Source organism: Grampus griseus (assembly GCF_964374135.1).
Source record: "Grampus griseus genome assembly, chromosome: 18".
NCBI classification, from domain to species: Eukaryota; Metazoa; Chordata; class Mammalia; order Artiodactyla; family Delphinidae; genus Grampus; species Grampus griseus.
Genome location: NC_139012.1, coordinates 64,842,291 through 65,130,648, shown reverse-complemented (window position 1 = coordinate 65,130,648; position 288,358 = coordinate 64,842,291). Strand labels below are relative to the sequence as shown.

Sequence of the window (288,358 nt, the reverse complement as noted above, 5' to 3'; positions counted from 1 at the left end):
TTTTCCCTCTTGTTTACCAGGTTCAAATAATGAGTTGGTTCCTTGGCATCCTCCAATAATGACCACTTCATTTGCACTTTTTCAAGTAGCATTATGAACTCATGAATTTAAGCATATTTGAACTGTTTCTATCCACTGCAGTAATTGTTCTTACTGACGCCCATATTTCCCATCTTTGACCAAGGTAGCTCTTGAGTTCTAAGATGATGTTAGAAGTCTTTGCCATTTTCCTTGCTAACTGATATGACAAGACTTTCTAAATTCACGCTGTATATTATGCATGGAAGTGGCCACTTCTTTAAGGAAGCCTGGTTTCTTTTGGGGGAAAGTGATATTAGAGCCCACAGTCTAATGTTAGCAGTTCTCATTGCTACTGGGCTGTCCCCCAACTACCCCAAGATTATAAATCTTTTAGGTAGGGATTTGAACTGGGATCCAAGTAAGGTCCATACACTACTATTAGTTATATATCTTTTTTTTTTTCCCCGGACGCGCAGGCTCAGCGGCCATGGCTCACGGGCCCAGCCGCTCCGCGGCATGTGGGATCTTCCCGGACCGGGGCATGAACCTGTGTCCCCTGCATCGGCAGGCGGACTCTCAACCACTGTGCCACCAGGGAAGCCCAGTTATATATCTTAAATCTCTTTTAAATTATGGGTTCCCCCATTTATTTTTCCCATGTCTTGTTGATGTTGTTGAAGAAGAAGAAAAAGAAGAAATTAGATTATCTGTTCTTTAGAACTTCCTATATCTGAGTTTTGCTAATTGCATCCCATGATGTATCTTAACATGCTCCTGTGTCTTATTTTCCTATAAATTGGTCACTGGGTCTAGAAGCTTGATTAAGCCAAAGCTTTACTGATTATATTTTCTCTCCTAGCTTTCAATCCCTTGGAGTTTATATAACAAAGGAAACCCATTTGATTTTCTTACCCAAAAGTATCAAAAAGTTTCAGACAGAAAAGTGGCTAGAAACACCCCACCCAATATTTATCCTTATGTATTTCAGTACAAATTATTTACCTTTAATTCCTTAAAAATAAAAACAAGGAGCAGGAGATAAATAAGACTGAAAATGGCACTATTGCCTTTCAACACATCACTTTCTTTGCTTTTCTCCATATCACTGCAAGAACTGGACATCGTAGCTAAACAGAAGGCCCTGCCTGGACTTTCTCACTCCATCACCCTCAGCATCTTCTAATTTAGAGCAATGAAAACATTCATTTTAAAAGAAAGAATTTGAGCAGCCAGGTCTGTGCCTTCTATAGTTATTCTCTGCTTCAACAGAAAATAAACTTGGTTAACCAGAATTCAGCTTAAAAAAAAAAAAAAGCCTTTGCTCTTTACAAAGATACTTTGTTATCAGCCTTCTAGAAAGATGTTAGATATTAATCTGCGGCTGAAGGGTTGGGAGGGGGGAAGGGAGGGGAGTAGAAAAACTCCCAATCAATTGGTCATGAGCATGATCTGAGCTCATGAACCTGTATCAAGAGGCTTAGTGTAACTGGATTCTTGGAGAATATAACAGAAAAAAAAGCTGTTATTATCTACAAGTGACTTTGCAGACTAACTAGAACTATGAACAGGTATAAATCTGAAGGGGACCGAGGTCACGCGGCTGCCTAAACTTCACTCAGAGCTTTATCAGCCACGGAAGTCTGCCACACGAACAGCACACGTTTCAATGACGGGCTGACTCATTCCAACAGGAAAGGAGAGAACCTGGTTAAGTGGGCTCAGAGCACTTTCACGGAGCCCATCACAGTCTGGCATCATTGGCATTGCTTGCTGCACTCAATCGGCAATGCAGAGGTGAAGCAAGGAAGGTAGAAGAAGCTTCTGGAACAGGGCAATTCTGTGGGCTAAACTGTGAAACCTACATACAGTCTCTGCTGTTTGCAGCCCCTCTGACCTGAAGTCACGAGGCTTCATTTCTCCTGAGCTCTGCCATGCTTCGTACCTAACAAACCCTGATGAACTAGGGTAAGTTAACAGCCTCCAACCTCTCCCAGGTGGATCTTGGACTGGGTGAAGCAACTGGTATCTGAGGTGAGCCCTGAACACCTTGACATCCTTGGTCCCTCCATCTCTGGCTTCAGCAACACACTCCATAGAACAGGGTGTCTGCCTCAGTTTCCCTCTAGTTTCCCACTAGGTGGTGTTCCCGCTGACCTTCATGTATGTGGCTGAACCCTGACACTTTGCTGTGCATGCTGAATCTGGGCCTCCTGCATCTGCAGCCCAGGAACAGTTTTGGGGTGCTACACCATCGCAGTCTTCCCCAGTGGAGACGGCACTGGACCACAAGTCTTGAGCCCAAGCTCGAGCTTTACAAATCTCATTAGACTTAGTCATTAAACCTGTGAATTCCCATTTCTTCATCTGAAGACTAAGGACACTATTCACTACACTCCCCACCTTTGATGGTGGTTAAATAAAAGCAAGATAATGAATTAGGTTGTGCTGCCTCCCTCCTGTCCAGGGCTTGTTTCCCCACCTGCCTACTGGGCTCTTTGCATTTCTCCAGGAATAGTCTCCACCTGCAGCTGCTTCCCACGTATCCACCAAGATCCTTTTGGATACTCCAGATGGGCAGCCATGTGGTTGAGAACACCCTGGAGTAGTTTGAATGGGCACAAGCATAGCAAGAGTCTGTCTAAACCGTCAGGTAGAAGGAAATTACCACGAGTGACAGATTCTTCAAATCTCAGGTAGAACAGCTCACCCAGGAAACAATTTCACACGTGCACGGAGTGAAAAGCCTCACAGACCCAACTCTGGTCTCATTTGGTGACAGTCACCCCCATTGGAACCAGCGTCAACAGAGCTACCTTTGAAACAATAGGCAGATTTAAACATAATGAGCTATATCTACATAATGTGGCCAAACAGTAATATGACTTATTTCACAATGCGCTTGGCAAAACCAAATGGACATGGTTAAGACTCTTAGAGAAAATTGCTCTGAAAAAACAAACAAAAAAAAGTGTCCTGTTCAATAACGTACCTTAATGTCCAATATATTGAAAACAAGTCAAGAGGAATAGAGAATCCCTACAAGTAATACTTACCCTTTTCTAGGAGATGGTTTAAAACTGGAGTCGTTTGTCACAGTGAAGTTTGGTCCTAGAACAGCAGCTCTACTCTCCACAGAGGAAGGATGCTCAGCTGATGGAGAAAACAAGCAAATGCTACATGTCAGGCATTGGTTAGGGACTTAACGTTTAATTTCTCAGTTAGTTCTCACAAAATGCCATTAGGCAGATAAAGAAATCAGTTCAGAGAGAATTAGTGGCGCACCAAGGGTGCAGAGCCAGCAAGTGTGGGAGTTAAGGACCTTTCCATTTCAGCCCACTGACTCCTCCGTAAAAGGCAGATTTAAAGCAAAGCACTTCCTACTCCAGCCGGCCCAGCAAACCTCCTCACATGTGTATGGCTGTCTTTGTCGGGATTGGGAGCTGAGAGGTGGGAACTCGACAGAGAATGTCAGAACGGGCTGCACTTCTGCTTTCACTCAGGAGTCATGGTTACCATTTTGTGCTTATGAAACTACGACCAAAATGGCATTGTATGGGGTAATTTTTGCATTTTTGTAATTCAAAAATTACACCTCTACCTTGCACAGCAGATTCTAGCCCTGAGATTTCTTTTATCTAAGATTATCAAAATGCAAATCCAACCAAGATGCCAGCATGGCAGTGGTGAATGTGTAAACTGTACAGATCTTTGGGCGGAAGCTATTAAAATTTAAAATACAGAATTCTTTTGACCTAAAATTTAAAATACAGAATTCTTTCTTTCTCATCTAGAAACTTAACTATATTAAGACCATGTAGTACTCAGAGATCTGTAATCAAGGACATTCATTTCAGGATTGTTTATAAACGTGAAAAATTGAGAGCAATGCAATGGGGATTGGCTAAATAAATTATAGTACACATATAAAATGGAATATTCCGCAGCCACTAAAACATACAAATGTGCGTTGACATGAAAAATATGCCCAAGATATGTCGCCGAGAGAAAAAAAGCACACTGTAAGACAGCACGCATAAAATTATCCCATTTTTGTAAATAATAAAACATACGGTTGTATATGTGTAGGGAGAAGATCTGGAATGATATTCACCAAACTTTCACAGTGCCTTTTTCTACAGGGTGGAACTAGGAAGGGTCCTACTTTCTTTTTTTTTTTTTATTACTTCTACACTTTTAGAAATTCTTATTTATATGAATATTTTTACTATTAAAAAACATTAACAAAGATTTGTGTTCTATTTTTAGTTTGGGGCTTGGTATTTGGGATATGAGAACATAACCAATGTGTCAAGTCTGGAATCGGAAAGGAGAACAAAGGGAACTGAAAATCTCCAAAACATGATGCTCATATGAGAGACAACTATTTATTTGAGAATGGATTTGCTGGTAGCTTTCAAACACACAGCTGCAGATATACATATTGTTGATGATCCAGAACTGTCTTTGAGATTTCTGGGGGAAATGGCAGAATGAGAGTATGTTTGCATGACTCCTCTCCCTAAAATTCATCTAAGTAAACAAAAATCAGTTCTGTTTATGGCTGGGTCTATACATTTTTCAGTGCAACAATCAACCTTACTTTCAAGGAGAAGCTTCTCTAATGGGGTGTTTTGGGGCCTCCAATGTTAATGTAAAGGCTCATGAGATCATACAGACAAAGCTGACTGTTTCCCAGTCAGCTCTGTTCCTGGGAGCCTCTGAAGGGTGCAGGTCAAGAACACGCGCTGTACCAAGTACAACCCCCCAGGGCAATGCTGAGTGGTGGAGCCTGGGGAGGGTCTGAGACCTGGCTGGCTGGCTGCCCACCTGGCTGCCTAAAGACCTCACAAGGTGGCTTGCCAGCGGATTGGGTCTGATTTCCACAGACTCAACAGATGGAGTCTGATTTCCATCTCTCATGAATGAACTTACTGCCTTACGGAGGCTGATACAAACAAATAGCCTGCTAGAGAATTAACTGGCTAGAGAATGGCCTGTCGATGAAACCAGCTAGAATGTATGATAGCACATGAGGGTCTTCTCTCCTTTTGTACAAACTAATGGCAAGTTCAGTATTATCTGCAGGTTATACCACAAGCATGGCTTCACGTCAGGAGCAGGAAGTTACAGAATCTGAATGTGAAATGACATCTGGCCCAAACAACTTGGTGCGCCCATCGCCACAGTATAGTTACACCTTCCAAATGGCCAGATGCAGTTCCTCCACAAGACACCCTCTCTCAAGCACATGTCCAACTTCTGGTTCTTCATCTCCCTTTCTACACCCCCCTTCTGAAACACAGTACATCACAACAGATTAGATTTCTGCTGTTTGTTTGTATGTTTGTTTACAATCATATTCTATTTCTGCCTCCATGAGCTCATTCTCTGAATCGTCCTGAATGCGATGTCTGATGCCTTGCAAATTACAGACAGACCATTTCTGACTTTGCTTTCTCAGACGGCTAATCAAGGCCATCATATGCAGAATTTACTAGCTCTACTTTGAAAAGATACAGTAGTCAGGATAAGATAGGCTATGCTGAGGTAACAAGCAAATCAAAATCTCACTGATTTAGCACAACATTTACTTCCTATCATTGCGAGGTCTAATGTGAGATGGCAGGGCCCTTCTCCATCTGTTGAGTCTGGATCCAGGTTCCATCCACTCTGTGCTCTGCATACTAACGCATGGCTATAGGCTGACTGCAGCAGAGGGAGACAAAGATGGAGGAGAGCACGTGCTCCTAAGAGCCTCAGCCAAAGTGACCCCTGACTTCCCGTTCACACTTCACTGAGCAGAGCTAGTCACGTGGCCAATACAACTGCAAAGGAAGCTGGGAAACGTGGTGGACCACTGGATTATTTGGAGAGTGCTAGCTGCATCTGAAACAGAAAACTACCCAATTTCCAGGTTTTTACAAGTCCTTTACTATCACCCTCATGTACCATTAAGAGCTGTAATCAGAGGGCATCTGATGCTTCAGAACTGTTCTCTTAGCCCCTGTCTACCTTTACTGAATGAATATGATTCAGATCACTGACTGAGGTTCTAAACATCTAGGTTAGACTGGAATACAGAGTAAGACCCAGTTTCACCCGTGAGAAGTACATAATCTAGTAATAGAAACCTTATGTTAATAAAAGCAATATTATAGGGCTATATGACTATAACACAAAATATACAATATATACAAAAATATAAATATATATAACATACATTTAAAGATATACAACTGTAATATAGAGGAAGATTAAATGGCGACTAGACTAAATGTACAAATCAAGTTTTATTAGAGAAATAATTCCATCATGAAGAATATGGGATGTGAACTTGGAAAAGGCAGAATTTTGAATATGCTTCCAAAGACTCTTGAAAGGTTGAGGCATATGAGGAGCATAAAGTAAGGCAGTGGGTGTGATTGTGACAACATGGGCGGGGGAGCCGGGGGGCGGGGAGTTTGATGTGTCCGGAACATCGGTAAATGCAGGCAAGACAATAGCTGGAGATGGGGTGGGACGCTAGGATGAGGCCTTGAGTGCCACTGGGCTGGCCTGGGACTTGGTCTAAAGGCCAATGAGACGTACTGCTGATCTGGGGGAAGTGGAAAGTAGCCAACCCTCGTTTAGAAACACAACCCCGGAATCAGAGTCGAGACGAGCCAGGAAGCTGCTGCAGCAGCTCCAGAGAAAGTCCTTATTCCGATGGCCCATCTCCTGCCAGGAGCCTCCTGGATTTGAATCCCTCCAAGTGCCAATGCTCACAGAAGCTTCTCAGGTGTGCACATCTAGACACGCCATTACCCATCCGAACAACTCATTCCTTCTCTACCCCACACTCAACGCATCAGCAAATGCCACTGGCTCTGCTTTCAGAACAAACGGTGAACCCGACCACTCCTCCCCAGTTCCTGCCCTCCCACCTGAATCCGAGCTGCCAGTCTCCCGAGGCTGATGCTTCAAGAACCCAAGTCAGGGGACTTACCTGGTGGCGCAGTGGTTAAGAATCTGCCTGCCAGTGCAGGGAACACGGGTTCAATCCCTGGACCGGGAAGGTGCCACATGCCGCTGAGCAACTATGCCCATACGCCACAACTTCCAAGCCCGCGCTCTAGAGCCCACGAGCCGCAAGTACTGAGCATGCGCTCTGGAGCCCACGAGCCACAGCTACTGAGCATGCGTGCCACGACTACGGAAGCCCGCGCGCCTCAAGCCCGCGCTCCGCAATAAGAGAAGCCACCGCAATGAGAAGCCCGTTCACCGCAATGTAGAGCAGCGCCAGTTCACCGCAACTAGAGAAAAGCCCACGCACGGCAACGAAGACCCAACGCAGACAAAAAAAAAAAAAAAAATTTTTTTTAATTATTAAAAAAAAAACAAAAAAACCCAAGTCAGAGCTCCAGAACCCCCGGAGGCTTTCAATCACACTAAGAATTAAATCCAAAGTCCAGCCCCGGCCTTCGTGCTCGGCTCTGGTCTGCTCCAGCCACGCCGCCCTCCTCGCTGCCCCGCTTCCCTCCTCCAAGCCGGCGCCCGCCCCAGGGCTTTGGAGCCAGCGGCCCCCAGTACATCCCGAAGCTTTCTCTGGGCCTTCCTCCAGTCTCGAGAGCGCCACACCTGTCCCCCTGCCCTCTCGGCGTCCCCACTGCTCCCACCCTGAAAGTCCACGCTGCCGCGCCCCCAGCCCCAAGCCAGCGCGCGGCACGGAGCAAGCGCTCCTTAAAGACGTGCGTGTTCAGGGAACAGTTAATAAACGGCAATTTCAGAACATCAAGTGGAATAGAAATGAGGAGAATAAACTAAGAAAGGCTAATAGGTTAAGTTCCATTCCTCCCTCATAGACCTTAACAAATATCTCAGACCACATTCTCATTCCAAGCGCCTCCACTCAGGTTTAATTCAGGCTCAGCTTCAGGCCCCTGTCTCAAGGGTAGGACAGGGATGTTCATCAAGAGCGCCCAGAGGCCAAAGGAAAGGCCAAACCAGACACCTGGCGGGTGCCGCCCTGCACCCGTGTTGGAGCTACGGGTGTGTTCCCACCCAGGCCAGTGGGGAGAGAGAAAGTGGTGACGGGGGCCCTGACATACAGACCCGGACATGGGGCCTGCATCTGCTCCCGGCCTGCAAATCACTGACTCTTTCAGACCTCATAAGTGTTCCCGTAAATAAAAGAACACTACCCCCAGTGTTCTTACAATGGTAGAACTAAGAGTTACGTGAGCAAGCAACTTGTACCCTGAGTGTGGATGAAGATGTTTGACCGTGTGTCCATCCACTCGGGGAGGGGCGGGGACAGAGTCCCTCCCCGGGCCGGCTCCCCTCCCTGGGAGCACCAAGGGGGAAGAAGGAGCTGATGTTTATGGGAAGATGTGAAGGAAAGTCTCATTTTCAATCATCTTGAGAGCCAAGGAATGGTTCGCATGCTCAGAAAGCCTTGAAGGTTTACATCTGTGACGCCTCCTGTTGTTTTGACGGAGTCCTTTTTTTAAGCTTAAAAAGGGGAGCGGAAGGAAATGTGGCCATAATCCAGTAAATTAGCTTTTGGGAGACCCCGCTGTATGATAAGCCCTCGCCAGGGGTTCCCAGCACGCCACAAATCTCCTGTTTGCGTGCCCAGGGCTGGGAGGCCACAAGTCACCCGGCAGCCTCTGGTCACAACTGAGTCCTGAGTTCACCTTTGTCTGTTTCAGGCTATTTCCATCCATCTCTTAAGATTCAGGTAAGAATGATTCAACAAAGACAACAAGAAAGAGAACAGAGATGGATGAGAATAAAAGGGAGACAGAGAAAGTCTGTGGTTTTGTACTAGGAAAAAACAATCCATCTCTTTGCCCTTCAATGCCTGATCCATTTTCTCCACCTAAAAGGTGAGGTATGTCAGGAACTCCCTACCTATAAACTAAGGACATTGGAAATCGACTGAGTGGCCTGAAAGAGGTCAACAGTGGTTATCATCCCATGATGTACCATGTCATACACATGCCCTCCTGGGCTTTACCCCAGAAATTCTGATTCAGGGTATGCGTGGGTGTATACATAGATGTAAAGGCCAGGGAGCGGGTAACGTCTGTATTTTTAATGCCCCCAGGTGGTCCTGACTCAAGAGTGTAAGTTGTGAACCACTCTAATAGGGAAGAGGGTCTGGAATGATGCCAGCCACAGAAGATTCTGCCCATTGAGCAAGATTCCTTCTAGAAGAGTCACTTATCAGCCGTGCCAAGCTCCAAGGTACAGAGAGGCTCACAAGCCCCCAGAATATTGGCCTGAAGACATGAGCCATGGTCTTTATCAGTAGCAGCTGTGAATTGGAATATTGAGTTGAATTTCAATAACCCACTCTTCCCACTCTCAGCCTCTCCTGACTCCATTCATTCATCAAGGATGTACTGAGCACCTGCAACATGCCAGGCCCAATACTGCAGAGGCCCTGGGGACACAGCAGAGACATGGGGGACACAACCCTTCCCTCCCGGCAGGTGTGGCTCGCGGGGAGACGGGCAGTAAGCAGTCATTCCAGAGACAGCCATCTGAGAGCGACTGTTGACGCGAGCCAGGAAACACACAGGACTGGGTGAAGGTATGTGATGGGACTTGCTTCTGTCCTAGGGATCAGAAACGCCATCCTGGGGAAGGAGAGGATGAGCTGATGTCTGAAGGACAGTAAGAGTGAGCTAGGCAAAGATCGCACGTCACACACTTTTACCTATAAAACAGTCAGTAAGCTTTGTCCCTGAGAGGAGACGTTCCCCACTTCTCTGCTATGGTCCCTCAGAGACATGGCACTCAGGACGGCAAAGCAGAGCCAAAGAACCCATAAAAGATCCTCAAACCATCTCACATTCTCGCCACGTGGTGACCAAGGGGCTGGGTTTGCTTGGCCTAACTTTATGCATTCATTATTCACTTGACAATTTCTTGAATGACCTCTTTTTCTCAGTAACTGTGCCAAGCATGGAGGGTACAGGGTTTCATCGATCATAATGCCTAGGCTCCAGAAACTCACCACCCTTTAGGGGAGACACACTAACAGGTCATTCTAAACTAGAATGTATATGGAGAACAGTATGGAGGTTCCTTAAAAAACTACAAATAGAACTACCATATGCCCCAGCAATCCCACTCCTGGGCGGATACCCAGAGAAAACCATAGTTTGAAAAGATACATGCACCCCAATGTTCACTGCAGCACTATTTACAATAGCCAGGACGTGGAAGCTACCTAAACGTCCATCAACAGAGGAACGGATAAAGAAGATGTGGTACATACATATAATGGAATATTACTCTGCCATAAAAAAGGAAAAAATAATGTCATCTGCAGCAACATGGATGGACCTAGAGATATGTTGTGCAGAGAAAGACAAATATATGATATGAAAATATATGATATCACCTACAAATGGAATCTAAAAAAAGGGTACAGATGAACTTATTTACAAAACAGAAATAGAGTCTGTAGAAAACAAACTTACGGTTACCAGGGGATAAGGTGGGGAAGAGAGATAAATTGGGAAATTGGGATTGACATATACACACTGCTATATATATAAAATAGATAATTAATAAGGACCTACTGTATAGCACAGGGAACTCTACTCAGTACACTGTAATGGCCTATATGAGAAAAGAATCTTAAAAAGAGTGGATATGTGTACATGTATAACTGATTCACTTTGCTGTACACCTGAAACTAATACAACAGTGTAAATCAACTATACTCCAATAAAAATTTTTTTAAAATTTTGATGTAAAATGGGAATTAATGATGATATGAAACAAGATGTTGTGAGAACTGAGATAATATGCAAGCAGGCAAGATGCTTAGAAGAGAGCCCGGCACATAGTAAATACTCCATAAATATGAATCATCATCATTAGAAGACGATGGCACGTAGGGTACCACGCAGGGTAGAGCAAAGTATTATAGAAGCACCTGGCTGGGATGGCTGGGAAACAGTTCCTGAAGGAGATGACACCTGAGCTGGATTCCAAAGCCTGAAGAGGAAGAATCAGCCTCTATCATCTCAGCTGGAGGACGCTGATAAAAATAGCTAACCTGCACGGTGTGCTTACCATACCCTAGGCACTGCGCTGTCCTCATTTTACAGATGAGGCCCCAAAAGGTGAAACAGCTAAAGGTCACACGCACAGCAAGTGGAAGACCAAGACCTGAAGGTGAAAGGATCTTAATCCAGAGGCTAATTTTTTTCTAGTCGTTATATTGTTGAATTTAGAAAAAATATATAACTTCAATAAAGAACAAAGAATGTATGAATATCTCTGTACCCATAACCTGGAATTCATTTAATCATTTTCATATTTGCTTCAGTTATTTTTTATAAAGGCACCAAAACATCTACAGAAATGTCCTCTTTGGACTTCTCTCCAATTCCATTCCTTTCCTTCCCCAAAGATCACCTTTATGGTGGCTCTGCTGTGTCCCCTTTAGTCCTTCAGCTTTCATTGGGCCACATGTATAGGTATCCAGAAACAGTAAGATAGCTGCAACAGTAAGTGACAAGTCATATTGTGTGTTTTAAATAGCCAAATAAACTGTCTCATTCCCTATGTGTTGCTCTGTAACTTGCTTTTTTTCAGGCCACATTATATTTTGCATGTGATATGATGATACTTACAGATCTGATTTTTTTTTTTTTTTTTTTTTTGCGGTACGCGGGCCTCTCACTGTTGTGGCCTCTCCCATTGCGGAGCACAGGCTCCAGACACACAGGCTCAGCGGCCATGGCTCACAGGCCTAGCCGCTCCGCGGCACGTGGGATCTTCCTGGACCAGGGCACGAACCCGTGTCCCCTGCATTGGCAGGCGGACTCTCAACCACTACGCCACCAGGGAAGCCCTACAGATCTGATTTGTTTGCAGGATTCCATCTCATGCCACTGCTGATGTGTCTGAGGCCCCATTGATGGACACTAAGTTGTTTCTACCTTCCACCAGAAACACTGCTGCTCTGAACATCATTACACAAGGCGAAAATTTCTTCAGAAGCTGAAACTTTAACCTCAATATGTTATTAATTCCCTAGTGAAATATTAAGACAAAAGATGGAGATCAAGTATAACCAGCTGGTGCCCTAGAGCAAGCACTAACAAAAACCCCTCCCACCTGCAATGATTCCTTGAAAACTGAAGGAGGAATTTGCTCTATTTGATAGCCATTGGCACGAAGGAGCTACCTCCTGGTTAATCTTTTCAAAGTTTCTCCCTCAGAGCTGAAAGGGTAGTTCTCTTGGCTGTAGATGAGAATCACCTGGAATGCTTTAGCATCACCAGAGATGCATGATTTAATTGGTGCGGGGCGTGGTCTCAGTGGCACCATCGGGTCCCTCACACCTGCCTGGAAGCACTGCCCTGATAAACACGCCGCAAGTTCACACCTACCTTGGGACAGGCAAGACCACCCCTCTCCCCGCTTCTTGGAACTCTCCTCCCACCCCCATCCCCCCATACCATGTTCCACAGAAGAGCCCGCTTTGGCTGCCCCAGGCACTCTAGTCTTCCTCTGGCTGCCCTGGCAGAAATTTTGTCATGAGTCTGAAAGAACACAGCAAACTCCCTGGCTGCGTTCAGTTGCGCTACTGGAAGCTGAGAAGGGAATACTAGTCAAGGAAAAACTAGGGCAAGAGGAGAGAGATTACTTCTGTTCCACCAGCCTTTCATGCAACAACTCACTTTACCAGTATTGACACTGCTGTCCACTCGATGATCAGGGCATTTATATCATACAAAGCATACGGCACTTGTGTCTGGAAAGAACAGTAGCCAGTGTGAGACTTTACAGCTATGCTGATGGGGAACCGAGGCGTCTGTGCCCGTTTCACAATTGAACAAACGAGGTTCCAAAGACTGGGTGACTTAAATCAGGACCCCCAGCCTTTGAGATTTTACATACCAGTAAAAGAAAATATGTAATAATGAGACAGGCATATTTATCTTGTCCACTGACATTTTTAAATACCACCTCCTATCACCAGTGTCTAAAAACAAAAGAAGAATACTTTAACTACAACAGAAGGAAAAAAGACCCTTATCTTAGAAGAAAGTCCTTAAAATTGAATAAATTTAGCCTTAGAGAAAACTAAACCCATTGTTCTTACTCTCCTGCATTTTAATGCAGATGGTGAAAACTTTGTCCTAGACCAGCACGGCCCATGGACCTGCAACTGGCAACTCTTGAGTTAGAGCACACAATTTTAGAATTACAAAATATCTTTCAAACAACCGTGTTCAACCACCCCTACGATGCTTAAGTTCCCTGTGTAATATACTTGACTAGTGTGCGTACAGCTAGTTGTAAGAACAACATTTTGATGAGGCCATTTTGACATGTGGACATCTTGACATGTACAGTATAAAATTATAATTGAGGCTTTGGGGTAACAGTAGAAAAAACCCAGCTACTCTAAAATACAAATAAAGATGTGAGTCCTTTCAGTATTTTCAACCTAACCCCAACTCCACTCCACCCCAGAGACCTGTCATTGATCTTCAATGTCACCATATCCCCATCTTAAGGCAAATCAAAAGGGACAAGTGACAGGGAGTGGAGGAGGCCCACAGATGTATCAGGAATGGGGCCTGGGTCAGGGAAGAGCTGTGAGCCAGGAGGAGGCTGGGGCAGGGATGGGGGCGAGGTGGTGGAATGGGCCAAAGGCGTCTATTTCACACTCAGTTCAAAAGAGAAGAAAGTTTAATAGTAGGCATAAAGCCATTTGTTATGTTCTGCTGTTGCCAGAAAGGGTTGATTCTATCTTAAAAGGCATATCAAAATGTCCATGGCGACAATTCACCACAACACTGCATCAAAATTTCCACAGCAACCAGACAACCATGTCAAAATTGCAGGATTTGGTCTGATTATCCCCAATAACAACAATCTAAAGTACCTTTAGACATTTCCATCTATTAGAAAGATCTTCCTTATGGGAAACTAAGATGTATTTCTCCACGGCTTCTGCCAGGGTCCCAGACCTCACCAAAAAGGGCTTCATCAAAAGAATCTAATTCCTCTTCCTCGTGACAGCTCTTCAGATCATCACACCTTCCCCCAAATCACTTCTTCAGGCCAGGGGCCTCAGTCCTCCATGAGTTCCTGATGTGATGTGGTTTCGCATCCTCTCCCAGCTCCGCACACCATCCTCCGAGTGTGTTTTGCCTTGTTTCTATTGCTCCAGAAGTGCGGCATGCAGAACCCGATTCCGTTCTCCAGACATGGCCCTCCCAGCGGATCCATTGCCCGCTCCGTGCTAGATGCATCCTCTGTTCACACGCCTAAGGGCACACTAAGTTCTCTGCCAGCCGTGTCACACCACTGATGCTGCAACTATGTTGTCAGCACGTGGACCCAAGCCTGGGTCTTCCAGCGTGTAAGCTGGGGCACTTTCCCCGCACCACACAGTGCTGAGGTCCTCGTGGCCCCGTCCTAATGGGAAAGGGAGGTGTGAGCACATTGAGGCTGGTGCACAGCTCCAGAAGAAGACACAAACCCGAGTGCACTCCTTCCCTTTGCCCTAATGCTTGCTGGTTAGACACCCTCTGAGTACAAGCAGCATGGCCTCCAGCTGCTTGGACCACATCTGAGTCACTCCTGCTACCAGACATAATCCCCATGGCACAGCAACTTCTTGGAGAAATAGAAAACCAGCAATTCTCGAGAAACTGTGCAGGCCCCCTGGCTGCCCCGCTCCCATATTGCCCTTGAAGTTTGCCTGCCTCGGGACAGGTGTCTCAGCCCCTCTCAGAGTCACAAACAGCCCTGGGAACAGTAGGGGGATTTGACATAGTGACATCCAATGCTTGAATAAGCAGCAAAAATCAGAGAAACTTCCAAGGGGAATGAAATCAGTAGGAGATACATCGTCTACCACTTTTAACTGACTTTCCCTCAGCATGAAAATTTCTCTTCTGCGATGAAAGAACGTTTCCCTGACTCTGCCCCCACCTCCCTCACTGCATTTCCCTTTAAAACATTTCATATGGTGGGTGAGACCATCGTGAACACATTAAAATTATGAAATGCTTATGGAGATGCATTTAACGATGTACCATTGCAGCAGATCTTCTCGTGGTGAATAAATCCTGACTAAGCTGGCTGTTGACTCTAGATCCAAGTGTTAACCGCACACACACACACACACACACACACACACACACACACACACACACACACCAGCTGCAAAACCATCACAAGATAGAGTCTGTCACAAACTAGGGCTTCAGCTGTGAGACGTTCCCCATTAGAGTTAAAATTGCAGGGTGGCGGTGACTCACCATATACCTCATTTAGAACAAAATACCTCTCGAGGGTCCCAGAAGGATGCGGTCCATTCACTATCCCAGTGAATCCTAACTTCTCAACCATTCATCTTCCTCCCACCCTCCCCATTAATTCTGCATTCTGCCAGAAGCCAGCCTCTCTAATTCTCATTATTCCTGTTAATCTTGATAAAGATGGTGGGGCTAACGAGAAGGAACTGTGTCTCAGCACAGAGGAGACCATCTTCCACTGCAGGACAGGACGTCAGCATTCAGATTTCATGAGCATCAATGTGACTTCTGTCAGCGGAAAAGTTGCACATGGAGACAAGGCTCTGCTTAGACACATATTGTTTTCCTCTCATTATACGGGCACTTCCAAGAATATTCAAAATGCGACACAAATTAGGTGTGGCGTGAGGCTGCAGAACATACCGTTCGTGGTGGGAAATGGCAACCTGGCTGCAGATGAGGAATCTGTGGTATGGCAGGTGCCCTCCCCGCGTGGCAGGAGTTTGTGTTTAGAGGCTCCCCAGGGATTTCCGCGTGGTTACACAAGCTTGGAAAGGACCTTGCCCATAAGCCCTCAGCCTTAAGGAAACCAGGTGGCCAGAGGCCCTTTTCTGTTCTCCAGCCTGTGCAGACAGGAGAAGGAGCGAGATACGGGTCAGGACACCCATCCAGGCCCGTCTTAGAGCTGCTGCGGGCGCCAGGCTCTCTGAGCATCAGGCCAGAAACACCTGCGTAGGAAGCTCGGGCCAGGGCTCTGCAGAGCCACACAGGCACTCAGAGATGAAAGCCCGTGGTTTATTATAGAATTCTTGGGGTCCGCTGAAATGCTCCACTATTGTATGTTGCGTGCTGTCCCCAGCGAAAAAGTAGAGTCAGTCAGACCCACTCACTGCACAGGTGAGTGTGTGTGGCATCAGGCTGGGATGCTTCACTTCCTCCTTAGTGCGCTGCTGTGCTTCTCCAGGTACGTGTGCACACGTGTGTGAGACAGAGAGACAGAGATGGGGACAGAGACACAGACTTGACATCAACACAGCTAATGACGGCAAGGTTGGCTGAAGCGATCAAGCCCCAAACCACTGAACTTGGATTTGTCATTCACACCACTCCCTGAATGTCTCAGACTGGCCATCACGCTGTTACATACATGCACACGTGCACATGTGTGAATGCACATGCACTCACACAGAAACTGGGTAAGAAAAAGATTCACTGTAATTCTTCTGGTTTCTGGGAGGACAGCGAAACCTAGGATGGAAGTGAGCCGAGCGTGAGAATTCCTGGCCACCTCCATCCATTCTCTTCCATTTAAGGCTGACCTTGTACACGCTCGGCAGGCTTGCATTCCTTTATATGACGAATGACATCATTAGCGCACCATGGCAACGATGTCTACTCCTGTGGGCCTTTGGGTGTTGAAAAGGCGTCTCATTGGTCAGAAACCCCGTATCATTTACTTCTCTTAGTCCTAGATTCTTGAACTGCTAAGTCAGTTTTACCCCTACTGTCTGAGGAACCAAGAAGGCTAGAGGGAAAAAGCAGAGTTGACCACGGCCCCTTTCTTGGGTAAACAATCAATTTACATACAAAAGGAATAAGACAGACTCTTACCCAGCAGCATTCTGCCAAGCTATGCAATTTGCCATTGACCTAGATAACCTGAGTTCTTGGAAAATTCCAGATGGACTGTATCAAATAATACAAAAACACATTCACGCTACCCAAACAGATAGTTGTCTTCAAATAAGAGTGTTCTAAGTTTTCTCGAGCATCATTAAAATAAGGATTTAAATTTTCATCCTTCACTCATGGTTATAAGCTTATACAAGTAGCCTGGATGAACTATTCCAGCATCTGCTTTCACAAAGTAAAAGGCACAGGAAAACCAAAGTAAGGAGAGTTCTGATTGTGCCTGCCTGCATGGGCAAAACAATGTCAACACTGAAAATACTGTCCGAAAATCCAGTCCTGACACCGTGAAGTTAACTCCATTTCAGTCCAGCATCAGGACAGGCCCTACAAGCAGGAAATAATTTAAATATTCAAAAAGAGATACAAAGTAATTTGCAATCTGTCCATTAGTGGAGGCTTTTCAAGACATTTAGCAATTTAACCAGTCTCCAAAAGTAGATATTTCTACTCAATGTAGAGTTAAAAATTTGAAAGTGTCAGTGCGCTGAGCTGCCTGAGTTCTTCTCAACGGAAAAAGTGGACTCCCCAGCTGAGCCACTTAATTGAGCCCTCCAGATACATCACAACCCGAGTAACTCCCCAAAGGAGAAAACGCCCAAGGACTTGAAAAGAGAATGTGTTTCACACCTGCGGGCCCAGTGAGACCCACTCACCCCTGAGCGTCAGTAAAGGAAGAAGCCAAAAATGGCTCTTAATCAGGTACCCCCTAGGGAGGGAAAGGCTGTCTCTGTGGCTAGGAATTTTACTTCCTTTGGTCTAGGTCAGTAATATTCAGATCACAGCTCCCAGCTGCTAGCAAATCTGTTCACGTGCCAACTGAGGCTGGAGAAGCCCTCCTTTCTCTGCTAAAAATATATATTTCACCTCTTTTTCCAGAGCAGGACCAAGTGATGCCTTCATTCAATGGTAATTGCAAATATAATTTCTGGCAGGTTTAGCTCTGAGGAACACGGATGTGAGGCCAGATTCAGCTATTCTTGGCATCTCATAGGAATGCTTTTCACTCTCATCTTCCCTGGGCCCCTTAGCAAACTGGAACTTTTAGCTAAGTATTGAACGTCAGCCATGATGGGGCAGGGAGGGAAGAAGAAGTTTCCTAATCCTTTCCTATCTGGCCCATACCAGCTTCCCCAGATTATGAGTCCATTGAGGGGGGTATTCTCACACAAGCCTGAAATGTATACAAACCAAGGAGCTCAGGCCTTACTGCTTGACTGCACTGACACTGTCCCAGTGGAGATTCAGAAAAGTTAGGTAAACGTCAGAGGCCACGCGGCAATGAAGATCCAGGGCCACGACTCCAGCCCAGTTCTGCTGCACTCCAAAGTGCATGCACTTTCCATTGTATAGCACTGCTTGACATTTTTCTTAAGGATTCTCAGCTTTAATATTAGTTAGGGTAACATTCACTGCTATAACAAACAAGCCCAAAACTATATAATGTCTCAAACAGATTAGAAATTTCTTGCACTCACCAAGTCCCAAGTGACTATTCCTAATAGGGCATAGCTCTCCTCCAAGAAGCGATACACCTGGTGGCTCCTCCCACCTTGTGGCTCTGCCCTTGCAAGGTCCGGCTTCCACGGTGGTCATGCTCGTCTTAAGAAAGTAGAAGGGGAAGAGCATGGGGGATCATCTGTGGGGCAGGCCTGGAAGGGGCACACATCATCCCTGCCCACATCCTTTTGTCTAGAAGTCAGTCATATGGTCCCTTTTGAAAAATGTAGTCTAGCTGTCTACCCAAGAAAAAGAGGAAACTGGTTTGGTGCACACCTTTTTAAAAAGCTAAACAATTCGGTATTTCAGAAGTAAACGGCACACACCTCAACAAAAGTTTGTGGTATAAGCTATTTGTTTTTAAAAGACAGCATGTGTTCATGTGCATCAACCAAAATTAAGATTTGAATAAACTTTTAAGCCAGGCCCTCGGATCTATAAACATTTTAAGTATTCAAAGAGAGATACGATGAATTCACAATCTTCCTATTAGTAGATTTATTTCATGATATTTAGTAAATACAACAACTAAAACCTCTAAAAACAACTACTAAAGACAGAATCAATAATATGAAAGAGTCAGGCTCCCCTCAATATTACACCATCTATAAAAACTAGGCCTGGCCCTGAAAAGTACCTTCCCACTTAGATAGCCCCTGTCATTTTAGTAGAAGAGACGTGTATCCATGACCCCACAAAGCCAAGTGCTCTGTGAGGCAGGTAAACTCTGGTTCTTTAGTGATATTGGCAGCAAAGTACACAACTCTCCTAGTAAGCCCCGACCATCCTTAGAGCATAACCATCTGAGACTCCATTTACACCTGCCCACATCACTTTGGCCAGTGACGACTTCTCCCCACAGACCATTTTCAGCAGCAAGAGAAAGAAGAAGGTCTAATGAAGACAGTGACAATGACCTAAGCGCTTAGGTCCCTTAGCTGGACAGGGACCAAGGAAGATGAAACTGCATTCCCTTCAGGCCTGTTCATCGACTGTGCCGAATGTCCAGGTGCATGTGGCAGCATTTGGAAACTGAAGATCTGAGCAACGTGAACAATAAACTAAATGTCTATGTTCTCAGATAAACTTTGGGCAGATAAAAGTGAGGTGCTTGAAGCAGGAAAACATTGCCTTTATTTTTCTGGTTTGTTAGATGTGGTTCAAGTGAATGTCTCTTCTACTCTGTTAGCAGCCCTTCCTCTGTCCCCACCCCTATTTAAGCTTTCTTCTTGGGCTTCTGCAGAAAATCAGAAGGGTGGGAGCCAGAGCTTAACATAGAGTCAGGCAGATGCTAAGCGCTCATTTCAAGTCCCCAGCATGTACTAAGCACCATCATACGCAAGTCACAATACGCGGCATTAGGTTTACTATACGGCTCCACAGTAAAGGAGGACCCACTCTTTCCGAGAAAACAAAGGTGCATATTATCTTGCATTTAGTAGAAACTGAGAAACTCTTTGATGCATAACTGAATGAATGATAGACCCTGTGGTCATACTGTAGGTCAAGGAAAGGCCCCCAGCCTTTTCTAAAAATGAAGACAGTATCAATTTTGCTGGCCCCGATCCCCCCATTGGAAAGATGGCACGATTTTCACTGATAAGGGTGGATGAGAACAATATTAACAGAATTTCTCCTTAAGGAATTTGATAATACGATCTGCAAAAGCACAAAAAAACAAAAATCCCAGGATACATTATTAAATATTCTTAAATGTTTGGTGCTACTTTGTCTTTTTAAAGAATAAATACTTATACACACAATTGAGTTCTAAAGTGTACTACTTTATTTCAAGCCTATGAAAACTGTGGGCTGGTTTTTAGGTTACTATTGAGAGTCAATAAAAGTATAGTCGAGGGACTTCCCTGGTGGCGCAGTGGTTAAGAATCCGCCCGCCAATGCAGGGGACACGGGTTCGAGCCCTGGTCCGGGAAGATCCCACATGCCGCGGAGCAACTGAGCCCGTGCGCCACAACTACTGAAGCCTGCGCGCCTACAGCCCGTGCTCCGCAACAAGAGAAGCCACCGTAAGGAGAAGCCCAGGCACCGCAACGAAGAGTGGCCCCCTCTCGCCGCAAATAGAAAAAGCCTGTGCGCAGAAAAGAAGACCCAACGCAGCCAAAAATTAATTAATTAATTTAAAAATATTGTCTAGGGCATCCCTGGTGGCGCAGTGGTTGAGAGTCCACCTGCCGATGCAGGGGACACGGGTTCGTGCCCCGGTCGGGGAAGATCCCACATGCCGCGGAGCGGCTAGGCCCGTGAGCCATGGCCGCTGACCCTGCGCGTCCGGAGCCTGTGCTCCACAACGGGAGAGGCCCCAACAGTGAGAGGCCCGCGTACCGCAAATATATATATATATATATATATAGTCTAATCGAAATTCATTTCAAATTTCACCAAAGATTCCGATACCTTTTGTAATAGAGGTAAATCATCATCCAACGCATGAAATCTCTCCAAATACATTCTTCCATAAAATTAAACTAGAAAAAAAATGGGAAAATCAGACACAGAGAGCCCAGGATTTATGAAAATGGTTCAGCTCTGAACAAACACATATGGTAGCTGGGCTGGTCAGCTTGCTTAGTTTACTGATCATTTTTGACGGTCACAGGGTCTCTCTGAAGCCAAAGATATCATACCCAGTAAGTCCTCTTGATCACTAGGCCAGTCCCTCTGCAGAGCAAGAAACTGCCTTGGCCAGATGGAGATGCCCATTTTAAGTATGAAAGATTTTACCCCGTGCGGTATTTTCTTCAATATGCTTGTTGATTTATTTGGAGACTCTTCTTTAAGGGTCCTTGCCTAAATCTTCGTGTGTGTGTGTGTGTGTGTGTGTGTGTGTGTCTGCCAATGTGTATGGGTGTGTATGGGCGTGACAGCTCTTTACAATTTGGGGATACCTCCCTGATTGCACAAAATCATTCTTGAAATGACTTTGGCGACTTCATTTTCAGGCCCTGAAATGCAAGTGCACCAAGCATCCTGACTTTGATACCCTCAACCCATTTAAAACATCAGCCACCACGCCTATGTCCTCCACCCTCCAAATTTATGTGTCTTCTGTTCCTATTTCCTGTCTTTTTTTTGTTTTTAAACTATGGAGGTTTTCTGAAGGAGCATCCAACATCTCTGTTCTTTTGACGGCTTGTTATTGGCTCTTCATCCCAGCGTAATAAAGAAGAGAGGTGACACTTTCTTTTAGCCTTTCTTGCTCTTTTTCGTCTTCTATAAGTGGTGTCTCGTGAGCTGCTTTGGCTAGTGTGACCTTATTCTTCCAAGGCTGTCACCGCAGTGACGTTGCTTGAGAGTCTGACCCCGTTTCCTTTTTTTGCTGTATTCACATTTTTATTTCATCTTTTTCTTACATGAGCTTGTTTTCTTCCTCCTGTCTCAGTTTCATTGGAACCAAAAAGAGTATTTTCTTGTGTCCTTCTATTTTTTTCTCCTTAAAAATAAATCCAGTTATTCAGAACTCCTTTGCTCCTTATGCAAAGAAGCTCCATAGATTTTCTTTGACTTTATGGAAGTTTATTGAAGTCTGTTTTCTTAACATTTGTTTGCTGAAATCAACAAATTTGTGAGCACGAACATGAATTATCTTCTAAAAGAAATCCTATTTGAATTGCACTTATTTCTACGAAATGATAAGACTAAGACCTTCCTATATATTCTATTTTTGCAGGACCCACAGCTGAGCAATTTTATTAAAAATGTCTAGAGATGACTATCCTGGAATAGAGTTACCATTTTTAAAATCTGATTGCAGTTAATTCCACATTTTAATCATTCATTTGTCATTCTATTAAGCATTGAGTTGGACTAGAATTATCCATGCCCCAAAGCTCTCTTTGGTCAGTTGATGAAAACTCCCCAACTCCCACTACTAATAACTTACAGCCAACAGAAAAACCCCATATTCCTGTTCAGCACCTACTGGTCCCAAAACAGTGTACCCAATATCTTCCAAATCAGGCTTAGAAAACCACTTTCCCTGAGAAAACCAAAATTCAAAAAGAGTCATGTACCAAAATGTTCATTGCAGCTCTATTTATAATAGCCCAGAGATGGAAACAACCTAAGTGCCCATGATCAGATGAATGGATAAAGAAGATGTGGCACATATATACAATGGAATATTACTCAGCCATAAAAAGAAAGGAAATTGAGTTATTTGTAATGAGGTGGATAGACCTAGAGTCTGTCATACAGAGTAAAGTAAGTCAGAAAGAGAAAGACAAATACCGTATGCTAACACATATATACGGAATTTAAGAAAAAAAAATGTCATGAAGAACCTAGGGGTAAGACAGGAATAAAGACACAGACCTACTAGAGAATGGACTTGAGGATATGGGGAGGGGGAAGGGTGAGCTGTGACAGGGCGAGAGAGAGGCATGGACATATATACACTACAAACGTAAGGTAGATAGCTAGTGGGAAGCAGCCACATAGCACAGGGAGATCAGCTCGGTGCTTTGTGACCACCTAGAGGGGTGGGATAGGGAGGGTGGGAGGGAGGGAGACGCAAGAGGGAAGAGATATGGGAACATATGTATATGTATAACTGATTCACTTTGTTATAAAGCAGAAACTAACACACCATTGTAAAGCAATTATATCCCAATAAAGATGTTAAAAAAAAAAAGAAAAAGAAAACCACTTTCCCTTTCAGAAGAGAACCCAGACAATTATACAGCATCAAGCAGAGAGCTACACACAATTCAGTGCTTAACAGGTGCCCTTGATAAGGATTTGGAAGATTCTTGAACTGAAAGAGTGCGGCAAATGAAAGAGATTGAGAGAAGAAATGTTCCTGTGGTCAGAACAATAGAAATACACAAAGGTACAAGAATCTCAGGCCCATTCCTGTAAAAATGTTAACGGCTAACATTTATAAGAGACATACTCGGTGCCAGGCACAGTGAGAAACCATCTGGAGGGATTAGCTCCTCTCAGCGGCCCAATGAGCAAGGAAATATTATTATTATCATCGTTGTCATTACCATTACTATCCCTGCTTTACAAAGGAGGAAAACGAGACATGGGAAGTAACTAGCCTCACATTCAGCTAAAAGGCAGGTTTTAACTCAGAAGCCTTTGTGCTTGCTGGCTGCAGCTCATGAAGTGGGTAACCTGGAGCCTAGAACGCCCTCATAAGGAATCTGAATGCTTGCTTTCTCCTTCCGTGTCCTTCCTCTCCTACTGCCACTCCCCCTTGCCCACCCTGAGCTCCCTCTGCTGTGAGTTAGTGAGGAAAAAGCCACTCAGCTAGATCCAGAGCTCCTTCCAGCCCTGATGTCCTCCTTAGAAACCTAGTTCTCCCTTGCTAAGGGTCCAAGCCATCCCTAGGGCGCAGGAAATAAGGCAAGAGGCCACACACCAGCTGGCCGGTAACTGGAGGGACACAGCTACAGCAGCTCACAGGGGCTAAGTCCCTCAGACACAGCCAATTTCGCAAATTTGCCTGCACTGGGCCCCCATACATGCCACAGTAGCACAAATTTGGAACAAACGTGGTTGGCTGTTGGCTTCCAGACCCCGGAACTGACCAGATCCGTGTGTAAGCTCACTCCTGTCCCTTCATTCACCTCTAAACAACCGACCCTGCGTTTACACCCTAGAGGGTTGTGGACACTTCTAGTGCTGTGAATCATCGCCATCAAAGAGACATAGCTGAAACCCACTTACACAAGCACACACGCGCGCGCACACACACACATCTGCGTGCACTCCGCCTCTCTTATCCTCCTTCACGTTTTTCCTTTAATGTTTATTTTAACTTGGCTCCGTCTTCGTGGAAACAATACTATGATCCTGCTAACGCTGAGCGCTGATTAGCATTTCCTAGGTTTGCCCTGTGCTGAGCACAGTACTACCTGCAATCATTTCATTGAATCCTCACAGCCGCCTATGAGAGGAGAACCACCATTCACATTTTAAAGACACAACCTTAAAGCTCAGAGAGGCTCAGACACTTGCCCTGGGACACTTGGTGACGACTAACAGGTGGACATGAGATTCAGACCCAGGGCCGACTACCCTAAGGCTCAGGCTAGCAAGCTCTGCACAGATGTGTAGGGGCATCTTTCTAGCACATTCTGGAAAGCACCAATCTGCAGGGCATGGCAGGGTAACAGTAACATGGGGTGACACTTCAGATAAAAGTCACTGGCCCTCATAGTTCCTTCTTATTGGAGTCTCCAATTTTCTGTGGAGAAACGTAAAGGAGGCAGTTGACCACCACTGTTTGCTGCCATTTCCCCTCTCACATTAGCTCCTAGAATGGCCTAAAAGCCACAAAATTGTCAGACACAGATCAGACGCAAACTCCAAGGGAAGGAGAAGGCTGTAAACAGAGAAAGGGAGAGAAGAAAACGTGCTTATTTTACTGAAGTGGGGAATTGCCCAAGCTGACCTTCTGTTTCCCTGAAGGAGCGTTTTGATCATCTTGGATGGGTTGGAGCAAGACAGGTTCCATTAATAAAAACCCCAACGGCCTCCTCCTGAGGTATCTGGAAAATCACGAGCTATTTGTGAGATTCTATCTCTATCGCATTTCCCTTTGCTCAGAGGGAATGAAAGTCTAAATAGCATTCCTGTCTCTCATGTAAACATTTCCAAACCTGGATGTGACAGTCGAGAAAAATGGAATACTCTAGGGGACTTCCCTGGCCATCCAGTGGTTAAGACTCTGCGCCTCCACTGCAGGGGGCGCGGGTTCAATCCCTGGTCGGGGAACTAAGATCCTGCATGTCACATGGCGTAGCCAAAAAAAAACAAGAAAAATGGCATACTCTAAAAAAATACAACAAAGTGAATATAACAAAAAGGAAGCTGACTCACAGATAAAGAGAACAAACTAGTGATTACCGGTGGGGGTGGGAGGGGCACACAGGGGAGGGGGTGGGGGAGGTATAAGCTATTGGGTGTAAGCTAGGCTCAAGCATGTACTGCACAACACGGGGGATATAGCCAATATTTTGTAATAACTGTAAAGGCAAAGTAATCTTTAAAAATTATATAAAAATTAAAATAATTTTTTTTAAAAAGAAAAATGGAATACGTTAACATCTCACACTAGAGAACTCCATGAATGCAATCTGTCCGAGCCTGAGGAATGACAAGATCTATAAGAAAAGAGAAAAAAAATTTACTGTGCAAAACAGAGAGTTCAGAAATTAAAGAGGTCTGTGAGCCATACCTAAAAATACGAACCAATAGGTATTATAGGAAAAAGGGGTTTCTGCTAGAAAGTACCAGCAGCCAATTACAAATTCAGTGATTTGCTTGAAAGAGATTAACCTTCGGTATTGAGTTGACTGAAGTCTCAGATGGCGCTGGCCACTGGCCATTCCTGCCATCTAGTACTCAGAGGGTGCCGGCGCTCACAGGCTCCAGGGGTCAGACTGGGGCAGGACAGAGGTGGAACCCTGCCAAGGCTTACCAAAGGGTAGGCAAGCAATTCAGTGTGGGAATTGGAGCTTCCCCTTTTGAGTTTCCTGACCCCAGACCTAGATTAAGTATCCTTCACTGACAAAGAGTCCTAACCGTTAAATCCACTCCGCCATGTTCTCTCCATTGCAGCTAATGGCTTTAACCCAAACGAAATGCTTTTTCAAAATCAGCATGTTATCCTGACTTCTTTACTTACTAAGGGGTTTACACCAGGAAAAAAAAAACGGTCATCACTGCTCACATGCAGATGCCTTTTGAAACGACTGACCATTCCGTCAGTTCGATATAGGAGTTTCCAGATTCAAACTGAATAAAAGGAATAGAGGGCTTCCCTGGTGGCGCAGTGGTTGAGAGTCCACCTGCCGATGCAGGGGACACGGGTTCGTGCCCCGGTCCAGGAGGATCCCACATGCCGCGGAGCGGCTGGGCCTGTGAGCCATGGCCGCTGAGCCTGCACGTCCGGAGCCTCTGCTCCGCAATGAGAGAGGCCACAACAGTGAGAGGCCCGCGTACCACAAAACAAACAAACAAAAAAGGCAATAGAGGCTGGCTATGGAGAATCACATCAACATGATCTTTTAGACAGATGTGACCCTGCTGTGTATATGCAAACATGGGCACAGAGTCTTCTAAATCTTGCCTTTATTTGATGGCTTCCGATAAAGAAAAAAAATTATCCAACATGATTAATACTTGCTTGCAAAAAATAAACTTCCCATCACTTCTGTGAAATAGATACTAAAGCAAATTTTCAAATAAACGTATTAGCAAGACCCTAAGTTGATCTCAAAGAAGACTCTACTTAAGGACAGGTGCAGATGCATCGCAAGTACAACTGAGGGATTCCTGACTCCCCGCCATGTGTTCAGGATCTTCTGGGGGTTGATGAGATTTCTAATACACTCTCACTTCTGGCAGTAAGTCTGGAATTGACTTCAGTTGATTTAAGGAATCTGTGAACAAGAATTGTATCTGAACTGTCATCACCCTGGAGCAACTGGCCAGGCTGAAAAGGTGTCCTGAACTGGGTGGCTGGGCAAGACAGGTCACTGAGACCTGCCAGGTGCCTCATCACTCAGCACAGCCACTTCCTGAGCGTAACAGGAGCAGGCCTGGCCACTTGCTGATGGGCGGCAATGCAGGATTACGCCAACTCTGATAAGGACAGACGAGTGAAATAAGGATGTGTTACAAATGAGTTAAAGAAGGATGTGTGCCAGGTGCTGGTGCTGTCATGAACCCCAGGAGTGAGAATCTGTTGGTGTAACTCACGTCATGGTAAGAATGAAATCCTCAAACAGCAAAGCCCCCGTTGAGAGGCATTTGGTTACAAAAGGGGCAGTTTATAACTCCAGCTGCTGCAGCCAGAAGACCAGTTAACAGTGGGAAAGAGAAAAGGACCACAGAAAAGAGAGCAGGATAAAGACGAGAAGCTCACAGCAGAAAGGGTTTATGAGTAACTGTCAAACACTTGCCCGTCATCTTCAGGGCAGGGCATGGCTCTCCCCGCAGCCTGAAACAAGGAGGTCTGGAGATTCCCTCTCATTACGGCCGTCGGGGGCATCGCGCGGATACTTCAAAGAGTGCAGATACGCTAAACTGGGTCTTCTGACTTCTGGTTTAGTTTTGTACCAACTAGTGTGGTTGTAAATGGGAACAGAAATGGCTAGAGCTACAGAAAATGATGAAGGTGAGCCATCATTTGATGAAACAATGATGAAGATTCTGAATAACCCCAGGCAGAGGTGAGACGCAAGTAACACAACAGCTCTAATATACAGAGATTAACTGTAATTAGGCATAAGTGACCCTGGGTCAGTGGAGGACAGAGAGGGGTGAAGGTACCTCTGAGAAGCCAAAAGGAGGACACGTTCTCCAGCACCTCAACCAACGTGTGTGCCTGAGAGCAGTGTGTGTGTGTGTGTGTGTGTGTGTGTGTGTGTGTGTGTGTGTGTGTGTGTGTGTATACATGCTCATTTCCCATCATGTCCAAAAAAGAGTTTCAGGATCACCAGTGCCCCGGTGAGGAGTCCTGGGCTTGGCACCTGGCTTGCACTCTAGATATACCAGTATTTACTTTATGTTTTAGTTTGATGTATGCACACACATTTTGGTAAACTATTTAAAAGTCATTGCGTGGTGTATATTTATACATTCTCAACCAATTGCTTTCTTACATTTCTAGAACTCCAGGCTTTAAAATCTTAGAAGCCCTGTAGATCTTAGAGCACTCTATAGATCTTAGAATGCGCTACAGATCTTGTCATTAAGAGACACTTGAACTGGGTGGCCACTTTCCTGATTCTCAGAGGACGAACCAAGTTCACAGCACCCAGCACAGAACTAGTTCACTTGAACAAAGCCCAGTGTTGTTGCCACTTCTACCGAGAACCATGAAGTTCAATCCCAGTGAGTGCATGGTCCACAATTTAAGATCAATTTCATGAAGGAAAAAAAAAAAAACATAAGCCGAAAAGGAGACTCGCCTCTTCCTGACTGAAAGGTTAGGCAAAGCAAGGGGCCTTCCACTGTGCGTCTAGGTGAGAAGTTGGTCCTAAGATGCACCTCTGATCATCAGACACCGTAACTTCCAGTGAGCTTCCCGCAGGTGCCTGGTGAGCAAGGGGATGTTTTATGGAAGGCAGTACGGCCCTCGTTGACTAATGAAGACTTTGTAGCCCAGTGAGGTTCACACATTTCCACAGGTGTAGACAGCAATGGACCACACTTTGAGCCGTGTGAATGGCGTCATTTAGAAAGGAGGGACTTCAAACTGAGTCTCTGGTGTAGCACAGTGCTCAGGTTCTAAAATGCCTTTAGAAACTCCTGAAAGGTTTGCCTTCAGCATCCTCAAAGAGAGCACTAGAAAACAACCCCTTTTTAGTTGAGGTCTGGAACCACTGTGAGAAATGCAGATAAAAAAATCTAGTGATGAAACCTTGACACTGGCTCCAAACTTCCCAGGCCTGACTCTACATGTGTTTTATGACACTGTTTTGAGATGCGAAGGTACCATCTGAAAAAATGTCTTTTGCTTATAAACTTTAACTTGCTAGCCAGTGATAATGTTAACAATTCAAAAATCAGAGCAGTTCTCTAAAGACTGAAGCTGACAGTAAAAAGGATCTCTTTTCTCTCCTCTTTCCCCTGCCCCATAGTTTTGTGCTACATTCTCATGCTGTCCTCAACGTGAATAGCTCTTCTCGATTAGATAGGTGTCCCCAAACATCACTCTGGGAGCCTGGGGGAAAGGTCACAAGTACCCTTCATTCCTTGACACTTGTTTTTCTATTCTCTCATATTCAAGGAAAAATCCCCACGTGGGATTGCACAGCCTCCAGATAAAAAAAATGAATATTCATTACATGTTTCTAAATTTGGTTGATAATAATTGAGTAATTTTTATGTTGTTTTATTTTGAAGCTTTTTCTTGTTTGGGTCTAAATCCTAGGAGGTAGTTTGATATTCCAAAGCCCTCAATTTCTAAAATCTCTAATGTCTTATTCCAAATCAAGTGTTCAAGTTAATGATATCCCCTAGCTCCCATTAAACAGGAAAGATGCTTCAAAGAGAGCGCTATTTGTATAAAACTTCTTGGAATTGTTGCACTGAAAGTACTGTCCTGGCCCCCTGAGATGAGGCCCACGTGTTAGGAAATGCGGCTGCCCAGAGTTTATGTAATTATTCAGTAATGTGTATATCATGTTACCAAAATGGCAATATCTGTCTCAAAGGTCAACATGTGGAAGCTTGATCAGTACAGAAAATAGACTTGAAAAACACCCACATCAGTTCTGACCACGGTGAAGGGGCCTGCTGAAACTGTGGACTTTACATGAGTACTTCAACTTTATTACATCAAAATTGAAGCCTCGGACAAGGCCCCATTTCAAAAAGAAAATCCTAGATGTATTTGCTGTTCAGAGTAAGGGCAAATCTGTTCATTCAGACCAAGTAGGATTCTAAACTCAACAAAACTCAAGTGTCTCTTGCTTTTAGTCCAGCAGCATACGAAAATAAAGACTTGAAGCTGTAGAAGGTCAAGTGGCAGAGACCTTGAGAACTTGAAGTCCAGAAGCCACGTCTCAGCATATTGTCCCATCATGGTGAGCCCGGGCATGACCTTGACTCTTCTGCTTAAACCACGCCAGGGAAGATGACCAGTCTCCCCACTTGGGCCCAGCTGGGCCCAGCTCAGGTACCAACTCTGACCAGGGGGAGTCTCTATGGTGTAAACAGGGCTGAGGGCCTCATCATAGAAGGTGTGGGGAAGTTATGGAGAGCCATTGTCATAAACGAGGCAGGCACTCAAAACTGTACACACTGCATTGATAAATCAGCCCAAAAACTGGTCTGGGAGGTGCAAGATATAGGGGCTGACGTGAGCTGCTTACTAGCAGGGTAACTTTAGGGAAGTCATTTAATCTAACCCTCAATCTCCTCATCTATAAAATGGGCCTGTTGGTAATACCTGTGTTTCTTATTTCACCACGCCAGGACCAGCTACCTAATTTGGGAGGCCCAATGCAACGTTCAAAATGATTAAGAATTTCAATGCGACAACAGAGCATTAAACCAAGTGCAGGGCCCTGTCTGGGGCATTCTACTTAATACAAAGCTTTCCCTGATATTCAGCTAATATGGAGTCAGGGAAACTTGAGCCCTTAATCTGTATCCACTGAAGTGGCTCCTCAATTCTGACACAACCCAAAGCATTTCTATGTCCTCACCTGCAAGCCCCTCATCGATTCTCCTTATATTATCCCCCCACTCACAACCCCCATCCGTCCAGAATAAAACATGTGAAGATCGTGCTCAGATCGCTAGCTCAGACATTGCACAGCTGTCTCTACCCCCTTTAGCTGAATGACTTATGGGCCTGCCAGGGAGGAAGAGAGTATTGCAGGAAACTGGGAACCCAATTCCAGACCCGGCTCTGCTACGGGGTCATCATAGCCAGTTCCCACCTGGCCTCAGTCCCCCTTCCTCTGACTTCATAGGACATGGATCTTGTTCAGCTCCTGTGCCCTCACCCACTAGTTCCTGCAGGTAATGCTGTCCCCTTGCCTCAGAATCGTAGGTAACTAAGTTAGAAATAATAAGGAATGCGGAGAGGTTTGCTGGCGGGCCTGGGAAAGAAGCGTCCCCCTCTGGTGCAGCTGGTGGTCACAGGGATGCTATGAACTGCTGTAGACATGGTACCTCTGACCCCCAGGAGGGTGCCAGCCACAGACAGGGAGCAAAGCCAAGAGAATCCCAGACAAAGGGAGCAGACCTAGAGGGTTTAGTTAACCCTAAAGCCAACCTACCTTCCCAGAGCCTTGTAAGAAAACTGCTCCTGGGTAACGTGACGTACACTCCCAAGTGAGCCACATAATCGCTGGTTCAAAACCCTCTCTCAGCCATTTGAATACACTGTAGCAACTGCTCGCGTGGGGCAGTTTCTGGGCCTGCTCGGAGGAAACAAAAGTTGAGACCCTTGGGGCTTCCCTGGTGGCTCAGTGGTTGAGAGTCCGCCTGCCGATGCAGGGGACGCGGGTTCGTGCCCCGGTCCGGGAAGATCCCACATGCCGCGGAGCGGCTGGGCCCGTGAGGCATGGCCGCTGAGCCTGTGCGTCCGGAGCCTGTGCTCCGCAACGGGAGAGGCCACAACAGTGAGAGGCCTGCGTACCGCAAAAAAAAAAAAAGGTTGAGACCCTTCTTAGGACAAATCTACCTTCATCCTTCTGAGTCCCCTGCTCCCCTTCCTCAGCCTCTGTTTTCTGATGCAATGTTTTCCTTTTATCTCACTAACTTTGATGAAACACACACATCTGGAAATCGCAAAAGTAGCATCGGTAATGGTGTACAGATCCCCTTATACTCCGAGCATTACCTTCGTCTACGTTGTTGATTTGAATTCCTAACCACTGGGAGAAAGCGGGGAAACCCTGTGACTCCCCGTGCCTGGCCGACTTGCCCAGGGTCACGGAGCCACACTGAGAGTGGCCCTGGGACCTGAACGCAGGTCACCTGCACCCCGTCAGGTGTGCTTTTTACAGAGGGGACGTTATTTAGAAGACCAGCAGGCTCTTCACTGTGGCTGGTGAATCCGCCATCATTGCGTGTGCGGTTCCGCCATCATTGCGTGCGTGGTTCCATTCCGACCCAGAGGCGAGAGGCACGCTTCACGAAGCACAACGGTGAGAGCAGCCAGGGGAAAAGGCCCTGACAAATCTCGCTTCCTTTCATTAACAGTTGTCGGCCCTACATTGTTCTCTGCATTGTCTGCACTTCCCCATGAGTCAAGAGCTGGCCGGGGCCAGCTGCAGACACGCACCGCTGGCTCCCCTGTGTGCGGTCACCTCCTCCAGGGGCCCGACCGCAGGCTGCTTTCCTCCCAGGCCCGAAGGAGGCCAGGCTCGGCGGGCAACAAGCCACAGGGGACCTCCCAACCACCTGTTATTGTGACCATGTGCTGGCCTAATCCGTTTGTTTTGATCAGGGTGTCCAAAGAGGAAACGAAGCCTAGATTTATTATTAAAGAAAAAAAAAAAAAAAAGGCAAGTCCATTTGCCCAGCCGCCTCTCAAATACTTGGACTTCACTGCGTCTCTTCCTAAAACCCACTGGAAACTGGCGTGAAGAACACTTTCCCGCAGTGGAGGTGATCTCCTTAAGCACTGAGTCTGTTGTTAGCTTTCCCCAAGCTCCTCTATCAGCCGGGAGCTAACTCTATATGAGGGGCTGGAAAGATACAAAAGGAACAGTGAGTCACGTGCACCCCGTACACGGTGTGCTACGTAATCCAGGAGAGGAGAAAACCCAGACAAACTTCTGTGAGCACATACGACAGAGACATTTCATCACATTCGTGAGTTGTGATGTCATGGATTGAATTGTGTCTCCAAAAAACAGGATATGTTGGGTCCTAAGTCCCAGGAGCCCAGAACGGGCCCCTATTTAGAGACAGGATTTTGACAGAGGTGATCAAGGTAATATGCAGTCATTAGGGTGGGCCCTAATTCAATATGACTGATGTTCTTATAAAAAGGGGAAATTTGGAGACAGGCACACAGGAGGAACATCATATAAAGATGAAGGTAGAGGACTGCAAGCCAAGGAACACCAAAGACTGCCAGGAAGCACCAGAAGCTGGGAGAAAAGCCTGGAACAGGTTGTCCCTCCCAGCCCTCAGGAGGAACCAACCCTGCTGACAGCCTGATCTCAGATTTCTGGCCTCCAGAACTGAGACGATAAACTTCTGTTGTTTAAGCCCCTCGGTTTGGGGTACTTTGTTACAGCAGCCCTGGCAAATGAATATGAGTGATACCAGTACACTCAGTGCACACAGCTTCACCTCAGTGAGGGCCTTCACAGCTGAGGTTTCCCCAGATCCACGCACGGCTGGCTCCTTCTTCCCATGCAGACCTTAGCTCACACCATACCTCTTCAGATCCTTCCTGACCACTCCCGCTAAAGGACGTCATCCCCACCCCATCACTCCAGCTCAGTATCTGAGTGATTTCCTTGATAGCACTTGTCACTCGCTTTGCCAGTTTTTATTTTATAGGTTTATCCTCTTTCTCTGCACCTCCACAATGTAAGCTTGGGAAAGGAAGACTTTTGTCTGTCTTGATCACAGCCATGCATCTTAATGGGAGCTGAATATATATTTGTTGAGTAGGAGCACAAAGTGAAAAGAATTAAGAAATCAGGAAGGGAACATCTCATGTATTCATTCCTTCGTTCAGTTTCTTCCGTGAACATTTATTAAGAGTACATGAATGTCTAGAATTCTACAAGACTCTGAAGAAATTCAAGTGAACTTGAAGTCTTAGCCATTGATAAATGCAGAAAACTTCCCAAAATAGCCCCATGCGATACATGGTAACTAGGAAAGCTAGGTTACATCCCATAGCATCTGAAATCGATTTCAGCATTATCACCACTTCACTCTTACCTTCTTCCTTCCTTCACCTTTCTGTGTGCACAGCAAGAGTCCCGTGAAAGGGGACAATGGAGCCAAAAGGTGCCTAGATTCTCCCTGAAGGATAAACTCCCTAACTGCCCCTTCCTCCCCCAAACTTACAACCCTGAGCCTCTGGGAAGTCTCAGCAGCTTCAGCTCCCCATGGTCCCCACCTGTGTCTTTCTCCTCCCACGTCCCAGTGAAACATGGCTACCAGGGACAGACTGATCTGAGAGCAGAATGAACATCTGTGATGCTGCCTCATGCTGTTCCTCCACTTAAATCAGCCTCTGAAAAGTGGCTAATGTTTGATGCCCCTTGAAGTTGACAGCCTGCTAAATGGCACTGCTGCCCACACCTATCCCTCCTTCCACAGGACCTGCCCAGGCACAGGTACCCTACAGGGCTGCCTCTGGTTGGAGCTGAATGAAGAGGTGTTGCCTGTGTCTCCCCCACCCTAACCTTTGATCCCGTGCTAAGGAAATGCTTTGGCTTGTGAATCCTGACCACTGCTCATCACTCACCAGCTGTGTGAACCCACACAAGTTCTCTAAAGAGTCTGAGTCTATTTCCACATTGGGCAATGATGATCCCTACCTCACACCAATGCCATAAGGAGAAATATATGTGAAAGCGCCAGTAAAATGCCTTTTTTATAGTAAATACTTAATAAATATCAATTGAATCTGAACTTTTTCAGTTGTATGTAAGGAGTGTGCATCCTTCATAGTTATGGTCAAGAATCATCTTATATATAGCATATGTCAATGAAGAGGTTTTGCACCATTAATTTTAATGGGCCACAGATTATCTAGGAGGAAGTTGGACAGAAGATAAAAGGCAAATAACCCAGGCCTAGACGGGGAGGGGTGATGAGGAGCCCAAGAAAAGACTGAGAAACCACCCCATAAGGAAGCCTAGTTCTGGGATAACACTGGGCCACAGTCTGCAGAACAGCAGTGCAGCCCAGGGGCTTGGTGTTGTTGACAAGATAGTGTGGCCTCGATTCAACTGCTGTACCCGAAAACGAAAGGAACACTGTTCCTCAAGGACCATAAAGAGTTAGAGAGAGCTTTGATTCAACTATGGCAGAAACAAGATGAAACTATGAAGAGAAACATAATTTTTAAAGAAGCTGGCCTAGGACCCCATGAATCTAACAAGGATCCCAAGGAAACTATAGGAACCAGGAAGACAATACAAAAGGGTGAAGCAGAGGTTAGAGTAGGGATGCAGGTGTAAAGTTCTTGCACGTTACCTGCCTGCGACATTGCCTTTGAAACCCTGCCGCGTGGCCCACGGGTCACAAGAGCATGATCTCTGCCAGCACACCCCCAAATTTCCCATATATATGGAGTTTGTGAGCCCAGATTCTTCACACTGCACTACAATAGTTTCTTAGTGGAAACTATTGGCTTGTTGGGTGGGATGTTGTCGACAGTGGGAAATGGACACAGTCAAAGGAGAGAGGAGACAATCGATCTAGCCTTTTGGAGATGGTAGAAGGTTCCTATTTGGGAGCCTGGAGATTCCATCACTGATGTGGAAGAGGACCCACCAGGCTCTGACATTTCAGTTCAGTCAGCTAGATGATTATTCACCACTAAGGTATAAATTAAAAAAAATATATATATATATATACACACACACACACACACACACACACACACATATATATCCATATCCATGAAAATGAGATCATAAAGTATTTATGAGGATTTTCTTATATGAAAAAGGCATATAACCTACTTCCAAAGGATGTCACAATTGTCCTTCTGTGGTGCCGCCTTTACCTGTTGCAGTGACGAGGCGCCGTCACTGGGTGGAGAAGCACAGTTGGAAGCTGCTGGTATGAACTACACAATCCTGATTAACAAAACTGCAAGGCAGAGATTGCCTGTTCTGACATAATCATCGCCACGTCTCTGGCTCAACTTGCCCACTTGCAACTGGCACCCATGCAGATCAGGTAAGAACAATGTCACCAACCACTTTTTAGTAAGCATGTGAAGCGAATGACATATGTTTATGGGCTCCAAAATTGGAATATCCAGGAAAGATCAAGTGACTCTTCTGACTGTCTTGGTGGTCCTCGTGATCTTGCCCAGGATAACAAGTAAGTACCTGAGGCATGAGAAATCAGACCCATCTTTGGTTGGACCTTTCATTTGCTAAATGGCCATTGCCAGGTCTCTTCACACCTATATCTGTTTCTAATTTTCAAATAGGATAATGATCTCTTCCAACCTCATTCTAGAACAACTAGAGAAGGTGATAACAACATTCTAATTCTCTCCAGACTATGGAATACTACAGCACTTTGTGATTGTCACTGCCACCACACATTCATGAAATTGACAAATAAGTAACAACAGAATAATTAAATTCTTCCCAGTGTCTTTTTCTGAAAATAGTTGAAATATGGAAATAAAATTAACCTTACAGGGCTTCCCTGGTGGCACAGTGGTTGAGAATCCGCCTGCCAATGCAAGGGACACGGGTTCGAGCCCTGGTCTGGGAAGATCTCTCATGCCGTGGAGCAACTAAGCCCGTGCGCCACAACTACTGAGCCTCCGCTCTAGAGCCCGCGAGCCACAACTACTGAAGCCCGCGCGCCTAGAGCCCGTGCTCTGCAACAAGAGAAGCCACCGCAATGAGAAGCCTGCGCACCGCAACGAAGAGTAGCTCCAGCTCGCCGCAACTAGAGAAAGCACACGCGCAGCAACAAAGACCCAACGCAGCCAAAAATAAATAAATAAAATAAACAAATTTATTTAAAAAAAAATTAACCTTACAAATAAGCACCAACATTCCAAGTTGAAAGAGACTTTTATTTGGGGGTGAATTTTCTCCCTAGGTTTATACCATGTGGTTCCTCACAAGCAAGAAAATTGGGCATAAAAGCATTTTGGTACCCACACAGCTGGAATAAACTACATTATCACCACTGAAGGCAGATTACAGATAAAACTGAACAGTTGAAAACATCATCTCTATTGCCTTGGGTTTGTTTACTATTCCTTCCTGAGTCTATGACAGGAATTAAAATAATAGAAACTTAGACAATAAACCCATTAAATCAAGGATACAAGAACAATCTCTAAATAATGAAATGGAAGAAACAACAATACCAAAAAGCCTTGAACAAAGATAGTTATTTTAACGAAGTACTAGGTATAGTTCGGACTTGCTCTTTTCTTTCATAAACGTTTAAAGTCGCTGTTTCTCGGAGTGCTAAGAAAGATACTCAATTCTGAAACTGCAGCTTTAACCTGCTAAATAAAGTTGGATGTTCCAGAAAAGTAGGATATGGGTAGATGTGACCATAGATTCTGAATTTAGGGTAAACGTCTGCCTTACGTTTATCTCCCTCTATCCCCAACTAAAAAAAAAAATTTTTTTAAGAAAATGTAAAGGAGCTTATCTTACAACAATGACGGTATTGTCTCAAATGCTTGCATCTCCTTAGCCTTAAATTCTTCTACTGTGATCTTCCAGGGAAAAGACCTTGGTGGTTTGGTTGTCCTCATCTGACGCATTAGCCACAAGCCTTTCACATACAGAAAACCGGAGTCATGTATAAATAAGCGCTCATGGAATCACTTTCAAAATACCCGACACTGCATTTTCAGAAAGTAGTCTCTATCGTAGGCCCATCAATTACTGTGATCACATCTCCCACTGGCTAGACGCCAGTCAGAACATATTTTAAGAATTCAAAGGCCACTCTGTCAAAGACAAACCAGCCTGACTTTGGTTCCAGTATTCAGATGGGAAGGCGGCAGTTCCTGGTGGCCCAGGACTTCACTGAGCTGTCCCAGGGGACAGCTGCTGGGGACTGACCTCACTGCGGCTCCTCAGCCACAGGAAGAATCAGGCAACTGCCTGATTTTGCACAAATTTTCATTTCCTCCCCGTGTAGATCCTGAGGCTTGACGGCCCTGTGGTTCAGGACGCGATGTGAAGGAGGAAGGTGAGCCCTGTTCCCTGTGATATGACCCCTCCAACTGAAGAGAGGGCAGCAGAAATTCTGCCCTTGGCCTTGGGTTCCCTGATGAACCAGCTTGATCCCCAGCTTTCTCTGGCAGAGGCCGACAAGTCTTCCTGGACACAGGCTGGGGACAATGGTCTTCTCCAGTCTGGCCAGGCTTAACCCTGGCAAAGAACATGAGCTTCTATCCGTGAAGAGCCTGTATAGCTAGAGGCAAAGCCATTTCTTCCAGTCCCGTGGGAGGTGGCATGGGGAGGCAACGCAAAGAAAACGGCCACTTTGAAAGCACGTGTGTTTCTGTGATTTGGTCATTGGAGGGACAGCTCCCAGGTCCCTGTCAGGCATGCTCCACAGCCATGCTAGAGGTGGTTCAGCATTGATAGTTGATCCCTTGCATAGGTGCCTAGAGGCATGACCATGGGATCCCCCGGAAGTGCCCCAACGAAGCCCGTATTTGGAAGGCGAGACGTCCCACTAGGTCACATTAGGTCTCATTTATGACACACCTTACCTCACAGCTGAGGTACCTCCACCCGTGTACTCAGGAGAATCATTCAGGTGTGTGTTCTGTAAAGTTGATCATCCTGCTTAATCTGGACCTTCTCCATAACTGCTCCATCAGCCTATGTTATTCTGGGTTTCCTTTTCCAATCACATACTTCAGGTCAAATTTTCAAATACCTGTGAAACTGTGCTACGAAAAACCTTAGATAGTGAAGAAATTTGATAAGCATTTTCACTTAACTCACACGTTTGCAGAGGTTCTCAAAGGATGCCAGGGAGCACCCGCATCTCCTGGGAACTTGTTAGAAATACAGATCCTCAGGCCCCACCCCAGACCTACTAAATCAGAAACTCTGAGGGTGGAACTCAACAGTCTGTGTTTTCACAAGGTCTTCTTTGATTCAGAAGCAGGCTCAAGTTTGAGAACCACTGGCCTAAAAGAGAGCTTTCTCTTCATGGTGGGCAGTGAGGGCAAAGACATATACATATGAAATGTTTAGATATCATCTGAATGCAGAATTTTTCTCATTAAAGTAGGAGGAGAGGCATGGGGTAGAATTTCACTTCATGGATCATCTTCAAATTTGTTTCTCTTGGAGCGGAGTTCTTAACCGGGCATATAAAACAGAGCGGAGAACGTCCTGGAAGATGTTTTAAACACCCAATTATTCTGGCAAAGGATGACATATTCTTTACCCCTCTGTCACCCCCTCACAACAGTGTGTAACATGTCAGAGAACTCACTCAACCAGACTGATGTAGAAAGTGAACCTGTGTGTGGTTTAACTCTTCCAATGCCAGTCTCAGCAATACCATTTTCAAGATCCAGAGAGAAAGTTGTGAAAACTGACAACTACCTAATCTTTGTCACAAAGATAGAAATAACGCTCAGTTTTCTCTGGTCACTTTTCACAGAAAACAGGGATCTAGATACACAGTTTTTCCTTGATGACATTATAGAATACCATGCCTGGCATCTCCCCCTGAGAAAAATGGTAGGTGAAATAGAGAATTAACATTTCTAATATTTGATTTTCTTCTTTTTCTCATAAAAGAAGCAAACTGAAGATCAGGAATTCCCTTAGAAATTTGCCAGCGGTTCTATGGTTTTCATTAAGTAACCAATGCCTTGGTTGAAAGCTTAGCAACTTGAGAGGGTTTAACTCTCTCAAAGGATATAATGTAAAGACCCATTTTATCAGAAACCCCAGACTTGTTCAACAAGCATGTTCAGTTTTAAAAGATATGAATAACACTTGAGTCCTGCTCTCATGTCTGATTTCTTCATCATTCAAATTAGTTACCATTTACGTATCCTAAAACTAATCAATGAGAGGAAAAGGAGAAAGTCTTGCCTTGCTAAGTGTCTCCCACCATCATTTAAATATTTTTCAAAAATTGTTTTCCAGTGAAGTTCAAAAACTTGGGGTAAGTTGCCAATTCTCATTTTTATAGAAAAATCCATTTTTCTGTGGAATAACGTGAATGCAAAAATGGAACAAATTTAGCAAACTGAGGCAAGCTACCTTCCTGTTCTGAAGCAAAGATTAGATATGACTATCGAAAACCTGGTCTGGAGACAAAGTTCAAGCCTAAAGATGGAGTGAAGGATACAGGGGAAGAACCAAGGTCAGATTCCAGACTTAAGGAGACTTGAAAAGTGTTAGAGTGAGGAGTGAAGAAAGGGGAAGTAAAAGACACACCACCTACGTGAACTCAACTACCCTGTTCAGCCTAAAACCCGTATCAGTGTCCACTACTTTGTACTTTACCTGGATGTGCACTCTCTTCTCACTATTCCTTCTATAGCTCTACCTGCTGCTGATAACTCCTACTGCCTCGCCAAGGAGAACTATTTATGTTCTCCTTATTCCGATTCTAACTACTGACTGAAAATTGCCTCCTGCTAGAGAAATTGATATGAATTAATTGACATTAAGTTCCAGGGGCAATTAATTGATATTAATTCAATTCCACAAGTTTTGTCATAGGGCAATGTAACTAACGTGTCATATACATAGTAAAATTTTAAAAACCGGCCACATGGTATCTAAAACAATAAAGTGCATAGATTTCTCAGAAGTCTAACTGAAAACAAAAAGTTAGTACAAATATGCAAAATTAGGAATGGCTGGCAAGAGAGCTTTGAAGAAGTTATTTTATTACATGAAAACTATGGTAACTCTGCTAATAACTCTGAAATGGATGGTTTACTGAGATGATACATTGAATTAAGAAGTGGGACATTTTAAGAGACAGATAAGCATGAAAGAAATGGACACTGTCATCAGAGAACTGCCTTCCCCAAAAGCTGTGATTGATCAGTTAGTTTTACAGGCAAATTATATACTTTTTTTTTCAAATAAATACTACTTGTGCTATATTCAGTCCCACAGAAAATTCTGATAAACTTCTCCATTCATTTTATGACTCTATCATAACCCAGATTCTATAGCCTAACAAAGAGAACACAAAATAGAAATCTGCAGATCAAACCCACTTATAATATGGATATAAAAAATCTAAACAAAATAATAAATCTAGTGCAGCTACACAGCAACCACAGCAAAATGACCCAATATGGCTTATTTGTGCATGTGCAGGTGGTTAAATATTCGTAAATCAATTTATATAACACATCACTTCAAGGACATGGGAGACAAATAAGATAATTTTTTCAATAGATACCAAACATTTAAGAACCATTCCTGAAAAAGAAGTACTTAGCAAACTAAGAATAAGATACTACCTTAAGTGGAGAAAAAGGAACCCTCTTGCACTGTTGGTGGGAATGTAAATTGATACAGCCACTATGGAGAACAGTATGGAGGTTCCTTAAAAAACTAAAAATAGAACTACCATACGACCCAGCAATCCCACTATTGGGCATATACCCTGAGAAAACCATAATTCAAAAAGCGTCATGTACCACAAAGTTCATTGCAGCTCTATATACAAGAGCCAGGACATGGAAGCAACCTAAGTGTCCATCAACAGATGAATGGATAAAGAAGATGTGGCACATGTATACAATGCAATATTAGCCATAAAAAGAAACAAGATTGAGTTATTTGTAGTGAGGTGGATGGACCTAGAGTCTGTCATACAGAGTGAAGTAAGTCAGAAGGAGAAAAACAAATACCATATGCTAACACATATATATGGAATCTAAAAAAAAAAATGGTTCTGAAGAACCTAGGGGCAGGACAGGAATAAAGATACAGACGTAGAGAATGGACTTGAGGAGACAGGGAGGGGGAAGGGTAAGCTGGGACGAAGTGAGAGAGTGGCATGGACTTATAAATACTACCAAATGTAAAATAGATAGCTAGTGGGAAGCAGCCGCATAGCACAGGGAGATCAGCTCGGTGCTTTGTGCCCACCTAGAGGGGTGGGATAGGGAGGGCGGGAGGGAGACACAAGAGGAAGGAGATATGGGGATATATGTATATGTATAGCTGACTCACTTTGTTATAAAGCAGAAACTAACACACCATTGTAAAGCAATTATACCCCAATAAAGACGTTTAAAAAAAAAAAAAAGATACTACCTTAACATTCCAAATAATAAAATTTCTTAGATCAATAGTGAATATTTTAACTAAAAATGAAATGCTATGGGCACTCTTATAAAAATCAACAGACAAATAAATAACGGATACACAAAGACAATTCTTTTCTCCACAGTTAAAATCCATATATGTGTGTGTATACATGTATGTGCGTGTATATATTTACATTTTCTAGCCAGTACTAGAAGACGTGAGACAAAGCAGATGCATAGTTAAGTAGAAAGAAATAAAATTTCTTTCCAATGTACAACTATCTATATAAAAATAAAACAAAGCGCACATGCACATACACACGAACAAAAACAGAAAAGCAAAATAAAAGTTCAACAGCTTTTATGTTTTTTATATATTATCATAAATAGATATATATACATACAAACAGAATTGGAAAACGTAATGAAAAAATTATCTAATTCACAATAACAGCAATGCACAAAATATGTAAGTATAGCCCTATAAAAAATAGAATGATTTATAGAAGGACATAAAGAGAAAACAAATAACCACATAAATGTTGTAAGGATGTCAGTTCTTCCCAAAGAGATCCACAGGTTCAAAGCATTTCCAACAAAAATTCTAGCATCCAGTAAGTAATTTTACATTCTCAGATAAGCTGCTTTGGATAATTTAAGATACCAAGGAAGGTAATCCACTGTGAACGAGTCAGGCAAGTGCCCCGAAGAACTTCAGTCTCATCAGGCAACATCTACTGAGCTCCTAACTTTGGACAAATAGCAATTACCGACACTGGCAATGAGAACAGTGTGCAGAGGCTCCTGGAGCACCTGGCTGGGACCCGGAGGTGTGGGCAGGTGGTCAGGGGTGCCACCAGTAATGAGAAGAGCTGATGTCAGTGGGGAACAATTGTGGGGAGCGGTGGCTGCTCTGAGCAAGTTGTCCTCCGCTGGTCCTCAACGTCACAGCCCAGCCAGAACCGTCCCCACTGGAGAGCAAACTGCGATCCAAAGAGCCACAGCCTGAGGCTCCTGGGGGAGGTGCCCCCTGCGGACACGAGCAGTGGTGGGGAGAAGAGAGCCCTGAGCTGGAGGAGGATGCTGACAAAAGTCTAAGAGGGAGAAGCTGCGATGCAAAATGCAAAGTGTGGCACAGGATAGGGAGAACGGGAGTCCAGCCTTGCTTCTCCAATTTGACTAAGTGGGGCTTCCCTGGGGGCGCAGTGGTTGAGAGTCCGCCTGCTGATGCAGGGGACACAGGATCGTGCCCTGGTCTGGGAAGATCCCACATGCCGCGGAGCGGCTGGGCCCGTGAGCCATGGCCGCTGAGCCTGCGCGTCCAGAGCCTGTGCTCCGCAGCGGGAGAGGCCACAACAGTGAGAGGCCCGCGTACCGCAAAAAAAAAAAAAAAATTTGACTAAGTGGCCACCATGATGGTGAGCTTCCGTGCCTTCAGAGAAGGAAGAGGGATGGAGGGAATGACTCTCCACGTGTTCCCAGCCCTGACGTGACATAACACAACAGCCATGGGCTGACGAGTCCCAGGAGAGAATACCGAGCCACGGGGCCCCCGGATCTGCCGATCTACCGTCACCCACAAGGCCAACACAAGTGCCAAGGCGCGGAGGAGAGCAGAGCGTGGCTGAGTCGTCACTGGGGCAGGATGGGGGCCGGCCGCACAGGAGACCGTGGCTGGGCTGCAGCCCTCCTTGCGGTGTTCAGGCACCTCTGACACATCAGCAAAGACCACACTCTCCCCCCGACCCCGGCCATAGAAGGGTATCCAAAAATGGAGGGGGGTGTATGGGATCTCTGGCTCATTGCTTGAATCCTAGTATTCCTGGGACCTCCGGGGTCAATTCTGGCTATAAAACCATCCCTCTTTGCCTTCTTCTCTACAAATTCTACATGCCTCAAGGTCAGCTCAAATGCCTGCTTCTTTTCTGCGAAGTGTTCCCCAACTCCATCCCGACCCCACAAAGGCGACTCTATCAGAACCTATCACTCTGAACCCCGCATTCCCTGGCACTTTGCTTACACCTCCCACGGAGCATTTGTTTCACGTTGCCTTTGATTCCAGTAAGTTGCATTCACATCTGTAGACTGTAGACTGTATGAAGGAGGTGGGACCATCTCCTGAAATGCCTAGAACAATAGTTTGTCCAACATCTATTATGGGGACGCTCGATAAATAGTTTTGAAATGAACTTAATTCCTACTCTGCCCGTGATTGAGTCGTGGAGGGGAAGGAAATTCCAGTTCTTCTTTTGGCAGCTCCTCGGGACCCTTGGGACACAAAGCAGTCAAGTTTCTGGGCATTAATTAACTGAAGAACCCAGCCCTCAGCTTTCCTGGTTCTCGCCCGATTGCACTCTGTCTGCCTTCTTGCAGAAATGTCAGAGCAGTCTCCATCAGCTTGCTCCGATTCTGTGTTCCTTCCCAACACTTGCCAGAGACCAGCTTAATTTAATTTTGCTCTGACAATATGATGTTCACACAAGAGTTCTTGAATGTTTCACACTTGCCAATGTTTGAACATGGATTTCTTTCACACTCTCTGTTATATTTTCCTCCGGAGGCTTAGTTAGGCAAATTCTGCCGTCTCCTTTAGGAGAAGTGCTATCTTTGCCAATAAAAAAGTGTTTTCAAGCCAAGATTCCTTCCTTCCATACACACATACATATATAGTGTACATGCCTCAAGCATAACCCAGCACAGGGTCTCTCTGCCCCCATGCGGGGTACGGAGGGAGAAGAATATTCATGGACCTCCCTCTTCACTGGGACTTCAGCCTAGAGGACACAGGACACACACAGCCAGTCCCCTTGTGCCTACCAACGTCTACCAGCCCAGGCAGGTCAAGGATGGGGGTAACCACTGTGGAGCTGTGCAGCCTTTGACTTTGGGGATCTTGTCAATCCACTTCTCACTTTTAGCTTTCCAGCCTAAACACACACACACACACACACACACACACACACACACTACTCTTCCGTGTGCCCAGTAGAGAGCAAGAAAGCTATTCCCAACTGCAGGGCAGCCGAGAGCAGAGTTACAGCTGCAGCCAGGATGGTCCTGAGGAGAGGCAGCTGAAAGCACCTCTTCCCTCAACCAGGAAAGGCATGTCCTTCCCACCCTGCCCTGCCTCAAAGGGGGTGAATGGGTGAAGGGGGTCAAAAGGTATGAAATTCCAGTTATAAAATAAAGTTACTGTATAGGCAGCGGCAGGCAGAGAAGTCTCTGAGGTCCAGGCTGACAGCAGCCCTCACTAGAGAAAGACAGCTCCTCCCTGTCAGCACAGCAGAGGACCCCAGGCTCTCCACCACACCCTCAGCTCCTAACACCCTCCCCGTGGATGTGCCTGTGAGATAATCACAAGGTTTGGAGACCGAGGTGCTGAGTCCCTGTTCTTGTCTTCCTAATTACACAATCAGGAGCAATTTCTTTAACCCCTTTGAATCCAGTGTCATGTAGGGAAACAGGGAGTAAGGCTGGAAAAGTCAATTGGAGCAAATATGCATGGACCAGTTTGCCAGGCACAGAACACACTGGCTGCCCTTCTCTGATTATTATCCCTCGCTTTACCTTGATTCACCAGCATAAAAATACAGCAGGCGCTCTGCAGAGCACGCCCCCAGCTGTGCCCCTCTGGGGTGTCCTGGTGACGCCAACTAAGCCAGGCTTGAACAGTCATTTGCCAGAAGCGGAAGCACGTTTCCCTGGAGGAGCCCTGACCTTCGGGACCAATCCTTGCTCAGCTCAGCAATGACTATAGGAGGAGAGCAAAGAGCCCTGGCAAGCTGATGGAACGCAGAAGACTATTGTGGGGGTTTTTTTAATCAAAGTCATTTATTAGGCTTAGTTTTGGCTTTGTTTTTTTAACAGCTTTATTGATATATAATTGATATACAATAAACTGCACATATTAAAGTGTACAACTGAAAGTTTGGACAAATGTATATGTGAATCATGCCCATATCCTAATCCCCAGAACCTGTGAACATGTTACCCGGCACGGTAGAAGGGAGTTTGCAGGTGCAGTTAACTTAAGGATCTTGGGATGGAGAGAGAATCCTGGATTATCCACATGGGACCAATGTAGTCACAAGGGCCTCCACACGAGGAAGGCAGGAAGACCTAAATTAGGAGAAGATGAGGTGATGCAGCCACAAGCCAAGGAGTGAGGGCAGCCTCCAGATGCTGGAGGAGGTTCTCTTTTAGAGCCTCCACAAGAAACGGTCCCGCCAACACCTTAATTTTAGTCCCATAAGGCTCATGTCACACTCCTGACCTCCACAACTATAAGAGAATACACTTAAGCCACTAGGTTTGTGGTAATTTGTTACAGCAGCAATAGGAAACTCATACGGTATATATCCAGGAAACCATTGATGCTGTCCCCAGGCAACCATTTATCTGCTCCCAGTCACTACAGATTAGTTTACATTCTGTAGAATTTCATTTACATGGAATCATATCGTATGTCCTCTTTTTTGATTGACCTCATTTCATTCAGTACAATTTTGTTAATATTCGTCCGTGTTTTTGCCTGTATTAATAGCTTACTCCTTTTCTTGCCGAGTTGCAGTCTAATGTATAAATACACCACCACTTGTTTATCCATTAACCTAATTTAATCCATCAAATTGGTGGCCATTTGCATTATTTCCATTTTCGACTATTATAAATAAAATTGCTACTAATAGTTTTGTTCAAATCTTTGGATGGTGTGATGGGTTGAATCATGTGCCCCAATAAAGGATATGCTGAAATCTTAACCCCCAGAACTTCAGAATGACCTTATTTAGAAGGGTCATTGCAGATGTAATTAAAGATGAGGTCTATGTATAAAATAGATAACTAATGAGAACCTACTGTATAGCACAGGGAACTCTACTCAATGATCTGTGGTGACCTAAATGGGAAGGAAATCTAAAAAAGAGTGGATATATGTATACGTATCACTGATTCACTTTGCTGTACAGCAGAAACTAACACAACATCGTAAAGCGACTATACTCCAATTAAATAAATAAATAAAGATGAGGTCACCCGGGAGTAGGCGGGTCCCTAATCCAATGTGACTGGTGCCCTTACATGAAGATGGCCATGAGAAGACAGAGACACGGGGAGGACACCATGTGACAACGAAAGCAGAGACTGGTGTTAGGCAGCTGCAATCCTAGGAATGCCTGAGTCCCAGAAAATCACTGGAAGCTAAGAAGAGGCAAGGAAGGCTTCCCCTCCAGCTTTCAGAGGGAGGCTGGCCCTTCCAACACCTTGATCTCAGATTCTAGCCTCCAGAAATACACGATAATATGTTTCTGATGTTTTTAAGCCACCCAGTTTGTAGTTCTTTGTCATGGCCGCCCTAGGAAACTAATACAGATGGACACATGCTTTCATTTCTCTTGAGTAAATTCCCAGGAGTGGAAAAGCTGGATCAGATGGTAAATGTCTCCTTAACTGTTTAAGAAACTGACAAACTGTTTTCCCAAGTGGTTGCATCTTTCTGCATTCCCACCAGCAGGGCAGGAGAGTTCCACTGTGTCCACATCTTTGTCAGCCCTTGGAATGAACAGTCACTATAACTGTAGCCCCTCTAACAGGAGTAGAGTCGTACCCCGGTGTGGTTTTATTTGCATTGCCCGCATGACTAATGATGGTGAGCGACCTCTTTAGTGAAGTGTCTGTTAAAATTGTTTGCCCATTTTTTAATGGGGTTGTTCATTTTTTAAATGTTGGGTTTGAGAGTTCTTTATATATTCTAGATACAAGTCCTTTATTAAATATATGCTTTACAAATACTCTCTCCCACTCTGCGGCCTGGCTTTTCCTTCTCTCAACAGTCTTTCAAAGAGGAAAAGCTATTAATTTTGGTGAAGTCCAAGGCAAGACCTTCCCAAGTACTCTCCCCAGTGCTCCAAGTATCATGAGACTTTCCAGTCTGTCTGGTGGGAGCAGGCATCACCACCTGCCCTGTGTGGGTGTCGGCACTGTTCGCTCCAGTCCTCTCAGGAGACTCCTGCCTTGGCCTTGTGTAGATCCCTACTCTGCTAAGTACACGCAGGCAGCCTCTGCAGGTCCCTAAAGTGCTCTCTCTTTGCAGCTCTCTCCTCTCCTTCTCTGGGCTGTGACCTCCAGCCCTGCGGACTTGTGCTCCCTGGACACTCAGTTCCACGTGTTCAACTCCGGGAGTCCAGCCTGGGTGGCCCTTTCCTGCCCTGTGGCCCGGAACTCTCTCGAGACAACAAGCTGGGCAATCACAGGGCTCACCTCAATTGTTTCTCATCTCACAGGGATCGCAGGTTTTCACTGCCTGCCTGTTGTCCAGTGTCTGGTCCATATATTTTATCCAACGTCGTAGCAGCTCTAGATGAGGGAGTAAATCCAGTCTCTGTATCTCCATCTCGGCAGGAAGCAGAAACCTGTCCTGGTGTGTTCTGATGTGGTGCTACCCATGCCAAGCCATGCTTCTAGGAGAAACCTGCAGAGGCGGACCCTGCTTTGTGGCCTGGATGGGAAGGCCAGTGAGCACACACTAGCCTCCAAAACATTCCCAAGGAATTTCCATCACCAGGATCCAGAAATGGTGGCAGTGACACAGCGATCTAGCTTGCCTTTTTGTGTCCGAATTGAAAACCCAGCGAAACAAACACTTCTGTCCTCCCATAACCATGCAGGAATAAAAGCCTTCAGTGGACTCCCATATTTCACCTCAGGATAGCCAATGTCAGGGGAACAGGGGCAAGGAAGCTTAACAGTTAAACTGTTCGATCTTTGGGGCCCACGTAGGATATTCTACTGCAAGTTGAGATTATTGCCAACAGCCTTATCTCCAAGGAGAGGGACTCACCCAGGAGGGAAATTGGAGCTGGGGAGGCAGTCCTCTACCCTTTTAGTTCTTAACTGGAACCCCTGTAACAAAAGACAGATTACAAGAGAAAAGCATACAAGTGTATTCAGTACAAGTTCTATGTGACACGGGAGCTTTCATACGGAAATGAAGACCCAAGGAAATGGTTCAACCTGGGTGTTTTTGTGCCTGCTTGCTGAAGAGTGGCGAGTCCTGGAAAGATAAGAGTAAAACGGATAAACTGCGCAAGGCGGAAACCGCGCAAGACCTGTTCGTTCAAATTCCTCTGTGTCCCCGCGTGGTCTTCTTTGAAGATAAGGATGTGCCTTTCCTCCAGGTACTGGGACGGCACCTGTCACAAGAGGGTTTGACGACCTGCTTCCGGGGAAGGTCTTCGTGCACATGCCATTTCTCATGTTCCTTCAGCTGGTAGCGTTCCATGTGCCAAGGTGCCATACTCGGGGGGAGTGTGTCCTGAACCCCGTCAGAAGCAAAAGCTGAGCTGTCCAGCCAAGGTTGAAGATCCTTCTCTGAAGCGGTCCCAGGACACCCTTTCTCAGCTGGCTCCTATCAAAGTGCCGGGCACCATGCTAACTCCTGCGCGCACTTGGAGGGCAGACATCCCAGAATGCTGAGGTCGGTGTCCTTGCCAAGGGTCCATGTGCACACGGGCACAAAAGCTTTGGGAGCCCATTTCTTGGCTCTCCTGACGTGGGAAGAAAAGGACCCTGGAGCTTCATCTTGCCCCTCCAAGAAAAGACTTGATAAGCTTTCTCATTTTGCAGCCCACACCGCTTCACCTCGGCGCAGTCCTGCCCTAGGAGAGGTGTGCGTGGGAAGCGCTGACATCACTGACCAGGTAGACGCACCTTGTCCTCCATTCACACACCCTCACCGCAAACACACACAAACTCACGCACACACAGCCACTCACACCGACAGGCACGCACGTGCACACAGGCATGCATGCGCGCGCACACACACACGCACACACCCTGCGCCCAAGGTTCTCTTCCCCAGCTGCCTGTGCCTCAAGGTAAAGAAGTAAGGAGGAGGGAGGCTCCGGGGTTTCATATTTCTGATAGATGGAGCCCGATTTGGGAGTTGGAGCAAAAGCTGGAGATGTCAGTGTTCTGGCCGGCCTCCCTCTGAGAACACCCACAGCTCTGAAAGCTCAGTCAATAGCCCATTGTTTGCTGTGAAATTAAGAAGATAAGAGAGTGAAGGAACTTGCTCTAAAATGCTAAGAGGCGGGCAGCTACTATCTTGGATCTTCAGCAGACAGACTCCTGCCAAAGTGTTTGCCATTCGAAGGCAGACTGTGCCTGCAGATGGGAAATTCACGTTCCTGAGCCCCTCTCCCCGGCTCTCTCCCACCTCTACCTCCACGCCCTTCCTGCTAGCATCCCTCTCCCCTCTCTCCCTGCTCTGGTCCTCTCCCATCCTCTTTCTCCCTCTCTCCCCGGTAGTGCTTCTGGCTGCCCTGCCCTGGGGGATCCGGCCCTGCTGCAGGGCCCATGGCTCCTGGACAGGCTGGACCCTCATCCTTCTGGAGAGCTGAGTTCTAACAGTAGGTGAAGACGCTACTTGGCCGAAGCCCAAGGAAAGCAGATGACCTTGGGCAGGTCGACCCACCTCACTGGGCCTCATACCTGTAAAGCAGGAAGCCCCTTTTTTTACACACTTATAGAAGAAATTATAGGCACTAGGCTAGGTGTCATCAAGGGCCCCTTCCAGGGTTCAGGAGCTTTTCCATATCTTTCTGAAACCCAGAAAAGAGACTGTGAGAAGTCTACTCTGAGTCAGAGGCCAGCCTTGCTTTCATAATGAGGATTTTGAATCGGTTTTCCAAATGGAATTAATCAGTAGCCTGCTCACCTCGGATGGAGGGAGGGTTGATCACAAGGCCACGTGCAGCTCATAAAGACCTCCACCAGCAGGTAATCCCCAGCGCCAACAGCGCAAAGCCTAAATGCAGTTCCCTGAAGAGAACACGTACGCTTCACCAAAAACATTATACTTGGACGTCTTTGTGAGACAGACTGATTCTCCCAAGCCAATTCAGAACCAGACAAAAAATCGTGGGTCTGAAGAGGCAGATGAAATTGGGAGGGTGAAGGAGCAGATCGAATGCGTCTGAGCCTTCCCTTCGGCTTTTCTCCCGAGACCCAAGATACTGGGAGATGAGACAGGAGGCAGGGGTGGTCTGCAGCCCCCTCAAAGGGCTCGGGGTGAGCTCTGCCCAATGCTTCCATCTCTGTGCTGGAAAACCAGAAGCCGACCTGGCGGCCAGGCGCGGCAGAGAGAGGTACAGCAAGGGCAGATCTCCAGAGCCAGGGAGAGCGTGGTCCTCGAGGAGCTGAAAGACCAGAGGGGCCCGAGCACAGGGAACGGGAAGAGGACGAAAGGGGGCTCAGAGAGGGAGGCCAGCAAGGCCCAGGTCGCCGGGGCTCTGAGGCTCAGGCGAGAGGTCTGGGGCAGAGAGACAGAGAGACAGAGTGCGTGTGTGTTTTAAGTGAACAGGGCTAACATGATCTGACACATTTAAAAGCCCGTTCTTGGGACTCCCCTGGCGGTCCAGTGGTTAAGACTTCCCGCTTCCACTGCAGGGGGCGTGGGTTCCATCCCTGGTTGGGGAACTAGGATCCCACACGCCGCGCAGCACATGGCCACAGAATAAAATAAATAAAATAAAATAAAAGCTCCTTCTGGGGAACAAGAGTGACCAAGTAAGAGACCATCAAACAAACCAGGCAGGAGGTAAAGATAACTTGGGTTAGGGTAGTGTTAAGAGACAAACTGAGGCAAATTAAAAATCTTAAGAGTTGGGCTTCCCTGGTGGCGCAGTGGTTGAGAGTCCGCCTGCCGATGCAGGGGACACAGGTTCATGCCCCGGTCTGGGAAGATCCCACGTGCCGCGGAGCGGCTGGGCCCGTGAGCCATGGCCGCTGAGCCTGCGCGTCCAGAGCCTGTGCTCCGCAGCGGGAGAGGCCACAACAGTGAGAGGCCTGCGTACCGCAAAAAAAAAAAAAAAAAAAAAAAAATCTTAAGAGTTTATTTGGGCAAATCTACTTGAAGTGGGCAGGGCCAGACCGGAAGTGGTTGGGAGCTGGGGAGAGACTTTTACAGAGAAAAAGTGGACGCAAAGCAAGGGAATTATCTGATTGGCTACAGCATAAAGCCTGATTGGCTGTTTGTGATGGGCGGTCCTTAGTGTTTTGATTTTGTAACCTCGAGGCATTTACAGACTTAGACCTAGGCTGCCAGGCATCAGGGCCTCCTCAGTCTAACAGCCTCCTTGTTTGGTTAATTTAACAGTAGCTACAGTGGCAGTGGTGCCCAGGGGTCCTATCTGGGCAATATCATGCAGGTAGTTAACAACACTGTATTGTCTATTTAAAAGCTGTTAAGAGAGCAGATATTAAAAGTTCTCATCACACACACAAAAATTCTGTAACTATGTGAGGTGATGGATATTAACGAAACTTATTGCGGTGATCACTTCGCAATATACACATATGTCGAATTGTCATATGTCACCTTAAACCAAGACAAAATTATATGTCAATCATATCTCAGTAGAACTGGAAATTTTTTTAATAAAATGATAATTAAACAAAGAAAGAGCCACTAAAACTTGCTAAAGGGTTGGATACGGGGGAGAGGAAGTGAGGAACAAAGGAGACGTTTGGGACAGGGGAAGGGGGTGCTGAGCATTTGGGTGGAGGATGAACTACCAGCTGAAAAGGGGGGAGACAGGGGACGGGGTCAAGGTCAAGACTCGTGAGTTGTTTTGCACCTGTGGCGCGTGAGATGCCTGTTACCCTTCCGGGTGGAAGGGCCAGTAGACAGGTCTGGGGCTCCCGGGAGGTTGCCAGGCTGAAGCACCACCCAAAGTACTGATTGGGAGTTTGGGACTGCCATGTACACACTGCTATATTTAAAACAGATAACCAACAAGGACCAATGTATAGCACAGGGAACTCTGCTCAATATTCTGTAATAATCTAAATGGGAAAATAACTTGAAAAAGAGTAGATACTTGTATATGTATAACTGAATCACTTTGCTGTACACCTGAAACTGTCACAACATTGTTAATCAATGATACTCCAGTATAAAATAAAAATTAAAAACAAAAATACTGTATAACTGAGTGAGCAGAACTGAAGAAATGCTTCAGAATGAAGCATGGAAGACAGAAAATAGAGAGAGCTGCTATGGGACTGGAGTATAATCACAAGAGGATCTTTATGGAACTCAGTTTTAAGTCTTAGTAGGTTTGAATGGATATTTTTATTTTTTTTACTCCTTATTAAAATGGAAATGTGGGAAGGTACCTTAAATTCTTATTAACAACTCCTTAGGGACTTCCCTGGTGGCGCAGTGGTTAAGAATCCACCTGCCAATGCAGGGGACATGAGTGCTATCCCTGGTCCGGGAAGATCCCACATGCCGCAGAGCAACTAAGCCCGTGCGCCACAACTAGTGCGCCTGCGCTCTAGAGCCCACGAGCCACAACTACTGAGCTCGCGTGCCTAGAGCCCGTGCTCCGCAACAAGAGAAGCCACCGCAATGAGAAGCCTGCGCACTGCAATGAAGAGTAGCCCCGACTCACCACAACTAGAGAAAGCCCGCGCCCAGCAACGAAGACCCAACACAGCCAATAAATAAATAAATAAATGTATTTTAAAAAAAACTCCTTAGAGAAAAGTTTCTGGAAGCATGACCCTCATAGCACAGAAGGGAATCCCAGAGAACGTTTCATCAACAATGCAGATTCCTGGGCCCTGCCTGAGACCAACTGAATTAGGATCTTAGGGCTTGAGGCCCGAGAATCTGCATTTTCAACAAGCTTTCCAGGTGATTGTTTTTAATACTGAAGGAACTGTCACCGCCTTGCCACTGTCAAACCGGGGTAGGGAAGAGGAGGTGCAGGACAGGGATTGAAAATGGAAAGAGGAAATGGGTGAAGATGGAAGACCCTGCGCCCACTGCAGCACTGCTCACTGCACAAGCATTATTCCTTTTAACCCTGCATCACTTAGCACGGTAAACACTGTCATTGGTCCTGCTTCACCTTTGAAGCACGCGTCAAAAGGAATTAAGGAATTTCTCCAAGAAGATCCAGCTGGAGAGTGACGGGGGCAACATTTGAACCTAGGTCTTCCGGCTCCAGAGCACTTAGCCAACACTCCATGCTGCCAGCCCAATGACTCCACTTACTTTCCCTAAAACAGCAACGTGGATTTCTTTACGTTTCAGTGTTGGTGGACTTGAGGGTCAGCTGACTACAAGATCAGGGGCCCACTGGTGGCCAGGATGAACCTGGCTGATCTGTACCCTCCCTCAGGGGTCCGTTAGGTGGACTGGTTAGTGTTTCTGAATCACCAAACTGGGGGTGGTGGGACCCAGTGGGTTTCCATGGTCCCAAGGAGAGGGAGGGAAAGCAGTGTCTCCACCACAGGCTCCTTGGCCATCACCCTGGAGACACCCAGGCCAAGTGGCCCCCCAGCTCCTGAGACACCTGCAGGTGAAACAGTCGAACCCATCCACTGCCAAAGCCTTTCCAGGACTGAAATTCAGATTTAAAGATCGGCACTGCTCTGCAAAAAGAGAAGAGCTTGACCGACAAAGAGTCAGAAGAGGCAGAGAGGGGGCGAGAGAGAAAGAGAAAGGAGTGAGAAAGGACTGAGAAAGGATGCTCAGTCTCCCACCACAGCAACATCTCCCCTGCTACCTCCTCTCATTAGCGATCAAATTCAATGATGCCTTCAACAATAAACATGGGGCTCTGCCTTCAAAGTCTCCCAGCTAGAGTACCTAGGAGACTGACTAGACTATCTGGCAAGAGACCTCACGCTGCATAAAAATAGCAGCTAATATGTATTGAACACTTTCTGCATCAGGCACTAAGTGCTCTCTATATATTATGACAGCAACCCTGTGACGTGAGTCCTACTGCCATTCTTGTGTTTTACATGCAGAATCCGAGACACGGTTAGGGAATTCACCCAAGGCCACTCGGGCAGTGAACGGCAGAGCGGGGATAAGACACAGTTCCGTTCGCAACCACTACGCCGCACTGCATCTTGCTTGCCCCTGTGACCAGTCACTAGGGACGTCCTGAAGACCTGTGCTGGGAAGGATCTGAGGCTGTATCCTAGCTCAGGAAAGAACACTTTGATCAAACCAGAAGAAAGTCCCCAAGGGCTGGGTCCTTACTGACTGTGATGATGCCACAGCCCAACCAGGACACGGAGTGAGGGTGGGGTGGCCCACGGTGCAAGCCCAGGACAGCCCGTAAGGCCCTGCCAAATCTCAACAGTCTCCGAACCTTGCAGAAACAGACTCAGACATCGGGCAGATGTGCAAAGATGAGAAAATAACTGCAGCTTGGCTGACACATCCTCAGTGTGGACTGTAATGCCAGCAGCGGGTCTCGGGGAGCCTTTAACACAAAAACTTATCTTCAGAGACCTTCCTCCACCTTCCTGCGCTCCTCCTCCCTTCTGGGCAACTCCTCTAAGCACCCACACCCAACGCATTCCTTCTCTCCCCCTCCCTCCATCAAAGTGAGATACACCTCCCAGGCACCTTCACCCAAAGGAAGGCATCTCTAGCCACTTGGTTACAGCCACCCTTGTTGAGTACTTGCTCTGTGTGCTAGGCGCTGCACTAACATTACCTCATGTAATCCTCATGATCTTGCCAGTTCCGGGCTGCATCTCCTTTGACCACCAGCAGCCTCTGGCAAAGCTGAAGATGCCCCCTTCAAACTCTCTTCACTTGGCTTCCCAATCTCACCGATCTTGTTTGCCATCCCACCCTACCGGCTGCTCCTATGCTCGTTTCCCCTCATCCATCCGACCCCCTAAATGCCAGAGTGACCCAGGGCATAGATGTCTTCTCTGGCTACCTCACCCCATACGTGATGTCTTCTGAACCCAAGGCTTTATTTTCTAATTCTATACATCTCCTCCCCAACTACACCCCCCGAGTCCCCATCTCTTATTCCCGACTTCCAACGTAACATCTCCACTTATATATCGAGCAGGCTTTTCATATGGCTACAACAGAACTCTTGGTCCCCCATCTGCCTCTCCGCATCTCGGGATGCAGGAGCTCCATTCGTGCAGTGGCTCAGACCAAAAAAAACTGGAGTCATCCTTGACTTCCTTCTTTCACGTCCAACGCACTAGAAATCTTGCTAACTCTGCCTTTAAAACAGACCCAGAATCGTCCACTTCCTACCATCTCCACTGCTGAATTCTGCTCTAAGAATCCATCATCTCTCCTAACTCGGCTCCCTGCTGCCACTTCTGACTTCTGATGATTCAGTCTAGTCTCAACTCAGAAGCCAGACTAATCCTTTTTAAATCAATCAGATTGTATCACTCCTCTGTTCAAATCCCTGCAGAGGTTTCTGAGCAGGCTCCTGATAGATCCGCCGTCTTTCCCATAGCCTAGAATATTCCATGTGGCTCCCAGGTAGCTCTCTGTCCCCTCTGCTCTCCCTGCTCATCCCACTCCAGCCACTTTTCTACACTAGAGTCTTCACGGGTCCCCTCTGCAGGGAAGAGTCTTTCCCCAGCTCTGAGTTCCTTCAGGTGTCAAAGGCTCCTCCCCAGGCAGACTTTCCCTGACCGCAGCAGGTACACACTCATACACGCACACTCACATCCCCATCACTCTCTCTGCTCCATCACCTTAATTGCTTATTTCACCTGACATATTATGCATTTATTTGCTGACTGTTGTTATTTTCTACCCTAGTCCATTAGACTATAAGTTCCATGAAAACAGAGACTTCTGTATTCACAACAACCAGGGTAAAGACTGCCATAGAGTAGGTTTTCAACAAATAATTATTGAATGAATGAACGAATATATTGTACAGATGAGGGTCAGAAGGTCTAAGTAATTTTCCAAAGTTCCTACAGCGGGTAGGTGAAAGAGTTGATAGTCTCACTCCAGGTCTGTCTAACTCTGCTTCTCAGAAATCATGATGTGTAGGGGAGCCCTGATCTGTGAAATACAAATGCTTGGAGATATCAAATAGCTCGCTCAAAGCCCAAAATAGTTACCATAACTTCCTGAGAGACTTGACCCGAGACGCGCTACCCTACGGACTCGTGACCCCCCGCCACTTCTGTGTCCCTTCGACATCAAAAAGTGTGTCCTCTCATGGTCCTTCTCTGAAATGCCTGGAATTAAACAAAGCAGGCGCAGCCCCTGCCCTTTGGAAGCTCAGCAATCTAGAACAAACACTGATGCACACAGGGCTGGTTTCGTGAGCTGGCAACCACATGGGCTGATTTTAGAGGCTGGGAAAGCTTAGTCCAAAAATATCTACCCCTCCCAAATGCCACAGTGCCTGGAATTCCACCATTAGAGAGATATTTCTGGGAGTTTAAGCTCTATCTCTGATTCTGAGTCACTTTGTTTTAGGTACATATATATATATTTTTAAAAACAGTACATAGTTGTGTTTAGGTTTTTTTTTCTTTTTTTTTACCCATTCTGTTAGTTTATTTCTTTTAATAAATAGGTTGACCTCATTTACATTTATTATTGTAATACATTTGTTTGTCATAATACTATCATCTTGAATATCCTTTTCCCTTTTAACGCTTCATTTATATTCCTATGTTTTCTTTACTGTGTAGTCTGAATTTCAGTTCATACAGTGGTTACCTTTTCCATTTTAAATAAGATGCTTAAATTTCTATTTCTCAATTAGCTTCAGAAATCAAGTCGTATCCATTACCTCCCAACTAAGAAAGATGAGAAAATTAATGATCTTATAATTCCTCCCATTTCCTTTCCACCTACTCCTGCCCTCCCAATAAACATAAACTTTTTGTTATTATGCTGCTGGATCTTTCCTACCATGTGGCTATATTATTATCTTTATTATTTTTATTATCTTACATTTGGTAGTTGCTGATTTTTTTTTCTTTTAAATGCAAGAAATACCTGGAAGAGGCCTCAGTTATCAGACACCAGTCTCTTTGGATGAATTAAATGTTCAAATTGCTTTCATTTAGGCAGTAGGGGCTCCTAGGCTGCAGGACAGCCAGGAAGAAGTGGGCGGGGAAAACACAAAACGGGAAATTGGATGGAGGATGGGGAAATACACGAAAGGCAAATTTTACCTACTTCTCTGTTTTGCCTTTTGTCAAACATAGAAACAAAGGGAACACATAAAGTAGACTAAATAAACATTCCCAGAAAGCACCACGATGGCTGATGCTCTGCTGGTGTGAATGAGACAGACACGTAAGACACCGCTGTGCTCATCATCTAAGGTTGGCACCATGGGGGTTGGTGGGAGAGGAGGAAGAGAAAGGCTGAACTTCCCAGGGAGCAGACATCACAGGCTTCGAGAGAATTCTCTCAGCTACAAACTCCATCCCACGTCACGTCCTGTCCGCAAGCAGTCTGGCGGGGCCTGCCTCTCACCACAGAAGGCACGTGAAAACAACCGCCTCCCGCTCGTTCCAGGCTCAATTCTTTCTGAGACGGCCCTGGGTTTCTTTATCTCAACCCCTTGTGAGAACACAGGAAACCCTGCTTCCCCAATCCTGAAATATCTGCGTCAGGAAGGAAGGCATATCGTCTTTCCAGGGCCTCTGTTTTGCTTGTGAACCAGCTCGATAGTCCGCTCTGTAAATGCATGGCAAAAGCAAACCAATTCAGACCTTCCTTGGAAATGGCACGTTTGAACGATAATGTCCAAATGCATGGAAACAATGGGGGAAAAGTCAGGTCGTAAAACCGGGTCCCAACTTCGCACAAACTGGACTAACTACAGTGCTGGAGAGGTCTTCTGTTATTGTTTTATTTCGTTTGGTTTGTTGATGGGGTTTTTTTCTTTTTTGGCTTACTAAGAATTGTTCAAGAGAAAAATCATTCATTTTTTTCTTCAACATTCTTGCCATACTTAGGGTATATCTGTTAATTCACCTTTCATCAGCTCCAAATGAAATTTATTTTTTATGTTTCATAGAAAACATACAAACCTTCAGCTGGTTCAAGGATATTTTATGATCAACTTTTGTAAGTAAATAGGCTAAGTCAAGGCATCTTAAGAGGTTAATATAATTGAATTAGAGAGCCGTCGTGCTCACTATTAGAGGATTTCAATGAAAAAGGTTTGCCAGAGACAAAGGGTGGAACGGACCTCTGGGATTGCTTCACAGGCCCAGAATTCTGTGTTGCTATAAGCAGAAGTGGTATTTGTGCTTGACAACGTTTTCTGGGCCGTCACCCATGATTTCTAAGCTGGACTCTGGTATTAATCACGTTCACACGAGCCTCAGACGGCCTTTATTTCAGAACGGATGAAAAACCCACCTTTCTGTGAAAAATGGTTAGTTGAGGTCTGGAAATGAATTTTTTTCTTTTTTAAAGAAGCCAAGTCTTGAAGTCCCTAAATTCCAAGGCAACTTCTCTTTCTGTCTGTTCCTAAGGACCTACCAGCATAGACCTGAGGTGTTGTTTGTATACCAAACACTGCTGTGACACTGAAAAAAAAAAGAAAGAAAAAGCATAAATGCTCTTTGCCTCCAACCTCTTAAAGGATCTGTTAGGCCGTGTGTGTGGATTCTTAACCACTATTCCCAGGACCGGTCTCCACGCTGCCAGCTGCCTTGCATCCCGGGCCCCTCCTCCCGGCTGCCTGGCCCTGCACCCTGCTGTCCACCCCCCCCCCCAAGCGGCCCCGCCTCCAGCGTCCTCCAGCTCACATCCCTCCGAGGATGTCCCCATTGAGCAGCGTGAACACAAAGAGCCTTTTCCAGGCTCTCCCGGGCGCAGCGAGAGCGAGGCCGGCTTTGAGGAACGTGCCAAGGGGGGCGAAGGCCTCGCTTTGAAAACGCTCCTCCAGTTTGCTGACTCGTGGGACTTGGGAGGCCCGGGGAACAGTGCCCGGGGAAGAAAGCCCCTGGCCTGGCCGGGCCTCCCTGGCGGGCACCCCCTGCTCTTTTCATCGGGGCCCCATGTGACACCCGTGAGGGAGCCGGCGGCCCCGGGCCGCTGAATGAAGGCTGGTTGTCGGGGCCCCTCTCCCGCTGCAGCCCCTGCTTCGGGACACACGCCTCCCGACTGCTAAATCGCGGCTGAGAAAAGGACAGCAGTTTTGCCATCACCCAGAAAGCCCCTCTCGGCTGCTGTTCTGTCCTCCTGGGCGCCCCCCTGGGGCCCGCCTGGCACAATGGCCCGCATTTGCAGGACGGGCAGGAGTGGCCGGGCGAGGACGGGGGTCAGTAGGAGTTGTAAGTCCTAAAAGGTAGGAGGAAAAATCCACTGAGCACAGAGGCTGTTCTCCTTTGCTCTGGGTCCGCGAGAAGGCCCCGTGATTCAGCACAACAAGTACCGGCATGGCAGCCCGCGGCGTGTTTGGTTCTCGCTCAAGTGCAACTTCTTGGTTGTCACTCAAGTCTTTCCCTCCGTAAAACAGGCCTATGAGACGTGGGCCCACGGCAGTGGCTCAATAGAGCCCTATTGTTAAATCACTTGACAAACTGCAAACCCGAGTCCGAAATGCTCCATCCGCTGACCACCGCTGATGGGTGAATAATGACAGTGAGACTTCGAGGGCGGCCACCTTGCCCATCTGTTTATTTTTCCTGCCTGAGTCAAAAATGGCTTCCAGGCCCTGGACTCACAGCGGTCACGGCTCCTCCCGCCGCCAGAAATGTGCGGAGGACAGTGCTATTCAAGGTCATTGGCAGGAGGGAGGGCCTAGCTAACACAAAGGGCCCTTGTGGAAATGTGGGCACCCAGAAGCAAGGATCAGGGCAGGACTCCCATGTAGGACGCAGCCCAGGGCTCCCCTCGCTGAGAGTTTAGGAGCAAAACAAAAGTGTGGTCAGTATCAAGGCAGAAGCACAAGTCCTAGCGTTTCTGTGAAGGAGAAGAAGGCATAGCCTCCAGAGGGGGAAGATTACAAACACCCCTCTGGGCGGACAGGTGAGGAGAGGGGTGCCGCGTGGCCAAGCCAGCTGAGACCTGGCACCCCTTTCTCCCAGGCTGGGGGCTCAGGGAGAGTAGCCCTGGTCCCCTCCGCCTCTCTGGGCGCCCTTCACACCCTCCCAGCCCTGATTTTCACAGCTCTGTTGCTGGACAGGGAACTGTCAAGGTCAAACTGGAGGCTTCTCACAGGTGCAGGAAGGCGCACCAAAGCATCTTCTTAAGAAGTAAACAACGTTGCCTAATTTAGCTCTTTTTTTTTTTTTTTGAACTGCTTTGAAGTGGCAGTTTCTAGGGAAACCCCCAATGCCCTTTAAGGGGGAGATCAAGGACTCCAGCGTGTTGCAGCTAAGCTGCTCAAGCTACTTAGCTGCAAGCCTAGGTGGACGCGGCCAGGCCAATGTACAGTTAATACACAGACACGCAGGTGAGTCAGCACAGCCCCTACCCTCCGAGGGCTTGTAATCCAATGCAGTGGAGAGACCAACAGTAATACATGGCAGGGGCAACTGAAGAGGTGCAGAGAAGACGCTGGCAGGCCCCAGAGCAATTCATTCATTTTAGGAAAAAGCAAAGAAGGCTTCACAGAGGAGGTGGCTTCTGAGGCTGGGTAGGAGTTCCATGACTAAAGAAGCCAGGTTGAAGGAAAAGCATAAGCAAAAACTAGGAGTCAGGAGAGCTTGTGACGTGGCCAAAGCACAGGGTGGGGAGAAGCGAGTGAGGCTGGAAGTCAGCTGGGCCAAACCTGGAAGACCTAGAACATGGCCAATTCGGGGGCAGGGGGTGCGGGGAAGCGCAGCGTAATTCTACCTGTCTTAGGATAACTCGGACAACACTGGGAGGCCCACCTGCAGAGACGAAAGACATTACAGTCATCTAGAATGACCCAGGAAGGACGCCGAGGCATGATGGCCTGGCCCACGGGGATGGGAAGGAGGAAGCGGGGAGAAGGCAGGGAGCAGGTGACACTGAGGTCTCTGGACTGGACACGTTGGGGGTTGGGGGGAGGGTGGAAAGCCAAGTCACGTATCTGAAGTAGCACACACAGGAGTGAGAGCCGGCTTGGAAGGAAAATGTTGAATTCAGTCAAGGAGAAGCCCAGTTTGAGCTGTTAACAATTCAGGCTTGTAGAAACGTCTACCAAGTAACGAACCAATGAGCTGGCTTTAAAACTGAAATGCAAAGAGATGGCTAGTAAGCTAGGGAGTTGCATACGGGTCCCTGCCTGGCTCCTTGTGCAGGTGACTACAGTGGTGACTAGGTCAGGATAGGTGCAACAGGCCCCTGGGGAGCATGGTGACAGCCCAGATGCCTTGCACCCCACCACCCTTGACTGTTCAGTGTCACTGCCTAAGAAGGGACACCGATTCCAGTCACTTAAAAAAAAAATTGAAAGTCTAGAAGATTCCTTTAGGGCTTCCCTGGTGGCGCAGTGGTTGTGAGTACGCCTGCCGATGCAGGGGACACGGGCTCGTGCCCCGGTCCGGGAAGATCCCACATGCTGCGGAGCGGGTGGGCCCGTGAGCCATGGCCGCTGAGCCTGCGTGTCCGGAGCCTGTGCCCCGCAACAGGAGAGGCCACAGCAGTGAGAGACCCGTGTACGGCCAAAAAAAAAAAAAGGAAGATTCCTTTAAACTTTTAACCTCTTTCTCATTAATTAACTAGAATATCTTCATCTGTGTTTACGTTTTAGCTAAATAATCCCCTTAACTGATTAACTGAAGTGAATTCCCATTGGCCAGCAGAAAGGTCAGTGCAATTAGCCTCAGCAGAAACCACCTAAGATCGCAAAGGCTGCCAGAGGCCAGAGGCCAGAAGAGATGGAGAAACAAAGAGACAAAAGATGCTAGGGTGACACAGCCAAGGAGAACGGGGGTCCGAGCGCTGGGGGGAAACGGCCCGGCAGTCGTGGGTGGTCACTGGAGAATGCCTAAGGAGCCAGGGTGGAACTCGGGGAGCCCAGGATTCTGTCCTAACTCCTCAGGGGACCCTGCCAGCTCCACCAGGCCCACCCTCAGATAAGGCCCCCAGCAGGGCACGGTGTGCTCCAGTTCCAGGCTGTCTCAGGGCCACTGAAGGTTTGCTGCTGTTAACCTCTGACCTCACGACCCGCATGACCTGTCAGAATCATTGCAAAGTTGACCAAGACTTGCTAAATTATCACATGAAGAAGAGACAACAAAGGCATGACTGGAAAACATGAGAGAGCAAATGCACGGTCAACCTTGAGATCCTGTCACCAAAAAGTAATATCCCAACCCCCAGCAAGCTTGGCGTCGAGATCAGGTTCCACCGAACTTCGACACTGGCACTTAACGTGCAACGTCATTTAGAAACAGATGACAAAAGAAAAACGTCTTAAAAGCTGAGGAGGGGCTTCCCTGGTGGCGCAGTGGTTGAGAGTCCGCCTGCCGATGCGGGGGACACGGGTTCGTGCCCCGGTCTGGGAGGGTCCCACATGCCGTGGAGCGGCTGGGTCCGTGAGCCATGGCCGCTGAGCCTGCGCGTCCGGAGCCTGTGCTCTGCAACGGGAGAGGCCACGAGAGTGAGAGGCCCGCGTACCGCAAAAAAAAAAAAAAAAAAAAAAAAGTTGATGAGCTAAGGGCCAGAGGGGGCAGGGGGGAAGAGGATATATTTTCCTTTTCTCAGAAACCTAGACCAGGCCTGCACCCAACTGTCCTGGCTCCATCGTCCCAGCCTACACAGGTAGGGTGACAACCGTCCTGGGCTGCTGGATTCTCCCGGCTTGGGCAGTGACAATCCCGTGTCCTAGAAACCCCCTCAGTGGTTTGGTCACCCCGGATCCAGGTCTAGGGAGGCTCAGGGATGTACTGCCAGGCTGTTGGGACTCTGAAGATGTGGGCTGAGGAGTTAGACTCCCGGTTCTGTCCACTCCCCGACTGCCACTTCCCAGATGTGGGTCCCAGCACAGATCACGTCACTGCTCTGAGCTTCAGTTTCCCCCCTCTAAAAAGAGTGCTCAAAACGCTTACTTCATAGGATTGTTTGCAAGGATTTAAACGTAAAGGAGTAGAGAGCACACAGTCTGTGGCACCCAGGAGCTCCCGGGTGGTGTGAGATGGGAACCTGCCCTGATCGCAGCCTGCATGACCAGCAGCTCTCCCCAGAAGGGACGCCCGCTCCATGGGGGCAGCCGAGATGTGCACCTTTGCTGCTTCCCCTTGAGGACGCACAGCCCTGTCACACGTGGCCCCGGCCCAGGGCTCCACGGAGGGAGATGTCTGGGGATGCTTGAGGTTGAGCAAGAAAGCCGCATGCCTGGGGCCACCACAGCTCCTGCGTGCCAAGCACGTCACGGAGGATGCAGTGAGCTGCAAGCGTTTCTACGTGCTCGGTGAACGTGAATTACCCTCCCCCATGGAACAGCCTGCAGTACAGTTAGCGAGGGCAGAGGCACAAGTCTTGCCCATAACTGTCCTTCCGGCCCCAGCGGAGCTCAGGGCCTTCTCATTAGCGAATGAGAATGGGGGCATGGTGGTCTCGGGGAGGTGAGGTGCGTGCCTCCCCTGAGGGGCTCAAAGCAGGAAGTGCTGCCCCCGGCCCTGCCACAACTGTAAGAAATGAGACGCTTTTCTTTTCAAAGGTTTTGTGCGTGTCCTTGAACTGCTCTGTGGCTTTTCCAGCGCTGTGTGGCACTTCCAGGTGAATGGCAGAGAGGAAGGCGGCAAAGGCTCGTGAGATGCCAGGGCTTTGTTCATGGAACAAGTATTCATTGAGCTCCTACTATGTGGCAGCCGCGGGTCTACGTGGGGAGATACACAAGCCCCTGCCCTCCTGGAGGCTACTCTTCAGGGTGGGGAGCTGGACAATAAACCAGCAAACATATAAATAAAAGAGAGTATTCACTGGGGGTAAGTGTCCTCAAAGCAAAGCAAAAGCAAAAAGGGGTGATAAGTAATGGCGACAAGGAGGGTGGGGGGGAACCTCTGTAAGGAGTAAGGTCTGAGCCAAGACCAGTCCAAGTGCGAAGGAGTCAGCTGTGCAAAGAAAGAGGGAACGGCAGGTGCAAAGTCCCTGAGGTGCACACAAGCCTCGGAACAGAAGGAAGGTTGGAATGGCCCGAGGGCAGAGGGGGAGATGGTGACAGCTTGACCGAGGGAGGGAGACGTGGAGGGGTGACGTGTGGTCTGATTTGGGATATGTGAAGCCAACAGGACTTGCTTGGGGTCGGAGGGGTAGGAAACAGAAGAACCAAGAGCGACTCCTTAGATTCAGGGTAAACAGAGGTGAGAGAAAAAGGCCATGCGGAGCTTGAGATGCCTGCTGGATATTTTAGTGGGGATGTCGAGCCAGGCCATTGGACAGATGCGCTCAGTGGAGGGTCAGGGCTGGAGATATAAATAGGGGAGAGAAACGTTTAGGCTTGAGAGAGAGACGTTGATGAGCAGCGTAGCAACACTGCCTAGCTTCCAAACGCACCCAGGCAGCCGCACCCTTTGCAACCGAAGTCCCTCTGTGTTTCAAACAACCCTACAGTCTGCACACACGACTGCGTGGAGGAACCCGGCCCAGGTCCTGCCGGGCTTTCGTTTATTCGCTCAGCAAACCCGTGTCCTGCTGGGCCCAATACTTACCCTGGAGAACAGGACTCTTGCCCTGGGGGAGCCAGCTCACTTGAAAAGGAGATGGGAGAACCTACGGGTGTGGCCACAGGAAGAGGAGGGGCAGGGGCGGGGACCGGGGGGGGGGGGCGGTGAGGGGTGGCAGGCTGCCTGGGGGCTGGGCTTGCTGGGCCATTACCTGGCCGAGGACCTGGGCCAAGTCCATCTGCAGGCTTCGAGGCCTCATTTGTTGGACAAGATGATCTCCCAGACTCCCCTCCAGTCCCCAAAGGTCATAATTATCTGGAGCTGATCGCCCAAGGAGACAAATCAGATAGGCAAAAAAGAAGATGGAAAAATCCTTTTCCTTCAGTTGTGCTTTTCTTTAAACCTCCATTTTACCTACATCTTCACGCTAGTTGCCTGAAGCCTGGGCAGTCCCTCCCAGACAAAGCAGTCTTGCCCTTAAGTTCTGTGCTCTGCCCCTCACAGCAAAGATCCGCACACGGCAGTCCCACCACCTTCCCCCCAGCCCCCTCCGCTGGCTCCGCCTCGGAAGGTGCCTGCGAAAGCGCTTTGGTACTAGTACGGTTTATTATAAGGTGTGGTCCCCCAGACACTACCCTCTCTATATTTTGACAGTATGACTTCCTGTAAGATTACTGAGTATCTCCTGTCATCTCAGGAACAAGGCTGATACCTCGTTGGGGTTTTTTTTTCTTTCCTCCTCTCGACAATATACTTGACATTTAATGCATCATCAAAAAGTTTCTGAGGTTTTGGGGCTAAAACTCTGAAAGTATTACTTCCTGTCCCAGCAGCAGCTCCAGTGCCCCGAGCAGCCCGAGGCTTCTGAAGAAGGGCTGCTGCTCCGCTTTCAGCCCCACCAGACGGCCCCTTGCACCTCAGAACTGGCCAAAAGCCCTCCCTCCCCTCAGTGAACCCCCTCAAGGGCTGAGAAATGTGCTCTAGTCCAGAAAACAAGGGCCGCCAGTCCCCGTCCCAAGCTCTGTCCCTTAGTTCTAGGGTCCTTGAGCAAGTCTCTCAACCTCTCTGCTGCCAAGGGCGGTAGAATTGCAGAGGTGGGCAAAGTAATCTCCAAGCAATGTTCTAGCATCCAACTCCCGGGTGTCGGCGTACAGACTTGAACTGCCCTCAAGACCAATAGGGCGAGACCCACTGTAAAACCTGCCGTGAAACCACACATTTTTCCCAGAGCTAAGAAGGTTATTAGCTCGGTCTCCCCCAAAACCCTCCCCAATGGCCTCGCACCAGGGGAATGTACCAGACCTGCTCTGGAAAAGCTGGAATTTGCAGCCTGCAAGGTAGAAAAACATGCCTCATTTCTGCAACTCTGCATTCCTTCCGCAGGATCTGTGGTGCACGCGCTCTTGGGCAGAGCCCAGGTGAGGCCTGGGGATGCGAGACAGAAGCCAGCAAAGCCCACATCCTCTGGGGTGGGCTAGGAACCCACAACTGCCCACAGGAAATGCTGGGAAGGACCGAGGGGGGCACAGGAAGGGAGCCCTGGCTTATCCTGAGTGATCGGAGAGAGGGGCAGGGAAGGAAGGCTTCCTGGAGGCACCAGCAACTGAGCTAACTCAAGAGTTTAGTAGTGACTGGGCAGCTGAGCCTTCCAGGCAACGGCAGCAGAAGCGCCAAGGGCGCAGCCCCAAGACAGCGCCCAGTGGGTAACGCCACACTGATCCGTTAGGGCCACAGAGCCCGTGGGCAGTTCACAAATCCAGGCCGAGGCTTCAACATCTTTCTCGTGTTAGGTGTTTAATCGGGGGCGGGGGGGGGGGAGTCATGAAAGGGTTCACAGAGAGGTGACCTAGGAAATAGGTCTCAGTTAGGAGGAGAGATGGGGAGAGAACAGCACAGATAAGGAACGGAAGTGTGAAAGTTCAAGGTGTACAGAAGCAATGGGGATAACCCAGAGCCAGGGGGCCGTGGGGGAGGGGCGGGGAGGAAGGCTCCCGTGGGGCCAGACTCAGGGGCACACAGGACATGACCCCTGCCCATGCGGGGCCGGGGCTGTCATGACGAGCCAGTCGGGCCAGATCCCGCATCAGGCCCTGAAGGCCGCGCTAAGGAATGTGGAATTTAGTCAGTAGGCAACAAGGGGCCTCCTCCTTTATTAGAGGTACCTATTTCCTGTCCACAGATGCACAAACAGTTTTCAAGAAACGAGGGAGACTACAGTAAGGTCTTCCCCACTGCTCCCGCGTTCAAAGGAAATGAGCCGCATGTCTTCGTGCTCCGTTATAATCAAGGTGGGGTGTCCTCTCCCTCCTATGCACACCAGAGGTGTAAGAAGAGCCGACAGCTCTGTTCGAAGGGCTTTGACTCTCTTAACTCATCTGATCCTCCTAAATAAGGTCAATATATTCTTCTCTCATTTTACGGATGGGGAAGCAAGACCCCAAGCCATGAAGGAACTTAGCCAAGGTCACCCAACTAGCAGTGGACAAGCAGGCAGCCCAGCACAAGAGCCTGCCAGAAAAGGACTGGAGGCTCCTCTGCTAGCACAGGAGAGGGTCCCAGCACAAGAGTGGCCAGCGTGCCCCAAGGGGAAGTCAGGTTGCCACGTGAGGGCTCTTGGGACCCGATGGGTCAGAGGAAAGATGCTCCAGGTGGGCACAAAAAACATCTCACCTCCCTCCACGGAGGAAAGTCTGGCTCACGTGGGACAGAACATCACGCCTCTCCCGGGAAGAAGGCACAGCAGCCCAGAGAGGGTGACGCTGCCCAAAAGCACAGGTGCTTCTGGGGGACACACGAGCATGAAGGTGAGAGAAGACGGAGCCACCCTCAAGCACCGGGAATCACACACTGTGAGCTCCGTCAAGGGTTGATGCTGGGGGTGGGCGGGCTGAGCTGCTTCCAGAGCCGCCCCTCCCCTCCCCCATGGACCCGTGTCTTCCACCCCCACCTGCTGTCCTCAGCCTGTGATTGCTGTTCTTCAAGCTGTCAGTCCTGCCTGGACCATGCCAACCCCAAATTCTGTGTAGAAATGAAGGAGATCACTCCACTGGGATGGAGTTTCTCAAGGTTATCTGATGACCCAAGGTGATCTGATAAATTTGCAGGCAAGAAGGAGATCTGCTAAAGGAGATCTGGAGACTTTAGTTGGAAAGTGAAGGGTCTGAGGTGAGAAGACCAAATTCCAACTCAGCCTGCAAGTGGGGAATGAGAAAACGAGAATGAAACAGCGATTCAGTGACAACCGTTAACAGTCTGTGCCGGAAGCTTCAAACCCGTGAACTCGTTTATCACCTCTGTCTTACAGATGAGCCACAGCCACTAAGAGCCATTGTCCTGGTGAGAGGAATGGCCAGAAAGCATGTGAAGCAGCTGCTGTCTGGTTCCAAGGACCGTGTCTCCGCCTGCCACCCTGCCTTATCCCTTCCCAACACTTAATCGCTTTCTGCCCCAAAACGTGGAGGCGGTTGCATCAGCACCTCTGCTTCCAGATCCACACAGATGAGAAACCACCCAGAAAATGTGTGCCAGGGACAGGAGGGCTTAGAAACAGCCCCCAGCCCCACACTCTCCCTCCCTCCCCTGCTCCATCACCCTCACTGGGGATCTAACCAGCGGGGACTCTCCTCCCAAACCTCGCCTCCTGTAGAGGAGCGAAGGACCGAGACCAACAAGCTTCCTTGCCTGGTATGGATGGGAAAAGGGGCAGCGACTTCTCCTCTCTGTTTCCAGCCACCTGAGCCTCTGGCAAATCCAATTCCTTTTGACAACGGCAGACAGAAGTCATCCCTGCCTAAGACACGCCAGGGATATTAGCGTGGCAGCAGGGATGCAGATCTGCAAGACCCCCAGAGGAAGCCAGACACACCAGTTGAAAACCTCACTCTGTCTAGGAGACCAACTTCCCCCAGGTCCCCTGGGGACTCATTAAATTTCTGTGTCTTCATTTCCTCCAAGGTAAAAAAAGGGGTAATAATTCTGACCTACCTCACCACAGTGCTGTAAGTAGGAATAACTAATTAACGCTAGCGAGGCACTTTAAAAGTAAAAAGCACTTTGCAATAATTAACGTGGTTCCTGCTTTCATCTCCTGCAGCCTCACCAACAGACGCGAGGTCCCAGATAGCTACAGATGGCAGCAAGCACGCCCAGGCAGCCAGCTTTCCAAAGAGGTACGAGCGGGGCTCTGTCAAGGCCATCAAAATTGTGCCGGGGCTCCGGGCCACTGGAGACTGCTCCAAGCTGACAATTCCAAATCCATTTGCATCCACTTAGCTTTCCAGAGGCCAAGGCATTTTTCAGTTACAGCAAACAGCACATGAATGTGAAGCGCTGAGCAGGAAGCACAGGGCGAAAAAGGATTGGAAAGTCTCTGGGGCTGCTGCTGACTTGTCTTGAAAAATCAAAATGAACTTTTTTTTTCTTCAAAGACTTTGCTTTTATTCATCATCATTATAAAAACAGTCAAGTCCTGGAGGTCTGCATCTGCAGAGAATGCATACAAAATGGGCTTTCTGAGAAACACACACGCACACACGCGCGCGCGCGCGCGCGCGCACACACACACACACACACACACACAAACGCTCTACAAACTCTTCTTGTGAGCGACCGGGAACAAGGGAGTCTGGGTTTGGAGTCCAACCTTCACCTCCATTGGGCAGATTTTGCCAGATAGCATGTTTACCCCCCTCCAAAAGTGCCTCCTTTATGAGGACATTCCTATCTGGGGAGGAGCCTTACAGAACATAGAAGTGTCTTTAATTATGCAAAGTGCTGGACCCCAGAGGACTATACCCCCTCTGTCAGCTGTCACCTCCAAAACATACCTGAGATTTCACTAATGCATCACAGAGCTTGGAACAGATGCCGAGTTGTTTTTGCTAACCTGGTTTATTGGTGAGGTACTGCAGGTCCCCAGGCCAAAGGGCTCCTGGGGGCTGTGCTGAGAATCGCCGTGCACCATAGTGTTTCTTAGGAAAATCAGTTCTGATTTCCGAGGGGCTGCCTTGAGATCTGGAATGCAAGCCATTCGTAAGACGGAAACTGCCCTGAAATATTGGACACTTTTCTCCCATTATTTCAGAGGTGAGGAATGTGCTTATCTTGAATTTCCTCTGGACAGACGGTGTTCCTTTTCTCCTGCCGCCCCCCTTCTTCCTCTTTTCCTTCCTCCTCGCCAATTTATTAGCTGATAAGCCATCACTGGGTCACACGGATGTCCCAGAAGGAAGTTAGGGATAAGCTTTACCAAAAAGGGGGAGCCCTGGGGGAGGGGGCGATGGCTGAAGCCGTGGTCCTGACTGGGGCGTGGTGTGGCAACGGAGAGGCCTCGGGGCAACCTGGCATAAAGACCCCCAATCAGGGGCTCAGGAAGGAGCCGCAAGGAGAGAGAAGACCTAGAAGCAAGGAGCCACTTCTGATCAAGAAAGTGACTGGCAGTCCCCAGGGAGCCAGACTGCGCAAAGGCAGAAGGCTGAACAGGACGGTGGCTTAGCCCAGCGACGGACCAGGTGAGTGCAAAGCAAGACTGCTTGAAAGTGAGTTTGGGATTGTCTCTAGAGAGAGGACATGTAGCAGATTCTAAAAGATGGTAAAAATGAAGAGGCCCCCGTCCCTTCTATCAATACACGGGAGAATGAATTCCTTCCCTGATGGTCCCTCAGAGCCTCCCAGGTGCCGGTCCTTCACCAAGGCTCCCCAGTGGGAGTTCTGGGTGGCGGGGAGGGGGCGGGGGAGACCTCTCCGGTCTGCCTTTCCCAGCCCCACCCCTGAGCTCCCTGCAGTAGCCCCTCAGGGATCCTTCCCTCCAAGTGAGGCCAAGGCCAGAACAAAGGAGGAGGCGGGAGAAGCACCCATCTTCCTCCCTGATGGCTGCGTGCAGGGGTGAGGTTGGAAACCACAAGCTCCACCCCCATGGTTGCAAGCTACTGACCCAGGGCCAGCGAGCCCCCGGGCACATCACCTGAAGATCAGCTCTCTCAGGCAGCCTTCACAGAAGCGTCAAGCCAAGTTCTTTTAAAAGAACACGTTAAGATTAAAACAACAAAAATGCATAAATGAAAGTATATGATACCTTCTTACAAGATTTTATTTTAGGTCATTATTACAATCTTGTGCAGGATAAGCTCCCTGGGTGTGTGACGCGGGCAGCCACAAAGGACCCCACATTTGGTTTTATATTCTGCTGTCACCATCGTGATATTCTTAATCATTTTGGAACAAAGAGCTCCATATTTTCATTTTGCAATGAAAACTGCAAACTATGCATTACAGGTATTATCAACATCCCCATTTTAGAGATGAGGAGACTGAGGGTCAGGCAGCTTAAATGGCTTCTCTAAGGTCACCCTGCTGGTGAGCAGCTAACTCCCAAACCAGTATTTGCTCTGATTTATCAGCGCAACATGCACATTGTGAGGTGCCTGCCCAGTTCACGGTGACAGCTCTCCAGAGCTGCCCCATAACAGCTGATACCCGAGCTGGCCTGTCACACTGTCTCTCCCAGCGATCTGCAATTGGCACCTAAAGGGACAGCAGATGGGGGTTAAGAGGGGCAGCCAGAGTGATAGCTGGAACAGAGGAACAGCGGGTCCAGGCACAGGAATATCATAGGAAACAATCTGCATCTCCTCCCTCCCACAAGGGCTCAGGTGCTACCGCCTGGTCAGGTGATAATAATCCAGAAACCTTAGGAAAAACTGCCTTATGTGACCTCACCTGCTGGTCCTGGGAGTTACATGAGGATGGCAGGTAGTACTTGGCAACATTTCCTATTCACGCTGCTACTGTTGCTTAATATATATGGATAGGTACGGTGCTTACTATGTGCCAGGTCCTCGTCTAAGTGTTTTACACATAGCAACCCATTAAATCTTCCTAACAACCTTATGAGATAGATATTATCATCCTCGCCATTTTATCGGTGAAGAAACTGAGGCACAGAGAGGTTAGGCACCTTGCCCAAAGTCACACAGCTAATATGTGGTGGGGCCAGGATGTGAACCAGCCTGGCTGCAGAGTCTAGGTTCTTAAAGTGCCTCTCAGAAGTATTATTCTGGCCAGTCTGAAATTAGCAAGGCACCATGAAATTTCCATGTTTAAGTTTCATTTTTACCTTTTCAAAATGCAGTATCTCAGAAGTCTTTGCTACTTGGAACCAGTGAGGCCTCTGAGTAGTCAAACGGATCTTAAAACGACTGCACACAGAAGAGTGAGTACTCGGCCCCTCGGAGTCCCACTCAACACCTGTTTCCTAACACACACTCATGCACACTCACACACAGTCACACCGATAGCTTTTGCTACCCAATTTCTTAGCACATAATAAATTAGTAGGAAACAAAATTCTACTGCAAGCCTGAATGCTGACAGCATCAAGAAAATATTCCTATGAGCCTGGCAGTAAAAGAGGCAGAGAAATCCTAAAAGCAATCAGAAACCTTACAAAGCGTGGCAGCTCGGCTTTACATAAAAACAGTCAAACAGCCCTAAACTCTGACCTTCCAACCCAACTTCTTCTTACACAAACAAATGCCCTCTTCTCAGTGTTTAAGCTGTTTCCAGCGAGGTTATCTATGATTTGCAGATGACAGCATCCTGCTTCCAGGAACAACTGAGATTATTTTGCTGTATTCACTATACTATGTTTAAGAAGGCAAAGGACTATGGAATACATTTTTTAAAAGACCTACATCTAAAATGCTCACAATTTTTTAAAAAAATTTTTGAGAGCTTAAGTGGATAGACCAGGGATTAGACACTTTTATTCCTTGGTTGGAGGGTTGGTTAGTCTGGGGAAGGTGTTTGTTATTTGGGATTGCACGTATGGCAACATTTTTTTTAATTCCGTGGCCGCTGCCCGTTAAAAGGGTCAGGGGCTGTCTAGTTCACTACAGCTCCCACCCTTCCTTTTTTCATATCACTTTTTAAAAAAAATTTGTTTATTAATTTATTTATTTTTGGCTGTGTTGGGTCTTCGTTTCTGTGCAAGGGCTTTCTCCAGTTGCGGCGAGCGGGGGCTACTCTTCATCGCGGTGTGCGGGCCTCTCACTGTCGCGCGATCTCTCTTGTTGTGGAGCACAGGCTCCAGACGCGCAGGCTCAGTAGTTGTGGCTCACGGGCCTAGTTGCTCCGCGGCATGTGGGATCTTCCCAGACCGGGGCACGAACCCGTGTCCCCTGCATCGGCAGGCAGATTCTCAACCACTGCGCCACCAGGGAAGCCCCCACCCTTCCTTTGTTCAATTGAATTTTTACTTGAAGATAATTGTAGGCTCACATACGATTGTAAGAAATAATACAGAGAGATGCCACATTCCTTGTCCCCAGTCTCCCCCAATGGTAACATCTTACAAAACTCTAGCATCACATCTCAACCAGGAGACTGACACTGACAAGAGTCCAGATACCGACAGTTCAGTCACCAGGAGGATCCCTCATGAGCACCACCCGCGTTCCATCACCGACCCCATCCCTGACCCCATGGTAATCGCTGCTCCTCAGTTCTCCATTTCTATAATTTTGTCATTTCAGGAATGTGATACAAATGAAATCATACAGTGTATAGGATTGGGTTTTTTCACTCATCATAATTCCCTGGAGATTTATCCGGAGTTGTTGAGTGTATCAATACGTGGTTTCTTTTCACTGCTGAGTAGTGGTCCATAGCATGGATGAAACAGAGTCATTAAAGGACATGGCCACCACTCTTCTTTCCTATATACACAGGCCGCTTTCCTCATTTACATGACCCGCCTCATCTGCCCCTCCACCCCCATGGGCATTTGAACTTGTGACCTCTAGGGTACAGTCTTACCTGGGATCTGGAAAACTCAGATATCCAGAACGATTAACTTCCTCTCAACTCTATCTGTCCATTCTGTGGATTATACAGGTCACAATTTTAATCCCAGGGAGGAAAGGTTCCCCAGCACATAGCTGGCTCTCATCCCTTCCTACTAGCTGGCACGTGCTCAGGAAATGCAACACTGGAACCAACATAACCAGGACAGTAGACGTGAGCCAAAAGAATCAGCCCATAGAACACTCGAAGACAAATAACGGAATTCTTGAGAGCTCATCCTTGCTTTGTTTTATTGCCTTCTGATAGCTCTTTCTGTGTGCATAGATAAGAAGGGTTAGATCCATTCAGGACTCTCAAATTCCTTATCTTGTACCCTCCCACCTCTCACTGAGCCCCTTGAGACTTTAGAATGTTCCTGTATTAAGTACTCTTTCCTAATTTCCACTTCTTCATCTGCCTCACTTCTGGGGCATATCATCATTACTTTTAACTATCTCATTCTTATATGGTATAAATTCTACTAGCTCTAAGACACTCAACAACTTGAACCGTTTCATATAATATACTTCATCCAGTAAATACTTTTTGAGCACCCGTTCTGTGCTCTGACTACATTTAATGATTATATATGCTTTTTTTTTCCTCATAAAATAAATTCTTTAAGCCACTAACAGACTTGTCATTAGGGTCCTCCAGCATCTTATTCATAGCAGGTGCTTTAAAATGTTTTAAACTGGATTCACTTGCTAGGACATCGTTCGGGAATCAGATATGTGTAGTTCGGATCCGTCTACTCATCTATGGGCAGCAACAACCTCCTCTTTCCTCCATGATACACTTTCCTTTTAATCCTTTACACTTCTTTCCTTAATTTCTGAAGCCTGGATCACTGCCAGCACCGCCCCGAATGACATCTACCATCAGTGTCGCTCACTCGTTATTTCTCGACATCCACCGAAGACCCTTCCAGGCGCCAAGCACTAGGAATTGCAGTGCGAACAGCCATGTCGCTTGTCCTCACAACAAAAGCATGTAAGGTAGTGCGTGCCTGAGAGGTGAGTACGACTTCTTCTTCCACAGATGAAACCCCTGAGATGGCGTGACTTTCCCAAAATCCCAGACTTGATAAGTAACTGAGCAGGATTCAAACTCAGGTCTGTCCGATGTCAAAACCCATCCTCGGGCTTCCCTGGTGGCGCAGTGGTTGAGAGTCCGCCTGCCGATGCAGGGGACACGGGTTCGTGCCCCGGTCCGGGAAGATCCCACATGCCGCGGAGCGGCTGGGCCCGTGAGCCATGGCCGCTGAGCCTGCGCGTCCGGAGCCTGTGCTCCGCAACGGGAGAGGCCACAACAGTGAGAGGCCCGCATACCGCAAAAAAAAAAAAAAAAAAAACATTCTCAGGGCACTTGGCCAGACTACTTTCCAGACCTCAGAGTCCCAGAGAACACCTTCACCGCCTCGCTGAGAAGACAGATTCTTGACACGAATCTTCCTAGAAAAGAAGAATCCAGTTTGTCTCCATCGTCCTCTCAGAGCATCCCCTTAGCTTCCCGTCTTTGATGCTTAAGGTCCCTAAGGAGTGCTCTGTGGGTCAAGACCTGGGGCAGGGGAGCGGGGTGGGTAGAGGAAGTCGGATTGGGTAGAGAGAGACCTTGAACTTCAAGGCCGCCAGAACCTAAGCCTCAGTTTACCCATAGGGAGGAGAAGTGCCCCAAATTAAGTCAAGGGGGCTGTCCCTTTGTACCCCATGATGAGCAGTCGCTGGGTGCAGGCTGCCCCAGGAAGTGGGCATGACCTTGGCCCCGCAAATCCCAGAGAGGGACTCGTCGGAGAGCTGTCAGCTGCCACCGGTCCCCGCTGCTGGGGGAATGACTGCTATCTGAGTGGGCACCCGGCACCCATCACACTGAACTTGTCCTCTGGCCTCCTTTCCAAACCTCTCACATCTCTGAGAAGATGTCTGGATTGGGTCTGAGGAGAAAGCCATGCCAATTTTGTACATTTTTCCTATACTCTTCTTTCAAAGGTCTCAGTATTATTTTTTTAATTTATTCTTCCCTCTTTCCCAGCAAAGGTAACAAGTGTTCTCTCCACTGCCTCGGCTCACCTGAGGAGACAGTCAGGAAGTCGTCCCCCCGGTTCCTCAGCACCCCGGCCTCTGGAAGGGTGGCGGGTCCTGGGCCCCGAGTCCTGCTGCTGGAGCTCTGGGCTGAGCCTCTCCTATTTGCCTCTGAGGCCCTTGCCCTGAACCCTCTGCCTTCCCTTCCAGCCTCCCCTCCAGCCCAGCTCCTTGCCTCGCCCAGCCCTCCTCACGCCTCACCTGGACTCTGGCCTAGTCTCCTCTCCGCCCCACTCTGGCGCTCTCAGACCCGCCCTGCACACCTCCCCCGCTGCCCTAGCGAGCTTTCTAGATGCATACCTACCATGTGACTGCTTTGCCCAGCTTACAGGGTTGAATGTTAAGTTCTTTACCGTCACATTCAAGACCCACGTGGTCCGGCTCATCTTTCCTCACCCACCACTAAACACACGCATGTGCGTGCGCGCGCGCACACACACACACACACACACACACACACACACACACACAAATTCTGGTGATACTGAACTACTGTCGGTGGTTTTTCCTTCCTACCTCCAAGCCTTTTTCTACCCCTTTCCTTCTGCCTGGAACATCTTATCCTTCCTGCACCCGGTCAATTGGTGCTTCAAGAACCAATTGAGGTTCTCTTCCTTCCAGGAAACCTTCTGTGCCCACCCTCATGCTCAGCCCTAGCTCGCACAGCACTCAGATCCACCTTGACCACCGTGCCCCTTACTCAGAAGCTGTCCGCCATTGCTGGCCCATGAGACCCCACCAGCGGGACAGACGCTTTCCTTTTCTGTGTCACTCATGCCTGGAACAGAGCAGGATCTCAAGATAAGCTTATTGAACTGAACAGACTAACCCCTCTCCTCAGCGTTGATACCCGCTCATTCCGTCACCTACAATTCCCCAGCTCCTGGCCCTTCACAACACAGGCTGGACCCAAATGTATTCATTTTCTCTATTTTTACAAGATGATTATCAAGCATAGCTGGGCTTCACATTAAGCAAACTGGTGTTAGGAAAAATCTGTATTTTAAAAGAAAATCTCGGGTGATTCTCTCTCTTTATAAAAGTCTGCTAGCTTAGCTCTCTTGATCTAGGAAGCTCCAAGTATGTGGACAAATGCATGATAGAACGCTGATCTTGATCTTGAAACTATGAATGGTGATCACCTTGGGATTCTCTTACATTCTTTATATTTTTATATATTATTTGAATTTTATATAATGATCATGCTTTATTACTTAAGAATCAGAAAGAAAACATAAATCCCTGTTCATTGTAGGCACACAGGAAAAAATTATAGGCCTCCAGATGATTTTTTTTCTTCTTTAAATAGATTTTAAAAAGTAGAGTTATGAAAAAATAAGACCCCAAGTCTCTTAATCTCTGGGCTCACTAGCAAGAATGAATTACACTTTTGTAGCACTTTATGCCCAAATGCATGTTAAATCGTTCAATTTGAAAACTGTTTCTTTCTTTATAATTTCCAGGGGCCAGTGTTTTAGAAATGGCATTTGCTATCAGGTCATTATTGTGACTTGAAAAATGCAGACTGTATAGCATGGAGCAAGTTCACAGTCAAGGAGCCTCAAATATCAATCCACACAGTAAACTAACTCTTGGCAAGTCAATTGAGTTCTCTGAGCCTCCATTGCTTTAAGTGGAAAATGGGGTAATCTCTGCACCATCCACTTTTTCTAGTAAAAAGAAGAAAATGAGATAATATACGTACACTTGCATTAGAAGCTAAAAGACTGAAGATGCCATGATAATAAGTGGTAGAAGGTTATGATTAATAATAATAATCTAGCAGCAGCCACTGCCCCCATCCCTCGGAGGCCCTGCCCTGTTCCCCTTGAGTACCAGCCATCTCCATCCCTACATTACACCATTGCATCCTTTCCAGGCTGGGAGGCAAACTGTCTGATCTCCATGAGTTTTCTGCATGATAGATCATCAAGTATCTTGGATTTAACCACACAGCCTGTGAGTGAGGGTGACGGGGCCAGAACTAGGGGCTCCAAACCAGAACTGCTTGGCCCATTGCACAGTAAATGTTGCTTTCTCTTTTTTTCAGTAGGTTAAAAAAAAAAGGGGGGAAAAAAGTGTCTGATAACGACAAAGTAAACACATCTTCAGATACACCTCAGGACCTGGCAGAAATATGCCATTAAAAGAATTTAGCTTTTTTTTAAAAATCTCTGAGATACATCCTATAAAGTAACAATAACATCTTTGTCAGGGTTGGGTGGGGAGGAACCCTGGTTTATTTATAAGGATTGATATAAATTATATGGTAAGCACAGGAGCAGAAAGGAGCCAAGGTTCATTAGCATCAAGAAATCAGTAGAGGGACTTAACTGGTGGCTTAGTGGTTAAGAATCTGCCTGCCAGTGCAGGGGACACGGGTTCGATCCCTGGTCCGGGAAGATCTCACATGCTGCAGAGCAACTAAGCCCGTGCGCTACAGCTACTGAGCCCACGCACCCCAACTAATGAAGCCCGTGCACCCTAGAGCCCATGCGCCACAACTACTGAGCCTGCGTGCTGCAACTACTGAAGCCCGCGTGCCTAGAGCCCATGCTCCGCAACAAGAAAGCCACCACAATGAGAAGCCCGCGCACTGCAACGAAGAGTAGCCCCTGCTCACCACAACTAGAGAAAGCCCGTGCACAGCAATGAAGACCCAACACAGCCAAAAACTAAATAAGATTTAAAAAGAAAGAAAAGAAAGGAAGGAAGGAAGGAAGGAAGGAAGGAAGGAAGGAAGGAAGGAAGGAAGGAAGGAAGGAAGGAAGAAAGAAAGAAAGAAAGAAAGAAAGAAAAAAAGAAATCAGGAGAGTAGAGAGACCAAGAGCTTAGATTTTAGAGGCTGAAACACTTGGGAACCCTTCCCAGCATGGCTACAAATGCACCATGTGAACATAGACTAGTTACTTATCCTCTCCTTGTGTCGCTCTCCTCATTTATGAAATGGAGCTGAGGGTACCTGACTCATAGAGGGGTGATGATTTGATGAGCTAATGAATGCAGAGCACAGAATAGAGAGCCTGGTGCATACTGAACACTCAGAACATTAGCCATCTTCATCTTTATCATCATCATCAGGTATCAGCAACCCCAAACTTCCAATCACTTGTTACATTCAAAGAACTGTCCAAGGCACTGAAGGAGACACTTTGAGGCTCCCTTTAGGAAGCATGTCCGAGAAACTTAAGAGGTTATTTATCAAACTAACAATGAATTTAAACGTGTTCGAGAAACAGCTATCACTATCTCCACTTTTGTGAACTACAAAGCAGATTATATCCCATCAGCATTAGCTTTTAACCCTATAAATAATTCAAACTCCTTTGAAAAGCAGGTAATAACAAAGAAGAGCCCATTTGCCTGGATATTCGTCAGCTAGGTGCTCTAAGGCTGAAGCCGGTTATTTCTTGGGAGTTCACCCACAGTCCCATTGAATGAGAGGTTTATAACTATAGTAATCTTACTTCTGCTCCTTTAATTTCAGAGTTCATAGAGGTAATACTATAGCTAAGTGGTCCTCGTCACTATATAGTTATATAAACTATATAGTTCTATAACTATATAGTTCTATAACTATGTAACTATATAGTTAGAATGTCAACTATAAATTTTTATGAAACTTTTGTTCACTTCTCTGATCCTTTGTTTTAGGACATTCTCCCTTTTACCCCAAACGTGGAGTCACCTCAGCCAGCTCGCTGACCACCATGCAGAACAGCCCGTACCTCATAATGTAAGAATGTTCCACCCTATTGCTACAAGCCATTAAACTTTAAAGCACAGAATAGCATCCGTGTTTCCAGCTTTGGAAGAAGATAAAGCACTGACTTCATAGCCATTTGTCTCAGAATTTACTCACATTACAGCCCTGAAAACATTCCACTGTTTTGGCCTAACTGGCTTTCTTGAGGGAGGAGTATACACTCTTACAGCAGAACCACTGTGTCGGTTCGCAGGGTTAACCGAAGTACACTCTGGCTTTGGCAAAATTCCCAACAGCTGGAGCTATGGGCCCCAGATTAAGGGCCATTACTGTGTCAGCCATCCTCACCATCCAAGCAGCAATGGACCAATTTGGAAGGAGCCACTGGAGGGCTTTGTACTTAACAGATAGTTACAAGATTAGTAACAGAGAGTCATGACCTCTACTGAATGTTCAAAGTACTTCTACTCATCCAGAGACCCACGAGGCAGCCGACCTCGATGTGCTGAAAAGCAGAGTGAAGGGAAAATAGATTTGTTATGAGACAGAAGGTCTTGGAGCCCAAAATTAACTTACTCCAAACATCCATCCTTGTTCCCAGTCAGTCACACAATTCAGCCAACACCAGCTTCCAAAGAATTAACAAGGAGCTGCCAGTCCCTGTGCTTCGTCAGAACAGAACTCTCTAAGCCTCCTACGCAATTTGCAAAACCCTAAGGAGAGGGGCCCTCTCTCTTGTGTCTTTACATTCCCATTCTTAACACAAATGGCTGACCAAGCTCACCATAGATATTTGTGAAGTGAGTTGAATCAAGGTAAGCTTCACATTCCGGGGTTTGGTTTTCTGAGGAATCCCCCAAGCTATTGAAGAATGGCAGTGTGACCTCACAGCGCCAGTCACACCATGACTAGAGATGAATATTCAGCGCCACAAACAGCCCAGCCCTCACCCCCGCCAGGCCCCATTGTTTCCCTAAACCAGAAGTCAAGTACTGGGATGCAGGCTTTCTGGAACGCACCTCCCTGGAATTCCCAGCATATGTTGATTCTATGAGTAATCGTCAGACATTGGCTACCACTATCTGTCATCAGATAATATCCTTTTCCTCCCACTAGCCAACTGGATCGTGAACCTGAAATACCCTTAGAAGGATATTTTCATTTCAGTTCGAGGTCTGGCTGCAGCCTCAGCTAGGCAGGCAGGCAGGAGGCAAGGTCACCACATATCCCTCCCAACTCTGGAAGCACAGCCCTCTCACGACCAGGGCTACGCCAGCCCACATCCACCCATAGCAAAGACATTCACCTCGCTCACGGGCCAACTTCCTCTGAGCTCTATTATTTGGAGGTACTTGGCTCATTCTTGTTCCTGTGGGGTGGCCTAAGTGGGAGGCTGTCTTCCACACGTCACAAGGCTGTGTTTCATCTTCTGTTGTCTGGCATCTCTCATACACTAGCTATATGACCTGGTGTGCCGCTCTCTCTCCAGGGTTCTTTAAGAATTGCTTTCCTGCGTAGCCGCTATGGAAAATGGTACGGAGGGTCCTTAAAAAACTAAAAATAGAACTACCATATGACCCAGCAATCCTACTCCTGGGCATAATTCGAAAATCTACGTGCACCCCAACGTTCATGGCAGCACTATTCACAATAGTCAAGACATGGAAACAAACTAAATGTCCACTGACAGATGGATAAAGAAGATGTGCTACATATATACAATGGAATACTACTCAGCCATAAAAAAGAATGAAATCATGCCATTTGCAGCAACATGGATGGACCTAGAGATTATCATACTCAGTGAAGTAAGTCAGACAGAGAAAAACAAATATTATATGATATCACTTACATGTGGAATCTAAAATATGATACAAATGAACTTATTTACAAAACAGAAACAGACTCACAGACAGAGAAAGCAAACTTACGGTTACCAAAGGGGAAAGGGAGGGGAGGGATAAATTAGCGGTTTGGGATTAGCAGATACAAACTACTATATATAAAGTAGATAAACAACAAGGTCCAACTGTATAACACAGGGAACTATATTCAGTGTCTTGTAATAACCTATAATGAAAAAGAATATTATATGTATAACTGCATCACTTTGCTGTACACCAGAAACTAACACAACATTGTAAATCAACTGAACATCAATAAAAAGTAATAATAATTTTTTTTTAACACAGTCTTTCCTGAATGTGCTTTCCAAACACTGGTCTCCAGTGTGGGAGCAGCATTTAGATTTCTCATCAAAAATGTTCTGCCGGGGGCTTCCCTGGTGGCGCAGTGGTTGAGAGTCCGCCTGCCGATGCAGGGGACACGGGTTCGTGCCCCGGTCCGGGAAGATCCCACATGCCACGGAGCGGCTGGGCCCGTGAGCCATGGCCGCTGAGCATGCGCGTCCAGAGCCTGTGCTCCGCAACGGGAGAGGCCACAACAGTGAGAGGCCCGCGTACTGGGGAAAAAAAAAAAAAAATGTTCTGCCGGTTTTCACAACTGAGAGACAAGGGGCGCCTGGCTCCACATGGACTTCTCCCCTTGGAGTGGGCAAAGCGGGAGAAGAGCTAGAGCTGGGTCCTGGGAAGCAGGTGCCCACAGCAGAGAGGCCCACCCTGCTGGGGTCCAGGGGTGACAGCAGATTTGTTCTTCATTAATTAGAGTGTCAAGAATCCAAGCGTGTATCCATGACCTCTTTTGAAAGATCTTAGCTTCTTCTTCTTCTTTTTTTTAATTTATTTATTTGGCTGCACCGAGTCTTAGTTGCAGCACGCGGGATCTTTGTTGCCGAGTGAGAGATCTTTAGTTGCAGCATGTGGGATCTAGTTCCCCAACCAGGGATGGAACCCGGGCCCCCTGCACTGGGAGCTCCGAGCCTTAGCCAGTGGACCGCCAGGGAAGTCCCTGAACGATCTTATCTTCTTAACATCCTGCTGCTTTTACTGTGATCTGAAATGTTTTGTTACAATTCACTTGTTTAACATCAAAATATTTCTATGGACTTCCTATGGAAATGCATGAAAAATAATTTTTACATGGTACATTTATAACTGAGACGCTGCATTATCGAGTACATACTGGATAGGAGAGAACTCTTTTGACGAGGCATGGATAAGAACTGAATCCTCAGCTTAAACTTTCACATATCTGATAAAGGAATAATTTACTATAGAATAGCTTCCGGCTCCTTCCATTTCCAACCCCGATTATCTTCTACTACCCACATATTTCTAGTGCCAGGTGCCTCAGCACCTGTTCACATGAAATACCAGCTCAGTCATGGCACTGGTGGAGTCAGTATAATGGGCATTGGGAGTATTTCTGGAGACCACTCTTCAATAAGAGCAGCCAGAGACACTTAACTCTGCACGGAAGTGACTGGGAGTCTCATCAATATACGCTTCTAACCCAGACTGAACGTTTGCCCAACTCCACGTCCCTTAGCATGATCCAAAAAGTGCCTGTAGCCACCAATTCAAGGAGACGTGTATGCAGACGAGTCCCACAGAAGGAGGGAGTGGTCTTAACGAAGTAGAATTAATTTCTCTTAGGTGCACAAGTTTTACAAAAACACATGACCGTGGCAATGAACACATTCCTAGGGCCGTCACACAGCTGTGAAAATAAAGGGTTCTGAAGCTGAGGCCTGACTACCTTTATGCAAGTCCACTCTGGCACCAACCAATCAGAACAGATGCTGGGTGTAATCAACCCGCTCCATCATCTGGCACATACTGGCTGAATGAACATCCCTGAATGCTGACTCCTGACGTTTATAAGTATCCACAGATGATAAATGCCCATAAAGACCCAATTCTCATTCTAACTCGTTACAAGTTCTGTTCTGCCATCCTTTCTTTTGTTAAACTGTTCATTCTCGCCTCCCTTTAAACTCGTTTTCTGCATTCTTAATCTCTCATTTTTTATGATATTGCAACTTGATCTGGGTAAATTAGACATTTTAAAAGATGTGTTGTGTTCAGGGGCTTTGTAAAGGCAGCATCACAGAACAACATATCTCCAAAGGAGCTGGAAGAGTAGCTTGAATTAAAAGGCAAGGTCAGGCAAAGAAGAGTATGAAGCAGTAAATTGATGACCCAACCAACCAAGCTATGGGGAATCCTAGAAGCATCTTCCAACCCATTGCCTATCCTCAGATTGGGCCGGTCTGTTTACTGGTTTCCCCTCAGCTAGAACCTAAGTGTGTTGAGGGCAAGGATGGCATCCTTCGTCTCATGTGTCCAGCCTGGTACAAGCAAAATCAGCTTTATTGCTGGGCGAATGGCTGAATGATCAAGCACGGGAAACGGTCCTTGTTTGTTGGTGGTTAGGAGTCATTGGAAACCCTTGGCAAGTGTGATTCTGGCAAAGGTGAAGCAGAGGAAATCAGATCAGAGAAATTCCGGAAGAGTGTTGTTTATTAAGGAGACTCATTGTGCATGCATGCTTCAGGACGCAGGGAGGGAGGGGGGAGAGGAGTGCAGCTGTACACAGGGCCAAACATCTGGGTTTTATTTTACAAGAGAAGATATCCAAAAATAAGGGCTAGGACCCAAAGTACAGAAGGGAGCTAGGAGGGAAGAGGCAGGGCAGGGAGGTGTCAAGATGTGGGTGGCAAAGGGCTTTCATGAAACCAGTGACTTAATGGGTATGTTTGATATGGGGTCCTGGATCATTACACATGCCTCCTGGCCCCTTGTAGGGAAATGCTTACCTCAAGGGCCACGACACCAGCACAAGTGAATGAGCTTCCTGGTGAAAAGGAGTGTGACAACACAACCTTCTCCTAGAGGGGGAAGGTGAGGTCGTCAGGGACATGACGTGATGGGAGAGAAAGCAACACATAGCACCTACAAATGGCAACAGCGGGATTAGAACGCTTGGAAAGGTACTGATGGGAAACAAGAAGCATTCTGACTCAGCCCAATTAATTAACACAACACAGGTTTTTCTACCCTTTCCTCTCATCACAAATCATTCATTCATTTTCTTCAGTTTCTCCAGGATCGCCATCCTCCCATTTCCACTCAGGATTCCCAAACGTGACAACATTGTTGACAGGGTTAGAACCATGCTGATAAGCAGTGAGAGAACAGTACAACCTAATTTACTCCATTTTGAATTTGTATTTTTACTTGCACCTCATCTTTCCCTCCCCTTCTGCTTCAAACTTCACAATAGCCCTTCCTTTGATGGGTGCATATTTTACTAAGTAAATTACTCTGTGGTTGTAACCTTTAATTTCATCTCGATTAACTGTGTCTCCTTCCCCAATTGTCCCAATCTATGTTGAGGTTTTTTTAAAATTTTTATTGGAGTACAGTTGATTTACAAGGTTGTGTTAGTTTCTGCCGTACAGCAAAGTGAATCAGTTATACATATACATTTGGCCACTCTTTTTTAGATTCTTTTCCCTTATAGGTCATTACAGAGGACTAAGTGGAGTTTGCTATGCTATACAGTAGATCCTTATTAGTTATCTATTTTGTATAGTAGTGTGTAAATGTCAATCCCAATCCAGATCTATGTTGATTTAATGTAACTCTCGAGGGTGCCAACTTCCCCAGCCTAACACAGCGTCACACACAAACTGAATGTCTACCTATCCACTTACTCAGTCAGGTACAAGAACCAAAAAAGATGGATGCTAATTTCCTCTTAAATGAGCTTTTTCCACTTTCTTTTTCTTTATGCCTATTTGATTCTTTGACCTCAACATAAAGTGAACAGAAATCTAGAAAGAGAGAGAAAGAGAAGTCCATTCTGGAAGCAAAAGATAGAGCCTTTTCTATTTCATTGGCTGGTAACAAAGCCTGAAACTCCATCACTACGTTGCCTGGCAACCTAGAAAATATTGTTCTGATTAAACAAAAACTATCTGGAGTAAATTCACAATAAAACGGCTGAAAAGCATTGTATCACTCTGCATTCCACCATTAAGACATTCACAGCAGACACCTTGCGATAGTTCACTTTCAAGAAAACGAGAACAAATATACTGACATCAGTGAGAGGTAGCCTGGGGGTCAGGAAATGTACTGGACCGGGATCAGAAGTCCTGGGCAAGGCTCATAACCTTTGGGAGACTCGGGTTGTTTTTTTTTTCATGTGCAAAAAGAACAAGTGGAATTAATGAACTGTGACATTTCATGACTCAAAAGAAACACTAAAAATGGAGAGCACAGCACCGGACATCTTTTGGAACGGTAGCATTTACTCTACCTGTGTAGGCCAAGAACAAGGGTCCATGCCTAAAGGGTGAAACTCATCCATCTCACCTTCAATGTAATCCACAGTGGGGATTGGTTGGTTACCTATAGGCTATCAATGCCCTGTTATTACAAGAAACTCCCTTAATTTAGAAAAGCAGATGCTCAGCATTATGAAAACTGCTCATCTCATTAAGACAAAAATAGCTCCTGGAAATTTCTTCAAGACTATTCCAATGAGCAATCCCAGTGAAAAGGTGCCCTGGTGAAATTAAAGCCACTTGCTTCTGGAAATCACAAATGAATAGATCCTAAAGTTCTCCAAACAGAGAAGCTGCAGTCGAAAATTTAAAACGCCAGCAACCAAGCTTTGAGGAGTATAGGGTGGCTGTTAAAAAGCAGACTCTGGGTTCAAATCCTAACTCTACCACTTACTGGTTGAGCTGTTTTTTAACCTCTCTGCATCTCCGTTTATCCATCCTTATGTGTGTACAAAAAGAATACGCACCCCTTTTACGGTTATTGTAGAAATGAAATGAGTTAGTAATGTGTTTAGAATAGTGTTTGACATACAGTGAGCTGCTGTTGTTATGTCTGGCATGAGCCACTAATTGTCCACAGCAGTGCTGGAGTCAGATGAACCTGGATTCAAAGCCCAGCGCCACTGGTTATTAGCAATGGCCCTTTGGGCAAGCTTCCTAACCTCTCTAAGCCTGGGCTTCTTCGTGTATAAAATGAGAATAATCATAGTGTACCTCCTGGAGTTTTTGTGAGGATTAAATGAGATCATGCTTGTGACAGGCACAGCACAGTGTAGCTGCCATGAATCATTACTGTCCAGGATTCATCAAGAAACTTCTCTGCAATTTCTTTAACTTCTCATTGTTGCTTTTTCCATGCCATAAGACATAACGATGTATGCCAAGACATTTCAATGAGGAAAGAATGGTCTTTCAACAAATGATCCTGTGAAAACTGGATATCCATATGCAAAAAAATGAAGTTGCACCCCTTCCTCACATCATATACTAGAATTCCCTCAAAATAGATCAAAGACCAAAACAGAAGAGTTAAACTATTAAACTCTTAGAAAAAAACACAGGCATAAATCTTTGTGGCCTTGGATTAGGCAACGGTTTCTTAGCTACTGTACCAAAGGCACAAGCAACAAACGATAATTTAAAAATGGACAGATCGGACATCATCAAAATCAACAACTTTTGCACTTGAACTGACACCATCAAGAAAGTGAAAAAACAACCCAGAAAACAGAAGAAAATAACCGCTAATCATATATCTGATAAGGGACTTGTATCCAGAATACATAAAGAACTTTTATAATTCAATAATAAAAAGATAAATAACCCAGTTAATAGATGAGCAAAAGATCTAAATAGACATTTCCCCAAAGAAGACATACAAATGGTCAATAAGCACATGAAAAGATTCTCAAAATCACCAACCATCAGGGAAATGCAAATCAAAACCACAATGAGATATCATTTCACACCCACTAGGATGAATATGATAAAAAAGGAAGAAATAGAAAGTGCTGATGAGGATGTAGAGAAATTGAAACCCTCTGCTAGTGGGAATGTAAAATGCTGCAGCCACCTTGGAAAACAGCCTGACAGCTCCTCAAAGAATTAAACATAGAGTTAACATACAATCCAGCAATTCCACTCTTAGGTATATACCCAAGAGAAATAAAAATATGTCCACACAAAAATTTGTACACTAACACTCAAAGCAGCACTATTTACAATAGTCAAAAAGTGGAAACTGATGTCCATCGGCTGATGAATGCATAAATAAAATGCGTTATATCCATACACTTGAATAATATTTAATAATAAAAATGAATGAAGTACTAATAAATGCTGCAGCATGGAAGAAACTTGAAAACCTTGAAGGAAGACAGTCACAAAAGACTACATGTTGTATAGATAGATTACAGACATAAGAAAAATCCAGAATCTCAATCGATCCATTAGATTAGTGGTAGATGAGTGGTTCCCTGGAGGTGGCGGTGTGGAGGAAAGTGATTAGGGAGAAATGGGGAGTGAAAGCTAATGGGTATGAGACATCCTTTTTGGATCAGGAAATGTTCGAAAATGGATTGTGGTAATGGCTGCACAGCTGCGTATACTAAAGATCATTGAATGGTGCACTTTAAATGGGTGAATTGTATGGTGTGTGAATCGTATCTCAATAAAACTGTTTTTAAAGATAACAATGGAAATTTCAGAAGCCTCCTCAGCTTGGAGGACCAATTCTGTGGAACTTCAGATGGGCGCCAGACTTTTATCTTCCAGCAGAAACAGTAGGGGCTGGCAACAGAACTGCCTGGATAGATCCAGAGAGAGAGAGAGAGAGAGCTTGGAAGAGCCTCCAGAACCAGCTGCTGAATCCGTGTGAATTCCCTGTACCCCTTCCCTTTTTGGATTCACTGTCAAAAGTTCTGTGGAGATGCAGACACACAGTACCAACCCTCTTCCCCCCAATAAAACAGAACTGGGTCACAACGCAAATAAGCAGCTCATTTTCCCTGCTCAAACCCAATCACATGAATCTACCTGTAAGAACCCTCAGGAGAGGGACCACGACGAGGGAGGCTGTGTTTTGGAAGATGGCATCCCAAGAAGTTGGAACTGAGGAAACTAGAGAATATGCCCGCTTAGCAACAGTGTACAAGTTGAGAGGATTCTGGTGTGGTATTTGAAGATTTACCTCTAAAGGGAGTATTGAGGTTTTGAGCTTTTAAGATAAAAAAAGCCATCTTCACAGAGTATTATTGCAAATTCCTCCTAACCACCTGGTAGTTAAAATTTGGGGTGTGTGAGATTGTGAGGAAAGAACTCAAAAGTTATATTGGAGCAGAAAAGTAGAAACTCAGAGAAACGGAAAATTTTAAGAACTCTTCTTTCCATCCTTTTAATTTCTCCTTTATTTAGTCTTATTTCTTCGCCTTTCTTCCTTTGTCCCTCTTTCATCTTGCTCTCTCCTGTCTGGTCACCACATTTTCCAGGAAGCAGCTGACCAACAAGTCAGGGCATGCAGACCACCCTGTCTTTGTATGCCAGCACCTACCACGGCACCTCATGAGACATGGGAGCTCGAGATTAATTCTTGTTGGTTGAATTAAATGCTACTGCACAGCGATTGTTAGTTACACAAGCCCAATTTCTGTGCGTCAATGCCATTTCCTTGGTTTATGAAGCAGGAGAGATAGATATTAGACCCTGGACCTGGATGTCTAACTGGTTATTCTCCGGGCCATTATTCTTTATATGCACATTCCTATTGCTTCACAGGAGCCTCCTGTGAAAACACATCAAGGCATTTCATTCTTCTAGGTCAGAGTCTGTGGCAGACTGTATTTTCCAAAGATGACCGCATTATTATGTTCCATCCTTACAATGTGATGTCGACACTTCCCCATTAAAAGGCGGGGTCTATGTTCCATCTCCTTGAACCTGAGTGGACCTTTGTAACTCTTCTGCCAGTAGAGTACAGCTAATGGACTTCTAAGGCTAGGTTGGAAAAGGCAATGCAGCTTCCCTCTGGCTCTCCTTCTCTTGGGATGCACACGTTGGGAATCATGAGCCGCCCTATAAGAAGTTTAGCCCTCGGAAGCTGCAGAGGGACCGCACGGAGAGGGTGCTGCCCAAGGAGCCCCAGCTGTTCTAACCTTCAACTGTTTCAGTCTTTCCAGCCCAGGCACCACAGTGTGAATGAGTGAGTCTCCGGACGATTCCAGCCCCCAGGCTTCAAATCGCCCCGCTGAACACAGAGTGGGACAGAAATGAGCTATCCCTGCCCAGACTGAAGATTTGTGAGCAAAATAAATGTTGTTGTCGTTTTTAAACCAGCAAGTTCTCTTTACGGAGCTTCCTGGCACAGAATGTACTATGGTGCCTGCCCCTCAGTTACCACCAGGCAGAAGCTGCTCTGTAGGGCAGGGATAGAACAGAGAGGTTAAGCTAGCTCCTCAGAAATGCCTTCCGGGTGCGGGGGGGGGCGGTGTCCAAGGCATTAGACTTCTCCCTTCCTGGAAGTCTTCAGTCGGAAGTGCCTTCTGCGCACAATATGGAAATGTCCAAATAGCACCCATATGGGGATTGACACATATACACTACCGATACTATGTATAAAATAGAGAACTAATGAGAACATAACTGTAGAGCACAGGGACCTCTACTCCATGCTCTGTGGTGACCTGAACGGGAAGGAAGGCCAAAAGGGAGGGGATATATGTATATGTATGGCTGAATCATTTTGCTGTACAGTAGAAACTGACCCAACTTTGTAAAGCAATTCTACTCCAATAAAAAAAGTAATTTAAAAATAAAAAAAACAAATAGCATTCATCACCTTTCCCATTTCTTTTAAAGGCATAATCTATTATATAACCTATTATATATGCTATTATATGTATTATATATTATATAACCTATGATATAATCTACTATATAAAAATATAATAGAGAGAAAGAGTACATAAGTATGATACCACTTTTATAAAGCTCAAAACCAACAAAACAAAATAACATTTTAGAGATACAAACAGATAAGGTAAAATTATAAGAAAAATGCAAGAAAATGGTCAAACACAAAATTAAGGGTAGAACCAGGGATGAGATCGGCACACAGGTGTGATTGTGAGTGGTAGGTAAGTGGTAGGTTCAAGGGTACTTATTTGAATGTTACGCTTTATAACTGACATATACATTACCTATATTCCGCTCTGTATCATATACTGCATAATAAAAAAAATGATTAAAAAATGAATGTTAGGGCTTCCCCGGTGGTGCAGTGGTTGAGAATCTGCCTGCCAATGCGGGGGACACGGGTTCGAGCCCTGGTCTGGGAGGATCCCACATGCCGCGGAGCAGCTGGGCCCATGCACCACAACTACTGAGCCTGTGTGTCTAGAGCCTGTGCTCCGCAACGGGAGAGGCCACGACAGTGAGAGGCCCAAGCAAAAAAAAAAAAAGAATGTTAGGTTAATAAATGTTTCCAGCTTATAAAAGCAAAGCACAACACTTGGCATCGTGCCCAATGAGTGGCCCAGTCCTGGCCTCACTACACATTCTGTCTCATGTTCATTTACCCATGTTCTTGCCCCGTTCACATGGACTCTGTCCAGTTCCCAGCCCCGGTCCCCTCTCCGCAGGACCCTTGCTGAGTCCTCACAACTGGATCCCGGTCCACGTCTCCCTCCCTCAAACCCACTGCGGTCCAGTGAGCCTTCTTGAAGCAGAACTAAACCTGCCTTTCACAGCTCAGTAACCCTCAGTGACCCCTCGTGGCCCTGGCATTAAAATCTAGAGCCTGACTTTCTTAGCCTGCCATTCAAGGCCTCCACAATCCAGCTGCTTCATGCTCTTTAAGCTCCAGCCAAACCAGGCCATTTCCCACTCATGCCTCAGACCTCCCACCTCGGTGCCTTCGTCCTATGACTCCCCTCGCCTCTCTCCTACTTCTCCACATTTCCGTCCTTGAAATCCCACTTCAAATACCTCCACTGACATGAGGCGTTTCCCGACCCACCACCCGGGGTTAGTCACACGCACAGGTGTTCCCACCTCTCAACTCGGGTAAGACTCTCTGTTACCGAGTGGGGCTGTTACCACTTTCAGAGCCTCGCTATTGGGTAAGTCAGGTCTGTTCACCTCCCCTGTGAGACCACAGGTTCCTTTAGGGTGGAGGTCATATCTGATTCATTTTTTTGTCCTCACACTTCCTTACACATACCAACTATTCAATCTTTATAGAACGAATGTATCACACAATGAATGGATTCCACATCAAGACCTACCCTCAGCAAAACTATAAAGTGAAGAAAACTTGTCCTTGGTATCTCCAATTGCCCTTCCCCGTGAGGAGCTTAAGCCCTCCCTACCCAGCTACCCAGTACTTCAGACCTATGCCCAGACAGAACCTGCTTTGGGAAAAAGATGTGATAAATTCATTCCTACCACTGTATAAACTACTGAGAAGCCGTCTGATGGGACTGCCCTTTCCTGAGAAGTACTTATTTTGTTAGCGGAAGCCAAAGTCAAAGAATATATCTGTACTGGGTTGAATAGTATCCCCCTGAAATTCATGTCCCCCCCGCCTCACAGAACCTCAAACTGTGACCTTATTTGGAAAAAAGGTCTCTCTAGATGTAATTGTTAAATTAAGGTGAGGTAATACTGGATTGGGGGGGCCCTAAATCCAACAACCAGCGTCCTTATTAGAAGCCCATGAAAGACACAGACACAGAGGGAAGACAGTCACGTGAAGAAGCAGAAACTGGAGTGAAGCAGCTACAAGCCGAGGAATCCCAGGGATTTCCAGAAACCACCAGAAGCTAGAAAGAGGCAAGGAAGGAGTCTTCCCTAGAGCCTTCAGGGGGATCATGGTCCTGCCAACACCTTGATTTTGGAACTCTGGACTCCAGAACTGTGAGAGAACACATTTCTGCTGATTTAATTCACTGAGATTGTGTAGGTGTTTGGTTACAGCAGCCCAGAAAGCCATCTGAAATGCTGGATTACCAGGCACCAGGGAACCTGTGGGAGAGAGATATTGGGAGAAGATCCTCAGTGCCCTAGGAGAGACCTACCGCACCTGTTCTACCTGCCCCCAACCACGGGGCTTGGCAGGTGAGAGGAAAAAGTAAGACTGAGACTTGGGTGAACTCTCAGTCATCGCTACTGACACCTTGCAAAATGTCAATGGACGAACATCCACCTCTTTTTGCGGTGGGTTTGTTCAGCTGCCTGCTGGGCAGGCTGAGACCAAAGTCAGGATCAGGGCTAGGAATACACGGACTAATACAGTGGCTACTAAACGCTTGGTGTCATTAATCCCTCTGAGAACACGGTATGATCTAAGGACACTCTCCCAAGAAATACATGCACATATCCCCTCAAATTTGCATAGAGTTTCAGCAGTTTCACAGGTCCCCTGAAGCCCCTCCATGGGGTAAGAAGATTCGATTGTCTAATACAACAATGATATGGCTAAACTGAAACTTACAGAAGATGTACACTTCCTGCAATGATGAGTAGCTTTGTTTCTGTATATGAGCACTAAGTACAGGCGAGGAGGACACCAAGTCCTTGGCATTAGATAGATCTTGAGTCAAATCCCGGCACTCCTTTTCACTAATAAATTTATTTAAACTCTCTCAGCATCAGTTGTCTTGTCTGAAAAAGGAGGAATAGCAATACCTACCTCCTACAGCTATGTGAGAATAAAAGAGAAGTAAAGTCACTTACACACTCCCGACGTGCCCTGGCCTCCCCCTGCATAGGGCTTTGCTCTCTTGTAATCATTCAAATAGCAGTTGTTCAGTGGCTGTCGCCCCCAGTGGATCATAAGCTTCTGGAGAGCTTTATTCACAACTATATTCCCGGGGGCTCTATAATTGCTGACAGAATGTTTCGCTCAGCACCGTTCCTGGTGCACGGTATGGGCTTGATAAATGATAGCTCTTATTAACATTCAGCTCAAACTGATAAAAACAGGGACACATTGCTAGTCAGCCAAAGGCTATCTGCTGAGACCTTTGACCTCAGTATTGAGAAAGTAAGTGGACTCCATGAAAAAGGAACGAGTATTGTATCCTCTGTTGCCACCTCCAAGCAGAGAAGCAGGGGATTCAGAGGCGCAAAGTCTACCACCCACACAGTTCACCGGGAAATGAACTTCTGCCCCCAGTTCTGGTCCACACAGCAGCTCTTGAACCTCAGCCTGATCTGTGTGTCCAAATGAACAAGACACCTACTGATGAGTGGGAGGCTGTATCATCTACTGCAAGAGACCTAGCCCTTTCCCAACTAGGTGTTACTTTTGATTTCCTTCAAGTACGATCAAGGTGGGTGAAGTGGGGGGGGCTGCCAGAAGGCTGTGAGGTGTGGGCTGGCTGAGTCAGTACTGGTCACATTCCCCTTGGGAAATTCCCAGGGGGAGGGGAGCGGAGGGCAGTTGTCAGCTGGGAAATTAACCAGGCATGACTTCCAGAGCAATGGGTGGGTTATAATCCGGGTCTAATGAATGGATAGAATCCTGGGGTGGAAGTGAGATCTGTGTTTGGAATGAAGTCCTTCACCTTGACCCTCTCTGTCTCCAAATGATAGTCTTTCCCACCTCTCTAGTTCCCAGGAATGTCCTTAGTATAAATAAGATGGAATGATCAATACATATTTTTAAAAACGGAAAAAGTACTTATGAAGTAGACAAATGAAATATAAGAGAACTGGGTGGATTTTCACGTTGTGTTACTTTTATAAGCAAAAAGAAATTGTAAGAAAAATACTATTGAAAAATCTTTCTGCATGGTATTACAAATATTATTATACTAGCCTCCACTTTGCACCAAGGAACAGGTTCCCTCATTCTAGGGGATGGAGCCGCAGCCAAGGAATTAAGGTCCTTGGGCACTTTTTATTTGATTAGCTGCCCAAAGACGCAAAAATATACATGGCCAACCAAACAATTAAAAAAATGTGTTAGAGACATTTTAAGCTTCCTCCCATAGCCTCATGTTTTAAATAAACATGTATTTCAAATTCTTAAAGACAGACTGGTAAATAAACTTTCATAAAAGGATTACAGGGTAGAAGTTCAGGGCGCTGAGGGACTTCATGAAAGAAATCTCGTGATAAGGACCCTTTCCTCCCAAAGATAAGCTCCCAGGGAAAACTTCTCCCACAACATGGCTCTGGCTTTCTTGGGTGAGTGACTTCTGTGACACAAGACAAAGGACTATTCCCTGGGACAGGAGAACGAACAGGCTTTTCATTAATAATGATTTTCATTTTATCAGACATCAACTATGCGTTAGATACTTTCTGTGCATTACTGCCAACCCTCAACCCTCAAAACAAGCCACTTTCTGTGCATTACTGCCAACCCTCAAAACAAGTCTCAGTTTATAAATGAGGTTGAGAGGGCACAAGAGACATATGAGATCATTATATTTATGTTTATTATACTTAGGAAAGATCATTATACAAGGTGGCCCAGGTTTTGAACCCAGGCCCCTGTGCTCTGTCAGCTCAACCTTCCTTCTGCCACGCTTAAGGTCGTTCCCAGTGAAACCCACAGCGGGTGGCACTGCTCGCCTTGGAGGGTGAACATAATCACATGGGGTCCAGCTGGGCATTTCTGCGGGCTGGGCTATGCCTCTTCTCTAAACTAGGACACATACTGCCAGAAATCCAACACTGAGCTAGACAACCCCTTATTTTAGCTTCTACCCAGTAAAAAGAAAATTTAAAAACCAGACATGAAAAAAATATTTTTAACATTTTATTACAGAAAATTTCAAACACACACAAAAGTGAAGAAAGTGGTAAAAATGAACCCCCCTGTACCCTGACCCGGCTCCAACTACCATCAACAGTTTACCATTCTTATTTCATCTATTCCTCTTATTTTCTGGAATATTTTAAGCCAGTCCCAGGCCTCATATTATATTACCTGGAAATTTCAGTACTGATCATCACCCATAAAGACTTAAATTTAACATGATGACAGATCCGTTATCGCTCCCAAGCAAAGTAGTAATCATTACTTAATATTATTTCTTTTTTAAATTTTTATTGGGATATAGCTGTTTTACAATGTTGTGTTAGTTTCTACTGTACAGCGAAGTGGAGCTCCCTGTGCTATACAACAGGTTCTCATTAGTTATCTATTTTATACATATTAGTTAGTGTATATATTTCCTAATGTATTCGATTTTCCCCCAATTGTCTCCGAAATGTCTTCTTACAGTCGTGGCTTTTTTGTTTTGTTTTGTTTCCAGCCTCCCAGCGCGGCCTGCAGGATCTTAGTTCCCCGACCGGGGATTGAACTCGGGCCCTCAGCAGTGAACGCTCGGAGTCCTAACCACTGGACCACCAGGGAATTCCCTAGAGTTGGTTTATTGAATTCAGTCCACACCTTACAAAATATGGTTGTTTCGGTCCTATCCGATTTCTTTTTTTAGGGAAAAATATTTCACAAACAAGGGAATCTGACTGCTGGGTGGTCAAAGATGTTCCTTTCACAGTGAGCTCAGGAAGACAGAACCACCCAAGCAAACGACATTATCTGAGCAGTGTCCTTCCCGTTGGTTGAAATTATCTCAATGTTATGAATCGATTCCTGTCACAGCTGTGGGCACAGAGTGTATTTTTATTGTAATGAATAATGTGTGGACCAATGAAGGAAACAGAATGTGTATAGCACGGGTGAGAAGTGAACTTGGTGATCGCCTGAATAACCAATGTGGTTGTCCGGAAGTAAAAGAACTTTTTCTTCAAAATAAATAAATATATAAATGCAGCACTAACAATCATTGCAAACTATCCTTTGAAATACAGAAATACTTTTTAAAATTAAGAATAAGTTTTACACTCTCCCTCCTTTAGAAAATAAGGCCTCGCTGTTGAAGTCATGTTTGTGTTTTCTAATTCACATAAAAGAAAATGAGGAACGGATAAACGACATTAGCACTCCCTTTGGGCCTCAGCTTCTTTAGCTTCACAACGGTGGCGTCTAGGAGGGAGATGATGATCTTCAAAAGGTGCTTCCAGGGGCTTCCCTGGTGGCGCAGTGGTTGGGCATCCGCCTGCCAATGCAGGGGACACGGATTTGTGCCCCGGTCCGGGAAGATCCCACATGCCGCGGAGCGGCTGGGCCCGTGAGCCACGGCCGCTGAGCCTGCGCGTCCGGAGCCTGCGCGCCGCAATGGGAGAGGCCACAGCAGTGAGAGGCCCGCGTACCGCAGAAAAAAAAAAAAAAAAAAAAGGTGCTTCCAGTTAACCAGCTGGGGTGGAGACCGGCCCCCCCTTCAACACTGGGACACTCGATCCCCAGGTTGCCTGGCATTTTGGCGGCCGGGGGCTCACAGATAGTCCCTCCACAGAAACTATTTGTGGCCCAAGTTCACATTCCCTTTCTAGGCGCTACCCACGGCCATTGACTAGTGGATGTGGAAGGTATGAAGGCCCAGGACCAAGCATCAACTGAGAAGACTCTGAAGGGCCTTCCTCTTTTATGGAAGGCCAAGCGTTCTGTGGCAAATGCTTCACAGTCCAGCATCTCTTTCTGCCCAGTCCGGCTCCCCTACCCCTAACAGGTAATGGACTCAAGAGCACTCCCCAATAAACATTCCCCGCACCAGCCTGAGCATCAGGGTCCGTGTCCTGGGCACCGACCTACAAGAGTATCTGCGATTCCACGAGCTGCAGGTCATCAGCTGGGACCCTAGTGAGCTTCTCTGCCTCTCAAATCCCAGCATTTACGGTTCCAGTACAATGGTGTGGCAGCCAGAAAGGAGGTGGCTCCCTCTTGAATACAAGCGTCCCAAGGCCACAGGGCTGAGAAAGCCACACTCAGAGCGAGCTGGCAGCCCAAATTCCTCCAAGGTCAGCTTATTTGCACAATCACACGCAGTTACAACTGTCATCCTCAGTTGTGAACCCAGAAAGAGTTGTAAACAAAACTGCCCAGAAATGACAAAGACAACAATATTTCTAGGTAATAATTGACGCAGCAGCCAGGTTGAGCCTTTTAAAACAAAAATCAGGTCATGTCACCCCCAAGCTCAAAACCCTCCAAAGGAGAGCCATTCTTCCCATCTTACTCAGAATAGAATCCCACATTCCTAACTTGGACTCTAAGGTCTAACATGATGCAGATTGCCTCTCTGGCCTCATATCCTACCACCCTCTCCCTTATTCACTCTGCAACAATGAACACTGGCCTTCTTGCTATTTCCAGAACATTCCAAGACCACTCCTACCTCAAGGCCTTTGCCTGTGTGGTTCCTTCCGAAGAGCTCTTCCCCTGGATGGCTACATGGTTCCACCCTCACTTCCTTCAGGTCTCTTATCCAATGCCACATTATTAAGGATGCCTTCCTGCCTTTTCCATAGGAGGATCCTCAAAATAGGGTACGTGCCTCCAGATATACGAAATCTTCCCAAGGAACACCTAGGCACTCATATAGTTTTAAGGGAAATACCTTTTGGAGCCTCAAGTTCTACCTTCATTCTCTCCTAAACTGTTTGACTTGACTAGGGTCAAGTACCTTACAAGTTCCTTCTTCTTACTTCCTCTTTCAAAACAGATCCTTCTCTCACTTTACAAAAGAAATATTTACCTCTTCCTCATCCCAGATCTTATAATGATGGCTTGTCCACGTAAAACCTCCAGGTTGCCAGGCAAAGTTTTACTTGGAAGGTTGAGGTTGCATCTGAGAAAGTGTACAACACTAACGAGTAAATAAAGTATTTTCTTGCAGCTCAAGTAGTTTCTAATTCATTGTTTTTAACAAAATGGAAGACGTTCCTAATAGATTTATTCACTATATTCATCTAAAACTAATTTTTGATGCAAGATCCCCAAGTGATTTGGGTATTTAAATCAGAAGGAGTTCAGAGAATTGGGTGACACTACTCTAATAGAATCTTTCCACTCCTATCTACTTACGTATGCAGACAAGATTTCTTAGCACTTACATCTCTAAAAATGAAAAATAGTTACAGAATCGATATCAAATCTTGTATCATTCAAACAACATTATATTCAGCCAAGGATATTTGAATTAAAGTTATATTCTTTACAACTACTAATGATAACATTTAGAAGTTCATTTAAAAATGGGGAGAATCAACACTACGGATCCCATAGACATTAAAAGGAATAAAGGAATATTATATAAAATTCTATGGCCACAAGTTTGATAACTTAGATGAAAAGGACCAATTCCTTGGAACACACAAACGAACAAAATTCACACAAGGAGAAATAGATAATCTAAATAGACCTATATCTATAAGAGAAATTGAATAAGTAATTAGTAACTTTCCTAAAAAGAAAGCACCAGGCCCAAGTGGTGTCACTGATGAGCATTAACCAAACTTTTGTGGAACAAATTATACCAATTTTCCACAATCTCTTCCAGAAAATAGAAGCAGAGGGAATACTTCCTAACTCATTCTATGCAGCCAGGATTACCCTAATACCAAGACCAGATAAAGATATTACAAGAAAAGAAAACTACAGACCAATGCCTCTCATGAACATAGTCACAAAAATCCCAACAAAATATTAGCAAGTCAAATCAAACAATGTATAAAAAGAATTACCACGACCAAGTGGGATTTCTGAACTGAAAATCTATGCTCTTTTACCAGCCTCTCCCTATTTCCCCCATCCCCAGCTGCTGGCAACCACTTTTCTACTTTGTTTCTGTGATTTTGACTTTTTTCCCCCTAGACTCCACATGTACGTGACACCATTGTTTTTCTGTGTCTGGCTTATTTCACTCAGCTTGATGACCTCCAGTTTCATCCATATTGTCACAAATGGCAGAATTTCCTTCTTTTTTTATTTTTAATTTTTTGCGGTACGCGGGCCTCTCACTGTTGTGGCCTCTCCCGTTGCGGAACACAGGCTCCGGACGCACAGGCTCAGCGGCCATGGCTCACAGGGCCCAGCCGCTCCGCGGCATGTGGGATCTTCCCGGACCGGGGCACAAACCCGTGTCCCCTGCATCGGCAGGCGGACTCTCAACCACTGCGCCACCAGGGAAGCCTCCTTCTTTTTTAAGGCTGAATAACATTCCAGTGTGTGTATCTATCTATATCACTTTTCCTTGATCCATTTAGCAATTGACAGACACTTAAGTTGTTTCCATACATTGGCTAATGTGAATAGTGCTGCAATTAGTATGGGAATACAGATAGCTCTTCAAGATAATGAATTCATTGCCCTTGGATATGTACCCAGAAGAGGGATTGCTGGATCATATGGTAGGTCCATTTCTAATTTCTTGAGGAGCCTCTATAATGTTTTCCCTAGTGGCTATAATTCCAGTTTTCATTCTCACCAGCAGAACACAAGAGTTCCTTTTTCTCCACATCCTCACCAGCATTTGTTATATCTCATCTTTTTTTTTTTTTTTTTTTTGCGGTACGCAGGCCTCTCACTGTTGTGGCCTCTCCCGTTGCGGAGCACAGGCTCTGGACACAGAGGCCCAGCGGCCGTGGCTCACGGGCCTAGCCGCTCCGCGGCATGTGGGATCCTCCCGGACCAGGGCACGAACCCATGTCCCCTGCATCGGCAGGCGGACTCTCAACCACTGCGCCACCAGGGAAGCCCAATCTCATCTTTTTGATAATAGATATCCTAACAGGTATGAGGCAATATCTCATTATAATTTTTATTTGCATTTCCCTGATGATTAGCAATGTTGAGCACATTTTCATGTATGTTTTGGCCATTTGCATATCTTTTTTTTTTTTGGAAAAATGTCTATTTAGGTAGCTTGCCCATTTTTTACTTATGTTATTATTATTATGCTCTTGAGTTGTATGAATTTCTTGTATATTTTGGATATTAATCCCTAATCAGATATGTGGTTTATAAATATTTTCTCCTATTCCCTGGGTTGCCTTTTCATTTTGTTGATAGTCTCCTTTGCTGTGTAGCAGCTTTTTATTGTCATAGTCCCATTTGTTTACTTTTCCTTTTATTGCCTTTGTTTTTGATGTCAAATCTAAAAAAATCATTGCTAAGATCAATATCAAGGAGCTTACCCTTTATATTTTCTTCTAGGAGTTTTATGGTTTCAGGTCTTATGTTCAAGTTTTTAATCTATTTTGAGTCCATTTTTCTCTATGGTGTAAGGGAGTGGTACAGTTTCATTCTTTTGCATGTGGCTATCCAATTTTCCCAATACCATTTATTGAAGAAACTACCTTTTCCCCATTGTGTATTCCTGGTTCCTTTGTCATAATTAATTAACTGTATATGTATGGGTTTATTGATCTCTATTCTGTTCCATTGATCTCTGTGCCTCTTTTTATGCCAATACCGTACTGTTTTGATTACTCTAGCTTGTTAATATAGTTTGAAATCAGGAAGTGTGATGCCTCCAGCTTTGTTCTTTCTCAAGATTGTTTCAGCTATTCAGAGTCTTTTTTAGTTCCATACAAATTTTAGGACTGTTCTATTTTGTGAAAAATGCCATTGGAATTTTGACAGGGATTGCATTGAATCTGTAGATCACTTTTGGTAGTATGAGTATTTTAACAATTAATTCTTCCAACTCATGAACACAGAATATCTTTCCATTTATTTGTGTCTTCTTGACTTTCATCAACATCTTACAGTTTTCAGTGAACAGATCTTTCACCTCCTCAGTTAAAATTATTCCAAAGTATTTTATTATTTTTTTGTAATAATTGTAAATGAGCTATATTCTTCATTTCTCTTCCTTATAGTTCCTTGTTGGTGTACAGAAATGCAACTGATTTTTGTATATTGATTCTGTTTCCTACAACCTTAGTGAATTCATTGTTAGTTCTAACAGTTTTTCAGTGGAATATTTAGGGTTTTCTACATATAAAATTATGCTGTCTACAAATAAAGACAACTTTATTTCTTGCTTTCCAATTTGGATGCCTTCTATTTCTTTTTCTTGTCTAATTTTGCTCTGGCTAGGACTTCAAATACTATGCTGAATAAAAACGGTGAGAGTGGGAATCCTTGTCTTGCTTCTGATCTTAGAGGAAAAGCTTTCAGCTTTCCACCATTGAGTATGATGTTGCCTTGGGTTTGTCTCATATAGCTTTTATTCTGTTGAGGTACATTCCCTCTATACCCAGTCTGTTGAGACTCTCAATCATGAAACATGTTGAATTTTGTCAAATGCTTTTTCTGCATCTATTGAGATGATGATGATGATTTTAATCCTTCATTTTGTTAACGTGGCATATCACATTATTGATTTGTGGATGTTGAACCATCCTTGCATCCCTGAAATAAATGCCACTTGATTATGGTGTACAATCCTTTTAATGAAATGTTTAATTCAATTTGTTAATATTTTGTAGAGGAATTTGTATCTGTGTTCATCAGGGATATTGGCCTATAATTTTTTTTTCTTGTGGTGTCTTTCTCTGGCTTTGGTATCAGAGTAATGCGGGCCTCATAAAATGAGTTTGAAAATGTTCCCACCTCTCCTGTTTTTTGGAAGAATTTGAGATGCATTGGTATTAATTATTCTTTAAATGTTTGGTAGAATTCACCACTGATGCCATCTGGTCCTGGACTTTTCTTTGTTGAAAAGTTTTTGATTACTGATTCCATCCCCTTACCAGTAATTGGTCTGTTCAAGCATTCTATTTCTTCATGATTCAATCTTGGTAGGTTATATGTTTCTAGGAATTTATCCATTTCTTCTAGCTTGTCCAGTTTGTTAGTGTATAATGTTCATAGTAGTCTCTTATGATCCTTTGTATTTCTGTGGTATCAGTTGTAATGTCTCCTCTTCCACTTCTAATTATATTTATTTAAGTCTTCTCCCTTTTTTTCTTGGCAAGTCTACCTAAAGGTTTGTTTCTTTTGTTTATCTTTTCAAAAAAACAGCTCTTGGTTTCATTGATCTTTTCTATTTTCATTTTATTTTCTATTTCATTTATTTGCTCTCTGATCTTTATTTCCTTCTAACCTCGTTTAGTTTGTTGGGCTTTGTTAGGGCTTAATTTGTTCTTCTTTCTCTAGTTCCTTGAGGTGTAAAGGTGGGTTGTTTCTTTGAGATCTTTCTTTTTTCTTAATGAAAGTATTTATCACTATAAACTGCCCTCTTAGAAGTGCTTTTGCTGCATCCCATACATTTAGGCATCTTGTGTTTCCATGTTGTGTTTCCATCTTCATTTGTCTCAAGATTTCTTAAATTTCCTTTGATCTTTCATTGACCAATTGGTTGTTCAGGGGCATGTTGTTTACTTTCAACATATTTGTGAATTTTCCACATTTATCCTTGTAATTGCTTTTGAGTTTCATATCTTTGTGACCAGAAAAGATGATTGATATGATTTTAATCTTCTTCAATTTATTAAGACTAGTTTTGTGGCCCAACATATGATCTATTCCAGAGAATGTTCCATGTGCACTTGAGAAGAATGAGTATTCATCTTAGATTTAATGCAAACCCAAGCAAAAAAATCCCAGCAGATGATTTTGCAGAAAACAATGAGCTGATCCTAAAATTTATATGGAAATGTGAAATGCCTAGAGTAGCCAAAACAATATTTAAAAAGAAGAACAAAATTGAAGACTTGCATCTCCTGATCTCAATACTTACTATAAATCTATATAGCTAAGTGTGGCTCTACTGCAAACAGTGTGGTACTATTGTAAAGACAGGCATATAGATGAATCAAGGAGAATTAAGAGTCAAGGATAAATCCTTATTTTTACGGTCAATTGATTTTCAACAAAAATTCCAAGACAATTCAACTGGGAAAAGATAGTTTTTTCAACAAATGGTGCTGGGACAATTGGATACTGACAAGTAAAAAAGATTAATTTAGACCCTTACCACACACCATATACAAAAATCAACTCAAAAATGGATCTAAGGGACTTCCCTGGCAGTCCAGTGGTTAAGACTCTGCACTTCCACTGCAGAGGACAAGGGTTCGATCCCTGGTCGGGAAACTAAGATCCCGCATGCTGCGCAGTGCAGCCAAAATAAATAAATAAATATCAATCAATCAGTCAATAAATGCTTTTAAAAAATGCCTCTAAGACCTAACTATAAGTGCCAAAACTTAAAAAAAAAAAAAAAAGGAGCTAAAACTTTAAAACTTCTGGAAAAAAATATAAAAGAAAATCTACATGATCCTGGGGTGGGCAAAGACTTAAAAATCACACCAAAAGTATGGTCCATAAAATAATTATTATATTTGACTTTAAACCTTTAAAACCTTTTGTTCTTCGAAAGACACCATTAAGAAAACAAAAAGCCAAACCCCAACCTGGGAGAAAACATTTGCAAATCCTATATCTGACAGAGGATTTGCATCCAGAATATATAAAGAACTTATGCAACTCAATAATAAGACAAAAACAATTTCTAAAATTAGGCAAATGATTTAAATAGACATTTCACCAAAGAAAATATGCAAATGGCCAATAAGAACTTGAAAAGATGTTCAACATTAGAGAAATGCAAATTAAAACCAAAATGAGAAAGCACTTTACGCCCACTAAAATGGTTATAATCAGAAAGATAGGCTGGGAACAGGGCAAAGCAAGCATTGGCAAGGATGTGGAGAAACTGGAACCTGCATACATTGCTGGTGGGAGTGTGAAATGGTACAACCATTTTGGAAAACAGTTTCCACACCTAGGTATCTGCCTAAGATAAATTAAAACATATGTTTGGATGAAACTATTCATAGCAGCATTATTTATAACGGCCAAAATCTGAAAACAATCCAAATGTCTATCAGCTGGTAAATGGATACATGAACTGTGTTATATTGTACAATGAAATACTGTTCAGCAATTAAAAGGAACAAACGGCTGATAGAGAGGAGGAAGGAAATATAATTGTACAATAAATTAGGTTAAAAAACTTTATGCTCTTGAGTTTGAATTGGAAGTAACAGCATGAATTAAGATGTATTTTATCTTAAACAGTATGAATTAAGATGTATTTTACCTTAAACACTTTTTTCTAGCTTTGCCCACTAAAAACCCTAGTGAAAAATAACCTACCCAGTATTAATGAGCCTCCTAGCACCCAGACTACGGTCTCTGAATACAATTTTCCACCAAAAAGAACAAGTACTCCGTGAAGAAATGATTGACTCCAGATCTGTGGCACAAAATGTACCAGATGAGCCTGGAAATTTTTGTCATACCACCAAAAAAAAAAAAAGAAGAAGTTACCAACAACTACAAGAGTCATGTCCAAAAGAATGGAGATGCCAAGTTGATTAGATTCCAATCTTCACAAAATGGAACAACCAAGCATCAAAGAGGACAATTACCACAATAAATCGAAACACTTCCAGTAAGTCTGAATCTCTGACTTTATAATGACAGTAAAAAACAAAACAAAACTCAATGGTTGTCTTTGGACGATGCTAGGGAATCAACTCATTATTTTGAAAAATAATAAAGCAAAAGAATTAAGCATCTATCTTGCCTTTCATATTCAAATTCATCCTTAGGAGACCAAATGGTTTAAGAGGACAAGTTTATCTTACAGAAGTAATAAAGGCAGACGTAGAAAACCACCATTTTGCAATCCTAATGAAATAATAGACTTAGGCAATGATTATCGAAGGTTGCTAACATCAAGAAAAGAGATAAATCACACACCATGACACTCTGTTGGAAGCACACTACACCATTCATGATGTAATCATGCTAAAGAAAAGAACTGAACTTGAACCTGAATGAGTCTCTAAACCCAACTTACAGGAAATACAGGGGGAGAGAAACATGTTGAATAATATCTCAACGATGCAGTTGACAAAATCTAGACTTCAGGAAATTCTAAAGGCAAAGACCTATTTCTTCACTTAAAAAAAAAAAAAAAACTGTTATAGAGGGCAAACCTATACATTAAAAGAGACTTAGAAGACATCACCCAATCATAGTATAAGGGCCCTAATAAAATCATGATGTAAACAAACCATTAAAAATGTTTAAGTGTTTTAGGACTGGATTGTGGTGATGTTTACACAACTGTACAAATTTACTAAAAATCGAGTTGTACATTTACAATGGGTGAAGTTTATAGTTTGTAAATTATACCTCAATAAAACTGAAAAAAAAGTGTGTCAGACTATCAGGGAAATGTGAACACCAATGGATAATAAAGAATTATTATTAACTGTTGATTTTTTTAAGGCATGATAATCATATTGTGGTTTTAAATAAAGAGTCCTTATCTTTTAAAGATTAATGCTGAAGTATTTGCAGATACAGAGAATTTGAAGCATTTGAATTCAAAGCTCTCTGGTGTGGGGTGAATGAGGGCTAGAGGTGTCAAATCTGGATAACAATACTATTCTACATTTGTGCCTGTTAGAAGTGTTCTATAATAAAAAGAGTGAGGTATAAAAAGATGATTGAGAAACAAAAAGGAAAAAAGAAAAAGTGAGGAAGAGAAAGTCTTTTAATAAATCAGTTCTCTCTTCCTTAATTATTTAGTTCTTATCTTTCCACCTTTGATGTTAATGCAAATGCCTTGTGGGAATGAATGGCATATAAATAATAACACTGTAAACCAGATGCTGTATCTTCATAACTATACAATGCATGGAACTACTGCCTCTCACCCCAGGGATGTTGCAAGGAAACTGGAAACCAACCACGTACATGGACTTGACCCACAAATGATGGGCAATGATCAGAGTATGTTTTAGTCGTGGTTTACACACGCCCCAATGCCGCATACAGACTTCATATGATTTACTATAGTCAGGCTGATGAAGTAAGATCCCCAGATCCATTCAACAGCTTTTTATAAAGTAAAATACTTCACACTTCATGGAAGTCAGAGCTTACGTATCCATGAGTAACGTTATAGCAGGAAGATTCTGAGTAGAGGTGAGCTTTCCCCACAAAATTTGGTGAAATAGCCCTGCAGAGTACCAAGGCCTCACAATAGCTTTGCGTAATGGTTCATATTGGTTTACACAGTTTAGTTCATTCTAACTCCCCCACCTCTTTTTTTTTCTTGAATCCTAGATTATTTGTTCCAGAATCATCAGTTCCAGGAGCTGGTTTGGGGGATGTCATTCAACCCATAACAGCGTTAGTATGATAAACCATCTTTACCTCCCAGGGGCTGCTTGAAGTGTGGCCTGTGTTGGGTCACACCTGTCAGGTGTGTAATGTGGTTTTCCATATTTGAACATCACTTGCCCTGGACACTCAGCTACAGAAAACGACTGACATTTCTTCTGGATTCATCTGAGTTAGGTGGTAAAGAACACGGCCTTCGGAGTTAGACAGATGGGCTCTTTTTCAACAGGATGGAGCTAATTCTTCCATTTTCTAATCCTCACACTCTTCATCAGGGAAATGGGAATAAAAACACCTTCCTCTCAAGGTCGACGCAGGGGATAAAATGAGACAATGCAGGGAACGCTTTTAGCGCCATGCCTGACACGTAAGACATGTTAACCAAAAGCAGTTGCTGTGATGGTTCCTAACACTCATACTTGCAGAAGATGAAACTGGAGGTGGACCTTGCAGCCTGTTTCACTGGCAAAAAATAAAAATAAAAAAATAAAGCGCCTGGTCTGCTGGATGAGCTGGCAGGGCACATGTCTGATGAACAGATTTTTCCAGGCATGATTCGGTAAATGGCAAAGACGCTTGAAAGAGCTTCAAAGGTCGGCGCCGGCCTCTCGGGGCCCACACAGCCTGTTGACCTCTGGAGGGAGCCTGGTGTGACGGAAAGAGCGTGGACTGGGGCGTCTGCATCCTTGGCCAAGCTGCTTCACCTCGGCCTCCTCCCTTGAAAGTGAAGCTGGGAACATCTACCTCGTGAAGGACGTTAAAAGAAGGAAGGGTGGGAGCTCACGCTGCCCGGGACTAGACTCTGTACAGGGAGTTCACGGTCACTGTTACTTATTGAAGCCTCACAACCACCCGGAAAAGAACACATCGTTATCTCATTTTATCAGGGAGGAAAGAAAGGCCCGGCTGGGAGAAGGCACGGGCCCAAGGTTACATACCTGTGTGTGGAGGCGCCGGGACTCGACACTGAGTCTGAGAACAGATCCCAACCCTCCAACCACTCCTGCCTACCGCCTGCCACTCAGCTTCCCGCTCTGGACACAGAAAGGCCCGGGACCGCACTCGTGCCGGGACGCGGTGTTTTTAGGTCTACACGAATCCCCGTGATTTCGTGACCCCTTATCACAGTGACACGAAGGAAGAGGTGGCAGAGGCCTGCCTAATCTCCCTCCCTAGTTTTGCTACCAACTCTCCATGAAGGGGTTAGTTCTAGTGTCTACAGTGGGCCCAAGTCAAAACACTAGGTTCCCGGAAGGTAAAGGGATATGTATTTGGCATCTAGAGGTCAGCTCCTGGAAGGAGACAGATGGTAATTCATCTCTTTAGAAAAGTAATAAATGGAAGGGCTGCTGTCAACAGAGCCTCCGGAACTGAACATGCAGAGAGCGTAAGAGTTTACTCTTCTCAGTACGTGCTGTCTCGTTGCTTGAACTCTTCAAAGCTGCAGCTCTAGTCTCAAGACCCCAGGGTTAACCTAAGTCCAAAAGTCCTGCAGTACCTGATCTACCTCACAGCTGCTAAGCTTTACAGCTGTCGTCAGACCGTTCAAACACAAGCAGAGCCAAACATCCTCCCAGCCAGCACGGCCCTGCTCCAGAGAGCCATGTGTTATGGTTTCCATCACGCCCAGCCATAAAGTCCCACTTGAGCTTGTCATCCCTGGGAGCCAAGTGACTGCTGGCACCTACCTGGGTGACCCCTGCCTCTTCCCTTGAGACAGGGCTTCTCAGCAGAATGGCCACAGTCACTGGCTACGATGAGTCACAAGTTCCCCAAATCTCCTGACACCGTGGGGAGCAAAAGGAAAGGGACAGCAAACAGGCCCCGCGGGGGGCTGTCTAGCCATGACATAAGAATCCAGCACATTTCTTCAGAGGAACATTCATGCCCAAATCCACCCCCACTTTGCGGGGGAAGGTGTAGGGGGAAGCTCCAGAGACAGCGTTTCCACTGGGAGTGAGAGGAACTAGGCCAAGCCCCACACATCCCCTCCAGACATTCAGCGTACCCACAGAACCTTCCCGACACCCCTGGACCCAGTGACTCTGTCAGGCCAACGAGCTGACTCCCAGAACGTGAACGAGCCTGACAAGGAGATGATTCTCCCTCTGAGCAGGCAAGGTTCCACGTCACAGCAGCAAGCCCTGGTGCTATGAGAGAGTCACAGAGCAGACAGTAGCCAAGGACAAAGACCTGGGGCCCGACCTGCTTCCCCAGTGACCCAGCGTTCACGGAACAGACCCCCTGTGCAATGGGAATCTCACCCGCCTCTCTGCACACACTGGTCTCCTGGTCATTCCCCCACTGCGGCCTCAACCTCCACAAAGGCCTTTAAAATACACCATCTGTTCCCTCATCACACCTTTAGCTGTTCTCAGGGCAATGGGGACAGGTTCAGACTGTGTCCCTGATCCCTTCAGCGGGTGAAGTCTCCCCATGCTCGGCCCAGGAGTGTTCTCAACAGCCTCGGCCTGGCTCCTGGCCCTCCACCTACTGCCATGAGGGGCCTGGCTCCTGGCCCTCCACCTACTGCCATGAGGGGCCTGGCTCCTGGCCCTCCACCTACTGCCATGAGGGGCCTGGCTCCTGGCCCTCCACCTACTGCCATGAGGGGCCTGGCTCCTGGCCCTCCACCTACTGCCATGAGGGGCCTGGCTCCTGGCCCTCCACCTACTGCCATGAGGGGCCTGGCCTCCGCCATTCCTCTTCGAGGCTGTTGACCTCCAGCCAAAGCTACCCACTCACTCTTTTCCTGCCCTCTCCCGCCCTGTGCTTTGGCCCAGACTTTTAAAACACCATCCACCTTAGAAGCCTCACCTGCCCAGCCCAAACATGCATGTCGAAATTCTCCCAGCCTTTAAGGCCCAGCCAAACACTCCCTGCCCAGGAAGGCAGCCTGATTCCCCATCCACGTCCTCCACCCAGGTCCATACCTCCCACCTGACGGCAGGTAATTCCATCCCTCCACCCCAGAGGGGATGAACTGTTTCTCCTTAAACGTTGGCCCTCTAATTTACTATTCATCAGTGGATCTTCCTACAATAATTACTATGACAATATTCTTTTTTTTTTTTTTTTGCGGTACGCGGGCCTCTCACTGCTGTGGCCTCTCCCACTGCGGGAGCACAGGCTCCAGACGCTCAGGCTCAGCGGCCATGCCTCACGGGCCCAGCCGCTCCGCGGCATGTGGGATCTTCCCCGACCGGGGCACGAACCCGTGTCCCCTGCCTCGGCAGGCGGACTCTCAACCACTGCGCCACCAGGGAAGCCCCACTGTGATGATGTTCTATCAGTAATCTTTATTTCCCTCACTCCTTCCACATTTATTCACTAGGATTTTTCTGTAAAGAAGAGTTGTCCCTCCTCCTCACATATTTATTTATTTCAGTCACTTATATTGTACTTATCAGTATTAACTCAAGGATGCTTACTTTATATAAAATTAATATTAAATATAATTGTGCTATATATGACATTATGGAATATATAAATTATATATATTATATAATATATATAATTATAATATATATTATATATATAATATATATAATTATAAATTATAATGTATTGTCTATAAATTATATTAAATTATATTAAATATAAATACTATCGTGATTTATTTTGTTGCTCAAATTGTTCTAGCTTTGGTCAGGGCGAGCTCGTCTGGATTGCTACAATTTGCTTTACTAGATTATAAGCTTTTTGAAGATAAGAATCATGTCTTACTGGTCTTTCTGTTCCCACAGTCCCAAACACAACATCATGAATATAGTTGATTCTCAATAATAATATTTATATACATTTCAGTTTTTCAAATGTTTTCAGGTCAATTATCTTGATTCTTACATTGTTAGAAGAATGTATAAATGAATAAGGACCAGACTAATTCATGAATGATTTTTGTGTATATCCCAAAAAGTTACCTACATTGAACTCACTTAGGAGCTCAACTTTTATCTGTCTTTCCTTGTTTGAGTCTAGAGCCGCTATTAGGCAAAACACTTGATTATTTTAGCTGTGTCCAGCTGTGTCCACTTCTGACTCAGACCAACTCTGTATAGGGCTCTTATGAGTAGATCTTAGGTTGTTTTTGCTTGCGTGTTTGTGTTTCAAATCAAGCTGAATTTCCCCTGCCTCTCTGCTCATCTGGACGATGCTAATCTGCTATGGTACACAGGTAGAGAGTACTGAGATACCCGTCTGAAGTGGACAGCATCCCCAGCCATCACACCCTCTTAATATTGTTCTCGATTGTTGGGCAAAAGCTTCTGGAGTATTACATCCAGCCGTGAACATCTGGCCTCATTTTGTAAGACGGCAACTCAGATCCATGTGGACAGCCTTACGTGGAGCATGTTCGTTGCTATCTTCTTGCTAAACTGGCTTGAAATATGCTGCCTCACGGTTGACTTGAAGTGGCTTCAGATGAAAAACAAGTTTCCTAGTTATCAAAAGTAACAGGTCTAAAGAAGAATAAGGTGGCATTCTCAGTCTCATTGACCATATCAGAGGAACAGTCATGAAACACTAACGATTCTTTTATTCAGGAAGAGCCAGGAGGTCTTTTGCGCAACCTGCTGACTCTAATCTTCATTCCCCCTGGGCTCACTTCCACCACTTCACGGCTGGGCCTAAAGAAAAGTAATGGGTGACTAGTGAGTACAGGTAACGTGCCCACGTGATGTTCATCTGCACCAAGACACTTCTGAAAGGGAAAGAGGGTACTATTAATAATCACAACTGGGTGACAATCATCAGTTGAGGCTATCTTGGAGGAACTGGGGTGTATCCTCATTCTACGTAAAACAGAATCCCACCCTTAAAGCAATGGAGACTGGTAAACTTTTACTAAACATATCTGTATCTTCAGGAAAGCCAACAGCAATCCTCAGTGAAGTTTTCAGGGAGAACAGATTGTCTTATAACGGAGTTAAATGTGCAAAGGGATAGAAACTGCTGGGTATGTGGAGGATATTTTTGTGGAAGGGACTCAAAGGCAAGGAAACAGGAGGAGGCACAAGCAGCTGAACACACAAGACATAATCCTGTTCCTCAGATCAAGAAAGAGAATGCAAGCCTCTCTGCCTATGAACCAGCTGAAAGGTACATCCCAGCAGAACGGACTGCTATGCAGCATAAACTCATTAGTCTTTCAAACCTTAAACACTTTCTTCTTTCAAGTCAAACCCAATTTTAAGTATTCTGTTTAATAATTTCCTTCAAACATCTAGTCACTTAGATCATTTCCTCTTAAAAGACACGAAGCTATAAAGAAGGAAAAATGGGGGCTCTCACCAGGGAAGGTGTGTTCTCTGGAATGTTTTTCTATATTCATTTGGGAGCAGTTACAGACCTCACCACCTACCCAAGCTGTCTCCAGTTGGTCTCTAGTAGGAAACACCTCTTTGGCAGCAAGTCATGACCCAGTATTATTTTTTCCCATTCTACCAAGGAGGAAATGGAGCCTTTGTAAGGGGCAAATGATGTGTTTAAATTTCTGGCTTGAATCAGTAAGCAGCCAGATTTGGGATTACTCATGCTGTAGCCACGGCCCTTCTCTTTCAACTTTAATGGGAAAGTCAACACCCTATTATGTGACTGTTTGTCCCGAGTTCATATTTTTTCACACAGGGAAAGGCATTTAATGATATAAATCTTTTCAAACCTATAAAGTTAAAGGAGGAGGAAAGTCTTCCACATATCCATAGTGGAGACAGTGGCCTGGAAGATCAGAGATCATTAGATAAGTCTGTTATCTTATGGTAGAAGCCATGAGGATCTATGAGTAATAATTTCCAACTCAGAATATCTGATGAGTGAAATGCATTGAGTGCTTAGGTTAGAACCTGTCCCCAAGGTGCTCAGCATGTAGTGATTATTATTGCTGTTGTTGTAACTATCAATAAGCAACAACTTCAGCCTAATGCCTTGCAGAAAATTTAAATCTAGTGATACAAAGCAGATTAATAACTCCAGAAACACTGGCATTCCCAGAACTACTCAAGATAAAGTCCACAGGACATCCATATCATTACTTCAGGGAAGTCTCTTCATTGAAAGTTTCAGCTAGTGAATTTAGAAGAAATGATGGAATATCACCATTTTATGACCCTAATGAAATAATCACAATAACAACGATCGTCAATGGCTGCTAACATCATACAAAAGAGAGAGAATCAAACACCATATACTTCCAGCCCTATGTATTCACAGAATACTATGAAGTACTCTTGACAAAAATTGAGCCTAAATATGATCACGCCTTTAGATCTATTAGTTTTCAGGATACACAGGGGATGAGAAATATAATAAACGACCCCGTGAAGATGCAATCTGCAAATTCCAAGCCGTGGGACACTCTACAAGTGACCCAGTTTCTTCAACAGAGTGCAAAAAAAGTGTGTGTGGGGGGAGATATATATATAGCTTAAGAGAGATTCTTAGAAACATATAAAAATAGCAATATATAAATGTTATTTGCATTCTAATGTAAATGTCAAAAACTGTAAGGAAAAATTAGAAAATAATTGAGAAAATTTGAACATCATGCTGACTAGATACTTAATAATATTAAGAACTTTTTTATTCTTTATGTGTAATAATGGTACTGTGGTTATGTTTCTGTTATTGTTTGAGTTCTTGATCCCATGTATACAACAAAGTGATTAGAAGAAAACATAAGAGAATACAGGGGACTTCCCTGGTGGCGCAGTGGTTAAGAATCCGCCTGCTACTGCAGGGGACATGGATTCGAGCCCTGGCCTGGGAAGGTCCCACACGCCGCGGAGCAACTAAGCCCGTGCGCCACAACTACTGAGCCTGAGCTCTTGAGCCCGCGAGCCACAACTACTGAGCCCGCATGCCACAACTACGGAAGCCCGTGTGCCTAGAGCCCAAGCTCTGCAACAAGAGAAGCCACCGCAATGAGAAGCCCGTGCACCGCAATGAAGAGCAGCCCCCGCTCGCCGCAACTAGAGAGAGCTCGCACGCAGCAACGAAGACCCAACAACGAAGACCCAGTGCAGCCGTAAGTAAATAAATAAATTTATTCAAAAAAAGAAAAAAGAGAATACAGAAGTAGGTAAAGATTTCTTGGTGAACACACAGAAAGCACAAACCATAAAAGAGAAATGAATATAAACTGAACTTAAAAGTACTATTCATCAAAAGACACTATCAAAAAAATAGGTAGCAGATTGGGAGAAAATACATGCAACACGTATATCTGGATGGATAGATAGATACATAGATAGAACACCTATATCTTTTTTTTTAATAAGGTGTCTTTAAACAGTCACACACAAAACAAGGTTATGTATTGATTGGTTGAAACACCTATATCTTGTATCCACAATACATAAAGACCTCCTATAACTCAAAAATAAAAAGACAAACAACCCAATTAAAAAATGGGCAAAATACTTGAATGGACACCTCACAAAAGAAGACACACAAATGGCCAATAAGCACATGAAAAAAGTTTCACCATCACTAATCATCAGGGATAGGAAAATTAAAATCGTAATGAGATACCACTACACACACTAGCATAGCTAAAATTAACAAGATGAAAAATACTATATTTTGGAAAGGATGTGGAACAATCAGAACTCTTCATATGTTGCTGGTGAGAATGTACAATGGAGACAGTCACTCCGGAAAACCATTTGGCATTTCTTAAAAAGGAAAATAGAGAATCTGAGAGATAATACATATACACACTTTGCCACACACCTGAAACTAACACAATATTGTAAATCAACTATACTGGAATAAAAAAAGAAAAAAAAACCCAAAACAACAACAAAAAAAGGAAAATATACCTATGACCCTGCAATTCCATTTCTAGATATTTACTCAACAGAAATGAAAATATATGTCCACGAAAAAAGCCCCGTACAAGAACATTTAGAGCAGCTTTGTTCATGCTCGTCAAAAACTGGAAACAGTCCAGATGTCCATGAACAGAAGAACGGATCAACCAACTGGCGTATCTATACAATGAGACACTCCTCAAAAATAGAAGGGCTCAAGCCACTGATGCAAGCAACAACCTGCTTGAATCTCAAAGTAACACACTGAGTGCCAGAAGCCAGGAGCAGAAAAGTACAGTATATGAGCCCATTTACATGAAATTCTAGAATAGGCAAAAAATAACCAGTAGCAACAGAAATCAGATCAACGGTTGCTTCTTCATGCAGGGCACTGACTGGGAAGGGGCACGAAGGGATGGGGTGATAAAAACATGCTGCTCCTTGATCTGCAGCTGTCCAACTGACTGAGTGGTACACAAGTTCTAAGGATCTGAATGTATGTAAATTATGTGGCCAAAAAATTTTTTTAACTTAAAAGAATTCTTATCTATATAATTATATATCTATTTTTAACCAAGTGAAATTATGAGATATATGGGGTTTTCTTCAAAATAATCCAGATGCAAGGGTGAGTATACATGGAACAAGTTTGGCCAGGAGTTGATAACTACTCAACCTGGGTGATGAGTCTGTGGAGATTCCTGATACTTTTTATTCCTCCTACTTTTGTTTATGTTTGGAATTTTCCATAATAAAGAGGGAGTGAGAGAAAGAGAAGGGAAGAGGTGAGGGGATGAGGGAGAGAGATGGAGGGAGGGAACGAAGGAGGAAGGGTCCAACCATGAGATCCACCTCAAAGCACTGAGGAGGAAGCCAAGCAGGACCCTGTGGGGCTCCTGGGCATGAAGAAAGCCTTTCTGTGTCCCCCGTTTCTTGTTTGTAGGGAATAGACTCCAGCTTCCATGACCTTCCCTGAGTTCCAGAGGGCAGGTTCAAACAATTGCTAATCAGGGAAGGGAGGGGATGCAGGGACAAGGGAGGGGCAGTCAAGAAACAATAGTGCAGCCTTGGGGCAGGGTCCTGGTTCCGCCTCAAGGGATACACATAAAACGGTATCTTTGAGCTCTTCTACAGAACTGAAACCCCCAAGAAATGGAAGATGCTAGCGTTCTTCATTCCACAGAAGATCACAATTTGATAACCTTGAGAAGCTCATCAGGACACCACCTGAAGCCAGATTAAAGGACTGCAGGCCCTGCGCCCTGACCCTTATCAGCCACCCTGCCCTTGAACCATTGCTATAAAACTCCTCACCAAATCCTCCCAGGTCGGGACACACAGTTTTGAGGGGCATGGGCCCGCTGTGCCCCGCTTTGCCTGGCAAAGCAATAAAGCTATTCTTTTCTACTTCACCCAAAACTCTTTCTCCGAAATTCAATTCAGCACCGGTGCTCGGAGGCCAAGTTTCTGGCCTCGAGGACACCTCCAGACATCAACTTGGCTCAATCATAGACATGCCTGTGATGACCCTGAACTGGTCAAGCTGAATTGGATATGGTTCTTTTTGCAAGAGACACTTATGTCCTACTTTGGAGGATATTTTACAAACAAAATAGAAAAAATCCAGGCAACCACAGAGGCGGAGACTTCCAGTGATCTGGAACTGTTCCCTTGTCTGGGGCAGAGCTCAGCCTGGGGACACCACCCAAATGAAGTGTCAAGGTGCTATCATCACGGGGGCATGGACCCTGCCCCAGGGCCGTGGCTGCGATTCCTCACCAGGGTTTGGAAGAGAGGCTCTCCACCCTGGAGATCTCCACCCTGGAGATCTCCACCCTGGAGCACTCTGCCCTGGAGCTGTGCAGGCTTGGCCCAGCCTGGCTCTCCAGCTCGGTATTGTAAGCTCATCTCAGCCGGGACATCTGGGTCCAGCTTACATTCCTTCGAAAATCTTGCAAGATGAGCTATTTCTCTCCTGCAGCTATTAAAAAATAAAATTAAATTGTTTTTTAAAAAAAGCTTCATTCCCAATGGAAAACAGACCCTATACAGACTGGGTTCTTTTCCTCAGACCTGGATGCGCTTAGCGCTGCCCTCTGGTCAGTAGGGATCAAACTGGCTGTGTTTCCAGGTCTGCCTCTTGGCTGAAGCTACTTCAGTGCCACTCCACAGTGTCACTCAGGGATGGATCCTGGTGCTGGCGAGAGGCCAGACCGGGCCTGGATTTGTTAGCACCTCGAGGACAGAAGGCCAGTCTTCTCAACGAGCTTACTCAGTATGCCCCGCAGGTTAGGCAGGTAAAAGCCTTTGATGGATGTTGGAAATTTTAGAGTTTCAGAACCAGTTATCAGGCCAGTACTCTACCTGACCCCAGTAGCCTATTTTTAAAGAACACTTCATGACGTCTTTCTGGTAAACCTCACTACACATCTGAAGAGGGCAGGAAACGGAAAGCCTCATGAAGGCAGAGGGCGGGTCTGTCCTGTGCACCACACGGGGCATCCCAGCACAGAGGGCCAGGTACACAGGTTCTCAGGAGACATTTAACTGCTGAATGAATGAATGAATGAACGAACGAATAGCAGTGTCGCAGTATCTCCAGAGACTGGTGGTGGTTCTCAAATTTCAGTGTTCACAAAAGTCACCTGGAATGATTAGAATGCAGATTTCTCAGCCATCATACCCCCCCTTCCCCCCATCCCAGATTCCTGAATCCATAGGTCTGAGGAGGAGCCCAGGAATCTGCATTTTTACAAATCTTCCCAAATGATTCTGTTGACCGCAATTGGTAGTTTACACTTAGAGAAACACCGTGTCTTACTTCAGCAAGTTTCCTCGGGGTCTCTAGACATCTTCCCTAGTCTGTGATCCATACAGAGTGGGTTTCCTCTGGTCATTTTAATTCAAAGGGAGGCTGAGGAACTAACTTCAGCAGATGCTAGGTATGGCCCATGCAAAATGCTACTAAGATCACAAAACCTTTGGAAGAAACAAACCTTTCCTAATAATCCACCCACTTTCCTTAATTATAGTTTTTCTTCCATAAGTCTTAGAACTGCCCTGGAAAATAACATTGGCTCATTTCTCAGAGAAGCACTCAATTCCAACACTTTTTTTGTGCTGGTCACTGACCAGCCCTACAGCTTTCAAACACTCCGTATTTGGAACATTCCCTCTCTGGAATCTAGAAGGTGGCAGGAGGCCTTCCCCTTCCCCACGTGGGTAGGTTCTGTGCAGTGGAAGCCGGCAGCTCCCTTCCCAGGTGGGGACATTTGAGACAGAGTCAGGCTTCATCTCAAGACGATTAGGTCAAAACAGCATCTTTGGGATCCAAAGCTGATACAAACTTCTTTTTGCTGTCAAGAATATTAAGAAAGTCTAATCCCAGAGGGAGTATTATTGTCCATAATAAAGGCTGAATTTTCATTCATTCAACTGATATCAGTTTCTCTGACACTCAGATCCAGCAGGGGGGACGATGGCTGGGTTTTGAGCCAACTTTTGGAGCAAAGTAAGGTAACTCAGACTCCAAAAGTATTACACAACTGAATGCCCAAGCCTGGAAACATTCCGAAGCCTTTTTTTAGTTACCCAGAAATGACAAAGGAAATTATTTACTCCAGGAAGGTTTGCAGATTGGTGTGGCTAAGGGATCCAAGAATGCATTTTTTTTACATCTTCCTCCCTATTCCTACTCCTGCCAGTAACCAAGTGACAACAGAATTATTGCTAGCCATCTATTTTTTTAATCATGTGATTTTCTTACAAAAGACAAGGACAATTGTTGTTTCCAAAGAAAGGCACATGATAGTTACATGAGATTCCATACAGCTGTTAAATGCCTCCAGCCAGTCCAATCCAGGCTTTTGAAAATTATTCATGCTTTTAATGCAATATCAATCAAGACAAAGAAAAAAAGGAGTCAAAAGGGAACTGGAACATTAAAGATAATACTAATCTAAAATACAGCCCATAGGGCTCTAACAACTGTTGAGATCTCATAAGACACTTTCTTAAGAATAAATGAAATTTTCTATTCAGGGTGTGTTTTATCACAACTTCACACGTACTTCTAAACAGAATTGCCTGACTTCAGGAAATGTCTCCTTTTTACCAAGTCATTGTTTTGGTACATGTGGTGAATTGAGGTAGGAAAAACTGTTATCTTGTAAAGGAGAATGATTACGTTCCTTTCAGAATAACATTGTATTTCAAAAAATATTTGAATATTTCAAATTAATTTCAAAATATTATTTTATAATCAGAATGCAAAACCCACCTATTTTGTCTAATTCCTTTCTGTAGGGGAAAAGTGGAGACAATCCAATGACACAACACCAAGGCAAAAATTACAAATGACAGTGTCTTTCTCCAGCCAGGTTCTGTGAAAACAAGTCAGCAACTATCTCAGGGTGACCAGCTGTGCCTTTTTTTTTTTTTTTTTTTTTTTAAGTGGAGAGCCTAGGACTGTTCCAGGATTGATACAACCTAGCCATTTCTATAGACGTACAACCCTCCGGAGGGTAAGCAGATAAACTGGCATTTCAGTCTTGTCATTGGCAATTTTGGAGGTGGGAACTAAGCAAAGGGGACTGACCCTGGTCCCTGAGCCCGGAGAAGAGGTATACGGAAAGGGAGGATTCAGCAGCCTGTGGGGATGGCTGGCTGGAAGGAAAGCCAATGATCCCATTTCATCATTGGTCACATCCCCTCTCTTGCCTCTGAACTTTCCTTGGTTGAAGAAAGTGAATAGCAGCTCCGGACTTGTCCAAATACCTTGGGCTTCTTGGTCTGCTTTTAACTTGCTGGAATGTAGGCGGACGCAGGCTGGCTCACCCCAGAGGAATGCCTTTGGCTGTGTCCAGTGGCAAGCACTGACCAGTTGCTTCAGCCTCACTGGGAGCCTGGTGATGACCCCAGTCAGTCAGGCTGGGCTCTGAATTTCTCAGCAGGATGGCTAGAGGGCTGCCTAGGGAGGACTATTGAGGATTATGACGATGGAGCCAGAGCTCAACAAAGGCACGTGCCTGCATTTGGAAAAGGAGTCCTGAGAACCATCTAGCCCACCTATGCAAGGAACCACTCTGATATGAGGGCCTTGAAGGGTAGGAGGAGGCTTTGAGCTGCACCTTGTTGACAAGGAAAGGAGGAGAAAGGCATTCCAGACAAAATCTTCCAGCATGTGGAACAGCTGGAAGCATAAAGGGGAATGGCTGTCGGGTGTGACTGGTACATTGGGTGGAAGAGATGAGAATGCGGAAGAAGGTAGGGAAAGACCTTGCACGCCTTAGATTAACCTATGCTATTCAGACACCGGGCTAACATTCCTTTAGAAGAAAAACCCTCCAGCCAGAGACCGCTTCTTCCAAGGGGACTCTTGGTATGTCCACTGTGAAGTGAGGGTTCTAGGAAGTAATTAACTGGAAAACAAGTCATTTGCTGATGGGTCGAACATATAATTAACCACCCAAACACTTGACAAGAAGAGCTAATAATAATCGTGCTGGGCACAATTAGCCCAAGCCTGTCTTGGCCAAACCAGAATGTCTGGTCACCACTATTTTGTGAGCCCTTTCTATGTGCCAGGCACTGTGATTGGGTCTTATCTCGGGTCATTTGTTTCCCTCAGTAACTCCGGTTGAGCAGCTGTGATTATTTCCATCTGGCAAACCATCATGAGTCCCCAAAGCAGAACTGGCATCCTTTTGTATTCCTTTCCCAGCTCCAGAACCTTCCCCTTCCACCCTCCTGTTTCAAAAACTTCTGTTGGGGAATTCCCTGTCCGTCCAGTGGTTAGGACACTACCGAGGGCCTGGGTTCGATCCCTGGTCGGAAAACTAAGATCCTGAAAGCCATGCGGCATGGCAAATAACAATAATAAATAATAATAATAAATTTTAAAAATTAAAAACCTCTGTCGATGCTTAGGGCATTCAGCTACTCCCCCGTGTATCTTTCCTAGACACTGACATCTACCTGCCACTTGGTTCCTCCCCCAGATTAAAGGCTTGGGCACTTGAAGTTGAGACTTCCTCTCCACCCCAGCCCTGCAGTCTCTTTTGTTGGCTCTGAAGTCTAATTTGCACGCCCCATGCAATCTTCAGGCTTCCTCTTCCCCGACCTCTTCCACTCTAGGGCCCCATCCTCACTGCCTGTCAATCACCGACTGGCGTGACCACACCCTGGACCTTGAGACAACTTCCTGTTCTCTCCCTCTCTCACTGCCATTCCACCTGTTCTCCTGTGTCATCCAAACCGCAAGTCCTTTAATGCCTTCGTTACACCCGTCAGTGGTGCACTGGTCAATGTTTAACCTGCTCCGTGGAGGCAGCACGGAGCTGCATATATAACATATGCCTGCGCATATGTATATGTTTATTATGAATTTACTGATATAAAGAATATGCAACACACACTCTATAAATAACAAAATACACAACAGCCTTTACTGTAAACTCTATCAGGCCAATTGATTTTTGGCAAACTCTTTCATCTGTAGCCAACATATGGCAGTGAAGGCAATTCAGCCAGGATTTGACAAAGGGACTTGCATCCCAATCCACTAACTCTTTTCTTAATAAATTTGTTTTCTCAATAAATTTAACTGACATGGGGCTTCCCTGGCGGTCCAGTGGTAAGACTCCGCACTCTCACTGCCGAGGGCCCAGGTTCGATCTCTGGTCGGGGAACTAAGATCCCACGAGCTGCGCAGCACGGCCCCCCGCCAAAAAAAAAAAAAACTGATATGATTTATTGTTAAGCCGTTTCCCACCCTCGTTCAAACTATATTTATTAAACTGAAACTTTGCTCAGCTTCAGCACCAGCAGTGGCAGCATCCCCATCCTAAGACACAACCAGGGCAAATATTTACTTCCAGAGCAGACAAGAGCCACGTGTAGTTCACGAGGACATGATGAGTTCTGAGTATTTACTGCCTTTGCTTTTAAATGTAACTTGGTAAGTTTGTCTAAGTTAATTGCAAATAATGGTGCTATCTGAAATCGGCTCACAGAATTCCTGCACACTTAAGCATCAGCTCCTGTGAAATGGGCGATCGGGCCCCAGCACACCACGAGGCCCCCTCAACCTCAGCCTGGCCCTCTCCTCTCCTCATTCCCTATCTTACAGGTTAGCCTATAAGGGCACATGGAGCTGACGTCCTCCACAGCCTCTGGGTGAACACGAGTAGGGTGAGGTCGAGGTCAAACAGTCTACAAATGTCTCTCAATTTTCTTAATATAGGTCCACTCGTTCTTGGGAAATAAGTATCTCGACTAGTTTGTATTGGGCACATAATGGGTTTACAACTTACTAAGTGCTTCTAGAGTTACCAAGGAGAGGCTATGGACTCTCCTGGCCTTTGGGTCTGGTAGAATGTCTACCGACTCCCCTGTGTAAGACACGGAGGCCTGCAAATGGGGATGCGGAAAAACCACGGAAATGAGCCAAGCAGCTCTTCCACTTGCCCTGCGGGGAAATGCTGACTGTCCAGAAGCCCCACTAAGGAAACGAATCTCCAAGGCCTACCATTACCTATGCTGACACCAACTCCTCAGTGGAGGCTTTTCCCCTGACAGGGGAAGTCATCCGCAGACATTACCTCACCCTCCAATCCTCACATCAAACCGGTGAGGCACGTAGAAGGTATCCTCAACTTACCTCATCTGTGGGGAAATCACTGCCCACGCATCAGGGAAGCTCACTGCTCTGCAAACACTCCGAGTGTCCCTGCCACCAGCACAGACTAAGCAGTGGGCATCTCTGGTTTGTTCTCGAACCAGTTTGCAACCAAAGTGCAAAGCGGACCGTCCTCTACCCCAATTCACCAGAGAGAAATCTGTGTTAAAATGGCCCACTGTGAGCTCTGTTCTAAGCAGCTAAGATCACCTCCCTGGAGCAGCAATTTTAGTAACGTTACAATCCCCAGAGTGGGTTTAGAGAAACTCCAGCAAGTGGGCTACCATCTTAGGCAATTTTAAGTTTTATGGGAACTCTGAAAGTTGCTTGTCGGGGATTGGAGCTCACGGAAGGAAATGTAAAGAATGACTAACAAGCCCCCAAAAAGTTGCCCTCTTTCTCCTGGAGGATGTAAATCTCTACTTCCCACCAGTGGCTGCCAGTGCAAACAAGACTTTCACTTTTCGAAGACATGAACGTGATAAAAGTACTAATGCCAAGAACTTTCAACTTTGCCTTTGAGTTCATGGGCAGTAGGGTTGAAAACAGTATCCTGCTACCAGTCAAGCAGAGAAAAGATGGCCTAAGAAAGTTGGCCTCCATCTCCTTTTCTCCTTAACAGGTGAATGCTTCTCAAGTATGCAGCTTCTCCCTCTCACAGCCATGTTGGCGAAGCCTGGGATCCACATAGAAAGCCTCCTCTCCCAGCCACCTGCAAAACTAGAAGTTCTCTCTTGAACTTCTAGATGCCCATGCCACTCTGCAGCTTCCTCCGGTCAAAGGATCCAAAGGCCTGCCCTTCACCTGCAGCTCGTACCTCGGCTGTCTCCATCTCACATCCGGATTACCCACCACCACCCAGAACTACCTGCCTTCCTCATTTTTTTGTTTGTTTGTTTTTGCGGTACGCGGGCCTCTCACTGCTGCGGCCTCTCCCGCTGCGGAGAACAGGCTCCGGACGCGCAGGCTCAGCGGCCATGGCTCACGGGCCCACCCGCTCCGCGGCATGTGGGATCTTCCCGGACCGGCGCACGAACCCGTGTCCCCTGCATCGGCAGGCGGACTCTCAACCACTGCGCCACCAGGGAAGCCCCTTCCTCATTCTTTCATGCCAACACAGACCTCCCTTTCCATCCCACACTAACTTCACTCATTTTCCAGTTACTTAAACTGGAAAACATCCTAGAGACCATGTATCCATGTGATCACCAGGCTAATTTTCTACACGAAATAATAAATGAGAATAAGGAAACCTAACGTGAACACAGTCATTTTAGAGATCACGGCCCAGCCTGGCTGCAGGCTCATGACCCATGAGGAACACTAACAGATGATACAAGGTTCAATGTCTACATGACAGTGACTACTGCCAAGACTGCCACTTAGTGCAATACGTCTCTAGGAACAGCCTGCCACCTACCTAACCACACCAACGGGTGTAAGTTTAACCAGCACCATCACTGTTACAGTAGGTCAGCTCCAACGAGGAGAACGATAGCCAAGGCAGAGTCCTTCAGTGTGGCAGGTCCACAGGTCAAGAGACAATCCGTCCGTCTCTGGTCACAGCAGGGGCCTAGATACTGTCCGAGGAAGGAAGTTTCTCCCTCCATGTTAACCATAGAGCTCCAACCATGGGATCTGTTGCTTCCCACTGTGTTGCTTCTTCTTATCAACTGATTGGTCTTAATGAATGACATAAGGTGCGTGATTTTACGTATATGTACAGAGGGTTTTGAAAGGCGCCTGCTGGTTTGAGTTCTGGTGGTACAATCAAGGCGTTTTTCTGCATTTGGACTAGATCACTTTTCAAAGTGATCTACGCACAAGACCCAGGCCTGGGGGTAGATGCTCTTATCTGTTCCACACTCTGGACTTCTGACTATCGTGTCTTTTAAAGCAAGGGTTCCATTGCTGAAAGGAAGTAAGGAAAAAACGAAAACTCTGAAAGCTGGACTGATCTTCCAGTGTCTACACAGACAAACATTAGAATGACCTATTTCCTTTTTGCTACTCCAACTCATTTGGATGTCCCCTTGCCTAGCAAAAGAGTCAGAAGCATGGAGAGACGGGACTTAATCCTGGTTTTAATCCTGGATTTAGTAACATCATTAATCTAATCCCAGCTCATTCCTCGGGCACTTTCTGAAAAAAAAAGCAAAGAAAGAAACCTCAACCTGCAGCCACTGAGTGGAAGGCACAATGCCCCCGCCCCCTTCATGTGGCCTTGGAAAGCCACTGCTCCCACCACACCACCCATCCCTGCTCGCTGACCTCCTAGCCAGGGCCCTCCCCAGCCTGCCCTTCAGGTGTTTCTCCCTTCAGCCCCACCTATTCCAACACGAGATCTCATATGCCTGGTCATTTCTGTGCCAGATGTAGTGTCAGGCGCTCCACGGATGAAGTGCTTCAGGGAGGTTTGGTACCAGGGAGTCTACTTGCTCTTCAGTTCTTGGGGATGACAGTTTGGTCCCAGAGGGACTGTTTCCACCACCCCCCAAAGAAATACCAGATTTGAATAAACCGTGGCACCGTGGCTGACAAGGTTTGAACTCACGTGAGAGCAAAACATGAAAAAACGGAAAAACAAAAAAAACCCCATAAACCTAAGAGCTTATTCTGCACAACTAGAAAAGAATGACACCAAACCATTTAAACATAATTTATGTACATTTATGGCTTTATACAGTAACAGCAAAGATTGTTCTTGTGTCTGTAAGTACATCAGCATCATCAGGCACTTCTCAGAGAGTATGGGAACGGGAACGTGGAACCTGGTACTAAACTCGAGTAGCGAAATGTGGGCGGGAGTGACTGCGTCCCGACGGGATGGACGTGGCCGCACCTGGCCACGCTGCCAGGCTGTCAGCCCCCCGCCCCCGTCAGGGAGGAGGCCAAGAGTAATGCTAGGCTGTTCTGTTTGCATAAACCACACTGCAACTTTTACTGAATGGTTACTCCCAAACTAAAACCACAAGAGAAACTTCTTGTTTAAAAGTCAGTTATAAATTAAGAACTCTTAGGAGCTGAATGTAAGAATTTCCAGTTGGGGGTTGGGGAATGGTGGGTGGGAGGGGAGGACTGATAACATATATCCAGCAGCTGAACGGGTCCGCATTGTATATTTGGGGGTAACTGTTTCCATTTTAAGTGTCTCTTCTCCTCTTTTGGGGATGATGTTTCACTGATTTACTGCTCACTGGGGTACAACATTTGCTAATTAATTTAGACTTTGTCAGTTTGTCAAAGCAGAACTTTCCAAGTAACACATCTATGACCTAAATATATTCCATACGTCTATATTACGGAAACAATACTTTATATTTAAAATATCTGAATAGCTCTATAATACAATATGCTTTTAATAACAGTACAAACCAGAGGAAATAAATCAAACAAGGCTGCATAGGTGATATCATTTGCACATTTCACAAAGCAATCATGTACAATAACTGATATACTCATTACTCCAGAAAGTCAGTATTCTTACAGAAAAAGAATTACTAGAGGTCACATAATGTTTGTTTTCAAAATAGACAAGGTGCCTTTCACTGGACTTCACTGTACCCCGGAGAGCTACCCAGGATTCCTGTTAGAATTTCAACACAAAGAAAAATTTGAAGGAAAAAAAAAAAAGATATTTACACAGACTCAAGAGGAAGCAACATCTTTTTAAAAGTCACTCTACGAAGTAGTAAGATTTTAACAGTGATTTGTAGCTACGGTTGCCTCTTCAATGAACAAGGCGGTGGGGAGTCTCACCGTGTGATGCCTGGGAGGCGGGGAGTGGTGGCAGGTGGACCCAGAGGGGAACACGAGTACTCTGGCTCCAGCGAGCTCTAGCACATGTGCAGGAGGCACTGCTCAGAACAACTAGGGTTTCTATGACCAGACTTATTTTGGAGTGGCCAACAATGAAGATGGCTAGAGAGGCGGCTGTTTTAATGAATTTTCAGAAGCACAGAAGTCACTGTGGGAGCTTACAGTAGAGCCTGTCTCCTGGAGGAGAGCGCCATCAGAACACCTGTGTTCTTGTTAAACACGGAGGAAAAACCAAGCCAACAGAGACGCAACTCACAGGCAAGACACAGCAAGTGTGAAGTGGGCTGGGTTCACAGAAATCAGAGCCTTCTCAAGGAGGCCAGAGGAACGTTTTTGTGCACCTGTTCCTTTTACTGTGCGGATTCTCAGCGTTCCACATGACGTGAACACACCGGTGGATTAAATGGCACGCAAAGCCAATTAACTTGGTCTATCAGTACAGGTAATTGGAAAAGATCAATATTACAACATAATGATCACAATTATAATTGGCGTTGCTAAAGGCAGAAGAAACACTCCAATTCTTAACTTACGCTAAGGCTTTTTAAAATAAACTCAAATGTACCACTTACAGCTGGTTCGTTGGTTTTCAAATTCATTGCCCCGATTTTTAAGCAAGCTCTATTCCATTTGGTAGCCACCTGCACTCATGAACACAAAACATTCTAAAAATCACTTGAGTGCCACTTAAAAATTCCCCGCTTCGACTTGGCCTTCCACAGGGTGCCAAGTAGCCCAAGGACAGAGGGAAAGAGGGATGAAGCATGAGTGTGGACCTGATTCTTCAAGGCAGAGCTACAGAACCAACCTCCACCTAGACCAGGAAGAGCACAGTATTACGAGGGAAAACTTTTGCTGAAGCTCAACTCAAAACGGTTAAGTTGATCAAAACCCCCAGCTTGAGAAAGGAGCACTGTTTTAGAGGTGGATCTCCCCTTCTGATCTACAAATATTACGAGGCCCCCCGCCGGGAGTATTTGCAACAAAGAGCATACAGGCATCCGTCAGCAGAGTCAATGCTGTGTGGTATGCTTAATTCACAGGATAGTAGAAGCGGATGGAATCTTTTAAAAACGCATACATAAAAACATATCAAGTTCTCCTAAACGTGAAACACAAAATGTTCATAACTATACATCACTCTCCTGCCAAGATAGGGACAGAAATGTTGAGTGTGCAAGTACTAATTACAATGATTGAAAGATTAGTCAGAAACATCACCAAGTAGCATCCCAAAGTGTACAAACCAGTTAAGCACGTATAAAATTAGTACTAATCCAGTTAGAAATACAAAATGAAAATTACGGATGCTGCTTCAAATATCTGGGATTCCACAAATTTACAAGCAGACTATGTAACAAAGTAGACTCTAGTTTTAAGAAAACATTACAGTTCAATATCTATTCCAAAAATGATCTCAAGTCCCAACAATAACATCAAAACTCATTCATCTGGAAATTAGAACCATTTAAGTGTTTGTACAAATTTGCAAATAACAAAATAAACAAACAAAACAAACCAAAAACAATAGAAAAGACTTGTACAAGGCTGGCGTTTAACCTATTTTCTATTCTTTTTTTTTTCCAAAAGAGTTCTGATAAGTCCATTAATTCAGCAGACGGACAACAGGCTACTGGTTCTCCTGTGAGTTATGTGGCAACGTGAACAGGTCCAGAGCCGTTCCATGGAGGTGTAGAATGGAGAGCTTGGTTCTTTGTCATTCATCAGTTCAGCAGAACACAGGTCGTACAAACAAAAGTTTAACTTATCAAGGACATGAGACCATCACAGTATTACAAAAAGAGTAGAAACTTTCCTTGGACCAAATGAATATTTAAAAAAACAAAAATGCACACAAATACAATTCTGTAGCTACGGCTTATATACAAAACTTGAAAGCACACCAGGATCCAAAAGTCTTTTCTGCAATTATACGGTGTAGTGAGTTTGGCACTTCATTGTAATGAAATTTCCAATGGCACAGTCCTTATCTACAGCAGCACGTAACCTGCAAACATCGGGCAAACATCCTGTACAGGAAAAGTGTCTTCGCTGCCAAGTCTGACGAAAGGAAAAAAGAAACACTTTTTTCTTTTTTTTTTTTTAATCAAGAAAACGAAAAGGTAGGGTGAAGGACATCTTTGGACTGCTTCTCTCAGTTCCTGCTGTCAGACAATCTGAAGTACTTTTAAGTGTAGCCTAGGAAAGAAAACACATACACACACACACTCATTGAATATACAGCCAAATTAAAATCAATTCAACTCAACATATCAGGGTGACAGACATACTTGCAGGGGGGGCTGGACTTTCTCAAACAGCTCTGAAATCATTCGGTGGGAGAAAATTCCACTTTAAAAAACCCTTCAGCATTTGATTTGTATCAAATGTATTCACTTATTGAAGAGTTGCTAAAAAGATGCAGCCATCTAGTCTGTCGAAAGAAACTCTCTAAAGCAGTTAGAGGAAAAGCTTCCTTACGTTTAAGCTCCAAAGGAAAATTTATAAGCTGCAAAAGGGGTGGAGAATGAATGATAAAAGGTGCCTCTCGGCAAGGGGCGGCCAGCTGCCATCCAAAACTCCCCGACCATGGAAGATACAAGGCAAGGTACTGGGTTCCTCTCTTCTAAGTCCTGTTTTCAGAAGGTCTTTTGATATCGGGGTGCTCTTACCTGCTCACTCGCTCGCTCTCAGCCTGACACCCAGCTGTGTGTCGTCGTCTTGACACTGTGTGGGAAGCTTTGGTTGGGCAACACATTGTCAAAGTTAAAATCCAACGTATCTCCATCCATGAGGTCGTTCCGGATGATGGACTCCATGTCACAGTCCAAGCGCTCGATAAACATGCCGTCCAAGTCACTTGGGAGCTTCTCCTGGTGGAGAATGCCCATCCTGCCGTAGCCGTTGCAGCTGCTCACGGAGGAGTAGCCCCCCAGGGCATTCATCTGCATGGGGTGGGGCAGAGGCACTTGTAAAGCTGTCTTCACTGGGGCCAAGCGGCTCAGACCCGAGGTGTGGGGCATGGTGTTCACCGCGTGGGGCAAGGCACGCCCGTTAACCGCAGACGTCGACTGAGCGTGTCCAGGGTGGCTGTGGGAGCTGGGGTTCATCATCTTGTTATGAGATGCCTGGCTGCCATAGGCTGGCATGACCGAATTAGGGCCCATCAGCACATTCTGGCCAAGGACTCGGCTGCTGGGTTGAGCCACCCCAGGATCAACTGGTGTCATAATGTCATTATGGGGAGGAGAGTCGGAAGTAAGTAACTCCTTCAAGAGTCCCGGTGCACAGTTATACTGACTCATGCCTCCGTAACTCGATTTGCTGTCCTGAAGCGTTTGCATAGGCATCTGGGGCAAAGGGCTCATGCTGGACTGGCCGTACGTGTATTTTTGGTAGTTCGGGCTGGGTGAATTCAGACTGGTGTTTGGCGGCGCAAACGAGTAGCATGGTGTCTGCTGCATCATGGTGCCCGGCGAGGACTGGGTTGAAACAGTTAATGACGTTGGTGATGAGAGAAGGTTGAGATTATCCAAAAGGTTTTCCATGTTCTCAGGACTGCTTATCTCAGACAGACTGGGCAGGGTAGAAGCCATCTTTGCAGCAGACGGTGGGTACACCATGGAATGCACGTCCCCGTCTCCAAGATCATCCTGTTCAGTCATAATGGGAGAAAGCCTCCCACTAATAGTACTAGCATTCGAGCTCGTTCGAGGGCGAAATGTACTCCAGTTATCAAAGTCATCATTGCTGTGAGAGCCAGGGCTCGCAGGCCACTTAGGAAACTGAGACCCTGGGCTGTCCCCGGCACCCTCCTGGCCAGACTGGAGGGATGCTTTTTTCTTGGCAGCTCGGCCTCGGCTCTTAGCAAATTTACTGTTGTTGTCCATGGAGGCGGCTCTTCTCCTGGGGGATTTCCCACTCTTGCCTCCCTCTGGATTAAGCATCCACCAGGAACTTTTTCCAGTTCCTTCATTCTGCACTCGAATAAACTTGCTGTGTAGGGACAGATTATGACGAATTGAATTCTGTAAAGCAAAACACCACGTTAGAAATACAATACTCCTCCAATGGGAAAACCCGCTATTCGATACAGACACGTATCACATGGAAGACAAGTCAAGTTTTGAAAGGGTTTACGGTATAGATTTCAACCGGTACAGTCACTAGGTGAGAGCTCAAATCAGTAAAGGAAAAACAGTATCGTATCTTGAAAACAGTATCTGTGTCTTAATTTAACGACGGGACAAAGTTAAATGAGCATTATTATAAACACCTTCTTTTACACAGCTCTATTTTGCGGGAAATTACAGGAACTGGTTTTTAAACCACTTGGATTTGCTATGCAAATAGCACTCCACAACAAAGTGCTATCAAAACCCCTTTCCACTCCATCACGCCTAGAACTACTGCAAATTCTCTTCGGATGGCACATTTGCCACTTACACAAAGTGAGAAGTTTTATATTATGGGGCCCACGTGGTCACGGAAAGGAGAGAAAAGAAGCAGGATATATTCTTAGTCAAGAATTAAAAGCCTGAAAACTAGTAAGACATAGACTCATTTACATCCTTAAAGTCCATGGCAGATATAGGTGAATATAAGGACAACTGGGCTGTTGTTTAATTTTAGAAAGTTGAACTGCCAAAAAAAACGAGAGAGAAAGGAAGGAAGAAAAGAAAGAAAAAAAGAAAGAAAGAAAGAAAGAGAGAGAGAGAGAGGAAGAAAGAAAAGAGAAGAAAAGAAAAGAAAAAAAAGAAAGTTTAAATTCAAACGTTGTTCACAACCCTCTCCTCCCAGCAATAACCAGTAGCACGCACCACCTAGCTCAGCCTCTGACACCCGTCAGAGGTTACACTCTGGCCAAAAAGCCGGTCTGGGAGGGACAGAGTGGTGGAGAGGACAGAGAGCTGGTGGCTTTGATCCACTGAGTACGGCTCCACAACTAAATCGCATGCCCCCTAGGACAGTTAGTAAAGAAAATCAACTGTTTTGGGAGCACTTAGGTGGCTCTGCTGCTCACTGGCTACAAACCTTGGGTAACTGCTTGGTCCCCATGTACCTTATAGCCCCTTTGGGGCTGTTCTATGGATTCCACGAGATAAGGTAGGTCAAATGCTCAGTGGTGTGTGCAACATGGTAAGCGGTCACCAAGAAGAAGGTGTTAGATCCCAACTTGGTTGGGGGGTGGGGAGGCGGGGCCCAAGGCACCGCCCATTCTGAGCCCATTTCCCCCCTCCTAGTCACTGGGGTGTCGGTAGGAGCTTACGGGTATCACGAACACAAACCCACCACTCCACTCGGAACACGCTGCAACGGGTGCCAGAGACGGTCGCAAGCTCCAGCAGAAGCCGTGGAGCCAGGCGGTAAACAAGGAAGCCCAAATGCAATTCCCCTACTGGACACACGGCGAGACTGACAGCACCTGGAGAGCCTCTGGGACATGTGGACAAGGAAAGGGGGGCTTCCGAGGAGGAGGGAGCTTCTCTGATAGATTTTTTTGCCCCAGCACAAGACAGGGCACGCAGCAGACTCCGTCATCAGGGCCCTGATCCCAAGTCCAGGGGCGGGGACCTGGGGACCTGGAGCAGGGCTGTGTGTGCTGTGTGCGTGGCCCCCAGACTTCCCTGGCTTCCTCTGCCGACTGAATGCAAGGCTCAGCCGACCGAGCCCCCCGAACCGCTGCGGCCCCCCTCCCTGGCCACGGAAAGGCTCTGGCTGGATTTGTGGTCGCCCGGGATGCAGCCACGACACCCACACCCTCACGCCATCGCCGTGGGACGCAGATGCCTGAATGCCAATCACTGCGCCACAACAAAGCCTTGGCACACAGCAGGGTAGGCCGGGACTCAACACAGACTGTGAGTTCACAATTTTCCTCATTAAAAGGAGGCAGAAAACAAAGGGAAAAAATCTCACTTTCTAAAAGGAGATGCAAAAGTCAGAGTGAGGCCGGACAGTCAAGGCTGAGAAATCCACATTTCAAAACGCCCTCTGACCCTCTGTACTACATTCCACCCAAGGATTGCAACACAGCAGCTATGTGATGAGCCCTTCTGCCAGGCCCAGGCGAGTGTGGGTCAGCCCCGGCCCTGAATGGGGACTTCCAGGCTGGACGCTGGGCAGGTGTGTAAGTGGATGGCAGTGAGGGTTTTCTTCTGTTGCCAAGATTCTCCTCTTCCTTCTCACCTACAGATCTATCCCCAACTCAAGACCGGCTTTGAGGACTTTGTGGACATACAAGAACCCTCTAAAAAGAGTCCCAGCACTGCAATTCCCCAATGTCCTATTTCATCCCCATAAGATTCCCCAAACCCCATGGGAAGGTTTTACTTACGTGCGCGTGCGCGCGCACACTCACACGCACGCACATACTGTGTGCTCCCAATATTCCATCATGACTATTTTGTTCTTTGAACACAACAGAAACACAGATAAGCGACGATGAAATCTCTGGAGGAAAGGAAGCTTGACTCCTGTCCCTGTCACGTTTAGTAACTGATAAAGGGGGGAAGATCTTCCTCGACAGTGGCTTCCTGGCTCTGCACTGCCTGGGGGAGGGGTGGCACAGCTCTATGATTCACATAATTAGATCAGATCATTTGCAACTGCAATTGGGGGACTTTTTTTTTTTTTAATCTTATTTTTGCCTGAAAGCCATTCCTTTCTTTTTGTTTTTTGGGGTTTTTTTTGGCTGCGTTGGGTCTTCGTTGCTGCGCACGGGCTTTCTCTAGTTGCGGTGAGCGGGGGCTCCTCTTCGTTGCAGTGCACGGGCCTCTCAATGTGGTGGCTTCTCTTGTTGTGGAGCACGGGCTCTAGGTGCGCGGGCTTCAGTAGTTGTGGCTCGCGGGCTCTAGAGTGCAGGCTCAGTAGTTGTGGCTCATGAGCTCTAGAGCGTAGGCTCAGTAGTTGTGGGATGCAGGCTTCAGTAGTTGTGGCACATGGGCTCACGTAGTTGTGGCTCGCGGGCTCTAGAACACAGGCTCAGCAGTTGTGGCACACGGGCTTAGCTGCTCCGCGGCATGTGGGGTCTTCCCGGACCAGGGCTCGAACACGTGTCCCTGGCATTGGCAGGCGGATTCTTAACCACTGCGCCACCAGGGACGTCCCTGGGGGACATTTCTAACAAGACTGCAGAATCTGTCATGATGAAATCTTTAAAAAGTTCAGGAAGCATTCACTAGCTTGGATGGGACATACGCTAACTTACCACTTAGATTTACCAAAAAAGGGGGGGGGGCGCGGGGAGTGGACGTAGAACAATCCCTTACTTATCAAAACATTATGCTACATATTTTCCTAAGAGGACATTTCAGGTCGCTCTTTGAGCAACAGAGCTGTCTCCTAACTTTGCCAACAATTAAAAAATTTTTTTCCGAACAGGAAAAGGTTTGCTGCGCAGGGCTTGTTACATAAATTCCTGTTTTTCACACAGCCAGCAGGACATTAAAGAAGCTATGATTTCCAATGGGGAATATCGGAGTGGAGGGTGTTGAAGAGGTAAAGCTTGTAAAAATACGTGTCGCTATTAATGATGTTATGTCTGCAAATCTCTGCCGGATGCGGTGGACACAGCCGAGGCAGGGAAATTGCGGTTCCCCGTGACCTGTGCAGAGAGCCACACGCGGACAGCAGTGCTCTGAGCTGTTCAGTTCTTCGACCACGAATAAATATCACGTGAGGAGAGAGGTAGGGTGAGAGGACAGGAGACTCGTGCACTGCAAACCACATACCTAAATCCTGAGGTTCTGCATGAGACCATCAGAGAAAAAGACCACTCAACAACTTTCCCCTCCACTAGCCGTAGTCTCCGCAGTCCGGGCTTGCCGCTCACTGGTGCCCGGCTGGCTCCCCTCTGCACAAGCCCCTCGGCCGCCTGGCCCTTGACTCTCCCTCGCCTTCTGCGTGCCTGGCCACCCCGAGCAGGACAGCGAGTTCTTGGGAAGCCTGACCCAATGGAAGTCCGTGGATCGTGTTGGGGGAAGGGGCAGCCTGCACCCGGTGTGCCCTGGCTTGCTCAACCTGCTCTGCCAGCTGTTTCAAATGCTCGGGTGTTCATTTTGTGCACTCTACAGACCAGATTCCAAGCTTCTTAAAGGGCAAGGGGCTGGAGTGTGTTTTTATCTCCTAATCTCAAAGCCCCTAACAGATGCTCTACACACACGATACATTCAATGAACGTTTGTTGACTGACATCCCAAAAACATCACAGGGAAGATGTAATGCCTTCCACCACATCTTTTCTCTATCCATTCGTGCACCAATTCATGCCAAGTAACTTTTATTGGGACTGATTTATGCTGGGTGCAGTGAAGGATGTCAGAAGGAATTAGTCACAGAGTCTGCCCTCCGGGTGTTTTATGATCTACCTGGGAAAGGAACAAGTCCACCTAAATGGCCACTCAGGACAAAAAATGATGTATAAAGGACTGTCCAGGAGCCTCGACTTCTTCCTGCCAAAGGTCACCACCATCCCCAACTTCTGTCTCAGCCCAAGTGTCCTTTCCTTCCGGAAGCATTTCCTGAGAAGCCCATCCCAGCCTGCAGCTAACATAGGACCTGATTTACTCACCACAAGCATGACTCTGCTATGTCTGGCTCCCCACTACCCTATGAGCTGCATGAGCTCGGGGACCTGGGCTGTCCTCTTGTGCGCTATATCCTCACAGCTCCATCACCAAGTAGACACTCAAGTATCTGTTGAATGGATTAATAGGTCCTACATGTACGGGGTTGTCGTGAAGATTAAATGAGATAACAGATGTCCTTACCTCAATCGATAGGCCCGCTGTTATTATTAAGATAATGGCACCTATAAGATAACATGTCTGTGTTTTAGAGACTCACCCATATTACAAACATTGGTCTCGTTTCTTTGTAATTGTACCTTGTACTGTTCCCACCAAGACGAGGCTTTTACATGTTAGTTACTGGGAAAATAGACCAGTTTTGAGGTAGTAGTTAAGATATTTTCTCTCTGCACTAGACAGTGTCTGCTGTGGGCAGGTGTTAATGAAGGAATTTAGATACTACAGCTGGTCTGTAAACGCGCTTGCCGGGCGCGTTCTCAGAATCCTCAAGGTGGCTGCCGAGCCTTGCGTGCGGGCTCCGCGCTCTGAGTTCAGCTGGCGTGTGACGGGGAGGCGGTGGCAGGTGTTAGAGCAGGGCCACTCCCAAGGCCACAGGCTGGTGTGTCTCGTCGGGGGACTGTTGTGACTGAGCTCTGCGGGCCCACTGCCCTCCTGGCTGCAAGAAGCCACGCTCCAAGGCTGGGCCCCAGAGACGCTGAAGACACAGGGCAGGAACTGCCCCTTCCCTGGACACCCTTAGCCTGGATGTCTAAAGCAATAATTGGACAGCCATCGACGTGCAAGAAGAAATCTTTACACTTTTCACCTACTTTACATTTTTATCTCATTTTTAAAAAATAAGCATGGAGAAGTTGATTTGAGAACTAAGTTCCGTTTCTCCATTCTTTAGCCATTGAATAAAGATTGTCTGTTCCAGCCTCAAAAAAAAATTAAGTAAATAAAAATGAGCAAATGCATTATACAATATATACAATATGTTGGTACAGTATAAATGAATAAATGTACCATCAAAAAGGATGTGATTTTTACAAAAACGTTTAGAGAGCACTAGTCTATTACAGTAAACTTCCAGTCTACTAGAAGCCCCAACAAAGAAAACCAAGGGAGCAGACAGAACTAGACCTCCGTCAAGTCTAACGAACTCTTTGGTCCCGCAAGGCCAGGGCTGAAAAAATGGCCTGGGGTCCAGCCCTCGGTTTGCTTCCCTCCTCCCCTGCCCTCCTGAATCCCGCCTTCAGACCTGAGCTCCCACCCGGCTCCATCCAGCCCACCCACGAGTGTACGTGGAGACCACCACCTCTCAGCCACCACTCTACCCATCACTGCAGCACCCTACTTTCTGCTGGGCATTCTAAGACTACTCTGGTCTTTGTGTTTAACCAAGAATAAAACAAAACCAGCAACTTAAGCTGAATACATCCTGCTCAGGATCCCCTGGCCTTCATACTTTACACGTGGATTTACCTTACAGTTTACAAACGGCTTTCAATACATCATGTCTCGTTCCACCCTTGCAAGAGCCCTATACAAGGCAGGTATTATTGGTCCCATTTTAAAAATAGGAAAACTGAGGCTCAGAAAATGAATCTCATGCAAAATAACTCTGCATACAACACCACTGCCAGCTGGAGAAACCACTTTTTGGCTTCACCATCATGAAGAAGAATCAAAGGAACATACTTAAGACTGAGGTTACATGTATGCATCTTGAGGGAGCGGAAATAATTCTCTCCACAAACACTAGTTTAGAAAACTCGTGTTCTGCCTCAACGGGTAATAAATTTACAAAATATGGTTTGCTTTTAATTCTAATTGGTTACTCTTTGTGGAAGGAAAGCAGAGCAGCTCAAGTGTGAATTTCAAATGTGAGCACCGCCCAGGGAAAGCCTGTGCAAAGGGGCTGTGAGGACCCACGAGGGAAATGGAAAGGCCCTCAGAGGTCCCACAGCCTAGAACTGCCCGTCGCCCTGGGAGAGGGTGGGTGTGAGCTACAGTCACCAAGCCAAACAAAAAGAGCTCCAAACTAAGGCGCTGGAACACGTGACTAAATGAACTTGTTGTTCTAGAAATTCTAGAAATTCTTTCAAAACGCTAGACACACTAGGTTTTTCCAAAAGCATTTTGTCTAATTTCTGTGAACTCTGTCAACGTGCGCTATGGTTTCGTAGGCTCCCAGCATGGACTCACCCCCTCCTCCTGCTTCCTCTGTTTTACACATCCCTTCCTGCAGTTCCAAGAATGAAAACAAACTAAGGAGAAAGCAGGAATAATCTCTGTTCAACAGAGTTCCCGTTAGAGGTGCTAATAAAACAACAACTTCATAAAATAATGCATTTTGCTTGCAAACAGAAGGAAACATGTGACCTTTGCCCATGCTTCTTTTTTACAGGTGATGTCGAAAGATGTATGTTACCAACCGACAGCATAAAAATTCAACTTGAGAAAGTGCTGCAGTGGAAGATTTGCTGTGAAGAGCTTGATCTACACGCTTACACACTAGGCCCTCGCATCCAGCTCTTCTGTAAAGCTGATTTCATTTCCCCGAAACCTGTCCTTCTTGCCTGCACATCAGTGACCCCAAAGGCCACTCTCACCCCCAGTCTGTACTAGGACTCAGGCTTCCCTGGGAACCCCTGTGGACAGAGGACTCGAAGCCTCATAAAACTTGTGAGCTGGAAAACCCTGGGAAGGTCACCTGGCCTAACACCCTCATTTTATATTAGGGAAAATAGAGTTCAGAAAGATTAAAATGCAGGTGAAAGGCTTATGGGTGTTCATTTACAAAAAGCAGAATCACATGGGGCTTTAGTCCTAGAAGAACCAGTGTCAAGGACATGCAATGACTCTCCCCCGACCAGACCAGTACTCAGCTACAGACTTCTCCAGCGGCTAGACAGACACACATTTGGCTCGAAGCAGCTCTATCTCTGACTCAAATCATTCCAAAGGAAGGAAAAGATGACTACATTAAATCGGCTTCTACTAAAAAAAGCACATCGGAGACTATGCTCTCATGTAAAACAGAACCAGAAAGACACATGTAAGATCTCATGCGAACCTTCGTGTTTTCAGGAGGCAGTGGGGAGGTGGATCCCAAGGTCAGACTGTGGGACCCCTGAGTCAGCTGGTCTCCCCAGGCCCCAGTCTTGATGTCTGGGACACAATACCAACTGTTACTTGGGATCGTTAGGGGCGGGACGGCATCATCTCCATGGAAAGTGCTCAGCGCATCACCTGGCACAAAGTGAGGGAACAGAGGTTGGCTATTTTGTGATGGGAAGTAAAGAGATGTATAAACAGGAATTTTTTAGCCATCATGAGTGGTTACAACCTGATTAAAAAACCATTCATCACAAACTTCCTGTTCAACAGGCAGCCAGCCTTCCTGAGGCTGTTTCCATGTCCTCACAACTGAGCTGCAAAACCCTTCTTTGACAGAGAAATTGTTCTCGCCCTTTAAGAGGATTTCAAAGGTAAAAGTCTGGATCGTTTGACTCCCGTGTTCCGTCAGCTGTGGGGGCGACCCCTGTCATAACCTGTGTCCACGAGCTTGTTCAAGGAGCGGGACATACACCAGTCGGCCAGTGAAGAGCTGGTATCCAGGAAGGCAATTACGAGGACAACGCTCTTCCGCGTCTCTTCCCACACAGTGGCCACCCACCGCCGCCTGCTTCACAGACAGCAAACCCTGAAAGAGCCCCCGAGGGGTGGGGGGGATTTAGAGCAGACTGCAGGGCAGAGTGCTGGGTAAAGGGGTGGGTTACAAAGTGAACGGGACCGTGGTATCAGGAAACAAGGCGTGCAGACGGACGCACCCCTGGCCTAGAAGGACGGCCAAGGAGGAAACCTTGTGATAGAGAAACAGACGATGCTCCACAGCTCGCCTGGTCTTTAATAAGCTCTCCTGTTGGCCAAAAGCCTCCATATTTCAGGGTAAATTTTCAGCCAACAACCTCAGACATTTAGGACTTAAGAAAAAAATCTTCAGGGATGGAAGAGAAGCTTTACTTAATGATTTTAAAAGTATCCCAAGCTTTTGCTTCTCAGAAGGTGGTAATTAAAAAAGAAGCACCATGTTTCCCCATGCTGTGTCCCATAGGAAAACCCTGTATCAGAGAAAGCTACATTTTATGAGAGGAAGGGGTAAGTCCTTAATTTTCAGATGTGAAAACCTATACCATTTCATGCCCTGTGTTTTACACACTATCAGAAACCAGGAACTCCGAAAGACAAAACCCAGAACAACCCAGGTGAGGCTGAAACCTTAGATGCAAGCATCTTCCCTTCTGTTCCAGATCATGAGGCATCTATCTGAATCACTGTCCTTGTACAATCTCCGTGAAAGTTGCTACTGTGGAGCCCTGCTTAGTAAAGTCTGGAAAACAGAAACTACCTCCCACGGCTATACACTTGGGCCTGATGTTGCCATATACTAGCCAGAGAGCTCACTCTCAAGTGAATGTCATCAACCCTGGCTAGGAAGGTCCCCGTAATGGATATACAGAGACTAAATTTCACTTAGCTAAAATTCTTTTAAATGCCTTTTTTTTTTAAAAAAAAAAAATAAAAAGGATGTGTCGGCTACTAAGGATTTCAAAGTGGAGCTTGTTTCTCCTGGGATTTAGTTCCAGTGCGGCAAGCAGGCATCCCTGGCCACCCTTTAACCCAGTCACTCCTTCCCCAGGGAGGCACAGAGACCGGCGGGCACTGCCAAGCCCACAGCAAGGAGCCACCACTCCCCACCCTGCCCATCAGCTGACCTGAAGGAGCCTATCCTTTGCGAAACTTCTTTTTCATTAACTGCCCAGAATACAGACTCTTTTGTGCTCTTGCCTAATGACTGCCTCAGACACAGAAGGCCCCACCAGCACAGAATATTAAGAGGAAACTCATCTGTTGAAGTGGTTCTGCCATTTTCCTCATGAATCCTCGTCTATTCTGCAGGCCATACCATTTTTCCAATCGTCAGTGGCTTTAGAAACACACCGCTTTACAATGCAATTAACGACCTTATGTATTTGGCTACCGGAATGAGGCAAAACAAAATAAAAGCCAGAAACAAAGAACACATTAGCATTTACTCTCTTCTGATGAAGAACTTAAATTAGGCATAAAATGAAACATAGCATATATCAGTAGTTTGATCCATTTTAAAGTTTTCTAAAGAGAACTAAAGTGAATTTTAAAGTATTTTGTCAGAGTTAGCGATGAGCCCGTTAAACCTGTTCGTGTCAAGTAAATGTTTATTCAAGGTTTGCAACCAAACTGCTTACAAGAGCCACAAAAAGCTTTACGAATGTAAAGGCAATAAGGCTGAAACTTGGACAGATTAGAATCTCTAGGATAAGATCCCACCCATAGGACGTACTATCTATAATTGCTTTTTACCCTAAATATGTTCACTGTCTGGAAAATCTAGGGAAAGATGAATCCACTGAATGCATAAGCTATTTACCAAAAACTGCTACTCATGGTCAACAGAATTAAAAAGTACAAAGTCTCGGTTCATGTGGGGTGTTTTTTTTTTCTGTTTTGGAACCCAAATATGATAAACCCAGATTACAACAACAAACTGCAATAAAATATAACACTCTGAATTACACATTATTTGCAATGTACGGTTTTCTTGGTTATACAGAATCTTGAAACCAGCCTTCTTGCCCATCATTCTGGCTAAGGAACCTAATGCAACAATGATTTGTCAAGTACACATTGTTTTAGGGCTACCCCCCCAAAAATTCTTCAGTTTGTCCCAAGTCAAATAGTTACAAATATTCACTGACTGACCCAATATTAGCAAAACCATTTGGGCCCATTTACTTCATGATAAAGCAAAACGCCCCCCACCGTGGGAGACTGGGCCAGCCAGAGCTGTCCCCAAGGGTCCTGCAGATGTCAGGGATCCACCTCAGTGAACAGACCACAGACACAGCAGGTCTGCTGCACAACAGCCCTACTCTCCACACCTTCCTTCCAAACAACAAAGGCTCCGTCAGTACCACCGGGACCCACGCCAGTTCAGGGACTCCAAAAGAACCCCCCCAAAATGTTTCAGAAATGCAGCTTTATTAGGTTACCTAAAAGCCTACATATACATGTCTCTCAAGGCCTTTCAGAATGTGTCCACCTTAAAACCACACCTCCTCACCAGCACAGCCCCTGTCCTGCACACGAGGCCTGCACCTAACTTCTCAAGCAGTATTTGTCCACGGCGCTGTCACGACAACATGGTGCTGTGCTTGTTTGTCACCCATGCTATGAACAGCACTTCACCTCTGAAAACTGCATCAACTGAACAAGGAAGGAGCCTGAGAACGTCCCCCCACTCCTGCAGAGTCACTGACGCTCCACCAGAAGTAACACATTTACAAAGTGATGCCCACAGGACCTGCAGCCTAAATCAGGTCTCAGGTCAAGATTAAGGCCAGCTCTGGGAGAATGTGCTTCCCCACGATCACTCCAGGGCTCAGGGGATGCTGGAAGGCTCCAAACTGAGTTTGCCCTGGAACCAGATTTAGATGACCTGGGGACATCTACTATGACTCCTGTGGGTTCCATTATTTTTGAGCTTAGCCCCAGGGTTAGGCTGGTCCACATTCCAGAGCGAAGAGAGGAAGAAAGCCAAGTAGGACAAAAAGGATCCTCAAATCACCTGAGGATCCCCAACTGAGCGATCAGCAAACCTCCCCATCTGGAAAGTTTTCCTTGTATTAAACTTTTTACTCTAATGCTGCAGTTTGAACCCATAACCTCTTTAGAAATATGAACAACATTGTCAATGCACCGGCTACACACAACACACATTCATTGTTCTGGGTTGAGAAAACAATGAGAGAGTTTTGTTAAGCTCTATTTTAAATACTGGAGGGAAACTAACGAAGAAAGAATGAATAAATAACTATATGAACCATTTCTTAAGATGATTCAAACCCATGGAGAATTAGAACTTCTCACCTGAGCCCACAGTCTGTGATGGTACACGTTAAACTCCTCTTTGCAACTTCACTGCTCACTGTTTTCAGTTTTGTCACTTTGAATTTTGTCCAAAATGGAACTGTGCATAGCAACCATTGTGGCTGGAATCTTGCACATGCTACAAATGTTTTGTATCTCTTCCGAGCTACTGCATTCAAGGATACTCTGAACCACTGCTACAGCTTCCACCACAATATATTAGTATATACATTTGCGGTGCCTTTTCTCCACTTTCTTAAAATGATGCATTTGCCCAAATGGTTCAGTATTAAGGGTCTTCCCAGAAGAGTAAGGGCTTATTTAGATGACGCCCTGTGCCTCACCACCATGTAACACAAAGGAGCACGGTGAAAGCTAAGTGAGAGTGCGTTTGGAAACCACACAGCATATTAAAAATGTGAACGACAATAACAATTTCAATTTCTAGAAATCCTTGATATTCTAAAACAAAAGCAGGATTTTCTGGAAGAAGTTGCTAACCCTATTACCACGGATACTCAAACAACTATGAGCAGTGAGGTCAGTCTAATTTCAACTCCTCTCGCTTTGTTCTAAACAACAGGTAGTCTCTTCGGTATTAATTTATTTTCTTTCTTTTTTATTACTCGGAAAAGTAACTGAGACAAATTCTGACAACCTAAATAAGGTTGTAAGTAGCATTCAGAATTGTTAGTGGGTGAACAAAGTTTCAAACAATCGTTCTTCACTACAACTCTACCCCCAAAGGTAAGAAGTTTTACATTTTAACCATTTTTATAGTCCATGATACAACTCTATCAAACAACTGATGAAGACAGACACCAATATATTGTATAACTACTTTAATCCTCAAAGTAACTATAAATTAAACTGGAGTAGCATGCAATTTTAGAACAAAATATTTTCTTTTGAAGAGTCTTCAAGGCTGGGTTATTTAGTTTTTTGTTTATTTAAATTATAAAGACACCCGACTGTTCCAAAAGGACCCCAGGGTCAGTCAGGGCTGGAGTAGAACATGTCCCATCAGCACTGCCCCAGCCAGCACCAGAGCATGTTCTGTTCTTGGGGGATGGAGGGGCGTGGAGGTACCAAGGATCTCACAGAATCTTGAGTCAGTCATTTTTATTGGGAATACAAACAGAAGATAAACTTTCACCCTCATTTTTATCATGGAAAAATCCATCCAAAATTAATCAAGAAATCAAGCAAAGCTTAGTTGAAATGGGTCTAACGTAAACTATTTAAATCCAGACAATCTGAGAAATTAATTTATTTCCATTCACATTTCAATAACATAAATCAGGGTCTTTTAATGGAAAGCAATCAATGTCATTTTCATTCAGCAGGTACTTATTGGGCCCCTACTGTATATTGGTATTGTTGAAACAACTAGGTAATGTGAGGCTCTTTTCCTGCCTCCCAGGGTCATATACAGATGGCTGACAACACGAAAATGAAAGGTGGCACATGCTCAAAACAAGAAAGGAAAGACCCTAACCTAGAATTGAGGAAAGGCAAGATTCAGATCGCTGGATAAAAGGGAATTGTCGACGTGAGTGCAGAACACGAATAAAAGGTGATGGGTATACTACGTAACGTGTTCTAAAACCCGAGAGCCCTGGATTCAAACCCAAACCTGAGTAATCCTGGGCAAGTGACTTACAATCTAACAGTACTTACCTCACTGAACCACAGTACTAAGTGCTCAGTGTGTACAAAGTGACCAACAAATATTAGTATCAGTACATGCAAAAAAGTTTGTTAAAAGCACTAACAAGACGTGTCTGGAGAAGAAAGAAGGGGTAAGAGTGGCTGTATTTGAGTTCAGACGCAGAAAGAGGGGAAAATAAGGTGGGAGGGGACTTTTAAAAATGAGCTAGGAGCTTGTATTTTATCCGACACGCAACACTCAGGAGAGCGAGAAAAGATCAGAATAAAGTTACGACGTGGAACCTAGAGGAAAGGGCCAACCTGTCTTCCCACGAGACAGCAGGGGAAAATGGAGAGACTGTGTCCTGCTCGGAAAGCAGATATTTTTGATTATCCAAAAATTTAAGTATGTGCGACGTCTGTGTTTTCATGTGCATATAAATGTTTGTTGATAAGCAAAAGCACCTCGGGGAGGTGCTGTCTTCAGTATGGTTCTTCCCCACCCTGAAAGGTGCCCTTTGTTCAAATCACTCCCCCAACAGGAGGCTGCCACAGCTTGTGTGGAGAGGCGGATGACAAGGGTCACCTTGAGGATCTCGCTGAAAATGATGGGGTTTTATATTAAAGCTGCTGCCGGGCTTTTGTCTCATGATTCAAATGCTACTTGGTTGTTTTGAAACTCGTGGTATAATATCTGATTTTTTCATAGTCAGAGGAGGGCAGGAGACTGGGACCGGGACCATTTGTTTTGAAAACAAATTCTAAAATTCGTAAAGTCTGCTGTGTTTTCATACTTTTATCCATCGTTCACAACATTTGGCATACAAATCCCGTTCTTACTTTTAGAAAGGTTTATTTTTGTTTCTTGAGGTCATTGTCTAGGCTCAACCATAACATCTTTCAGGTTGTTTTGAAAGGCTAAAGGGAAATTAAAGGAAATAATGCCCTACAATGTAACCATGGACTGTTCCACATAAACAAGGATAAAGCTACAACAAATCACTCAGTTATTCAGTACCTTAGTAGATGCATATGAGATCCAGGGCCGAGACTGGCCCATGGCTGGACAGCAGTGGCATGAGGATAAACTGAGATGGCATTTTCTCCCCAGTAACCACCCACACACACAACACTCCCTCCAACCACATACACACTTCCATCATCCTGAAAGGCACCACACACGCACACACACAGGAAAGAGGTCTAAATCTTGGGAACTTAATTTTTAACGGCTGACTATCCCATCAGAATTTGATTATAAAAGCATGACTGTGGGTGTAAACCCTACCCTCAGCAGATCCCATCGACCTTTCCTCTTCCACAGCCCAGGAGCCCTGGCCTCTATCTGCTTCCTTTCCTTTCTGCCCCCAAAATAAGTTAGTGCCGTGCAATTTACAACCAGATTTAAAAGTCACAAAGTTACCAGCAAACAAACAATAGCAGGCAGTTCAAACATTTTGTAAAAGGAAGATCTCACAGTCCAATACTTGGTCTGATCACTTTCCTGGAGAAGCCCTGAGGAACACTTGCTGAGAGAAATACCACACCACAGGTTATTAACCTCCCATCTATTTCACAGCGCTTTCTCCCAACCATTGCTCCTACTAGGATCCTTCTGTTCTCCCCACCAAAGCAAACAAAACCAAACAAAAGCAGTTCCCTTAATTCAGAGTTTGTATCTTCTGGATAGAAAATACTTTATGTGAACTTTTCATGTACACTCAACTCCTGGAAAAGCTTAGCTTAGGTATGGAAGGAAGGGAGGGAGGAGAATAGAGAAGAGAAGAGAAGAGAAGAGGAGAGGAGAGGAGAGAAGAGAACATCAAGTGCAATGCCCAAGATCAGTTCTGAGAAGCTGCATTTGCTTCCTTAGTTTGAGGTTTCAATGCAAAATAATAAATCATTTCTGCCTGGCTGGAACAATTCATCTCAAAATAAAAGAGTTTTGTTAAGAGGTTCTGCTTCCCCCAAAGCAGAGGGCTGACTGATGAGAGGGATGCAGAACCTGCCCCGCTATCATAATCAAGCAATCTAATGAGAGCAACAAAAGCAGCAAAGCTGAATATTAAATATTAAACGAGAGCTGGGGGGAGGGGTGTTGACACAGACGGCCTCACTCGGGGAATGTGCCTCACTTCCAACACCTGCCAAGAGGAAGCAGTGTGCTGTTCTGGGTCCAAATTTCTTAAGTCCATCCTTGCCAAACAGTGCAGCTGTCACTCAGGCTATAGTTCATGAATCTTTACCTAACAACTCTGACAACCGTTCCTGGAATGCTGATCCTGTTGACTGAGAACCTTCCTGCGTCCCGGTTAAAATCCTACTCCACAAAGGTCCTGCTGAACTGCCGACAATGACATGATGACAGGATTCCCCATGGCCAGCCTCCCACCCCCCCCCCCGCCCCAGGGTAGTCTCTATCTCCAACCACTGCCCATGTGGATTCGTCCTCCAGGTCGCCAAAGGTTAGATTTTCCTCTAACCACTGAGGGCTCCTGGAGCACCTCCAAAGTAAATCCAGGACAAGGCGGTACACTATGGCCAAGGAGAGCATCTCCAACATGCGCTCCAAAGAATAACGGCTCCTCCTAGGGTGAAAGGAGTTCACTGAGGAAGTATGTTCGGGATATCTGGCCACACCGACTCAAACAGGACTCCCAACTGCAGGATTCTTGGAGTCTCTAATACACTAACTTCATGTTAATGTACAAAAGCAAAGCAAAGCAAAACACAACGCCCTTCACTAACTTAAGATGTTTCGTTCTGTTCTGTGGGTGTGATCCCATGCACCCACCGCGTCTCTGACACTTCCTCACAGCCCATACTGTGGAACCAACGTTTAGCAGCACACACTTTGGGAAATGCTGGTCTAATGGCAAGACAGTGGTCAAGAGACTGAAGACCTAGGTCTGGCTCTATCTTTGTATGTATGACTTTGGACAAATTTTATATCCTGTGTATCTCCGCTTTCTTGCCTATAGAGTGGAAAAAATAACACTTGTCCTAACTCCGCAAAGGAGTTGTAATGGATACAACCTCTTCAAAAAGCATAAATAGAGTACTGTGCCCTTGTGAGATTTCATGATTACGCCCAGGGTAGAAGGGCAGGCTACCTGAAAGCTGCAGAGCTATCCACACTTCCTACCAAAGAACACACCTGTCCCAGGTACCCTGGAAAGCCCAGGCGCTCTGCGAACCATGAACCATGCCCTCTCACTCTCTGAAGGACGAAGGAGACGCAGACTCTCCAAGCAGGTCAGGTTACTCAGGACGAAGCAGGTCCCGCACAGGCCTCTCGCCCGAGATCTCACAGTAAGAGCCAACATCAGTATCTTCAAAAATACACAAGGCAGAGTTACCAGGGGAGAAGAATGGGCCCACTCTAATTTCATTTCCAAATCTCTCCCACCTCCCTTAATGCTTTTGTGAGAGGAAGGAAGGCAAGCAAGGTACAGGAGGAAGAAGAAAAGGGGAGGAGAGAAGGTAGGAGAAGAGTGCGGTAGGTTGATTTGCTCAGACAGCGGAATGAAAAAAATGACTATGATTCCGGAGACAGCTCCCAGGTCAGGAAAATACTCCAGCTCTGGCCGTGACACCACACACTGTAAGAGCTGTGATGTGAGCAGGGAGACAGTTTTCTAGGGTCATGGAAACAGAGCCTGGAGGAGAGGAACCTGCACACAGGCGCTCCTCATTAGTACAACGTGTAGCAGAACTACTGTAGAACCAGATTGGGGAAAAACAGCAGCTAGGACTGGAAAGTTTACTTACAGACAACATTTGACAATGAATGTCAACTATCACATCCCCGAAACCTCTAGTGCATGCTATCTGTCACTAACATAAACGGTGACCTTTATTACCAGTTACATGGGATCTATATGGTCAATCATTTCTTTTACAAGACAACCTCAGTGAATAATAACGATGATGTCTCTCGGTGGTGAAGGTAATGGGGATTTTTAATTTCTAGTTGTACGTTGCCCTTTTTGCTGTTGTTAAAAGAAAAAGCACGTATAACTTTTAAGATCAGAATAAAGCTACTTCCTTGGCGGGGGGACCCAAAAAGGAAAAAAAAATGATGCCTGTTCCTCTTTCATGTGTTCATTCAAAAAACTGATTTCCTACCAAGTGCCAGGACCTGTATCATATAATACACACACACACACACACACACACACACACACACACACACACATTTACATAATCAAATAAGATGAAGTTCACAAACTGCATCCTGATTTTTTATTTTTTCAGGAAATAGCTCTTTCCTTAATCAGAAGTAGAAAAAACAATAGTTTTATGCTAGTTTTACACAAAACCAGTAGAATAGGGTGGCTGAGGACCAGGAGCCTGTTGTCGGACAAGCCTGGAGGCTAACCCAGTCCTAGCACTTAGTGAACGTGACCGTGGCTGAGGCACTTCAACTCCCCACGCTTCAACTGCCTCATCTGCAAAATGGGGACAACAGTTGCCACTTTAAAGAGTTTTTATAAGGATTAAAATGAGATAATCACACAAAGCACTTAGGAACACAAAATGTCAAGCAAACGTCTAGCCTCTGACTAAAGGCAAAGCAAACCTCATGTCGCCGCCCTGCACAGATTCAAAGAGAACCGAGTGCTGGTACCTTTTTTAGGCAAAACACATCCCTGGACACTGGGTCTTAATGTTTATCCAACCATTATTAGCAGTAGCAACAAAAGATGCTGCCACTTGAAGATGAAAGTCATCCAGGGCACGATCAAACAAAATAATTTCAGCCAGGAGCTCAAAGACACACCAGTTCAAGACCGCGTCCAAAGCACTTCTGAGCCCTCATCTACACACAGACGTACAAGGGTGATGCAGTTAGGGAGATACGGGCACCAACATTTTAAAACCCAGCAGGAGGGGGTGTCGGAAGAAATAAGAAAAAAATACAGAATAAAATCAAATGCTTGGGCACGTCTTTGGAGAATACAGAAGGGAATTCGGGTTTTTCCAGGGCATAAAAAGGTGTCTGGAGTGGACAGAGCACCACTGAAAATCTCAGCTGTGTTTTGTGACTCCTTCCCTCATCGTGGATAAACCCTGAAGAGAAACCGCTTAAAGGCAAAAAAGGTGAACAAAAATAGAGTGCAACAGCCTTCACACTTTGCTGAAACACATTCCTTCACCTTTGAAAGGCAATCATGAGAACTTGCGGAGGGCTGTCTTCATACAGTAGTACAAATTGTGTTTAAATTGGGAAACCAGCTGTTCCTTGATCAGTCATCCTTTTATCATCAACAGAACTTTAATTAGCCCCCATCTGCTTCCTGTTTTATGCCACAAATCTTAACTTTCACCTGTCTGGAACCAAACTGCAATAACTACACCCATAGTAAATAAAAACAATGAACTTCTCATACAACGTGCAATTAATTCTTGTTAAGTTGATACTGGGCTATTCAAAACAGTGCCTGATTCAAATTAACGATTTTCCCATAAATGACAAAGTTCTATACTAAAAATTCGACAGAAACTCTCTCCCACCCACATCTTCTTGCACTTTTTCCATTAAGAAGGTTTTCAAGCTGTCTGGCTTCAATTTCCTGACTTTACGGTTAAGTATGGGGCCACATCAGGTCATGTAATAACAATGGCTAAAACTCAAAAACACCATGCTGACTTTAAAACAGTCGCAGAATGATACCTACACTGACAACACTTATATAAATGTAAAGGGGCGGGGGGTGACTATATAGGACTTATGGACCCGCCTATATCAGCCCAGCTGGGGAGGTGGGGCAGGCTTCTCTAAGGAAAGGAGCCCCCAACAGCCCACCTCTGAATCAGTGACTGCCTCTGGGGAGACAGGAAGGCTTCAAGCAAGATGGGTGACAATTGTTAAAACCGTGTGGTAGCATGTGCGTACCAACTGTACTAGCCTCTGTGCACTTCTAGGTGTTGGGACTATTTCATAAAGCTGTAAGAGAAAGACAAGGGGGGCAGGGCAGCAGCCAAGAGGGAAGGAGAATCAGCGCCCTAGACCTTCTGACCCCCACCCAGGCGCATGCCCATCTGAGAGCTGGGGCAACACTGCACACAGCTTGGAAAAGCTCCCCCAAGTTGTCATGCCGCACCCCCAAGCTCATCCTTCGGGAAGGCTGAGTAGCAGTCCACACGCCTCGAGGGCAGGGACGCCACACTCACTCATCCCGAAACTGCCAGCGCTCACCTACCTAGTCAGGACCTGAGACATGAATATTCCTTGAGTGAGTCAATAGCTATCAGTAAAGGCTTTCTTGCACTGCTATCTCGTAGCCCGATAACCAAGCACGCCCGGTCAATTTCCCTTTCCTGAAGGAGTCTGAAGAGATGGGTGGTTACCACTCCGGACTAATGATCGGCATCTTCTAGGAAGTGTGGTGAAAACTGAAACCCTAAAGCCCTTGGCTCGGAGGCTGGGATTCACAGCACATACGGAGTGTGGCCCAGGGTTCTATATTTTAAGAAGTCATAATAATACTGAGGGTCACCAGGTTTGGGAACACCTGGACTAGCTTCACATCCAACATTCCTTTCAGTTCTAATATTCTAAGAAAATAACTCAACTGTCTTATTCCATATTGAGTCTGACTCAACAGGAGGAGAGTGAAGTCCCAGAATATTCTTAACGAGTTACCTCATCTGACAGGTAAGTTTGAGAAACACTGTTAGTGGTACTTGGATGGGTCATTAACACCAAATAATATAAGGCAACTTGTTAGTATGATGTTATTTAACAAGTAGTTAAGAAAGGCTGTTTAAAAATATAATTATAAGGTTATGGATAAAAGCCAGTTTGTTCTGAGATCAAACTTTAAACCATCATTGTTTTTCAGAAAGAAAAACAGAAGCATCGTTAGGGAATGAGGACGTGTCAGCCTCACCTTTCAATTTCCTGGAATTCTCCTCCCCCGCTTTCCTCTTTAATATATAGTATTTCCTTTGGACACACACACAGCCAACTTCACAATGAAGTCTTTACAAGATCACTGCTCCAGATACCAACAGGCCAGCCAGGGACTCAGTGGGAGGAACACTATTGCAGCTTGACTGCACGCGCTTCCACTGCTCCTGCTTTGGCCAAGAAAGGATAATCATTTCTTATCAAACATTGATATCACCTAAAATTCCTTGACTTTTCTGACAAGCCATCTGACTCCAGGGTGGAGGGAGACTTCACATCTGCTCTGGAAATTAACAGCGGAAAGTACTTTCATGGGATCAAAGGTTCTGAACACAGCTGACCATAGGTCAGGTGAGCCTGACCCAGGTTCATGCAGAAGGAAAGGAGAGTGAAACCCCATCCAGCAAAGTGGATCCAAGCAGCCGCCAGTTTTCAAGGGTCAAAAGCAGAATCTAAACGACAAAGATGTCCAGAAAAGTGAAAAATTATCCTGGCTAGTATGTCACATAAGGGCTCACGTGGCATCAGACATCTTTGAGGGTGTTTAACTTAGTACATAATTTTAACAAGATCATGTTTGAGACAAGACCAATCCAAAAAGGGGCTACTTCCTTCAGTGTGTGGCCAAGGGAAGTGTGAAGCCCCTCCTTCCATTCCATGACTGAAGGCCAGTCTTCCATACATGGAGGCATCCACTTCTCCCCTAACTCCAAGGTTACTGTGACATGAAGCTCTTTTAAAAATAAATGTGGGAAAGAACCTCATGCTAAAAACTCTGGACCACAATCCATAAAGCAGTGAAATCAATCCAGAGGGTTGAGGCCAGCATTTTTTTTAATTAATAGAAAGCTTTTCTATTTTGTAAAACTCTTGTATCACGTTTGTGCACATGTACACTGAGTCATACTGGAAAATGGATTTCTTACTATGCATCAGGCTGGGGACAAAAATGAGAAAGCCACAGAAACAGAAAGAAACGTATTACTTCCTAGAGGACACGCTTTCCCTCTCTAGGAAAGGCCTGACGACAAAGCCCAATGAAACGGAGCACAACTCCATCCCCAGGGTTTCCGGAGATACCCCAAAACCTTCAGGGAGCGCCCACTCTGTGCAGGCAACAGGGGGCCTTCTTCTCAGCGTCCTGTGAGGCAGATGTGACTCACTATCTGGGACAGGGAAGAATACAGGCTTGGAAAGGGTACTATCATGTTGGACAATTTTTTTTTTAACCAGGTAACTTCTGGCCAAGTTACTTTCTCGTCAAGAGAAGAAGCGTGGTATGCTAAACCTTCACATTTTAGAAGTGTGATTTTAAAGAACTATTACTTAAGTCTCCATCTTTCCTTTGGGTGGGTGCAGAGTCAGCACAACGAAACCATGGCTCGGGCAAGTGAGAAAAATGAATTTAGATTATGTTTACAAGCCAAGGAAAGGAGAAAAGAAGACACGTTGAACAAATCCTCTACTGGAAACATTGCTAAAGTGTTTTTAAACTGAAGATTATACCACCACTTAAGATATTTTTTCTCTACTATTTTGCCCAGCATATTACAAAACTGCATCTAGGACTGAAATAGCAGATTGCCTCAAGAGCAAATGACAATATTTGTACCAGAAATGTTGGCAACCAGCAGCACAGATGGGTTTCTGCATAGCAATCTTCAAAATGGGGCTCCAAGAATAACTCCACCTACTGCACCAATGCTAAATTGCTGAATCCAAAGTCAGAAGGGCTCATTACTGCATATTTTCCCCACCTCCTCCTTCCCAAATGCACGTGTACCTGCCTGACCTCCTCTGCCTGGGAAGCAGGGCTCAGAACAAAGAAGAAAAAGAGAGAGAGAGAGAGAGCAGACTAGAGTGAAAAGGTCCCCAGGCATCAACTGGTAGCCAATGGTCAATTATCCACAAGAGGCAGGAACACAGAAACAATGGAAAAGTCCAGATAAGCCCAACAGTTATTTACATGAGTAGTTTTCATCTTCCCCTTCAAATACAAATTTTAAAGTATTTATCCAAATTTCATCTCCTCTCCAAGGCTGGTATGTACCTTGGTCATTTTTGTTAAAAGAAAGACTCGAGAACTGAGGGGAAAAACTTGTACTAACCGTAGGAATTACTCTCCTGCACGTACAGCACAGCTCAAATCTCCTTCAAGAACTTGAAGAAAACAGCCACCTTTAAACAAAGGAGTTGGCACCTCCACGGCTGCTCTCACCACCGCCTGCCAACTACAACGTGCTGTTCTCCCTCCGTTCCTCTGCAATTTCTACCAAATGGTCTGGAAAAGCAAATTAAACAGAAGTCTTCACTTAAGGAGACATTAATTATGAAACCCATCCAATTAAAGTGCTGTCTCTGGCATTCACAGTATCCTTTCCCCGTCTTTGAAAATGGCCAGGGGGTTGGCAGTGGAAATGGGTCTTTGCCTCTGTGCTATGTAGGCTGACCTCCAAGCAAACCATAGGGTGCTCCATACAAAAGAGAACAAACATACAAACTTTTTCAGGTTAGGACAGTGCTTTTCAAATTATATAATGCAGAGTACAGAATACTGCATCGTGTTCCATGCCCCCACATGTCCTAAGGTACAGGTGGTGTAGGAGGCCTGGAATCTCACAGATTAAACTCAATTAACAAAAGGTTAGGAGTTCAGGCAAACCGAAGTCTACATTTAAATAACTGTTAATTTCATCCTAAAGAAACCAAGAGTGGAGGATTAAGGGAGTGCTACATCTCCCACCTTTCCTCCCCGAATGACTTGTGTGTTCCCAAGACAGGCTCTGGTGGTAATTCCCTGAACTGTACTTCTCAGCATGAAGGTCAGATGTATCTGGAGAAAGGACCTCTACTTTCATTATCACATCTTGATTCAGCTGAAGCTGGATAAGCCAAGTGATGCCATGAGTGAAACAAAGTTGTCTGCCTTCCTTTTCATTTTCCACTGAGTCATCTAAAATCCTAGTGAAAAAGAGGGTGTTAATCGCCGCTAGCAGGAGCAAGCAATGTTCACAGAATCCCAAAGTCCAGAAAAAAATACCTCTAAGCTTTGGTATATATCTCCATCCTTATATCTGAATGAGTGTATCAGGTTTGGAGGGGAATTTATTCCAAGCAGAAAGTCACCTAAAGAAGCCCCCCACTAAAAAGGAGTCGGGAAGCAATATGCTCGTTTCCCCGTTATCCATCGCACCTCCTTACTGGTAGAAGGCACCAGCCTCATTAGAGCAGTCCTCAACCAAACCTTCTCTAGAGAATTCAGACTAAGCAACGAAGGAGCCTTCCTTGGTACAATAAAGGGCAGGTCCTTCACAGTCAACAAGACAGGGATTTAGAAATGCCGCTGATGCCAGCAGCCCATAGGGCCGTCAGTCAGGGTAGATCATCACGAAATGACGCCAAGAGTATCCGACACTAAAAGAACCCTGAAACAGTCCCATCTATTCTCATTAATTCTAAACAAGAAGAGACTGGCATAAAATTTACATTTTCGTCCCAATCAAGACCTTCCTCACCAACAACATGGAATTTAAAAAAAAAAAAAAAAATCACATAAGCACTGTCAGTATTATTTTTAGAAACAACTTTCGTTTCCATTTCAATTTACTTAAAATTCAAAACTTGCTAATAATAGAAAGTATTTCAGTTGTCACTAAAACCGGAAGTTGCTGCAAAATAAAATATGGTATTTCAGAGTCAAACTCAAGAATCCGTGTTGTAAAATATTTGGTCTTTGTTACTCCCTCAGCATTCAATTTGTAAAAAGGAAACATGTTCTAGTCTGGTTAATTAACCAGTAACATAAGTCAAATAATGAACGCTGCTGCTTCCTAAGTAAATCAGAATAGATTAACAGAAACCTTTGAGTTTATTCCGTTTCAGAACACATTTCAAAGCCATCACGGTGACTCTGCCTGGAAGTTAAGAAGGAAGGCATGTGTTTCTGTATGCCAGCAGCAGAGGTGCTCAGGAGTGCCACCGTTCCCAGGTGCTCAGAACAGCGCGGCTGTTCGGATTTGGCAGGAAGAGCCGCCAGACTTCTGGGGCTGATCACCAGGGCATGACTGGACAAGAGCAGACGCAGCAGGTGTCTGAGGGGTGCCTGGAAACAACAAGGTGAAGACGCAGAGACCAGGAACTTGGAGAGTGACAGAGGTCTTACTCTCTGCCATAATCTGCAAGTCAAGAAGTTTTAGCAAGAGTCTGCAATCTGGTCCTGTGGCAGTCTTCCTCTCCCTACTGCTCGTGGCCCCTGCCCAACTCTTCCCAGTAACAGTGGTGTTATTTTACAAGCCTACAGCAAGTCTGAAAATGTAACAGATTCGAAAGCCATCATTTGTCCCAGAATGACTACTCCAGGACAGTGTCAGAGAAGAGGCTCTCTCGGATAAAGAGAAAACCTGTTTTCACAAAACAAGGGATTGGATTAGACTAGTAACATCTAATAACATCTAAGCCAAAGGATGCAAACAAAACACTATGAGAGGAATTTACACCAGAGCATAAATGCCACAAATGGGGAAATCTGCTCCTTGCTGAGACTCCTGGGTCCCTTCTTACATAATAACTCCTGGCTGCTACTGTTGCTAAAAGAGCTTTCTTTCCAAAATGACCATCATCCAAATACCCACCCCTTCCAGAATTAAAGTGACTCAAGTTTGAGAGAAGCATTTGTCTGTCAAGGGTGCAGAATGGAGACAGAGATTGCCTTCAGTCTACATACCTTCATTTAAAAATAATGCTGTTGGGAAAATGGTGCCAGTAGACTTGTTCAACAGAGGGTTGCCACAAACCTTCAACCGGTGAAAACATAGTATCTGTGAAGCTCAGTGTAAAACAAGGCACACCTGTATCCCAAGTAGGACCCTAACCAGAACTAAAATATAGATACTCAAAACCGGAACTAGAGAAATCTAGAGATGAACCCAAAAGAGCACAAACCCAGAAAATTCAGCAGATAAAGCTGAGTTTTCCATCTCCGCAGCGTAGGTTAATCCCAACAGTCTGAAAGTCTAGATTTGTTACGTTGGCTCAGATTTGCTGTGAATGGAATTGCAATGAGAATGAGGAGACATGCTGAAATGCCAACCCTGTTTAAATAACACACCAAGAACTATATTAATGCCTTCTATGCAGCTTTTTTTTTTTTTAAGGAAAATCAAATTACTTTTGAGGAGTGGAGTGGACTTAAATTTAACTAAACATTTTGCCTGGCACGTGGCAGTTTTTCATTTAACATTCCACTTCACAAGTTGCCCAGCAAAACGCTCTTTTACTTAATGTCCTCTCCCCTCTTCCTTTTATTCCCTTCTGGTTTTCAAGGTGGTAGGTATTGCTAAAAACACCATGTGTAGGTTCTAGAAGACCTCTGGAGGGCTGCAGCATGACTGATGGGTGCAGGATGAGCAGGGAGGCCAAGAGGACTACAGTCCCAGGCAGAGAGGATGGCCACTCAGGGAGTTCATCAGAAGTCCATCATTTCTGCTCTGCAAACCCACTGAGAATCAAAGAGGCCCTTCTGCCAACAAGTGAGGAGGACGGAGGGGGAGCAACGAGAAATCCAAGAGGGAACGCAGACTTTGGAAGAGGGCAAGTTGGCAGCTGGCTGCTGAGGGATGGCACTGATGGAGACCGTTTCCTAGGAGCTCCCACCTTCCGGACACGGAGCATTATGACTGGGTCAAGCCGTGGTCCAGCAGACAGTGGCTCATACGGAGAAGGCAAGCATCACAAAAAGAAGAAATCATCGCCAGCACTGAGCTTCGGCCAAACTGGGCAGAACTGCAAACTAGATGGAGGTAAAAGCATTTCGAGCAGCTGAGCCAGAGACAGCCAGGAAGTGGAGGGAGTGATGAAGAGGTCAGTACTGCCAGCCAAAGGCCCAGAACAGGAAGCCTCATCCTTCCCCAGCAGGCCCACCAGGTGGGGCACCCAGGATGGCTGGGTGGGACAGAGAGCAGAGTGGAGGAGGAGAGAGGGAACCCCCAAAGGGCGTATAAATGAGAAAGTGTAAAACCATTAAAGGACAGTCACTTTATCGTTTTACTACTACTGTTTCCCTGTGATAAGTGTTATATTTGATTGAAAAACTGGATGAAAAAAAAAAAAACGAAGAAAGAGTGTCTTCTCCTTCCTTAGAGGGCAGAAAGAAAGGTACTTCCATCCAACTGTCCCTCCAGTCTCAAGGCCAGTCTGAAGAGATTCACAGTACCTGAGGCCCCACATGGGAAGGGGTCTCTAAGATGTCACAGGCTCTCCTCCCCTACAGGCACCCAGCTACACTGAGCCCAGGATTCCTTACCCACAGAAACTGTGAAATCAGGGCTGTGTGTTATTTTAAACCCCTAAGTTTGGGAATACTTTGTTAATCAGCAACTGATAACAAAAACATCCTATTTCATTAAAACCTTCAATATAAAAATTGAGGCAGCTGAAACTAGCATCTCCTTAAGTACAAAGCCAATATTCAGCGACTTTTCCCACCTTTGGGTTCAAAGATTCCATTCGGGCCAGGATCATGAAAGAATGACATAGCACAGCCAAGAGTTGACACCATATATTCTTTTCCTGAGGATTTATTTCTAATATGGAAATATATGTATGTGGTACATATGTATTACGTACATACATATTTAATATACGTAATATATGTATGTGGTACCACATATATGTATGCGGTACAAAATTCAAAAGATCTGAAAGAAGACCTCACTATTTCAGGTGTCTGCATAAGTGTTACCCTAGTAAGTCTACCCTGGAACTCAGGATCTGCCCTCTTTCCTTGCTTGGCTGTTTTCCAGAGCACTTAGCCCCATGACACACTTCTTTCGCTTTACTTATCTAATTACTAGTACCAATTATTGCAGTCTCTCCTGTTGGGGCTGTAAACTCTGCATGGGCATGAATTTTGTAAGTATTGTCTACCGGTGGGTCTCCAGTCCCCAGGATGGTACCTGGCACGTATTAGATATTCAGTACACACCGACCAGGTGAATAATAAAGGGGAACAGTAAGAAAAGTCTCTGCATATCCTTGACATGGCTACTGTCATAAGAATTCATATACGAAACTGAATTTACAATACTTTTCCTCCTGGATTTGTTAACTTTTGATCTCTTCAAGATCTCCAAAAGAAACACGACTTGTACAGAAATACTGAATGCGGCCCTGCTGCATCTCAGAGTGAAAACAGCTGAAACTGAAGGCTTTTTCATTCAGTGACTTTTGTGAAATTCTATTGATAAGAGGTTTCAATGCATAATACTTCACCTTAAGTCAGAATCAACACAGATACATCAAGGTGTGACTGCATCATCTTCCCAATCACTTTATTGTTTAACCACGTCTTTTATGGAAGAGACTTTAAATTTCCAATTAACAGGAGGCTGTGCACAACGTGGTGTTGCGGGCTGCCGGCTGTTTGTTATTTCCTGGGGACAGCGCATAACTTAAAACTACAGCAAAGACCATTTGAAATTTTTGGTTGCTGTAGTTCGGTAAATAAGTTAAAACTTTGCAAGTAGATTAAATGAAATAAATCGTTAGGCTGAATTCTCACACACTGGCATCTTCACCCATCAACATTCCATAGCTACGTACGCTTCACTCTTCCCAGCTGAGTATATATCATAGTGTGCGATCCCCGTCTCATTTCATCTTCATGCTTTCATCTCCGCTTCCAACGGCTCTCAGGTTACTAAGCTACGGACAAACTAATTTAAGAACCTGTGTACCTGCCCTCCATTAAAAAAAAAAAAATTATCAAAACTCAGGACACATGGCCAGTTGCTTCCTGCCCACTGCACAATTTGTTTTGTGAACTAAGCCTACAATGCCTTCCCGGGAATTATCTTAAATTTTTAAAAGCAGCAGATCAATTTGTATTTCAAAGATCCAGAACAAAGAACATTCTGTTTTTGAATAGCAGTGAAAGCAGGGAAGAAGCAAGACTAAACCAGAAGAGTGCCCTGATTACTACATTCCTCGGGAACATTTTCTGAATAGCTCCAATTCTACAACTGGAAATGCAGCATCAGGTGACCCCTGCCTTGGATGTAAGCTCCCGAGGGACTAAAGCTCTGACTCTGTCTTTCTGCAGTGCTTAGCACAGTCAGGAAACAAGACTTCTAATAACTGAGAAGAATCCAAGTTACTCCCTCCTTCTTTCCAATTTCAATAGTCGTAATTCCTATTTTCCAATTCCTTGTATTACTTTACTGCTTAACAGGGATGGCAGGCCCCTACTGTCTTGCCATGAAATAGTAAAGAAATATACTGGGGGCATTTCTGGGTCTCACATTATTAAACACAATAAAAAGGTACATGGCTTACGATATTACCAATCTCATAAGCAATCATTTCACCACCTACATAGCAGTTATGTTTATAAAACTTAACACTGATAAAATACCAACTATGCCTCAAGAACAGAAGGAGGCATTTTGAATGAGATCATTTAACATCTAAGACTCGGAGAGGTACTGAACCTTGGATCACACACATAATACAGTCATTAGAAAACAGTTCACTTCCGGGGTCTCAAGCCCCGGTGTACAATCATTCCGAGACGTTACTGTCTTCTACCTAGGTGATATGAAAAAGCTTAGCAAGATAATTATACATGCTGCAAAGAAAGCACAGTACACTGTACAGTGTGCTTTAAAAATATTTCAAGTTCAAATTTGAACTCTGGTGATAAATAATACAAACTAAACTACTGGACATCCCAACCTATAAGCTGGTTCTAACTTACACCACAGGTAAAGAAAAGTGAAGATATAGCTTTCTGTTGTTTGCTGTTTTTCCAAACAGCAATTTATTATATAAAGAATCCTCTAGTTTCCAGTAAAATCTACCCCAATATAACAAAAATTCAGGACTTTGGATCCTTCTCTGACATCCTTCTTTGCTCCTTAATTAGATGTTTCATAGACTTTCAAGTGAAACCTAACAATTGGCTCTGAGATCATTTACATTTAGCGAGACATCGTAAGCCGCCCTGTCACCATCATAGAGCACTGCCTAATGAGGTCCTCTTAGACAAAGGCTCACTTGACAACAACTCACAATTAGTTAATACTAAAGTGATCCAAGATTTCCTAATTCCTCTGAATTTGGAAAGGATTTCGGGAACCCTCTTCCCTAAAAATGGGGGAATAAAGAGATAGTATTTCATACAGGGGTGTCTTCTGTTTGAAGGGCCCCCAAGAGAGCTGCACCATTATCAAGTGAGCAGTAATATACATTCAAATACACTCACAAGTTCACCTCCGAGTCCTTGAGCAGTTAATGGACAGCGCACAAAAAGCCCACGCGGTCACCGCTACGCTCTTCTGGAGTTTAAGGAGGCCCGTGAGGGCAGCAGGAGCCAAGCAGAAGGCAAGGCACTCAGCGGAAAGGAGGGTGTCAGCAGTGCAGGGGCAGAAGTGGCCCCGGGTCACGAAGAGCGGGCTGCAGGCAGTGGAAATGGGCTGGTGAGGATCTCTGATCTCTGGGGTGTCAGGATCTAACGCCTTCATTTCGGGGCTGAGGAAACTGAGGCTGTGCTCACAAAGCCAGGAAGCGACAGGAATCAGGCCTGGGTTGCTAGTCCCACCACTGAGAAGGCAAGATGCGTGGACAGGGGCTTCCCTGGTAGCGCAGTGGTTGGGAGTCCGCCTGCCAATGCAGGGGACACGGGTTCCAGCCCTGGTCTGGGAAGATCCCACGTGCCGCGGAGCAACTAAGCCCGTGTGCCACAACTACTAAGCCTGTGCTCTAGAGCCCGTGAGCCACAACTACTGAGCCTGCGTGCTGCAGCTGATGAGGCCCACGCGTCTAGAGCCCATGCTCCACAGGGGGAGGCCACCGCAGTGGGAAGCCTGGGCACCGCAGCGAAGAGTGGCCCCTGCTTGCTGCAACTAGAGAGGGCCCGCGCGCAGCAACGAAGACCCAACGGCAGCCAAAATAATAATTAATAAATAAATAAATAAAAATTAAAAAAAAAATTAAAAAAAAAAAAAGATGCGTGGACAATGAATGAAGAGGTTCAAACGGCTTGGTGTGGACCATCTTTCTACGTGTGCACCTCACACTCTCCCCTCCAAGGAAGAGCACAAGAAGAGGGCGGCAAGGGCTTCCCTGGTGGTGCAGTGGTTGAGAGTCTGCCTGCCGATGCAGGGGACACGGGTTCGTGCCCCGGTCCGGGAAGATCCCACATGCCGCGGAGCGGCTGGGCCCGTGAGCCATGGCCGCTGAGCCTGCGGGTCCGGAGCCTGTGCTCCAGAGAGCACACAACAGTGAGAGGCCCGCGTACCACAAAAAAAAAAAAAAAAAAAAAAAAAAAAGAAGAGGGCGACAGAAGAGGTGTGCAGCAGGGGGAGGGGCCGTCTGGACCGTACAGTTGGTTACGGGCTTCGATCTTCAGTGGTACCTACGTGAGAGATCTGTAACTGGGTTGTGGTTTTTATACGCTTAAGAAGCCAAGGTCAACTCCTCTCCCCAAATAAAGGAACACTAGCAACTCTGCATTACAAATGGAGAAAACTGAGATGGAGTGATTAAGAGGTTTAATAAATGTCAGACTTTGCTAGAAATGGCAAAATGCCCCTTTGGTGCTAAACAGCTATACTTGAGACTTCTGTTCTTTAGGGCCTGGCTCTAAAAATATAAGGTTATATTCTTGAAACAGGCTTTGTAGAAAAGGAAAAAAAACCTCTATTCAATAAGCTTAACCGTTAACTTAGGGCAGTGAGTACCATAAAATCCAGTGCTTCTGCTATTAAATTTGCACAGGAATCACCAGGCATCTTATCAAAATGCAGATTCTGATTCCAGATGCCTAGGGTCAGGCCTGAGATTCTAACAAGCTCCTGGGTGATGCTGATGCCACCAGGCCGGTTTATGGACTGTACTTCAGGCAGCAAGGCCATAAAACATGAGGTATGAAAACCACATTTCAAGTCACGTTTATCTCACAACTTGGATCGCTGGCTATAAAACAGTGACATGTGGGTCTTTTTCCTTCTGGTGAGTGACAGGCTCTGCAGAAATGTCAACATAACTTTTTTTTTCTTGGGGGGCGGGTTCCAAGTCCAACAAGTGAACATAAAAGCATTCAGTACACGGCATTGTGATTATTTAATACAACAGAAGTGGCTCCGGGTTTGGGGGGGAAAAAAATCATAGCCTGTATGTTTGTCAGACAAGAAAGGGAGAGCAAAGGCCGGAGTTAATAGAACCTGATTTAAGTCCTCTTGGGTGGCCAAATGGACCATGTGTTCTTTTGCATGAAAGCTAATCTTCCCCATTTGCACTCAGAATGGGTCCTGTGTTACTTTCCAGGAGTCCTGAGGCTTCTGTTGTGACAACCCATGGGAAAGCCTGGGCTAAGACCATGGAGCAGGGTTGCTCTAATCCAGGCATACAATCATTTCTCTAACACCTGACACCATTTCCTTCCACGGTCTCACGTGCCTCAGTGGAAATGCAAGCTTTCTGAAGACTATCTTATAGTCTTTGTGGGCTATTCCACATTTGAGGAATCAAATTTTTAAAACCAGCCTTAGGAAGCAATGTGGCTTTGGAGATCTTGGCTCAAAACCCTGACAGTCACTAGTACTTAAGCCTTCTAAGTCTTTTCCTCAACTATAAAATGAGGACAAGAGCCACCGAGTGAGGTTCCCGCGAGCTCAGGTACTCTGAGCTCCCAGCAGCTAGGCAGTCGGCCCAGTGCGGCTCAACGGCAGAAGTATCACCGGTACCATCACGGCCACCTTCTCCAGCTGAGCCGAGCAACCCCAATCCACGCTCTACTAAACATACATGTCACTGGCAGGCTCTGTTCTCGGCGAGCTTACGTTCTCAGCAAGCAACACGTATAGTCACACCGATTTTTTAAACATCACTGATAATTCCTGATCTCTATGTACTCACCTAAGCACTGTGGTACACAGAGGAGAAAGACTGTCCCCAATGCCATCTCGTCATTAAACCTCCCTGCTTCCCACATCCCCTCATCCTCATTCTGTCTGAAGACAGCACAGCACCCCAAAGAGGAGGAAGAGAGCCTGTCCCCTCACCCCATCTCCCCACTATGTGTCCTTCCTGAGCCAACAGCAACTGGTCTCCCCAACAGCATGTGAGAAAGAATAGACCGCCTTTCCCTGAGAGTTCAGCACTGATCACACAGGAAGGCTACTTACAAAAGCAAAACCCTGGAAGACCACTGTTTACAAATAAGTGCATGTGATTAATGTTTTAAAGTCCATAGTCTTTCCACATACATTATCTCAATCAATCCCAACAATAACCCTGTGAAGTATTCAGGACTGCTATTTTTATTACCATCATTACAGATAAAGGCTTACAAAGTCTGATAAACGAGACAAGTTCATGGCCACCTAGCCTTTGTACCTTCTGTCATTCTCTAAGACAGAGAGATCTCCCCAGGAAGACGGTGGTGAGGACATTCCAGAACCACCGACGTAATTCAGTTACACACATCCTTCTGACGGAGACCACTGGAGCCCATTTTATCAGCCTGAGCTGCGCCCGCTCTAAGTTATCAGGATCTGTAAACCACAGCCCACCATCTGTGGGCCCTTAATCACAGCCTAAACAAGGTCTCCTGTGTTGGAATGTAAATGGCAACGCTCAGTCAAGGTTGAAGCCGAAACCCTACATTTTCCCTCGGTGAGGGAAGGGCCCGGCCCTATGAAGAACCTTCCGTCGAGCTTGGGAAAGTCTCTTCTGCCGAATCAGAGCTGAAAGGAAACAGCCGGCCTCGGCACGTTCACAGGCATCCCGAGCACCGTCTGAGGGCCCGTTCACCAGTGTGAAAGCTGCTCTCTCCCTCCATCTGCCCACACACCCTTTCTCTGGCTGAAAGGGCCTTTTCAAAGGCATCAGAGGTGCTACAAAATCTCCGCTAAGTAATTTAATAATGAGCGTCTGGTACTTCAGTCCCAAACAGAAAGGAATGTGCCCGGGAGCCAGCAGGCAGAGCCACATTCCTCCTGTCACCCTGCTACGGCGGGCGGGCAGGCGGACAGACGGGGCTGGAGCAGCGCTGGGGACACGTATTCTGACAGCACCGCTTTCCCAACATCAAAGGGTCAGGTCGCGTCTTCAATTTGTAACTTGGATTTTTCTCCGTTTCAAATCACAGGCTGACAGAGGTTGAAGACTTGACAGGGTATAAAATCATTGTGTAGTGAGTCAAGAATATGACCAGCGAAAGGAGACAACAGGATAAAAGAGGCCCCCGTTCGGAGAAGGAGACGGAAATCTACCACACAAGTGGCAGAGCATGAAGTAGTGAAGCTGGCTCTTCAAATGGCACAGGGCACAGCGGTGGTGATCCCGCCACGTACTGTGCATGGAGCAGAGTCACAAACACGCAAGGGCTGTGGCCTGTGGTGATACTTTTCTAGTTGGTCTGGTTGTTTTTGTTTTTAAGGAAGGGCATTCACAAATGATTCCGAGGTATTTCTCAATTTCTTCCCCTAAAAATTCTGGTTGAATTCACAACCATTTCCACTGATACAACATTATTTACAAGAGGGAACAAAAACAAACTAATGAAATCAGCCAGTCTTGCCCACTAGCACGAAAAAACAAAAATCCTGTAACACCACAACTTTAAAAGAAAGAGTCAATACTTTCTTGAATGGATTCTTTCAGGAATATTTTTACACAAACGTGGCTCACGTGACCACTAACCACCCAAATTTGAGGAGTGGTTTTTATGGGCTAAGCTGTTCTTGTTTTGCCCTTAAAAATGTCACATCTCTAAACCTGAATACACCCCTGACTCTCTGCTATTCGAAGGGTGGTTTGGAGACCAGCAGCATCGTCTAGGCACTGGTTACAAATGCAGGACCTCAGGCTTCACCCCAGACCTACTGAGTCAGAACCTATGTCTGTATAAGATCCCCGGGTGTGTAAGATTCGTACACATATTGAAGTTTGCTAACCACCATCTCAGAAGATGGTTTCTTATTTAAAAATCATTTAAACCCATTTTAACAGCTCTGCTAAAAACTCTTCCTTATACTGACTTGTAATACGCCCTCCCATAAGCCCATTTACGGATGCTTCCCTGGTAACTAGAATACTCAGGGAAAGAACTCCAATCTTAAGCCTGTTGTGTGAAATACTTTCAAAATAAACTTGAAGTTCTTTTTAACTGTGTGCAATGTTTGAGGGGGAAAAAAAATCTCTAAATTCACTATAAGCTTTCCATGACACACCGTACTGTCACTATTTCTACTGATGATCAAAAATGTACACAATAAACAAAAATAAAAGCAGGTATCCACACGATATCAACAATATCAACTGAGCAATAAACATGGCAATTCAAGTGAAGAAGGTACAAAACATGTCTCCAAGACAAAATTACTTGCCAAATGAGTCTTGCTGGGGAATATTTGCTATACAATTCAGAGTGAGAATGACAACTTTCTTCTCACTGAAAGAAATGGGATTTTCCCCACATGCCAGACTCTGTCCTCAGCATTTTCAATACGGTATTGAATTTAAGCCGTACTGCAGCCTTGTAAGGTGGGTGTGTTTTAGCCTACATTTTATTGATGTTCAACTTACACGTAGCCAAACACTGAAATCTGCTGCGTACAGCTCAGTGAATTTTTACATTTGTACACCCCCGTGTAACCACCCACCACGGTGGTCATGGTCATGGCCAGCACCCCAGCAGGAGGCTCCCGTGCCCCACAAAGTCAGCAGCCCCTTCCCCACAGGTTAACCACTATTCTGACTTCTGGGAGATACACTAGTTTTGCTTGTTTACTGAAATTCATATAAATGAAACTGTGCAGAATGTAGTTCTAGAAGGATCTATCTAGTGTGGATAGGGAAAGGGAATGCCCTGCTGGGGGAACAGAATGAGGGAGGAGAATGCCCTAGAGCATGGAAGGGGGAGCTGCTAGAGGAGTTCATAGGAAAGGAAGTTGGAAAGATGGTGGGTGGCCCTGAATGCCAATAGAGAGTGTGTGAAGGTGCTTGAAGGGATGAATGATATAATTAATGATATAATTAAAGTGACGTGTCAAGGAATTTGATGTCTCAGCTCACCCAGAGGAGAGTGAAGGAGGAGGAAACTGGAAGCAACAAGCCCAGTGTAGTGATCCAGGTACGAGATAGTAAGGACCACAGGGAAGGGAAGGGAAGGGAGGAGAAACTCCAAAGGGAGCCTGCACTTGCCACCCCACTGTAGGGGCTGCAGCTGATGGGAGGAGTTTTCTCCACAGCTCCAGGACGAGACTACTGAAAGAAGAGTGGTAGGTGCTATTCTAAAAATAAATTAGCCAGGAGGGGAAACCAGTTTTAGAGAGGAAAATAAGTTAAGTTTAAGGCCATTTGGTCACCAGCTGGTTGACAAATGAGACTAAAGCTCAGCAAAAAAAGATGCGAAGATGTCGCGTGGGAGATAAAGAACAAGACAGCAAGAGCTAAACGGTGTCCGGAAACCCATGTCTTTGAACCAAGGCAGCTGAAGCCAGTGAGAAGAGAGGAGACCACCAAGAAACAGCAGGAGGTACAGGACTGTACCTTGGGGGATACTCACAGGAAAGAAGAAAAAAGAGTATGCAAAACAAGGACAGGAATAGGGCAGGAGTAGGATAAAAACCTAAAGATGGTAGAATACGTTTAGCAGCAATTCCTGCAACAGGCACTCAATTTAAAGATCTTTTTCTCAAGTATAACCACTGTGAATGCTGAAATTAGATTCTCCAAGGAAGTGCAAGGTACTTCAAAAGCTTCATTAACTCTTTCTAGCGTCTTCAAGGTATTACTTTGCAAATTACTGTCTGGGTATGCTAAACTTAGTAAATTATTGTTTGGGTGAACTAAATAGTAGCCTAGTGCTCTGAAAGAGTTAATGCGGCTTTCAAACTGTCTAATTTACTCCTAAGGTGCTCGTCATATGCGAAACTCTAACTCGATTCACGTATCACCAATGATGATTTAAAGGCAATCCACTAAACTGGGCATTCACATTTCTGTCCAAATTGAAGCTAATAGATTTTTATTTAGACTTCCTAGTCATCATGACAACCAATGTTTAGATGATTAACAACCAATCAACAGTGGTCTTTCATGAAGAAATCTACTACAAATAAAAGCTGAAAAGAGACAGAAAAACAGAAAAGCTGAAATCAATGTCTGCAGGGTAACGATGTTTGTAAGCATGAGCCTGAGGTGGGTCTAGTCGAGGTATAAAATTATCCCACAGGCATGGGCCACAGCTCAATCCCCCCATCTTCCTTCTCTGCATTCATCTTCCCCCTTCACCAGATGACAGCTGGTAAATTTGTTTGTTAAAGTCCAGTCTTCAGGAGATATTAAGAGAGAATTCCTAAGGTAAGGTATGTTTCTTTAAACGATGACAACAGATAATATGAAAGGAGGAATTTAGCTTTTGATTTAAAGCTGATTTTTAGGGGGCTTTCCTGGTGGTCCAGTGGTAAAGAATCCACCTTCCAATGCAGGGGATGCGGGTTCGATCCCTGGTGGGGGAACTAAGATCCCACATGCCGCGGGGCAACTAAGGCCGCGCGCCTCAATGAGAGCGCCCACGCACCACAACTAGAGAGAAGCCCGTGCGCCACAACAAAGATCCCGTGTGTCGCAACTAAGACCCAACAAGCAAGCAAGCGATAAATAAATAAAATACATAAAAATATTTTTTAAAAAAACAGTACTGGGAGTAAAAGATTTTTTTAAAAAAATCTGATTTTTATCTGCTCAAGTCACTTCCAGTTATGCTGCCAATGATCGTATTTTACATTATTCCCTGATTAAACTTACTTTATTAATCAAAAGCAAGTTGGCAAGTTTATACATAGCATTAAGCAGTGATTTTTAAAAGATACTGCATAGAAAAGGGGAACACTGCTAAAACATTAAGCTTTCTTTCATTAAAGAAATATGGCAAAAAAAAAAGAAAGATGGTTCTTTTCCCTATTTTTCAAGTTTTCTTTTATGATTATTTTTTAAATTATAAATACAAATTTAAAGTCAAATTACTTCTCATCAAGTCTCCTAGCACATCTGAACAAATCACTCTTCTGAACTGCCCAACACACTAAACACTGACACTTGAGTAAAATATGATTTTGAAATTCCCATTAAAATTCTCAGTGGCTGAATGGCTTTTTTGTCAGACTTCCACTTTTTGGCACACGTTTTCAAAAATGTTAAGAATAACATCTTTGCTTTGCTATATAGAGCAATACCCAGGCATATATTTGTACAAGTACAGCTTAATCATTAATATCTTCATTTGAAAAATACTTTGAAATAGAAGTATCATCAAAGATCCTCAGTTCAGACCTGTTATGTAATCTAAAATTAGTACCAGTAGAAGATCTAACTACATTTTCAAATATTAGAGATTAGAAAGTAAGGTAATTGGAACCCTACAGAGGTACATATATTATTACTAATAATGAAATTATATATATATATATATATATACACACACACATATAGCTTTCAGAGCACACAGAAAAATTCACATAGACCTTTGCAAAAAGACAGGCATTCTGGTTTTCTTTTTAGTTAATTTTTAGTTCCATCACGGCAGGAACAAATTAAATACAGTTTCTGTCAAAATTTTTTTTTAACTAAGTGCAAATTAAATAACCAACCTATGCCTAAGTGTAGGCAGGTTATGCTTCCTCTCCCTAACTCTGAAGATGAATCTGAGCAAAGGAACGGGGACATGAACAACCAAGGGACAGTGAATCTGCACCTACTCTCTGGCATTTAAATTGGTCGCGTGCAAAAACCTAAGCCTGCTGTACACAGAGAAATTTTCAAAAGGAAGAGGTATGTGAGATAAATAAAAGCTTTCAAAGGAAATTTGAAAAGCCTTCCTTCTCTTTCTCCCCAGTCTCACTTTTGAGGACAAGAAACAATTTTTAAGTTCAAAGCATAAAACTCATTAATACAGATCCCTTAGGGATTAAATGTGGAGGATGGGGGAAGGTGCATAACCAATGCACATGTTATAAATATGAGAATAAAATCCATACAAGCAATATAAAAGATTATTTCAAACACCAATGGAGAGATACTTACCTTCAATTGCTAATAGAGCTTTTTTTTTTTTTTTTTTTTTTTCCCGGTACGCGGGCCTCTCACTGTTGTGGCCTCTCCCGTTGCGGAGCACAGGCTCCGGACGCGCAGGCTCAGCGGCCATGGCTCACGGGCCCAGCCGCTCTGCGGCACGTGGGATCTTCCCAGACCAGGGCACAAACCCGTGTCCCCTGCATCGGCAGGCGGACTCTCAACCACTGCGCCACCAGGGAAGCCCTAACAGAGCTTTTTTAATGCTCATGTTTTTCTACACAAAATCGTTTGAATTGGGGGGGGAGGAACTGTTGTTTTAATTTCATCCCAACACAGAGCATTCTATCTAGCAGGCATGGTTTACATAGCCCCTAACACACCACACCTTTGGCTACTAATTGGCAATCATTTTAAGGCTTTTCCAGGATTTGTGAGTAGATTAACAATCTATCCTTTTTAGTTGACAGAAGTAAAGATGGTCCCAAATGCAAAACAAAGCCCAAAACCGCACTACCAAACTCATCTACTTCATAAGCAAAATCTTCTGCACCTCACTCACACTACCATAAAACTGATACAGAGTTCAAGGTCCCAGTGGAGAGGCAATTTTGTGCAGGATGAGTAAGGGATGAAGTGAACACCCACCCGCAAGTACACACCACACACGCTCACCCACTCACTGCCTCAGTCACTCAGCAGCTACACCACTGTTAGGGCCATTTCCCCAGTTTTACCTTAAGGCATTGGCAATAATTCTTCTAGCCTCTGAACTTCTTACTATGCCTATGCCTTTTATTTGCATTTCAGACTTTCCCAGCACGTTCTTGAGGTAATCTGTCACTCCAACACAAGGTAATGAAGAGAAACAAGACATATCCCAAACAAATGTGGCTTTTGGTGGTCGAAGTTTTTAATGCCACTGACCATTAGGTTAAAAAACATTTGTTACCCAGTACAATCCAAACCAGATCAAAACCCTAGCTGGCCAATTAATTTTAGAAAAGGGAAAGTTAAAGTACAGAATTTTTAAAAATTGATATACAGGGCTTAAACATTAAACTTAAAATAAATACATGTACATGTGCTTGAGATAAGGTAAAATCTTTCCTCTGAGACAAGGTCCAGTCTTTCTTATAAACCCACAATGCATTGTCACTGAAGATTTACAACGTTGATTTCTTTAAAGTACAGGAATCTACCCAACCACTGCACGCAGCAATCCCAACTACAGAATTCTTCATGCTTTCCCCCCAATTTTTTATGGGGTCTGACCACACCTAATTTATCAGCAATTTAAGTCTTTCCAAAGTATTCAACTTAGTTTTCCTAAAGATAATTATTTCACATTCATATTGAATGAATTCATTTAACATTTAATTAATTTTTTATTAATTGGGAAAGCACTACAACTGCACAAACATGTCTGAAGAAACACAAATGAGTTCCAAGAAAAACACAACTAAGCCTGTGTACTAGAGGGTAGCATAAGCAGCCAGGGAGGCATTGAACCAGGAAGGGTATTTCACGGAGGGAGTGGAGAGCCTGTGTTCACATGTGCTGGTGAAGCGCCGGTCAACCAGGAGAGCTGCTCCCGCGGATGCTGATGCCACCACCAAAGTGTACCCTGAACATTTATCTGCCAGATGGGGGTAAAGACAGGGAAGACTACAGGATTTTTTTTTTTTTTAACACTTGATTTCTGTTAAATGCGACTGAATTAACTTGAAATGTTTCACTTCCTTAAAAAAACAAAAAAACCTGCCACCCAAGAAGTACTAATATTAACACATTAAATGTGTTAAGAGTTGAATGTTACTTGTTCCTACAAGTCCACCTTCTGGAAAATCTGAATAACGATATTGTATATGTATGTGCGTGTACGTACATGCTAATTAACGTGCACATATGACCCGCATGTAACCCAATTATCTCATAATTAGCTGGGTGCCAGATAATTTTTTTTAACTCTCCTCGGCTTTGGAATACATGGTATGGTCTTTACGGAGTTCTCTTAGCACAGTTCTTTTCCTTTGTGCTCTCTATATTAGAACTGATTCAGAGGCCTTTAGCCCAGCGTCATACTGGTAGTAGGCAAGGACACCAAGACGCCAGTGTGGATGAAAAGGCGACAGACACACAGTCTATACTGCAGATACTGAAAGGTAACGCCACTTAATCACCACCAGCCTTTCTCTGCTGGAAACTTTCTTCTTTAGAAATGTCATAACAGGCAATGTGGCTCTAAACCAGACAGCTCTGTATTTGCTCACATACTTGCAAATATTACCGTCATCCCTAAAAACTGTCCTATATAGAACAAAAAGCCACATCCTACTAGGTTAAGATGTTATTTTTTTTGCAGACGAAACCTAAAGTGTATTTACTTAACATAATAGAGAGCAAAACAGCTATATGTTAACGCCTTCCTTCTAAAATCCAGCTGGTTCCTATTTGACACAAACTCTTTCTCCTGGTTCTTAAACTGCTTCAGGAATGCAGTTTTTGCTATGAATAATCACATTTATTAAACACCATAGAGACCTGAAGTCTTTGTTTCCAATTGTTTCCAAAATTTAAAAATTGGTATGTATTTCTTGATTTATTAAAAAACAAATAAAACTGGGTAGTAATGTTCTTTGTCATTTGCTCAAAAAACCATGATTTTTTAAAAAATGAGATTTAACATTGTTTTTAAAACTTTGAAATGTACACTCTGAGTTTGTAATAGTAAAGGAACTGGCGTCCCCAGGAAAAGTAATTACGCTCAGTTATGTCAAAGTCCTTTTAACATGCTTAGGTAGGCAAAATTGGTAACTCAAAATTTCCAACGTGATAATTAATATACATATTGCTTGATAAACTGTAATCCAGTCCTTATTTTTAGTGAGCAAAACCACATACTGTAGAAAAAAAGATACTAAAAGTCAGTCACCAGTACATGACTACAGGAGTAAATGACTAAATAGAAAAATAAAACTCTTAAAATTCACTGCGTGATCATATCATTTTATTCCCTGACCAAGGAATAAGTGGGTATTTCCAGGATAATTCCAATCTGTTCGCAGATGCTCAGTCACAAATCCAAGCAGTCCAGGTTACCGTAACTGGCAATTAAAAAATTAATTAACAGCATCATTGTTAGCAATACACATATGAAAAATTCCCTTCTCAATAGCTCCCAGCTCTCAATTACAAATGATGGGGACAAGGTCCCCACTCCAGCATTATCTCCAGGAATCCATCTCCAACTACACTACACTTCTCAATTACCTTAACATGCCGACCCTCTCCCACCAATCCCTGTGTTCAGGTTGCTTCCACCCTGAATCTCCTCCCTGACTGGCCCAAAAGTAGTGTCAGCCCGCTGAAATTCTACCCACACTTCTGCACTCATCTTAAGCGTGGGCCATGCTTCTCCTGGTGCTTCCAACCCGATGTGAACTTTCTAGTTCCTGAAACCCCAGTACTCCCTTTTACACTTCTCTCCAGTCACTTGCCCTTAATATCTGTGTACCAGCAGCTATCTAAGCCCTGACTAGTTGTTAGCCTCTTAAGGCAGAAGCTGTATCATCACCGGCTGCACAAGGCGAAGGAATAATACCACTGGTGATCAACGGAGATGCAGGCTGGCAAAAACAACCAACTAGTGTGTGGAAGGATGCCACAAATTACACCAACAGTGGCGCCAACACTAACCGCTAAGAGATGCCTCTTAATATCAGCTGACGAGTGTTTAAAGCTAGTAAGTATGAACCTAATAACCTAGAAGATGTACATGGACCGAGCAATAAAAATATCGACAAATCTGAGACCAACATAAAAGATATTCTGACACAATGACGTGGTGGAATTTACTGTAAGGCATGTTCTACCTAACCAAAATATTGTAAAAAACTTTTTTTTCCAAATGTTAGATAGCAAGATGAAGCAAATGTAAACACTGAAGATCAAAATAACAGCCGTACTTTGGTGACCAAGGTGGTTTTCAAACACCCCAAGTTGACGTTTTACCAAACTGAGGTTATATCATCCTTCAACAGAGACTACACCACACCCATCCTGTCACCTGAAGCTATCTAGTCTAAAACAGACGATTTCAAGGCCTAGCAACACTTCAGAAGCAGTACAGCAGCTTCTGTCAGCGGAGGAAAAGGTTTTAAAACGACTGCAAGGCTTCCCTGGTGGCGCAGTGGTTGAGAGTCCGCCTGCCGATGCAGGGGACACGGGTTCGTGCCCCGGTCCGGGAAGATCCCACATCCGCGGAGCGGCTGGGCCCGTGAGCCATGGCCGCTGCGCCTGCGCGTCCGGAGCCTGTGCTCCGCAACGGGGAGGCCACAACAGTGAGAGGTCCACGTACCACAAAAAAAAAAAAAAAAACTGCACATCATGCTCTCTATTTTTTGGAAGGGCGGGGAGAGAGGCAGGGTGCCAACAGGGACTGAGGAAGGCTGTGGAAGTGGAAGTCTGCCCCTGGGAGACTCTACTTGGCAGGTGTCCCCTGTTCCTCCATCATCCCCAAGCCACACTTCCACCTGAGGGTCCTGCATCCCTGACAATGCAATTTCCTCGCAGCCACTCCTATTCCCCACTTTCTAAAAAAGCACATCTGATCGCATCCCTGACCCTGCTTAAAACTGGCTTCCTCTTTCCATCAGGTAAAGATCAAGTTCATGTAACACTCTCAGATGTGACCCTGCCTGCCTTTGCAGCGTTACTCCACCCTGCCCTCTCCCTTCAAACTCCCTTTGTACTTGGGCTCCCAAAATGTGTTGTGTCATTTCACGCTTCCCAGAGGCTCTCCATAAAGCCCTCAAGTTTCTCCCAAGAGCTCCCTGTCCCTCCTGCAGGAGATGCAGTGCCTTTATTAACCTAGCAGTTAATAGTAGTTAATAAACATCTTAATAGTAGTTAATAAACATCTTAACCTAGTAGTATGTGGCTTTTTGTTCTACATAGGACTGTTTTTAGGGATGACGGTAATATCTGCAAGTATGTGAGCAAATACAGAGCTCTCTGGTTTAGAGCCACATTGCACTGCTGCCTCCTGCACATCTCCCCTGCGCCATGTCCAGGCTTCTGTTACAGAAGGAGGCACGTGGTGCTGCAACTCCAGAAAAACCGGAAGACACCGACTATGTTGTTTTGTCCTGCACCCTGAGTGCCTAGCAAAATGCCAGAGACAGAGCAAGGAGTCTGAGAGTGTATGACGTCTCAGCAGTGGTGCAATCCTCGGACTACTGTAACATTCCGAATGCCCTGAGGTGAACATCTGTCCATCCTAGTTACTACATGTGAGTGCAGAAAACCCACATTCTTCTTGGAGACACTTTTAGGCTACGCCTTCACTAATTTCCCATTTGAGGCTTCTTTACTTCATCCATTTGTTCCAAATGTGCTCTACTACATGTCAGGCACTGTACTAGGCACTACAAATGAATGAATGGATGAGAGAGAGAGAATGGGAGGGAGGGAGGGAGGAAGATAGATAAGGCATTGTCTCCACTCTCAGGGAATTGAGAGCCTACTGGGGGAGTCTACAACCGCCCAATACAGCATTCAGTAACTAGTCCACATTTTTTAGTACAATACACATAGATAATAAGTAACTACACATTCGGTGCCTTTATTCTCATCCACTATTTAACCTCCTTTGGCTACTTAAAGTCATTCTGTTGCCCTTGGGTGTTTCCCAAGTTTTATACCCTTATGACACATGGCAACATAAAGCTGCACTGGTGGTGCCAATAAACGAAACGTGCAGTGACAGACAGGGAACGAAATCTCAATTCTAGTCGTGTTAGTAACTACAGAGACAGACTAGCCCAACAACTTCACTTTACAGAACAAAGCAGCCCAAGACAAATTACATCAACTGCCTGGGGTCTTCCAACAGGTTACAGCTAAACCTGACTCAGCATCGAGATCTCCTGTCTCAGCTCCATTCTTTTCCTCTGTCTTGCCCTCACCTGACAGTAACGTGTCCCCTGTGATGTGTTAAATTCAGATCACGGTCATCTGAAAAGCTGAACTGGTGTTTCTTGCGGCACAGGAAAGAACAAAAGCCAAAGGCAACAAAGCAGCACCACATCATCTCATAACCAAATGCTTCCTCCAGCTGCCAGCATTTTTCGAATTTGTGGTAAATAGAATTGTTGGTCCCAATTGTTCCGGTGTGGTTATTTCCATGGCCCCTTGCTAAAGTGCACTTCTCTCCTCCCTGATTTCAGGCTTGCCCATATGGCTTATTTTGGCCAACAGAGGCTGGAAGTGAACTTGCGCAGTAAGGCTCCCCTTCTTGTGCATCTGACATCATCCTGAGAAGAACGTATCCCTTCCAGCCTGGGCCTCAGAGTGAGAAAGAGTGAGCTGCCCTAGGCAACTTCATACATGTGAGCAAGATGTATAAGCATACATGCTTATACGTGTATGGCACTGAGACGTCGAGGTGATTTGTTATGCAGCAAAGCTGGCTGACACAATGTCTCATCTATCCTTCAAGCCATACTTATGGTTATCTGTCAATACTGCATCTCCTCAGAGTATCTGCCTAAGTAGAAAATATTAGCATAAGTAGAAACTGACTTATTCTCTTTTACTTCCATTTTGCTAATTTCTTGAGGCCATCTCTTATTTGAATTATCTTCAGAAAAGAACCTGTCTCCAAATTAAAGTGTCATCTCCAAGTGCTTCACTGATTCTTATGGTAGATATAAGTGAGAGAAAAATGTATCCTTTCAGTATAATCTCATGAAATGCCCCCTTCTCCCTTCAAAGCAGTAAGATTTGTCACCATCACCATTAATTTAGTAAAGATAATTTTCAGCTCATGTGATAGAGCCTACAGATAGATGGGAAGGGAATACATGTATCTTTCAGGGCAGGTACTAAAAATTTTTTAAAGGCTGCTTTAAAGCCCTCAGCTGGAATAAATGTTAAAAACACTGATTTTTTTTCTTAATACTTTTAAAGGCCCTCCAAATCAGGGTAACATTAAACAATGACACTCAACGTAAACGCCCTTTAATTTAGGCACTTGCTTATTCCAGCACATACCCCGACATTGTTATTGTTTTTTTGTTTTTGTTATTTATTTGTTTGTTTGTTTTTGGCTGCATTGGGTCTTCATTGCCGTGCACAGGCTTTCTATAGTTGTGGCGAGCGGGGGCTACTCTTCGTTGCGGTGCGCGGGCTTCTCATTGCAGTGGCTTCTCTTGTTGCAGAGCACAGGTTGTAGGTGCTCAGGCCTCAGTAGTTGTGGCACGAGGGCTCAGCAGTTGTGGCTCACAGGCTCTAGAGTACAGGCTCAGCAGTTGTGGTGCACGGGCTTACTCCCATGCATGCACAGTTACTCCACGGCATGTGGGATCTTCCCAGACCAGGGATGGAACCCTTGTCCCCTGCACTGGCAGGTGGATTCTTAACCACTGTGCCACCAGGGAAGTCTCCCCGATGTTGTTAAAACTACTCCAATTTAATTAATTATCATTTGTAATTTTTAAAGCTCAGTAGACTTGAAATAAAATTATGTTTGGATGACAAAACACATCACGCAACAGAGTCATCTGGAGGGCAGAATACCAAACTGAGAATCTACTGCTTATTTTTCCTTCTGCTTGCCATGACAAGGTTAATTTGTTTCCTTTCTATGTTCTTCTTTCTGTCTTATAAAATGAAAAGGATATACTTCCTTTAGAAAGGATGTAATTTCCACTTTATAAATATATATATGTATAAAAAAAAAATCCCTCAAGGCCAAGGGTTCTTAACCTGGAGCCTATGTATAGAACTCAAGGGATTTAAGAAACTTAGACTGCCGGGGGGAGACATACATTTTGATATTTACTAACCAATCATTGAAATCTAGCATTTCTTTCAATTATGAAAATAGGCAGCGCAACACAGTATTAGCAGTACCTGTGACTTTGACACCAATGGAAATGGATCTGTCAAAATTCAAAAGATTTTTTTACTTGCGATGAGTAATTACCTCAAAATTACGGTGACGTGCCACTAAATCCTGTTATTTTAATGTATTGATAAAGAAGCACACGTCTTACCAAGTGACAATTTTGATAACTGTATTAGCTATAACTGGTTTGCTTTGCAATCCCATGCACTGCACCCACCTACCTCACTCCCCAGTCCTTGTGAACGAAGGAGCCCACGGCAGGGAGGAAGACACGCACGCTGGGGAGGGGAGAGGAGATAACAACCTATATATGTGTCTATAGCAGTGAAATTAAAAAATGGTAATTATGATGAGGCATCTGTCTATCTGGCACCATCTAAAACCAGCAAGCAGTAATTGTACAACAAGGGGGTGTTTAGTGTGTGAGGTTTAGGACACTGTACCAGAAAACCTAAAGCATCCAAGTTGTAAAGCACTGTAATAAGCAGGTAATCCTAGGCCCAGCGTCCAAGTTTCTGCCCTAACCTGTTCCTTATGATTACGATTTTTAAAACATCACAGTGTCAGCAGGTTCACTGTGAGTCAGACCTGAAATAATAAATGGCTTATTTTCCATCCTGATGGAGGAAATACATCACGGCTCATTGTGGCTCACTTAACTGAGGCTGTTTTTACAGGAAAATATAAAAAGTCATTCTGCCTGACCATTTTTATTTTAATTTTTTTTATTAACAGAGATCTTTACTACATCCACTTTAAAAAGAAAAGGCATGTTTTCAATATAAGCTATCAAAACAACGCCCCACAAACATCTAGAAAGAAAAATAACATAAATATCCAGAAAGAAAATTAAGTTTTTGACCAACAAATACCCTGGTGGGCCAAGATAACCAATTAAATGCATTCACTTCATCAAGATAAAGTGCTGCTTATTTAAACTGTCAACCATGTGGTAATGCTGTTAAATGACAGACAAAACCTTTCACCGCCATTTGCCACAGTTGCCAGGTTTCATAAAACTACATCTATTTAGACACAGATACAGACATACATTCCAGAACCCAAAGTCTTAGCTACTGCACCCGCTCAGCTAGAAGTTAAGGGAAAGGTTACATCTTCACCAAAGGTGAATGCTTCTTCAGTGACATCTGTAATGCATACAGACTGCAGAACCCATCTTGTCTGTGGATAAAATAACTACAGTGAGTGAGCGGTATATTCTAGAACAATGAGTTTGTTCTGTCCTGCCATTTCAACACATTCTACATGACCTTATGGGGTTCTAGAGGTCAATCATGCCACCACTTCAGAATGTAATCTTGCTTGTTACCCAAAATTGTGCTAGAGTAGGTTCAGTATATAAAAAAAAAAAAAATTAACAAGATGACACTGCTGCAGCCAATATTAGGTACATACAGTGTGTATTTCAGGATTTCACCAATAAATTGAGAATTACATATAAAGTACTCAGTGTATATAATACATTTGAAGACAAACGAATTCATAGCTCTGCTGACTTATGACATGAAGAGAGAGAGTTAAGCCATCACAGTTCCATTCCATCTCCTTGAAATGGTGCTGAGAGGCAGAAAAACCTGCTAGGAGTTACCATTGACTTACCTGCCCATTCCCTTGTGACCTGTGGGCCCTGAACACGGATGGGGAAATGGGGAAAGGAGACATAAAGGCAAACAGCAGAAGCTGCTTGTGTGTTCTTCTTCTCATTTTCAAATATGAATTTTAAAAGGCAGAAACTCTACATACAGTCTGTCACAAGCCCTACTGTCGCTCTCCTCCCATCACAACTGTAGTGTTATCTACAGTTTAAAAAAAAAAAAAAACCTAAGAACCAGGGGTCTACCTTTCACCCTGCATCCTGCAGGGATTACCAAGGACAGGATCCGCAGGTTGGTAGAGGGCTGGTGGAAAAAAAGCACTGCACTTGGGCATTCCAATTCTCCCTCTTCTATTTATTAGTTGCCACACCATGGAGACTGACAAAATCTGGCTTCACCACCTCTCCCGCTGGGTCCCATAAAGCTCAAATGGGATAGAGCATGGCAGGCACACAGCACATCACAGACACTCAAATATTAAGAGATCGTGCCGTTTGTGAGGGGAAAAAGTGTTACAGGGGTTCCATGAACCTGTGAAATTAAGTATCGGGATGATACCTCAGGTTTTCAACGTTAAAGAAAAAAAACAAAAAAACAAAAGGGATTCTTTTTTATTTTATTTTATTTTTTTTTGCTGCACCACACAGTTTGTGGGATCTTAGTGCCCCGAGCAGGGATCGAACCCCGGCCCACGGCAGTGAAAGCGTCCTAACCACTGGACTGCCAGGGAATCCTCCAGAAGGGATTCCTGACATATGTGTTTGCGTATGTTACTCATACATACACACACACAAATACCAGCGCACACGTATACAAGCACAAACGTACCTAACAAGATTTCTTTCAAAAAGAAAGCTGACCCTATCATTTCTGTGGCCAAGAAATCTTAAAACTCCCAGGCACAAAATTTCTTGGTTTTGTGGTTGCTGTTTTTTTTTTAAGTCAATTCCATGACTGGTATATCAATCGATCTAGAATTTTAACGGCAACTTTCTAAAGAGGAAATGACCCACAAACTCTGCTTTCCCTTTCCCCATATTTCTTTCATCAGCAACATAGAGGCAAAGAACCAAACGTTTACCAGCCACAATTTTAAGAAACCTACTAAACGATCCCAAGTATTTCAACCTTGGATCTTGGCTAAGAAGAGTACCTAGCATACATAAACTCTTATTTCCCCATCAGGATTACCACTAGGTCAATGAAACACAGCCAAGTGTAAGAGTCCTCTCCTGTGGCGGGTGGTGGGGTGGTATGTGTGTTGGGGGCAGGGTAGGGGCGGGGAACGGCTGTGAGTACAAAGAGAGAGTGAAAAGGTCAGGGGTCTGTCATCTCTCACTTCCTGAGGCATTTAAGGATGTGACACAGTGACATGTGGTTTGCAAGAAGTCTCCTTCCTTTATGATCTGCTTCTCCACCCCATCCCCAATCTAAATCAATTTTTATCTTCAGTTCGGTGTTTAAACAAAGAGAAAAAGTTACCACACACAGAGGGACTTTAAGTCTGAGACTTTAATCACATCAGAGTCTGGAACTTCAAAGTTGCAGTTCCCCCAGCAGCAGCAACTCGGCTCCCATGTGCAATGTGAGTGTTACTGTACACGCTAGTATCTCTGACTGAAGACCCTGATGTGTGTGTGGGCAGCGTGGCCAAATCACAGACACTGTGAATTTGAATCTCCTGACTCTTCCTTGGTTGAATTTAAGCGGGTGATTATGGGGTGTTAGCATCTGCATTTAAAACAGGTCCCCAAAGAGGAAGCACATTCAGGTCACTTGAACAAACATGCCACACCAGAACCATCTGACTGCCTGCTTGGCAGCCCCACCTCTTCAGCTGTACAGTCTTCCATCCGGGTCCCATGACCAGGACTGATGGGACAGCTCTCACAGGATTTAAAGTTGGACCCTCATGGCTGGTACCGTTAAATGGCTCATTTTTCTAAGAGCCCGAGAAGAGCCTTAACAGACAAAAGGGACAGTAAATCAAGCCCCTCTTTAAAAAGAAAAAATCAGACGGAATAAAAAAAAACTAGCATGTGACCCAGCATCTGAACTACTAGCAGTTACCTTTCCTCTACCAAGCAGCAGAGTGGCTTCCAAAGGTATTTTCCAGCAGTTCTAGTTCCTGATTTCAGTAGCCACTCTGTTTCAGGAATAAGAACATAATTCAGTACAGAGACGAATGTTGGAAAAGTCCCAGAGAACTGACTTGGTGCCAGTAGTTATGTGCAAGTTCACCCAGCCATGCCAGGATGCTTCCCAAAGCCTAAGTGTTTGCTATAGGCTTGATCCCCACTGTCCCCATCTCCTTCAGTGGCTGGAAATTTTGAGGCTAGATACATTTAACTCCCAGGATATGATATGAGCTAAATCTGCTTTAGGAAGGCAAGAGCACTGCCGGGAATATGACTCTGTTTCAAAGCATGATCCTGCAAAGTGATGGTACCACACTTGATTCATCTGAAAACGATACCCCAAAAGTAGCCTACATGAGTCACGGTCACTGGAATTGTAAAAGACCTGAAAATACAGTCAGTCCACCTCATTTTGCAGACAGAACACTACGGAACAGAGGGGACAAATCTTCATGTAGAGGGTTTTGTTACTGAGAATGATGCTAGAAGAATTTTGGTGTTGCACAGGCCTGGACCCTGCAGAGGAAAAAGAACAAATACAGCAATACGCCTCGTATCTGGTGGTCAGCCTTCCAAAAACCTCAACCATTCAGAAAGCATTTAGACTCTGTGAACAAACATGAACCAGAAAGTCAGGTCAGAAAGAAAATGATGAAAGCAGAGTACTAATCCACAGAGCACAGAGACCCTCTGAGACCCTCCAGCGCCTGCTGGATCTAAACTTCGTATAAAATAAGGTCAGTTACTTAACATATTATGCAGGTTGTCCTGAGATCTTCATTCCTTCCTAGCTAGAAGACCTTTTTTTTTTTTTTATTTTTGCGGTACGCGGACCTCTCACTGTTGTGGCCTCTCCCGTTGCGGAGCACAGGCTCCGGACGCGCAGGCTCAGCGGCCATGGCTCACAGGCCCAGCCGCTCCGCGGCGTGTGGGATCTTCCCGGACCGGGGCACGAACCCGTGTCCCCTGCATCGGCAGGCGGACTCTCAACCACTGCGCCACCAGGGAAGCCCTAGAAGACCATTTTTAAGTAGCTGAGAGACCAGTCAATGCACAGTCGAGAAGAGATGCTCCAATAGCCCCAGAAGACATTATGACACAGGTGGGAAGTGGGAAAGGAGATATTCCCAAGGATCACCCCAAGTCACGAAGTAAGGTAGAGAGCATACAGTGAAATCAGAGGTACAGGAAAAGTGCATTCGTGCAACAAACAGTTGCTGGGCATCTACATGTCCTGGGTTCAAAGGAAGAAACAAACAAAACACACAGAAAATGCTTGTCCAAGCGGAGGCAAAGGATGGTGCCAAGGCCCTGAGGCAGGAGGATGCTTGGCCTGCAGGGAGGTCAATGTGACCAGAGGGACATGAAGAAGGAAATGAGTTCAGGGAAATGACTGGGGGTCAGGCAGGGGGAGGAACCACTGGAAGAACCTTGGCTTTTACACTGAGGGAGCCAGGCAGCCGGGGGAAGGCTGTGAGCAGAGGATCACTCTGGGGCTGCTGGGAAAGGGCTGAAGGGAAGCAAAGGCAGAGCAGGAAACCAGTGAGGAGACCCAGCAAGCAACCAGGTGAGAAATTACACAACTTGGATCAAGGGGATAGCAGCAGAGGAGGTGAGAAGTGGAAGAAAATCTGGATATATTTTGAAAGTAGAGATGACCAAAATTGCTGCACCACACGGCTTGTGAGATCTTAGCTCCCCAACCAGGGATCGAACACCCCTGCAGTGGAAGCACAGAGCGCTAACCGCTGGACCGCCAGGGAATTCCAGGAGATGGCCAAATTTGCTGACAAATTGCATGTGGGGTGGGTTGGGATGGGAAAGGAAAAAGGTCTTCTGAATTCAAAGGTGCTTTAAAGTTACTTGAAATATTTACTTAAACGGAACACAGATATCTTCAGCAGACCACGCTGAGACAAGAAAACTGCACACGCGACATAGAATGAAGTCAGAGAGCTCTACAGGGGGCCTAATGTTTGAAGAAACGTCTGAAGGAAGGAAATGGAGGAACCAAACAGGTACTTCTAGAAAGTTCTGCAGAGGAGATGAGTCTTGAGGATGAGACAATGTAGGTTTAATGAGGCGGTTGGAAAAAAGAATTTCAAACGAAGGCTCAGCAGACGGCAAAACGCACGTGGGCAAGGACAAGAAGTCAGTCTATCAGTAAAATCACGGGTTAGAGCAGCAGAAAGGGCACTTGGTAACGGGAGTCACTGAGTGGGAATTCAGTTCCAGCCAATGGAGACACGGAGCCACAGTACACAAGCCTCGGCAGGCCGGCACCCCTGCTGTCCTAACTTATATTTGGGTGAAGGAACAAGAGAAACGCTATCAAATGAGTTGCTCGGCTGGGGGGGGAGCGGGGGGAGGGGGGCAGGGACCGTGATCTTTCAAATAGGAGAAAAAGAGTCAGGTAACAACGCTGAAGAACAACTAAGAAGAAAGCAGAAACAGAAGCAGTATTTAATTTTTACTTCAGAGTTTCCTATGCAATTAAAACATGGGTATTCTGTGCCATACATGGACACAATAAATGAGAAGCATTCCATGTGAAATTCTCTGGAGAGAATGAAAAGCTCTAGAGGGTAAGTTAAGGTTACAATGAACAAGAAATGAAGTCTAGTCCTCACACACGCTTGAGGCCACTGAACAAAAAACAACCGCTTCAGCCTCATTCTTTCATTGACAAAATAGAAACCAACAGGTGACATGTCTGTCAAAATTACATTATCTGGGGCTTCCCTGGTGCACGCGCAGTGGTTGAGAATCTGCCTGCCAACGCAGGGGACACAGGACCGATCCCTGGTCCAGGAAGATCCCACATGCCGCGAAGCAACTAAGCCCGTGCACCACAATTACTGAGCCTGTGCTCTAGAGCCAGCGAGCCACAACTACTGAGCCCACATGACACAACTACTGAAGCCCACATGCGTAGAGCCCGTGCTCTGCAACAAGAGAAGTCACCACAATGAGAAGCCCACTCACCGCAACGAAGACCCAACGCAGCCAAAAATAAATAAATAAAATAAATAAATTTATATATTAAAAAAATTACATTATCTGCATTTCTAGATATTCCTTCCAGAGTAGTTCAAGATTTAGGAACCTTCAATGTACATGTACAAATACCAATTCATAATAAGATAAACACTCTTCACACTTCCAATCTCCCAAGAGCTGTGTTCCATGTTACAGGATTAGATTTTGATGGGTGATTTTGCTAATAAACTGGTCGATGAAGCAGAGTGACTATCATTTTATTGAAGAGCTGAGTGACAAAACTGAGAAAGGGGCAGGAGTTAAAACTAAGAGCCGTGGAGACAGACAGACCTGGATTTGATTCCAGATTGTCCTTTTCATTAACTATATCACCTACCTAAAATAGCTAAGCCTCACTTTCCACTTGGAAGAAGGGGAACAGCAACATTATCTACCTTATACGGATGGAATTAAGAATTAGAATCGCGCATAAGATACGTAGTACTCAGAAAAAGGCAGCTATCTTATTAGCTTGTCTCCAACTTAAGCTTGATTTTTATTTCTACTGCCATTCCAGAAGTAGAAAGCTGTACGAAAATGGAGTTCTTCTTACTCCTTAAAATCCTGAAAAAGAGACTGGCAGGTGTCTACATATGTTTGAGCTCCTCAAAAGATATTACTCCTCAAAAGATTACTATTACTCTTCAGCATTATATAATTATTTGCATAAAGCATTATATATGATTTGTATAATTTCTCCTAATTAATGAGCTTGACATTTCTCTTATGTAATGGCCTATATTCCATTACTTATCCTTCATTTTAAAATAAAAATCTCAAACATCACAACTATGGAAAGAGCTAGACTTACAAATGGGGAGGTGTTTGTTTAAAACAAAACAAAACCTTTGACTGAACTGGCTGAGTCTCAACATGACACCCTGAGATATCACTCCTTGGGGTTCCTGGTCACCTATGGAGTTTCTTTTCTGGCAGAAGGCAAACATGCCTTTCCCAAGTCAAAGATATCTAAACAAAAAATATCCAAACCTTTTGCCAATTCCACATAATTCCACTGTTCCCTGCGCCCACTTCTTCAACTATGAAACAGGGTTACATAGCAGGTGGTTACTTCAGGACTGTTGTGATGATTAAAGAAGATAATACACGCAAAGTGTATGCCTGGCAGACAGAGTGATGGAAAACAAAAAGTTAGCTCTTTGTTGTTATTATTAATATTAATGAAAAATTCTAATCCTTTAAGAATTATTTTCCAGTTTACGCCTATTTTTGCCCATTCCCCAAGAACTCCTAGGGATAAAAGTTAGCATGGAGGAGGAAGGGTGCTACGTGTCCCGATAGGAGACTGCTCAGGGCACTATCTGCTCGGAGGGTTAGAGTCACAGATCTAAGCCTATGCCAATCATTTCTTATGGCTTCAGTATGCTGATGGCTGACACATTTATACAGTCAAATTCTCAGCGGAGAGTACCACTAAATCAAAACAAAACAACCTAATTTGCACTGATTCACCTTTCCTCTAGTCCTCCAATGGGAGAGTTAAAAAACAATGAACTACAGGTAAAGGGCAAGAGGAACACTGGAAACAGGAAACTGGCTTCTGAAAAATAGCACAACCACTATATTGAAATACATTTTTCCAACTATCAAAAATCTGACCATAAAACATTAATCCACTGGAAGGCCACTCTACAAGCACAGGCTTTTTAAAGCGGCACTGGGAATCACGTGGGACATTAGTTCTTACTGGTGCCGACTTATTAATAAAGCTCTTTTTACTCTATGCATATCTGTGTATCACATGATAACCCAGAAGGCAGACCAGCAAACGTGCCAATGACAAGCAGCAAAATGAGATAAGCAAGAAAATCAACAACAGAATTAAATTACACTGACAGGTTAGAATGCCGAGTTAAAAATCAAGATAAAATTGAGAGTTCAACAGAGATGTAAAAAAAAAGATGTGAGATATGATATCACTTATATGTGGAATCTTAAAAAAATGGTACAAATGAACTTACTTACAAAACACCAAAAAAAAATAAATTAAAATAAAAGGGAATTCCCTGGCGGTCCAGTGGTTGGGACTCCGCACTTTCACTGCCGAGGGCACAGGTTCAATTCCTGTTAGGGGAACTAAGATCCCACAAGACACGTGGCGTGGGCAAAAAAAATTTTTTTAATAAAAAAAGATTGAGTCACAGATGTAAAAAACAAACGTATGGTTACCAGGGGGGAAAGGGATAAACTGGGCGATTGGGACTGACATATACACACTACCATATACAAAACAGATAACTATTAAGGGCCTACTGCAAAGCACAGGGAACTCTACTCAATACTCTATAATGACCTATTCGGGAAAAGAATCTAAAAGAGAGTGGATATATGTATATGTATAACTGATTCACTTTGCTGTAGAGCAGAAACTTAACACAACATTGTAAATCAACTATACTCCAATAAAAATTTTTTTAAAAAGGATGTGAGAAATTGGAGGAAATGTGTTTGGAGGTAGTCAGAGATATGTTTGCTGACTGCAGGCTTCAGCCAAACTATCAGAGTGATGCGGATCCTGAATAAGCTGTTAAGATACAGGCTGCAGAACCAAAGTGTAGTTTCCAGATCACAGGAAATTAAAGTCCCATGTGCTCGGAAGAGGCCACGTAATAGCTAGAGGATAGGTGAGCTCTTTATTATCACACTTTAAGAAGCACACTGATAAATGACAGCACATCCCAAAAAGAGAATGGAAGCCAGTTCTGCAAACTTGGGTCAATCAAGTCCCTACCCCTGGAGAAAAACAGGGACTAGGCGACCCTCTGCAGGAGATGCTGAGAGGGGATGTGACCTAGTCCCGACTCTAAAATTTCAAGCACCTGGGAACTGTTGCCATATCACAGCCTGATAGCACCATCAACAAAAAAACAGATCAGTAATGTGATCAAAGCTGTCAGCAAAGAATATTGCTGCCAAAGGAGACCACTCATGAAGCTCCTAAGACCATACAGAAATAATGAACTACAGGAGCTTCCCCAAAACTTCCCAGAACCCACAGCAATGCTCTACTTCCTAACATCTAAAACTTGTACCAGCCAAATCTCAGTTAGCGGGTATCGCCCCCCCTACCCTACCACCTATAAAATTCTAGCACTGATTCATGCTGTATTATGAGGGTGGTACTCTAAAGGAGGGGGGGTGGGGAATCACAGTCCCAGCAACCGTCTCAACGTAAATTAAACGGGAGTTGGCCGGACAAATGGCAGGAGGACACTGTGTATGAGTGTAATACTTTTTAAAGCTTATCAACTCCACTCTAAATTATTTTTTGGAAAATTTTAAAGTGTATGGAATTACCCACTCTCCAAATCTTTTTGTAAACATGAAAAGGAACATATGATTAAAACTTTCAGTGAGACTGTTTCAATAATGGAAATAACTATCTCACTGAGTATGCATAATAGTTTTTCATGTATATAGCAAAGAATATTTCTGGCAATCCATTAGGTAGAAAATTTAATAATACCGGTTTCAGCAGTAAAGATTTGTGTGTATATTCTAGGGTCCTTTGCCAATCAATTATAAAACATGGTTTTAAATGCTATTGGAAAAGTAACAAAAAGTCTAGTAATAGATGAAGTTTTCATTGGAAAAATTTAAGTCAGCAGAATTCAGGAAAGCACTATTTACTGTGATAAGGTCAATTGCTAGTAAAGACAAAACTGATTAAAGCTTTAATGCAATAGAATTACCACAGTGAACTAAAAGAAACACAAAATGCAGTAAATTAATCTGGATCCAAGCAAACAAAGGTCGGGGTGGGGAGATAACAGCATTGCCGGGACTACCGTAAATGCGGCATGTTGATAAACTGCTTATTATGACCTAGAACTAATTTGACATAGCACAAACGCACTCATGATTAAGTATAAAATGTGTCACCCGAAAACTCTCACTCAAGGGGTCTCCTTCCTACTTAAACAAAATAAAATAAATATGGTGTCAGCAATTTATACTGCTTATAGTCTCCAATGCTAATGGATTACTTTTCCAACAAATCCAGCGAATTCTGACTATTACTCAATAAGTACCCACAATTTCCCACCATTAACACTTAGGGGGCTTCCGTGGTGGCACAGTGGTTAAGAATCCACCTGCCAATGCAGGGGACACGGGTTCCATCCCTGGCCTGGGAAGACCCCACATGCCGCGGAGCAACTAAGGCCGTGCAACACAACTACTGAGCCTGCGCTCTAGAGCCCACGAGCCACAACTACTGAAGCCCGCGTGCCTAGAGCCCATGCTCCGCAACAAGAGAAGCCACCGCAATGAGAAGCCCATGCACCGCAATGAAGAGTAGCCCCCGCGCAGCAACTAAGACCCAATGCAGCCAAAATTTAATTAATTAATTAATTAGAATAAGAAAACTTAGGACGGAAGAGCAGAAATCCAAATGTAGTAGCCTAATAGAAAATTCTATAAAACAGAGTTTATAATACTTAAATTTCCATTAACTCAGACTCAGTTAAAAAGTCTAATTTTCCACACAGAAGGAGAACGTAGTTATATCATCTTGTGATAATTCTACACAAGGCAACTGCCTCTTTAAAATATTTTAGGTGCAAATTAAAGGAAAATATGGCTCACGATAAGTACATTGTATGGATACCAACCTTCCCCCTACCATTTGAAGACACATCTTCGCATGCACACTGTCAAAACCAATCCAGGACGGAAGAGATTATCATCTCTATTTTAGAGATGTTGAAACTGAAACACGAGTGTTTAAATGATAAACCTGACCAGGGATCAGGGACCTGGGTGAAAAGTTTTTTCCATCTTTACTACTCTTTTAAAACCTAATCTATTTTAGAAAACACCTGGTTCTATGATATGTTCTAAGGAGACAGAATAATAGAAAACTCCCAGCCAGCAGATATTCTGATTAATAGGATGTATTTTAAACGAATCCCACCCTTAAATCATTGTAAAAACTCTGAATACAGTATTCCCAAGTCTTCCGACAAAGGAACCAAGTAAGATCACTGATTTTAGGTAGTTATGATCGTTTAACATAAGTGACAAAACATTTTACCAAATGGAAAACCTAACACTGTTTCTAAAGCTGTCCTATCAGTGAGAGGTCTCCTGCCCCACACCCGGCAATGTTCTTTGCGTCACAAGGGTTATAAAAATAATTCCTGGGCTTCCCTGGTGGAACAGTGGTTGAGAGTCCGCCTGCCGATGCAGGGGACACGGGTTCGTGGCCCGGTCTGGGAGGATCCCACATGCCACGGAGCGGCTGGGCCCATGAGCCATGGCTGCTGAGCCTGCGCTCCGCGGCAGGAGAGGCCACAACAGTGAGAGGCCCGCGTACCGCAAAAAAATAATAATAATAATTCCTTGTCAGTTAAGATTCCCAAATTTTCCTGGCTCTACTATATAGAAAGTCCAGAGGTAACTCCTTGCACTTAGTGGACTGTTATACACCCACAGAAATGGTAACTACACTACGTAGGCTACCTAACAAAATTGTAAACTCTACCCATACCTCTCCCCCTTCAAATCCTGTCCTCAAGGTGACGCTCTCCGTGTGGTCTCAGCTGGGGAAAGATGCCTAGTTTCACTTGCAGGGCCCGTGAGCTTCCCTAAAACTTGGTACACCAGACTCAGCCTAAGATGACACCAGCCTTGACTCCTTCAAGAGGACAAACTTCCCTCCATTTAAGGCTAAAGGGCTACCAGCTACCAATGTGCGCCCAAGGGTGACTTCACTGGCACGGGCCCTTCATGCAAAGAACTTCAACCTGGCCAAAGGATCCAAAACTCCTAAGATTTCACAACCTCTTTCTAAACCAGAGGTGTCACGGTGTCCAGTAAATATTCAGAAATGTATATATACAATTCAGGGACATAAAAATGCCTTCCCAATTTTTCTTTACTCCTCCTCCCTCCTCTTTCATTATTTCTTTAATTTTCCAGATCAAAAGCTTTACTAGGACCCTGCAATGAGCTCTGCTCTTGTCCAGTGCCATCTACAGCCAAGCAATTTTATCAGTACTTCCTCCACCCACCTGGCCTCTCGAAACCAAGCAACAAGGCCACTGCCCATGACGCTCTCCACCTTCCCTGTCCATCTCACACCTATCTTCCCAAAGCCCAGAGGATCATATTCACCCACCTGCTCAAAACCCTTTGACACTCTATAAAATAGCTGCATTCTTCCAAATTGTCAATTGCATGGAAGATGAAAACTGAGGAACTGTTCAAATCAAAGGAGACTACAGAAGGTAATGCTTAAATGCATGTGTGATCCTGCATTGGATCCCATACCACGAGAAAAAGAAAGCTGCTATTGATGACATTACTGGGAAGCTGACAAAACTGGAACATGGTGGGGGGGGGGCGGGAAAAGGATAAAAAAGGCTGTATTAATGGTAAATTTCCTGAATGTGATAGCTGTACGACAGATACACAAGAGGTTACACTTGTTCTTTGAAAATATACACTGAAACATTAAGGAATAAAGCAACACCACTTATATAAGCTACTCTTTTTTTTAAAATTAATTGTTTTTATTGGAGTATAGTTGATTTACAATGTTGTGTTAGTTTCTGCTGTACAGCAAAGTGAGTCAGCTATACATATACATATATCCACTCTTTATATATGCTACTCTTGAACTGGGGGGAAAATGAATGTATGTCTACACAAATTTACACACACCCATGCATATACACATAAGAATGCAAGCAAATGTGGCAGATGTTAAAAATTGGTAAATCTGGGTAAAGGGTGTGCAGAAGTTCTTTATTCTTTAAGCTTATCTTTTGAGGGGACACGAGGAAACCTCACAGTGATGGCTATGTTCATTATCTTGACTGTGGTGAAGTTCCACAAGTGCGTATGTGTGTCAAAACTCATCGAATGGCACGCTAAATACATGCAGTCAATGAATGTTGGTTATGCCTCAATAAAGCAGTTTTTTAAAAATACACATTCACAGCCCTTTGAGGGTTTCAGTCTTCGTGGGCTCTCTCACAAAAGCATCTCAACACACCCTGTGCCCATGGCCCTCTCGTCCCTTTTCTGCACTTTTCATCCTTCCTTGCCACAGTCCTGAAAAACTCACTGTGCTGTGTGAGTTTGTCTTTCTTCCTCTTTTTTGTTCTTTCTACTACGACTTCCTGGAAAAGGGACAGTGGAATTCGGACTCACAAGACCTAGCCTCAAATCTCAGCTGTATCCAGTCATGTGCTCGGTTGGCAGCCCAGCTCCTCACCTGTGAAGTGGGGATTATGACCACCTACAGTCTAGGTGCAGATGCGACCAGGCCTGGTGGCTGAGGTTCAAGTTGAGTGAGGTGGGAAGTGTGAGAGTGCTCTGTAAGCTGAAATAATACAGAACAGTGTTAAGTGTCATTACCTCCACACATCTAAAGCCTGCAGGCTCAACCTTCTTCCCCAAGTTTTCTCCCAGGCGCCTTCCCTGAAACAGACTCACCTCTCCCCTGAATTCACACAGTACTATAGAGACCACCTACGGTCCACCAGGCTCATCACAGTGTACCCTGTGAATGAGGTAAACCTATCTCAACTCCCCAAGTGTAACAGCCTCATCTTGACGTGTCCTCCTTGCACATCCTAAGAGCTCAATATCTGAATTCAATAACATACTGAACTACGATGATTAGATCCTAATCACTGAAGGGGCCCAACCAATAAATGGCGCTGAGTAGTTACAACAGTAAGCTCTGAACTGCCTACGACTTCATTCACAACCTGTAGATGTACGAAGTGGCCGGACGTGGGGCGCACCCACCCGTGGCCCTCTTTTTACATACTGAGTTGTGAGCCTTGGCTAAAACCTCAGAGGAGACCACAGATCTAGTTTCCCTACGGCCATCTGGCTCCACGTGGCCCTTCTGGGGTACTGAGTTCTGTAAGAGGAAGTTACAGATGACGGGACTCAGGATGATTAAACAAGCACTAGTGGAGTGAGTACGCTTCATTCTGAAACCAGGGGACCTAGAAGGCAGATGGGAACTGGCGGTCAGGAAGCCTCCAGAAAGAACAAGTAGCTGGGCTCAGGCCTCTCTCAAGCTCCGCACTCATGGAGCTCATCAACACATGGAGTGACAAGAACTTTTAATTAGTCACATTTAGGATTTTTAACTTACTAATGCCCACGACTTTAAAAACGTGGATAATATCATCTACTTTTCTATCTCCAAAAAATAAGGGAGGGAGGTTTAAAATGTAATTCGCTAAACCAGGAACCCCAGACCTGACAAAATGCTAGGCATTTTGTTCTAGGAATTCAAGTACTATTCATTTCAACAGCAAGAGGAACCAAAACCCCGCGAATCTGATTATATAGAAAAGCTGCATGTAGTCTATACACATGCCAGCCAGGGGAATCCTTCACAACAGCCTGGGCCAGTTTTACCTTTGTTCCTACTGAAGAACAAAAATTATTTGTCAACACTAGAAAAACCAAGAAAGGCCTGCCATTTAATGGTTGGTCTGGTAAACAAGAAAAGGGCCTAAAACAATCTATTTATCCCCTTGAAGTACTGTGAAGGCTACCCGCTTTGGCAACATCACTCAGTCGTTTTCTTTGTTTAAATCTTCTACGTTTATTAAATGGGAGGGAAGTTGCCTTGAGATATGACACCAAGATTCCCTCCTGGCACCACTCTGCTGGAACGTGGCTCAGAAGAAGAACAGAAGAACGGAAGAGGCAGTACCTCCAACACAGGTGTGACTTCCGACTCCCAAAGAGGCCTGCTCAAGTAAGGGGGAATTTTCTGCCTGACATAAATATGTCGTAGGGGTAGATAAGCGAGAAAGAATGAATCCATGATGACGAATACAGAAAAATGAAGAGGATACAAAAATAACTACTGCCTAAGTCTTTGCTCCAGAGTTCGCAATCCCGCGGGGCTGAGAGGCCGGGCTGGGGGTCTTGCTGGAGGTGGGCGTGGCAGCACTGCGGTGGAGAAGGGCTTTCACGCTCCAGCTTCGCAGCAGAACCAAAGTAAACCTAACAACTGGAGGATACGTTTAGAGCCCCCATTCCCTAAACTATGAATGTGACCTCACACTACATACCAAAATTCACTCAAAGGATCAAAGACCGGGCTTCCCTGGTGGTGCAGTGGTTGAGAGTTCGCCTGCCGATGCAGGGGACACAGGTTCGTGCCCCGGTCCGGGAAGATCCCACATGCCGCGGAGCGGGTGGGCCCGTGAGCCATGGCCGCTGAGCGTGCGCTCCGCAACGGGAGAGGCCACGACAGTGAGAGGCCCGCGTACCGCCAAAAAAAAAAAAAAGGTATCAAAGACCTAAAAGTAAGAACTAATGCTATTAAACTCTTGGAAGGCAATGTGAGCGTAAATCTTTGTGACCTTGGACTAGGTAATGGATTCTCAGACATGACAACAAAAGCACAAGCAACAAAAGAAAACCATAGATAAATTGGACTTCATCAAAATTAAAAACTTGTGTACTTCAAAGAACACTACCGCCATTTCTACAGCCATGTTCACAGCAGCATTATTCGCAATAACCAAAAACCAGAAGGAATTCAAGTGTCCACTGACGGATAAATTGTACGTATGTGGTACATACACAGAAGGGAATATGAGTCAGCCTCAAAAGGGAAGGAAATTCTGTCCTATATAACCATATCTGTTTGAAAACATTATGCTAAGTGGAAAAACGCCAGTCACAAACAGACAAATATTGTATGAGATGGATGGTGGTGATGGGCGCACAACAACATGACGGTACTTAAAGCCACTGAACTAGATACTTAAAAATGATTAGGATGGTAAATTTATGTGGATTTACCACAATTTTAAAAAGTAAAAGAAACAAAGTATCACACCACCACCAAGAAAGTGAAAAGGCAACCCACAGAATGGGATAAATTATTTGCAAATCATATATATAAGGGGTTTGTATCTAGCATATATAAAGAACTCTTAAATCTCAATTTAAAAATACATAAATAACACAATTTTTAAATGGGTGAAGAACCTAGGGAGTTCCCCGGTGGTCTAGTGATTAGGATTCGGCACTTTCGCTGTCGTGACCTGGGTTCAATCCCTGGTCGGGGACTGAGATCCCACAAGCCAGGTGGCAAGACCAAAATAAAAACAAAAACAAAAACCTTTTTTAAAAAATGATAAATAGGGCTTCCCTGGTGGCGCAGTGGTCGAGAATCTGCCTGCCAATGCAGGGGACACGGGTTCGAGCCCTGGTCTGGGAAGATCCCACATGCCGTGGAGCAAATGGGCCCGTGAGCCACAATTACTGAGCCTGCAGGTCTGGAGCCTGTGCTCCGCAACAAGAGAGGCCGCAATAGTGAGAGGCCCGCGCACCGCGATGAAGAGTGGCCCCCGCTTGCCACAACTGGAGAAAGTCCTCTCACAGAAACGAAGACCCAACACAGCCATAAATAAATATATAAAGCAAACTGTCAACAAGTAAAAATAAAAAAATAAACATTATATAAAAAAAAATAATAATAATAAATAAAATGAGTAAAGAATCTGAACAGATATTTCTCCAGAGAAGATATGCAAATGGCCATTAAGATGCTCAACGTCATTAGCCATCAGAAAAATGGAAAACAAAGCCACAATGAGGTACCACTTCATATCCACTGGGATGGTTAAAATAAAAGACAGTAACGAGCATTGCCAAGGATATGGAGAAATTAGAATCCTCATACCCTCCCAGTAGAAATGTAAAATGATGCAGCCACTTTAGAAAAGTCTGGCAGTTCTTCAAAGGCTAAACACAGAGTTACCACATGGCCCACCTATTTCACTCCTAGGTATATATCCAAGCCAAGAGAAATAAAAAGTTATGTCCACACACCAAAAAAATTATACATGAATGATCAGAGCAACATTATTCATAATAGTCAAAAGGTGGAAACAACCTAAATGTCCATCAACTGATAAAACGTAGTATATTCATACACAACGGAATACTATTTGGCAATAAAAAGGAATGAAGTACGTATGTACAACATGGACGAACCTTGAAAATGTTATGCTAAGTGAAAGCCAGTCACAAAAGATTGCATATTATATGAATCCATTTATATGAAATGCCCAGAATGGGCAAATCCATAAAGACAGAAGCAGATGAACAGTTAGGAGCCTAGGGCTGGAAGGTAGGGGGCAATGGGGAGTTACTAGCCACGGTTACCTGTTTCTTTTGGGGGTGATGAAAATGTTCCAAAATTGATTGTGGTGGTGGCTGCACAATTCTGTGGATATACTAAAAACACTGAATTATACTCTTTAAATAGGTTAAGTGTATGGTATGTAAATTATATCTCAATAAAGCTATTATGAAAAAATATCAATGTGAACGTCTATCCATTCCTTACCTAAAAGATACTGAGACACAGTAACTCTCTGAATGGCAAAGGAAAGAATTCACAGTCTCCTTATAATCAGTTATAGGAACTCAAACTACCTCAGCAGCCCCCTGGGTGACACTGGCCCGGGCACACATCATCAGTAGAAATCCCTGTTGTATGTATTAAGCCAAGCAACCAGGGTCATAAAAACAAAGTTACAAAGCACTGTACCGAGTAAAGCACTTACTATTAAGACTGGAAGCTCTTGAACATCGAAGTGTCTGCCCACGCGACAGACAGGTATGACAGGATACCAAGGTTTGATACTCCATAGCTACGTGATTTTACAGCAAAAGATAAAGAAGCCTCACTTTTCTAATAAAACTGCCCATGACAAAGTCACCTTAGAGTTTTCCCAATGACATCACAAAATCTTGCTTTGTGTTGGGGAAATCTTCAGAAGACTCAGCAATTTAACTGGTTCATGCCTACAAGAGTACATATTTAATTATCTTGCTATATAGGCAATAACAAATCTCACTTAGACATTAACAAAGAAGTCCCATGTTCAATAAACTGAATACAAACCTAAAAAGTTGTAGTAGAACACATATAATTTTTAAGTCACTCTGAGTAATAATTACTAAGAAAAGTGACTTTGGTCTTAATTTTTTTTTAAAAATGTACAATTGCAACATCATTTTAGCATCATTCACTAAAATCTAGGCGTCTAAAACCTAACTCATGACATTTACAAGTCATAACCAACCTTATGGGGCATCTGGCATTGTTCTACATGCTTGAAATGAAATATTAGACATCCGAAATGCTTATTACCAGAAGAGCCTTTCAATCAAGAAATCTTAAGGCCTATTTCCACATTAACCATCCAAAAAAAAGTTAAGAAAAATATTGCTTCCCATTCATTCTGCTTCTTCAATTCTTCCTAGGAAGAAAGAAGATAAGGAGTCTGCAGCTTTACAGAACCATTACATTACAAGCTTCTCTTAATATTAAGAAAAAATTTTAATTGTTTCTAATAAAAAGGCTTTTAACACAGAAGGGCAACTTCTCAAGACTTAACTTACAGTTTAATATTGCAACACATCGGAATGAGGAGGAGGCACTTTATACATTGCCAAGGTTGTTTAAAAAGAAAAAAAGAAATTACCATGGTCAGTTTTGTTTTTACTCAGCTTCATAATTTGCTTGTCAGAACCAGTGAAATTTTTGTTAATCAGGTTTATAATCCTTAAACAAATACCCTGCTAAGACTATAATGAAAATACTTTTACAACAATCCTGGCAGAGAATTTGTGTATAAGAAATGTAGAAGATGTCATGTCTGGGCAATTCCTTGGACTAGATTTCTCACCTCTAACCACTGCCCTCTACAACTGGGCAGGGCTGGTCCCTTCTGCAGGAAGGGCCTCTGGCGGTCAGGAACACCCTGATGAGTGTGATGGCTTCACCGAGTCCTTTGCCTTCCACTGGGGGCCCACCCTGCCCAATCTCAGGGGCTTGAGAGTGGCCCTGGCCTCTGGGATGCGCTGCAGTCTAGCTGGGGGACCCAATACATGCATTTCACAGTCCCACAGTAGCACATGTCTGTGGGAAAAGCTGTGGGGTCAGTTATACCTCTGCCACAACAAATGACACAATCTTGGGCGAGTTCTTCTAACTCTAGGGGTCTCGTGAGGATAATACTTACCTTGAAAGGTTGCTGTGAGAACCAAATAACATCTCACAACAAGCCAAGCACAGTCCCTGCCACCAGGTACAAGCTGAATAAACGACAGTGATTATAAACTGTGACATTTCTTGAACGATGACTGTGCCAGGCACTGTTCTTTAAGCACTTCACACATATTAACTCATACAGTTCTCAAAACAACCCTCAGTCATTATTACCCTGATTTACAGATGAGAAAAATGAGGCAAAGAGGTTATGAATTTCACTCACCAGTCAGGAAGTCTGGATTCAAAAATCAGACAGGAAGATTCCCAATTCGACAGCCATCAGCCCTTCTAGCAGTGGCAGTTGTATGCAACGGCTACTGATGCTAGTGTAAAAGCTTACGACAGGTCCACATGGGGATTTCACCCTTGACCCAGGTGTTCCTATCTGTCACATTTTAACCAACTCAAAAAATGTCAGTCTCATCTTTCTTGCCTTCTATATATACTCTGTTCTATGCTAAAGTAATAATAGCTGGCATTTATAAAAAAACACTTCCTACACCCCAAACACTGCCCTAGAATAGTTCATATTTTGCTGAATTCTCACAACAACTTATAAGAGAGTTACTATTTCCATTTTTCAGATGAGAAAACTAAAGCACAGTGAGGCCCAAGTGACAAAGTTGCTAAGTGCTAAGGGCAGGAGTCAATCCAGGCATGTGACTAGCAAACCCGAGTTCTCATCACTTTAGAATATGGACTTCCTCAGCAACAATTACCTTTATAACGGTCACATCTATAGTTCAGATAACCAACTACAGAATTTCAGGAAAATTGTATGTTTAATGTGTAAATTAACTACAGATGAGAATAACATGTTTGAAGCACCACACTTCAGGATCACTTCAAGTTGCAATACACATTTTTACCAACATCTATTACTTAGTTAACAGTGACATGGCTGCCCACTTTTGTGTCTATTTTTTTAATTCTTGGAATTTCTTTTTCTGCCAGCACAGTTCAGCGGCAGAGAAGACTGGAATACTGCGGAGGATTCCATTCCTTCCTAAATTTAGGAACAGCATGGACTGGTTTAGGTTAGGTTAGTACAATGACAGTGAACCAGATAATTTAAGGACCCAGTAATTTAAAAAGCTGCTCTAGAAAAACACGTCAAGCCAGATGAGAACCTCTGGCATCACCATCATCTAACTTACAGGGGAATATTAAAGTGACGCACGAAAATGTAATATGAAGGAATAAAATAAATTTTTCTGTCCTCATCAAGAACAGTGTAATAATGTATTATTTTCTAAATGTCTGTTTCATATCCATTTATGTGGGAGGAACTATACTCAGGTGTTTCCAGGGACCAGGAAAGAGAAGGGAAGAATTCTGCCCTAAAGAGCTTGCAGCCCATGGAGAGACAGAAAGCAAGAGACAAATCCATGAGAAAGCGTACCCATCATAGGAATCAAAGGAAAGAGAGAGATCCCATTCAACTGGGAGGGAATCAGGAAAAGCTTCCTAAAGGAGGTGGGCAAAAGAGGCAGCAGGGGAGGAAGGGAGCCCTGCAGAAGGAGTGGGCCACGACCAATGCCCACCCCATAAGCGTGCGAGGACCAGCCTTTGCCATCACACACCCCGGGGGACCTAAGATTTCAGAAGGCAGCAACCGTCCTAAGAAAAGAACTGAAGCAAACTTTATATTCACACCAGGCAGAGGGCAGAAGAAGTTTTGAAGTCACTTAGTAAACAATAAATAACGCAATTCTAGTGCAGGAAAAAGAATAATGGAGGGTAATTTTGCATAGAGCAAGGCTTCTCAACCTCAGCAGTACTGACATCTGAGGCCCAACCACGCTTGGTTGGAGGGCTGTGCTGGGCACTGCTGGGTGTTCAGCAGCAGTCCTGGTCTTTCCCCTCTAGGTGCTAGCAGCAACCCTACCCCCCCCATCCCCAATTCTGACAACCAAACATCTTTCCCAAATGTCCCCTGGGGGACAAAATCCCTCCCGGTTGAGAACCACTGGCCTAGTCTTTTGTAGGGAATGTAGAAATACAGGCATACCTCGGAGATGTTGCGGGTTCCACTCCAGACCACCGCGATAAAGCACATACGCGATAAAGGGAGTCGCACATATTTTTTGGTTTCCCAGTGCATATAAAAGTTATCTTTACACTGTGCTGTAGTCTATTAAGTGTGTAATCGAATTATGTCTAAAAAAGCCATACGTACCTTCATTAAAAAATGCTAACCATCATCTGAGCCCTCAGTGAGTTGTAATCTTTTTGCAATAGTAACATCAGAGACCACAGATCACCGTAACAAATGTAATAATGAAAACATTTGAAATATTGCAAGAATTACCAAAATTACAAAGAGACACAAAGGGAGCAAATGCTGTTGGAAAAATGGCATCAATAGACTTGCTCCACGCATGGTTGCCACAAACTTTCAATTTAAAAAAAAAAAAAAGCAATATCTGCAAAACACAATAAAACGAAGTGCAATAAAATGAGGTATGTCTGGAGAATTTTTTCCTTTCTCTCTTCTATCTGAAAAATCTCTCCAGATAAAATGGATCGAGGACAGAGGAGACAATCACCTTTGTCTTCTTATGTGGCAACCCCAATCTCTTAGCCCTCACAAAAATCCCAGGATGTATTATTCTCTTTTACTGATGAGGAAACCTATACTTAATGTTAACTTGTCCAAAGTTCTGCTAAGTTCAACAAGCTTGAATGGATTGGTGACAATACTCCAGGTTCTAAACACTACTTCTCCAAAAAGGAGCCCTTTTACTTAGGGAAACAGAAATTCCATTATCTAAATAAAATAAATATTAATAACCCTCTACAAAACCCCACGCTAAATAAAATGGCACAAATCCTGTCCATCTATTAGGAACTACCTATTCAGGAAAAATCTAACATGCCACCACTTCACACAAGAAACATACACAAAAGTAGTTGGAACAAATAATCACTGTAGGTTGACGTGATTTTTAAAGGCTGTATGGGAAAGGTAGGGAGGAGGAACAGTATTTGGAAGCAGGACCCAAAGCCAAGCAGTATTTATCTCTGAAGCCCGGGCTATCATTTCCTCCAAACCACAATACTCTCGCCAAGCAACTCCCAAAGCAAAACCAAAGACTTTCTCTCAACAAGGGGAATCCGGGATGATATAGACTGATGAACTATCTAGTAAGGTCCCATCCGGGCAACGGAAACACGGCCAAATGGTAAAGAAGACTGACTAGCACTTAGTAAAGTTTGGGTGACAGCTTAGCTAAGAATTTCACCTCATCGTTGTCCCTTAAATGAGGGCTTAGTAGCCTTCCTGAAGCGTAAGTTCACCCCAAACAAAGTCTTTTCTGTCCAAACGGGTCAGTATTTGTTCTTTCTATTTGTCAACCCCAGAGCATCAACAGGCCAAGTCCATCTCCCTGTGACAGGAAGTACTTTTCCTCCTCCTAAGCAGTGTGTGGACATAGTGACAGAGCTCACAGAACACTCTAGCACCCACTCGTCCATCTGGTGAGGAAAACATGGGGCAAAAACTCCTTTTTGCCACGCTGTGAGCCACGACTGGGTCACTGGGTCACTTCTCCCAACCTCTCATTAATCATCACCATAGATGCACTCCTTCCTCTCCTCAGAGGACAAGAGAATTCACTACCCCAAAGGCTCACTACACCAATGTACTTTTCCATCTTTAGGAGTCTAGTTAACTAACTGGACAGGTCAGCAAAATTTCTGTCTTCGGATTGTCGGTATGTGCATTAATCTTTTAGATTCTGTTAATTAACTGATTATCTACCCGTTAATTTTACCTTCATATTTCCAACTTTAAATTTCAGTCCTAGTTGTTCCTCCAAGATTCCAAAGAAAATCATTCTCTCTGATGTAGCAAAGTGACGTGCTTAAGAGTCTGAGATCTACAATAAAAACCCATGGCTTCTTGGTTCCATCACTTACTGTGTGACACTGGGCTGTTTAACTTTATGCCTCAGCTTCCTTGTCTAAAAAATGGGGATAGTAATGATAGCTATCTTATACGTTTATGCAATCACTTGCTTGAATCCAATATTCTCTCTCTCTCGAGGAGGAGGAGGGATGGAAAACCCCAAACTGCATTTTCATTTCAAACACTTAATACTTCTAATACAGGTGTTTGTTGCTTAAAATATAAAAAGGCCACAGGGAGATCAGCTCGGTGCTTTGTGACCACCTAGAGGGGTGGGATAAGGAGGGTGGGAGGGAGACACAAGAGGGAAGAGATATGGGAACATATGTATATGTATAACTGATTCCCTTTGTTATAAAGCAGAAACTAACACACCATTAAGCAATTCTACTCCAATAAAGATGTTTAAAAAAATGTAAAAAGGCAAAATATAAAGAAAAAATAAATTACCCATATTTATACAATCCAAATACAACCCACCAGCTCTTTTCCCGTACTATCCAAAGTTCTTCCAAAACACAAAACGAGTCTCCAGACACCCTCCTTAAACTTGCTACGGAAGTACTAGGAAAGTTTAGGAAAGAAAGACCTAGTCAGGTGGTTTAGCTTTCTTTGGTTCTATTCTGTTTTTTACCTAAACGTATTTTATATAATCAAGAAGCCCAGAAACAAAAAATGAAAGCCCCAGACTCTCAGCTACTCTGAATTTTAAGCCCAAGTATCTTGGCTAATACTAAAATGTACAACGCGGCCTAACTACATAGCTCCCTACTCTGAGCGCCCCAACCTGCTCTACAGGCACTCCCCAGTGGTATCATTAACCCCATTTTACAGATAAAGAAGCTAACACAGCGGTGATGTGACTTGTCTAAATATGAATTATCAGGTTACCAATCTAGAAACAAAATCCAGGACCTCTAATATTTACTGAAAAATCACAGATCTGGGCTAGGCTCATGAGGGCATTACAAAAAGCAAATGCTAGAGGGAATTCTTATAGCTCTGAAATGACCCCAACATCGATTCTCAAACACCCTGGTGATCTAAGGTCATCCTCCCAGGCGTGTGACAAAAGATACCTAACCATGGATCTAAGCATGTTTTGCAGACACTGGCACCGGCTAGCCAATTATTCCCAACAATCTGTGATTAAAACAGGACTAGTGTTCCTCTCCCACCTTGGCTGACCCCAGTGGAGCCAGGTAAGCAAAGTTTCCATTCGGACTGACAAGGAAGGAGTGGGAACTCTGCTGCCTTGAACAGAAAAGGAGAAGTTACTGGGAGGACCAATGAGAAGGCAGTGATAAGGGTGAGCATCAAATCCAATGGACCCAGAGAAGAACTCATGATGTAAAAAGATCTGTACGTGAGGAATGTACCAGGTCACACATACAGTAATGGCTCAGGAGCTTCCTAAGTGGTTTACAGGAACTTAGCATCCTTGGTATTGCAGGCCCCAACCCCATAAAGCCTGGTTTGACTGGGTCAAATCTCTGTAATCAATAGATAAAAGGTCTATCTATGGAATTACTCACCCAAAACGCAGGGGAGGCATTCTCTCTCCTCATTAAAGCACAAAAACCAAACAACCCTGAGATTTTAATTGCTTTTACTAATGCAGAGACTTCTCCAGCCTATGGCCTCATATTCTCTAGGCCAGAAATTAAAATTTAAAACTTCAGAATGTGAAATCAACCAACACCACCCATCTCAATATTAGTAATTTCCACATTTAACACAGATGGAGCAGGAAGGTTGCAGACTTTACTAATCCAGACTATGGCTAAAGACAAAGTTCAAGATTCACCACTGAAAAGCTCGAAGACACACTTCAGCTCAGTAAGAAGAGCTGGTGACAATACACACCTAGCGTAACACCGATATGCCTGTGATTACTCACATCTTGCACCTTGGTGTGGTTCTCTCGTCCCAAAAGTCAAATATAGGTTAACTACACATCACTGAATGGGATGGATTTGGTAGTGCAGATTCAGTAGAAATTTACATCTATACATTTGGACTATCCCACATCCAAAAAGCTGTTTCTTTCCTTTCAAAACCCTGCCTACTTACCAGTACAAACTGAAGTTTAAAAAAAAGAAAAAAACTTTCAAGACAGGCAAACACATACTAACAGATATTTAGCTTAAAAGGCTAAAATACACTGAGTTCTTCCATTCAGCTTATTCCCCTCAGTTACTCTCCTCCTCGAGGACTTTCTCTTTATGTGCCTTGCTTAATGTGGGACTTGTCGCTTGTTCACCTGAATCACAGGACCACCATCCTAACCAAACACTGACGAGAATCCACACAGGCCTCTTGGCCCTGTTCTTTTACCTCTCTTCTATGTCAAAGGGTGACACAGCATCCAAAAGCTAGCACAGGCTTTCTCAAGCCACCCTACCAGAAGCATGCCGTCCCTGGACAAGGGCACTACCAGCCCCGCCGTGTACTCCACTGGTCATTCCCCATCCACAGACAACTGGGTTTGGGGTTCTGTGTTTTGACAACGTACAGAAATCTTAAGTCCCTGGAAGGGTTTATTAAGGAGTTAGGACTGGTTAGCTGGGAAAAGAATAATTATGGGAATTGGCTTCAGGTACTTGAAGGGGAAATTAATTAAGCTAAGTCAATGTAGCTCCAAAATCCAGAAGCAAGGCGGGGGCAGGGAGGAAGGGAATTACACGTGGACACACAGGCTCGATATAGAAATAAACTTTTCAGCAGCGTGCGAGGTAGTGATTCTCAGAATCTCCAAGTGGCCAAGCGGAGGCTCCTACACCAAGCAGTTTTAAAATTTGTTCAACTAAAAACTTCATGATTCCTCATACCTTCTCTTACACACAGTTCAGTAAATTTTAAAGGCCTCGAGCCAAAACCCAAGGACTAGGAGATAAATGGGAATGCCAACAATTTAACATAACTCCTATACAGACAACTTGTCAGACAGAAATCTCCTTGTAAATACTTCTTAATGGGATCAGATCTATTAATAACTTAATGACCATTTCCAATGGCAGTCGAAAATACAATGGGGTAGCTGTAATGAAGTAAAACACACCAGTAACCAGCAACAACCTTTAAAGAAAGATCTCGCCTAATTTACATTAATAAGTTGGAGAAATGTATTCAAAACAAATAAATGAGGGGGCTGAAAATGAGAAGGAAAGCAAAGAGGAGATGAAAAAGTAGGGAGCGAGGGTAGGAGATAATCAAAAAGAAGCGCTCTTTTAATACAGGCATTTGGATGTGTGCCCTCGAAAGCTCAGAAGGCTGCACGGGGCATTCTTCACTTACTGCATAATTGAGAACAGAACAGATCGACTCCCCCTACAGTGTACACTGCTAACTAACCTACCCCGGATATTAACCTTAGATGGGAAATGAGAAAATTAACACAAAAGCAAGCCTATTAATGGGTTATTGGGAGGCAGGAGACACGGATTATGATCTTCTGTTTAAAGCACTTAAAGCAAAAGGTGACTTTTGCAACTTTTAAAAGGAAAACATTGTAAAACTCTGGCTTCAACTTTTCTCTCCACTTCATCAAATTTTAGATACTAAAATTTCATGACACTTCAAAGGGGATAATTTTTGACGGCGGTTTTGACTACATTCAGGAAACAGAATCACACATGTAAACTTTTAGTCAGTAGCAGCAAAACACTCCCCCCTCAGAGAGGGGTGCAAATATGTTCCCCCTTTGCAGTTTTCTTTGCAGTTGACTGCATACTTAGGACTGGTAAAGACATCACAAAAACGTAGTTCTTTTTACCAAGTGTACTTAAATGAAAAACAGTTCAAAGACCCTAAAATGTCAAACCAGTGATAAATTTAAATCCAGATCAGAAAAAATAAAACTAGGGATGAGTATAACATTTTCCGAGTATTCTGCATTAACTACTTTTGTAGGCTCAGACTCCTGATAAAAAGCATGCCAAGTGAACCACGCCCAGCAGAAAAAATTAATACCCTCTTTGTGCGTTCCAATTCTACTTTTTTCCTGTCTTCCTCCACTTCTGTTGAAAAAGCCAAAATGTGTATTCCCCACACTATCACAGGAAACAAAGCAAGGGAATTCCATCTACATTGAAGGATGTCAAATTCCCAAGCACAGCCAAGCAGGATGGCAAAGGTCATGCCTCAGATTTGGCCAAACAAAAATACTACTAATATAATTACAGCCAGGATGAGTAACTATAAATCCAAAAGCTATAACCTGATGAAAGACAGAAGGGACATTAAATTCAAACGTTTTTAAGCCTACAGGGGTATGCTGTCCTACTGACATTCAAGTCCATCTGCACAGTAAATGTGGTCTAACAAGTCATTATGCTCTTATTGGTGGGCCGTGAGGTGGTGATGTGCCGCTGTGCAGGTCTGCAGAAAGCCGGCTGCTACCTTGTTTCAGGCCTGAGTAACAAGACAGCAGCCCAGGGGAGCAAGGATAGCTCACCAGGAGAGGTGAGCTTTTGTGCAAAAGGCAGGTGGTGGACTTGAACGTTTGCTTAATAAAATTCAATGTCATTGTTTTAAGTGAGTCCCTGAAACAGTCTCAGCAAGCCACCCAGAAACAAGCTGAATGGGGCACGTGATTAAAGGGAGGGGGGTGTCTCCATTTCCAATCCCAGGGGTGTATTCACACAGTTAAGGATCACAAAGAATTTAGTCATGAAAGGAATCCCTCTGAAATGTTTTAAGTTTTCATGTTATCCTCTGACTTCATTAATTCTTCCTTCCAGGACTCTTTTAAGAGAGTTATTTGAAACACAAATGGAGGTGGGGAGTGTAAATGAGGCTTAATTGCAGGCCCTGAGTTGTCAATCGCAGTGGAATCGATCTCAGCTCAAGACTTCCAGGACTGAACGTGTTTTCCCTTTTCTCTTCTTGGCTTTTAAATATAAATATAGGCAGAAATTATGGTTAGTCTAAGAACATAGCCATCAACAGCTTGTCTTTGATTAAAATGTCTCCATAATTTCATCACGAAAGAAATTTAAGCAGGAATTCCTTCTAGGAATACATTCAGCATTTGATATAACCCAAGATCATTTACATTATTCAACGGGAGCACACAGCACAATAATCAGTATTTTTAATTTTTTTCTTAGAAATACAATTTATAAGACATGCAATCAAAAGGTAAATTCTGAAACTGATTAACTTCAAACATGCACCGTCCCATTGTTCGTGGAGAAAAAACACTCAGCGTAAATATGGGTTGTATCAGTATCAATATTCTCTCCATTTTATTCTCTACCCACCCTTTAGCTCAAAATAAAGCAGTCACACTAAGGAATGCAATGGCACAAACTTTAATATTCAAGCTACTCACTAAATGGCTTGTAACAACTAGGCTGAACAGATTAAGAATATTTACTTCTGAGTTAGACAGCACAGTGAGAAATTCAGGCTAAAAAGATCATGAGGAAGGGCAGTCTCTGAAAGGATCTCTGAAACGATGGTGACAGACGGTGGGGGGGGGGCACTAGTCCTCCAACTCAAGGACCCGCCTAAGCACTGAAGTGTGGGGAAAGTAATTCTTGAAGCTTTTGACAATCATTCTTACAAAATTTTAATGTGACTTCTGCTTTTTAAAAATATGTTCTCAGTATAATTACCAAAGGCGTCAAAATGGCATTTCAAGAAATATAAAGCACCTTAAGGAAGCACCTCAGAAATACTGGAATATAATAATACAGGACTACTACAAAGCCACGTGGTCACAGCTGGGGAAGTATCCACTACAGAAGCAAAAAAGAGGATGTAAATCGCATCAAAACATGCCTAATTATAGGAATTTTTAACCCTAAAAAAATTTCTTTAGCATTAATTTTTTAATTATCCCACGTATTTCAGAAGATAATAAAAACCATTATGGTGACCTCTTCTAAAATGTAAAGCCATCAAATACTGTGTTTAAAATCAGTGTTAGATCACTATCTGAAAGGCTGCACGTTAATGCAAATGTATACAGTAAATATAAATCCAGGCCCTACATAAGTCATTCTATTTCATGAATTCTAAAGGGGTCAAGAAACCCTCTGGGCCCACAGGTAACGGAAGAGTGAGTGTATAGGAGGAATTTTTCACATTCAATGTATGCAAATGTCATAATGGGCCACTAAAGAGAAAGTTAAATTCCAAAAGGCTGAAGGAGAGAGACCAATACAGTCACACAGATTACAAAAAGGTCTCTCAGTAGGATGGTCCACAGGAAGCTTTCACATTCATTGCATGTAAATTTCATGATGGCATGCATATCTACCCATCCAGAGAAAAAACGTTTCCATTCAAGTTTAGAGAGATGCAACCAAACCAGTGAGGTACCAGGTACACAAACAACCTCCGTTGATATTTCCAAGTTCAACAAGTTCCCCTCTGCAACTACCTCCCCTCCAACCCCTTCAGAGCTGGCCCTGCAGAACAGACAGGTGATGTAATGCCTGCCTTAAGGTAGCTGGGTTTCTCCAGTATTCAAATCACAGTTTGGCGGGCTGAAACTTGACAAGGAACACTCACTGGTGTGACAAATTGATGATTCCGCAAATCAAGCATCACAGAATAAAGACGCTATAACATCTCGAATGCACCTATCTTGATGCAACCCTACACTTAACAAGTGAAAAAATTCATGTCAAAATAGGAGTGCAGTAAAATACACTGCCTCGAGAATCTGCCAAAATAAGAGCCTCTAGCTAAACCATATGCAAACCATTTCCTTTGACCTAGCTTCCAAGCAACCAAGCTGTCTGAGGTATGATATATTTACTTATATAGACCATATCCAGATATTTATATGGTTATTTTGTTTTCAACCTTTGAAGGATGCACAATATTTACAAGTCTAGGAATTATGTAATTCAGTCATAATTTATCTCTCCAAATTGGACTTGAAATTCAAATGCATTTCTTTTCAGACAGACCCTTTTCACTCTTACCCTCAAACACCACTGCAAAGATACCGCCCCCGCCCCCAGTTCTGTGTGCAGGCACTTTCAGCTCGGACAAGATGGGTCTTCCCTCAAGCCACCTGCATGGTGGGCTTCTGAGACATGATACTAGTGGAGGAAAAGCACTGATTTTCTAACTAAAATAGAAAAACTGATTTGGGGGGCAGTGCTGGAAGGCGCTAAGTGCCTCCAGACCTTCCCACAAAACCCAAACTGGTTCTCCTCTCCCTCCTTCCTTCGCTAGGCCTCTCTCTTGGCTTGAGTCCAAATAAGACTGAGGGGGCTAATCATGCTCTTTGAGACTTTTTTACTGCAGGTACAGAACGCAACCACTGAGGTCCCCTCCCCCTTCCTGAAGCCAGGTTCCTTTAGCTACTTTCAAAGTTTTAACTCAGCAAACCAGGCCCCTCACTAGCAATGCAAAGGCAGCTGTGTAACAACTTCGGGATCATGGCTGTAAACAGAAAAACATTTCTTCTCAACCCTGGTTCTTAACAAATCTCTAATATAACAAAAGGAGAGATTCACAAAACCATGACCCATTTTCTAGATTTGGGAGGAATGGCAACTGAGAAATATCTGTTTGACTTAAACAGAGGAAAAACAAATGGACACAGGCCACTGGCTCTTGCCACCCTGTCTCTCGTTACAGTTTTGCTTTTAATCAGCTGTTTGCTTTTAAACAGCATCTCCAGAGCTGTTAAGGTCATGGAGTTTAGTATTAGGATCAGCTCTGTAACTTAAGCCACACAAAGAAGGACACTGTAATTAACACAAATATCATCTAGGGGGAAAATTAATCAAGGCAGAAAAAGATTTTCTTTTCAGGTCAAAGATCTACACAGATTTTTCAGAACCAAGTCACACTCAAAAAAGGTGGCAGCCTCGGGATTTCCACGCATGTGGCTAGCAGGGGTGTAACTAAGAGGCGCAGGGCTTGCTGCAGGTAAAAGCACAGCCCAGACCAGTGGGCCACATGCTTCAGAGGTGACATTCTCTTCTCAAAAGACGGCAGTGCCACCCACGATCACTAAGAGTTAAAGAACTCATATGACTTAGTGTCAGCAGGAATGGGGCTACCTTGGAAGAAATGACCTATCCTCCCACAGATCTCTACACTGCTTCTGACTCTCCTCCCAGAGGGAGGTAAAACCCCTCACGTTGAAGAATGAAGATGTTTCACATCTCTCTCTACTTATGGAATGAAAAGACCAAAGACACAGCCTGCAATTTTGACCCTCACTCAATCTACAAACATTAATAGCGGGAAAAAATGAGATTGGCCAATTCCATATTGTTTCCTACCTGCGTTTGACAGTTTACCCTGACATCATTAGCAGCCACGCAACTGTGATGGCCTGGAGTGCTTTGAAAGCTGTTTCATCCATGTGGAAGGTAACTTGCTCATTTAACAAAACCTCACAGTGGTGAGTTTTGCAGTCTATTTTTGCTTCACTGTCCCCCGCCCCACAGCAGGGTATCTTTTGAATAAAGTGCTACCTGCTACTACTTAACACTAGTAAAATAGTTTCCTACATTTCTTCAACACCTGTCATTTCTAAAATGGCTAATAAGTTTCAATAAATCTGTATTTCTGCCTTTTGATGTGCCACAGTAGAGTTTTTATCATTTAAACCTTTTAGTTCACCGAAAGCTAATCCGACTCATTCCAAGCATTCTGAATACATGCAGTTATGTCTATCTGCTTGGCATCAATTTGGGGTTTAGCCTATCCAAATTTAACCTCCTCTGGATCTGCTGAGACATCTCATTATAACCTTCTTCATCCTGTACTTGGGTTAGTGGGTAAAGATATAATACAATGAGAAAGCTATCAAGGATAGCTAATATTTAGCTAATACAATATGAGAACTGACATTTAAATTGTAAAGCATCTTTTCAAGTCAATATAACTTTCACTCATAATTGCCCTAAGTATATTTAAAGGTTGCTAACTTCAACTTCAAGATATCTCACTTAAAATAAACCAGTAAGAATTACAATCAATAGTGATCTTTCTTTGTTTGAATCACTCTGCCCCCAGGACACCTGGCGTGAAAGTTGATTTTAAAGAACAAACCAAGCAAAAATCTAAACATTTTATACATGTCTACTATGACAATGTCGCATTGGCAATTACGTAATCTGTTCCCTGCATTACCAAATTCTGTATATCAGTTTTAAATCAAATGCAGCATATTGTCTTTACACTGCATTCCATGCTCTATATTTACACATGAACACGTTTCTGAGAAATTGCATTTAAAAAACTAAAAATATAATCCTATTTTCATAATTTCTTATATTACAAAAACAAACATACAGTCTCATAGAAAAACTTGGTCTATAACACAATATTATTTTCATAATGTATATAAAGTCCAAGTTCAGTCTGACAATAGAAACTCTCCTTCCTACACTTTTCAAACCTTCTCTGTGTGTTGCATACATCCATCACTCAGAGAAACTGTTTCCCCAATTTTCATGCCTTTATGAATGCCAGTCCATCATTCCAAAAATAAATTTTAAAAACTAAGAGGGATTGATGGGAAGATGGATGTGCCAATGGATAAATATATGATAAAGCAAGTATAATAAAATGGCAGAAGTAGAAACTAAGTGGTAGGTATATGGGTGTTCAGGGGAGAATTCTTCCAACTCTGCTGAATGTTTGAAATATTTTATAATGAAATCTTGGGAGAATAACATCCCATTTTCAAGGCCCACCTAAATGGCCAACCCAGAACTCCATTTTTCTCGAAGGCACTTAACCATGCTACCATGTATCATAGTTATTATGTGTCACATCTAATCTCCCTACAGGATCCACACTTGAATCATTTTTCTATCACTCAAATGCATCTAATACAACTTATACACAATAATCATTCAACAAATGGGAAAGAAATACTTTGACTATAGACTGAAAATAATCACTGTTCTTTAGTAATACTACTAATAAAATTATCCTCAAGTATTACAGAATGTGATCTTTTTTACTGAAGTATAATTGATGTACAATATCATGTAAGTTATAACCTACAGGCATACAATGCAGTGATTCACAATTTTTAAAGGTTATACTCCATTTATACTTATTATAAAATATTGGCTATATTCCCTATGTCAGAATGTAAGCATCTTGAACACAGAGGAAGCTGAAACAGAAAAGATCCATGTCTCAAGAAAAAATTTTTTCCACCCATGTATTTACAACATAACTGAGCTACCAAAAACATGCAGATGTTAAAGTTAAATTAAAATACGCAGGGCTTCCCTGGTGGCGCAGTGGTTGAGAGTCTGCCTGTCGATGCAGGGAACACGGGTTCGTGCCCCGGTCCGGGAAGATCCCACATGCCGCGGAGTGGCTGGGCCCGTGAGCCATGGCCGCTGAGCCTGCGCGTCCGGAGCCTGTGCTCCGCAACGGGAGAGGCCACGGCAGTGAGAGGCCCGCGTACAGCAAGAATAAAATACGCAGCAGCAGGAATTAAGCGGTTACCAGGCATTCACTCAGAGAATCGAAAATGCCTTCAGACACAAGCCAAGGTTGAAAGTTGATGGAACTGACTTGAACCTTGCAGACTAAGCAGAATTTATGGAAGCTCCAGTAGACGCACAGGAAGCTCCAAGCCCTGGGGATAGGATGGACTGGGCCTGATATAAGAGTTAACCCGGGGAGTGGTTAGAAGCTGGGAAGTGAAAGTCTCAAGAGACCCTGAGAAAGAATAGCTAACAGACTTGGGGACACTAACACCATGAGAAGAAAGTGCTGAAGGGGACATCGAGGAGTGAAAATGGGGGAAAGGGCTAAAGACCATTAACCAAATCAGGGAACTCAAGATGGGAACCTCATCTGAGAGGAATAAGAAATATAGTATGCTTGGGTTTAGACATGTCGAATTGGAGGTGAAAGTGGGACATCTACAGCCTTAAGGTAACTGGAGACTTGGACAATAAAGGGGTAAGTTATCCAGGAAAGAATCAAAATAAGTCTACACCTAGTCCTAGGCATACTTACAACTGAGCATAGAAGGAAAAATGAACCAACTGGAGGAGAAGCCAGAATGCGGGCAAGGATCAGGACAATGTAACTGAGCCCAAGGTAAGAAAGGATTTCTACTGAGAGGTCAAGGGAAAACTGAGAAAAGGGAAGAACTTAGACCATAAAGAGTGCAGCTTCGGCAATCATCAGAAACCAACTTGGGGGCTACAGAAGCTCATCACGCAGCTCTGTCATTTTTCTTTTCTATAAGGAATATGGCCTGAAAAAAAGGACACAAGTTGAATTTATGTCCTTATTTAAGTAATGCATTAAGGTGAAAATTCACTAAATAAACTGAAAAACGGTTGCAGATCTAGCTTTTCAATTTTATGTGGCCCAATATCAAAATTAGCTTGCTTTTCTTTTCTTTTGGTTATATCAAAGCTATATGAGGATGGATAAAAGAGCCAGGGGGGAAGGGGGAAGGAAGGCAAGATTCATTATTTGCACTGCTTAACCCACAAGTCAATAAACCATAGGCAGACTGAGTGGAGTAAACTGGGATGCCAGTGGAAAAAAAGTTCTCCTTAAAGGTTGAACCATATGAAATCAATAATGTTCAATTATTCATTTGCATGTTTCTTATGTTCTGTAGAAGACCCCAATAAAAAAAAAGTAGTAATACTCTGCAAAGAAGTTCTGTGCCACTGACTTGAGTGTTGTTGGTCCTTATCAAGAATTAGCAAAAAGGGCGATTCCTTCTACACCTTACTGTGCACTGTATACACTGTACATTCGTATACAGCATATCCGTTGGAATACAAGCCTTTACCCCTCAGACAGCAAAATAAACACCTTCAAGTTCATCTGGTCTTCTCTGGTTCACAACTGAGGAACAACTGCACCAAGAAAAGGTGGTCATCTGACCCAAGGGGCGGGTGCAAGTCTCTGCAACTTGTTACTATGAAGGCCAAGGCAAGTCCTGAGGTGCAGACAGGCAGGGCTGAACCCACTCTGCTCATTCCATGCAGAGCACAAGTGCAAACTCCTTTGCTCTCTCGCATCACCATGGGGTTTACACTGCCTTGCTAAGAGGATTCCAGGAAGCCCCAAAGTGATGGCACACGAAGACAAAAAAAACTGGCAGAGTCAATTCCCATGATGCCAGGGTACTGGGTAGTTTCCAAGGGCAGAGCGTTCCAGAAAAATGCAAATAGGGCTTCCTAAAGAAATTCCAGGCCAATACAGACAGATGTTCTCTTAGAAAGTCACACAGAATTGCAGTTTAGAAGCTTGGATGAAGAGGTTAGAGCGCAAGGGCGAGCAAAAAGTTGGCACCCTATTAGGGATTCTAACCAACCACTGAGTATTCGCTCCTCCCTCTCCATTTCATACATCCACTTAGAAGACCCCTGTGCAGCTCATGATAGCTGGCGATATTTGTGTCCATCGCCAACGTGATGGCCTTTCAGTAATGGGGGAAGGGGGTGCCTCAACAAACTTTAACCTTTTTTGAAGTTTACATGAGAATTAAAAATGCCTTCTTTCCAGTATTCAAATGTCTGCCACTTTAAAAAAGAAAAACAAAGCTGAGTATCATTCAAAAATAGAAGCCACCCCTCCTGCCACATCTCCCCAAGGATGTGCCACAAGACCGAAAGTAAAATCAAAATAAAGTTCCTTTGAGGAGCAACTAAGGTATTCACATTTGACAACTATTTGGGAATTTCTGAACAAAACATCTCAGCCATGAGACATGGTCACATCAGTCCCACATAACTTTCAGCCTTAGAGCATACTTCGCTGTATTATGCCCTTTCCCAATTCTCTTTCCTCATGCTCCTTTCCCCAAATACATATCTTGAGATTTTCACCCAACTGTAAGAAAGGCTTTAAGTAAGGTGATTTCAGTAATCCTCACCAGGATTCTGTCAAACGTGACAGTGCAGCAAGAAAGCAGCCATCATCCCTGCCGTGGAACCTCTGTGGCTAAATTACTCACCTGCAGGTTGCAAACCCTAATAATAGAATAGATATGAATTTTTAAATACGAGGAAATGCACTCTCAGTTCACAGACAAAATTAAAGAAACCTTATTCCAAAATAAAGAATATCTGTGATATCTCATAATAAAACAATTTAAAATTTTAACAAGTGTTAAGTTCTACTGTTGAAGCATTCTTTTAATCTACATTGTGTTCCAAATAATTTCAAAGCAAAACACAAAAGTCAACTCAAAACAACTATTAAAAAAACAAAACACAGAGCCAGAGCTCACAATATTACTTCCCAAGCTCTAGAAAGCTTTCTATATAGGGGGGGAAAAAATAATAGGTCACGGAAATGAAGTTTCACTATGTATAAATACTGTACATGGTTTAAAAGATCCCGGGATTTCCAAAAGTCTCAACTTCCACTTTGTGTGTAACCTTATGACAGTTCTAACCAACTGCAAAGCAGATTTAACATACCATTCCTACAAATACAAAATGCATACCCCACAAATACTACCAGTGTTGAAGGAACTAAAAGGTTTTGAACTTTTCAACAGCTTTCCAACCATTTTGTCCCATGCAAATGACTTTCAAATTCTCAGGCAGGCCCCAGGAAGTAAAGCACAAGAAACTATATTTACTTAAAGATTCAGTCTAATTCCCTGTAGTAAATCACAGGAAATAATTTAGTTCCAAAGCAGCCTCTCCTCAGTCCTCAAACAGTTAAGTTTTGGTCGATTTGCATTTTAGAACTGAATTTTTTTAAGCTAAAAGTCATAGTAAAATTTCTCCTTTTTATGAATGTTTAAAACAAGCAAGTTTTTCAGATCTGAGAGTGAAACTTAGTTTTAACAAGTAACTCATTTTTATGAAAACTCCAACCAGAAGACTAGCTGTGAGTTAGAAACACTTCAGGTTGTTTCTTTTCTTCTTAAAATACCCTTTTACTCAAAGTGAAAATGTGCTTGCTGTAATCTGACTTCCACCAACTGACTCTGATTGCACCTGAAATATTTCCTCACTTGAGAATGGCAGCCTGCTCTCTCCCAAAGCTCCACTAGGTTTCCACTGGGAGCTGCTACCTGGCCTCCAATTCTGGACAGACAATTCTCACTAACATTTAATAGATCTTCTAGCTCTGACCAGTAAATTTTTTTTAAAAACTTACAATTGCATTTGGGGAAAAAATTAGAACAAGTAAAGAACCTAATAAAAATGGCCGGGGGGGGTGATTTGGCCTTAGAATCTGTTTTTATAAAAAGCACTAAAGCTTCAACGTTTAAGTTATAGTCCTACAATAGTTTAAGAATACCTTGACTTAAGGCCATTTGAGAGGCAAAACTAAAAATAATCCCCAAACTCTGCCTTTCCCTATCTTTAAAGAACGCCACTCCAGCAAGCTGAAGCAGGCTGTATCCATTCCCAAGGACATGAGAAAAGGTGTAAGTACATACTGTACCTTGAATGCCCAACAACAACAAAAAAAATGGCTTTTTTAACAGCAAATGCTTTGTAACAGCTCAAGTAGGACTGATAAATAAACAAGTCAGTCAAATACTTAAATTCAAATGTTAAAGTAAAATTGGATTTGGCAGGCAACCCCGATTTTCTGACTTAAAAGAATATATACCTAGCTTAAAGTAAGGAGGCACCTTACCTTTTTGAAGGACTTGGTAAAATTGCACGTAATGCCTAGTAATGAGGTTATAAGTGATGCCTTTACTCTAAAATACGCTTTGGAAAAAATAAGATCCTGACTCCTTCTCCAGGAACTTTAATACGAAGTGATTAACTTAACCTTTTTTACACACATTAACCACAAAGATAACAGTGTATGTAAAACCACCTTGGTGTAACAAGTGCTTAGCAAAGGAAAATCTGTATTATGCTGTACAGTCCGGATGAGGGGTAAGGAAGGAGGTTAGCTCAACTAGAGAACCTTCGCATCGATCCTTCCACCTGTGACAGTGAGAAACTGGCAGCTTCTGGCAGCCGCAGGGCGAACGTACGGCCGGTAAGCCTCCGCACCGCCAGCCCCGAGCCTGACCTCCCGAGGGTCCCAGGGCCTTCTCCACGTCGGGGTAGGGACGTGCCTGCCCACAGAGTCTCTCCTCGGGTCTGTCTGCTTGTCTCTCTCAGAAAGGCAAAAAGTGCGAGGCACCTCCTCTACAGGCCTCCATGCAGGCAGAAGTTCCCTACGGTTCCCTAGATTCGAACCTCCACTCCAACTCCCCCAAAACACTAGTGTCAAAGCCCCCCGCCTTGCCCCTCGGATCCGTAGCTCCGTGCTCGAAGGCACTGAGGTGGCAAAGCAAGAGATTATACACGCCCCCGGCCCTGGTCATCCGGGGGAGCCTCTCCTCGCCTAATTAAAGGCCTTGAACCTTGGGCGAGGCCAAGTTTGGGGGTACCTCCCGGCGCAGATAAGAGCTGGCCGCGCGGCGCCGAGGCCGGGCCCGGAGGCACGCAAGGCCAGGGAGCGCTGGCCCTTTAAAGGCACTCGTTTCCTGCGCCCGCGGCCCCTCCCTCGCCGTCGCCAGCTCCCGCCCCCGCCGAGGATCACACTTGAACTTTAGCTCGCCCCGCGCGGCCGGGCGCCGGCGCTCCGCAGGCGGTGGCCGCCCCTTCGCACGTGTCGGAGGCGCTACCTCGGGATGGGCGCTCCCGGCCCCCCGCACTCGAGGCCACTTCTAATAAAATCGAAACAAAACAAAATGCACACCGGCCTCCAAAATCTGCGTGGCCATCCCCGACGGGCCTCCCGGCTCGCGCCCTGCCTGTCCCCTCCACCTGCAGCCCGGTCCCCTGGCGGCGGGGCTCTGAGGCCCCTCGCCACGCTCTCCCCAGCCCAGAGCGGCGGAAACGGCTCCGCGGGGCGTCCCGGGGCTAGGAGGACGCGCGCCGCGGGGGCGGAGGGGAGCCGCCCTCACCCCCGAGGTCCTGGAAGAAAAGCAGCAGCTGCACGAGTCCGCGCGGGCCGTGGCGGAGCAGCTCCCAGTGAACCCCCCTTTCCTTCCACTGGCGAACTTTTCTGCCCGCTCGGAGGTCCACTTCTTGGCGTACTTTTTTCACTCCCTTAGGTCTCAACGAGCCCATTCCCCGTCCCGCTCCAACTCTCACTAGAGCGCGCGCAGAGACACTTATTCCGGTCCCCCGACGAGTCCGGGTCAAGCCCACAACCCACCCCTGCCGCTTCTCGCCCGCTCCCTTCACGCGCTGCCCGCGTGCTCTGCACTTTCAGGCCAAGCAAACTTGCCCAGCCGCCCCCTCATCTGCCCCACCGCGACCTCAGGAGGAGGCAGGCAGGCTGCCCGAGCCCCCCTCCCGCTCCGGCCGTTAGCCCCGAGGCCACTCACCTTCCAGCCAGCCGAGCTGTTGCTGTCGCCCTTATCCTTGAAGTAGGGAACGCTCTTGACCATCCACTCGTAGATCTGCGACAGCGTGAGCCGCTTCTCGGCCGAGCTCTCGATGGCCTTAGTGATGAGGTCGGCGTAGGACAGGTTGCCCCACGCGTTGCGGCGGGACGAGCTGCTCTTGCGCGGCTGCCCCGCTAGCGGCCCAGCGGCGGCGGCGGCGGGGGGCACGGGCGGGTGCTGCGATAGCGGCCCGGGCGGCGGGGGCTGCGGCGGCGCCGGGTGCAGGCAGCCCGCCTCCGGGCCCTGGAAGTCCCCGCACAGCCCCCCGGTGGCGGCAGCTGCGGCCGCCGCCGCCGCCACCGCGGCCGCCGCCGCGGCTGCCGCCACGGAGCCGGGCGCCTGCTGGAAGTCCCCGCTCTCCTCCAGCAGGCTCAGGTTGCTCATGAAGTCGGCGCTGACAGCGGACGCCGAGGCCGAGGGCAGGCCCGCGGCGGCGTCGGGGTTCGCGGCCGCGCCGCCCGACGGCGCCGGGCTGGAGGTGGCCGAGTTGGACTGGCTAAACTCCGGCCTGGGTAGCGGCCAGGTGCACGAGCGCGGCCGGGGCAGCGGCTCGAAGTCCGGGTCGATCTCCACCACCTGGGGCGCTTCGGCCATGGTGACCCCGGCCCCTCCCCCAGCCGCGGGACTGCCAAGAAGTGAGAGAGTGCAGCACCGGGGGCCGAGGAGAGAGAGCGAGAAGAGCCGGTCCGAGATTTGCCGGGGCCGGGCGCGGGGGGCGGGGGGGGTGATGTCGGTGCCACGAGCGGACGGAAACCGGGAGGAAGGCGCGGCGGCAGAGTGGAAGCGCGAGCCCAGAACTTAACTTCACAGGTCCATCAACATCTAGGCTCCTCCGGGTCCGCTGCACGGACGGGACGGCAGGCCAGAGTCACCGGGCCCCGGCAGCGCCGGCGTCGCGCTCCTGCTGACACGGCCCGTGGAACGAAGGACGGACGGACGCCGCGGACCGTTCACTCTCCCGGGCTGCGCGACCGTGGCGCTGCTGCCTGTTGAATGTGGCGGCGACGGCGGCAGCTGCAGCAACTACGCTGCCGCCCGACTTACTGGATCTGCCGCCGTCCCCCGCCCGCGGCGGCGCGCGCGCCGGCCCGCCCCTGACTGACAGCCCGAGAGACCAATGAGCGCGCGGCGGCTCCGCCCAGGCAGCCAGTGGACGCCGGCCTGGGCGGGGCCCGGTTTTCCACCGGGAGGCCGCAGTGGGTTGGTGGGGGGTAGTGGGGTGTTTTTCTCTCCCACACACACACGCACACACACTCTCGCTCTCTCACTCTTTTTTTTAAGCTCTCTGTTATTATTTTCTGGTAATTCTCGAGTGTTTCTGTGAGTCTCTCGCCCTCCCAGTGTTTTGATTGCTAGGAGGAAAACCAACGTGGAGGCGACGGCGACACTTTGTTTACTACTGAGGACCAGAGAGTACTCGGGAAGCCCGAGTGGAACGAGTCGCTCGCTTCGCCTCGACCTCCGCTCGGGGCCCAAAGCCGGGCCGGGCGGGGGCCGGGGACGCTCAGCGCTCCGGGGGCGCTGGGTGGGCGGGCGGGCGGAGGCGGCCTCGCTGCATTCTGCTCAATCGCCCCCTCTCGACTCTGCCCACGATTTCTTTGCAGAGAAACGTGGGGAAGTCGGTGGGTTTTGTTTTTGTTTTGTTTTGTTTTGTTTTGTTTTCCCTGCGACGTGTCGAGTCCTCCGGCCCCGGCGCGAGCCGCACACGCCCCCCGGGGCAGGGGCTCTGACGGTCAAGTCCGCGCGGACGACGCAGTCGCTGCAGCTTCCGCGCCGGGAACCCACCTGTCCGCACCCGTGGGCTGAGCCTCTGCGGTTGGATGTAGACGGGGGCCAGTTGTCCAGCCCAGCAGCCACCAGCCGGGTTCACTACATTCTTGACTTAACTAGAAATGAGGGAAGGGGGCTCGGCGTGGGCCGAAGATGGTCCTACCTCACACGCACCCTCGGGCCCAAAGGCATCCTCATCCTCGTGCCCTCTTCCCTTGGGCGGGAATCTCAGACCCTCCACTGAGTCAGTCGGGGGCGACGGGGAAGGGGTCAGAGGAGAGCATTTAGTGAGAGCCTTGTCACTTTATTACTTACCCTAATTACGTTTAACTGTTTGCTTGCCATTTCTTTGCTATTTAGAATGGAAGTGCTGAGGTGTTGAGAAGTGAAAATGGAAGAAGGGAGAGGACCAAAGCCTTGGGGTGCAGCCCTGCCCCACTCCCAGATGTTCCTTTAGGCCGCTTGCCCCGTGCGTCCATCAACCCACCCCACCTTTCCCCATCTGGGCTCCAGGTCCAGGACGTCCTGCCGAGATCAGTGGGGCAAAAGGTAGGAAGACAATGGCCCTTGTGTCTCAGGGAGCAGAAGAAACAGTCGTCAAGTTTTGTTTTCTTTTGCATTTTTTTTTTTTAGGAGGAATATGGAAGGCATTTCCTTTCAGAGGGATGGGATCACTTAAGATGGAAGATTGACTGTAGGGTTTTAAATATCTTGTCCAAAATGACAGCTCCCAATTCCAAAAAAAAAAAAATCCCTGTTTCTGACAGGTGGTTCTTCAGTTGAAAAAGTGGCATCTAAAGAAAATGAGGCCTCGTTTACAGAAGTTTGAAAAGACTGAAAGATTTATTCCTCCTTGACATTCTCACTCGTCCAAACTCCTATTTCTTCATAATCCGCTTATCACAACAGCTTCCCAGTGATAAGGGGGCTGGGTGGAGGTTGTGAGCCTGATAGATGGAAGCTAGGGTTGGTTCCCACCCTCGTTTTGCGGTCTCTGCGTTTACTGTCAAATTTGGACTGTTCGGGCCTCGTCTGCCCGCCGCTAGGGGACCTCAGTAACCCAGACGAGCTGAAAGGAAGGCCGTAATGTAGAACTACTGCTTCCCTCAACCTTTGCCACTGCACTCTGCAGGGGCAGCCCCCATTCGAACGGCCGCACCCTTCGAATAGGCGGTGCCCTAGTGGGTCATTCTTGGCAAAGGAAGCCAGCTGGCAAATTTGGCCTTGCCTTCATTTCAATTCCGGTTTTTCAGGGCCTCAGTTGCAGGAAAGTATTTGGTTAAGAGGGTTTTCTTACAAACTTTCTCCCCAGATCCTTGAAATCTTCTGAGCTATCCTGCCTAATTGTTTCTGTAAGTGACATATTTGCTTTTGTTTGGTCTTTTTTAAAAATTTGACTTGAAGCAGGCCCAGAGTACCTACAAGCACCAATGTCCCTGACACGTGGTTCCAAAAAATTAAAAATATATATTTAAAGGTTCTTATAGCTGCCTAAAATACCTTGGTATGTATCAATCTACTCATACAAGCTGGTGGACATTTGGCTTGTTTCTACTCTTTAATGGTCACAAACCCTTCTTCTGTAGTGAATAACCTTATATAACTCATTTTGCATATGTGCAAGTACGTCTATAGGAGGAATTTCCAGAAAAGAGATCACTGGGTCAGCAGTTAAATGCATTTGTAATTTTGAGACACTGCCGAATTGCCCTCCCTAAGGGTTGTATCAAGCTGAACTTTCTTTTCAGCTAGACCTGGAGAATGATAAAGTTGAAAGTAAACCTGGAGATCATCCTGGTGGTCCCTTTAATTTATAGGTAAGGAAAACGAGGCACAGAGAAGCTAACCGATTTGCCCGAGTTCACACAAATAACAGTGGTGCTGTTAGAACTAGAGCTTCAATTTCTTGCTTTCCCATCCATAATCTTCTCAACACACAGATAGAAAATTATAAATACCCTGTAATCCCAATATGCGATAACCACGATAAAACTGTGGTGTATTTCTCTCCAGCCAATCCCACAGATTTTAGTAATTTTACTTAGATTAACTCCACTGAGCTGGAAGTTTTGATTTAAAAGATTTTTAAAAAGCAGACACACAAAAAAATGATAGTGATAGTAAGATAATAAAAAAGATTACAAAAGAAGTGGTTTGGGTTTTTTTTAGTCAAAAAATGTAAACGTTTTCTTTGAAGGATGGCAAAGGATTTAGGTTGGCACTAGTTCTGCTTAAGAGAAAAAGGTTTATTTCTTTTCTCCTTCAGTATTTTTTTTTGTGGTAGCTGTTTGCTTAGAAGGGTTTTTCTAATGATTCTCACTGATTAGTAAGTAAGTGTGAGTCATTATCATCGGTTCATGTGGCCAAATTGGGAAGAAAAATGTTTCATGTCAGGTAAGCACAATTAAAATGAAAAAGGAAGTTTATCCTCACAAAGCCCATCTCACAAACCAATGTGGTATTCTTTCCTCTGCCTCTTTTCAGGGTAATTATTACATCATCCTTGACAGGAAGACTGAGGGATGGTTCCCTTTGATCAATTCCAAGGTAGAAATTTCTATATTTACCCCTCACCACCAACACACTGATCTCTGGTTTAAATTCTTATCAAAAAATAGGTAATTTAAGTCCAAGTTAATGAGTAAAAAGCCTGGATGCTTATTCTTCAGTCACAGCACTTAACTTCATACTTCACCTTCCCTTCCCCAGAACTGCCCATTTCCAATATTTTGTCTAAATCATTAGGAGGTATTGCTATCAACTTAAAACAGGCTTTCTTCAATTTGCCCATAGAAGATAATGATATGAAACAACACAGCTTCAGCTTTTTAAACCAGTGTCCTGAAACCTGGCCTATTAAGTGGTAGTTATAGCAATATCAGAAGTAGCCATTTATTTTTCTCGAGGGGTAATTTCCTTCGGATTTTGTCATTCATTCAGCAAATACTTGTAGAGCACCTCCTATGTACAGGCCAGGTGCCAGGCATCACACGGTACACTGGTTTTTCTTTTTTTTTTTTCAGAGTACATTGTTTTGATGGCAAATTCCTTGAGGTCATAAATAGTTTATTTTCCTTTATATGATATTTGATGTCAGAATTAAGACTATGTCACTCTTTAAATAATCAGGAATGCATACTGACAATATTTCTTTGAAGGAATTACACACAAAAAAGTATTTGATAGATACAAGGAATGCTAAGTCAGAAAAGAATTGACGTATTATCGTAGTCACCATTTTGAAGAAAAATAATAAGATGAGGTAGAAAGGCTGAATAAATGAACATCCGTAGGTGTTGGGAGTATGAGCTCTGGCCACCAGGCTTTGGGATTGGGAGGATCTTGCTCCAAATGGACAAAAGACACGGGATATGTCAGATTATTTGTCTATTACAAATAAAGATGATGCTTACTAATCTGTAACTGGAGAGAAGCATTGGGCAAATCATAAACCAGAGATCCAACAGTTTCTATTGTGCTATGAAGATGTGTGTCAGCTTCGATAAACTCTATTCCTTTGCTTTAAGTGTTAGTGAGAGACTACCTGTGGGTCCCTACAACAATACTAAAAATGTATTTGGAGATAATCTAAATGACCAACAATAGAGAATGGTTAAATGCCTGTAAGGTAGAATCATATATAGTCATTTAAAATAAAGTGGACCAAGCATACATAATGGCATTGCGACAATGCTGGGGATACAATATTTAAAAGGTTGGAGGTACCACTGTCGGCTAAAAAATTTTGGCAGTGGTTATATCTGGGTGGTGGATTTATAGGTGATCGTTACAGGTCTCACACAAACCCCTCCTTTTACAGGTAAGAAAACAGACAATGAAAAGTTAAGTGATTTGCCCGAGGCCGCACAGTTAGTGAAGAGCTGGGCCATGATTCAGACCTCCTAGCATTCAGGCCAAAACTCTTTCTTGTATAGCATTGCTTTTCACTTTACCTTTCTAACTGGAGGTTTTCACTATTTAATGAAATTCATCCTATTTTAAACACTAGGTCTTTAACTAACTTTGAGACAATAAAATTACTCTCCCAAACTCCAAACAGCCTGCACATTACAATTAAAATTTTTTCTAACATTAAGGACTGAGAGTTGCCATAAAAATTAATGGATGGCACATGAAATCCCAAATTCTTTGAATATCACAAATCTGAATTTTGCACTCATGCTTGAAACACAATGTGTTTTCACTATTTTATTTCTGTTTCATGTCATATTAAAGCTCTTAACATGCTTCCCAAAAAAGGGGGGACATATGTATTAAATAAGAAAAAGCTGCCATGTAGATCACAGATGGTAGTACATTTTTGGCAGAAAGGAAGTTTAACAAGGCGTTCTACTTATTTACTTGGAAAACTAACATGTATGAATGTTCAAGTTAAGTGGTAAGAATTAATTGCTGTTTTACTATAATCAGTTTTTTCCAATCAAATTGCCCTATTTCCATAACATTACAGTAGAGAAAGGGCGTCAAATGTGATTGTAACCCCCTGGGAGTCCACGACAGTAATGAAAGAATGAAGGAAGAAGAAACAGCATTTTATAGTAACTAACCATGTTGCTTGTCATTTGTTGATAAAAATCAATAACAAGAGGTAATGACTGTATAGTCAGAGTACATGTGTTTTTAATATGACATGTATAGTCACTGACTGTGTCAGTTATGGTGTAAAAACAGGAGATAAGAGTTTATCAAATTTCAGATTTGGCTGACTCAACACAGCCCACCCATATGCAAAGTCTGCTATGCCAGAAAGTAAACATAGATGAATAGTGAGTATTTCTCTGGAATACCAGGTTTTTATTTTGTGGTAAATAGAGCCTTTAAAACACATTGAAGTATTCTATATTCTAAGGTTTAAGATTTTAAAATGGAACTTCCAATTAGCTGATCACTGATACCATGCTGGAGGAAAAAACTGATTTGTCTCATATGATGCCGTTATATACTTTAAATAATTTTGTGTTTGAACAACAAACTGAAAACAGAACATTTGACAGCTACATTGCATGCCTGCACTCCAGAAGATTACAACCTGGAAAAACTCTTCCCACAATCCGAGACTAAGCTTGGAGAGATCTCACCCTCCTCTGTTTCAGATTTATATATCATCTGAAACAAGATGATATGTATATTGATAAATATAAATATATACCTCTCGTTTCAAAATGTTTTCATTTCTAAGCCATAAATCACTTTTTACTCTGAAGCAGAATATACACATTTTCTTTAGGCCCCGGTGTTAATAAAAACTACCATTTTTCAACAGTAGTTATGGACTAAGCACTATATAGCTATTGCCTGAATCAGTCCTCAAGGCCAACCAATAATGTAGGAACTATCATGATTCATATTTCACAGAAATTGAAACTGAGGTACAGAGAGCTAAGAAACTTACTTAATGTTGTACTTTAGAAGCTTATCTAATTGTAATCAGACTTGACCCTACTGTTATCAAAATACAGAGCTCATCTCCTGGTTAACAGACCTTCTGCCTCCGTAAAATGTTGGGATTTTTCTAGAGCTCTAGAAATTAACCAGAGGTTAATTTGATGATTCAGTTTTTTTCCAGAAAATTGACGTTGGAACATTTTGGGAGGTGGAGGGATCTTTGTCAGCAATCAGCTCTGCCTGAAACCAGTTTAGTTTATGTTAATGAAGGAAGCCTAGAGATAGAATATAAATGACAATAATAATGCTGACGTTTGCATTTGTATAACACAAATGATGTCGGGGATTTCAAGCCATTAGCACTTGCTTATCTGAACAGACGGCCTCAGACCATCTACAGTAAGAGCAACCTGCCCTTCCGGAAAGGTTGGCTCATCTGGAACTCTTTCCGAAGCTCTCCTTATCTTCAATAAAGCACATCAAACCAAGTTCACCAGCTCTACTGAGCTCTGTCCCCACCAGAGAAAGTGGTTAGCTTCGGATCTGTATCTAAAAGCCATCCCTCCTATGAGTTTCAGAAGCTCAGATTTAGCTTAGAACTAGTGAACATATATTTTACAATTCAAATGAGAGACCTTACGTTATTCCAATACTACTTGAATCCAGCTCTGTTGCTGAACGTGCTGGGGATTGATCCAAGCCATAAGGTTTACTTTCATGAGACAGTGAGCAAAATTAAGAGCAAAACAAACAAAACCCTTGTGTTCCTCTCCACCTCAAAGTGACTTGGAAAGTGCCCTCTCCACCACCAGGTGAGCATAAAATATCAGGAATATTTGTAAAGCACCTTTAGAAACACTTACTTTGGGAAGGGGATGGGATCCTATCTTAATGCCCCCAGTTTTCATAAGAAGCATGAATAAAACACCCTTCAGCTAAGAGTTTAGGCTGTGTTCTCGTATCTTCAGCTTTCCATCACAGAGACATATTGGCAGCCCCCACGACCCACAGACTACAGTCAGAAGACCCACAGACTATCAGTCAGAAGAGCTTATCTGTGGCTACCTTCCTTTCAGTCAGTTTAAATTGCCAATGAATCACGAAAGGAAAATCACGCCTCCATGCTTTCCCATCCTCAGGAGATGTCCTAGTTTTAATTAGCCAGTGCATCCAGTTGTGAGAGTCAGCAGATAATCATAATTTTGTATGATAAGTAAAATCAGTATAATAATCCAAATATATTATCTCTTTTCTTCAATAGTTGTATATTTGATACTTGATTTGATGTTTTACTTTTTATTGTAGACACAGACCGACAAGGCCTGGGGAAGTAGGGTGGAGAAAGGAGCAGAATGCCTCCGCCTGGATAGGAAAGCAAATCACGTGTGTCCCTCGCTCATCTCCAGCCAAGGCTATAGTGTGAGTAGAAAGCTCTGGAAACACAGTGGCTCTCTTATAGATCACAGCAGCTGTTTTATCAAGTATGCTGTGATGTTGGCCCTACCTGCAAAATATGATAAAATGAAATCACCAATGGCTCTTCCAAGAAAAGCAGAAAATCAACAAAGCACTATCAACTGAAGTTCTTTTATTCCCTAGGTAGTGTTCAATTTATTCTGCATTTTGAAATTTTATCTTGATATTACTTGCCACCTACATACCTCAAAGAGGTATTGTAAGGATTAAAATAATGTCTTAAAGTGCTTTGAAACAGGGATGAAATGTTTGTTCTTTGACATCGGTACAACCTCGTGGGTAGGTCTTTGTTACTATACGAATGACTTCAGCTTAGGTAAACACATGATTTCTAAATCACTGATATTTATTCTAAATCCTGCTATGGCTCCTTCATGTTCACATGTTTTGCACATCGGTTGCCCAAATCCAACTGATTCTTTGTGGATTCAGAGATAGTATGTATAACATCCATGGTATATCATAGCAAGAATTTAGGAAAAGTCTCCAATCTCAGAGATTTTTGTTACTTATCCATGCCCTACAGCTGAGTTTTAAAAGGAAAATTTCATGGAAATGACTTGAGAATTCTGAACCATTGATGCACCTTCTTATATGGCCTGATATACCAAAACATTGCTATAAAGGCTTTAAAAATCCTCTTACATTATGCTTGATAGTCTCAGCAGGCAATTAAAAAGCGGTTAAAAATAAAGGTAGCTGACTCATTTTGGTAGTTTAGCTGATGATGATTTTGGCAGCTTCATTTAACAGATAATGTTATCATAGAAAGCAGCACAACTTTAACAATAGAGCAAATTTCTCTAAAACAATTGCAGAAGAGAATTGATACAGTGTATTCTTTGGTTTTCTGTGGCTCTTCTGGGGGGGCAAAATTCTTAAAAATCTAAACCCACTCAAACACCACAGCATGTTTTGTAAGAGTTAGATGTCTCCAAGAAACATAACAACTGGAGACAAGTGACTTCCTCATGAAAACAGAATAGTCCTACAACATTAGTGCTCTCAAAAAAAAAAAAGAAGAAGAAGAAAGAAAACAAAAACATACAGAACAGAAACAAGAAAAAGTATTCTACTTAAACGGAATTGGAATATAATGGCTTCTGGGTCCCAAATTTTTTTTCTAGGTCTGATTTTTTTTTAAGACTATTGAAATACTTATTTAGAAACTAGCTTCTAAATGCTTGATTAACTACCTGTTAAGACAATTGATTAAGGTTAGCTTCAGTAATTTTAAAGCATTCCTTTAGATAAACTACCTTTCAAACTTGAACCATGAACTATTTTTATTTAGGAAGTCATGTGAAGCGTAATTCATGATGTTTTTTCCAATCTTCTCAGGTTTAATGCCTTATGTATGAGAGAGAATAAAGTGATTTTGATAATTAAAAAAAAAAGAAATATTTAGGAATAAGGCAGTAGCTTAATTTTAACATTCACTTTTATAATTAAAAAGAATTCATGTCTGTTCATGTAGACAAATTATTTTAACAAGAAACACCACCTGTATTATCAGATTCTGCAGTTATTCCTAGATTAGTTATTCTTGGCAACGGTACTGTAAAACTGTGTCACTGTGTGTGTGTGCGCGCGCGCGCGCGCACACACACACGGGAACGTGCAAGCCTGAGGGCGTACACGCCCACGTTCCTATGTGTACACACCAGGATTCTATTAAAAGATCGTAAATGCCACCTTATTTTCACAATCCAATTAAAACATACAACAAATTTAGTCACTGATAAACAAAAATTGATGAGAACCATAGAAACCTCTTAAATTAGGAATCAGGAAGACCTGAAATTAAGAAACAAAAGTTGCTAAAATTACACAGTCAAGGTAAGAATTTGTAATGTAAATGTTACCCCCAAACACTTAAAGGTGTGAAAGTTTTTTTATTAGGAAGGACCTTCATAGCTGCATTTGCTGATCAATTCTTAAACTGGTCATAATGGAAATATTATTTTTAAATGGGTCGTGATGTAGAAATTATTAAGGTGGTCATAATGGATAAAGTACTCTCTCTTGTTTCCCAGAGAGATTCAAAGGCCTTTCTTGAGTTGGACCCAGGTGAGGGGACATCTGTGTTCCTTAGTCCACACTCACTTCTATCTGCTGCCCTGCACCGCGTTCTTCTCTTAGGCAGCTGAGAACGACAGCAGGAGAGGAGAGCTAGGGGAAATTTTTAAATCGTGATATCCTATGCAATTTAAAATCCTAAGTGTGCTGTGATACCCATACATGGCACTCCCACTGGTATCTACCAGTCATCACACTGCTTCCAAGCTCACAACTTTTCCCTTTAAATAGTACCTGTTGCAATCTTAGATTGAAGTTAGTGCATCTAGATTTTGGGGGTTTGAAGAACCTGACTGTTATGGGCTACATTGCATCCACCCCTCCAAATTCATACTTTGAAGCCCCCAGAACTTCAGAATGTGAGTGCGTTTGGAGAAAAGGCCTTTAAGGAGGTGATTGAGTTAAAATGAGGCCATTAGGGTGGTCCCTAATCCCATCTGACTAGTGTCCTTATAAAAAGGGGAAATGTGAACACACAGAGAAACACTAGGGGTGTGTGAGCACACACAGAGGAGAGATGATGTGAGGACATAGCAAAGAAGGAGGCTGCCTGCCAGCCAAGGAGAGAGGCCTCAGGAGAAACCAATCCTGCTGACACCTTAATCTTGGACTTCTAGCCTCCAAAACTATGAGAAAATTAATTTCTGTTGTTTAAGCCAACCGGTCTGTGGTATTTTGTCATGGCAGCCCTAGAAAACTAATCCACTGGCTAAAGGATCAGTTACGTTTTTCCAAAGGTTAGGGTAGATTTTTAACATTCCACTGAGGGACTAAAGGGCCCTAACCCAAAAATGTAGTTAAGCAAATAAAGCACTAACTTGAGAGCAAAGTCTCAACAAAATCCATGCTGCTAATGTATGGTTTATGAACAAGAAGCATGGTCAGCATTAGAGGAAAACATGCATCTAGAACTTACGATGTTCCAAGCATTGTACCATATAAACTCATTGCATCTTCACAAACCCTGTGGGGGAGGCGCTCTTTGACAGAAGAGGGAATGGGGGCCCGTAGAGGTTGAGCAGCTTGCACAAGGTCACCTAGCTAACAAGGATACCTACCCAACAGTTTTCTCCAGAGTCTTTGCTCTTAAACAGTAATCCATGTGGCTTCTTTAGTAAGTAGATCTAATACTTGTTACCCCTCCGTCACCAACCCAACAGAGGGCAGTGAAATGTGGTGAGAGGATCACTAGCCTGGAAGGTTGAAGGACCTAAATTCAGATTCAAACTCTTACTCCTTATTCCTCCAGGCAGTTTCCTTATCTGAATAATGGGAATGATAATACCGCTGTGAGGCTCCACTGAGATATATGAAAGTGCCTGCAGGTGGGATTAGCCCCAGGCATTGCAGACTTGTTTACAAGGTCTGAGATTCCTTTTAAAGATAATTCAGAGGGGCTCTCTGCTGAGTGGCAACCCACCATCCACCATGGCTTTTCTGTTCCATCAAAGGCTTACTTCCACTTCCAGTTAGTCTTACATCTGTAGTGCAAAAGGGCTCAACCATCCCCACACACGCTTGCATTCCTCTCAGCTCACACTACTGTACAGGTCCACTACCCCTTGCCCTCAGTAAACCATCATGTGGACAAGTAAGAATGGCAGGGAAACGAAGGCCTCACTCTCTCTTCCCTACCCTGGAGGTCTTCTCTCCCACCTTCACTAGGCTTCTGGAGAGCCCTTAGAAATACCACATTTAGGAAAAACAGCCTTTGGATGAAAAGCATTTTTGTGTGCGGCTCGTTGAATGGGAAGGCCAGCCTGTTGAATAAGGCGAGGGTAGACCTCTGGTGGTCCCCTCAGGAGCCTACAAGTTGCATGAGGTCCCACCCTCCCACACCCAGCTACCCAAAGTGCATTCAAGCTCCCACCACCACCCCACAACCCCTCCAGGCCCATGTGGCTGAAGGCACCCTAATGCCAGACCAGCCTTTCCAGAGACAAGCCTCAGATGTCGCGATTGGATCCGGTCCACCCAGGTTGTAAATACTGGCCATCCAGATAACCTCTGTGGCTCCCTTGCAGGCCTTCCGCAGCCTGGGCCTTTTGGAATCACAACTGATAATGTGAATTGTCAGTCGGTGGTCACCCCCATCTCTCAGACTTGATCTCATGCGCATCGTCCATGCCTCTGTCGTCCACCTGTTTGGGCTGATGACAACATTTCATTATTTCCCTTCCTCGTCATAAGGTTAGCCCGGGCCTCTCGATGGGGAGGGAAACACTCTTCGGAGAACCTGCTTTTGAAATCGACACTCCCCACACACGCTTGCATTCCTCTCAGCTCACATTACTGCAGCTGCTCCCATGTCTGGATCTAAACCCTCATCTCGTGCCCCGCGCAGCTGAATTACCTTGCCCAGGGAGCTTTTAACATCTTGGCAGGGACAGAACACAAGCCTACCCCACTGGAGACTAGCTGGGCTGGGCCCTGTATTTGATAGCCATCTCAACATATTCAGAGCCATAGGAATTTTTTCCCCCTCTGCTGCTGGTTTCTTTCCATACTACTAAACTTTGCAAAATAAATGACAAGATGCCGCAGGCTAGGCTAAATTCAGTGCACAATCTCTAGCTGTGCAGCATAGCCAAAGGGACATGCACGGGCTTGCTTTTCCCTCTCATGGAAATAAACAATCCAAGAAGCAGAGCACTCACTTTTTTTAAAAATTTAATTAATTAATTAATTTATTTATTTTTGGCTGCGTTGGGTCTTCGCTGCTGCTCAAGGGCTTTCTCTAGTTGCAGCGAGTGGGGGCTACTCTCCATTGCGGTGCACGGGCTTCTCTTTGTGGTGGCTTCTCTTGTTGTGGAGCACGGGCTCTAGGCACGCGGGCTTCAGTAGTTGCAGCACACAGGCTCAGTAGCTGTAGTTCAAGGGCTACTGAGCGCAGGCTCAGTAGTTGTGGCGCACGGGCTTAGTTGCTCTGTGGCACGTGGGATCTTCCCGGACCAGGGATCGAACCCAGATTCTTAACCACTGCACCACCAGGAAGCCCCAGAGCACTCACTTTTTTTAGGACCAGGTGTTCATTCACCTCATGACGTGGGTTGTCCCTGCCAGTAAAGAGCAGGGAGCCCAGTGGTCCAGACTGACCAGATCAGTGTGGCACCCGACACCCGAGAATGTCATCTAGCTGTTCCCCACGGTATATTCTTGCCACACCTCAAGTGAATGGCCAAAGGGTCCAAGCCCAAACTACCATCTAACTGAAAGTTATTACAATCTAGGATTTTAAAGTTACATATCCTAGACCATCACAAGGCGTAGTAGACCACGTGCAGTTGAGTTTTGCCATTTGTTTCCATTTGAGGGATCCCCATACGTAATCGTCCACAGTTGTTATGGGGCATCAGAGAGCCAGCATGAAGTCTTGTGTCCAGAAGTTCACTGATTCCACACATATTACACAACTGTCACGTTAGTTTTTACACAGAAAATGATTCTCTGCAAACTTAGCCAAGATGACTTATTAGCTTTGATCTTCTAATTGAACTGTGTTTCTCTCCCTTGCCATCTTCCTCCATCATTTTCCAATTAACCTGATGGGGCAAAAGATAAGTTGCCAAAAAACCCGTTTTCACTCTGATAAAAGTGTTTTTTAATAACGTTTAACAGCAATGTTTTAGTGCCCCCTACTGGTATGTGACATTAGTGGTCCATTTGCAAAAAAGGTTCACTTAACCTTTTAGAGAAAAGATAATAAAAGATAACTCAGAAAAGAAAAAAAGAGTCTTTTATGAGCCTTTAAAATTTGTCTAATTTTTATACTATATAAATACTTAAGAGTAATAGATACTCCACCATTTTTATTGTTCATTGTATAGGCATATTTTAACATTAAACATCTTGATTAATTTATATCTTTCACTCTATCCAGTATTTAGTTGGGGTGAAAAAAACTTTATCAGTTTCATTTTGGGAACCGGATCATTTTTATTTAATAAGTAAATATACTCGTTAAGAGAGAATTTCCATTAGATCTTCACACCCTCTCTGAGGCTGCTTATTAGTCTAAAATAGAACCTTTGTTTCACTTCAGAAAAAGGGAGGAAGTAGGCTTTGGGAATGGATCCATCTTTAAAGGAAATTTATGCTTTGGATTTTCATGAACAATGGATAATAATTATGGAGGCAGATTGCTGAATAGCCGTTATGATAAAATCCAAAATCCCAGTAAGGAGAAAGGACAAACACTCCATGCCATAAGAGATCAGGAGACGGAAGAACTACTAGACGGGACAGGAAGTAAGGCAAAGAGGTGGGGAGGGTGGGTAAGAGTTGGAACCGGAGTGATGATTAATTAAATGTGGAGAAAGATTTTTGTCCCTGATAAAGCAAGCCCTGTTTTAGATAGTAAAATAATTTTGGAACAACGATTTGCACTTAGAAACCATTTTTTTTCTCATTGTATTTGGGTAGAATGTGCAGCCAACTAGGGCAAAGGGAGCCCATATGGCCTAGAGCTCTCTGTCTACTCCTAGCCAACACTAAAGGGGAGAAAATGTAAGTGGGCGTCCAAGAGCGTTCCACAGCCAACTGGAGCCTGGTCTGTGCTGAAAGGTCCCAAGGGCCCACGAGGGGAAGATATGCAGTGATTCGGGGTTTCCACTTCAGTCAGTGATGGGCGAGCCTGTTTTTGAAAGCCAGAGGGAAACTAGAGATAGCTTCATGTCAAATATGGGCCAAGTGAAACCTTTTCACTCATAATCTTGTGCCAGGTTTGAAAGATTAGCCCTGACAGTGAAAACCACTCTCAAAGTATTAGATCCTCACAAAGAGCAAAGCTTCGCAGGAAATTTAAATTTCCTGAAATACTCTCCTCAAGGATTTTCTAAGCTGTTTTCAATCCTTTAGACTTGACCTTCTACTCAGACTTTTTTCCCTTATCCTACTTTTCATTTTAAAATTCATTGGAGGAGCATTTAAGATACATTTGTCATATAACTTTTACTTCTTTCACTTATTTCCACCTCTTGCTTTTAAAATCTGTTAAGTGAGAAGTGAACATTTCATCAAGGCATATACTTAAAATGTCCAAAACCATGGAATGTCTCAGTATGTTCTGCCAAAATCTTAATTCTAGGTATTTTAGCTTCAATTTTAATACCTGCCATTATTAGTCATACTGTAGGGGAAGAAAAGCTGCCTTAACTGACAGTTCTTCTAAAACCAAACCTACCCATTATAATTTCGCAGGAACTAGACAACTTGAAAGCTGTCTCCAGGGCCTATTTCTCATAAGGTCAGAAGCACATTATAAATTTAACTCAGCTTTACATCTCAGCTCACGCTCTAGGGGAAGGGAAGGGACAGGACAAATTTTTATTGTTTTAATAACCAAGCCTATTAAAATACAGATCGTTATTATGAAAGAGCTCATATTCACCTCCATTCCATAGCTAGACTAAAATACCTAGCCCAAAAAAAGAATAAAAACAGACGGTCACCTATAAACACATTATGGCTTATCCAGTCTTGAATGGGGATGTGGGACTTCTTGTTTTGAAATCACAACCCCTGCAGGTAGGTAAAGTTGGAAACCCTGATATAAAAAGCAGTTGCCCTGATTTTCTTTATGCTGAGTTCTTACCACTAACTTAGAGAAAACCTAGGATTGCATAGTTTTTCAACAAGATACTCACTGATGCTTCCTTACACAATGTTTATGAATAAGAACCAACATTTAGTTCCTGCTAATTATGTGTCTCAGGCGCTGTGTTAAGCACTATATTGTACAACATAGCACAACCCTATAGGCTAGGAACTGAGTTTTACAATTGCTGTCAGATGGGGAAACTGAGGCACAGAGGCAGTAAGTAATTGACGCACAGTGGCACATCTGGTCATGGAGCCAGGCTACCCGTGTCAGTGATCTAAGTGTTGTTTGCTGCACGGACACTGGGCCACACTGCCCCGTGGGAGCAAGCGGGGAGTCCGGGGCTCGCGCTGCAACGAGTGCCTGGGAGGAGGCCTCCCAGCAGCCAAGTGCTGAGCTGTGTCTTTCAGGGATGGTAAGGAGTTTCCCAATCAGAGAAGGGGTGGTGGTGCTCTAAATAGGGAGAAAGCAAATGGAAAGGTACGAAGGGGTAAAGTTTGCCGTTTAATCGGTGCAGGGCTATGGAGGGCTTTTTGGGGGTAGGTAGGGGTGGGGAGAGGCTTTTTAAAAAGAAGATGATCGGGCTTCCCTGGTGGCGCAGTGGTTGAGAGTCCGCCTGCCGTTGCCGGGGACACGGGTTCGTGCCCCGGTCCGGGAAAATCCCACATGCCGCGGAGCGGCTGGGTCCGTGAGCCATGGCCGCTGAGCCTGCGCGTCCGGAGCCTGTGCTCCGCAACGGGAGAGGCCACAACAGTGAGAGGCCCGTGTATCGCAAAAAAAAAAAAAAAGAAAAGAAAAGAAAAAAGAAGATGATCATTATCAACACTGTGTTTTAAAACAAGATCACCCTGGAAAAATTGTGTGATCTATTTTTAGCTCTTTTAATCATGCACATAGAAGCGAATTCAACCCCATTGTTCTTGGGGAAGACAGGAAAGTGATGCTTCAGAAGGTGCAAAGTGCTCCACTATTATCTTCTCATAAGACTATGTTCCGTATATTATGTTTTCATTAGCGGAACACCTCCTCCCCGAATCTGGATTTAGCCCACTCTATGCTTATACATTATAAAATGATCTTACAAATGTGCTGAGCAGATGTTTGCAAGGATGGTGGAACTGAGGGAGAGATCTGGGCGTTTGATCCCTTTTCCACCTGTAACTGGATGGAGAGCGGGAAAGGGGACTGGGCGGCTCAGCATGGATGAGGCTGAGCTCTCTGTCCCTCAAGTGAGGGGAATCAAGAAAACTGACCTGAGCTTGGGGAGATCTTTAGGACAAGAAAGTAGGTTTTCATATATTGGGATAGTTTAAGAAAACCTTGTCATTCTGTTATATTTTCATCAAACATTTATTGAATTTCAACTCTGCCAGCTAGCATGCTAAACCTTGTTCACTGAAAATGAACAAGGCACATTTTGGGAACTTTGGCAACTTTGCTTAAAAAAAAAAAAAAAGCAACCTCTTAGCTCTATTCTTCATGCCACTGATTTGGTAGTTATGGGTAAGGCCAAGAAGCGTCCTAAATATTGCTTATTGAAAACCACCACAATAGGTGATGGGTTGGGGGAATGCCCTGACTGTCCAGTGGTCAGGACTCGGGGTTTTCTCTGCTGTGGGCCCAGGGTTCGATCCCTGGTTGGGGAACTAAGATCCCACAAGCTGCATGGTACAGCCAAAAAAAAAAAAAAAATGTGGGAATCCCAAAGAATTTAAGAATTAAAAACAAATGATGAGAAAGGGGTATCATGACTCAATTTCTGTCTTAAAAAAAATATGTACCCTGAACATGTCTGTCGGGTAGACAGTGGTTTCCAGACCCAACTTCTCCTAGATGGAACTGACCTGCCTACAGCCCGTAGCTCAGGGAAGCTGCCCTGGACTGGTTGGGGCAGTGTTGACCAGGATTGAATAAAAAGGATCAGAGGTTCTGATCCCAGGGCCAGCCATCCACAGACAGGATCATGAGGTGGCCTAAGAGGATGGTTCTGGCCAATATGGACTATGGTTATTACTAAGCCAGCCAGATGGGCTCCTTCCAAGTTTAAGTATACAGGGTTGAGACAAAGTTGGCTCGTTGGTAGGGAGAGGAGGCCAGGGCAGCAGTAGCAAGAACATGCAGACCATAAGAACCGGGCAGACAGGGGCTTCCCTGGTGGTGCAGTGGTTAAGAATCTGCCTGCCAATGCAGGGGACACGGGTTCGAGCCCTGGTCCAGGAAGATCCCACAGGCCACAGAGTAACTAAGCCCGTGCGCCACAACTACTGAGCCTGCGCCCTACAGCCTGCGAGCCACAACTACTGAGGCCTCATGCCACACCTACTGAAGCCCACATGCCTAGAACCCATGCTCCACAGCAAGAGAAGCCACTGCAATGAGAAGCCCACGCACTGCAACAAAGAGTAGCCCCCACTCACCACAACTAGAGAAAGTCCACGTGAGGCAACGAAGACCCAATGCAGGAAAGAAAGGAAAGAAGGAAGGAAGAAAGAAGGACCAGGCAGAGGACCTGGCTCCTAGAAGGGCCTCTGATCCAGGTTAAGTCCATGTGGACTTATCACAAATCCTTTTTCTCTTAAGGGGGTTTGAGTGAGTGAGTCTTTGCTTCTGAAGTAACTAGTGCCTAGAAACCATCCCAGGAGTAGGTGGAAGATGGATTGGCAGAAAGGCAGATTTTTGGCAACTCTGCGTTTGATTAAATATTTTATTGCTCTCCTTTCAAATTATTAGTCCAATTGTTTTACATTAGATGCTGTCACTTGTCATTTTCCTCAGGCCTTTTCTTTTCACTTTGTACTCCAGACATGGCTGACATTGTGTTCCTTAAACTTTACATCTAATGGGTCCTCTATAAATGTTACATCTAGAAAGCATGGTGTGCTTAAAGACAACAGTCTACTCCTCCTAAGCTTTTTGACCAACAGGAAATTCAGGTTTCATAAACATAGTAGAACTCCAGTTTGGAGAATTAAGATGATTAAATGTTTGTAAACACTCAACATTGTTTCTGAATGTTAATTGAAGTCTTTGTTGACTGCCTACCATGTATAGGCTCAGTGTTCTGCTCACTCCTTTTTTTTTTTTTTTTAGAAACTGTTTATTTACCATCAACCTATGTCCATTTTAAGAGTTTGTGGAAGAACAGTTTAAGACCACTCAGTGGTTGTTCCTACCCACTCAGTGGCCTGAGCAGTGGGAGCTGCAGACCAGTCTTCAGTGGCAGGCTGAGCACTCCAGTCTCCAGTGGGGAACTGCTGAATAGGCACAGAGGGCACCTGCACACCTTCGGACCAGTCCGCCGCCTCAGGCTGAGGAGCAGTGAACTCAGGAGGTGGGGCGGTCCATTCACCCTGAAACTCCTCCTTGGTCACAGCCTTCTCAGCTGCCGCCTGCTCTTCCTTTTCAATCTCTTCAGGATCTGTGTAGAAGCAGAGATCAGGCATGACCTTCCATGGGTGTTCACGGGAGATGGTGCCACGCATGCGCAGAACTTCCCGGGCAAGCATCCACCACATCAGACCCACTGAGTGAGCTCCCTTTTTAGGATCTTACATCAGGATACATCAAGTTAGTCTGAAAACAGAAAGGCCAAGTAATGCCTGAGAGGTCCAGGAGTAAGAAATAATGGAGAAAAGCAGAAGAAAACACAGGCCATTTTTTAAATGTTTTTTCATCTCTCTGTAAAGCTTTCATGTATTAAAATCATACATTTGTAGCAAGTATTACTATCAAACTCCACTCATTGGGCCAGAGACCCTTGTGATGTTAGCGAAAAACTTGCCCCTCAATGTAGCATACTACCTTACACTTGTGAGTTCAACTCCTTTTTTTTTTAAGTCAATAAATTTTTATTTGAGGCATTTCACATGCTATGATTCCTTCCACTGCCAATCCTGCAAAGTTTGATTCTTAATCTTCCAGATAGCCCTTTTAGAAAGAACTTTGCTCAAGCCACTGTTGTCGAATCACTTAGTCCACAATTCTTTTAGATGGGTTTCTTTGATCTATACTTAAATGTGGACATACTTCAAAAATTACACAGCTGTAATCTTTGGAAAGCAATTTCTTCAAGCAATTTACTTTTTTTAATAAATTTTATTTATTTATTTATTTTTGGCTGTGTTGGGTCTTCGTTGCTGCGTGCGGGCTTTCTCTAGTTGGGGCGAGTGGGGGCTACTCTTCATTGCGGTGCACGGGCTTCTCATTGCGGTGGCTTCTCTTGTTGCGGAGCACGGGCTCTAGGCAAGCAGGCTTCAGTAGTTGTGGCGCATGGGCTTCAGTAGTTGTGGCTTGTGGGCTCTAGAGCGCAGGCTCAGTAGTTGTGGCGCACGGGCTTAGTTGCTCCGCGGCCTGTGGGATCTTCCCGGACCAGGGCTCAAACTCGTGTCCCCCGCATTGGCAGGTGGATTCTTTTTTTTTCCTGTTTATTTATTTTTTTATTTTCTTTAATTTTTTAAAAAAATTTATTTTGCATTTTTTTTACATCTTTATTGGAGTATAATTGCAGATGGATTCTTAACCACTACGCCACCAGGGAAGTCCCAAGCAATTTACTTTAAGGCCCTAGAAGTTAAATTGTAGGGAGTACATTGCTATTTCGGCAAATGATCTAAAATATATTATTCCTTAATCGTTTCTAATACTGAAAAGTCTTGTTACACCAATTTTCACTCATGAGCCTAACAAAAACTGTCTCAGATCTCATTGGCACCACTGCAATAAAATTACTGCGATGGAAGCATAACCTGTGTCTCCACGTAGCCGCTCTGCTCACGCCTTTTATCGCATTTACGCCTCACAGCAAACTTGTGGAACAAATATGCTCACACCCATTTTACAGGTGAGGGAACTACAACTCAACAATATTGAGTGACTTGCCCAAAGTCTCTCAGATAGGATATGGGGAAGTTAGGGCTATGAATTGAATATAGGTGGTGATTTTCCTGTTACACCTGACTTTTAAGTTAAACTGTTCCATCCACAGCTTTCAAAGGGACAGCCTAGCATGCTAATTAACCTTACTCCACCCATTCTCCACAATCCCTAAATAGACCCAGAAAGGGCACCTAACCCAAAGTCACCCATCCATAGTGTGGTCAGGGGCTGATGATGTGGATTAAGATTAAGACTCTGCCCAAACTGAGACAAATGGATCCATTAGCTTTTATCCTTCTTAAGAATGTAAACTAAGAGACAAAGATATTATTGTGAGCCAGTGGTGGACCTTTTCACTAAGAGGTTATGATGTTGAGTTGAGAGGCCCCAGTAAATGCAATGTAAGCAAAGAGGAGCAATGATGAAAGCAGCTAGACTTTCCCGGTCTCATCCCTTTGCAAGGTGGATTTAATTTTCCGGCTCTAAAGTCCAAAAGAAGAATATTTGTTGTATCCTTAAACCCCCACCCCCCCACACCAGACACACACGCATATTACTCTTACTATACCTCTATAGTGAGTAGATACAAATAGAGACATCTAGCTCTCTGCATGTAGTGGACATGAATAGATAATAGATGGGTAAATAGATGAATGATGGATGGATGGATGGATAGATAGACAGACTAATGTAAGAATAGAGTAGAACAGACCAGAAATAGTCTTATTGACAAGTCCAAGAATCTCTTGACATTATGCTGTCTTGAAGAAAAATACATCCACTTTTATCACAGGACCTTTATGATACTGGAGGCCTTCCAAACTTGCACACAATTAATTTCCAACTCTTACTCATTTGAAGCAATAGAGTCAACATTTCCTTCCTACTCCAACTTTTTAAAAATTGTTAGATGCTGTCTTAGTCCGTTCGGGCTGCTGTAACAGAAATACCATAGACTGAGTACCTTACAAACAACAGAAATTTATTCTCACAGCTCAGGAGGCTGGAAGTCCGAGATCAGGGTGCCTTTTCCACGTCGTAGACTGCTGACTTCTTGCTATTTCCTCACACGGCAGAGAGCAGAGGACAAGCTCTTTTGTGACTCTTTTACGAGAGCTAATCCCATTCATGGGGGCTCCACCCTCATGACTTTGTCTAATCGCAATCACCTGCAAAAGCCCTCCCTCCTAATAGCATCCCAGCAGCGTAGGGTTTCAACGTATGAATTTAGGGGGACACTGACATTCAATCCGTAACAGATCGTGTTGCATATGATACATGGTACCAGACAGTGGACTTGCTACTGGCTGGGGGAGAGTTAGGAACCCGGAAGACCCAAAGGGGCATTAATGAAAGGACGTTTACATTCTAACTTAAAATACAGAGAGACAGTGTCAACCTTTCACCCTATACTTGCCCCCAGCGGGTCCTGGGGACAATTTTGGTCATCAGTCCTTGACAGATCCTCAGCTCTAGGAACACCAATTCCATATTTGCTCCTGTAGCCAAATCAGCCTCTTGGTCTTCTTTGCCCAAATCAGAGTAGGTCCCTAGGGCTGCTCTGAATAGCTGCACAAGTAGTAGGTTGAGCCACATAACACGGTCACTATTTGACTATTCTTGACCTACGTAAACAGCAGTTCCGTGTAGTTCAACCCAATACTTACTGACAGAAATATACTTCCAGTGTTTTTCAACAGGGACAATATTGACATTTGGGGCAGGACTGTCCTGTGTATTACAAGATGTTTAGCGTTCCTGGCCTCCAGTCACCAAACACCCGTAGCACCACCCTCCCCTAAGAGTCATGGTGACAACCAAAAAGCAAAAACTCTCTTTCCGACACACATTTTCAGGTATCCTCTGAGTGGGGCAGTAACATTCCATAATGAGTTTATATAGGATTGTAAGTAAATGTCTTGAGATTTTCATATATCACCAGCAAGTAAAAGAGAGAGAGATGACAGATGGTGAAGTGATTTTCCAAAAGCAGAGGACACAATGTCAGAACCAGAAACCATCAGATTCAGATTGGTTTGCAATTAAACCACCAAAAAGTCAGCCCATGTTTCCAAAATTCATGTATAGATTTGGAGGAGTGTCAAGTGTTCAACCTACATGGTACCTAGCACAAAATAGGCACTCAATAAATGTGTGGGACAATTGGAAGGATACCTAATCTGATTGGGTTCAAATATACTGATCACTGATTAGCACTGTCTTATAGCTAATTGTTTGTATACCTGTCTCTCACTCAAGACTGAAGCTGCTATAGCCAGGGGTCATAACTGATTTACCTTTCTCTCCTGCAGTGGTTTTGTAAATAGCAGGGAATATCTTGAACATAGTAAAGGTCAAAATCAGTGGAATATGATGAAAGGTATAAGTGGGCACACTATCTACTAAAGCGTTGGTCCCCTGGTTCCTGGCTGTCTTTCAGAATCAACTTGGGGAGGGAGGATTGTTAAAACCTCAGATTCCCAAGACTCACCCCAGAGTCTCTGAAATCAGAATCTTAGCAGTATTTGTATTTTTATCAGTCTCCCCAGCTGGCTCCAATATGCCTGCCTGGGGCCAATTTTGAAGACCTGGGTTTACAGAACCAACATCTACAGCAGTGTTTCTCATACTTGCAAGATGACAGAATTTGTTATACAAATGTCCAGGTCCCTGCCTTGGAGACCCTGATCAGAAAGTCTGGGGTGGGTCCCAGGAGTCTGTGTTTTTAATAAGCATCCCAGGTGATTCTTCACTTGATCTTAGCCAAAAGGCCGAGAAGCGATGCCAGGTGATTCTTATAACCAATCAGCATTACTAGTTAAAGGAAGGCCCGCTGAACCTAGTCCCCAGGCTCAAGGCTAGATGCCCACTTGAGGTGTTGTGGTTGGTTGCTGTGCAGCATATTATAGCAGGAGCTGTTGGAGGATGTGCTTACCAAAAGGTTAAGTAAACTGAGGAAGACTTGGCCTACAAGAAGTAATATAACCAACATAGGAGAGAGGTATCCTTGGGAAAACGTAACAAGAGACCCCAGGATGATAGCTGTTCGCTATGTGCAGAGGGCAACCAGTCCAGAGCAGGTGAAAAGCTCCCAGGTAAGACTTCTTCAAGAAGGTGAAATTGATGGCGCCGATGCATGTCAGTATCTTGAGTGGAGAGGAAGCAGCCTCACAACAGGAGATCAGCTCGGTGCTCTGTGACCACCTGGAGGGGTGGGACAGGGAGGGTGGGAGGGAGACGCAGGAGGGAGGAGATATGGGGATGTATGTTTACGTATAGCTGATTCACTTTGTTATAAAGCAGAAACTAACACACCATTGTAAAGCAATTATACTCCAATAAAGATGTTTTTAAAAAAAGGGATGTAGATATTTAGAAGGTTTTTATTTAATCTTTCTATTGGAAGTAAAGTACCTATTTTTAATTATTTATTTTATATATATATATATATATTTTTTTTTTTTTGCGGTACGCGGGCCTCTCACTGTTGTGGCCTCTCCCTTTGCAGAGCACAGGCTCAGGACGCGCAGGCTCAGCAGCCATGGCTCACGGGCCCAGCCGCTCCGCGGCATGTGGGATCTTCCCGGACCAGGGCACGAACCTGTGTCCCCTGCCTCGGCAGGCGGACTCTCAACCACTGCGCCACCAGGGAAGCCCCTCTTTTTTTAATTTTTAACATCTTTATTGGAGTATAATTGCTTTACAATGGTGTGTTAGTTTCTGCTTTATAACAAAGTGAATCAGTTATACATATACATATGTTCCCATATCTCTTCCCTCTTGCATCTCCCTCCCTCCCACTCTCCCTATCCCACCCCTCTAGGTGGTCACAAAGCACCGAGCTGATCTCCCTGTACTGTGCGGCTGCTTCCTACTAGCTATTTTACGTTTGGTAGTGTATATATGTCCATGCCACTCTGTCGCTTTGTCCCAGCTTACCCTTCCCCCTCCCCGTGTCCTCAAGTCCATTCTCTAGTAGGTCTGTGTCTTTATTCCCGTCTTGCCCCTAGGTTCTTCATGACCGTTTTTTTTTTTTTTAGATTCCATATATATGTGTTAGAATAGCATATTTGTTTTTCTCTTTCTGACTTACTTCACTCTGTATGACAGACTCTAGGTCCATCCACCTCACTACAAATAACTCAATTTCTTTTCTTTTTATGGCTGAGTAATATTCCATACCTCTTACTAGTACATCTTATCTTCAGTTCAAAACTTCTGTTTTACCTTCTGTGGAACAAATCTCCAGTTTTTGCCAGAGTAGGGGCAGGTGATATAGGCACCTAGCTGCTGCTTTTTTTTTTTATTGAAGTATAGTTGATTAGCAATATTATATTAGTTTCAGGTGTGTAGCATCGTGAGTCAATTTGACACATTGTGCTCCATTTAAAGTTATTACAGAACAATGGGAATATTTCTCTGTGCTGTATAATATATCTTGTTGCTTATTTATTTCATACATTGTACCTAGCTGCTTCCTAATAGATTTTCAATCAGTCTTTCTTATTTTGTTATACCTACCACCTTCTGCCTTCACTTGCAGAGGAACGTGGTGTAATCAATTACTGATCTTGCTGGGGGCGGGGGAGTTCTATAGAGTACAACAGGTTGTTCCCATTTTCTTGGTTTGCTAATCCCTTATCACTCACCCATTGTCTATCCAGCCTCCAAAATCTTTTCACCTTTTCTCTATTCTTTCCAACTTTACGTGCTTATGACTTAAAAAAGAAATCACTTTCCTGTCATTTTAGTGAGGGTTCAGGAGGGAAGGTAGATGGCAAGAGTTCAATCTGTTATCTTTAGACAGAAACTCTGGTATAGATTGCAATTATGACAAATGTCAAAACTTTTTTATTATGGAAAGCTTCAAATGTATACAAAATACAGAGGATGTTAATAAACCCCTCATATTACTCATCGCCCAGTTTCAACAATTACCAATTTGTGGTCAACGTTGTTTCGTCCATATCCCTTCCTATTTGCCCCTCCTCCTGGATTCTTTTGAAGCAAATCCCTGACATCATATCACTTCGTTTGTAAATCAATAATGGATTTGAAGTGCTTGAGTAACTGCCTCTAGAGAATGAATTTCTGATGAGGGTACTTCAAATGTTAACTAATCCCCTCTGGAGTGTGGGTTCCTAATTAGTGTACTTCAAATGTGAACAGCCTCTAGGATATGGATTAAAGTTAATTTATACATCACACTGTTTTGTTTTAAATTTTTATTGGAGTTTAGTTGATTTACAATGTTGTGTTTGTTTCAGGTGTACTACATCACACTGTTAATACTAAAGTATTTTAAAGTAAATCACCCTACAGACAACCTAACGCTGTGGAACTCAAAGTCTAGAATTCATAGGTTTTGTTATCCGACCAGAGGGGAGATACAATATTAGAAAACAGAGGTTATTCGTGGAGAAAGATGGAGAACTTGAGATAATGTTGGACACACAACAAGAAATAGAGACATTGTTTAATATGATGAGGGCCCAGAGAGAGGTCAGGCTAGGTATTCATATTTAATAGCTGTTCTTACAGAAACGAGAATTGAGAGCATGTGCACAAGTGGTTTGTTCAAATGAGAGGCAGAAAGATGAGAATGGCCTGAGCTGGGGGATGGGAGAGGAAAAGGCGATCGATACCTGTTTGACAGGAAGGGAGTTGGGTGGTGACACTTTCAATTTACAATACTTCATTACAGAGAGCGTGGTATACACATCTGTATATGCTGTACTCTAAGGACAGGGCTCTTAACCACCTGGTTGTGAACTCTTTTTGTTTGGCTTCACCACACAGCTTGTGGGATTTTAGTTCCATAATCAGGGATTGAATTTGGGCCCTCAGCAGTGAGAGCAGAGTCCTAACCGCTGGACTGGCAGGGAATTCCCTGGTTGTGAACTCTTGAAGAAACCTCTGGGGAATTCCCTGGAGGTCCAGTTGTTAGGACTCGGTGCTCACTGTCGGGGCCCCGGGTTCGATCCCCAGTTGGGGAACTAAAATCCCCAACAAGCCTCTCAGGGTGGCCAAAAAAAAAGAAACCTGTGGACTTCCTCTCAGAGTAATGTTTTTAAATGCATAAAATAAAATATATAGGACTATGAAGGAAGACAGTTATGTTGAAATACAGTTATCAAAATATTTTTAATGTTATATAAGGAGTTACTCTTTTTCGACACATTAAATAACAAGATCTAGTGGCAGGTCTAATAATTACTGTAACTTTGAAGCGGTAATGAGTGTAAATTATATTTTGAGATATCTGCAACAACTCTAATGTGATATGAAAATAGCTGTGACTTCTATGGGTGACAGAGTCTTAATACTACTATTACTACTGTGTTTTGTTGTATACATTCATAATTGAAGGAAATGCTAATTTTCAGTTAGAGGCGAATGGAAATAAGGAAGTAATTTTTTTTCCCCTAAGTTCACAGACACTCCCCAGCCCTGAATTCTATCTACATATATACCTCCTCCCCCAGTGAGACCCTAGACGCCAGGTTAAGACCCCGTGGTGGGTGGTCAGTTGAATTACTTTATTAATTCAACAGCGATTTATTGCATGTCAATCTGTGCTAGACATGGAGATACAAGGATAACTAAGCTTCAAGGAGCTCACAGTGAAGATGGGGAGACTGACACACAAATAGATGATGGCTATTCAGTATGGCAGGTGCAATGATAGGGGAAAGCCTGGTGTATAAGGAGGGGCAGAGGAGGCCTCTGCAAGCAGTTATGCACGAAATAAGTGAGTGACTTGAGGTCAAAGTGAACTTGGATCCGAGCCTGTGCTCCACAATGGAGGATCTGTAGGCTGAGCTGTGAAAAACCTCAGGATAAGCTGTATCCACCACACGGAGCCCAACATGCCAGTCAAGCCTCTGTACCAGCCATGCCTACCTCCTTTTCCAGCCCCTTCTTGAGACACTCTCCCGATCACTCTCTCTTAGTCTCCAAGTCTTAAACACACCATTTTCTTTCCTGCCTCAAGGCCACCCTATGCGCTGCAGCTTCTTCTCCTCACTTCCAACACCACACACACACACACACACACACACAGCTTATGCCTATTCATCCTTTAGTTCACAACTTAAACATCACTTCTTTGTGACTCTCCCCTACATGCACAATACAGTATTTAACTAACCCTCTCTTTTTAAAAAAAATTTTTAAATTGAAGTATAGCTGATTTACAACGTCGTGTTAGTTTCAGCAAAGTGATTCAGTTATACATATATGTATATATTCTTTTTCAGATTCTTTGCCCCAATAGGTTATGACAAAATACTGAGTAGAGTTCCCTGTGCTATACAGTAGGTCCTTATTAGTTATCTATTTTATATATAGTACTGTGTATATGTTAATCCCGAACTCCTAATTTATCCTTTCCTCTCTTTCCCCTTTGGTAACCATTAGTTTGTTTTCTATGTCTGTGGGTTTATTTCTATTTTACATGTCAGTTTATTTGTATCATTTTTATAGTTTTAGATTCCACATGTAAGCGATAGCATACGATATTTGTCTTTGGCTCACCTCACTTAATATGATAATCTCTAGGTCCAACCATATTGCTGCAAAAGGCATTATTTCATTCTTTTTTATGGCTGAGTAATATTGCATTGTGTGTGTGTATGTGTGTTTATTGATATATATATATATATATATATACACACATATATATACACCACATCTTCTTTATCCATCCATCTGTTGATGGACATTTAGGTTGCTTCCATGTCTTGGCTATTGTAAATACTGCTGCAATGAACATTGGGGTGCATGTATCTTTTTGAATTATGGTTTTCTCTGGATATATGCCCAGGAGTGGGGTTGCTGGATCATATGGTAGTTCTAGTTTTACCCTTTTAAGGAACCTCCATACTGTTCTCCATAGTGGTTGTACCAATTTACATTCCCACCAACAGTATAGGAGGGTTCCCTTTTCTCTACACCCTCTCCAGCATTTATTTGTAGACTTTTTGATGATGGCCATTCTGACCAGTGTGAGGTGATACCTCATTGTAGTTTTGGTTTGCATTTTTCTAATAATTAGCAGTGTTGAGCACCTAACCAGCCATCCCTGATGGACATTTAAGTTGTCTCTAGTTTTTCATAATTACCAGCAATGAAGTCTCACACACACATATGCACACACACACCTTTTTATACTTGTACCTACATCTCTGATAGATCCATTTCTAGAAGTGAAATTGCTAAGACAAATGCATTTAATGTTTCAATCAGTACTACCGATAGCTCTCAAAAAGGTGCCCTAGAGGGGCTTCTCTGGTGGCGCAGTGGTTGAGAGTCCGCCTGCCGAGGCAGGGGACACAGGTTCGTGCTCCGGTCCGGAAGATCCCACATGCCGCGGAGCGGCTGGGCCCGTGAGCCATGGCCGCTGAGTCTGCGCGTCCGGAGCCTGTGCTCCGCAACGGGAGAGGCCACAACAGTGACAGGCCCGCGTACCGCAAAAAAAAAAAAAAAAAAAAGGTGCCCTAGAGAACCTGCTTTCTCACATTCTTAACAATATTGGATCTTACTAAGCTTTTCAATATTTGTTAATATTTTCATAAGATGGCTGCAGTCTCATTGCTAACTTTGCATATCTTTGATTATTAATGAGATTGAACATTTTATCATTCTATTATTTAAGATAAGAGGTAATTAGTTTGACATTATAGATAGGATAGAGACTGAAAAAAAAGAAAATTAAAATTTCTGCTAAAGAATAAAGGAACATCTTAGGAAGGAAAAGCACCTTCTCAGCTTTGATATAAACGGCATTCATGCCTAACGCACATCTTGCTGCAAACGGAGCGTTTTAAACCATGTTTAAAGTTAACCCATATATAATTGGCTGCTCTGCTTCAGAATTATTACTGGAGATGCTGTGTGATCCTATATTGGTAAATTTTCTGATACATAAGCTTTATAATCATCAAATAATAAACTTCCCCTTTGTGCGCACAGCTTGGTTTCTATGTTTTTTGTTTCATTTCGGGTTTTTTTTTTTTTGGCCACAGCACGTGGCTTGTGGGATCTTAGTTCCCTGACCAGGGATCGAACCTGGGCCCTCAGCAGTAATTTAATTGATAGAATTGTATTAATGTCAATTTACAAATTTTGATCATTGAACTATGGTTGTGTAAGTTAACGTTAGGGGGTGCTGGGTGAAGGGTATACATAGACTTATTATTTTTGTAACTTTTCTGTAAGTCTAAAATTATTTCAAAAATAAAAACGTTAATTAAAAATAAAATAAGCTTCATCTGAAGTGTGATTTTCATAATACACATTAAAAACCACATCCTCCTGGTCATAGCTATGCTGAGGATTTAAATATTATTCAGAATTTCCCCTAATACTGAACTGCTCTTCACTGAAACCATGTGGTTTCACAGAATGCTGAAATGTTTTTAAAACAATTTGCATTCTCTTTCTCTTCTTTCATCTTTGAGTTTATGGAGCTCCCTGTTGTTCATTCAGGAAATAATTCTTACCAGCTTAAGCTACCAATTAATGTAAAAGAAGGAAGGGTCCCTGATCTGAATCTGGGGTTCTCAGCTCTGTCATAAATGAACTATGAAATCACTGGCAACTTACTCCCTTTGGGCCTCTATTTTCCACACCTATGAAATGAGTGAATTAGTAAAAGATATTTGGCTTTCTCAGTTGGGGAATTCTGTGCCTCATATTCATAATTCCTGACTCCTACTAGCTTGACGTCCACCTCCAAGTTAGGCTAAAAGTTTTGGTGTAGAAGTGACCAAAGACTGTAAATGCCAGTTTGTAGCTCAATATGTCAAGGCATTAACCAAAGTTAATGAATGTGGCAGAGGTAATTGGGTTCTTAATTTTTTTTTTTTTTTTTTTTTTTTTTTTTTTTTTTGGCGGTACGCGAGCCTCTCACTGCTGTGGCCTCTCCCGTTGCGGAGCACAGGCTCCGGACGTGCAGACTCAGCGGCCATGGCTCACGGGCCCAGCTGCTCCGCGGCATGTGAGATCTTCCCGGACCGGGGCACGAACCCGTGTCCCCTGCCTCGGCAGGCGGACTCTCAACCACTGTGCCACCAGGGAAGTCCCGGGTTCTTAATTTTTAATATCTCAGAAATTTTAACAAAGATCTTAATCTCATTTAAATCTCTTGATTTTACACATTAATGAATAGCAGTGAGTTATTTTCACACGGTGAAATTCAATCCATCTAAATCAGAAGCTTCATTCTAGGACCATATTTCAAATTCCTTTCCCACGGAAGCATTGTTCGGCAGCCACAAGTATGGCACACCTGACTCTTTCCTCCCCTTTCTTTTCCTGATCCCTCTTGCTGATGGTATAGGGAATAGAGATTGACTCAAAGTCAGACAGTGGTGGCCTAAACCACCAATGTGTGGATTATTACAAGCTGACCTAGAGCCTAAAAGAATACTTTTCTTTTTTTTCTTAATTTTATTGAAGTATAGTTGATTTACAATGTTGTATTAATTTCTGCTGTATGGCAAAGTGACTCAGTTATCACAGGATATTGAATATAGTTCCCTGTACTATACAGTAGGACCTTGTTGTTTATCCATCCTATATGTACTAGTTTGCATCTGCTAATGTCAAACTCTCAATCCTTACCTCCCCCACCCCCCTTCCCGTTGGCAACCACAAGTCTGTTCTCTGTGTCTGTGAGTCTGTTTCTATTTCATAGATATGTTCATTTGTTTCATATTTTAGATTCCACATATAAGTGATATCATATGGTATTTGTCTTTCTCTTTCTGACTTACCTTGCTTAGAATGATAATGTCTAGGTCCATCCATGTTGCTGCAAATGGCATTATTTCATTCTTTTTAATGGCTGAGTAATATTCCATTATATCTATCTATCTATATATTTATAGAGATATATATATTCCACATCTTTATCCATTCATCTGTCGATGGACATTTAGGTTGCTTCCATGTCTTGGCTATTGTTCATAGTGCTGCCATGAACACTGGAATGCATGTATCTTTTTTCTTAAATAAATTTATTTGTGTATTTATTTGGCTGCGTTGGGTCTTCATTGCTGCGTGCAGGCTTTCTCTAGTTGTGGCAAGCAGGGGCTACTCTTCATTGCAGTACACAGGCTTCTCATTGCGGTGGCTTCTCTTGTGGAGCACAGGCTCTAGGTGTGCGGGCTTCAGTAGTTGTGGCACGTGGGCTCAGTAGTTGTGGCTCACGGGCTCTAGAGCGCAGGCTCAGTAGTTGTGGCACACGGGCTTAGTTGCTCCGCGGCATGTGGGATCTTCCCAGACCAGGGCTCGAACCCATGTTCCCTGCATTGGCAGGTGGATTCTTAACCACTCTGCCAGCAGGGAAGTCCCCATGTATCTTTTTGAATTATGGTTTTCTCCAGATATATGTCCAGGAGTGGGATTGCTAGATAAAAGAACAATTTTCTTTTTGCCCATCATGACACTGGAAAAATGACTTCTCTTCTCAGTGCTGTTTCTCACTTACCATCCCATTAAAAATTCTTTTTTCATTGTGGCCACTTTGACATTTGCCCCACTGAGCTTTCTGCCTTTAATTTTTTCCCAAATAGCCCTACTGAATTAGCCCCCCAAAACTCTGAGTTATTATTGTTATTCCACTCTTTAATGATTTTTCATCTAAACATTAACTACCACTTCAAAGTTCCTATGTTTGCAATGATCCCATTAGAATATTTTATTGAACCCAAATGAAGAAATTCCTTTTCCCTTTACTCCAGCATAGCCATATAATTGCTCTCAAATCTCTTCTTGAGGGGTACTGGGAAAAAAAAAAAAAAACTTGGTTTTTGGAGTTGTTGATCTAGGGTTTAAATCCTGGCTGTACCACTTATTTGCAACATTGGGAAATTTATTAAATTCCTGTAAATGGGAATAATACATACCTCAGAGAATATTCCAAACTTCAGTGATGTAATATGTGTGAAGCACACAGCACCAGGCCAGTCAGCCGAGAGGAGCCCACCACCGCGGTGGTGCCTGTGACCATCTCAGCCACGATGCTGATGACAGTAATTACTCTAGACTGGCACGCATGGAGCAGCCACCTCTACTGCCCTCAGCCACCGAGCGACACCCTTCCAGCTTTCCTGCACCTTGGCTAACACGTGCTTCTTTCCGAAATGGTAGGTGGTCCTCTATTTGGCTTGAGAACAGAGCATTCTTTTCTCAGATGGTTGGAGTATCTTCATTATACACATAGACCATGGGACCTAGCATCTAAGGATAGTAGATTCTTTAGAATTAAGTGTGTAGATGGACAAAGAAAGGATGTTTTTAATGTCATGGTCTCAACTGTGAAGGTATGATAGTCCTTCAAAACTATGGCCAGATTCTGCATATCTTCCAGTTATACACCCACTTCCATTCATTCCTTAAAATATCATGAAATGTTGTTACATACAAAGGGATATCTGTAATATAATTTTTTTTTATTTATTTATTTTTGGCTGTGTTGGATCTTTGTTGCTGCGCGCAGGCTTTCTATAGTTGCGGCGAGCGGGGGCTACTCTTCATTGTGGTGCCCGGGGTTCTCACTGTGGTGGCTTCTCCTGTTGTGAAGCACAGGCTCTAGGCATGCGGGCTTCAGTAGTTGTGGCTCACGGGCTCAGTAGTTGTGGCTTGCGAGCTCTAGAGAGCAGGCTCAGTAGTTGTGGCGCACGGGCTTAGTTGCTCTGTGGCATGTGGGGTCTTCCCGGAACAGGGATTGAACCCATGTCCCCTGCATTGGCAGGCAGATTCTTAACTACTGCGCCACCAGGGAAGTCCCTGTAATATAATTTTTAAAGCATGATAATAAAATGATCACCTGTGAACCTACCATCCAACTTGGGAAATAGAATGTTAGTGCCGTTTAGGCTCCCTGGGTGTCCCTCCTCAACGCCACAGCCCGTCTCCCTTGGCTCCCTGAGTTACAGTATTGTGTTTATCATTACTGTGATCTGTGTTATAATCACATTTATTGCTCTGCAATATATTCAGAATTGTAAATGGGAGTCTATTGCATGTATTCTGCTGCAACTTATTTTTCACTCAACATCTGAAATTCGTCTGTATTAATGTGTATGGCTCTATTTTAATCATTTTTGCTTCTGTTTAGAGTTCCACTGCCTGAATAAACCACAATTTATTTATTAGTTCTCCAGGCAATGGGCACTTCCTCCCCAATTTTTACTACTTTGAACATTTTTGTAAATGCCTCCCAGCACTTATCTGCAAGGGTTTCTTTAGGTATGTACTCCAGAAGCGTTGTTCACAGTTTATATAAATACACACACACACACACACACACACACACACACACACACACACACGGTAGATGTTTATACTATGTATTTACATATAATTATTAAAAGATAACTAAATGTTTCATGTATGTTATATATTAAGTTACATACTATATATGTATGTAATATATATTATATATAATTATGTAATTCCAAGAGTATTTGCCAATTTATACTCCCACTAACCTCAACATATGAGTGATATTGCCTATCTTTTGATTTTTCACCCATTTAAAGAATACACAAATGTTATCTCAATATGGGTGTGGTTCTTTTTGTTTGGTTTTTGTTTTTGTTTTGCGGTACGTGGGCCTGTCACTATTGTGGCCTCTCCCGTTGTGGAGCACAGGCTACGGACACGCCGGCTCAGCGGCCATGGCTCACGGGCCCAGCTGCTCTGCGGCATGTGGGATCTTCCCGGACCGGGGCACGAATCCGTGTTCCCTGCATCGGTAGGCGTACTCTCAACCACTGTGCCACCAGGGAAGGCCTCAATATGGGTTTTTAAAAAAAATTTTTAACTGAAATGTTCTTTAAATTCTATAGTGCTTTAAAATTTTCAAAATTTCACACATAATTTCATGTAATCCCATAATAGCCTTTCCCCCCACCCCTATGTTGCCCCTCCCCCTTCCCTCTCCCCACTGGTAACCACTAGTTTGTTCTCTGTATCTGTGAGTCTGCTGCTTTTTTGTTTTATTCATTAGTGTGTTGTATTTTTTAGATTCCACATATAAGTGACATCCTACAGCATTTGTCTTTCTCTGTCTGACATATTTCACTTAGCATAATACCCTCTAAGTCCATCCATGTTGCTGCAAATGGCAAAATTTCATTCTTTTTTATGGCTGAGTAGTATTCCATTGTGTATATATACACCACATCTTTATCCACTCATCTGTTGATGGACACTTGGGTTGCTTCCATACTTTGGCCATCGTAAATGATGCTGCTATGAACATTGGGGTGCATGTATCTTTTTGAATTAGTGTTTTCTCCATATGGTTTTCATTTGCATTTTCCTCACATTCTTTCATATATTAGCCAGTTATATTAGTTCTTCTATGAAATGCCTGTTTATATATTTTGACCATATTCTTTTGTGTTGTTTTTCTTCTACTTGATTTTTAGGAGTTCTTTGTATACATACTACTGATTTGGTGATTGTATTGAAGCATTTATCTTCTCCATGTTGGACACGTGTCTTTTCACTCTTGGTGGTATCTTTTTTGATTAAAATTTCTAAATTTTAACATAGCCAAATTTATTAATCTTTTTCTTAGAGATTGTGCTTTGGTATTTTAAATCCTTGCCTACATCAGAGCCATAAAGATATTCTTCTGTATTTTCACTTTAAATGTTTATAATTTTATCTCATTTAAGTATCAAATTCAACTGAATTGGATTTTTTTAAAATATGAGAATCCACTTTTTTTCCTTCATGTGTATAACCAATTGTCCTAATACCATTCATTGAATATCCACTCTTCCCATTGATCTGCAATGCCAACTTTGTCATGTATCAAGTTTCCATATACTAATGGGCCTATTTCTGTGTTCTGTATTCTGTTCCATCAGTCTATTTAACTATCTCTGTGTGTAATATCCTGCTAATTATCACAGCTTTATAATAAGTCTTTTAAAAAAATATTTATTTGGCCACGTTGGGTCTTAGTTGCGGCACGCGGGTACCTTCGTTACAGCGTGCAGGCTTCTCTCTAGTTGTGGTGCGTGGGCTCGAGTGCGCAGGCTCAGTAGCTGTGCAGTGTGGGCTTTCGAGCGCAGGCTCAGTAGTTGTGGCCCACAGGCCCAGTTGCTCCGCGGCATGTGGGATCCTCCCAGACCAGGGCTCGAACCCATGTCCCCTGCATTAGCAGGCAGACTCCCAACCACTGCGCCACCAGGGAAGCCCTACACATATTTTTAGATTCTGAATATGATAAGCCCAATATTTAAAGGCTCTGTGAGTCTGATTCTGTTGTCTGTTGTTTCTGCTGGCATACATTCATGGTGCTTTCTTTCCTTATGTGTTTTGTAATTTGAAGACTGGGTTTATGGTGAGTTCCTTCACATACAATTTTTGTTTGCTTGTGCCAGAGCTTGAACACTATTAGCCTGAGGCCACTGTAAACTAAATTCTTAATTTGAGGTTGTTTTTGTTTTTTTAAAAGAATCCTCAGTGCTTTCAGTTGTATGAATCTGAATCACGTTGCTATACACCATAATGGAAATTAGTTCTGGGCTTCCCTGGTGGCACAGCAGTTAAGAATCCACCTGCCAATGCAGGGGACACGGGTTCGAGCCCTGGCCCAGGAAGATCCCACATGCTGCGGAGCAACTAAGCCCGTGTGCCACAACTACTGAGCCCGTGTGCTACAACTACTGAAGCCTGCACGCCTAGAGCCTGTGCTCTGCAACAAGAGAAGTCACCGCATTGAGAAGCCCACACATGCAACAAAGAGTAGCCCCCGCTTGCCACAAATAGAGAAAGCCCAGGCACAGCAGTGAAGACCCAACACAGCCAAAAATAACGAACAAATAAAATAAATAAATTAAAATTAAAAAAAAAAAGGAAATTAGTTCTGATTTTAGCATGATGACCTAAAATTCTAGAAGTGATTAGTATAAGCCCTTTATTTCTATAAGGTTACTTCACTATAGTGACCCAGACTTAGGTAAGGGTAGTTAATTTAGTGTGGAAATATAAATATGTATATATGCAAATATAGAAACATGTATATGTAAATATAATCTATGCATATAAATTTGTCTGTAAATCCTCTCAACTGTTATAGTCCTCTGATGACATCACATGTATGGCGACTTATATTTCAAAGAAGTATGGTCACTGAATGAAAAGAAAAAGGTTACAGGAAGTTGCCTTAAACTTACTTATTAGTGATTCTAAGATACTCTTTTTGTTTAGAATTACTAGTTGAATCCATAAAAGCTGGTAACTTTTTTCCATGCAGGAATATTTTTCAGTTACCACCGTACATATACTTTTAAACAATTTAACATTTATACGATTCAAATCAGATGCAATAATGAACACAATATAGGAAAACTTCTAGTAAAATTATTTAATTATAATACGAATCTCCAACAGCTTGAAATAAGAATTTCCATGATCTTCAATTGAACTGTATGCCACTTTCTTTTAGAATGTCCCGTTTTTCATTAAAATAGTTCCTAAACCACTCTATATGTTCAACCTTCTGTTTAACACTCAGATACGGGTTTTTGGAAAGGCCACAGGTCACCAACTCCATGAAGTGGCGAATTGGTCCCTGTTTTGGAAAATCCTCCAGGTATTTATCCAGAAATATATGTTCATGAAATTCTGAACCATCATCATCAAAACCTAGGAAATGAGACAAAATATGTTACAATTTTGAATGTAAAACCTACACTATAAAATTAACATTAATGAGGTAGTATAGTATTACAGTAAAGGCATGAACACTGGAGTAAAACAGAGGTTTGCTCACCAATTTAACAGCCACATGATTGGGCAAATTAACTTCACTGAGCAACAGTTTCCTCAGGCATAAAATGAGTATTAAGACAGCACGTTCTTCATGGGGTTTTATAAAGTTAAATAGACATAAATCTTACAAAGTTCCTTTACAATGCTTAGCATACTACAAATATTCAAAATGTAGCAGCAATTACTACTAATGGATATTTTAATATCTAAAGAAACCACTAAGAAAACTATACAAACTACACTAAAAAAATACATAAAGCAAAATAAGATGGAATCCTTATATTCAAGCAGCTCACAGGAAGCCCAGAAAAGACAGAGGAGTGAGAAGCAGAGAAAATGAACAGAAACCAAATAACAAAATGAGACTTAAATCCTAACAAATCAATAATTACTTTAAATGTAAATGTCTAAATATACCATCAAAAGAAAAACACGATCCAACTATATGCTATATACAAGAAACACACTTCAAATATTTACCTATAACATAGGTAGGTTGAAAGTAAAAGGATGGAGGCAGACATATCTTGCTAACATTAATTTTTAAAAAAAGAATGCATGAGTGGCTATAGGAATATCAAAGTAGACTTCAAAGAAAATTATTAGAGAGAAAGAGGAACATTACATAATAAAAGGATCAACCCACCAAGAAGACAAGCAATCTTAATTATGTATGCACCAAAGAGTTTCTAAATACATGAAAGAAAAGTTGATAGAAATAAAGTAGAAATTAAAAAATCCACAATTACAGTTGGAGGTTTCAAGACCCCACTGTCAACAACTGTGAGAACTAGCAAGTAGAAAATTAGCAGAGACACAGAAGAACTGAACAACATCAACCAACAGGATCACAGTGACATCTACAGAACACTCTACCAGACTATTGCAGAATACAAATTCTTTTAAAGTATCCATGGAACATTCACCTAGTTTAACCATATCCTGGGTCACAAAACAAATGTCAACATATTTAAAATAACTGAAATAATATACAGTATGTTCTCTGATCATAAAGGAATCAAAACAGAAATCGGTAACAGGAGGACAATAGGAAAATCTTCAAACAGTTGGAAATTAATGTAAGTAATTCATGGTCATAAAGGAAATCTCAAAAGAAATAATATTTATTTATTTGGATTGCGGGTCTTTAGTTGTGGCAGGCGGGCTCCTTAGTTGTGGCATGCATGTGGGATCTAGTTCCCTGACCAGGGATTGAACCTGGGCCCCCTGCATTGGGAGTGTGGAGTCTTAACCACTGTGCCTTGAGGGAAGTCCCTCAAAAGAAATTTTAAAAAACACATAGAATCGAATGAAAATACAACAAATCAAAATTTGTGGGACACAGCTAAAACAGTGCTGAGAGGGAAATATATAGCACTGAATGCACACATAAGAGAAGTCTCTAATCAATAATCTAAGCTCCCACTTTAAGAACCTAGTAAAAGAAGAGCAAAATAACCCCAAAGCAAACAAAAGGAAGGAAATAATAAAGATAACATCAGAAATCAATAAAACTGAAAACAAGAAAATAGAGAAAAATCAATGAAACCAATACCTGGTTCTTCACACGCACACACACAAAACAAAAAAAACAAAAATCGATACATTTCTAGCAAGTCTGATAAAGAAAAAAGAGAAGGCACACACCAACAATATTAGCAATGAAAAGGGGGCTATCATTATAAATCCTGAAATCATTAAAGGGATAATAAAGGAATACTCCAAACAACCTTACACTCACAAATTCAACAACTTGAAAAAAATGGACAACTTAAAAAAAAATCCATTGAACTACCAAAACTCAACCAAAATAAAAGATAACCTGAATAATCTTATAACTACTAAAGAAAAGCAATATGTAATTTAAAAGTTCTCAAACATTTAAAGAAAAACTAACACCAATTTTACACAATCTCTTCCAGAAACTAGAAGACAGGATACTTCCTAACACGTTTTATGAGACCAGCATTACCTTGTTAAAAAAACAGACAAAACAACCAAAAACAGGAGCAAGAGAGAGAACTACAAAACAATATCTCTAATAAACTTAGAGGAAAAACCTTTAAACAAAATTAGCAGACAAATCCAACAATGTATAAAAAGATTTATACACCAAGATCAAGTGGAATTTACTCAAGTAGGATTTTACTGCAAGGCTGGTTCAACATCTGAAAGTCAAGGTAATCTACCATATCAACAGGTTAAAGAAGAAAAATCGTATGACCCAACACTCACTTTGATAAATATTCTCAGCAAATTAGGAAAAGAGAAGAACTACATCAACATGGTAAACCTACAGCTAATATCATAGTGAAAGACTGAAGGCTTCTCCCCGAAGTTCCTGAACAAGGCAAGGAGATCAGCTCTCACAACTCCTGCTCAACATAGTTCTGAAATTTCCAGCCACTGATGAGGGAGGCAGAAAGAAAAGTCACGTAGATGGGAAAGGAAGACATAAAACTATTTGCAGACGACATGATTGTCTACGTAGAAAATTCCAAGGAATCTACAAAAAAACTCCTAGAACTAATTAGTGAGTTCAGTAAGGTTACAGGATACAAGATCATAAAAATAAGAATCACTATTTAAATTGGAAGACTCAACATAGTAAAGATGTCATTTCTCTCCAAACTCATCTACAGGTTTAATGTACTTTCTACCACAATTCCAGCAAAGTTTTGCCACAGACAAGCTTATTCTAAAATTTATATGGAAAGGCTTAAGTCCTAGAAGAGTTAAGACAATCCTGAAAGAGAAGAATCAAGTGGGAGGAATAACGCTCGGGCTGACTCTACAGCTACAGTACAGGCATGCCTCGTCTCGCTGTGCTCTGCTTTACTGTGCTTCACAGATATTGCCTTTTATTTTTGTACAAATTAAAGGTTTGCAGCAACCCTTTGTCAAGCAAGTATATCTACACCATTTTTTCCAATGGCATTTGCTTACTTCCATGTCTCTATGTCACATTTTGGTAATTCTCACAATGTTTCAAACTTTTTTCATTATTATTATATTTGTGATTGGTGATCTTTGCTGAAGGCTCAGATGATGGTAAGCATTTTTTAGCAATAAAGTATTTTTTTTAACATCTTTATTGGGGTATAATTCCTTTACAATGGTGTGTTAGTTTCTGCTTTATAACAAAGTGAATCAGTTATACATATACATATGTTCCCATATCTCTTCCCTCTTGCGTCTCCCTCCCTCTCACCCTCCCTATCCCACCCCTCCAGGCGGTCACAAAGAACTGAGCCGATATCCCTGTGCCATGCGGCTGTTTCCCACTAGCTATCTACCTTACGTTTGTTAGTGTGTATATGTCCGTGACTCTCTCTCAATAAAGTATTTTTTAGTTAAGGTATGTACTGTACTTTTTTAGACATAATGTTATTGCACACTTAACAGAATACAGTGTAGTGTAAACATAATTTTTATATGCACTGGGAAACCAAAAGATGCATGTGACTTGCGTTATTATAATCTTTGCTTTATTGCGATGGTCTGGAAACACACCTGCAATATCTAAGGTATGCCTGTAATCAAAAGAGTATGGTATTCACAGGGAACTCAATATTATGTAATGACCTATATGGAAAAAAAAATCTAAAAAATAGTAGATATATGTATAACTGATTCACTTTGCTGTACATCTGAAACTAACACAACATTGTAAATCAACTATATGCCAATAAAAGTTTTTTAAAAAATAGAGTATGGTATTGGCAGGCAGTAAGACACAAAGGTTGATGGAACAAAAATCGAGGACCCAGAAGTAGACCCTGTTATGGACTGCCAACACATGGATCTTGGACTTCCAGCCTGCAGACTTTGAGAAAGTAAATTCTGTTGTTTAAGGTACCTAGTCTGTGATATTTTATTATAGAAGTCTTAGCAGACTAACACAGATCCACATGAATATGCCCAACTTTTTACAAAGATGCACAGACAATTCAATGGAGAAAGGACAGCCTTTTCAACAAATGGTGCCAGAAGAATTGAAAAAGAACCTCAACCTCATACAAATCAACAAAGAATGGATCACGGTCTAAACTATATATATAACAGAAAAAAAACCAGAGGAAAATCTTCTGGTTCTAGGGCTGGCAAAGAATTTGACACCAACAGCACAATCCATAAAAGGAAAAATTGGGCCCCATCAAAATTGAAGACTTTTGGTCTGTGAAAGAATCTGTTAAAAGGATACAAAGACGGGCTTCCCTGGTGGCGCAGTGGTTGAGAGTCCGCCCGCCGATGCAGGGGACACGGGTTCGTGCCCCGGTCCGGGAAGATCCCACATGCCGCGGAGCGGCTGGGCCCGTGAGCCATGGCTGCTGAGCCTGCGCGTCCGGAGCCTGTGCTCCGCAACGGGAGAGGCCACAACAGTGAGAGGCCCGCGTACGGCAAAAAAAAAAAAAAAACTAAACCTGTAACTACCACACTACCCAGCAACCGCACTCCTGAGTATTTATCCCAGGGGAATGGAAATCTGTATTCATACAGAAACCTGTACGTGAATATTTACAGCACCTTTATTGTAATAGCCAAAAACTGGTAACAGCCCAGATGTCTTTTATCAGGGGAATGGTTAAACAAACTATAAGGTACATTCAAACCATGGAATATTACTCAGCAATAAAAACAACAGCAGCAAACAACCCCTATTGACACACACAACAACTTGGATACATCTCCAGAGAATTAATCATGCTGAGTGGGAAAAAAAAGCCAATCCCCAAAGGTTACATACTGTGTGATTCCATGTGTACGTCTTTCTTGAAGTGACAAAATTACAGAAATGGAAAATGGATTTAGTAAGATTGCCAAGGATCAGGGACTAAGAAAGGACAGCAGTGGGAGGTGAGTGGATGTCGTTATGAAAGAGTATAAGAGAGATCCTTGAGGCGACAGAACTGTTCTGTATCCTGACTGTGGTCGTGATTACATGAATCTACATACGTGACAAAACTGCACAGAACTAAGCACACAAACACACTCACACAAAGGAGTACATGTAGAACTGGTGACATCTGAACATGGCTGAAAGACACGGCTGCCGGCTGCCTGCCTGTGATACTGTGCTGTGGTTACGTGGGCGGTAACTACTGAGGGAAGATGGGTAAAGGGTATGTGAGATATTTATCATTTCTTACAGCTGCATGTGAACCCACAATTACCTCAAAATAAGAAGTTTAAAAATGCTCTCTAATCACTTACAATTATCTTACACTTATTGAAAGAGATTTTAAAAATTTTATTTGGACAGTTAAAGATCTATTCATCATTTTTCTTTTTTTTCTTTTTTGCAGTGTGCAGGCCTCTCACTGTTGTGGCCTCTCCCGTTGCGGAGCACAGGCTCCGGATGCGCAGGCTCAGCAGCCATGGCTCACGGGCCCAGCCGCTCCGCGGCATGTGGGATCTTCCCGGACCAGGGCACAAACCCGCGTTCCCTGCATCGGCAGGCAGACTCTCAACCACTGCGCCACCAGGGAAGCCCTATTCATCATTTTTATAAAAACTAAAACACACAAGAAATAAATTAAGGCATTAGACGGCCAAATGGCCACATACTACTCCTATGCTTGTATACATTCCCCTTTGCACTGTGCCTTTGCCATTCTTCCCATAAAGAGGTAGATACAGCCTGTTTCTCCAACCCTTAAATTTGAGGTTGGCCAGGTGACCTGCTTTGGTCAACGGGACATTACCAAACACAATGCAGACAAAGACCTGAAAAGCGCTTGCACATCAGTCCCTGCTCTTCCTTGTGTTAGGAACTCTTCTATAGCCAGGTGAACAGCCCAGGCTAGCCTGTGAGATGATGAGTGACATATAACCCTCCTATCGCCTTCTCTGACAACCAACTAGACACCAACCAGACACTTGAGAGAAGCTACTCTAGAACAACCCACCCCAGCCAACCTGCCAAAACCAACCAGAAAACCCATAAGCTCATGAGCAGTTACAACTTAGCTGTTGTTTTAGTAAGTTTGGGGTGGTTTGTTATGTAGCAAAAACTGATTGACATGATCGGCTGAAGTATTCCTAAAACTTCTTCAAATTCAGAATCCAACCCTTCTGAACTGGCTTTTCAACTCGGAGTTGTCAGCGGCCGTGCTTTCCAACGTCTATTGAGAACATTTGCGATGCAGCGTTTCTTAAGAGTGTTCCACTATGGCCTCTCTGACGCCCCTAATGCAAATCTGGATGCGTATCCACAACAGGCAATGATAACTGCTCCTTCACTGATGCCTGACTAGCATAACCAGGTGCATCACGATCTCAGAGATATTTAAAACGGTGAAAGACAAAAGTAGTCATAGTCAATGAAATACAGGGAAAAAGCTGTGCAGGAATTTTTTAAATGGAAGTTTTCTCTATCCTATAACCCCCGAAAGTTTCTACTCACATTTTCCCAGGCTAGTCACTTCCAAGACTAGTCACTTCTAAGGTGTATATCCTTCTAGTCCTTTCCCTAAATGCATACGTATTTTTTAAAAATAAGACAAATTATTGTTTAAAAAAATCTTTCTCTGAATCCCATTCAGAATTCTCTATGGTTCTCAATAGTTTATACCACCAAGCAAGCATGTTGTTACTCCTTCACTTTTTTTCCTTTTGTTTTTAAGGCGTATGCACCTGGGGATAGGAATGGGAGAAGTGCAATCCAGAGAGGTAAAAAATGAAAAATAAAAGCCTCGCTTTGCTAAAGGTCTTTTCCATATTGTCAAACACTGCTAACAGTTTCCTGTGACAATTATTCTTTAAAAAAAAACAACAACCCAATATGGCTAATGTGAAAAACAAGGCAGGTTTACATGTTCAATATATTTGAAAGAGTATGTTAGGGCTAAGACATAAGGTCTGTAGCACTGGAGACTTAATAAATCAAGGTGATAAGTGCTCTCAAAAATCCAAGGGTGACTTCTGGATTGAGATGTTGTTGTTGTTGTTAGTTATTAATATCCTTAGATGTACTTAAAATATAAGACTCAAGACAGAAAATTTTGCAAATCATTTTTAAAAACAGCTGTGTTAACACAAGTTCAATAATCAATTTATTAAATCATTAACAGATTGACTATCTCTGACATAAAGTTATAATGAGTTAATGGGTATAGCAATTATGACTATGCTATATTAGGTGGAAAAGCATCTAAGGGCATAGGTGATCTTATTTCTTATTACTCCTCCCCTAGATGAGAGATCAACCATCTTTTTAACTCAGAATGTTCCAGCAGGGTGTAATGAACAGATCCTTCCTGAATAAGTCAATGAGTGAATGAAAGCCAAGTGGTACTGGCAAGTATAAAACAAAGGAAAAAACGAGAAAGAGATAAAGAGGGGATACTATATACAAAAATAAGTTCCAGATAGATTAAACAGGAAAAGGCTAACAGATCTGACTAGGTCCAAATTAAAATCACTGTTGGTTGAAGACGTTCTGAACAGTTAAAAGATAAGCAACAAGGACTTCTAGTTAAAATGTAGCAGATTGAACCCATGCTTTAAAAATCTCTGCTCCCCTGTAATATCTACTACATGGCAATAAAAGGAATAAAAAGACAAAGAGAACAGAAGAAGAAACAATAACAGACAGGAGGTATCAGCAAAATGTTAGAGGAAGGACAGTGGACAGATAAGTAGTAACTGACTCAGCTGAGTCGAAGATGCTAAAACCAAATTAAGAAGCAGACTTCAAAGGCTTCGGGAATTAGTGGCAGCATATACCACTGAAGTTAGGAATGGGGATGAGGGACAAAAAACCAGAGGATTAATTAAAACTGGTTTAGGGAATACTTAGATCTCCCACCTTCTACCTATATCTCTAGATGACTACACCATCCATTTCCCAAAGAAGATGGGAAGTTTACTTTTTGGAGAAACTAAAACAGAAAGAGGAATGAGTCACTAAATTGATAAGAAGGGGAATTAAGTGAAAATCTGTGTGCTGAATGGTGAGACATTCCATGCCGCCCCCGCCCCCATCCTACCAGCTGGAGGAGCAGCTGGCTATCTTTTTAGAAGAGAATGTGCCAATATTTATTGCAATATAAAACACCCCTATTGTTTGACCCTTCTAGGAACTGAAGTACTCAGACATCTACAGAAGGATATGTATAAAAAGATTCACTACAGCTCCATCCATCAACAGGAAAGTGGTAAAATAAATTACAGTGCATTCATACAATGGCATACTATAGAATATGTAAAATAGTTCCATTTTATGGTCCCATATAGACCAAAACAACAGATAAATGTGAAACTACCATTTAAAGTGGACTGTGAGGACACTTATCAAACTATTGACAATGGTCGTTTCAGAAAAAGGGAAGAGAACTGAGAGGTAAAGGTATATTCTCTATTCTTCCATATTATTTAACTTTTTTGCAAGTAAACTTTAATATATTTATTTCTGTAATTTAAAATATTTTTTAATAAACAAAAGAAACATAATATAGTAAGGAGAAAATAAGAGAGTGTGGGAAATTAAATACAACAAGGAAATCCCAAATGGTGTACAATCAACTCAGGTTAAATCTGTGTCTAATTCTCCTTTAAATATTACTGAATGCAATTAAATATTACTGAATACAGCTAAAAATATGGTACAGCAAATAAACGGTAAAATCCAGCTAATAGCAATGACTGATTTTTTTTTTTTTTTTTTTTGGTGGTACGCGGGCGTCTCACTGTTGTGGCCTCTCCCGTTGCGGAGCACAGGCTCTGGACGCGCAGGCTCAGCGGCCATGGCTCACGGGCCCAGCCGCTCCGCGGCATGTGGGATCTTCCCGGACCGGGGCACGAACCCGCGTCCCCTGCATCGGCAGGCGGACTCTCAATCACTGTGCCACCAGGGAAGCCCTGACCAATTATTTTTGACAAGAGTGTATTATAGCACTGAAGCAAATTCAGTCACTTTCACTTTGACTTGCTTCCACTTCTATTTTGTCAAAACTATTATTTCTTTTCCTGTTTGTATTCTGAGGCTCTTGTTCAAAGGCCACCATCTCAAACAACCAACAGATTGTTTCAGACAACACATACTTAATCATCTTTATATTTGCCCTAATTTTCTCCACACTATACCCTCCCACATGACAACAGAGCCCTCTTTAGAGTTCTATGCTAATTCTGAACTTTTCTCACTATTCTTGCTAGCTCATATTACAGCACACATTCCAGATACCCTAGCAAAGGATGGCACGTTACAAGTTTAAACCAACTGAAGAATAAAAACAAAAGTGTGACTGCCATCCATGACTGAGCTTTTTTGCCCACTGAAGCCTCTAAACTGAGAATTACTCCTGGAGGGTATTTCAAAACACCTGTAATTCGGTGGCATGTACATGGCTAATGGATATTCAGGAGCAGGACCCTGTTAACTGGGTAGTGGTAAAAATGGGATTAAATTTAGATAAAGCCAAAGCTAAAACAGAAGTGATCTTATTATCAATCCAATATATAACAAAGACTACAAAATCTAACTGGGAATAATTCCATCTAACAGCTTTTATAAATCTCTAGGCTCGCAAAGCACATAGAAGGGACAAACCAGGTTTTAAAAACTGACAAAAAGCTACTTCAAACTGGGAAAACAATGTTTACATTTTAAGTGGCAAAACAAACAAAGTGCAATTTTTTATATAACAGAAAAACACAACACTGGGAAGTAAATTTTAAACACAAGACATGCATTTTATCATTTTTGGTATTATGTTCCCAAACTGACATGGTGAGTCCCTAAATACACAACAAAACATCTTTTCCCAAAAACATCAAAGTAAATCTTCATGAAGCTAATGATTAGGAGAGAGAGCATGATGTCTTACTACTCTTAAAATTTAAGTATAAGAAATATAAAAGAACGTTACTGAACGGCTGAGGCTCCAGGTTCTAAGGCCGGTCCTCTTAAAGTATTCAGAAGACCCTAAGTGTGTACTGAGGGGAGTGATCAAGGTGAGAACGTTTCCACAGTTCCCTTCCTGTTCTTCGTTCAGATAACAATTGCCTTCAGGAGCTGGAAATGAGATACCTCCCTTTCCGACCCCAAAGCATCAATAATATGTACAGTGTATATGGACACTTGTCACATTTATCTCCCCAACCTGACCAGAAAACATGTTTTTTTCCTTTTTCAGAAATTACACTTTCTCAGAAACAAGGTCAAATCTAAGATAAATTCCTTAGGAGTTTGGATTCTGATGAACTTAAATGTTTTTCTGCTGATGACAATGTACTGCCAATTCATGCTTTTCTATTATCCTATTTGGTGGTTCCTAGAAAATATACAGTATCCTCATGAATATTTTAAGATTTAAAGATGTTATAGTATAGAAGAGAAAACAGTTATAATAGCAAATCTCCTCACAATATCGTTGTTGTAGAAACAGGGATGATGATGGTAACAATGCTTTACTTGTATAATCAGTTGTTTCTCAGAAAAATCCCATAAAATAATCCTATTATTATTCCCATCACTTTATAAGATGGAGGAAGTGAGGCTTGGAGAGATGAAGACTCACTCAGGAACTTGGTCTCTAACCACCACACTCACTGTCTCTCCTAAGTAAAGTCACATATTCTACCTCAATACTGGGTTTTAAAACCATATCTTGAACCATGAGGACCTGGAACACCCAACTTTCATCAAATATGGAACAAAGTCTTCCCTTAATATCATAGATTGTATTTTGTTAGTTTTTTTTGCTACTTTTAAAATTCTATCATCATACAGGAGCGGAAAAGAACTAACATTTACTCCTATGTATTATATGCCAAGAACTGTGCTGAGCAGCTCAATATCTTATTTAATTCTTACATTCTTCCAGTGAGGTACCTTTAATTTTACACATGAGAAAACTAAGGCTCAGGAGGTTAAATAATTTCCTCAAAGGCAAATGGCTAATAACTGACATAGCTGGAATCTGAACTCAGGCCTACACAAATAAAAGTCCTTGGTTTTGGGTTTTTTTTTTTACCTTATCCTGATACCTTCTAGAATGTAGAAGCCATAATACTTTTAAAAATATTTAAAGTATACTTTAAAAAATACACATTATTTAATAGATGAAATGCAAATTTCTATATTACTGAATATATCATACAAATATATAAAAGATTAAGAATTTGCTAAAGGATTTGTAAGTCCCTAAAGTTTTCCTATACAAAAGATTACTTTATGAAAATATAAGACTATTTAAGCTACCACTCCACTTATTAATCCAAACAAATGAAAGGTTATCAAAAATGAAAATATTACAGTGCAGCATAATACTACAAAGGTTAAAATACAGACTACATTTTCCTAAGATTTCCTGAGGTGTTTGCTATTTCTATTTAATCTTACCATAAAAGTAAATGAATCCCTTCTAACTGAAAATACATCAATAAAAATTCAATGAAATGTTTAGCTGATGACATCACGGGCGCCATAAAAAATAAACAGCATAGCAATACAGTTTTCCTTTTGATTGAGGAAGATGTAACACCTCTAGAAAAATCTCCAGGAAAGTAGATAATGTTTTATTACTGGCTCAAAGCATCTAGGTATGCAGCCAAAGAATTTCAAAGCCTCCTAACCTATTTGTTTTGAGTGGCTTTGAATACAAGAAACTTGTGCCTCATTAATGCAACCGTTTTAAATAAAAGATACCAGCATAAAACTTGAAGGTTGTAATGTTCCCCAAAACTGAAGGATGATCTCATACCCAGTATCTAATGTATTCGAAGATTTACCAGGTAATCTCCTGCTTTTAGCAAGTAGAAAACTGTCATCATTTGCAGTTCTCAACACTTCTATGTCACAGAAATTCATGATGCATTTCTGCCATATAATTTTACTTCTTTATTTTCCTTATCCAACAACTAGAATTCAGTGAAATCGTAGCATTCTTTTTAAAAAAAACACTGTCAGATTTCTTTTAGGACATCACAAAGATGTTTACACGAAGTTTTGAAATTCAGGTAAATATCCAAAACCTACAACTGAACATCTGCCAGATTTAATCTCAATCATTGAGTTTTATAAACCTATGGCATTAAGACTTACCTGCTTCATTGTTAATTGGGAACTCCCACAATTTCCCCTCTTTTGTCAATTGGATCATCTCTTCAAAACCATTCTGAAAGGGTTGTTCATTGACCGCCGCTAACTGCTTAGCAAATTCTACATCCCAAAGAGAAGGTACTGCCTCTGTAGAATAAAAACATCCAAATTACACACAATTCCATATAAATATCTTTCTTTTTAAAAATGTTATCATCAGGGCTTCTCTGGTGGCACAGTAGTTAAGAATCCGCCTGCCAATGCAGGGGACACGGGTTTGATCCCTGGTCCGGGAAGATCCCACATGCCACGGAGCAACTAAGCCCATGTGCCACAACTACTGAGCCTGCCCGCCACAATGCTACTGAAGCCTACATGCCTAGAGCCTATGCTCCACACCAAGGGAAGCCACCACAATGAGAAGCCTGCACACCACAACGAAGAGGAGCCCCCGCTCGCCACAACTAGAGAAAGCCCATGCGCAGCAATGGAGACCCAACACAGCCAAAAATAAATAAATAAAATAAATTTATATTAAAAAAATGTTATCAGCTCTGAATTGATAATATATTTTCAGATCTAGAAGCTCATAATTAAACAGTATATAAGGACTTCCCTGGTGGCGCAGTGGTTAAGAATCCACCTGCCAATGAAGAGGGACATGGGTTCGATCCCTGGTCTGGGAAGACTCCACATGCCTCGGAGCAACTAAGCCCGTGCACTACAACTACTGAGCTTGCGCTCTAGATCCTATGAGCCACAACTACTGAGCCCACACGCTGCAACTACTGAAGCCCACGTGCCTAGAGCCTGTGCTCTGCAACAAGAGAGGCCACCGCAATGAGAAGCCTGTGCACCACAACGAAGAGTAGCCCCTGCTCACTGCAACTAGAGAAAGCCCGCGTGCAGCAACAAAGACCCAGTGCACCCCTGAAAAAACCACAAAAAACAAAACCAACAAAACAAAAACCAGTATATAATGAAAGGTCACTCTTTGATAGCTAAAATTGAAACAAAAATAATACATAAAGACTGCAACCACAATAATTGCAAGCCTTACTTTTTGTTTTTACTACAATGCTAGGTAATTAACCGCTAGTCTCACTGCCCCCTCTATTGGAAAGGAAAAAAGAAATGTCTATTCTGTTCACAGATCTTTTTATGACTGAATATTTTTTATACAACATGTGATTTAGATCTTTAAAGTCCAGTCTGTTTATCTTTATTTTTAGTCTGTTAAGATAAGTCACAAATGTACTACTAATAAAGACCAAATAAGTTAAATTAACATAATTACAATGACAATGATAATACTATTAATGCATACTGGGCACTTATTCTGTGCTAAATGCTTTTTATACATTAGTTCATTTAATCCTCACAACCAACTCTATGAGTAAGGTAATATAGTGTTAGCTTTTTACCACCATCATATCACATGTTTCAATCATTTATTTGTTTTGAGAATTTAAGACATCTTTAAAGAATGAGTCACATTCCCACCAAACATCACTGGTGGAAATGTAATGGTACGGCTGCTCTGTATTGAATAAAAGAGTGTGGCAGTTTCTTAAGAAGTTAAGAATATACTTATCGGGACTTGCCTGGTGGCACAGTGGTTAAGAATCCACCTACCAATGAAGGGGACACGGGTTCGAGCCCTGGTCCGGGAAGATCCCACATGCCGCGGAGCAACTAAGCCCGTGAGCCATAACTACTGAGCCTGCGCTCTAGAGTCCACGAGCCACAACTGCTGAGGCCACATGCCACAACTACTGAAGCACGCACACCTAGAACCCATGCTCCGCAACAAGAGAAGCCACTGCAGTGAGAAGCCTGTGCACCACAATGAAGAGTAGCCACCCCTTGCTGCAACTAGAGAAACCCGCGCACAGAAACAAAGACCCAAAGCAGCCATAAATAAATAAATTTACTTTTTAAAAAAGCAAGCTGGCTCCTTCAAGAACCCATCACCTCTTCTGGCTGTTCATTAGGTGAACCTTAGCAGCTGCCCTGACAAAAAATTCCCCTTTTGGGGCAAGCTTAAGAGTTGCCACTTCAGGAATTCCCTGGTTGTCCAGTGGTTAAGATTCACGGCAGTGGCCAGGGTTCAATCCCTGGTCCGGGAACTAAGATCCCCACAAGCTGGGCGGTGTGGCCCAAAAATAAAGAGTTGCCACTTCAACAGGGGAGAGGTGATCCATTCTCCACGCCTGTGCATTTTGCATTTCCTTTTCATCAATCATAGAAGACAGAATGCAGTTGTCACAGTACAAGAAGGGGGGGTTGTTCTCTTAGCTTCATCTTCAGCTTAAATGAACAGTGATTGAATTAATGCCTTTCCTCCATGGATATTTATTTTATAGCTCAATTTGTTTAAAAAAGGATTTAAGATAACGGATTCCTATTATTTGTAAGCCACTTGGCTAGGGGCTATTGGGTATACAAAAATCAGTGAGACCCAGCCCCTAATATCAAGGAGTTTATTGAATAGTGGGAAAATCAGATGTTTTTATAAGTAACTGAAAGATTAAATGAGCCACTGGAAGATGGCCTAGAAACTTAAATATCAAAAATAAAATTATTTCTACCGAGGTCCAAAAAGTTAACTGATAATCCTTAGAAATGAAAGTCACTTATAAGCTAAGACCATTTGTATGGAGTTTCTTCATTTATTTTAAGTTATCAGTAAAACAAATTTAATGTCAAGCAAGAGGACACTTATTTCTCTTTTAATTAGGCTTAAAATGGTGACTGTGAAGGATTTGACTTCTTGCCGAAAGAAGAAAGGGGGAAGAACAGAGAACAAACACTAACTGTGTGTTAAGAAAAAAACACTACAAGTCTGCTAAATATATTCCCTGAATGCTCTCCTTCCCATCTCCTAAATAATCTCTAAATCACTTCAATAAATTAGCACCTATAAGTGCTATCTCCTCTTCTAGATAGTAAGCTGCCTTAGGGCAGACACCACAATTTATCTTTACATAATAGTACAAAGGTGTGTTGCAAATAGTAGGTGATCATTAACGTTCTAACCCAAATTAGCAGCCAATCTATAGCTCTGGATTCATGTGGCTGATGGTACTTACCTCCCATTGCCTCACGGGCTGCAGCATTTCAAGGGAGAAATCTGACCAACACTAACATGTCAACAACTACGTTAATAAGAAAGATCCAGGTCAAGGACAGGATGGAATATTAAAATACCTGATGATTACGCAATCAAAACATGAAGGACATTTTCCAAAGATGGAATGTTTACACCTGAGAAATAGTGTTATTTTCTTAACAAACCTGTTTCAGGTGCCTCTTCAGTAACTGCCTTAAGCTCAAAAATATTAAGCCTCTTCCCCTTGAATATATTTTTCCTAAAACTGAAAAAGAAAAAAATTATTTTAATGAATATTTTATACACAGTCAACAAAAAACTGTTTATGAGAAGAAAATTTTATATGAAATATTCAACGTAAAAATTAAAAATAATTCTGCTGCCCCACACCAGACATTTTAACTAAATTGCCACGTCTTTAGGACTGATAACTAAAAACAGGAACAAGTTCACCTGAATTTCTGCATCATAATACAACAAAGAAGTTACAATAATTTAACTACCAAAATACCTAATTGAAAAGATCAGCTTAATTTGCCACAATCTTTATTTGATCCATTTCATATTAAGGTTTTAGAAAACCTGACATTGTGGAAAGCTACTAAAATATGCTAAGTTAGAAGTTGTTGAAGTCAACATTTGTCTTAGTTTAAGGGTAAAAAACACTGCCTGCTTAATTATAAATTATAATTATAAAAGATTGCACAGGGGCTTCCCTGATGGCGCAGTGGTTGAGAGTCCGCCTGCCGATGCAGGGAACACGGGTTCGTGCCCCAGTCTGGGAAGATCCCACATGCCGCGGAGCGGCTGGGCCCGTGAGCCATGGCCGCTGAGCCTGCGCGTCCGGAGCCTGTGCTCCACAACGGGAGAGGCCACAACAGTGAGAGGCCATGGGAAGCTCTGGCAGGTGGATTCTTAACCACTGTGCCACCAGGGAAGCCCCACAGTTATTTTATAATAGAAAGCTGTCTGTGTTTACATAAAGTTTCTGTTCTTTCTCTCCTTCAAGCCTATAAAGTGACAGTTGGGGAGGGGAACCAAATATTTAGCATGGTCTGACAAACAATAACTGAACTTCATAGCAGGAGGTGCTTACAGAATGTCTTCTGTGTGTTGTGTATTCCATGGGTTTTGTTCTATGGATAATCTCAGGAACCTGAGTTAGCTCCTTCTGGGTGTTAGATTATTAATTTGTACAGGAAGATTGGAAAAGATGGTCAGCAGTTAACAAAGGAAGTTCAGGGGTTATAGTGACTTCGGAAGATTATTTGAATTACTAATTTAAAGTGATATTTATATCTATGACATTGAATAAAGCAGAATGTGTACTTGGAGTTTAACTTATTAAATATTGCCCTGGGACTTCCCTGGTGGTGCAGTGGTTAAGAATCCGCCTGCCAATGCAGGGGACACGGGTTCCATCCCTGGTCTGGGAAGGCCGCACATGCTGCGGAGCAGCTAAGCCCGTGCGCCACAACTACTGAGCCTGTGCTCTAGAGCCCACAAGCCACAACTACTGTGCCCGCGTGCCACAACTACTGAAGCCTGTGCGCCTAGAGCCTGTGCTCTGCAATGAGAAGCCACCACAATGAGAAGCCCGCGCTCCACAACAAAGTTAGCCCCCCGCTTGCCGCAACTAGAGAAAGCCCATGTGCAGCAATGAAGACCCAACGCAGCCAAAAATAAATAAATAAGATAGAAAAGGCATTAAATTTGTTAAAAAAACAAACCAAGAAATATTGTCCCAAAATATTTAACTTTAGTCTTCTTTAAATCAGTCTTCTTTGAAATGATGCCATGCAACTACATCAGAATGTTATATTATAGATTGATTTTTTTTTTTCGGTACGCAGGCCTCTCACCGTTGTGGCCTCTCCCGTTGCGGAGCACAGGCTCCGGACGCGCAGGCTCAGCAGCCACGGCTCACAGGCCCAGCCGCTCCGCGGCATGTGGGATCTTCCCGGACCGGGGCACGAACCCGTGTCCCCTGCATCGGTAGGCGTACTTTCAACCACTGTGCCACCAGGGAAGCCCTAGATTAATTTTTAATGATTCAAGCTGTCATCAAAAATTAGAAGGTGGTGAGGAAGAAGCTGAAAAAGTAGGCAGGGGGTTTATATGCATATAATGACTGCATTAAAAAGCGGCCTAGGACTTCCCTGGTGGCACGGTGGTTAAGAATCCGCCTCCAATGCAGGGGACACGGGTTTGCGCCCTGGTCAGGGAAGATCCCACATGCCGTGGAGCAACTAAGCCCGTGCGCCACAACTACTGAGCCCGCGCTCTAGAGCCCGCGGGCCACAACTACTGAGCCCCTGTGCCACAACTACTGAAGCCCGCATACCTAGAGCCTGTGCTCTGCTACGAGAAGCCGTTGCAATGAGAAGCCCGTGCACCGCAACGAAGACTTGCCCCTGCTCACCACAACTAGAGAAAGCCCGTGTGCAGCAACAAAGACCCAACGCAGCCAAAAATAAATAAAATAAATAAATGTATAAAAACACAACCAAAAAACTATGTAACGCATGGCTTAGCATCTTTAAGAACTGCAAATTACCAAATTCAGATTGCCACAAATAATCCACTACTTTAAGGTATTATAATGGATCTTCTTTCTTTTTCTGATGGTGGGTTATTTCTCTAAGGTATGAAGAAAGATGATTACATATAGAGATAGAGAGAGTACATGAATCTACACTGTTAGGCACACATCAGAATGAAAAATAGTGTTTCTCACAAAACATTCATTTGTTCAGAATTCAGTCAGCTCCACTTACTCTAAATCAGGAGACCTTTATTCACCGTGGGTAAATGTGAGGCAGGGCCCATTCTGATTTACGATATAGAAAAATGTAGGGCTGCTAAACCCAGTACATCTTTCCCTCTCTAAGAAATGGGACGTGGAGAGTAAGGAGACAGATATAAATGCAGCCGTGACGCTCAGACACCCAACAGCAACAATATGCACAGCAACAAAGTAAATCTACAGTTCAACAAACAAAACCAAACTGACTGCAGAGCCTGAATACCTTCTTCTCAGATCAGCAGGCTTCGCTTGGCCAACAAAATCATCAGTCCCTTCATCAAACTGAATCTGATGCACTGGTCTTGTGCTAACTCTCGCTGTGGCAGATCTGGCAACTTTCATATCTGATATGATGTCAGTGAAACTGAAATAAGAAAAAGGTCAAGTGTGTTAGAAATTGTAGCTACAGAAGAGTAATAAACTTTCTTTTTTTTTTTGAGTAATAAACTTTCTTAAACATGAGATTCATATCACTTAATTCTTACTTCACTTCTATGCACTAATACTGAACAAAAAGTCATGTTTAAATAAAAAATTATATGTTGCCTATTAATACCACAGACCACTAAGATTGATGTGGCTTTCTCTCTTTTAAAGATGTTCTTCAGAAATGTTCATTTAAAACATAATTAAAAGTATCCCTCATGAAAAACTGTCAAACATTCAGACAAGTAGATATCAATATCTGTATACCTAGCACCTAGATTAAAAACCTGTATTAAAGTTGAGATTTAGCCATATTTATTTATTGCCTTGCATTTGTTCAAAGACAAATAAAATGCATGATCATATTGTGCATAAAACCAGCATATTATTTAACTAAAAGAAAAACTTCTCAGAGAAATTGTCTTATTCTATTATTTATTTCTTTATTTTAAATAACATTACTGAATTTACCACTTCTTTTTCAGGGACAAGAAATTATGTAACTTCTCAAAAGAAGTTTAATCATTCAATTGGTCTTTTAAAACTGAAATCTTACTTAACACACGAGTTTTAAAAGAAATCAAACTGCTAATACTTATGAGGCATATTTTATATATAAATGAATATATTATGTAATGTAGCTCATCACTCACATGAAGCCAGCCTATTTTGACATATCAGCATCACTGACACAGCTATTGGATTCACCAACCTAATTTTAGGTCTCTCTCCATCCTTCTGTGCCCTCGAGGCTTCCTCGTGCTGCTGGAGCTGCTTCAGCAGATCTGACTTGGTCATCTGCTTGTCAAAAGGGAGAGAGTCTGCAACCGCAGAGGCAGCCGCCACCAACTCCGGGCTCAGGGACTCACTTCTGAGAGAGAACATGGAAGACAAATGAGAGAAAAGAGGCATTACTTCAGTGGAAAGTAAAATGATTTCTTGGGAGAAAACTTTTTGTCCTTCAAAAAGTATCATTCAATTCAATTTCTGACAAAATCAAGAATTCTTAACACAGCATTGTAAATCAACTATACTTCACTAAAATTTTTTTTTAAAAAAGAATTCTTAAACACTAGGTGTCGGTTTTATAAAAATGTTACAATATTGAAAGTTAAAGTTAATGGATCCTTAACGAAGCACAATACTAACTCAGAACAACAGATTAAGGTGGAGGAATGAGGAATCAGCCTCGAAAGTGATAAATTAGTGGATTTTTAAGTTAGATGCCATTTTATTTCAAAAACAATACAGGCTGCAAGCAAATATAAAAGTGGTTAAATCTGTTTATACAAGCTTTAATGGTAATATCCTCAAATTGGAAACAACCCAAAGGTCTATCATCAGAACAGATAAACAGTGATATATCCATGCAATGGAACAGTACTCCGCTCACTCCACAACATGTATGAAACTGAATGAAAGAAGCTGGATTAGAAAAAGTATATATGGTATGATTCCTCTTATATCGAGTTCTAGAAGAGGCCAAATTAAGGTGAAAAAAAATCAGAACAGTGGCTGCCTCAGGACAGAAGGTTACTGATGGGGAAGGTGAAGATGGGAAATGCTCTGCGTCTTGGAAAGTATGTGGGTTACATGGGCACATCAATTTGCCAAACTCCTACAGCTAAGATTTGTACACTTTAACATATGTAAATTTTACCTGGAAAAAAAAAAACATAAAATCACCACGTGGGAGATGGAAAGTGGGTGAAGGTATAGATGACAAGAATGGCAAGATTTGATAATTATCAAAACATCATACGATTTTGTTTATGTTTTAAACTTTCCATAAGCTAAAAAAAAAAAAAGCTGTTCTTCAGTAAATTAGGGTAAGTTAGGAGAAAAATATGCCGGATATAAAAAGTTATTTACATTTTTTACATCACTGAAAATCGCCACCTCAATGAGTAGGATCTGAATTACTGTTTTACTGCACCTGGCTTTCTACCTTAGGAAATGATGTCTAACTTGCAAATCAAAGTTCCCACATCCCTGAAGCTGGGCCTCAAAGAGACTGTCAGAGACTGGAAACGCTCAAGGACGCTGAGAGTGAGGGCTGTAGGAAAATCAATGTTACTGGAAGCTGGAGGAAAGGGGACCTTAATGAATAGGTAGCTGAAATCAGAGCAGGTAGTTGCTTGGTTAAGAGAATGTTACTTAAAGGAGGAGCTAGAAACTATGGTTATCACTGCACCCACCAGGGGTCTTGTAAGGTTTCACAATACATGCAGACTCACAAGTCTACCACTGACGTGCCTGGCCCGGACTACTCAGAAAGGTAAAGGGCAGAACCACAGCAGGCTGGCAGGGCAGCCTCAGGTGTCCCTCTCGGGGAGCCCCTGCAGCACTCGCGGGCGACACATCACACAGCCATCCAGGAGTTAGGATAGCAGACCCATATCGCGCAGGTGCAGGAGCTTAGCGCCCCAAAGGAACCAGTATCTCTTGTAACAAGGCCACAGGCAGAGTATCTGTGGTCCCTACAAAGGACACGCAGTTACAAGAGTAACTGTGCTCAAGGAAGCCCTAAGTACACTGAACCATACGGTACCCATAGTTCGCCCAATCCAGATGCAATCAGTTATTCAGGGGGTCAATTTTATCATGATAATGTTGCCTTCAATACAGCTGACAACTACAGTAATCAGGTTAACGGCTGTGGCGGATACTTTCCTAAAACAGAGACAGCAGTGTTTCGGGTCCCACAAGCTCTTCCAAAACCTTGCTACAAGCCCATCTAGAGAGGCAATTTCCCCTCCCCCTGAAACCAGGGGAGACTTCGTGACTGCCTCAATGAACAGACTGAGAGAAATGATGCCCTGTGACTTGTGAGGCTAGGCCACATAATGTGACACGACTTTTGTTGGGATGTCTCTTGAGACGTGTGTCCGTGGACCCCAGCTCTCTGGTTGTGAAGAAGCCCAGGCCACTTGGAGAGGCCCTGGGTAAGTGTTCTGGCCAAGAGCCCCAAATATGGTCTCAGCCAATAGGCAGCATCAAGCGCTGGAATGTATTGTACGTGGGCAAAGCTTTCAGAGAATTCCAGATGCCAGCTTTGAAGCTGCCTTGCTGACACTGAGTGGAGCAGACACAACTATGTGCAGCTCTTTGCCCAAACCGCAGAGAGATGCTGCCCCCAAGCCTTGGGATGGTTTGTTATGCAGCGATAGATAACTGGAACAGATTTTGGAGCCTGGAGCTTGGGCGCTGCTGTTATAAAACAAAAACAAAAAAACCTAAAATGTATGGGAGAGTTTTGGGTACTGGCAGAGGGGGGAAACCGGAGGGATCCTGAGGCAAGTGTTAGAGAAAGCTTCGGGCCTCAAAGAGACTGTTAGAGCCTGGCGGCCGCGTGAGCACTATAGGAAAATCAACGTTACTGGAAGCTGGAGGAAAGGGGGCCTTTGTTTAGTGACATTATTGCTTGAAGTAATATGGCAAATGAGAGAGATGCTCAATGAATTGGACGACCTAGCAAGGAGGCTTCCAGACAGAACACTGAAGGTGCCTCCTGCCTTCTTAGTGGCCAATGGTAAAATGTGAGAGGAGAGAGAAGAAAGAACTGTCCCACATAAAGGAGCCAAGACCTGCTGGGATCAAAAGAAAACATCTCTCATTCTTAGCCCCTCCAGATAGCAAATGATGCCAAAATTTAGAAATGGCTTCTGTACAGAGATCAAATCCAGGGCAGCATTAGGAAAACGGTCTAAAGATAAAGCCATGGGCATGACTGTAAAACCCTCTGTTAAGATCTTAGAAAGATTTAAGATGGTGCCTTAGAGTGCCCTTCAGACAACAAGAATTCTAGGAAACTTAAAGGTGTGGTCCCAGGGCCTCTCACGGGGAGCTCAATGTAGACCAGGACCCTGGTTCCCAAACTGTGCCCTAAGGCACCCTGGAGTACCATAGGGAAATATCAGCCACGTCTGTCAGTGACTGTGTGAACTACTAACTCAAGGTAGTTCACAGTTTCAACATTAGACTACCGCATTCCTTTCAATGCCACCATATCTTTGTGAAGATGGTTCTCCAGCAGTTGCTGTGATGAAAAAGCAAGAACCCTTCAAAAATCAATATGGAACAGGAATGAGAGTGGCGGTGTCCAGTCTGACTCCAAGGCTAGGTAATAAAACGATACAAATTCCTAGGGGCTCGTTTTCTCTTGGGACACTCACCCTTGGAACCCAGCCATCATGCAGTGAGGAAGCCCAGGCCACATATAGGTGGCTCTGTAACAGTCCTGGCTAAGGTGTCAGCTAACAGCCAGCATCAACTGTCAGACCTGAGTGAGCAAACCCACAGATGATTCCAGCTCCCAAACTTCCAAGTCTTCCAGCTGAGGCCCCAGACATCACGGAGCAGAGGTGAGCCTTCTCTACTGTACTCCGTCCAAACTGCTGACCCACAGAATCCGTGAGCATGAAAAAAGGCTGTTTTATGCTGCTGAATTTGGGGGCAATTGTTATGCATCCACGGTAACTGTATCAACATGGGGGAGGGTGTTCGACATATAATACAAATAAACGAGCCAAAAGCGGGCCATGCGCGGGGCAATGATGACAGTACATCATGAATCAAAGACGATGACGAACCAAATTCTCTGCATCTGGGATTCCTTAAAAAAAAAAGCGGACTGGAGGGGGGTGGGAATCATTAAAAGATACATTTTTGAAAACTCAAAATAAATGTATCTCATTCACCAATCTTTTGATATAGGATCAAAGCCTCTTCTTTGAACACAGGACCACTGACAGAAGTTCCAAGGTATTGATACATCTCTTATATGTATACTACACCCATAGTACATCCTCCAATATTGCCAATTTTGGTTTCTTTAAAGTGGAAACATGGAGCAAGAACTTAAAACGCTTACAAAGCAGTCTGAGTGCAGAATTTTCCTGGACTTTTATGCTTGTCTCATTCATACCTAATTGGAAAGCAACTTTAAAAATTACCTTTACTGAGGCTTTGCAAAGCAATCAACTCATTTTAACCACTTCATTAATAGTTAATTAAATTGTATAATTATAAAAAAAAGCAAAATGAATCATAAACAGGTCTGGAAGCTGGGAAAAAACCTTACACTTCATAAGTAATTATAAAGTGCGTGGGAGTATTACCTAATTACGTATGTATATATTTTTTATTTGTTTTATATTGTTTCTAAAAAGGAGGAGAAGGTACTTAACATGGGCATTTCCTTACTTAGCTTAATTAGCTTACTCTCTACCACCCAATTATGCTTTCCAGTGGTAGTTTAGATACAATATGATACAATGTAGAAACTAAGCAGTTCTGTTAAAATGTTAAGTCATTCTGGGAATAGAAACCTATACTATCTGTTTATTCTGCTAAGAGAAGTCAGAGATGGGGATCTTAAAGCCACATTTCTTATTACTTGAATTGACTATGTCACTGGTGTAATCATTATTTATATATCACTAAAACAAAATACTGCCATTTAAACTACAACACAATGCTAAAATATCACTGATTGCACTTAGAATCAGTAAAATATTATACTCTTTTGACAAGCACGAGTAATTACAATACTCTGAGGAAACCACATAAGCTGAGAGCCCTGATAATTACTGGTCAAAGGAAGTAATATAAAACAGCTGTAATTAACATGACAAAATTCTATCCTAGGTGGAATTTTTTTTAACGAAATTTCAAATAAAGAAGTCCTTCAGAGACACAAAGCAACCTTCAAATCAGGATGTAAATAATTTGTTAATTAACAGCTTAAAGAAGCAATTAAATGCAGTTAATAACTGATGAAGGGCTTCCCTGGTGGCGCAGTGGTTGAGAGTCTGCCTGCCGATGCAGGGGACACGGGTACGTGCCCCGGTCCGGGAGGATCCCACATGCCGCGGAGCGGCTGGGCCCGTGGGCCATGGCCGCTGAGCCTGCGCGTCTGGAGCCTGTGCTCCGCAACGGGAGAGGCCACAACAGTGAGAGGCCCGCGTACCGCAAAAAAAAAAAAAAAAAAAAAAGTGATGCATATGTAAGAGAATGTGGAATTCTCAATTAGATCACTACTCTTTCCCTCTCTCTAGACTCCATACAGATATCCACTTATTTAAATATAGAATAACAGTATTTCTCATTTAATTATTAGTCTCTGTGTTACAAACTAATATTTAGTCTTCATTAACTCTGTATCTCCAATGTTCTCTAATTAAAAAACTTTTTTTTCTAAAAGAAAAAGACTGGAGTTTCAAAAATTACTTCCAAAGAAAAACATTCAAATTGCAATTCAATTTACCTCTTTTGGGGGGCATCTTCTGGAGCACTCTGAAGTCTGACAGTTGAAGCCTCCAAACTTTTAAGTTGTCTTCTGTTGGGTGGCTTTGTTGTTTGTACATTTACTGAGCTTAATTCAACTTTCATTCCCTTAAGAATATTTACCAAGTCTTTTTTCGTATTCTCCTTTACACTGTGTTGGCTCTCTGTCTCCTTGGAAATCTCACGGGTTGGAACAGACTGCTCATCTTTCTTGCTATAGATCACGCTGTTAGTGCCAAAATATCTTTGGATATTATATTTTGTCCTGAAAAGATTAAAGAAAACAAAAAAACACTGCAAAATAATACAGGACTCAAAACGCTGCTTCTATGTGTTTAAAATTTTTTCAATTAAACCTTTCCCTTTTGCTTATTACTGTTATCAGCAACTGTAAGGACAGCAATTTAACATTTACTGAACATATACTATGTGCCTAGTCTTGTGCAACATTTTATGTACATTTTCTCATACCCACATCAACTCCAAAAGGTAGGTATTATCCCCATTTTGCAGATAAGGGAACTGGAAACCAGAGGAGTAACTTAGCCAAGGTCATGTAGCTCAGAGCTCACTAAGGCCTAAGACCCGCTGGTGAGCACAAATGAGTTACAGGTGTGCTGAGATACTGACCACCTGGTCCTTGAAGTGGCTGGGCGAGGAGCAGGGCCGCTGGTGCACCTGTCTGTTGCTGCCTCCCATTTATCTCAAGGTCTGGTACAAATATCATTGTCTATGTTCCATGACATTAAAAAAGTTGCGAAACACTGACATGGTTAATAAATGTCAACTTATTATTCTCAAACCCCAAACTGACAGACTGCCAAGTCCTTGCTCTTAACATGATGTAAGACCTCTATAAAACGTCACAATTAAACAATATGAAAATAAAGAAATTTCTATCAGTAAAAAAAAGGTTACTTTCTTCAAACAAATTCCTGGGTGTGATTCTCATCTATTCAACGTTCTCATTGAGCTCCATGCCATTTAACAGATCACTATCTGTAAACTAAGCTAAACTGGAACAGGAAAAAAGAACATTCAGTGGCTAGAGTTGTCATTCTGCTTTCTTCTTTAGATTTATTTGTGAAAAAGAACAACACAAACAATCACATCTATTTCAAACTCATGCAAAAAAAGACTTCCCAATTCTAAGGAACCCAAATATCTAACTTTATTTTGTGGCATTAAGAACCTTTTGAGAGTTAATGTTGAAGAACTTTAAAAACTAATGAATGTGTTAGTTTCAGTAAGAGGGTATAAAGTACAAAAAGTCATTTATTAAATATAATGAATATCTACTCTGTGCTGGGCACTATACTAGGCATTGATGATGCCTTAGTAAATAAAAATTTCATGGTGCCTATTTCATGAAACTAACAGGCTAGAGCACTGTTTCTCAAACTTTAATACGCATAATAACTACCTAAAGGACTTGCTGAAACACAGATTCTTTGGTTCCACCAAGGAATTCTGATTCAGTAGCTTTGGGGAGGAACTCAGAGTCTGCATTTCTAACAAGTTCCCAAGTAATGCTGATGCTGCCCATCAGAGGCCCACATCTGAGTAGCTATGTTACACATGCCATTTAATCCTTACACTCTTACAGAACAGGTTTTATTATTCCCATATTACAGAAGAAACTGCTGCTCAAAAAGGTTAAATTAGTGGTTCTTAACCTTCAGAGGTTATATGAATCACCTGGGGAGCTTATTTAAAACATGGATTCCTGAGATTGTCAGTTGGTAAGTTTGGAATCAGGCCCAAAGATCTGAATTTAATCAAGACCTCAGGTGATTCTGGTGCAACTGATCTCAAGAACCTGCATCAGACTCTGGGTTAAATAGTATCTCAAGTTCTCGAAGCTAGTAAGTGGTAGTGCCAGATGAGGGAGGCTTTAATGAAAAGAGAAATGGCTATTTCCAAAAACGCTGAAACAAACTATTTGATCTGCTCATAAAAATGTCAGAGGCTAACACATCAGACACTTAAAAATCAGAATGAAAACCAACTGCTTAACCAATATCCTTATAATCAGTACACAGGGGACTTCCCTGGTGGCACAGTGGTTAAGAATCCACCTGCCAATGCAGGGGACACGGGTTCGAGCCCTGGTCCGGGAAGATCCCACATGCCGCAGAGCAACTACGCTCATGCACCACAACTACTGAACCTGCGCTCTAAAGCCTGTGTGCCACAACTACTGAGCCCGTGAGCCACAACTACTGAGCCCAAGAGCCACAACTACTGAAGCCCGTGCACCACAACAAGAGAAGCCCCGGCAAAGACAAGTCTGTGCACCGCAACGAAGAGTAGCCCCCGCTCGCCGCAACCAGAGAAAGCCTGCGTGTAGCAACAAAACCATAAATAACACAGCCATAAATAAATAAATAATTTATTAAAAACAAATCAGTACATGGACACATTATAATATTCAATATATGGTACCACTGAATTTAGGAAAATGCTCTATTATTTTACATGTGAAAGTTAAATTAATACTAAAGGTATTATAACAGGAAGGTGGCAATCAGGAGAAAGAATCTCACATATAACCCGTACTTCAATGTTTCCTTCCAAGACTGCTCTAGTGCTACAGAAAGTAACCTATATTTATACCAGGAAAATCATGTATAAGGAAGTAACTCCATAACACTAAAGTAATAAAACTCTAGCCCTAACCTCCCACCTGGGCTTGTTTCCACTAACAGCATCTCATCAGCACTTCAAATGCAGCACATCCAAGACCACATTCAAGAGCTTGCCTCTCCGACTGACTTTCCATTTTTCACTCTTCTGTACTGAAGGGGCCTCTTACCATAAATAGCTATTTTTGTATTCTAAAAATTATGACATATTTTAAAACCTGCCTCAAAGCTGGTCCTCATTCTTCTGTTAACATTAATGGTACCCTAATCCTCCCAAGCAGCCAGCTGAAATCTTTGCTCGGACTGCCCTACCCTTACCTCATCATATATCACATCCCAGCAATTTCACCTGTGAATTCTTTTCCATCCAGCTACTTCTTCCCATCCCCACGGCTCCTAACCTGCTTCAGGGCTATACTTAACCAAAAGGGCCCCCAACTGATCTGCATGGAATATATATGCAGGAGAATTAAGTTTTCATAATCATGAGAGTTCTCAGAGAATAAATACCAACACCAAGTATGCTGCAAATCTTCTTCTTGCCTGGCTAACTCCAACCCTTGGGCCCCCTTTAGATTTTATCAGGCTTCTTTTCCCGAAGGGATACTCTGAACCTCTCCTGCAATGGTCAGGTGTCTCGATTTGCTCACCCAGCAATTACCAGTTCAATGAATTCTGTGGCACTCTGCGCTACCTACACTGTCTCAGCGATTACTCCACTATACTTGAATTGCCTACGTGGTGGAACTCTAAGCTCGGCGACGGCAGGATTGTGTTACTCGGGGCTTAACCCCAGGGCTGGCACACGGTAAGCGTTTTCAATAATGAAGGTAAAAATGAAACCATCACAGGCTTGGGAGGCAAAAAATTTAAAAAGAATTAAAAAATAAAACAACTTCGCTTTCTGGAACCTGGATAAAATGAGGGGAGAAGTGGCAAGAGAGATGAGGCACGGTATGTAGCAGAAAGAGCACAGGCACAGGCGGACCAGGCCTGTCACCATGACCTTGGGCAAGTCATTTTATCTTTCTGGGATTTCCCTTTGCTCAGATTTAAAGCGACGGCTTCTAAGATCCCGCGGATCATAACACGGACTCCAGGAAGCCGGAGAAAGAGAACTGAATGTGCAGGAGCGGGGACAGGGGTTGCCTGAAGACCTGCCGGGCCAACAGCGCTGCAACGCGGTACCTGACAGATCCATGCGGAGAAGCGAGTAGCACGACGGCGGCCGCCGATACCTCTGGGTCTCCGGAGCACAAAGGGAGGCGGGAAAGGGGGCGAAGAGGGAGGAGAGCCGAGACCCTCGGAAACATCGCAGAGAAACAAACAGAATTGAGCACACAGGGGCGACGACGCGTCCTCTGACAAACACGCCCCCCCGCTCCCGCTTCCGCTTCCGTTCCCCAACCTGACGCGCTCCTCTCGTTCGTGCGCCGGCTGACAACAGGGGCTGCTAACTGTGTTCCGGGCTCGTCCGCGGCCGAGCCCGCTGTCTCCAGGCGACTCCTCCCCCCCTCGGCGATTCTGGCCCCATCCCAGAGGTGGAGTCAACTGAGGTCAGCAAGGGGGTGGCGCTGGGGGCGCGGCCCTGACCCGAGAACTGAGAGTGGAGGGAGCGATCGACTGTGCAAAATCCTGCTGATGGGGCCAGTAAGATGAGGTGCAGAACAGACCCTGCTGTGCAGCGTTAGGGGGAGAGGATCCACAGCGTTCATCATATTCTCGAAATGATCCATGGCCACCAAGGAGGTTAAAAAACAAAATTAACATGGGACATGCTGTCCGATAAATTAGTATTTCTTTTCAGTCTGTTTTTGACGGAGAATCAAAACATGAGACATTTATGTTTCATTGATCTAAAATGGCCTTAGAAATTAAAAAAAAAAAAAATGCAAGAGAAAGACCTGGCTTTCTCCTGTCCCGTATGAAGGCAGTGAACAGTGGCCCAGAAGAGATGAGGGATTCTCAGATCTGGAAGGGCATGAGCGTACACACCCGGGTGAAAAATGCCGGCTGGTAGGTCACATGCCAACCTCTAGCTTAGAATTCCATACTGTCGGCTGAATATTGGCATCAACATTTTCCCTGACGCTTCAAAAAAGAAGCAAGATTGGTGGAGAATTTTTTTAAATAAATTTATTTATTTATTTTTGGCTGTGTTGGGTCTTCATTGCTGTGTGTCGGGCGTTGCCGTGCTGGGGCTTCTCATTGAGGTGGCTTCACTTGTTGCGGAGCACGGGCTTCAGTAACTGTGGCTCTCAGGCTCTACAGCGCAGGCTCAGTAGTTGTGGCGCAAGGGCTTAGTTGCTCCACGGCATGTGGGATCTTCCCAGACCAGGGCTCAAACCCGTGTCCCCTGCCTTGGCAGGTGGATTCTTAACCACTGCGCCACCAGAGAAGCCCTGGTGGGGAATTTTTTGTGATGCTGAAAACACAGGTTACGTTGAACAGATCTTGCTAAGATCCACTAGCCCTGGCAGAACTTTTGTGACAATGCTAAACACAGTACACTCAAGGATGCTTTCCTTTTTTTTTTTTTTTTCCTGTCTACAAGAAATGCACTCTGTTTGGGGGTGGGGGGTGTTTGTTTTTCCTCCAGTTTTGTTGAGATATAATTGATAACCAGCACTGTGTAAGTTTAAGGTGTGCAGCATAATGATTTGACTTGCATACATCATGAAATGATTACCACAATACGGATAATTAACAGAGTAGTTCTAACTGGCCACAAATTAAACCACAAGAGAACTTCAATACATTCTGAGAAAAATAAGAATAGATCTGCCCTTTGAAAAACCATAACTTGTGCAATTGTCCAGAGCAATCATTTATGAAAGTGACAAAAACATAGCCTAAAAGAAAATGTTTTTTGTCCTCCTTCTCTTCTGGCGCTGATTCACCAGTCCTTTTCTTCCCAGTGCCCCCTTGAAGTGCACTTTCTAGAGCAATGTGCCTTGGGCAAGGGGCAGCAAATCAACTGAAATAGGTCCTGACATACATCAGTGACTTTGGCCTAAATGTCTCATGAAATTCTACACTAACTGACTCGATAAGCCTGCCATGAAAATGAAAAAAACAAAATCATTCTATATCCCAGTTATCGATTGCTACATAACAGACAACCCCAAAACTTAATTAAATGGCTTAAAACAACAATTTATTATCTCTCATGGCTCTCTGGTTGACTGGGCTCAGCTGGGTGGTTCCTGCTTGGGGTCTCTCATGTGGTTGCAGTCAGATAGCAGCTAGTTGGACGTCCAACATGGCTTTTTCTTTCACATATTTGATGGCTTAGCTGGAATGGCTGGAAGAAATGGGCTGGCTGGGCAACTCTCTCTCTCTCTCTCTCCCTCTTTCCACGTGGCCTCTGAGAGATAGCAGAATATGCCAGCACAAAATATGCCCCTTTGGTATAAAGATTATTTTGAGCTGTAAGCATTTGAGAAGAAGCAAAGACAAAAAAAACCTCTCTGCCTTCCCTCTGTTTGCCCAAAAGCAGGACATAAATTTGTAGAGATGTCCCCACCCTCCTCTACCAGAAAGAACAAAAATTAATCACCGAAAACAACCCTAGACGCTTGTCAGCCCAGAGATGACACTAAAAGAATCCACATAACCCACTTTACTCACTAACCTCTAACTTCTGTTAGTTCCCCCATATATCTGCCTTCTCACAATCTGCTGCCCTAGAAACTCAAAGTCTTTCGCTTTGGTTTCACCCATCTCTAAAAATGTACTGCTTTTTTGTTAAGATGCTCTATAACCCTGAGTTATAACCACTCATTTGAGTTACTCACTCTGAGTGCTCCCACGTGTATGCATGATGCATGTGTTAATAAACTATTATTTGTTTTTCTCTTGTTAACCTCTCTTTTGTCAGTGTAATTTACAGAGACCCAGACGATGAACCTACAATGGGTAAATGGAAAAGAGATCCTTTTCCTTCCCTTCACCTCTCTACATGGCTAGCTTGGGCTTCCTCACAGCATGGCACCTTAGGGTATTTGAATTTCTTACGTGGAAGCTGGCTTGCCTTGCTGTGAGGGTTCCACAGACGCAGGCTAAAGCTGCACAGCTTTTTATGACCTGGTACCGGAAGTCACATAACATCACTTCTATGACATTCTATTGGTAAAAAAATGAGTCACAGGGCCAGCCCAGATTCTAAGGGAGGGAACTACATTTCCCTTCAGATTCCAGGAGTAGCGACTTCCCTGGTGGTCCAGTGGTAAAGAATCCGCCTTACAATGTAGGGGACTTGGGTTCGATCCCACATGCCGCAGGGCCACAAGTACTGAGCTCGTGCACCTCACCTAGAGCCTGCGTGCCGCAAGCTACAGAGCCCACGAGCTCTGGACCCCACGCGCCACAACTAGAGAAGAGAAAAACCGCACACCACAACTAGAGAGGAAGCCCGCACACCACAACGAACATCCCACACTCCTCAACGAAGATTGCACATGCCGCAACTAAGACCTGATGCAGCCATAAATAAATTAATAAATAAATCTTTAAAAAACCCCACAAATTCCAGGAGGAGTGGCGCATTGGGACCATCTTTAGAGACTTGCTACCATCACATCTTTTTCTTTTTTTTTTTAATGTTCTTAGCAGCATTGTTCTTAATAGCCCAAACTGGAAACAACCCAAAAGTCCACCAACAGTAGAATGGATAAATAAAATGTGGTATACACAATAGAGTATTATGTAGCAATGAGAATAAGTAAACTGCAATTATACACAGTAACATAAATCATTACAGTAAATGAAAAAAAACAAGCTACTAAAATTCCTATAGTGTGATTACACTTACATAAAAGTCCAAAACAGATAAGATCAAATAATACTGTTTAGATATGCACACATAGTGGTAAAACTCTAAAGAAAAAGGAAACGAATTGGGGAGTTGGAGCGGTTATAAGTGGGGTGGGACACGCAGGAGAGCGGGTAGTGTTCTTTTTCTTGAGCTGGTGCTGACTGCATGGATTTGTGTTTATAGTAATTATCTAAACCATAATTTCCGCTTCATGGACTCTCCTGGTCACATGTTATGTTTCATAATGAAAACAATATTTAAAAAGAAGAGGAACAAGGAGTAATAGGAAGAGGGAAGAAGAGAAGAAAGAAGAAGGAGAAGGAGGTGGAAGTAGAGGTAGAGGTGAAAGAGGAGAAGGAGGCCTACCACCACATCTTGGAAAACTTTTAATTAAGCCCATTCACTTTATCAGTCTATTCTGCCGGGGTTCTTTTTTTCCATTTCCAACCACCTTGATGGTCTTTTAAGAAGTTCACATTTCGATTTATATAAAATTTTGCACCCTCCCAGCACATAGATGTGTTCGCCAACTCCAAAGCTCCTGCAGAAGACAATTTTGGTTGATGCTAAATTATCGAGAAGGCTAGTAAACACTGTCCTTTATAAGAATGTCTTATGATTTCAAATGGGGCACACCTGGAGAGCACCAAAGCCAATTTTTTTCAGCAATTACTACTTCTGGACCGAACAGTGAACTTTCATCAGTCAACCCTTATCAGAGAGTCCAGGGAGAATATATTGCTGTTGTTTTTAAGAACTGTAATATATTTCTACATGCAGGTGCTAAAGAAAATGAAATGAAAGAATTTTTTTAAATCAGGAGAATATTGATTCCAGTCAATTCATGGTGCGGCAGACCTCTGGAATCTATGATTCAAAGGCGGAAATCGAAGTAAAAGGAATATTGATATTGCATCAGTTGTGTTATAAAGCAATATGTGCACGTAGCATTCAATATTGAGAAGAGTTTTTCAAATGTTCTGATGATAGTACATCCTTGGGTGAGGCGAGCCTGAGAGTTTAGGAGGGGTCATATCCTGACACATAGATAGGCATTCTTGGCTCTCTGCAGCACGATGGGCAGACAGGAAGGACCAGCTCTGAGAATTAGACCTGCCCTCGGGTGTCACCAGATACAAAGGGAAAGGGTTGGGCCAGCTGCCAGAATACAGTGGTTGAAGCCTGTGCTGATAGCCACCTAGAGTCCAGTGTGATAGTTGTATTTATTGCCATGTAACACACACACACACTCCACTCAAATGATATATACTACTCTAATTCCAAAGCACTCCATGAATAAATGATCATTTGAAATTTGTTAGCTAATGGGTTAGAAGTGGGATTCAATAACTGGTGGTTCACTAAACTGTAAAACTCTTATGCATAGTATTAATAATTATATAGAAATATTGAAAACAGGCTAAATTATACACTGTTACAAAAGAGCAACAAAGATATTAAAATAGCAGCTTAGCTTAATGGTACAAGCAATTTCACTTCATCTTCATGAATTTCCTTCCCATACTATCTAATCTACCCCAGATTCATTTCCTACATTATTTAATTACTATGCTAGGGACTTCCCTGGTGGTCCAGTGGTCCAGTGGACTCTGCACTTCCACTGCAGGGGGCCCGGGTTCGATCCCTGGTAGGGGAAATAAGATCCCACAAGCCACAAAGCACGGCCAAAAAAAAAAGTTTTAAACAAAAATTACTCTGCTAATTCTATGAAACACCCTACATCTGAGTAAATAATACATCTGGGAAGTATCTAAATGAATAACACACCTAGAAAGATACAGGAAAATTTAGAAATATCCTGGTAATCTGACATTTGCTGCCAATCTGCTCATGCTAGGGGACCACAATAGGACAAATAGAGAGGCCACTTCTCCCCAGTGCCAGGAGAGTGGAACACAAAT

General features: G+C 43.8%; 3 protein-coding genes across 4 annotated transcripts; 1 reads left to right on the top strand and 2 right to left on the bottom strand.

The window, feature by feature from the left end:
• Positions 1 to 124,917: 124,917 nt before the first annotated feature.
• Positions 124,918 to 217,279, bottom strand: FOXO1 (forkhead box O1). The gene is made up of 3 exons (XM_082675942.1): positions 216,230 to 217,279; positions 128,735 to 130,090; positions 124,918 to 128,261 (listed from the first exon to the last, which is right to left on the bottom strand). Exons 1-2 carry the CDS (start codon positions 216,881 to 216,883, stop codon positions 128,753 to 128,755), a joined length of 1,992 nt encoding a protein of 663 aa, XP_082532068.1. The 5' UTR covers positions 216,884 to 217,279; the 3' UTR covers positions 124,918 to 128,261; positions 128,735 to 128,752.
• Positions 217,280 to 217,406: 127 nt separating this feature from the next.
• LOC309835921 (uncharacterized protein) lies at positions 217,407 to 236,676 on the top strand (the record flags this gene model as incomplete). The annotated part of the gene is made up of 6 exons (XM_082675638.1): positions 217,407 to 217,485; positions 217,700 to 217,911; positions 218,420 to 218,608; positions 220,544 to 220,606; positions 224,771 to 224,884; positions 235,710 to 236,676. 6 exons carry the CDS (start codon positions 217,407 to 217,409, stop codon positions 235,767 to 235,769), a joined length of 717 nt encoding a protein of 238 aa, XP_082531764.1. The 3' UTR covers positions 235,770 to 236,676.
• A 17,210-nt stretch (positions 236,677 to 253,886) lies between these two features.
• MRPS31 (mitochondrial ribosomal protein S31) lies at positions 253,887 to 283,001 on the bottom strand. Of its 2 annotated transcripts, XM_082675391.1 has the most exons (7): positions 282,809 to 283,001; positions 278,956 to 279,240; positions 273,400 to 273,558; positions 272,485 to 272,625; positions 269,641 to 269,720; positions 266,347 to 266,490; positions 253,887 to 254,171 (listed from the first exon to the last, which is right to left on the bottom strand). In XM_082675391.1, the coding sequence occupies exons 1-7, from the start codon at positions 282,931 to 282,933 to the stop codon at positions 253,942 to 253,944; spliced, it is 1,164 nt and encodes a 387-aa protein (XP_082531517.1). In that variant the 5' UTR covers positions 282,934 to 283,001; the 3' UTR covers positions 253,887 to 253,941. The 2 variants fall into 2 exon arrangements, with proteins under 2 accessions (XP_082531517.1, XP_082531518.1); XM_082675392.1 differs by lacking the exon at positions 278,956 to 279,240.
• Between the last annotated feature and the right edge of the window lie 5,357 nt (positions 283,002 to 288,358).

Bases quoted from the DNA above. Each gene is read 5' to 3' on its own strand.
- FOXO1 (XM_082675942.1), bottom strand. From the start codon at position 216,883: ATGGCCGAAGCGCCCCAGGTGGTGGAGATCGACCCGGACTTCGAGCCG. The intron at 130,091-216,229 runs GTGAGTGGCCTC...TTTGCTTTACAG, and splicing joins ACAGCTCGGCTGGCTGGAAG to AATTCAATTCGTCATAATCT.
- MRPS31 (XM_082675391.1), bottom strand. From the start codon at position 282,933: ATGTTTCCGAGGGTCTCGGCTCTCCTCCCTCTTCGCCCCCTTTCCCGC. The intron at 273,559-278,955 runs GTAAATTGAATT...GTTCTCTCTCAG, and splicing joins GAAGATGCCCCCCAAAAGAG to AAGTGAGTCCCTGAGCCCGG. The intron at 266,491-269,640 runs GTTTGTTAAGAA...TTTATTCTACAG, and splicing joins TGAAGAGGCACCTGAAACAG to AGGCAGTACCTTCTCTTTGG.